The sequence below is a fragment of the Sceloporus occidentalis genome, unplaced genomic scaffold (assembly GCF_023333645.1).
Source record: "Sceloporus occidentalis isolate IW3139 unplaced genomic scaffold, rSceOcc1.0.p SCAF_3, whole genome shotgun sequence".
Taxonomy (NCBI): domain Eukaryota; kingdom Metazoa; phylum Chordata; class Lepidosauria; order Squamata; family Phrynosomatidae; genus Sceloporus; species Sceloporus occidentalis.
In genome coordinates, this window is record NW_028316983.1 from 61,045,908 (window position 1) to 61,334,265 (window position 288,358).

General features: G+C 40.3%; 6 protein-coding genes across 17 annotated transcripts; all 6 read left to right on the top strand.

The window, feature by feature from the left end:
* Positions 1 to 2,977: 2,977 nt before the first annotated feature.
* On the top strand, positions 2,978 to 33,676 carry FRS3 (fibroblast growth factor receptor substrate 3). Of its 4 annotated transcripts, XM_089514639.1 has the most exons (9): positions 2,978 to 3,174; positions 3,675 to 4,132; positions 11,889 to 11,982; positions 13,313 to 13,466; positions 13,863 to 13,951; positions 14,880 to 15,066; positions 19,361 to 19,522; positions 20,510 to 20,667; positions 23,607 to 33,676. In XM_089514639.1, exons 5-9 carry the CDS (start codon positions 13,886 to 13,888, stop codon positions 24,540 to 24,542), a joined length of 1,509 nt encoding a protein of 502 aa, XP_089370765.1. In that variant the 5' UTR covers positions 2,978 to 3,174; positions 3,675 to 4,132; positions 11,889 to 11,982; positions 13,313 to 13,466; positions 13,863 to 13,885; the 3' UTR covers positions 24,543 to 33,676. The 4 variants fall into 4 exon arrangements, with proteins under 4 accessions (XP_089370765.1, XP_089370766.1, XP_089370767.1 ...); XM_089514640.1 differs by lacking the exon at positions 3,675 to 4,132; XM_089514641.1 differs by lacking the exons at positions 2,978 to 3,174; positions 3,675 to 4,132 and having other exon boundaries at positions 11,807 to 11,982.
* Positions 33,677 to 45,847: 12,171 nt separating this feature from the next.
* On the top strand, positions 45,848 to 55,226 carry LOC149316029 (gastricsin-like). Of its 2 annotated transcripts, none has more exons than XM_089518589.1 (9): positions 45,848 to 45,906; positions 48,675 to 48,825; positions 49,403 to 49,520; positions 49,723 to 49,841; positions 50,246 to 50,445; positions 51,446 to 51,565; positions 52,408 to 52,555; positions 53,099 to 53,197; positions 55,071 to 55,226. In XM_089518589.1, the coding sequence occupies exons 1-9, from the start codon at positions 45,848 to 45,850 to the stop codon at positions 55,224 to 55,226; spliced, it is 1,170 nt and encodes a 389-aa protein (XP_089374715.1). The 2 variants fall into 2 exon arrangements, with proteins under 2 accessions (XP_089374715.1, XP_089374716.1); XM_089518590.1 differs by having other exon boundaries at positions 45,848 to 45,901; positions 48,673 to 48,825.
* Positions 55,227 to 60,362: 5,136 nt separating this feature from the next.
* LOC149316030 (pepsin B-like) lies at positions 60,363 to 70,381 on the top strand. 3 transcript variants are annotated; one of them, XM_089518591.1, is made up of 10 exons: positions 60,372 to 60,427; positions 60,729 to 60,882; positions 61,728 to 61,845; positions 63,984 to 64,102; positions 65,071 to 65,270; positions 66,805 to 66,927; positions 68,334 to 68,478; positions 69,232 to 69,330; positions 69,814 to 69,816; positions 70,229 to 70,381. In XM_089518591.1, exons 1-10 carry the CDS (start codon positions 60,372 to 60,374, stop codon positions 70,379 to 70,381), a joined length of 1,170 nt encoding a protein of 389 aa, XP_089374717.1. The 3 variants fall into 3 exon arrangements, with proteins under 3 accessions (XP_089374719.1, XP_089374717.1, XP_089374718.1); XM_089518593.1 differs by lacking the exon at positions 69,814 to 69,816 and having other exon boundaries at positions 60,363 to 60,427; XM_089518592.1 differs by lacking the exon at positions 69,814 to 69,816 and having other exon boundaries at positions 69,232 to 69,328; positions 70,233 to 70,381.
* Positions 70,382 to 78,405: 8,024 nt separating this feature from the next.
* LOC149316031 (pepsin B-like) lies at positions 78,406 to 87,926 on the top strand. Its single transcript, XM_089518595.1, has 9 exons — positions 78,406 to 78,473; positions 78,605 to 78,758; positions 81,439 to 81,556; positions 83,311 to 83,429; positions 84,394 to 84,599; positions 85,231 to 85,353; positions 85,549 to 85,693; positions 86,863 to 86,961; positions 87,774 to 87,926. The coding sequence occupies exons 1-9, from the start codon at positions 78,418 to 78,420 to the stop codon at positions 87,924 to 87,926; spliced, it is 1,173 nt and encodes a 390-aa protein (XP_089374721.1). The 5' UTR covers positions 78,406 to 78,417.
* A 13,980-nt stretch (positions 87,927 to 101,906) lies between these two features.
* On the top strand, positions 101,907 to 112,538 carry LOC149316032 (gastricsin-like). Of its 3 annotated transcripts, none has more exons than XM_089518596.1 (9): positions 101,907 to 101,962; positions 104,342 to 104,492; positions 105,913 to 106,034; positions 106,985 to 107,099; positions 108,050 to 108,249; positions 110,240 to 110,362; positions 111,359 to 111,506; positions 111,952 to 112,071; positions 112,386 to 112,538. In XM_089518596.1, exons 1-9 carry the CDS (start codon positions 101,907 to 101,909, stop codon positions 112,536 to 112,538), a joined length of 1,188 nt encoding a protein of 395 aa, XP_089374722.1. The 3 variants fall into 3 exon arrangements, with proteins under 3 accessions (XP_089374722.1, XP_089374723.1, XP_089374724.1); XM_089518597.1 differs by having other exon boundaries at positions 111,952 to 112,050; XM_089518598.1 differs by having other exon boundaries at positions 105,913 to 106,030; positions 106,981 to 107,099; positions 111,952 to 112,050.
* A 10,094-nt stretch (positions 112,539 to 122,632) lies between these two features.
* TFEB (transcription factor EB) lies at positions 122,633 to 196,738 on the top strand. 4 transcript variants are annotated; one of them, XM_089514642.1, is made up of 10 exons: positions 122,633 to 122,852; positions 171,351 to 171,444; positions 187,518 to 187,763; positions 189,298 to 189,552; positions 190,556 to 190,636; positions 192,377 to 192,497; positions 192,665 to 192,721; positions 195,002 to 195,077; positions 195,447 to 195,594; positions 195,951 to 196,738. In XM_089514642.1, the coding sequence occupies exons 3-10, from the start codon at positions 187,569 to 187,571 to the stop codon at positions 196,422 to 196,424; spliced, it is 1,407 nt and encodes a 468-aa protein (XP_089370768.1). In that variant the 5' UTR covers positions 122,633 to 122,852; positions 171,351 to 171,444; positions 187,518 to 187,568; the 3' UTR covers positions 196,425 to 196,738. The 4 variants fall into 4 exon arrangements, with proteins under 4 accessions (XP_089370768.1, XP_089370770.1, XP_089370769.1 ...); XM_089514644.1 differs by having other exon boundaries at positions 122,633 to 122,798; XM_089514645.1 differs by lacking the exon at positions 122,633 to 122,852 and adding an exon at positions 155,380 to 155,397.
* Positions 196,739 to 288,358: the final 91,620 nt, after the last annotated feature.

A 288,358-nucleotide genomic window follows, 5' to 3' on the forward strand; every position in this document is an offset into this window, starting at 1 on the left:
GCATAAGGGAAGGTCCCACTGTACTCAAAAAAGAGGGCTTCTGAAATTTAAGCAGAGGATTGCAGACATGGAGGTGTGATGGCTGTAGGCTTCCAGCACAAAGACAATGAAATTCAATGGTCTTTATTTCCCATCTCTGCTCATAATGCCCTCATTAAAAAAACCCACATCATCCCTTGTGCACTGGAAATATTTTTGGTACTAATCACACATGTGTGAGCTGTTTAGGGTTTATCCAGTGGGGAGTTGGCATCAGGACATGACTCCAGAACTAGTTTGGGACTCAAAAGGCCATCCACGGCCAGGAGAGCTAAGGTTTAATCCATGCGATATGGAATCTTTCAAACACACTAACTGAAAGCTGATACAGGAGAATGTTTTTTGGGGGAGAGATGTCCTGTACCTTAATGAACATGCCTGGAGGTCATGCTACACATGCTAAATGACACTTCATTATTATTCCACAAATTGATCTATCTTTAGTACTGATTTCTGACATTCAAATACAGGTTCCAAGGCTGAACTCTGGGTAAAATCAAGCCCAGTACCCTGAGGACTGGGAAAAACCTCTAGTTTTGCATTTGACCACTTCCATTGCCTTCATGAGGGCGTCCTCTTTCTTGGACAGTCACGCAGAGCCCTCTGGTGGTGCTAGAACATAGAACAGTGACCATAGGGGTGCTTTCATTTTTAGACTCCACACAAGATGGAAACACAACACCTTCACTTGCCTGTGCGCGTGTGTGTGTGTGTGGGGGGAGAATAAAGGCATGTACAATGGTCCCTCCATATTCACTGGGATTAGGACTGAAGGGCCCCCATGAATATGGAAAAACCACAAATTTAAAAAATCCCCACTATGCATTTTATCTAAAACATCTCTCTAGGAATCTCCAGGTCCTCCAGTGTAACTCTACAGCCAGAAGTTGACATCTCCCAGAAGGTAACATCTGCCAGAAGTTGATCATAGAATCATGCTGGAGGACATACAAATGCCTAGAGAAGTGTTTTCTCTAGGAACTTCTGTTCTCTAACACAACTCTATGGTCAACTTCCAGCAGAATTGTACTGAATGACTTTAAAAGGTAAAGGTAGTCCCTTGACATGAATGTCTAGCTGTAAGAAACTGTAGGGTGCAATGCTCATCTCCATTACTAAGCTGAAGAGCCAGCGTTGTCTGAGGACTGCTCTGATGGTCACGTGGCACCAGCATGACTGCACTGAATGCTGTTACCTTCCCACTGAAGTGGTACCTATTAACTACCTGCATTTACATGCTTTCAAACTGCTAGGTTGGCAGAAGGTGGGACTAGTGACAGGAGCTCACCCCATCATGCAGCACTCAGGCCTCGAACTGCTATCCTTCCTGATAGTCAGAATTGGCGCCTTTAACCACTAAACCACTGCATCTCTTGCTGAAGGACTTAAAGACCTAATGTTCTCCATCCTTTTTGTAGGTGTATAATAACAGCATTGGATTATAGTGATACTTTTAAAGCTACTCTCAGATGCCCTCCCCTGGTAATATGGGATTGATAGCAATGAGCTTTATAAGAGGGTTGTTGCCAAAAATGTTAGCATTCGCTCAACCACCAGTGTGCAATGTCAATCAGTCTCCATTACTGGGCTGTTGCAAGTACTGTATTAACTCTGGTGCATTTGTAGAGATAATTGACACAATTTTAACTGCCATGACTCTGTTCTACAGAATCCTGGGATTTGAAGTTTTGTGAGGCACCAGCACTCTTGGGTGGAGGATAAAAAGTTTGTAAAACTACAAATCCCTGGATTCCATAGGATGGAGCTACAGTGATGACAAACAGCATTATGTCTACAGTGTAGATGCACCCTTAGGGTGTTTTCATATTTCAGAATTAAATCAGTTTGACAGCACTTTAACTGCCATGACTCTATCCTACAGAATCTTGGGATTTGTAGTTTGGGCAGGTATTCAGCCTGGTCTGTCAGAGAGCTCTGGTGCCTCACCAAAATCCTAGGACTCCATAGGATGGGGTTACAGTGGTGTCAAGCAGCATTATTTCTGCAGAGCAGATGCACCCTTAGCCACAAAGGACTAACTCGCCATACTAGGAGGAATAATTCTTCTACAGGCACATGGCAGGAGCTCTAGCATAGTGGTTTGACTGTTGGATTATGACCAGGGTTTGAATCCCTGCAGAGCCAGGAATCCCACTGGATGACCTTGGGTGAGTCACACTCTCTCAGCACCAGAAGATGGCAATGGCAACTCCCCTCTGGGGAAAAAATCCTACCAGAAAACCTTGTAATGTGGCAGCCTTACGGTTGCCATAAATCAGGAATGACTTGAAGGCACGCCACGATAAAAAGATCCAAAACACATTGCAGAAATAATCCAGTTTGAGACTGTTTTAACTGCCTTGACTCAGTTCTAGGGAGTCCTGTTCATTGTGACACCAGAGCGCTCTGAGAGATAAGGCTAAATGTCTCACAAAACTACAGCTCCCAGAATTCCTTAGCACTGAGCAAGGGCAGTTAAAGCGGTCTCAAACTGGATTATTTCTGCAGTGTATTTTGGAGCAAAGCTACATTGCTTGCCAATTCCTTAAAGGACACACACACACATATATGTAAAGCCTGCCCTTTAAGGCATTGGCATGCAATCTAAAGATATATAATCTAAAAATATATACAGCTACATTGCGTGCCAATTCCTTAAAGGGCAGACTGTATCATATCTCTTTAGATTGTACAGGCATATATCTATATCTATCTACTGTATCTGGTGACCCCCATTCTCCCAGAGCCTCCTCCTCACAGCCATCCCCAGCAGCCCCTGCCTTCCTTCCTAGAGGTCCCTTGTTGTGGGCTTCTCCCTCCCCATCCCCATCCCAGCCACACAGAACAAGCCCCCTCTGCCTGTGTTCCCCTGAAGCAACAGCAACAGCGCCTCCTTCCTTCTCCTTTGCCTCACTCTCACTGAGGAGGAGGAGGCGCAGAGAGGGGGAAAATGGCGTCGAAAGCAACCAGGAAGTCGACGCTCTAGGCTGCGGCCGCGCACTCGCTGCTCCCGGCGGCGTCGTCGTCGTCGTCCCCGGCCTGAAGGGGAGGCAGGCAGAAGGCAGGACGGGGTCGCCGTCGCCGTCGCCGTCGGGGGAAGAGGGGTGCCCCCTCAGCGCCTGGACAGCGCCCCAGGTAATGGCTCCCCTCTTCTCCCTCGGGGTCTCCTCCTGCATTCCCTTCCCTCGCCCCAGGGGCCCCGGTCAACCCTGCCAGCCAGCCACCCCCTGCAACCAGCACCCCTCTCCTACACCAAGGCTGCATCCACACTGGAGAGAGAACCCGGTTTGGCACCGATTTAACTGTGTCTGGCTCAAGGCTATGGAATTCTGGGAGTTGGAGTTTGTTGTGGGGCCCAGAGCGCAGCGGTGCTACAAGATCTCTCTACATTTAATATTATTATTATTATTATTATTACTATTATTAATATTATATCCAAATGCATCTGAGGAAGTAGACTTTACGAAAGCTCACGCGGCCAAATTGTCTTTCAGTTAAGTCTCAAAGGTGTTACAAGATCTCTCTACATTTATTGTTGTTATTGTTGTTGTTATTATTATTATTAATATTATAGCCAAATGCATCTGAGGAAGTAGACTTCAAAGAAACTTACACTGCCAGTGTCTTTCTTTCAGTTAAATCTCAAAGGTGTTACAAGATCTCTCTACATTTATCAGAGAGATCGCTCTACATTCATCATCATCATCATCATCATCATCATCATCTCCAAATGCATCTGAGGAAGCAGACTGAAGTCTAGGAAAGCTCCTGCTGCCAACTTCTTTCTTTCAGTTAAGCCTCAAAGGTGCTTCAAGAAATCTCTCTACATCTGTTAATTTTATTAAGCATCGGCTTCCCTGGATATCTCACTCTGCTTCTGCGGAGGCAACACAAAAAGACATTAAAGACTCAGATTATCAAGTCTGTTTAATGTTGTTGTAATGGTTGGAGGGAATGTCCTAGGACCCAGAAGGATGCAAATGGTGACCTTCTCTCCTCCAACAGAGCCATCTCTCTCTCTCTCTCTCTCTCAGGGTGACCAGATGTCATAACCGCAGAGGAGGACAAGGCATGGAGGGCATTCCAGAGAAATGTAGGCTGTTGCAAAAGAAAAGCTAGAAATGGTCACCTGTCAACGTGGTCAAAGGCTTTCGCAGCTGGCATCCATAGTTTTTTGAGGGTTTTTCAGGCCATGTGGCTGTGTTCTGGAAGAGTCAGGAATAACCTCTTCCAGAACACAGCCACATATCCTGAATAATCTTCAAAAACTATGGTAATCTGTCTATCAGTTCATGCTTCTTAGTCATGCTCTAAATGGAGGATATTTTGAAATTTCTCCTGGTCAGAAGGCTGAAACGGAGGATTCATCCTGGAAAAGGAGGACATCTGGTTGCCCTGAGCTCAGAAGCACCCGTATAAATGTAAATTCATGATTCTTAGTCGTGCTCAAAATGGAGGACATTTTGAAATTCCTCCTGGACAGGAGGTTGAAATGGAGGACACATCCTGAAAAAGGAGGACATCTGGCCACCCTGAGCTCAAAACCACTCGTAGAAATGTAAATTCATGATTCTTAGTCATTCTTAAAATGTAGGACATTTTGAAATTCCTCCTGGACATGTCCTGGGAAAGGAGGACATGTCTGGTCATCCTGCTTTCTCTCCATCCTTAAGACAACAGCAGCTGCCTCCATTCACCCTTGCAGTATTCATTCCCCCCTTTTCTTCTAATTATTATGCTATTGATCAATATGGTTTGGGATACTTCTCCACGCACACACCATTGCTTCAGGGACATATATTCTCATAATTCTCAGCTGCACCTTCAGAAGCATTGCCTTTAAGACATTTTCATCACTGTGATTTCCCTCCCCCCTTTCTTTTTAACACCGTAGCATTTCTTGCTTTGCCTACCACTTGGTGTACTAAGTATGTACACAGTTGGCCAGTGCCTAATTTTGTACAAGTACTGATGAATCACCACCGTCGTTTGTGCTGCTAGCCTGTTACTCTCCATGGGCCTCGTTCCATCATCCTAGCAGTAGTAAACACATTTCCAGGATGGGTCCTCCTTTCCAGATTAAACACATGGAAGTCTGTAAGCAAACAGAAAGACATGTTCAGACTGCTGAGGACAGAAGCATGTTGAGGATGTTCTGCGTTTTTATTCATTCCACTTTCTTAGCAGATTAATATAGATTGCTTGCCTTATTGTTCCAGATATGAGATTGTGAAGTTTGTTGTAGATTGAACTGAGTAACATGCTCAGACTTTGAGTTCAGAAGAAGCTGATCCATCAGTTTCTAAATTGTTAAGGGGTTAATGGATCAGAGCTAAAGAAAATATTGAAATCATAGAATCGTTGTTGCTGCTGCTGCTGCTGCTGCTGTGTCCCTTCAAGTTGTTCCAATTTAAGGCAGTCTTAAAGTAACCCTGTTGCAGGATCATCTTGGCAAAATTTGTTCAGAAGGGGGTTGCCTTTGTCTTCTTCTGAGGCAGAGACAGCGTGACTTGCTCAGGGTCACCCAGTGGGTTTCTATGCTGTGTGGGGATTCAAACCCTTTTCAGATAGTCCAATACGGAAACCATTACTCCATGCTGACATTTGAATACAGGCTTGTTATTTACATTGGAACTAGTTAATTGCACCACACCTTTCCAGAACAACCAATCCAGTGTAGTCTTTGAATGTTTAGCCACTAGAAAGTCATCTTCATGAATCAGAAAACTGACTCAGAGCTGTGTGATGTTCAATCTGAAGGCTAAATAACCTGTGACAAGTCATGAAGTTGTTAAGAGACAGAAAAGTTTTTTTAAAAAATGGTTCCATCAAATGTGACAAACAATGCAACCCTGTGCTTATCAATTTTGAAGTTACCTATATTAAATCCAGTGGGACTTACTCACAGGAAAGTGTATAACATTTCAGCTTTACTGTATACTTCTGTTTATGTTTATTGAAAGGTTGGTCCTGCTGAGTTGAGTATAATTTGCTCCTATGAATAAGAAAATAGACTTATATATGTTTTGTGCCTGTAGATTAATAGGCACAGACTGAGACTTTTGCATTTTTATTTGAAGAATCTACTCTGGGACATTTTCTGAAAATTCACTGTTTTATAATTCTGAGAGATGCATTGCAAAGGCCATGGTCTGAAGACAGTAAATATGATTAACTAGTTGGTGGCAGCTGCCATTTCAGTGTCTTTCCCTCAGCATAATGCATTTATATTTTATCTAACTTATGCAAACAAAAATCCAGATTCTTCCCTCCAAAATATCAAATCGTATACTCAAAATGATTTATGCAGAATTAGTGTGTGTTATTGTTAATTGTTGTCAAGTTCACTTTGAATTATGGTAACGCTATGAATGAGACACTTCCAAGTCACCTTATTGCCAACAGCCCTGGTCAGGTCTTGCAGGCTCAGGGCCATGGCTTCTTTGATTGAGTCCATGTCTCATCCACAGGGTCACCATGAGTTGAGATTGACTTAAGGGCTATTAACAGCAACAAAAATCTAGAATGTGTTCTTCCTCTTTTCCTACTGTTTCCTACCTTAGCAAGCATTATTATCTTTTCTAGTGAATCATATCTTCTCATGATATGGCCAAAGTGCAACAGTCTCAGTTTAGTTAACTTTGGGACGGTACAGACAGGCCAAAATAAAGCTGCTTTGGGGGTATGCTTTTTAAATGACACACACACACATCTTAAGAGGCCAGAAGCTGTGCCAAAGCTGCGCTCCAGTCATTAGGACTGGAGTGTGGCTTTGGTGTGGCTTCCAGCCTCTTAGGACGTATGCATCATTTAAACAGCATACCTCCAATGTGACTTGAAGCAGCTTTATTTTGGTCTGTCTGTACGGGCTCTTTACTAAGTTCTAGTGCTTATATTTATACAGTTGACCCTCTTTATCCATGGATTCTACCAACCACAGTTTGAGAATTATTAGGGTGGGGGGTCCTGGAACCAAACCCCAGCGGATGCCAAGGGCTCACTGTACATTATTTTTGTTTCAAGGCTCAGGTTGTCAAAGCATTTGTATACGTTCTGAACAAATGGAATGTCATAAGGCAAGAAACGGGGAGGGTCAAAATGGGCATAGCTACAGAGCAGTGCTGTCACTAGGATTGGCGTCTGGTACGGTAACTCATGGAATTGCCCCATCCATTGGCCTCCTCCCATACCACACCATACAGAATCCTTAGTAATGTTTTTTGTAGTAATGTTACTCAAATTGTAACTCCCATATATCATTGAATGTAATGGCAACATTCACCTTGAGTTTCTATACCAGAAGAAAGGTGGGATATAAATAAATAAAAAAAATCTAATAAAAATAATAAAAATAGTTGTAACATAAACAATTAGAAAAATTTTAATTATGCCTTTAAATTACAATGTCATGTGCATGGCTCAAATGTATTTAGATGTGCAGAGTTTCATGTGATTAAAGTAAAAACTTGGTTAGATGTGATTTTTTAAAAGAAATTTTTGATTTTTTTTTAATTAATTTTTCAATTTCCCCCCAAAAAACTTTAAGGCCTCTCCTTTCTCTTCCCACTGAGCCTCACTCCATCCACACCATCTCTTGCATTGATCTCCCACAATTTAAAGGGGCACAGGCGAATGCTAAAGTCTGTTTCTGCCCAAAGGCAGATGTTTGGGGAAAAGTGTCTTCCCCTCTTAAGTTGCTACCTGGTGCATCCCTCCATGATGCCCCTGCTACAAGGATTAAATAACAGTGGACATAAAGCTGAGGTAGAGGTAATTAAAACCAGAGATAATGTATAATTTTACAGGGAACTGAAGATCTGATAACCTGATCAATAGAAGTCTGATATATTATGTTTTTTATGAGCAAAAGCAGCAGATCTGCATAGTACACTTAATCTCTGTTAGCTATATATATGTTACTGTAATGTGCTGAAGAGTTGGAACCTTTTACCTTTCTCTTCAACATGAGATTTTAACCACACATTGCTGCATTATTAGGAATTCAAAGCAGATTTGTCACAAACTCAACAGGTTCCATCAAGATATACAGCCACTTTGAGGTTTTAGTAAGTTTACCATATTTCCATACTTTGTAACGATGAGTGTTTTTGAATAAAAGCCACTACTCAGTTCTACTTTTTGCTACAGACAACAGAGTCTGCACTTTGGTACTCTGTAAATCCAGAGAATAAAGAATAGTCTTGTTTATAGCCTTCTGCTTGCTGGCCATGTAATTGTTTGGGATCTCATCAGGCCAGCATTACAGAACTCTCTACTTTCAGTTTTTGCAGTTAGAATTAAGCTACATCTGCACTGCAGAATTAATGCAGTTTGATACCATTTTGATTGTCATGGCTCAGTGCTATGGAATTATGAGATCTGTAGTTTTGAGAGATATTTACCCGCTGTGAGGGAACTCTGGTGCTACAACAAACTACAAATCCCAGGATTCTATAGGATGGAGCCATGACAGTTAAAACCATGGCAAACTGCATTAATGCAGTGTGGAAGCAACCTTAGTGAAGTGCATTCTGAAGGGAGCAAAGTAAGGTTACTTACACAGTTAGCAGGTGTCAGAGACATGTTAGATGTCTTCAGTAAAGGACAGCAGTATTTGTTCAACTTGTATATCTTGGTAGTGCTATTAGATAGAGGAAGCAGCTGGTACAGGGCACAGAACAGGAGAAAACGTTGAAAGATTTTTGCAGCCATAAGAAGTTGAGATAAACATCATGAATGAGAATAGTTTTCATCTCACTGTTTTAGATCAACTGCTTATCAGTTATGTTGTGTACTGTTGTGTAAAGAGGACTGGTTTGTATATTTGAAACAGACTGCCAGATTGTTCAGAGAATCTCTCAAAACAAAAGTGGCCAAGCGTCATTCTGCAGATGGGATATATTTCTTCTTAATCTGTAGCAGTGAGAGCATAGCTTTATTCTTGAAACGTACTTTAAAACCTTTCTGCAAAGTAGATTGCATTAATGATAAAGTTGTTAAATGTTTCAACAATATTTTGGCCCCATTTGGATCTTTTGTTCTTGGCCGCAGAAATGTTGTTTGCCACTGAACTAAAGGAATTTATTGTGCATTTCAAAACTATACCATTGTAGGCAGATGTGCAAAAAGCTGCCATTAAGTATTATGGCTTGAGTTTTAAATACTTTCCAATTTATTTTAGCATCTGCTCCATGTGGTTATAATATCTGTGTAATAGTAAGGCCTTTCTGCCTGTGCTTTTTTTTGGGTAGGAAAATTTCAAAGACCCTTATGGCATCTTCTCCGTTTGTAGTCTCCTGTCCTTTCACTGGTTTCCAACTCTACTGAATAAAACATATTTCATATTATATAGATTTAAATGACCTTTTTTTGTTTAAAGGCAGCAACTCCAAGAAAAAAAAAACATTGTGATTTCAGATGTAAAAAAAAAACACAAAAAACCCCAAAATTTTTAAAAAATAGAGGGTTCTTAAACTGAATGGTATGGATTTTTAGAGGTGGAGTTTATCCTGTATAAGTAAAGAAAGGGGAAGTTTTAAGGTCAATGTCTGCAATGTTTCTTGCCCTGAGACCTGACACAAATATAATGCTGTCTGGCTGCAAATGATGGCTTGCAGATTGGTAGCCTGACTTGTAAATAGCTGCATCCTTCGTTTATTCTGTGTGTGTGGATTTTTGTCTTTTCCCAAAATGAACAATGATTTTGCATAGATGTGGCTTCTTTGTAAATCATTTAACATTGACACAGTTTGAAGCTGATTTGCAAACCATTTTTAAGAGAACATAGGTTTGGTTAGTGTGCTGTAACAGAGAACCTTGGCTGATGCTGTGAAAGGAAGGAGGATATTACTGTGGAGGGAGTGCACATTCCTGGTTTGCAGTTGGCATTTTTCAGGTAGCAAGTATTAATTTTGCACCAGACAAAAGTGCTTGAAGTCAATGATCAAATGTATCTTAACCGTACAGGGAGCTATTAATGTTAAGTTACACAGTTGGTACCAACCACAAAACATAATCACTTATCTGTAAGCTTGGTAATACTGTCTTCTGCTTGAGGATGCTACCTTGACTGAAGGTTTGCTTGGCTGTATGTTACTGCTAAGCCTACCAGAGCAAAGTGGACAGCTTTCCAACTCTTAATATATGGTTCTGAAATATCTTGGAATTTTAAACAAAAATATATTTTTCGTACCTTTGGTTATCTTTCAATTATTATTGAACAGATGTGAAGGGAAGGGGCTAGAAAGGAATGGAATGGACTAGAATCATAGAATCGTAGAATTAGAAGAGACCACAAGAGACATCCAGTCCAACCCCCTGCCATGCAGGAAATCCAAATCAAAGCATCCCCAACAGATGGCCATCCAGCCTCCGTTTGAAGACCTCCAAGGAGGGAGACTCCACTACACTCCGAGGAAGTGTGTTCCACTGTCGAACAGCCCTTACTGTCAGGAGGTTCTTCCTAATGTTGAGGTGGAATTTCTTTTCCAGTAGCTTACATCCATTGTTCTGAGTCCTGTTCTCTGGAGCAGCAGAAAACAAGCTTGTTCCCTCCTGAATGACATCCCTTCAAATATTTAAACAGGGCTATCATATCACCTCTTACTCTTCTTTTCTCCAGGCTAAATATACCCAGCTCCCTAAGTCGTTCCTCATAGGACATGGTTTCCAGACCCTTCACCATTTTAGTCACCCTCCTTTGGACACGCTCCAGTTTCTCAACATCCTTTTTGAGTTGTGGTGCCCAGAACTGGACACAATATTCCAGGTGGGGCCTGACCAGAGCAGAATAGCGTGGCACTATTACTTCTCTTGATCTAGACACTATACTTTTATTGATGCAGCCTAAAATTGCATTGGCCTTGTTAGCTGCCACATCACACTGTTGATTCATGTTCAACTTGTGGTCTACTTGGACTCACAGATCTCTTTCACATGTAGCGAGGTGTCCCCCATCCTGTATCTGTGCATTTCATTTTTTCGCCCTAAGTGCAGTACCTTACATTTCTTCATGTTAAATTTCATTTTGTTGGCTTTGACCCAGCTTTCTAGTCTATTCAGGTCATTTTGAATTTTGATCCTGTCCTCTGGAGTATTAGCTATTTCTCCTAATTTAGTGTCATCTGCAAATTTGCTAAGTATGCCCCCAATTCTGTCATCCAAGTCATTGATAAAGATGTTGAATAACACTGGGCCCAGGACAGAGCCCTGTGGGACCCCACTGGTCACTTCTCTCCAGGATGAAAAGGAGCCCTTGTTGAGCACCCTTTGGCTTCGGCCAGTCAACCAATTACAAATCCATGTAACAGTTATAATAATAATAATAATTTATTTATATCCCGCCTCTTCCGATTGAGGATCGAGGCGGGTATCAACAAAGTAAATACAATATACAACAATAAAAACATCAATTCCCACAAAACCCCAACCCAACCCTCCCTCCCAACTATAAAATTAAATAGTAAAAAAATGTTTAAAAAGTACATAACAATACATCAAAGTTAAAAACAAATCACAAATAATAAAAATAATAAAAGGGGGATTCAATTGGTTCTGGACATTATCAATCCTTATCTTGTCTAGCCCACATTTTTCTAGCTTGTTTGCAAGTGTCATGGGAAACCTTGTCAAATCTATTCAAAGGAGTTGTTGATATTTTGTTTCAAATTTCCTTAATATGTTGCAATTCCATTTCTTCCTCTTCCATATTAGCTTAACATTATTCCGTATTCGGCATGTTTTTGTACACATTGCCATTGTGAAAGTATTCTGAGTCTCATTAGGAATATCATTTTAAGGGCTTTTCTGTCAAATATTAGTGATATTTATTGTAAATTAATTGATTACAGAATGTTTGGCACTTCAGCCCTGCACAAAGAAGCTATAATTTACATCCAAGCTGGAGACAGCAGGGAAAACAGCCAGCAAAAACATGGAAGACAGGTGAGCTTCAAGAATGTGCGGATACCGTTCCTGTTGAATGTTCAGGAAGCTATAGGCTTGCTAGTTGTTCACCTTCTTTTTTAAAGGTGTTAAAACCAGTCACTTCACCAAGAGAATTGAGTATTAAAAATTGACATGGGATTATCTACAGTATTGGAAGATTTCAAAGCTATGATCAATAAACAGCTAACTGATCTGAAGATTCTCTTTAGACCTCAAATATATTGTTGTCTCTTCGAGATGGTTGTGCTGCCCTGTCTTTATTGTCTCACTTTACTAATTAATTTGGTTTAGAATCTTTTCTAGTTAGATTCATAGAATAATAGAATCATGGTTGTTGCTCATTATTCTCATTGCCCCCCAAATCCCACAGCAATCTGATGTGTGTGTATTTTTTAATCTCTCAGATATAATTGGCATATTTAAATGTGTTTTGAAATTTTTAAATGTTCTGCTTTGTCACAAATTATCCTCAAATCAACACAAGAAAATTGTGTTTTAACTTGCTTATGTACTGTTTCCTCTCCATTAACTAGCCAGATATGGTCAGGTAATTGTTGTTCATTAGTTGTTATATTTATTAATTGTTTTGATTGTTGGTAGTAAGGAAGACAGCAAGTTAGTTAATTAAGTGTTAATTTTATAGTTTTGTAATAACTGAAATTTAAACCATTTTGATTGACTCTTAAAAACAGTGTCCAAATGAAAATAAAGGTGAACAGTATCCAAGGAGCCTAACAGTCCTTGGCTTTTATTCCCAAATTCCAGTGACAGCCCAAGTAGGTACAAAACCCAATAATTCTTACTTAGTATTGAAAGGGAACTTGCAGTATCTTTGAGACTATGACAAAGAAGTTGTAGCATAAGCTTTCATAGACTTGGTCTACTTCCTCAGATGTTCCCAAACAATATGAGTTAACACTTACCCAAGGAGAAGAGATCAGGGAGCCTTCATGCCCAACTTTCTCAGTTACCATTTTAAAAAGCCTTCTCATTCTTTCCTTCATGGATTTTTTTTTAAAAAATCTCACTCAGCATAGAGGTATATCTTTCCCTATGTTTTGGGAAAGAGAATCATAAAATCATAGAATTGTAGAGAAATACCAGTAGTCCAGAAACCTATAAATTATTAAAGTAACATTTCTTTTAATCAAAGCCTTTTTTCTGCCCTCTCCCTTAACATAAACCTGTGTATATTAGGTTGCAGAATTTTGATCTGAAATCCTGAAGAAGAAAATTATGATAACAAAAATTGCTGGCCTTTAGGATTGCAGCCTTTTGAATACCAAATGTTGCAACTTCATTCTGTTTCTCTTGACTTTTTCATCAGGTGAAAGATGACATGGTTCCTATGAAGGTGTAGGTGTCTTCTTGACGTTCTAGTTACTATGACACCCAGCAGAGGGCTGTGGGGAAAGAAGTGGGAATTTCTTCCTTCCCCATAAAAACTACTAACGGCCATGGCTGGGTAAGGTGTAAGCAAGGTATGAAAATCCAGAAATTTTATTGTCCCTTCTTATGTTTTGCCTCTGAAATCTTGTTATAGGGCCTGATGAAAAAAAATCCTCCTCAAGAAGTCCTAAACAGTCTAGGCAGTTAAATTGTCCAAGAATAGTTGAGCTGTTCCTTTAGTCACCATCTGTTGCCCTTTCATTTTTTTTCTCAACCCTGATGGAATATGAGCAGTCCTCAGTTTAAAAATAATTGTAATCGATAAACAAATCCCTTCTGTGCCACTCTGCTGCTGCTCACCTTGTCTGCTTTTCCCTGTTTCTCTGCACAGTTGAATTTTGACATTTCTGCAAGCTTTTGGTGAGTGGAGATGGGCTGTATTTTAGTCTACAAGCTTCAAAATACTGTTTTCGCTTCTTGCATTCTAGGACTTGTCCAGTGTGCTGACACTATGGGGACTTGTTGTAGTTGCCCATGCAAAGACAGGGTTCCAGACAACCACCCCACCAAATTTAAGGTAACTTGCATGAATTAAACCTTACACGAAGTCTTTTTTTTTGTTTTGTTGCTAGCTTTAGTTAAAATGAATGAAGGCATTCTGCCATTTAATGCCATTGAGACATTAAAGGAGTTTAAACCTACTGTTCTTGAGTTTCTTGCTGCCCCGTAAATTTGCAAACAGTCCTGCTTTCTGTATGTCTTTGGTATGGTAGTAATATTTTGACCATGTGATTCACCCATTCTGTGAAAGAGGAAACTGGATTTTCTTTTATGAAATGACAAGCGCCCCCCCCCCCCCACCACACACACACTTAATATATACCTTTAGAAGAGTTCTGACGGACCTGAAAGCTTGCTCACTGTTTTGTGATATTGTAGCTGATTTATTAAAGGTACTGTCTGACTGGCTTTCAAAAGGAAGATTGCCCAGTTTTGATCACAGTTGTAGCAAAAACAAACATGGATTGTTCAAAAGATGCCTCAAGACACTTTGTTATTCTTGCTGCAACATACTATCACAGCTACTTTTCTTGTACACTAGGTGGTTTTACCTCCTAGGCAACTAACGTAATGTTCGGCATTGAGTTTTAGGTAGATTTACCGTATGCTTATTTCCAAAATACAACTAAGATATTAAAACCAAATGCATGTACCATAAGTCTTTGCTGCCAATATAAGTGATCTGGGAACTTTTCATGTGTTGGACTCACAGTCTCAAGTTGTATCACACTGATACATTCTCCCAGTAGTTAAAGTCATCCTTTAAAGGATTTCATCATTTTACAAGACCAAAAGGGATTGTATCAAGGAAGGATTGCTGAACCTGTGTACTTTCCTAAACAAACACAGTTTGCCAGCAAATGATTTTATGCAGTATCTGCTCTGTCTCCTAATATGCTCTTTGGCATAATGCCTGGAACTCCAGAGTGGCTTTTGCTTTTCAGGTGACAAATGTTGATGATGAGGGCAATGAGCTGGGCTCAGGGATTATGGAGTTGACACAGAGGGAGCTTGTTTTGCACACGCACAAACGTGATGCTGTTCGGTGGCCATACCTCTGCTTACGCCGATATGGCTATGACTCGAACCTCTTCTCCTTTGAGAGTGGACGCCGCTGCCTGACTGGACAGGGTATGTTGATTTCTGACCAGTGACAATGGCAATCAGTATTCTGATTGCAAATAACCATTTTTCCCCACACTGGGGCATGCAGCAAATGTGGTTCTTGTGTAGAAACAGTTCTGTCTTATTGGGGCACAGAGGATAAACTTATATTACTGGTTTTAAGTAAATGTTGGTATTAGAATAGAAGCGGAGCTGTACTGGAGCAGGCCAAAGAAGCATTTAATCCAGCATTTTGTTACCACAATGGCAAGCCAAATACCTGTGGGAATCCCACAAGCAGGTTATGTGTAAAATAGCATTCTCACAGTTATGTTCCCCAGCAACTGGCATTCAGAAAGAATGCTGATTCTGAACATCATGTATAATCATTATGATATAGTAGCCTTTCCCTCCAAATCTGGTTATTTGTGGCTGTGTTAAGTCTCACAACAGTGAGATCTCTAATGTGATAAACTATGAAATCACTCATTTTTCAGGTGCACTGGTAATCTAATAGCAGGTATGAGATTGCTTTTTTAATATGTCCTATTTCACTGTTGAATTATATCAGATTTTAAAATTCAGCAGATCTTGGATGAGACAGCCCAGTTTTGGCGGTGACACCATAGCACAAGAAGATAAATGCTTTCTTGCTAGGTCAGATTAAAAAAAATCTAATACAAAGGTGTAGAATATGTAGTCTAGATGTTGTTGGACTGCAGCTCCCCTCAGCTTTAGTCATTATTGTTATTTGTAGGAGATATAGTCCTATAATGAAAGTCTAGTGTTTGCCAGCATTCTTGTAGATTGTGTCCATTAATGGTCAGCCAAATGTTCCTGGGAGGCTAATGAAATGTATCTCAATTAACCATGCCTTGTTGTATTCAGGGTTTAGTTTTCAGAGGTATAGTGCCTTCTGAACATGGGGTTCCATTTTTAGCAATCATGGCTAATAGAGAAATCCTCCATGAATTTGCTTAATCTTTTGTTAAAGTCCATCTCCTTTGTACAGAGTGAAATCTTTCATTTTCACTTGAGAGCAACCCAGTTCTGCCATACTTACTCCTTTTGAAAATGGTGGTTTTAATTAAAGTTAGTTAGAAAACCAGACACAGAATAGTGAACAATTGAAATTAATTGGCAGAATATTCCCTGTCACCGAATATAACCCTTCCCTTTATATTCCTTGAGATTACTGTCTGTAGAGCCTAAGAACCATGAGCAAGGGTCAGCTGAGGTATGTTTTACATGCAGCAGTTCTGTATGGATAAATGCAGATCAGATAACCATGATCTGCAAGTCCTCTTTAAGCTTGTAGTTTCAGTTTCTATCCTACAAAGAGCTAGTAGTTTATGGTAGATATGCTTTACATTAGTATCCTTTTAATGTAATGCCATGTGTTATATGGGGAAAGAGAGTGAAAGAGGGAGTATGGGGGTGTTTCTTGTTGTCTCCCCATCTGAAAGTTGTAAGAGAGCAGTGCACCGATCTCTCCCAGCAATTTCTGTCTGCACGATTCTAATGCGTAAATTAATCCCCAGACAAAAACAATAACATCTAGCCCTCCCCTAGTTTAAAACAGTGTGAGCTAGAAAGGAAGGTTTTGTATTATGTTGGCCATGTGCTCTGCTGTTTTGTTGGTCTGTAAAGGGGTTCCATGAATGTTTTTTTTCACTCAACTATATTTCCCCCCTTTATTTCCATTGTGCCCTTGTTGTACAAACTTATTTTATTTGAATGGCCATTCCTTTTATACTAGGGAAGATAATGTAGAAATGGAGTGATATGTGTGTGTGATCTGGCTTTCAAAAGAAAAAGGAAAACATCACTAAGAACAGTTTTCTTTAGAATAGCAACTGTCGTTGCCATGTTCTTGTCCTTGTTGCTATGGGGTTTTTGTGCGTACTTGGTGCGTGCCTGTGTCCGATTGGCTTGTTCAACATAGTCAGGCAATTGATAGGAATACTTTACTGGGCGGAGGGATAGTGTTGCAGTTTAATATACTATCAAACTGATATATTCTCTCTCCCTCTTGTACCAGTTTCACTTCATGTAAATCAATAAAGAGATTGATTCACAGGAAGGGATCAGGCCCTCAAATTTTGCTGACAAATGAGATGGGAAATGGCCTGTTCTGTTCCTTTTGCCATACCCCTACTGTTGTGGGTTTACTCTGTCCTTATTTCTTACTACGTTTTGCTCTTACATCTGGTGGTGTTATTAAAGTATTGTGTATTTCAAAAGCTGCACCAAGATTTACGTAGTAACACTAGCAATAACAACCTTATTAAGTCCTCTGTCTTCCCCCTTCTCACTTTCTCCCTTCCCTCTTTTTTTCTACTATGAATGTTATCACATGGGAGGAATGTCTCTCAGTTTTGAAAGAAAAGAAAGTAGGGCCAATTCAGAAATGAACACAAGTATGTGCATGGTTATCACACCATAAAAGAACACAGCACCCATCCCAAAGCCAAAATAATGCAAATGCAAAATAAATTATCATATGAGTACATACACTTCGTAGTCTAGAATTCGAATTAGCATCCCTGCACATGCGCAGTGAGGGCAGAATCAGATCGTGACCTTTTTACACTTCTGGAGGGGCTTGCCTCCGGTTCCTGTGATTTTGCTTTGTTTCACGTTATTTGTTCATTCAATACCCTTTATTTCACATTATTCAAAATCAGTCCAAAGCAACCTTGTACTTGACTATGACTCTAGAAGGCAGGGATTGAATCCCATTGGGTGACCTGGTGCAAGTCACACTTTCTCAGCCTCCTCAGAAAATGGCAATGACAAATCCTATCTGAATAAACCTTCCAAGAAGACTTTGTGACAGGGTCACGAGAGAGAAAGAGAGAGCCAATCCCTTCCCTCCAGTTGGAGAGGATGAGTTTTGCAAAGGGAAAGAAATAGGGCTGAGAGGAGGAGGAAGGGAGGCAGTGTGTGTGTGTGTGTCTCTGTGGGGAGGGTTGCTACATCCCCAAAACAACTCCAGAAGTACTCCGAGAGGCTGAGAGAAAAGCCCCCCACACCCAGAGGGAGGGAGGGAGGGAGGAAAAAATTGCAGCCAGCAAAGGAGCTTGGGAATTGTAGTCTTTTGAAGGCAATCCAAGGGCAATCGAAACATGTGTTCCATACCTGGCAAATTTGAATTGAATGCAACTTTGGAGTGGAACAGGATTTGTAAATTCTGTATTTCCCCAAATTTACACATCTCTCGGTTGACCCTGGATTGGGTTCAAATTGATGTAGCATTGACCTCAATTCCGTGTGATAACCTCTCACGCAATAATGTGAATCCGCATGATTGCATCTGGGATCACACTGCATTGACCTTCCAATTCCCCCCAGTTTCCGCTGTGTGATAAAGACCTATGTTTCCCGCTTTTCGACTGTGCTATGTCAGGGGTGAATGGATAAAGCCAGGGGTGGAAATGGAATCTGAATTATTTGTTCAGAAGTTGTTTAGGATGAAAAAGCCCCAATAGCATGGTTGTAATGAAAAAGCATTCAGTTTCATTAGTCTGAAATTGTTGATTGTCCTCTGCTTGGGACAAGACAATTTGCAGTCTGTATGTGTATGTCAATGAGGAGTGCTTAAACATGTACAAATACCTTATGGAATGTATTCTTTCCTGAACATAGTGGTACATGAAACAAGTCAGTCCTCCCTTTCCTGTTTGATTTGTTCTGAAGAAAATGTACAGAAAAAACCTAGACAAAATCTAGAGACATGGCCATGTTAGTCTGGAATATCAGTATGCAAAGGGATCTTGTAGCATCTTTGAGATTAACTGTGCAAAAGAAGTTGTAGCATAAGCTTTTGTAGACTTGGTCTACTTTCATGAATCTGAGGATATACAAAAGCTTATGTTACAACTGCTTTTTCACAGTTAGTCTCAAAGGTATTGCAAAATCCCTTTGCATACTATACACAACAAAGAAATGTATTTTTCCTTTTCATGTCTTAAATGGTCTGGGACCAAGAATACCCCAGGGAGCACTGTTTCCCTAAAGAGGTTCTCTTCTATATTGTCTTTATGCTGAACTTTCCTTGTGGGCCTGATGATATCTGCCAAGCAGAGCAGAAAAGCAATCAATCAATCAATCAAACAAACAAACAAACAAACAAACAAATATCCAACAGTGGACCTCATAAGGCAAGATATGTTCTTAACATCAGGCTTCTAGATCTTGATTTGCACGTAATCCATATATTGTAAATGAAATGCTGTCCTTTCAAGTTCATATCTATCAAGCTGGTATTAAAACTGATCTTTCTATTCTTTTTCTCAATACCATTTTGGCGTTTGCCTAGGAATTTTTGCATTCAAGTGCTCAAGAGCAGAGGAGATTTTTAACTTGCTGCAGGACCTGATGCAATGTAACAGCATTAATGTGGTGGAGGAGCCTGTTGTCATCACAAGGAACAGTCATGCTGCTGAACTGGAACTGCCTCGGACACCCCAGACACCCAATAGTAAGATTCTCCTGCTATTTGGCAAGAGAGGGGAGACATAGGCTGCATCTGCACTGCCAAAGTAATCTGGTTTGACTCCACTTTAAATGCCATGGCTCAGAGATATGGAATGCTGGGAACTGTGATTTGTTGAGGCACCAGAGCTCTGCTCTGATACCTCAGCAAATTACAATTTCCAGAATTCCATAGCATTGAGTCATGTGAGCTAAAGTGGGTCAAACCAGATTATTCAGCAGTGTGGATGCAGCCATAGTTACATTTTAGCTAATGCATTTATTTTTTTTATCTGAACTGTGATTTACTCCACTAGGAACTGGACTATTTGGCAGATGCATCACATTTTCTTGCACAATGCTCATACCTGAAACCAGAAGGCCAGTCTGCTTTTCCAGTATACCAATCTAATAATATAGTACCATGCAGGCGATTCACTATTTTGCATCAGTATATTATTATTATTATTATTATTATTATTATTATTATTATTCACTCTTAATAAAGTGAGACCACTCATGGGCCCAGTTTCAGTTGATATCTTTGCCTATATGATTCATCACCATGTAGATTATGTTAGCAGTTAATCCAGTCCCATGTGGGATGCTTATCATAAAACCTTAAACTGTATGCTTGTGTGAAACTGTAAACAGTTTCCAAGGGTACTGTTTAAATAGCAGATTTCAGATATGTTCTAAGCAGACTTCTGTGTAATTTCAGTTGGAACTCTCAAAGTTATTGTAGAATGTATCAGTGAGAAAATTAACAGGTTCTTAATGTGTGTCTTGGTTACAGCTTCTGTGTTCTAGGCAATTCAGCATTTCACCATGGGAAATAATCTGGCTTGATCTTTAAGATGCACAGTATCCCAGTGTTCCTTACCTTTACTGGACAGAGAATCCTTGCTTTCTTTGTAGATATATAGTCTAATTTAAAGTTCTGGAATTCTGGTAATCATGATAATCCTTTAATGTTAATATCATATTTCTGCAGCTCTAGGATACACAGTTCCAGGGTTTCCTAATGGGTTCCATAGCTTCCCTGCAGAGGCCACAACCTGCCCTGCAGTCCGACATACCTCCATGGGCAGTTTAAGGCATTCTTCAGTTGGTGAAGACTCCACACATGCCCTTATTGTCCCTGATGATCAAGTAAGTTCTCCTTATGGCACACAGAATATGTCCCACAATACCAGGAAAGAGGCACTGTTGAAGGAAATACACATCTGTTCTTTGTCAGTTACATTGTTCTGCGTCCATGTAAATCTATTACAGTGGAGCCTTGTTATACGCTGGGGTTTGGTTCCAAGATCCCCCGTGTATAACAAAATCCGTGTATGCTCAAGTCCCATTAACTATAATGACATAGCAAAATGATGTCCCTAATAAAAAATGGAAAATCAAGGTAAATTTATACTTTTTGGAACATTTTCAAACCGTGTATGCTGGAATCCGTGTATAAAAAATCAGTGTATAAGAAGGTCCGACTGTATTTTTCTTTAAAATTTGGTAGGCAAGGTGAGGTATCATTTACTCCTAATTATGGGAAAACTGAATTAAAGGGGAAGTTGTATCTCAGAGAAACCTAATTTCTTTTTCTGCATAATTAATGACGTTTTAATATTTGCTGATGGTAGTTTGTTTCTTTCAATTTTTTCTGCAGGCATACATCACCTTGTCTATGGAATCCTATTACTTAAATGCTTTTAATACAGCTATTTTGCAATGAACACTGCAGGATGGGTGGGTGGGCAGGGGAAGAGAAATAAGTAGAAATTAAATTGATTATTTAAAAGAAATCCTGTTTTTGTATGAGACATGTCACAAGACTGAACCTGAAAATGTGTTATTTCTGTCTTTGTTCTTAGGAACTAAATTTAACATATATAGGCATCTATTATATAAAATATTTATAGTGTTGCCTTTAGAGAAAAATCCTCTCAAGGCAGCTTCTAATTTATAATATATAATATAACAATAAATCCTGCAAACATTAATACTAAATTACTAAAAGGACTAAAGGTAATTTAAAAAAAACAACAGCAAAAACATCTGGCCAGGTAGAAATTCTAGAAGGCTATAAATAATTATAACTAAAACCACATAATATAACCAACAACCTAATAAAATCTTATTAGGAGAAACAGTGGAAAACAAATTATTCTTGTTTTCAACTGTTAGCTCTGATATACCATACCTCATTTGACATAGCTTTTCACAGACACAAAGCCCCTGCTGCACCACCCTCTACCTTGTGTTCCCTAATTTAGTTACTCTTACAGATAGGTAAGTAAGTAGGACTTCAGATGTATATCTCAAGTTGTAGGAAGGCTGATACAGATAAAGGGGTTCCTTCAGGTAACTAGGTTCCACCTTGTTTTAAGCTTTAAAAGTAAATTGCAATAGTTTTTTGTGGGGTTTTCGGGCTATGTTAAAAAAAAAAGGAGCCCTGGTGGTGCAGTGGTTAAATGCCTGTACTGCAGCCATTCACTCAAGACCACAAGGTTGCGAGTTCAAGACCAGCAAAAGGGCCCAAGCTCGACTCAGGCTTGCATCCTTCCGAGGTCGCTAAAATGAGTACCCAGACTGTTGGGGGCAAATTAGCTTACTTGCTAATTAGCTTACTTGCTGTTCACCGCTATGATCTTTGGAATAGCGGTATATAAATAAAACAAATTATTAATTATTATTATGTGGCCATGTTCTAGAAAATTTTCTTCCTGACGTTTCGCCAGCATCTGTGGCTGGCTCCCAAGTAAAATGAGACAGGCAAGAAAGATCAGTGCAACTGAAGATGCAGTCAGGTTTTCCCTATGGACAACTGCCAGAACAACTTAATGTGAAGGAAAGAGATGCATGTATATGTATGTGATGGGGGTAGGATATACACAGGATATCCCCTGAACTCTGTTTCTTGGTGTCTCAAGCATCTCATCAGCCCTCTAACTCATCCCTCAAAATAAGAATGTGGAATGTTACTTTTAAAAAGGAACACATTGTTTCACTGCCAAAGAGCCATTTCCAGGTGCACAAGAGTAACATTAATGTTTCCTAATGCCATTGCTGGAACGTTACCTCTGCAGGAAGCATCATCATTTCTCCCAGCACTACAGTCTAAGAGTGCTCTAATATTAGAGTTCAACTGCATTCTTAGAATCCAGCTCTAGGGGAAATAAATTCATTAATAGTTTTTTGTGGGTTTTTTGGGCTATGTGGCCATGATCTAGAAGAGTTTCTTCCTGACGTTCTCTGAAGATGCCAGCCACAGATGCTGGCAAAATGTCAGGAAGAAAATTTTCTAGAACATGGTCACATAGCCCGAAAAACCAACAAAAAAACATGGATGCCAGCCATGAAAGCCTCCGACTTTAAATTGCAATACTTTAAATGGGGACCAGAAGCATCTGCAACCACTGCAGTGGACATAATATAAATTCCAAATGTACTAGTTTTGTTACCCTGTTCTCCATATGCAAGCAGCTGCAGTTTGCACTAACTGATATTTTTGATATGTCTTCAAAAGAAATCCTGTATAGAATGCTTTATAGCAGCTCAGTAGTCAGAATGGACAACTGAAGGAAAGTCCATTCCCTCCAGATAGGGTTGCTGTTGATATATTGGTCTCAACAGGAAAAAAGTACTCCCAGCTGTCACTGCCACTTGAACTTCCACAGTTAATACTGATTCAAAGAGAACTCACAGATTTCTAAAACTGATTTACAGAACACAATCCAGTGCACGCTTCCTTAGAAGTAAGTCCCATGGTTTTCAATGAGTGCTTAATCTCAAATGTATTTGGGATTTCAGTTTTAAGCTTAGATTAAATCTCCCTTTACCCCAGAAAACAGAATAATTTAAAGCTCAGCATAAGGTAGGTTGTACCAGAGATGTAACATTCTACCATGTGTTTACCTCATCTCTTGATCCCATAGCTGTAAGTCCCTCTTCTTCTGAATGCAGACTCGTTCCTCACTGTATCAATATCTAAGTTGATATCTTGATTTTTCATCCTATCCTCATGAATTTGTTTCCTGGCACCTGTTCTTTGTTCCCCTCCTCACCATCCTCCAACTTTTCTTCTCTCCTTGCAGTCCCACACATATGTGAACACAACTGGTGGTGAGGAAGAGATGAGGGGTCACCACTGCATGCACACCTTACCTGAAGTCCATCCTCCTCTTTCCCATCCAAACCGTAGCTGCTCCCTAGAGGACCGGAATCCTCAGATATACCTACAGCCAGGAGAGGTGAAGTTTGTCTTGGGGCCTGCCCCTGGTTACAGGCACATGATGAAATGTGATGGCTTCTGCCGACCGCATTGGGAGTGCACAGGGCATATCTGTGTCCCTAACAACAACAATGACTGCAAAGATGAGTGTCTCACCCCAAAGTATGTATATGAGAATATCAATGGTCTTTTGCCCTCTCGAGGTACCTTGCTTCGCCGGGGCAATGCACGCTTGAAAATGGCCCGAGAAGATCTTAACCCACCCAGCTGCTCTCACCGTCGGACCACCCTACTGCACTATGAGAACCTTCCCTCATTGCCACCAGTGTGGGAATGCCAGCCACTGAGACAAAACCAGGATGAGGAGGATTCTGGAGACGCAATGACACCTTCACCCAATGGTTATCCTGAGCCTGAGGAGGAGGACCCTTTGAGGAACTACATGAATTCAGAAAGTGCTGTACTGCATGGAGGCCGGCATAGGGGGGGTTGCTTACAACGCCGCCGCAGTTGTACGCCTAATGTCTTCAATTTTGACTTCCGCCGGCCCTGTTTGGAGCAGCCAAGGCAGCTCAACTATATCCAGGTAGAACTGGAGGATGACCCTCACAAAGGGTGCCAAAGCACACCGGTCCCCCGTGCCCCACATTCTGCCTCCCATCCAGCCCGCAGGACGGATTCGTATGCAGTCATTGACCTTAAAAAGACAGCAGCTATGTCCAGTTTGCAGAGGGCGCTGCCTAGGGATGATGGGACTTCTAGGAAAACACGGCATAACAGCACTGACCTCCCTCTGTAAGAGGGATGCCAAACCCAAGCACCACATTGTGGCTTTTGTTCCTGATCTTCAGCTAATCATGTTGCATAACTGACATCTTTCCATTGTGCCCTGTGTTTCTCAGTGTGACTCACTTGGGTAGCTCCATAAAGTTAATCTGAGAAATGTAGCCTCTCTGTGCCTCTTCCCATTTCCACCCTGCCTCCATTTCTCCTGCCATGTAGGTTTTAAAGCCAACTGTATGAAAACTTGATTTTGCTTGTTAACAGGAAGGGTACTATTATTGATACTAGCTGTTCTTTTCTCTCTCCCCATTTGTATAGAAATCATATTTGGAAATCCTTCCTTTCTATTTTTGTGGGATTATTTTTAAATCCCTAGTGGTAGGATGTGTTGTATCTGAAAAAAAATATCAAGACATTACAAAGGAATGTGCAAAAGCTATCCAAAACCTCAGTGGTACAGGTAGAACTTTATGGCTGGAGAGTGATTTATTTGTCCTTTTTTATTTCTGAAGGTATACAAAGAGATATTTATTTTAAATTTATTTATTTATTTATTTTGTGTGTGCATGCACACGTGTGTGTTTATTGATGGTACACTTCTGATTTATTTATTTATTTATTTATTTATTTATTTATTTATTTATTTATTTTTATGCCTCATAGTTCAGGTGCCAAGCACAAGTAAAATATAAGTGCTTTGCTGTTTTTCTTTCTGTGAGAGGGAAGGTAGTGTGCATACAATTCTGGGTTAGAACTCCACTTGCTTTAATGGTGCCTGTCTAAGAGCTATCAGTAAGGAGGAGGAAGAGCCAATCTAGCATGAATCCATTGCAGTTGGGAAGTGAATGTAAGAATGCTCTTGACTCCATGAATTCACAGAGATGATTCTACATGTAAACAAGGCCAATTTCCTAGTTCATATTTCCATTTCTTAAGTTTTACCTTTCTATCATTTCAGCAAAACGAACCATGGGACTATAAATATTGCCAGCCTCTAAAAAAAAGTCTCTGATATCCCATCCAATTACTATTGCTCCTTTCCTACTCATCTGGGAGAATCTTTCTGAGAATCCACCCTTTTAATAGTGCAGTGCTAGGAAGAGATGTAAATACAAGTGTGGTTTTCTTCTTTGCTGGTGTCATTTTTGTCCAGCCCTCAGTTCATTTGAATATATTAGTGGATCCTGACCCACCATTTGTGAATAATGGGATTGAAGACTAAACAGAATATTTTACATAACCTTGTTGACAAGTGAAGCTTTGATGGTCCATGCTTCAGAATGAAAATAACCATTCAGTAAGATTGTGCACATGGCAGTTTTTCTTGTTTCTTTTCTCAGTCTTCTCCCTCTCCTCCTTCCCCTTCCTCAAGGCAGCCCCCCCCCCCCCGAATAATTACGTACCTGCCTTTCTTGTTATGTCCTGTCAGGTCAACTACCAGTCAATTGTATGGCAACCATATGAATGAGAGACCTCCAAGAGAGTCTCTTTGAGGTCTCTTACTACTTGACTTACAGATCAGTTAAGCTTGTCTTAGTGAAGCCACTATTAAAAGTCATCATGTATTAGGCCTTTATAGGACTGAGGATTAGAAGGCCTTCTAGTAGTGCATTGTAATGTCTTTGGTCTCCTCCTCAGGACCATTAGTGGTGGTAGTCTTTCCTTGCTGATAGCGCACAGGCTGTAAATACACTGCTTTTTTGTGAAGGTCAGAGGTTTTGTCACCTCCAGGTTATGTCTCCAGTTCTTCTTGCCATTTTCATTGCTTTTATTATTTTCCTTGCTGGTGTTATTTTTATCTGAAAACACAAGATTTAACTTTTGGTTTATTTCTAGCTCAGCCCATCCTAAGGTCTTAAAGGGTTGACCCCAAAGTCATCCAGTTTGACCCCCTGCCATAAATTATCCCTGGCTAACAAACCTCTGTTTAAAAAGCTTGAAGTGGGGAGAATCCAGCAGCTTCCAGAATAGTCTGTAATCACTGGCTAATATGTCTTACTACCAGGACATTTCTTCCTCATGATTAATTGGAATCTCCTTTATTGTAATTTGAGTCCATTGGTTGAGTCCACCCTCTGGAGCAGCAGAAAACAAGCTTGTTCACAGGAGCACTCCACATGACAGTTCTTCAGATGTTTGAATGTGGCTATCATATCACCTTTCACTCTTTTCATAGGGCTTGCTTTCCATACTCTACTGTCTTAATCCTCCTCCTTTAGACATATTACCGTGTTTGATATCTTCCTTAAACAGTGGTGCCCAGAACTAGGGAGAGCATTGTAGAAGTATTTGAAATAACTAGTGCAGAGTAACCAACTATATAAAATACCCATGATGATGTCCTTTACACTTTCTTGCATGTCATCTTAATCCTAACATTAAAGCCTATCCAAGCAAGAAACTATTGTAGAGCTTTTGGAAACTGTTCAAAAATTAGGACTGTTATGATTCTAGAACAGTTTTTTTAAAATAAAATACTGTATTGCAGGCCCATATTCTGGTATGTTTGCTTCTTTGCATTGCCATATATTGATATTCAGGAGAAAAAGTTAATGGTTTGCTGGTACATCACATATTTTACATTTATGATTACTAGCTTTATTCCCCAGCATCTTGAGGCAAGAGGTAGAAAGCTTGCTGTCTAAAACAGCGGAGAGTCATTGCCAGTCATTTTAGACAATATTGAGCCAGTTGAAATCATTGTCTTACTCTATATAGGACAACTTCCTAAGTTTCTATATCCTACACCCTCTAGGAAGCTGTGTGAATCTGTTAAACAAGCTCTGTGCCTTCACTCCACTGTAGCTGTACTGAATACCTAGTCCAAAGCAGAAAATGTGTGGAATGAGGGCCAAGGAGAATTGTTAGGCAAGGGATTGGTATTTTTAGGGTTACATGTATTCCAGGTCATGGTGGTGATTTAAGCCTATATGGTACAATTCAAGATACATTCTTGCATCATCTGTCACATGTGCGATGATGTGAAAAACTTCTATGTAGTGGCTGCTTCCCTTGGCTTCAGCATTAGAAAGAGCTACTTTACAAATGTGAGATGGCTAGCATTCTTCTGTGTTACTTCCATTGTAGTCATACAGATCACAGTCACAGCTCTTAGGGGAAAAGGAGTGCCACAGCTATGGTGTGGCCACCCAATGCACCTCAGTGTGCGTGCTGCATGCTTGATGTGTGTATGTGGTTAATTTAAGGGTTCAGAGATTTTTGCTGCCGGAGGAAATGACATGGAGATTTATTGCCCCATCCCAAACTCCAATTTTTTCAAAGCAGAGTTTTTTGTTTTTTTTTCAGGATAAGGAGTAGCTTTCAATAGACATTCTTAATGAGCAAACCACCAGAATGAGATTTTCTGTTCCTGATGGTAGCCTAAGTGATCCATACACTTCCAGTTTTAATCAGACTCATTGAATAATGACTTTGATTTTAGTTAATCATCAATTCATTTCTAAGTGCTGTGCCACAAATACAATTGAAGGTGATTAACAGATGTTAATGAAAAGTGGCCTTTCATCATTTGATCTTCTCTGTGACATTCTCTCTTTTCATACATTGCTAAAACTAGTGGAAGAATGCCCTCTGTCTTTTATTTTCTTTGCATGGAATGAGTGCAAACAGGTTAATTGCTTGTCTCCAACCATTGTAAACTAGTCTCAACACCTGTGATTCTTCCAGTGATTAAAAATGGCTTCAGAGTTTGTTTTATGAATTCACATGCTGTTGCTCACTGCAGAATAATAACTATTGGCTTGCTGGTAATGAGATATTGGACAAGTTGGCACAAATCCAGAGTAGTGAATCAATTTCTCAGATAGTATTTAAGCACAACTCAGTGTAGATAGCAAGCCAGGCTGTCTGTAGCAGAGCTGATTTATCTATTCAGTTAACACACAGAATGAGCGGTTGCATTCTCAGATGTAATGGAACATAAGGGGTTGCTGATGATAAAATAACTTTAGTTAGGAAGGAGTGACCATGGAATAATTTGTTGTCAACTGTCATCAAATCAACTTTGACTTATGGCAACTCCATGAATGAGAGACTTCCAAGTCACCCTATCAGCAGTCCTGCTCAGGTTTTGCAGACTCAGGCCTATGGCTCCCTCGATTGAGTCTATTCATCTGCAATACCCTTTTCCTCTTTTCCTATTTCATTCCACCTTACCGAGCATTATTGACTTTTCTGGTGAGTCACACCATCTCATGATATAGCCATTTATGTGGGTTTTTTAAGTAGTCCACAGTATCCATAGAACCTTTCTGCAGCACCACATTTCAAATGAATTAATTTTCTTTTTGTTAGATTTCTGCACTGTCCACCTTTCATAATCATACATAGAAATGGGAAATATGATGGCTGGACAATCCTAATGTTAGTATTCAATTATCCACTTCAGGATCTTGTCTAGTTCCTTCATAGCTACCCTTCCAAGTCCTAGTCTTCTGATTTCTAGTTGTAGTCTCCAATCTGATTAATGACTGAGCCAAGATAAGGAAAATCTAGAACTATTTCATTGTCTTCATCATCTACTCTGAAGTAATATAAATCATCTGTGGTCTTTAGTTTTGTTTTCTTGATGTTCAGTTGTAAACCTGTCTTTGCATTTTCTTCTTTGACTTTCTTCAGTAATCATTCCAAGTGCACGCTATTTTCTACTAGTAGTATGGTGTCATCTGCATATCTTAAATTGTTGAAGTTCCTTTCTCCAATTTTCATGCCTCCTCCTGAATCTAATCCTATTTTACATATGATATATTCAGCACACAAGTTAAACAGATAGATAGATAAACCGCAGGTTTACCTGACTCCTTTTCCAGTTGAAAAGCATTCTGTTTCACCATATACTGCCCTGACAGTAACCTCTTGTCCTGAGTACAGGTTACATATCTGGACAATCAAATGTTTTGGCACACCCATCATTCAAAGAGTGAGTCTACACAATCAAAAGGCTCTATAAAGCATAGACTTTCTTTTGAATTCATAGGCTGAGCTTTCTTTGGTGTGTTTCATTATCCAACATATGTTTGCAATGTGATCCCTAGTGCCACATCCTTTCCTGAGCCTAGCATAGACATCTGGCATTTCTCACTCTATGTATTGTGAAAATATTTACTGTAGAAGTTTGAGCATCACTTTGCTTGCATGGGAAAATAATGCAGTGGTCCAGTGATTACTGCAATCCCTGATGTCTTCTTTCTTGGGGTTTGGAATATATATTGAGCATTTCAAGTCTGTGGGCCATTATTATTATTATTATTATTATTATTATTCATTAAGACTTTGCATTATATTCTTTGACTGCTTTTGCTACATTTCTCTTCACTATTCCATTCTATTCCTTCTGAGATTTACATTTCCTGAGTAAAACCATGATGTAATTTTCTGACTCAGAATGTCCCATTCCTGTCCACTTTAGCTCTCTAACTCCAAGTATTGCAATACTTATGCATTCTATTTCTTGTTTTGCTATTTCTAGCTTCTCCAGATTCATGCTTCTCGCATTCTATGTTCCTATAATATATGTTGTGCAGTTTAGGACTTTTGTTGCATCCCTAAGCATGACAACTAAAGGTCCTTTCAGTTTGATTCTAGTTGTGTCATTAGCCATAGTGTTGTAGGTGCCCCCTGCTCTAACCTAGTAGCTTGTTGAGTGTCTTCTGACTTGGGAGTGTGCTCTTCTGGCATTATCTCTTGTTTCATTGGATTGTCTATTCATAGGGTTTTTGTGGTAAAAGACATTCAAAAGAGGTTTACTGTGCCTCTCTCTGTGCACTACCAACAAGCATTAGCTATGATGTCACTACCGTTGTCTCTGAGAGATCTACTACTGCTGCCCAGTAGTTTGGCACATATATTTTGGCTCCTCAGCAATAGCCTGTCAAACATGGGGGACCATGCCAGCAGCAATGCTCCTATCAGCATAGCCTATTGCTGCACAGGAGCACACAGTTCCACCATCATGGATAGGTAGAGCCATTGGTGGGCATGGATTTCTGCTGCTCCAGAGAATAGGACCTGGAGCAATGGATTCAAAGTATAGGAAAAGAGATTCCACCTCAACATTAGGAAGAAGTCCCTGACAGTAAGAGCTGTTCAACAGTGGAACATGCTGTCTTGGAATTTGGTGGAGTCTCCTAAACAGAGGTTGGATGGCCAACTGTTAGGGGTGCTTTGATTCTGTGTTCCTGAATGGCAGGGGATTGGACTGGATAGCCCTTGTGGTCTCTTTCAACTCTATGATTCTATAGTTCTGTGATTCTAATACCAAGCAGAATAGCACATGGACACCTCTGTGCTATTTGTTCTTCTCTTTAATATTTATCTGATGGCTATTATTTGTGACCATGGAATAATACCTGGTCACAAATAATCACCATTGGATAAGTGTATAAGAAAAGGAAGAACAAATTGCACAGCTGTTTCCTTTCTGTTTTGGGTTTTCTACTCTGAGGAGTTTGCAAAAGAATAATTGACAGAGGTGAGGATTCTACAGACATCCCCCTTGGGTTTCCTGATAAGACAGCCTGAGCTATTGGCATTGTTCTCCCATCAGAAGAAGTAGAATGTTGCTTTGCAAATTTGATGTCCTCTAGGCAGAAGCTTGAAGACATGAAATGTATGCAGCCCAGATGTTAGAGGATAGAACACTAGATTGTGTCTAGCATGGCTAAAGCTTGTTTCGTGGAGACACTGAATCAGCTGTAATGAAACAGGTAGAGTTTACTGCCCTCTAGTGTTGTTGTTCAGAAATGTATGCCCCTTGTTAACTTTTCCTAACGATCTGTCTTGTATTTTATTTTATTACTATTCCTTTTGGTAAACCTTGCAGTTTTCACAGCCACCTGTGCTAGGCCAATAAAGAATTTGCCAAGACAAGTTATTATTGGTATTAGTGCCAAGACAAGGATTGTAAAGTTGCCATCACCTCTCTTTGACAGAGGTTCTCTGAATAGGTACATGACAAGCAGAACGTCAAGAGGTGGCACTTTCCTCCATTATAATAATGTAATGATGATGAAAGCTATGCATATGGAGTGTCTGTCTCATAGATGTTTTAGAGGTACCATATCATTTTCCTCAGAAGAATTGTAAAAGGCAACATTTCTAAAGAGACAGTGGGGGGAAACGCCCATCTTTAGCTTAAAATCTTTCTATATTTCCACCTCAGCCCAGATTTGTTTATGAAACCTGTAATAATGTATTTAATATAAATTAGGACAACAAAGTTAATGTTTCTATTCCTCCCTCATTCAACATCTAACTTCCAAGACCATTATTTTAGTAGTCCTCGTCATTAAGAAAAGGATTTCTCTGTTTCCTGAACTCTCTGTGTTGGTTTTTATGCTTGCACATTTGAAACCGTTTACAGAATTTGTGGTTCAGAGATGCAAGAAGAAATGGTTATTTTCCTATTTGCTTACATGTGCCACGTTAGCCTTAATAATAACACAGCAAAAGAGAGAGTTCTGTGGCCTTTTAGGCAATCGCTATAAACCTCATGGGCATAATGGGTTGAGCTTAGCATGATGCTGCCTCATCTCTTGACACAAGGTGCTCAGCATCCAAAGTGGATATTTACCCACTTTTAAGGTGCTATTAGAAGGACAGTTGAGCTGAACATAGTTACCAAGGCAATGTCCTTTGCTGGACTAACTTGGATTGCCATCATTTCCCCTGAAGAGATTACCTTGCCTTTACCAACACTGAGGCATGCAAAAATTAGTTCAGAATAGGTTTTCTCAGCATGGCCATGCAGTAATGTGGAAGGTTTACATCAATTTGTTTGCAGTTGCCTGGCTGCTAGATACATACAGGCTTTTTGTTATTGGGGGAAAGGTAAAATGGCAACTTAGGCTAGACTCATGTGTTCGTTGTTCATATATGGTTGCCAACATGTTTGTCTGCATCCCCTTTGCCCTTTAGCATAGTAAAGATAATTTGCACCCAAGGTTGTGTCTACACTGTATAGCTTTCAAACTTTTATTTATTTTTCAGTGTCTAAACCATCAGTATTTGGATTCCTCTTGCACAATTTGTCAGAGAATTTTTAGTAAGTATGTCTGTATGTAGATTCATTGTACATAGCACTTTACCTTAGGCTAGAACTGCAGACATGAATAATGACTGAACCTAACTCATTTTACTAGGACATTATGAAGATTAACTGGTGTTTACAAAAGGTTTGTGTAACATAAGTGCCAAGAATTATTATTATTGACCTTGCTTTTCACATCAAATATAATCCTTAATTGGTTGTTATTTTGTTTTATATCTGGTATGATTTTTGACATATGCTCAGTCACCTCACAGTGGATGTTTCTGTACCTCTTGGCTGGCAGCTGTCTTCCCCCTCATCAAAGAAGGGGCCTTATTCATTTGTATGTAAATTTTGTCAACACCCCTCCCCCAATTTTATATGTGTTTCATGAAGTTGTCCTTTCTTGTGTTCTTGGATGACAGAAAGACAAGGCAATGCTGCTTTCTATAACAGCTGTGACAATGATGGGCGGTGCCATTTCCTTTCCAGTGGCAAGGGAATCTGCATATGGCAGTATTTTTCCATATATGCAGGTGGCCAACTCATGACTTCAGGAACTTCCAGCTCTAGTCTCCTGGCTTTCTAAATTCCTGCAATTATATTATTTGGTTGAATGGCCCTGTTTAGAGGAAAAATTGGAAGTTACAGGTTGGAGATGTTACTTGACTAGGAAATGTGAGCCAGTGATTAATTTGCTAAGTATACTGGAATAAATATCATTGCAGAAAGGAATTCCTATTTCCCTAGTAAGTGTTTCATTTTGAAAAGTCCAGCCTGCAAGGCAGATCTAAAGCTTTTATCATGTCCAGTTTTCTTCCTAGTTACTTGTACTGATGTCTTTAATGCTGACTCTCTCTGATGTGGCAGGAAAGGCACTTGGGGATGCCCAGCTGCTCTGGCTGTACAAGTTGCTCTGCAATTTTTCTTCAAGTGGCTCCTGCTGTGTATCTGTTCATTCCCTCTTTGTATCTCATCCGAGTGTAGCCTTCCAAGCGAAGAGCATTAGCAGTGCCATGTGATTGAGGAGCGCTCGTGTCTTATTTGAATGTGCACTAAGAATGTATCAACAATAAATTAAATCTGATGATTATCTTTTGGAAGGTGTGGCTTGTTTTGATTTGTGAGCAAGGGCTGCATAATTAGTTGTGACAACTGTGACTCTGACAGTCTCTTCCTTTTGTCCTGCAGTCTAAGACTTCTATATCATTTTTGTCCTTAGACTCACATAGCCTTTTTTCAGATTTTATATTGGCAGTCCTTGTGAAATTTATACTTGGGTAGTGTTTGGCCCTATTTATAGATATGTAATGGGAGTAGGGGATTAGCAAGATCCAAAATATTCTTACCTTCAAGGACTCCAGGGAAACACCTAATGCAAGTGGTTAATGGATGCAGCAAATGTTGAATAGCAGGGAGAACTAAAATTTGTGTGCCTTAGGGTCACCCCATGTCATAAGCTTTACTCTTTCCAAACACCAGTGAAGTAATATATCTAGGCTGGTGTCAATACTCCCTTCTAAAGCAAATCCAAAGGGTTGGATCTCAAGTGACAAACTTGGTTTATAGTAGATGTTTACACAAAGGGTACCCTACTGTACAGATTCAAGACTCCGTTTCTTTCAGGAGCTTTTTGGTAATAATACCTGCAAACAGCCAGTGGAAGGATTCACGGCAGCAACAACTAACTGCAGTAAATAGGTGGATCTTGTTGATATTTGGGTGATGAATCTTGCCAGTGATTCCAGTCCAGTGGCAAATGGATGAAGATGTCGGCTATCTCTCCAACACAGGAACAGAGCGAAGCTCCAAACACAAGCTTTCGACTTGCTTGGAAGAATGCCTGGAGAAACAGCTGCTAGATCAAAGAATCACTCTCCAGCAGTTCACTCCTAAGAGGGCTTTATTGCTTTGTTTCAAATAACACGAGCTAATCACCACTATACCAAAAAACTTACCGACTGACACACCACACTATCTCAAACTCCCACAATCCCACAGCACAGTGTTTTTGCTTATACAGTCATCCCTCCATATTTGCGGCTTTGATATTTGCAGATTTGATTATTCACGGATTTCATTAATATGCTCTCTCTAGGACTGCCTAGGTCCTCCAGTGCAACTCTGTGGTCAACTTTAACTAAAAGTTCACCTGAAAGACCAATTGTAGCTACTCCAGTGCCATTCTATGATCAGTGTATGTTGGACATTGACCACAGAGTTGCACTGGAGGACCTAGAGATTCCTAGAGAGGTGTCCTCCCAGGTAAAAACAGTGTTTTTGTTATTTGCGGTTTTTCCATATTCACGGGGGTCTTGTTCCCCTAACCCTAGCGAATATGGAGGGACAATTGTATACAGAATTACCATGAGGTGACCACTAAGCCCAATCTCTTCCTATACAAGTTGCTATGCACCATAGACACCAATCCCTCTTCAGACTGAAGACATAGTATATTGACATTTAGTCCTGCTTAGCTGACCTTGAGCATCCGGCTGCTGCTCTGGACTCCAGCTGTAGCCAATTTAGGCTTCTGCAACCATTGCCACATCTGAACATTTTCACCTTCAGTACATCAACAGATCTTAGTCTAGCACAGAAATATCCAGATAGAATGTATCTGCACTGCAGAAAGAATCCAGTTTGGTACCATTTTAATTGCCATGACTTGAGAACTCTGGAACCACAACAGACTACAGTTCCCAGACTTCCATAGCATTAAGCCATGGCAGTTAAAGTGGTGCCAAACTCAGGGTGACTAGATGTCATAATCACAGAGGACAAGGCACTATAGATGTAGGGCATTTAAGGACTCTCAGGCATTACAAAATTAAAGCTACAACCATTAATGTAAATTCATGCTTCTTAGTCATGCTTAAAATGGAGGACATTTTGCAATTCCTCCTGGACAGAAGGTTGAAAAATAGGACATGTCCTGAAAAGGGGGGACATGTGATCACCCTGTGTCAAACTCAAATGGTGAAGGGTCTAGAAATCATGCCTTATGAGGAGAGACTTAGGGAGCTGGGTATGTTTAGCCTGGAGAAGAGAAGATTAAGAGGTGATACAATAGCCTTGTTTAAATATTTGAAAGGATGTCATATTGAGGAGGGAGCAAGCTTGTTTTCTGCTGCTCCAGAGAACAGGACCCGGAACAATGGATGCAAGCTACAGGAAAAGAGATTCCACCTCAGCATTAGGAGGAACGAGCTGTTAGACCATAGAACACATTCCCTCGGAGTGTGGTGGAGTCTCCTTCTTTGAAGGTCTTTAAACAGAAGTTAGATGGCCATCTGTCAGGGATGCTTTGATTGTGAGTTCCTGCATGGCAGAGGGTTGGACTGGATGGCCCCTGAGGTCTCTTCCAACTCTATGACTCTATGAAACTGGATTATTACTGCAGTGCAGATGCAGCCATAGTCAATGCCATAGTCAATAGTTGTGTTGTTTCACTTCCAAAGGTACTTCCCCTAATGGACAAGAAGAAGCTGCTGCTTCCTCAGGCTAGGGCTGCCATAATTGTCCACTTTTACCAGGGACAAAATGTAGGACAAATTCAAGACCAAACTGTAGGGCAACTGCAGGACAAAACTCAGCTCAAAATGTAGGACATTTAAGGTCCACCATTTTTCTTCAATGTCCTACATTTTGGGCTGAGTTTTGTCCTGCAGTTGTCCTACAGTTTGGTCTTGAATTTGTTCCACATTTTGTCCCTGGTAAAAGTGGACAATTATGGCAACCCTACCTCAGGCGCATAAATAGATTCCACTTTCAACAATACCAGACTAAGGCCAATCTACAGGAGAGCTCTTCCGCCCCCCACAACCTCTTCATAGCCAGCATTGGAAGCAAAACGTTGGGCTAGATGATCTGATTAAACATCACTCTTTATGTTACCAACACTGCATGTTAATCCAGTGTTTCTGAATTCTGTGTATATTCTTTTAATGATTTCAGGCTGTGAATTAAAGGTAAATATCTGCTATATTTTGTGGTTTTCCTCATGTCTTGATTTCTCATATTGGTACTGAATACACAAACAAATCCGCAAAGCTTGTGCCTTAATTCCATTTTTATGGGATCCTGTTGGTATTACAGTATTCAGAAGATTTCAAAACCAGTTTTTAGCAGACAGTTGCTTTATACAACACAGTTGCCTAAAATGCATTAAAATATCACTTTCAAAAATCATGGCCACAAACTTGGATGATTTTAAAAGGATATTAAGGAATCCATGTAGATCAATGGCTACTAATCATGATGGCTGTATACTACCTTCAGTATGCCACTGGACAGAAGGGAACATGATTGGGAAGTTGCTACTACATCCATACCCTAGCTGTGAACCTCCCCGAAGCATCTGTATGGCTATGGTAGGAATTATTCTAAATAGAACTTTGGTCTGCCCTAGCAAATCTCTTATGTTTTTATTCATTTTAACAACATTTGAAATATTATGAAGGTACCAGATCCTGTCTGATCTTGGAAGCTAGACCTAGTTAGTATTTGGATGGGTGGTTGTCAAGGAATACCAGGTGCTATAGGTTATATTTCAGAGGAAGTCAATGACAAACTACCCCTGAATATTTCTTGTTCTAAAAGATCCTAAGAAATGCATAGGGTCACCACAAATCAACTGGCAACTTGAAGGTATGTTTGCACACACACAGATACAACAACCCATGTTAATGAACATAACCACAATAAACAGCAGCAGAATAATAGAAGATTACAATATGGAATGTCTTCCCTTCGAAAACTCATCCAGCATTTCTCAGTGCCTGCTGAAACCCTAGAGACATTGTGACATGTGGTGCAGATTGGTTTTAAGTACGCATATATCTGTTTAACTGCCCTTTTGATGGCTGCTTCTTCAATTTTGTGCTTTTTAAAAAAGTCACAGCTTGGAAAAAGTCATTTTTTACAAGTGTAACTCCTAGAATTATCCATGGGATTTTTAGAGTTGTAGTCCAAAAACGTAATTTTCCCTGGTACAGTTTTTAGTTGGGACGCATTCTGTTCTAAATATCCGATAAGGAAAAATGGCATTAAAATGTTTATTTAGCCAGTCACTCCATTTACAAGTTGCCTTCACTTGCTTAAGGTGGCATATTATTTAACATACAATGAAATAATATGCACAACACTTTAGGGTTTGACATTTTGTCCTGCCAAGTTACCAAACTCTCTTAATCTATAAAACACATCCAGAGGTAGCCATGTTGGCCATACGGCAAAGTACCATAACATCCAAAATCCACAAAACAGCAAAACCAGTACATCTTGCAATACTTTTATTAGGTATAAAGGTGTTACTGTTTTGTTGATTCTATGTAGATTTTGGATGTTCTTCTACTTTGCTCCCTTTAGAGGAGTCCTGTTTCAGTTCAGGGACCTCCCATATCTTTCTAAATTAGCCCAAGTCATTTCAGAATTTGATCACAAACACACCACCCCTTCTGTCAATGTAGAGCCTTTTAAATAATGTGTATTTAATCAACATTATACCTTTAGATGAGACTAAAGAGCTATAACTCTGAATGGGTAAGTCTTTGTGTGTTGTGCTAATGTGAAGGGGCATCAAAGTGGATGCCTATATAAAGAATGAGGGCCTTAGCTGTGTATCCAGCTTCTATGTAATGTTGGCCCTCCATATACATGGATTTTTAAACCATGGATTCAAACATCCACAGATTGAAAATACTATATTGTTAAAAGATAGAAATTCCAAAAAACAAACCTTGATTTTGCCATTTTATTTAAGCGACACTATTTTATCATGCTATTGTATTTAATGGGGCTTGAGCATCTACGGATTTTGGTATCCACAGGGGGTCCTCGAACCAAAGTCCAGCAGATACCAAAGGCTACTGTATGCATGATTGACACCTAGTTAATGGCTTGTTGGGACAGCAAAGAAGAATCTTGTCTTGTAAGCACTCTGCCTCCTGTGTATTGCTTCCTTGTATAATCTTGTACATCAGAGCAGTGGCATCTCCAGGGTTGGTGTCACCCGGTGTGATAACTCATGGTGTCACCTCCTCCCCATTGACCTCCTCCTGTTTCACACTATACAGAATCCTTAACAATGCTTTTTTGCGCTAATGTTACTCCTACATCATAATTCCCATATAGCACTGAGTGTAATGCTAATAGTTGTGACATAAACAACTAGCAAAATTAAAATTATGCCTTCAAATTACAATATCAATACCTTTTTTGACTCGCGGAGCCCTTATTTCTATGGCGGAGCCCCTAAGATGTGTACCCTATGTTTTGCAAATTAAAGATGTTTAGAAGTATATATAAGAATATATTCTTGTTGAGAACTGCTGCTGTACATAAAGGTCCAGCATAGAGTAGTTATACTTTTCTTTACTCTGACACAGGCTATGTAGCACAAGAGAGTCCACCCTGTGTCATGTGGAAGTGCAATGGTGGGAAGAGCAGCAATGATTAGACTTCCTTCTCCATGCCATGTCACTGTTAGTGGCAAACAAACCTGTCAGGGCAAGGTGTATAAGGATATCCATATCTTCTCCTTCTATAATCTATCACTCTTCCATTAACCCCAAACTGGGTCATAGCAGGCCAACCTAAGGTGCATTGCAATGGGGCTACAAGCACCATTTTAATCTCTTTCGCCATTTCTCTCTTTTCAAGAGATAGTCAATTAGAGAATAAGTCCGAAAGATGGAGAAGCGGAGAAAGAGAGAGAAGAGAAGAAAAGATGAAGATGAAGATGAGGAGGAAGAGGAGTGCTGCATTTGCACTGCACAAATAATGCAGTTTGATATTGGTTTAACTGCCATGGGTTAATGCTATGGAATTCTGGGGTTTGTAGTTTTGTGAGCTATTTAACCTTCTCTGTCAAAGAACTCTGGTGCCACAACAAATTACAAATCCCAGGATTCTATAGCATTGAGTCATTGCAGTGAGAGTGTTATCAAACGGTGTTATTTCTGCAGTGCAGATGAGGAGGAGCAGGAAGAGACGTGGAAGAGAGGCTCAGATTTCAACCCCGGGGGTGGACTGGGGAAACAGAGGGTCACATAAAAGAAGTTCAGTTAAAGGTGGGTCCTGGTTTGAAAGTACTGAAGACTATTAGTCTTAACAGATTTCTCTTCTACTTTCGTAGCTATAAGACAGCTACAAAGGCATCACTAAATCTTATAAAAACAAAATTAACCAATACCTTATTGGAGATGAAACTGTTAGATCAGTGAATATGGAACAAGTGTAGGACATAGAATGAATAAGACTTATAAACACTCTTGGTTTAGGGTACCAGAATACAAACTCAATATTCTCTTACTTGAGGAATAAATGCCATTGTAGAGATTCAGACTGTTATAAACTGGTACATCCCACAGACTCATGAACTGCAAGAATGAGGGAAGTGGTGGTGGTAGCCTATACTGGCTTGATGCTGCATGCAACTGCCTTATTCCCTATATTTGCAAGAAAGGGTAATTCCTCTCAGTTGTACTGGAAATTTGGCAGAAATCAATCAGATCAGAGCTTATATAATGGAATGTGGCTGTATATGCATATACTTTGCCTTCTGGAGCTCTACCTTGTAAACTATAATTCTGAACCACAATGGGACATGTTTCCACAGTATATCATATGTGATAAGGCTTCCCTTAAGTAAATGGCTGTATATCTTTTTTCCATTTTTAAAATTAAAACTGCAGAAGGCAGTAAATGTGCCATGTGGCATGCAAACTGAAATTAAATGCCAAATCCTGTTGAGATCAATGGTATCAGGTGAACACTGGTAGCTTCTTATCTGACAGCCACACTGCTTCTGAGTGAGTTTGCACAGTCGAAGTCAGATTTGCTCTGTATCATGGATAGGATTTAATGTGCCTGAAAGTTGACAAAGGTGAAAAGTGTTCTGGGGACAGGACAGAAGTCCTTTACCAAGTATTAAAATGAAAAACTAGGGTTAATATCGACACTGGTGTTTCCATTGGTGGTGGCTGCTTCTGCTGGTGGCACAGGGATAGGAGAGGTCACTGTCCTTCTGACATTCCCCATGCATCCTAAAAACCTGACCTGGAGAATTTCCTAGCCCTCACAAGTATCCTTTCAGTATCACAGAAGGATGGAAGGGGAAATGAAGAGAGTTATCACATATTACCACAACTACAGAATTGGATTTTGCCTTAAGCAGATTTTAAAACAGTCAGCTCCAGAAATAAGATAGAGTATTGTTTGGTCACAAACACCCCATTGAGACAGCCTTGGCCAGAGAAAAAAAGGAAGAAGGAGGAGAATTCACAATTTTTAAATAGGAAAATTAGAAAATAATAAATGATATTGAAATAGTGGGGCATTGACATGAAAGTGGCATGAAAGTGAAGCCACTGTCTTCTATTTTTCTTTTCTATTGTTACATACAGTCAGCCCTTCTTATACACAGATTTTTTATACATGGATTCAAGTATCCACGGTTTGAAAATGTTCAAAAGTATAAATTTCAAATATGAAACCTTGATTTTCCATTTTTTATAAGGGACACCATTTTGCTGTGTCATTATATTTAATGGGACTTGAGCATCCACGAATTTTGTTATCCACGGGGGATCTTGGAATAAAACTCCAGCGGATAACAAGGGTCCACTGTACTAGTTTTCTTGTTACATGCTTTAGCATCCACAGATTTTGGTATCCACACGAGACCGTGGAACCAAACTCCAGCCTACCAAGGGCTCACTGTACATTAGGAATGTTTTTGAGGTGCCACAACACTCCTTCCATCCAACCAACCCCTTTACTCTTTGTCACTACAAATTCACATAACTATGTGTCTATATGGTAACTGGGTAGTCTTGCTCCCTGTTCTAAGATACCTTCAAGGGCCTACATAGTTCAGAACATAGTGACTTTCCCACATCATTTCCCATGTCCCTTGCTTCTATTGTGGTACCTTGGTTGTGGAACACCCTCCGTGTGGAAATATGACTGGCAGTGACTACCTCAATATATGTGTTTTGTTTTTTGTGACATATGTAGAGCCTGATTTAGTCTGTTTTATTGATTTTTTGCTGCTGTTCTTTCATTTAATGATACACTTAAGAAGACATTCAGGTATAGTTTTTATTGTGTTTTCTTGTTTTAATGTGTTTGCTACCTGCTACCTGTAAGAATAAGCATGATTTTAAAGTGCTTTAATAAACAGCAAATAATCTAAATCATAATATAAAAGTATAAAAATCATTTATATAAAAAGTAAAAATCAAATATGTTGATTGATTATAGATTGACTGAATGATTTAAAGCAAGGTTGGATGGGGTATAGCTATGGAGATGGGCAAAATGAAGAATTGCTCTTTAAACAGGAATTCTGCTCCCTATGAAATTTTCTTTCAGCCTCTAAATTTCTAATATTTCAGAGAAATATTGTGTTTGAAAAGCGAGAGAATGTTTTGAAAATCATCCATACTTAGACTTCTTATAATTGCTGGGTTCACATTCCCTTAGCAACTTTGTCTGCCTCTTTTCTTTGAATGACTAAACTGTATTTCTAAATGCTCAACTGAATTTTTAGGTTACTACCATTGTAGTAATTTGGGGATGAAGACAATTTTATTTGAGCAGCAGGCCTCTTATTTGAGGTGGGGGGGGGGGAGACAATGCCCTAATTTTTGTCCCCTCCCATCTCTATACCTCTGAGGATGGACAAGCAGGCAGTTCTTCCAACTCCAAATGTGAATTTTCACATTATTTTTTCAGAATTGGATGTGGCCACACAGTTATTCCTATTGTGAACAAGGGAGAGGACCTTCTTTCTGGCTTCTCCCAGACTTTGGAACTCCCCCTCAAGAGAGGCCAGGATGGCCCCATCCCTGTTCTCCTTTTTGGCAGCAAGTAAAAACATTTTTTGTGCCATCAGGCTTTTTTAGACTGATGAGGATTTTGATTTTAAATGCTGGTTGATTCAGATATTAAGATCTGTATATAGTTTTAAAATACATTTTAATATTTTTAATATTTAATGTTTTAAAGTATATAAACTGTTTAATTAATAATAATAATAATAATAATAATAATAATAATATATTTATTTATATCCCACCTCTTCCACTTTGAGGATTGAGGCGGGTAACAACAGAGTTTATACAATATAAAACAATAACAACAATAAGCCCCACAAGACCCCTGCCCAACCCTCCTTCCCAAGTATAAAAATAAACAACAAAACATGGTTAAAATACATAACAATATGGTAAAATTAATAAACAAACCATGAATAAGAAAAATAATAAAAGGAGGGGGATTCAGTTGGTTCCGGACATTATCAATTGGGGAAGGCCTTCCGGAAGAGAAAGGTTTTTGTCGCCTTTTTAAAATCCTCAAGTGAGGATAATTGGTGAATCTCTTCTGGCAGGTCATTCCAAGTTTTTGGAGCGGTGACAGAGAAGGACCTCTGGGAGGTCACCGCCAGTCTGGTCTTTCTAGATTGTAAGAGGTTTTTCCCAGAGGATTGGAGTGTACGGGAAGGATTATATGGGAGGAGGCGTTCCTTCAAGTAGACTGGACCCAGGCCATGTAGGACTTTATAGGTGATAACCAACACCTTGTACTGTGCCCGGAAGCTAATGGGCAGCCAATGTAGTGATTTTAAAATAGGTGTAATATGGTCGAACTTGGATTTTCTGGCGACCAGTCTGGCTGCCATGTTTTGTATCAATTGGAGCTTCCGGACGTGGCACAAACGTTGCCCCATGTACAGCGCATTGCAGAAACCAAGATGAGAGGTTACTAGAACATGTACGACCGTTTCTAAGTCTTGTTGTTCCAGGTAGGGGCGCAACTGGCATATCAGCCGAAGCTGGTTGTCCTGGCTGTCACATCAATCTGAGAAGACAGTTGAAGTGACGAATCCAGGAGTACCTCCAAGCTGCAGACGCAGTCTTTCAGGGGAAGTGTGACCCCATGTAGAACTGGGGAACGTATCTCCATACTCGGATTTGGGTTACTTATTACAAGTACCTCCATTTTATTTGGATTCAGTTTAAGTCTATTTTCCCTCATCCAATCCATTACTGACTTCAGGCAGTCATTCAGGGGGGAGATGCCCTCCTTGGTCACTGAAACAGTCCAAGACATAGAGAAATACATTTGGGTGTCATCAGTGTACTGATAGCACCCCACTCCATGTCTCCAGATGATCTCACCCAGCGACTTCATGTAAATATTAAACAGCATGGGGGACACACACACACACACACACACACACACACACACACACACACACTGTTTAAAAATTTGTTTTTAAATATTATACACACACACACACTTTTTAATGCTTTAACATTGTTTTAATATTATTATTTTAAATTTGTTGTAAGCTACCTCAAGTCCCTATATTGGGAGAAAGTTGGGATGACGATGAAGGCGACGGCGACAATGATTGGATGGCTGTGCTTTGCTTCACTATTTCATGGAGAGGGGAACCAATGCTTCCAGGCCTGAGTGCATGTACACACACATTTAAATACTTATTTGAGTGGGAAATTATGGCTTCCGGAAGCTTCCATGAAAATTATATAGGTTTTTATTTCAACTCATGGAGGGGTTTGAGCTCCACAGAAACTGCCTCAGATTCCACATGGGTGGCTATACTTTACCCACCTTGACAGAAAGCAATAGGGGTTGGGGACAGCCTCCATAGTGAAGAGAGTCCTAAATCTTGGAGGATGAACACCATGAAGAATAAATGGATAGCTGTGCTGTCCCTAGCTAGTATTAATGGAACAGATGAACAGGGTATCCCTCTGTCTATATATAGTCACTCTGGCATGTTTGTGGGAGGGTTTGCTTGCATTACTATTAGTTTTGTGGCTGCCTCTTTTTTCTTTCTGGAATCTTGCTTTGCTAATGCCAAGTAAGTGGGTGTATGATGGCTCTGCTAAGAACACAATGCTCAGTTTAGCTCATTCATGCAAATATTCCAAGAGTCACTTAAGTATTAGTGTGCTGAACTGCAGTTCATCCCCACAGTGCAGCACTAGTCCATATGCTTTCTTATGAAAACAGTTGAGTCCAGGCAGCCTAGTGCACCTAGTACACTGCAGACATTAGTGGGCTGCAGCTCCCATGGACCCTGTTTAGTATAGTCCATGATAAGGGATGCTGAGATCTGCAGTCCAACCACCTTTGAAAAGTCCCCCTCTGCCTACCCTTAAATTAAAGGAATCAGGAGCTGCAGGTGATGGGGAAGACTTGTACCCAAGACTCGGGGCAGCCATTGCTAGTCAGAGTAGACAAACTTCTGCCAAATAATCTTACAATACTAAATGAATATAAGTAAATCTTTTGTGTCTGCACGTGGCTCTACATAGGGCCACTGCATCCCACTGCATATTCTGCCTTGCCATGCTGCTCATTATGGCCTAAATCCAATTGCTAGAAGAGCAACCTATTGAAATAATGAAATTTATATAAGCATTGATTTACAATTCAGCAATTGATTTAGTGGGTTTATTCTAGCTAGGATTAGCCAACATTTAGCCCACTTTGGAAGTGCATACTTTAAATCCAGGAATGGCAAACTGTGGCCCTCTAGATGTCATTGGACTGTAACTCCGGTAAGTCCTAGGTGATGATGTTTGCAGTTCTACAGGATCTAAGCCGGAGTCTTTTTTGTCCTCAGAGAACTGAAGTTTCCATTTGGGTGATGTGATGTTGACATACTATTGATAAGATTTTGAATGGAAACATTAATAATGACGTGACCAATTATGGCTAAATCAGAATTTTTCCATTCTGCTCTAGGTCCATCTACAGACCATTTCCTCCGCTCCCCCTTGAGAAAATACACACCAGTATAACTATTATACCTCAGTCAAATAGTACATAAAGCAATCTAGATATGTAGTTTGCAAAGTTGTTGGGTTTTGTTTTTTTAAAAAAGAGAACTGCATGCATGGTGATAAGACCCAATATGGATCTCTGCCTCTAAAATATGGGGTTAGTGTTAATCTGAATTTGTTTTTTATTGTTTGTTTTTTAATTAAACACTTATTCTAGAGATAAAAGGGCTCTTAATGGCTTTGAGAAGAGCCTCAGTGTAAGGTGTTTTTGACCCAGTGATAACGTTTGGATCTGTGAATGTGGCATTGCTACACGTGGGTGGAGGAAACAGCATCATTTAGGGTATAAAAGAAGAGGTCCTGGCACATTAATGCCCATACGGTATTTTAATACCAAACTGCAGAAGCTAAGGAATTCACTTCAGAAACTGCATCTAAGAAAAGAGCACCATGAAGTGGCTAATCCTTGCCCTGGTGTGCCTTCACCTTTGTGAGGGTGCCGTTATCAAGTGAGTATGAAATAATAAGATAGACATGGTCTCAGTTACTTTGCAGTTCAGATGTCCCTGGAAACTAGAAGAAAAGGTTTATATAGTAACAATAGTGAAGTATAAATTATTACTTATGTTTCTGGATTAGTGTTATCACCTTTATGTATTTTAAGCCAACTCACTTCAACTTTGCAGCTAAACCTCATGTCAGTCAACAGGTCATTTTAAATTTGATTAAAAAAGCATATATATATATAATATTTAAAACTACACACTCAAAACCAACTGAATTTTAAGGCATGATTTTTAAAGCATGGTTGCAAAGAGCAGAAGCAGAAAAGAAAGTGAAAGAAAAAGAAAAAAAGAAGGAAGGGGGGGAGGGATGTGAATATGGTTTAAGCATGTACAGTCAGCCCTCCTTATCCACAGATTTTTTATCCATGGATTCAGGCATCCACCGCTTGAAAATATTGCAAAAAAAGAGTATAAATTCCAAATAACAAACTTTGATTTTCCATTTTATATAAGGAACAACATTTTGCTATTCATGGAGGGTCCTGGAACTAAATCCCCACAAATAACAAGGACCCACTGTTCATTAAAATAATAATACTCTGTTTTCAAAAATACATTTTTAAAAAAGTTATCATTCATAACAATAATGTAATTTTTGCTATAGGAAGGAGCCAGTCTTTTGCCTAACTTTTCAAAGATGTCTGTGACTTCAGAAACCCTTTTTTTAAAAAAGCAATTTTACAATAATATTTTAAATCAGGTGTAAGGATAGGAATCACCTGGACTTCCAGATATTCCCACAATGCCTTACTCTTGATTATTCAAGGAGAGACTCCTGAAAACTGAAGTTCTAATACATATGGAGAGCCAAAGATTCCCATTCCTGTTTTTTCACCTAAGAGTTCCACCTATATGCCTGGCTAAGGGGAGACAGGACATGCAACTTAGTCGTAGCTGTGCTTATTCCAATTAGTCAATTAGCTCACTAGGGTTGGCACCTGACAATTGAACAAAGGTTTGAAAAATTACTTATTTGGACCACAACATAACAGGATCACCCAACCAGCATTTAAAAATTATTCAAAATCAATGGAACTTGTTAGGTTCAAATTAAACTACTGTATAGCTGAACTGCCACTCTAGGTCATAAAATGTAGATAATAGTACTGACTTTTTCTTGAATTGACAGGTGGAAAATATATCCACAAGGTGCAACTTTACTGAAATGTTAAAAAGAAGTTTTTTTTAAAAAAACCCAACACTCTCAGTAAACAAATGAAACTGCAGGGGCTTTAGGGGGGATTTCAAACAGAAAACCTGTTCATTTGGAATTTTTGAAGACATATGAATAAAACATGACAGGGGATTCAAAATTTATCTTATTTTCCAGTAATGTTTCTTATTACAAAACATACATATATGTTGCAGTCCTTTATCCACTTACTCAGGAGTAAGCCCTATTGAATGAAATGGCTCTAGGTGCTGAGCTGATATGTAAAAGTTTAGGCCATTCTTTCAACTGCATTTCTGGTGAGCTGCTCAAATTACATATGTGGTTGATTTTAGGAGCAGCACCTATATTTCCCATGTGAGTCTTTTTTTCACTTTCTCATTCTAAAAATTGCTTTGCTTCATTAAACAAATGATAATCTACTTAGTTTAGCACTCTTTCTCAAAACTAGCAAGCCAACTATCTTTGGGAAACTCACATATCCCTTGGTCAAGGGAAATATGGGGATTATAGCTATACTTTATTTTTCTTTAATTTATCAGAGTTATCCCATGTGTGAATATGGAGGCGAAACAACACAACACAATCTTGGGGCCCCTGAAAGACTATTTATTTCTTTTGTTGCAGACGAAGGCAGCATATCCTCTGAGAAATTTGAATATGGAGGCTCTGTTTTAGCTATGATAGTTAACAGTTGAACCATCCTATTATTCATAAAATGATCGCAGAAACTTATTTTCTTTGGATATCATAACCTAGAGAGTGAAAAGAAAGGAGAGAAATGAAAAAAATCATATTATTATTATTATTATTATTATTATTATTATTAATATTATTATTATTAATCAAACTATAAAGTCACGATCCCAAATGATTTGACATAACACCTTTTAATAGTGGAATTGTGTCAGTAGAATAATAAGTAAACTTTAAAGATGGGGAAAAATCTAAAGATAGATTTCTTCATGAAGACATGAAAGAAGAGAAAACTTCTGAGACATTATTATCAACACAACAACAACAATATTTTCCCCACCTTTTCCAATGAATTCAAGTTAGTGTATGTGGTTCTTCACTCTACCTATAACAAACCTATGAAGTAGGACAAGTTGAGAGCAAGTGACCGGCCCACGATAATCTAGTTAGTTTCACAGCTCAGTGTGGACATGAACCTGAATTTACCAAAGTCCAACCCATCACTTTTACCACTATGCCACAATATTTATTTATTTAAAACAAACTCTGAACATTACTGCCAGAATCCTATGCCACCTTTTACTTAATGTAACTTTATGCATATTTAGCTAAGTAGCAGAGGTTATAAAAAACCTTGTTAGTTAATTATGAAGATGAGTATCAAGACACTAGCAATGCACATCGGTCACTTGCCAGCTCCACTGGATATGGACTGTACAAAACTGACCTGCATACATAAGTCCACTTATGAAGATGTAACACCTATACAGGATTCTGTCTTGCAATCGTAACTTTCATAGGGGTGAAGTCAGTGAATAACTCTTTGATTCTATATCCCATACAGAGTTCCTCTGAAAAAATGCAAGTCTATGCGAGAGGTGATGAAAGAAAAAGGTGTCCTTGAACATTTCCTACAGAAGAATCATTTTGATCCAGCAAGCAAGTACTTCAACAACTTTGCCTCTGCCTATGAGCCCCTGGCTAACTACATGGATGTAAGTGTCTGGCTGCTTGAGCAAAACTACTAGAATTAAGGAGAGAAGGAAAAGGGAAAGAGAAATAGTTGGTGTTTCAACAAATTAGAAGCCCAGTCCTCACTGAATGTCAGTGCTTAAATCTTAACTATAGAAATTTTTACCTTAAGTTTTGAGAGTGGAATTTTAGCCTTCACTGTGTATGACTCTGAATTAAAAGAGAAGGAAGAACTATGACCTCAAATGGGGAAAATCTATTATAATTTGGAAATTATGCAGACACTTAACATGTATGTCACATGTATGTTATGTGAACCAGACCTGAAAACATGGTTGTAATATATATAGTAATGGTAGTGTTCTCAAATGGGCTATACTTTAGAAAGATTCCTGAATCAGTTGGAGTGTTTTCTAAAACTACTAATGCTGAAGTATGTATCATTTCTTTTAAATGTTGTTGCTTAAGATCATTCACAAAATACTTGGGGAAGAGGATTTTGTTTTCAATTATTTCAAACAGTTGTGTTGATCCTGCAAAAATTCTGTGGATAACAGTGTGGGGGAAGCCAATGATGAGAGCATGTCTTTCCTCCTCTAGATGTCCTACTATGGAGAGATCAGCATTGGAACCCCACCACAGAACTTCTTGGTTCTCTTTGATACTGGATCATCCAACCTCTGGGTGCCTTCAGTCTACTGTCAGAGTCAAGCCTGCAGTGAGTATTTCTCACCTTGTCAGTAATGGGATTGAGCAACATTGCATGAGTGAAGATACCAATACATAGCAGATAAAAAGTTAATGCAGCTGCAGGCTCATTTTCAGTAATGAGTGGGGAGACGGTTGGTTGCTTGTGAAATTATAACTTTGAGCTCAAAAGTGATACCTTTCTATCTTCTCCATGCAATTTCCACCACTAGCAAACCATCCATTGTTCAACCCCAGCCAATCTTCTACTTACTCCAGCAATGACCAAACCTTCTCTCTGCAATATGGAACTGGTAGTCTCACTGGGATCTTTGGCTATGACACTGTAACTGTAAGTATCAGAGCTCCAAGAGGAAAGTATTTATTTGTTTCAACTGACAGATAATTTTTTTCTGCATTGGCAACTAACTGATGCCAATATGTTAGTGCATAACTTTTCTAAGCTCTGTTTTGGACTCTCTTTATGCCATATTAACAAAAAAACAGTAGATGAACTCCTAAGACTGCAGTCTCTTCATCTTTTTGATAATGACTGTACATATTTGCACATATATTTTGAATTGCTCAGGCCCCCTTAGATCATTTGTTGCATATGATATTTTCTTTTTAATCATGAAAATTTGTAAAATAATTTGGTCTGTCAGATAATGACACTCTTCTGACAGGTTGCATTCTTTGTAGTGATAACCCTTTCCTGCTTTTTTGTGTTGACTTTCTCCTACCATTCCCCTCTAGATCCAAGGCATTTCCATTACCAATCAGGAATTTGGCTTGAGTGAGACTGAACCTGGTACTAACTTTGTCTATGCCCAATTTGATGGCATATTGGGCATGGCCTACCCTGCCATCTCTTCTGGTGGTGCCACCACTGTACTGCAAGGACTGCTGCAGGAAAACCTTCTTGATGCTCCTGTTTTTGGCTTCTATCTGAGTGGGTAAGCATGGACATGCCCCATTCTCTCCCATGAGAGTCTTTTGACTTTCAGGAAGAAAACAGATACATTTAGCAGACAATTATTTGTAGGGCAATTCAAATTTCCTAAGGCTTCAGCCTTTGTTAAGGCAACAAAAATATTTAAATATCGAAAATATCAAAACCAAGCCTGTTAGGGTCTAGCTTTAAATCAGCAGAGTAGAGTGGTCTAACTACAGCTTCTCTAAGAACTGAGACTGTAGCTTAAACAAAAGTTTACTAATGGCTTGAATCTACATATGCATAGAGGCTATATCCTAAACTAGCTAATGAATAGTTCAGGTAAAGAAGAAATCTTTATTTCAACATCTTTCCAAAGAAAGTTGAGAGAGGAGGAAGATCGGGAACCCAACAGGGCAGGAGTAAATCTTTGTGTGAGAGAGCTTACCGAAAGAGGGAGTGACCTGAATCACATTTGCAAAGGCATTTATTGCCCTGTGATTCAGTAGGAGCAAATGGGATCTTTGGATGAGAGGAGACAGCAGGAGGGGAAGAGAGAATGCAAAAATCTTCCAACATAATTTACAATAGAATTTTCAAAGATTTCAAATATACATCACTATTCAGTACAATTGCTGGTCCTAAGCACACATCTATGAATGGGTAAGACTGAGAGAGAAAGACTAGCTGAAAATCACCTGGAAAACTTCATGGCTAAGTGGGCATTTAACCCTGATTTTCCAGGATGATGAGTAATACTCTAAAGCCCACACTATACAGCCTGCAGTGATAGAATTTAGTTACAATATAGCTGAAATTGTTATCATAGCTACAGTTCTTTGCCAATTCTTTTCTCTGTATCTTCCAGTTTAGACACAATCAGTGGGGACATCTTGTCCCTTTCAGGGTTATGTTCTGTACGTTCTCCTTTAAGTCTGGTGACTGATATATGTCTCAGTTATGGTGCAGTCTCTTAGTAGAACTAATGAAATGCTTAATCTCTTGCACATTTCTCTTAATAGGAATGAGGGTTCTCAGGGTGGTGAACTTGCCTTGGGAGGAGTTGATACCAGCCTGTACTCTGGTCAAATTGTTTGGACTCCAGTCACCGAACAAGCTTACTGGCAAATCGGGATTGAAAGGTAAAGCAATTTTCACTTATACTGGCTAGTATGAGTGTATGTGCGTCTGTGTGTGTAAAAGAGAAGGAGCTAGATCCAAAAATAGCAATATACTTGCACAACTCCTGGTTATATGAGCAGTTGAACTTTTCAGATGTCTCCTTGGACAAGTGATTCTCTCTTCAACATGCTTTCTCTCCACCTTTCTGGATGGCACACTGGGGTACTTGCATGCCAGTCAGGCACCCAGGCACAACCTCTGAGCAATTTGCCCATGAGCAAATACAATTATTGATTGGCCCAAAGGGGGTAGCAAAAACTCCCAGCCAGCTCTGTAGATGCCAGAACTGCCTACTGCCAGGAATGGACACTTGACTTCTCTTTCTAAAGCTGACAGTCCTATGTAAATCTATTGCAGGTTTTCCATTCCATGAGCTCAGCCAATAGATCTCTTGGTTCACTTGAACATTTCCAACAACAAAATATATTGTATAGTGTGAAACAAGGTCAAGCATATGTTCTTTGTTTATAGCCCCTCTAAAAACCATGGTTTAAAAAAAGGAGACATGCCTTATTCAGTTTATTTTGGACTGTGGTGCAACACCCTCTTCTTGTCTTAAGATCTGGAAACAAGAAATAGGACTATTATAGATGAATTACAAAAACTAGAACAGGACATGAATCCTGCTTTCATTTTGAAGCATTTATTTTAAACTAAGAGAAGATCATAGTGGTGGTTCTGGTGAAATCATGAAAACACTGAAAGCAAACATGGAGATTTGAAATCTTTGATATTAAACCTCCCTGTACCATTATCTAATACAAGTATAAATAAAAACAGCTCTTAAATGTTCTTTCTCTAGCTTCTACATTGGCAACCAGATCAGTGACTGGTGCAGCCAGGGATGCCAGGCAATTGTGGACACTGGCACATCCCTCCTCACTGCTCCACAGCAGGTCTTTGGTGAACTGATGCAATATGTTGGAGCTGAGCAGGACAACAATGGTCAGGTAAGGGTACATAACTATGTATAATGCGCAGGAGAATTTACTAACCAGACAATACTAAGTATCACCTTCAAAAAGTTTAGGGTTGAACCCTATTCTTATTTCCAGCTAAAAATAACTGGAATTTACCAACATTTTGACTCAACATTAAATAAACGAATCAATGGATTACTGCAACTGGGATTAAGTGATTTGATTCAGGCCTTAGTGTTGACTTGTTTTTCCACCCCATAAGCTGGGTATACGTTCCAGTGTGACTAAACAATCATTTATTTGGGCAACAAGGGAAGGTGAGATTTGGGAGTACTAGCCAGATGTTTGAAAATTCCTCAATTATCTGCTTAGTTCTGGCACTGTTTGGCAGTTCGTCTGTGGCTTTCAACTTGTCATGAGTGTGGCACTGGACAAAGCATAGTAGATCTGGATTTTAGTTTTAATGATGAGGGAGAGAAGCTTCAGAATCCCTATGGTTTTTAGACTTCCTGAAATAAAACCATGGTTGAAATATCTTGTAACATTGCTCTTCTCTCATTATTTCTTCCACAGTATGTGGTCAGCTGCAGCAACATTCAGAGCATGCCCACCATCACATTTGTCATTGGTGGAAGCAGCTTCCCTCTGAGTCCCTCTGCCTATGTCTTGGAGGTATGTAATTCTTCTGAGCACCTGATTTGTTTCATGATGGTTTCAAATGCTGGAATTTTCTTTATAACTATGCTGGATGTATTGGTACTTAGGACCAGATATGTAACCTACATACTTGTGTATGGCAAAATAGGTTTTCATGTTTTACTTCCTAAGCAATGGCACACATGTTTTTTCTCTCTACATGAAGATCACTTACAGATAATAGGAAATGTGACCCTATGAAGATGTCCTTGTCATTGGGAAATGCCTTTCACTCCTATGGATACTTAGGAAATAACTGCAAGGTGCTTATAATGATATTGCCCAAAAACTGGAACTAGTCAACCATTATGGAAAACAACAGCAACATTGATTGAAGGGCTACTATTTATGAGCTTCCTTTTAGAGAACTACAAAGCAACACCTGGTGTGTGTGTACATGCTTTCAAAACATCTGTTAACTTGTGGTGACCACACATTTTTTAATGATCTTTATTAAATTTTCACATAAAAAAGAAAGCTTACAATATGGTAAACACATATAAAAACCACATTACGATATGTAACATAAAAAAAAAGCCTTTCCCATATCTTGATATAATTCGTCTTCTTGTCTTGAGGACCCATATGAAGGTTTTCTCCCTTCCCGACTCAGGTTGTTGAAGAGCTCAATTCTTGTCACCATTAGATCCCCCCATCTATAGTAGTAGTCTTGCTGTATTAGCTTTTACAATGACACTATCAGTAGTAAAATTAAGACTTAAATCCAAGTGTTGAAAGTGTCCCTTGCATTCAAAGTTTACATTACTATGATATCAAATAATACTAAGCTTATTCAGGTATACCCAACATAGAAGTTCACAGTAAAGATTTATGTATATAGCAATAATTTTAAGCAGTAAAGTCCTTGCTTTTACTTATATTATAATAAGAATTTCCTAAACCCTATTCAGCAGCTGACCTAAATTATCAATTTGAATATAGAAATAAAAGGAAAATGTATTAGTACAATTCTAACTCTGTCATGCCATTATGTATAACAAATACAAATAAGCCAATAACTGATATGTTTCCTATAGCTCAATAAGAGCAACATTTAGATTCCATTCCTTTTCCCAAAAAGTTAACACTTTTTCCCAATCCTCTTTCCTTCTTTTCTTACTGTAATTTTTGACATTGCAGGACAATTTATCAAGTATGACCACACATTTAATAGTGTTTTCTTAGACAAAAAATAATAATACTCAGAGGTGGTTTGCCATTGCCTTCCTCTGAAATACAGCATTCAGCAGCTGCTGTTTCTTGGTGGCCCCCATTCAGGAGGCAATGAATAAACAGTTTCATGCAAATCTGCTAGTTCAGATATACTGATGCAATAATAATAATAATAATAATAATAATAATTTATATGCTGCCCAATCACTGGGAATCCAGGCGGCTTACAACAGAGGGGATTATACAAAGCAATAACAATAAATATGAAATAAAAAACAGATGTAACACAGCAATATATTAAGCAATAATAATAAAATAAGATAACAATTAACAATAGCAGTAAATAACAAAAACAAAAATACATAGCAAATCAGCAGCAGTAAAAATCAACAACGCAAAATACATAACAATTAACAAAGCAAAGCAAATAAAAAGAAAAACTAACAATAAACATTCCTTGCAAATTGAGATAAATTAAATAATTAAACCAAACTTTAAGCGGGGGGGGGGTGAGGTCCTTTAAAAAAATAGCAACACACAAACATTAACATTACAAAAGATTTCAAAAATATTTTTGTTGTTGTTGTTCATTATTCTGGGGTTCCATATTGCCATATCTTTGACAAGACTTCCAAGCTAAAGATTTTAACTCAGCCCTGTGCCTTTCCCTTCACAGAACAACAATGGCTATTGCACCGTTGGCATCATGCCCACATACCTGCCATCCCAGAATGGTCAACCCTTGTGGATCCTTGGAGATGTGTTCCTCAGGTCCTATTACTCTGTATATGATCTTGGCAACAACCAGGTTGGCTTTGCACCAGTAGCATAAACTCATTCTTCAGTCTTCTGATTCTCAGTCTGCTGCACACTAAGTCCACCGCTCACTTGCCTCCCTTTCTAAGGACTTGGATGTTTTTCCTTTCTCCTATGAAGATCTATAACTTGATTGTTGGCTTTCCTCCCAAAGTTACTGCAAACAAATAAACTATTTACACAATTTGGATCCATGTGGTTTTTGCCTGACTAATTTGTGAGGAAAATGTTTATGATGAATGTCTGGGAGAAACATAATGTACCAAAGTTTTTGCTAAACCATGGAATGTAATTATTCATCTCTTCCCTAGTAAGTAGTAAAAATTTATTCGGTCATTGACCAGCAAAGCATCTCTTCCCTTATTCCTAGTGCTTAGGAAGTTTTACAAAATACAGTCGGCCCTTTTTATACACAGATTTTTATACACGGATTCAATCATCCACGGTTTGAAAATGTTCAAAAAAAGTATAAATTTCAAATTTCAAACCTTGATTTTCCATTTTTAATATGGGACAACATTGTGCTATGTCATTATATTTAATGGGACTTGAGCATTCACAAATTTTGTTATCCACGGGGGATCTTGGAACCAAATTCAGCAAAATGTTCTCAGATAAGAACTTTTGGATAACTACTACATGTGATTTTCCAGTTTGGTACCAGTTCATCCTGACATTATCATGGCTATGGTGATAGCATATCTAGAAATCTTACATTGTAAAATATAAATAACGCCATTGCTGAAGCGTTAGGTAAACACAAAATTATCATCTTCTTGTATTCATTAACTTAAGACATTTATTATTTATTACATATATCCCAAAATTGTAATAAATACCAAAAATACAAATATAAAAACATTAGAATACAGCCCTCCTTATCCACAGATTTTTTATCCACTGATTCAAGCCTCCACGGCTTGAAAATACTTTAAAAAAACTACAAATTCCCATAGGCAATACTTGATTTTGCCCCTTTATATAAGGGGCACCATTTTGCTAGGCCATTATATTTAATGGGACTTGAACATCCACAGATTTTGGCATCCATGGGGGTCCTGGAATCAAACCGCAGCGAATACCAAGGGCCCACTGTAATTTGAAAACAGCCAAATGAAGTATGAAATCAAGCTTCATTTAAAAGTATGTAAAATAGCTTAAAAACCTGGAAAAATAGGGGGGGGGGGAATCTTGTTTGGTGCCTTAAAGATAAAGCTAGGCTCCAAGATAGGCTAGGCAGTATAATTGTAAAAGTCTCCTCCTGGTCACCATTCATCCTACCTCTGATGGTGGGAGTATATAAAAAGGGTTTAGTAGAAATCCTTAGAGAGCCAGTGTGGTGTGGTAGTTTTAGCACTAGACTACAAATTTAGAGACTAGGTTTCAAATCCTTGCTTATTCATAAAATCCCACTAGATGACCTTGGGCAAGTCACACTCTTTCAGCTTCAGAAGAAGGCAAAGGCAAACTCCCTGTGAATAAATCTTGCCAAGAAAGCCCTGTCATAGGTTTGCCTTAAAGATAAAAGTAAAGGTCTTCCCTTGACAAGATTGTCTAGTTGTGTCCAACTGTAGGGGATGGTGCTCATCTCTGTTACTAAGCCGAAGAGCCAGCTTTCTCTGAAGATGACTCCATGGTCATGTGGCCAGCCTGACTGCATGGAACGCTATTACCTTCCCACCAAAGTGGTACCTATTTATCTATTTGCATTTGCATGCTTTTGAACTGCTAGTTTGGCAGAGGCTGGGACTAGTGATGGGAGCTCACCCCATCATGCAGCATTTGGGCCAGAAACTGCCAAGCTTCCAATCTTACGATTGTCAGAATTGGTGTTTTAATCACTAAGTCACCATATCCCTTAGGGTCACTCTAAGCCATAGGGCCACCATAATCCAGAAACAACTTGAAGGCAGCAACAAACAAAGAAATTTGTCTCCGGGTCACCATAAGCTATAAACAACTTGAAGTCAGCAACAAAGAAATTTGCCTCCGGGTCACCATAAGCTATAAACAACTTGAAGGCAGCAACAAACAAAGAAATCCTTAACATCCAGGCAGAATTATGCAGACATAGGCATCTTTTAAGGTTCTACTTGGGTCTCAAGCCATGTAGAATTGGGCTTGAAACAAACTGGTGCCTAAATTTTGTATTGTCGTACTGTTGTATTCTTTTGTTTTGTACACCGCTTTGATCAATGCGGAAAAGCGGTATAGAAATAATAATAATAATAATAATAATAATAATAATTATTATTATTATTATTATTGAAGGACATTTCAGAGACTGGCGAGAGTCTTTCCCAATGACTTCTCCTTGTTAGACTCATAGCAAGATTCTGAACCAGTTGAAATTTCTGAACCACCTTGAAAGGCACCTTTATGTACAATACATTACAGTTCTCAAAACCAGGTAATTGGTGACAAGTCAGCCTTTTATCAAGTACATTTGTTTCAAAATAACACATGAAAATGATTCAAGAAATAGTGTAACTGTGAAAAATACATTGAGCTGTAACTGGTGAAGGAAGTCAGGGACAACTATAGTATATGCCCCCAAATGAAAAATCTTTGAATTTAATGGTATAACATGCACTGCTGTAATAATGCAGTTTGACACTACTTTGGGCTCATTTCCACTTATATTTAAACCGGTTTCCAATTCACCTTCACTCCATGTTGGTAAATTGATTCCAAAAGGACCATCATTCCCACTATGAAAGCAGAAATTTTCATTATCTCTTGCTTCTTTTTTGGCACAATTGTCATCTCCACTTCCTTCCTGAATCTTCGTTTGCGAAGTAAAGCCAGAGAGAGAGAGAGGAGAGAGAGAGAGAGAGAGAGAGAGAGAGAGAGAGATATCTCCACTAGTTTGCACACTTCAAAATGCATGCCAGTCATCTGTGCGTTATCAGTGACATAAGTAGCAGCCTGGGCAGCCCAGCTTGGGAACTATATATTTCAAATCAATTGATAAAAGATTCGATTCAGTGGTATTGCAATTACTCATCTCACTATGAGCTGCCGTTGGATTGCCCGGGTAACTGCCAGTAACTGCAAAACCAATGAATCAAATCTTCTATCAATTAAAAAAAATTTGATAGCAGATTTGATTCATTGGTTTTGCAACTACTTACCTCACTGATTGCAAGTAGTTGCAAAATCATTAAATCAAATTTTCTATCAATTTTTTAAAAATATCATGCACCCATAGGTCACACCACAAGCACAAAGGCAATGGTGAGAGGGAGGGGAATGGTGGATCTTCCAAAAACTGAGAAGGGATGGTAAACACCGTTCTGCCATTAGTCCCTCCCCTCCAGAATGATGTGATTCAGAACTGCCATTCCCACGTGTTGAACTGTCTTCAGAATTGATTCTTTTCAAAGAACCACTAGAAACTAGTGTCTGGAAAAACTTTTTTGTGTGTGTTTGCCTTGCTTTATCACAACAGAAATCGCTCAAAGTAGGATCGGAACTGGTTTCAAATGGAAACAATGGTCATATAACCTGAGCAGTGATTATAATACTAATAATAACTATTTATTTATATCCCGCCACTTCTGCTTTGAGGATCGAGGTGGGTAACAGGATCGAGGCTGGTAACAGCAGAGTTAAGACAGTATACAACAATAAAAAAAAACAAGCCTCACAAGACCCCGACCCAACCCTCCCTCCCAACTATAAAATTAAACAGTAAAACATGGTTAAAAAGTACATAACAATACATCAAAATTACAAAAACAAACCGCAAATAATAAAAATAATAAAAGGAAAATAATAAATCATAGTGGAAATGTGACCTTTAGCAGCCATGGCACCATCCTGTGGGGTTCTGAGATTTATGGTTTGTTGTAGCACCAGAGATCTCTAACAAAGAAGGCTAAATGTCTCACAAACTACAAACCCTAGAATTCCATAGCATTTAGCGATGACTGTTAAAGTGATGTCAAAGTGCATTATTTTTGCAGTCCAAATTAGACCATTTTCTAAAATTAGGGGCACTTTTGTGAAAGAAAAGTGTTATATGGAAAAATGTCTGGGTTAGTGATTCAAGAAAATATAGCAACAGTGAAGAAAAGAAGAGAACAGAGAAGAAAAATCTACATTAAATTTAATTGTCTTTATGTTCCAGTTTGTTCATCAGTGGCAGTATTTAAAATAATAGCTAATTAAAAACATATTCAAGCTTTGGATTTTGAGATATCTGCATCCGAAACATCAAATATTATATGTTACCAAAATGTAGGGGTTTAGAGGAACAGAAATACTTGGAATATGATATTTAAATAACTTTCAAATCTAGTCTTTCATCTCTTGTGATTTATGTCTTTTTAAATATTCTGTAATATAAAACATTTCTCTAACCTTCTTTTCATTTTGTTTGAATGATGTAGGAGAACACTAGAGTTGTTAATAGGGAAAAAAGAATAACTTCTCATGTTACGTCACACATATTTAAGTGTGAATATATAGTACAAAATATATCCAGAATCTAATTCATTGCTGATAGGCAAGCTGAGATGCATTGTTATCTTTGAAAAATTAGTCACTTTGAAAAATCTACTTCAGTGCACATGTTGCTGTGAATTTATCAGTTCAGAATGAAGCATAAAATTAAAATACAATAGCAGCTAGGAAAGCTTCCCAAGGTCATGGAATCACAGGGCCCAATATTTTAGTTGGGAGGAACCTGACATTATTGTTTTATATTTTCTGGAGGCAAACAAAATATGAACCTGCCCAAGTTCACGTCATACTAGCTGCAACTATCAACTTGCCCTTTATTATTTCAGAAAAGAATACTAAAACTTTTCAAGGAAACTGATAATGCTTTGGCTTATTGATATCTTATCACTTTTTGGGCTAGTCACAAAGCTTTCAGAAACTTTCATAAGCTTTCAATCACACAGTTTTGTCCAAATCAAGGGCACAAATTACATTGAAACCAATTGTAACAAAGGGCATTTACACTCTCTATCATTTGCAAGAAAACAGAAGTGTAGATACTGGGTGTTTGTAATGATATAGGAAATTAAGAATGAACAGATAAGGCAGTAAATGACAATCATCTTGAGTATAAAACCAGGGGAACAACAGCGGTAACTGTGGACAAGTTCTGTGCATTCTCCAGAAGATCACATCAGCAAAGATACTAATCACCATGAAGTGGCTGATCCTTGTGTTGGTTTATCTGCACTTATCAGAAGGACTGGAGAGGTAACTAATACAAAACACTATGATCTTGAGAATGATGAACTTATCACTAGTAACAAATGGAGAGCATACATCTTCAGCCAACATTTCAGGACAGAACCATGCCATCATTCCATGGCAAAAGCTAAATCACAGCTTTCCAGGTTTGTAATGCATGTCTCCCGTCTTGCATGCTTCTTTGCTTTGAGTAGCAACTAGCAATTCCCAACAGCAAGGAAGAGGACAGCTAGTAAACAAAAAGGGCATAGAAGGAAGGTCTAGTAACATTGCCACTGTTTCTGTAAGATCTTTGTGTTCTGTTCAGAGTCATTCTGAAGAAAGGAAAATCCATTCGGGAGAATATGAAGGAAAAAGGTGTGCTAGAAGAATATCTGAAGAAGAACCACATTGATCCTGCACTGAGATACCACTTCAATGAATATAATGTTGCTTATGAACCAATAACCAATTATTTGAATGTGAGTACTAAAACAATAATAAAATACTGAAGATTCTTGAAACATATCTTAACTATTTCGCTTCCCTGCCTCCTTAAGTGTAAATGGGAAGCATTGCCTTTTCTGGATCAATGAATATTCTGCAATTTTATACCCATTTATTTTGAAGAAATCCCAATGAATTCAGAGGACATACTTGTTTATGATTGCATTGTGAATCTGCTATCATATTTTCCTGGATGCAGAATCTTTGTCTGATCAGATATTTCCCAATTCTCCCAATTCCTTATCAGATGTTTTGACCTATGACTCTCGCAATCCCTTATCACTGGTCATGGCCAAAGTGTCCCTGCTCTTGCCATATTTACATGAGTGGAAGGGGTCTTCTCAGTAGGGACCTATATGATAACACATAAAGAGTTATTACCTGTGTGAAGCCAGAATCCCTCAGGAGCTTCTAGTCAAATATTTCTTCCATGTGCAGCAGTTCCCATTACCCAAAAGACAAGCATTGATTTCTTTTGTTTTTTAATGACTTGTTTCTCCATCTCTGGAAATTCTTGGGGTGACACCATAAATCAGAGCTATTGCTGTGAATACATACTCTTACTTTGAATCCAAAAGACTTCTAATTCTAGAACAGGGTTAAATTAAGACATTTTCATTCTGTTATTCCATAGCTCTTTATATGATGTTGGAGAGATCTCCTTTGGGGAAGCAACCCTTTTGTCTACCAAATTCCTCAAAAGGACCTTATTCCTTTCAGATCCTTAGTTGGAAAATAGTAGTAATGCAGGGAAACATGTTAACTACCTCTTGAGGGTATGGACAGTCTTCCATCTTACCAAAACCTTCTCATTTGGCAGTCTTACTACTTTGGAGAGATTAGTATTGGGACACCACCACAGAACTTCCTAGTTGTAATGGACTCTGGTTCTTCCAATCTCTGGGTTCCATCTGTATACTGTAATACTGAAGCCTGTGGTGAGTATTAATGGCTGATGCATAAAGATTTGATTTTAGTAAGCTCATTAATGGATGTTGCTTCTTTGAAAAAAGTTATATTTCTTTGCTTAGATAAATAATCTATCTATTTATTTATTTATAATTGTATTATCTTTCTCCAATGTTCTTGGGGCAGTGTACATGGGATTATCCCATTTTATAATCACAATAATTCTGTGAGAGAGGTTAAGATGAAAACTATTGACTTAACCAATTCTTACTAGTGAGCTTCAAGGCTGAGTAGTAGAGCTAACAGATCTATTTTGTGGAGTATAACTACCAGAATCTCCAGCTGGCATGGTCACTGGGCATGGTGAAGTAATCTGTTCAACTCATCTAGCTTTCTTTCAGCTACATCACATTGGCTTTTGTACGGCATAGATACATAATAAAAGCAGTATTAGAAAAGTTTCACTCATATGGAGATTGCTCAAAAATGGAAAAGTCTACATAATTTGTCTTTGGACTGTTGTCATGCAAAGTTGTAGTCTCTCAGTCATGGAAAAACTGACACAACATATTCATAACTCAAGAAATGAATTCCATAATGACTCCTTTATTATGGATTGGGTTTCTATTTATTTCTTTTATTAATAGAAATAGAGATAATCTTTTTCTTTTTAGATTTTTTATTTTCCAACACTTAAAATCAACATTAATATGGTACAGTACAATAACATACAATACAGTACACACAGTACAGTAACATACAGTACAATAACATAAACATAACATAACATGGACATAACTAACCGAACCTAGACATGGACATGAAATAGAGATAATCTTGATCCATTTGGTTCTCATGTCGGTTTTTGGAATCTTAATATGAAAGCTAGAAAAAAAGTGTGTGTGTGTATTATTTTTATTAACATATAATAACAAAGAAGCCAGAACCATCACCTCAACAAATATCTGTTAATATGCTAACACAACATAAAAGGCTGACAAACCTAAACTAAACAAACCAATCTAATCAACTACAATGGCAACATATTGCTCATCTATCACCAAGGATAGGAGAATTGTGGCTTCCAACTTGCCTGGCAATGGTTATGTTACTTAACTATATCTACCCCCCTGCTATTCAGAAATTAATCACATATCTTAAAAGTTAATAAAATCTTATCTAGAATTCTACAAATAAAGCAATTCTTTACTTTTCGAAAACTTAAAATTATTGTGAAGCCCCATGCATTTTTCTTATAATCTATGAATAATTTCCATTCTTAAAAAAATCATTCACTGTTTTATCATGCATTAAAATAAGCTTGTCCATTTCTGCAAATTTATACAGTTTCAACAACCAGTCTTCTTGAAGTGGAATTGTTCTCTCTTTCCATCTCTGAGCATAAATCATTCTTGCAGCAATAACCATATATCGCATAACTCCTCCATGTTTTTTCCCTAGTTGGTTGTCCTAATAAAATTAATTCTGGTCTCAATAAAAATTTAATTCTCAAAATATCTTCCATCATTATGTGAATTTGAGTAAAGAAGTTTTTAGTTTTGTCACTGGTCCACCACATAAGATAAAATCTTCTCACATTTCCAACACAAATCAGAAGAACCATTATACATCTTAGAAATTCTTTCTGGGATTAGGTATCACTGATACACCATTTTATAAACTTTCCCCCCTAAGATTATAACTTTTTTGTATATATATGTGTGTATTACATATTGTGCTAAGACACGCTTTTGTTGTGAACCTTCAAATTATTTCCAACTTATGGCAACCCTGAGGTGAACCTATCATGGGGCTTTCTTTGCAAGATTTGATCACAGCAGGTTTGCCATTGCCTTCCACTGAGAATGGGAGAGTGGGATATAAGATAGAAATGCTATCAGCTTCACATTTTATTTTGAATTTTGTTCTTATATTGTGTCCAATAAAAGTTTTTTAAAACCTCATTCAATATTTTTTTGAGAGATGCCCTCATCCTTGATTCCTTTTGCTGACTGGAGCATTCCTTGCCATGAAGATAATACACTTGGTTTGTAAAAAAAATTAGACCTCTGCTAAACTATTAGATGCAATTGTAAATGGCATTCAAATATGCATCGATTTGCTGCATATAGAGAGACATTTGTTTTTATTTATTGTATCACTCTAGATAATCACAACAGATTCAACCCTGGTGCATCGTCCACATATTCCAATTCTGGACAGACCTATACCCTGTACTATGGGGCTGGTGATTTGACTGTCCTGCTAGGCTATGATACTGTGCAGGTTAGTATCTTCAAGTGTATTTTATTCTGTATATCTTCAAATATTGGTCAGTTTATGAGGAAATGAATTCAGAGAGTTTTGAAAAGTTAATTTATGGCTCCCAAATACCCTTAGCTGACATGGCCAATGTCTGTGCTAGCTGGTGGATTTGTAGAATTGGAGTAACCAAAAGCAAGTTTTCCAAGCTTTATCCAGAACACAGAACTACACTCTTAAAGGGTATTTTAAAGACGGGGACTTATAAAAGCTTAGAATGGAAACTTGTGATTTGTGATCTGTACTGTAATGGAACCTGATTTTGCATCTCAACATTGGTATTTTTAAAAAAAATTTTTTTTTAAATTAAGAGGATCAATTGCATCATTTGTGACCCCCAATCAGGCCTCTCTCTCCCCTAAGAGGTAAATTGCAATGCTCACAGTAGCTGGGTAGGTGGGGAGGAGAAAACAATCTGCCCCTCACTCTTAGAACATCGGGTAAGAACCTATTGGAAACACCAACCTCCAAATATGCTATTACTTCCCAAAGAGCATTCTCAACAACGGCTCCGAGACTTTGGAACAGCCTTCCTGAGGAGATCCATTTGATGGCCTCGTTAAAAACATTTAGAAAAGCAGTTAAAACTGAGCTTTTTGGTCAAGCATACCCCCCTGATATGATATGAATACCCCACCCCCCGGATATGAATTATATGCTCTTGTCTATGTGTGATCCCTGCCTTGCTAGTGATGCTATTGTTATTGTCTGATGTTGATTTTTTATCGTTTTTATCGTTTTTAATTGAATTTTTTAGATACATACCTTGTGATTTTATTTAGTCTGTAACCCCGCTTCGATCCACTGGGAGAGGCGGGGAAACATAAATAAAATGTATTATTATTATTATTATTATTATTATTATCATCATCATCATCAATACAGTACAGTATAAAGCAAAATATCAATTTTTTTCTTCCTTTTTCCTCCAGGTCCAGAATATTGTTGTCACCAATCAGGAGTTTGGCCTGAGTGAGGATGAACCTGCTACTCCCTTCTACTATGCCAGTTTTGATGGAATTATGGGGATGGCTTATCCATCTCTGGCTGTAGGAGGGACAGCCACTGTCATGCAGCAGATGCTGAATCAAGGACAGCTTTCTGAACCCATCTTTAGCTTCTACTTTTCACGGTAAGATCCAAAAAAATCTATTGTTTCAAGAATCAAACACAAGATGCTAGAAAAACACTCTACAAGGGAGTGATACCTTCATTGGCCAGCCAAAATGAACAAAACACATAATGCAAGCTTAAAGCTTCATCAGGCAAAAGATGTTAAAAATCATACAGAAGGAAGACAAGACCAACACTTTCACATTTCTTCTTCATGTTTTATTTTTTTAAACATCTTTTGCCTGATGAAGAAGCCAGTGATGGCTTAAAAGCTTACATTATGTGTTTTGTGCACTTTGGCTGGCCAATGAAGGTATCACTCCTTGGTAGATTTTAGATTTTATTTTGTTGTATGGCCAGCACCACCACCCCTAATATGTTTCCTAGTATAACTGAGGTCCATGTGCCCTGTAGCAATAATGCAGTTTGACTACTTTAATTGCTGTGGCCATCCTGCAGAATCCCGAGATTTGTAGTTTCGTGTGGCACCAGCACTCTTTAGCAGAGAAGGCTAAAGACCTTTTAAAACTATAGCTCCCAGGATTCCATAGGATGCAGCTACAGCATTTTTAGTGGTGTCAAACTGCATTATTTCTTCAGTGCAGATGCACCCAGAGTTACTGTTCTTTGATAGTACTCTTACGATCCCTTACAGCCCCAAATATGATTGGGATTGACTTTGGCTCCATGACTTAGTTTTGACTTAGTATTCAGCAAATGATCCTACTCTAGTTGTTGAAACTAACAAGAATATGAGTAAATGCTCAGGCTCATGTAATGTAGATCCAGTTCCCTTTTGACCTGTACAATTTGAATTCAAAACAGGTAAAAATATGTTTTGCACAACTTTCAGAACCAATCAGCTGTATCCTGTTAGTGACTTAAGTTGGCTTAAATCCAATGTATACATCCCGACTCATATTTTTCACCACAGTGTAAGTTGGAATTCTCTTCTGACCACATAGCAACCAACCCCACATACCCACCTTGTAAACCATGCACCTTGGTAAACCTTTCTCAAAACAGCCATTTCCAGTTTGTTGAAGAGTAGGGGGATTAGTTGAAATATACCCAGCCATTTTGTTTTAGCTGGACATGCTGTAAGGTTATCCTTTGCAGGAATATCAGCAAGATCTCTACAGGTCCCTCTAAGTGCCTGTCACAATGCATACAAGGTGGATTTTGGGGTCGGAGCATTGGGAGATGTAGCAACAGAGACATAGCTATGTGAGACATGTATGTCCCCTTATCCAAGATTTCGACTGCTCAGCTCTTACTCGATGGCATGAGAATCTGAATTTGATGGAAATAACTGTTGTGATTATTCAGGATTAATCTAAATTAATCTATGCCCATGTTCCTCCACTTTTTCTTCTTTCATACCTTGCCCTTATTTTCTGCCCACATAGGTATCTATGTATTTACATATATCTAATTTGACAGGCACTTAGAGGGACTTTAGCACATTGGTAAGTGGTATAGAAATATATTTTCTATTGCTATTGCTAGTTGTACCTACATTTGGCTTTTTTCTCCCCATTTTTGCCCACCAGACAGCCAACTGTTCAATATGGAGGGGAACTGATCTTGGGAGGGGTTGATACTCAGCTATTCTCTGGAGAAATTTCCTGGGCACCTGTTACCCGTGAAGTTTACTGGCAAATTGGCATTGAAGAGTAAGTTATATTCCCCATTCTCTTTCCATTTATAGCCAACCTTTTGCTTTTCTGGTCTGATCACCTTTTGCTTTGCAAAGATAGCAACACAAGGTTCTCACCTCCCACCTGGAACCATACTTTATCTGCTGAGTAGACTGGTTATGTTCCTGCTTACTTCTTTGAAGTGTGTATAGTGGGAAAGGGATATGTAACTGGAGTGAAGGTGAGGTAAAATCCAAATAAGATTTTTTTATTTCTTGGAGGCACTCCCAAATAAGAATTGTGCTCTTCCTTGAAATTTTCCTTCAGTTCTCAGATTTCTAGCATTTCAGGGAGTGAGACAACTGTGAATCATTAGCACATAGAACTTATATTTGCTGTGTTCTCATACTCTTGTCTACTCCTTTTCTTTGAATGCTTAAATTGTATTTCTAAATGCTCAACAGAAGTTTTAAGTTACTTCAGTGCTGGAAATATGGGGACTGGACACAGATGTCATTGAAAAGCAGAATAATTATCAGAGGCAATGCTCTCTTTCCCCTGTACTATAGCTACCTTCCTGTGTCTAGTACTGAAAACTGAAACTTTTAAATAGCAGAAATTCTCACCTTGCCAAAGGTGTGCATTAGAAGCACTATTAGTTCCAAGAGGGAAGGTTAACCATAATGAAATAATAAAGCAATAAAATACTATTAAAAATGAAACAGTCCATGGGAGCTATTGTTGTATTTGTGTGTTACAAAAGAGATGCGTTCAATCTAATCCGAAAAAATAGCATGAACAGACAAGAAACACATCAATTACCATTAGTAATTCAAGATCTCTTAAGTCTAGAGAAACCTTATTTCAAGGAACGTTCATTCTCAGTGACAATGGATGAACTGGATGAATGAATAAGCAATACCTTTCATAGCAAGAAGGTACTAGAGCTTGAATGCTGCAAAAATATAGGTATCTAACAGCTGAATTGCTACTTGGAAAAAACCCTATGTATTTGCTACTCATGGCAGATGTACATATCTGCACATATTTGCTGCTCATATACACATGTACATATTTATGCATATGCACACGTATACACAAACTTTAAAGCATCTTAACGGTTCTAGAGCACCCAGGACAGTATTCCTCTGTTGTCCACAGTAACATGTAAGGAACAATATATTTTGATTAGAATGAGTAAAATGAGTATAGTAATGAGTTGGTCAAAATCACCTTCCAATTTTTTCAGATTTTACAAAATCAGTCTCTAGGTATCAATGCCACTGGTTGTACTAGTTTAGTGATTCCAGGAGCTGTAGTCCAAAAGAGTACCTTTTCTATATTCTGGTTCTAAGAATTATTGAGAGTCACCAGCTTTGATCTGGTTTTTAACTTGCCTGCAAACTTTGCCCATACAACATCCTTTTCTCTTGTCTTTATAGATTTGCCATTGGCGATGAGGCTACTGGCTGGTGCAGTGAAGGCTGCCAGGCAATTGTAGACACTGGCACCTGTCAACTTACCATTCCACAGCAGTACTTTGATACCTTCCTGCAAGCTGTGGGAGCTGAAGAGTATGATGGTGAGGTAGGTGAGGAAGGAACCTTGGGGATATGACTCAGAGTATTGCTGTATTTCACAGAGGAAATGTTAAAATTTAGTCTCCAAACATTTGTAACAACACCCAAGGTAAGCAGAGTTGATGTAAGAAAAACATGCCAAATTCTTAGAGGTATGAAATTAGGTGGTATAGGGAGAACAATGTTGAACTGGATAGATATTAATATCTCCAACAAGACAGGAATTCTTGGGCATGTGAGTAAAGTTGGCAAAGCTGCAATGTGTAGAATGGATGACTATTTGCATTATTATTTTTTTTGTTTATTTGTTTATTACCCCACTTTGCTTTATTTTAGAAAACCTCACAGCAGTTTACATCAAGATAATAGAAGAGTACTAATAATTTTTTTAAAAATGTTGGAATCCTGTTGGACAGAGTAGAGCCACTGAATTAACTGTTGAATGGCAATTTACCAGATAGGTAAACCCAACTGATTCAATGGGTAGCCTCTAGTTGGAATTAACAAATGATTTAAGCCATTTATCATGTTTTTCCCCCAAGAAGAGATGCTGCCTCAGATGGTGAATGATAGTACATGATTTTTATCACCTATGTAGCATGCATTTGGCATGCTTTATTTTGTGTTGGAAAATAAACACCTGCTTAGTGTTGAGTCTGGTTGCAGTGGCACACATCTCCAAGGGGACAGCATCATTGTACAAACTCTGTTCTAACTTTCTTTCTCATAGAAGTAATGTTAGATTTGTATTCTTTTCCAGTTATTAGTGAACTGCAATGATGTCCAGAACATGCCCACCATCACATTTGTCATTAATGGATCCCAGTTCCCACTGCCACCCTCTGCCTATGTGACCAGTGTATGTATACTGTATTGCTCAAGAGTGTATATTTTAAATCATGCTATATCTGAATTTTGTAATATTTAGAGATTGTGGTAACAGCATTCAAATTCTTGTAGTCACCATTTGGAAAAATGTTTCGGATGTATATGAGTCTTATACACTTCCTTGCTCAAGAAAAGTTTTACCTAGCCATATCTTTTGATAACCTTTTTTGAGGACCCTACAAAGATCTGTCCTCAAAATTATGAAATTGTTTTCTTAGATCTGCATGCAGAAATAGCTTCTCAGTTCTGCTTCAGATTTACATATTTTAAATGAGAGTATTGTGGAGCCTGCAAAAGAGTAAAGATGATACTCACAATAGTGACATAATTATTGACCTTATATGCACTATAGTCAGATCTGAACCTACACATACAAATCATGAAGTGCACACTGGAGAACATGTAATGTGGGTTTGACACACATCATATATCCTCACAAACAGACTCTAGGAAGTATGTCCTCACAATCATGTGCTTATAGTGAACAGAACCAGAAACAAGCAGTTGCAATATTGTTAAACAGTCTATTCCAACAGCTGTATAGGTTGATGAGTGTATAAGGCCCATCTTATACAATGCTCATCTTACACAGCTAATCACTGTCCTAGTGTATCTGTGTGTGTGTTTTAATATATGTTTTAATCTGGTTATATTTTTTCCAATTAATTTATAACTTTTTTATTTTTTGGAATTTTAACGATGTTTTTTAATTGTTGTAAGCTGCTTTAAGTCCCATGCTGGGAATAAGGTGGGATGATGATGATGACCACCACCATCACCACCACCACCTGATCTTTATACTGTAAATGTTCATGACATTTTTTTTCAACAGAGGCAGGTCTTAAACACCTTTTTGTTTTCTTTTACAGAAAGATGGATATTGTACAGTTGTTGTGGAGCCTACTTATTTGCCTTCCCAAAGTGGGGAGCCACTGTGGATCCTGGGTGATGTCTTCCTTAAGGAGTATTATTCTGTCTTTGACATGGCCAACAACAGGGTGGGATTTGCGCTATCAGCTTAAACAGGACAAAGCCCAGTTTCCTTCCAACCTAAAGCTGTTGTTCTCTTGGACTATGAAAGAATGACTTTCAGTCAAACTATTAAATAAACTTTAATGTGTCACCCTTCTGCTTGGACTTCTTAGCAAAATACTTATCAATATCATTAAAATGATTAAATGTTATAATGACATGGAACAGTATTAATGGTGTCAATGGCTCTCATAGTGACAAAAAGTATGAAGCATTACAATCCACAGATGACATTAGGGATAAACAGGAGATGCTTATGCCTTCACCATGCATATTTATGACTTGCTCATGGGTCTCAAAATGAATAACAGAAATGAGGACTAACTGAGTATTGGGTCTAATCCAAGAAGACAACTCTTATCTTCTCTTTCATAAAAGAAGACATCTGTCAAACAAATTGTAGAATCGCAAAACAAAAAAGTCTAGGGAAAAGTGGCAATAGAAAAATACATTTTTTAAAATTATCTAAAGTATTCAAAAGGTAATATATTAGTAATCATTCTCTGACATTCAGGCAAACTGTATGTATTCAAGGCTATGCTCTTTTTCAGATGAAAACAATCAATAGTATACAATGTCTGTTTGCATACAGAATAAAAAGTACAGATTTTGCCAATATATATAAAAGGCTGGAAACTATCTATCCCATATGACATACAAAATATAAAAATGTCCAACAATCAAAGTGCACGTATTGCCATAAACGTATGCATTTCCAGAGGACATATGATAAAGGTTAAAATACAAAACCAATAAAACCAAATAAAACCAAACGCGTTTGACTACACATCTTCCTCGGTGGAAAAAACGAGCTGTTGTAAAAGCACAATGATTTCTCTATTAGCATGGAACCATCCTGTGTAAGTAAGGAGTAAGTTAGGCAATCAAAACTAAATACTGGATTGTAGTGTTAATACATGCACTTTGATTGTTGGACATTTTTATAATAATGAATGAATGTCTATATGTCTGTCTCCACCTTAGTTCCCAAACTGTGAAAGCTAAGCACCTGAGATTTGGCAGTGATATTGTGGGAATCATGAAGCTGTACATTTCAGGGTTACTTTGTTTCAAAAGAAAATAAATTAATTTCATTTAATTAAAAACTCAAGGTACCCAGCAGTACTATGCTGAGTTACTGGGCAACAGGCACCAGGATCCTCAGGAATAAGATGACTTTAGGGCAGATGTTTCCTCATGAGCAAGAAGACTTGGCCTTTGATCCAAATGCTTACAGCTGGTTTTGAGTTCTAATCAGGTTCTACTTTAGTGTATTCCAGTAGCCTGATGAACTTTGGCCTGTTACAGACTGCCAAAATAAAGCTGCTTCGGGTCTCTTTGGAGGTATGCTATTTAAATGATGCATGGGTCCTAAGAATCCGGAAGCTGCACCAAAGCTGCACTCCAGTGCTTAGGAATGGAATGTGGCTTTGGCACGACCTCCAGACTCTTAGGACCCATGCATCATTTAAATAGCATACCTCCAAAGAGACCCGAAGCAGCTTTATTTTGGCAGTCTGTAACAGGCCTTTGTCTCCTTCTGATTCCATATATGTATATATACTCAGAGAGAGAGAGAGAGAGAGAGGGGGGGGGGAGGGAGGGGGGGAGGGAGGGTGGTTGCTATCAGATAGGTTGTGGAGGGGGTACAGGAAGGCCAGAGAGAGGAAATGCAAGACTAAATGACCACTAGGGAACCAGGAGGCTCACAGAAAAACTTAATTTTGCACGAGCTCCCTTTCCTAACCACCTTCCTGCCCATCCCATCCTGCCAAAGCTGCCTGGCACACCCCCAGTCACCACTTTTCACCTCGACCACTGGTGAGGGTGGTGTGCTGCTGCCGCTGCCGCTGCTGCCTAATAACTCTCTCACCCTCTCCATCCTCAGCTGCAACAATCTTGCTGCCACCACTTGTCTGTATTTCTCCATGGCCTTGGATTCTCTTTGCCAAGGTCGAGAGAGCCCAAGCCAGGAGAGAAATATGGACAGGATGTGGTGGTGGTGGTGGTGGGTGAGCTTCTGCTGCTGCTGCCCAGCAATCAGCTGGGTGGGAAAGAGAGGGAATGGTATCAGGTAGGGGAGGAGTCCATAGTGCCACTGCTGCAGACACCTCACTTTCCTAAGTGAGCTCCTCCAGATCTGGAAGGTGGTGACAGCACCTCACTAGCAGCCCCCCACTAATGGCCACAGCAGGCAGAGGGCTTGAATAGATGTCATCCCCCATGAGGTGTCACCCAGTGGCAGTCCACACACACCCACACCCCTTAGTGATGCCCCAGTTCCTTCCTTCAATTTTCACGCAACCTTCCTCTGAGTCTAATCCTGTTCTACAAATAGTGCGCCCGCACCACGCACAGACACATTTTATGTGGCTTCCAGCTTATACGGAAGCCGCTTGGAGAGGAAAACAATGGCGTGTGTGCCCGTGCTCCATTATGTACGCACCCCATTTTCTATGGGGCTCGAGCATCAGCAGATTTCCCCTTAGATAGGGGTATTCAGATCAGATCCCCCACTTAAGGAGAGGGCCCACTGTATGTTCAGTCTACAAGTTAAACAGATAGGCTGATAAAATGCAGCCTTGCTTTCCCCCCTTGCCAGTTGGAAACCATTGCATTTCTCCATGTTCTGTACAGACAGTAGCCTCAAACATTGTGGCATACTCATAGCATTTAGCATTTACATTTCTATCCTGCTTATCTGTAAACTCAGCACTGTCTAAGAGATTTACAGTCTGTAAGCCAATTGCCCCCAACAAGCTGAGTACTCATTTTACTGACCTATGAAAGGATGCAAGACTGAATCAACCTTGGAGTCCTGGGATGGAATTCATAACCTTGTGGCTGCAGTACTGGCATTTAACCACCGCACCATTAGGGCTCCTTATTTCTTTATACACATTTCTTTAAGAGTGATCCAAAGTTTTTCATGACCTACAGTGTCAAAGGCTTTGCTATAATCTATCAAGGACAGGCTGATTTTCTTCTGAAATTCTGTGCTGTTCTCCATTTTCCAAGGTGCGTTTGTAATATGATTCCTAACACTGCTTCCTTTCTTGGAAGCTTGGACATCTAGCATTTCTCATTCCATACATGGTAAAATTCTTTTTGTACAGTTTTGAGCGTCACTTTGGTTGCATGGGATATTAATGCAATGGTCCTGTGGTTACTGCAATCCTAAATGTCCCCTTTCTTGGGTGTTGGAGTGTATATTGAGCATTTCCAATCTGTGGGCCATTCTTTTGTTTTCCATATTTGTTAACAGATTTTATTTAGAACCAGAGTAGATTCTGTCTCTATAGCTTGGAGCATCTCTGTTGGTATGCTATCTGTTTCTGGTGATTTATTTCTTCAAAATGCGCCAAGTGAAGTTTTCACTTCATTTTTTAAAACTTGAGGTTCATCTTCAAATGATTCTTCCTTGAATGAATCTGTCATCCTTTCATTTATTTTATATAGTTCTTCAGTGTACTGTTTCCATTGTCTTTTTATGTCTCATTGTTCATGTAATGTCTTGTCCTGCTGATCATAGAGCATTCCCACTCTTGCTTTAAATTTCCCTGTGATTTCTCAGATCTTATGGAAGAGGTCTTGTATTATTCTATTTTTTGTTATTGTCATCAGTAGTTTTCCTTCCCCCTGTGCAAAAGTCACTGAACAGTTGCATTCAGTGTTATGACCTATTTCTGTCATTTTTTTACTTTTGCTTCTTGTCTGTCCTTAACTGCTTGCAGAGTTTCATCTGTCATCCACTGAGGCCTCTTTTTCTTTTTGGCTGCAGATAGTGTCTTTTTGCACATTTCCCTGACAGTATCCCTGGCTTCAGCCTAGAGATCTTTGGGCTCCCAGTCAATTAGTCTTAATCATGAAAATCTATTTTTCACATTATCTTTAAATTTAAGCCTTTAAGGAAAACCTAATCCAAGTTTATGCTCTAACTAAAAAGGAAGAAGAAGAAGAAGAAAGAAGAAGAAGAAGAAGAAGAAGAAATAATTGATAAATTCTGTGCTGGGATCCAGGAGGAAACTGATTACAGACCAAAACAGCACTTGTTATTCATAGGCAACTGGAATGCAAAAGTAGGAAACAGAGCAGAACCAAAGACTGTAGGAAAAATTGGCCTAGAAACAAGGAATGAAGCAAAAGAGCAACTGATTGAATTTTGTGAGGTCAACAGTTTTTTTCATCACAAACACATTCTTTAAGCAACCAAAGAGGTGGACTGTATACATGGATATCACCTGATGGCAAATATAGTAATCAAATAGACAACATAATTGGAAACAGACGATGGAGAAGCTTGGCACAGACCATGTGGCACAGACCATGAACTGCTGATACCAAAAATTAGAATGAAGCTAAAGAAGGACACTATATCAACCCAAATACAACCTGAAGACAATCCCTACTTATAGATAAGATTCGGTCACTTTGCATTACATCCTTTGACTGCTTTTGCTACATCCCTTTCATTATTAATGCCATCCCATTTCTCCTGAAATTTTCATTTCCTGAGTAAAACACTGTGTAATTACCTCACTCAAAACATCCTGTTCCTGTCCACTTTAGCTCACTCAGTTCTTGTTTTACTATGTCTAGTTTCCCCTGCTTCATGCTTTTTACAGTCCATGTTTCTATAATATGTGCTGTTCAGCTTCAGATTTTCCTTTTGTCTCTAAGCACCTCAGTAGCTGAACATCCTTTCACCCTGAGTCTATTTGCACCATTAGACATAGCAGTACTCATAGTTATTACCTGCTATAGCCCAGTAACGTTGAGTGTCATCTGACCTGGGAGTTTCTTCTTCTGACACTATCTCTTGTTTAATCTGGGATTGTCTCATCATAGGATTTTCTTGGTAAAAGATCTTCAAAAGGAAGTTTATTATGGCTCTCCCATGCAGTACAAACAAGTGTTAGCTCTGGTGCCACTGCTATTGTCTCTGAGAGATCATCTGCCAGTGTGACCCTTCAATACTGTCACTGCCCAGTAGCTGGTTAGCACATTTAACTGGGCTCTTCATCAAAAGCCTGTCTGATATGGGAGACCCTACCAGCATCACTATTACCATCAACATAGCCTCTTGCCTCACAGCAGCACACAATCCCACCACCACAGTAAGGTAGTGCTATGATGGGTGTATGACTTTGTGCTATTTGTAGTGACAATGCATAATATTAACACTACTGATAACATACAGTATTTTAAAGTCATTTTGAACACCCAAAGTGCAGTACTTATCTTTCCTCAGTAATTTTATAACATCCCAATTGTAAATCAGGTTGGTATTCTTTTTTGTATTTTGCAGGTGGAAATATGAAGGTGAGCACAGGCAAGCTTAGGCGATTTTAGACTCTGTGATTGTTTTTTAAGAGGGTACTTATTATTACGTACCCTACTTCACTCACTTCAAAAAGTTTTTGAAACTTTTTCTTGGGTGATTTGCTTGTACATCCTGTTTGTGATATATGGCACAGGCTGACAAATTTCCACACCTGAACTGGACATTTCCAACTCTCTTTGTGTGCGTGTATGCATGAGACATCTACAGGGTTGTAAACCTTGTGGAATCCCTGTTCCTGAGAAAGCTATATCAGTTAAATACCTTTATCCCCTAGAACTGTTAAAGATAAAGTAGCCCTGTGCAGGGGAAAGGTGACAGAACACCTTGGGCTCCAGTTTGCGCATCCCAGTATTACATGCAAAGAATCAGAGGGGCTGTGCAGACCGCCTCTAAGGGGTGGCCTCCATCTTCGCCAGATTGGGGCCACAGCAACCACACACTGCAGCACTGATCTGGCTTTTATAGTGTGCAAAAAGGAGCCGCAAAAATGACTCCTTTTTGTGCCCTGGAAAGTGCACCATAGCTGCTGTGCCACAGCTTTATGGTATGCCTTTGGTACTGCATAATCTAAATGCAGTGCCAGAGGAGCACCATAATGCCGCATGCCGTGTCATACTGCCATGGGGCAGAATCAGGATGTGTATTGTGTGCATGTCACACCCCAACTCTGCCCCCAGGCTGGCCTTAATGGCCCCAAGAGAGTCCAGCCTATCTATAAAGTTACTTTAGAGAAAGGAGTTTCTGGATGGGTAAATTAGTAGTATGCCTGTGTTCTGGTCAAACCTTTCAGAATCCACCATATGATTTCAATAATAAGTAATGCTTTTCAGGATATGTGGCTGCCTGGATCTGGGGGAATAGAATATTGTAACTCTAGGAGGGAGAGAAAATTCTAGTTTCCAAGGGTATGGAGCAGAGTAAGAAAAGGCTGAACAAACACCACAATGGAGACAGAGGGAGGCAGGGCAGCATGAGAGGAGAGTTTGGGAGAAGAGAAGAAAAATAGTACTGGGTTAAGGGACTGAAATGTTTCTAATCTGGATGAAGATGGTATAGGCTGAATAAATATTGAGGTGAAGGGAAAATAAGACAAGCAAGAAAGAAAAACTGTTGGCAGTGGAGGGACATAAGAGAAAGAGAACTCTGTGTGTATGTGGAAGAGATGGTTTCTATCCCAAGTAAAATGGAGAACACTGATACATTCCTAATTGAGGGGGGAAATATATACACACATCTGGACAAAGGCTATATTACAATTTATTTCAGAAACATGTACAGTATAAAGAGAAAATGTTCCCATAAAATATAAAACTGCACCACACATTAATAATAATAATAATAATAATAATATTTTTTTTATTTGTATACCGTTTTTCCCTAGATCAAAACGGTTTACAGACTATAAAACTATTATAAACAAAATAGTTTTATCTAAAAATAGATAAAAACAAGTAATACAATTATACAAACACAATCATTCATAGGGTAAGGCAGAGAATCGATGGCATCAAGAGCGCTCAACTTCATTCCTCAGGGGGAAAGGCTTGGCAAAAAAGAAAGGTTTTAAGCCTCTTTTTAAATGTTTCTAGGGGGGTCATGAGATGGAGCTCCTTGGGGAGACTGTTCCAAATCCATGGGGCCGCCACTGAAAAGGCCATCTGGGATGTGGAGACATAGTTGGAAGATGGAATCTCCAACAGATTCTTCCTGGATGTTCTGAGTGTGCGGGGAGGATTGTGTGGGGAGATGCGGTCCCTCAAATAACTCGGGCCCAAGCCATGTAGGGCTTTATAGGTAATAACCAACACCTTGTATTGTGCTCGGAAGTGAATGGGCAGCCAGTGAAGATTTTTCAGAATAGGTGTTATGTGGTCAAACCTGGATGCACCAGTGACCCGTCTGGCTGCCATGTATTGTACTAACTGAAGCTTCCGGGCTTGGTACAAGGGTAGCCCCATGTAGAGCGCATTACAGGAATCTAAGCGAGAGGTTACCAGAGCAGGTACCACAGTTTCAAGGTCCCTTTGGCCCAGGTAGGGTCGCAGCTGGCGTATCAACCGAAGCTGATAGCAAGCTATAATGGACTGGTTAAGCAAAACACATTGCTGATTTAAACTAAAAACCCCATTAAAGGTAGGGTTTTTAAAGCAAGTACAGTGATCTAAGATCATAGTCCATTATGGTCCAATAACACTGGGAAGAGAAACCTAGAGTTACTTTGGATATTGGTTGGACCTCTCTGAACCAAAATTTGAACCTATACAGGTCATGTCAGTATTTATCAGAACTACTGTGATTATTAACTTGCCCTTTATTATTTCAAAAAAGATTAGTGCCCATTTTCCAAAGAAACTGATAATTGATATCTTATCACTATTTTCTTCCTAAAAGCAAAGGTTTACACTAGAACCAATTTTTATATCTCAATCTTTTCTCAAAATCAAGGACACAAATTGTTTTTGAAACCTTTGTTATCAAACGAGCTGAATTCCCTATTATCTGTATGGAAACAGAAAGTGTAGATATTGGGCGTGCATAAAGATATGGGAAATCAAAAGTAAACATACAAGTCCGTAGAGGACAGTTGTCTTTAGTATAAAAGTAGGGGCACAACAACTAGAACCATGGACAGGGTTTGGGTGGGTTCTCTAGCAGATCGCATTGGTGAAAACACTGAGCACCATGAAGTGGTTGATTCTGTTCTTGGTTTCCCTCCACCTCTCAGAAGGGCTGGAAAGGTAAGTATCCCCACTAGCAGCATGATTCATGAGTGAGATGAATAGGAAAATGGGTGAACAAAAAAGCATAAGATACACGAAGGGGTTGAAATCCTTCAATTGACCCCCTGAGATTACTGTGTCCTGTGCAGAGTTATTCTGAAGAAAGGAAAATCCATTCGTGAGAACATGAAGGAGAAAGGTGTGCTGGAGGAATTTCTGAAGAAGAACCATGTTGATCCTGCATTGAAATACCACTATAATGAATACAATGTTGCTTATGAACCAATATCCAATAATTTGAATGTGAGTATCACAACAATGTACATTTTGTACTTTTGTTCTTCTCCCTTGGAACTAAAGAAAGTTGGAAAATTGCTAATTGAGAGCTGACTGCTGAGCTCAGTCACTGAGAATGCAGTCAAACAACCCATCCACTACCCTAATAGCTTCAAGAATTAATGGATCATTCTGAGTGTGCTCAGTGTTCATGTCTTTTGTGACTCTCTTGGTTTTTAAAATAAATAAATATTTAGTGAAATACATTGGAGGCTCAAGTGAAAATAATGAGTGCTAAAGAGACTTTTAACCAATTCTCCTTATGTTCTCACCCCATGTTCTTACTGCTAAGGACGCAAGGCACAATTCAATTCAGCAGTGGGGATTGTTGTGGTGTACACAGCAAGCTAAGCTGCAGTTGTGTGTATCATTTCTTTGGACACCAGTTTTGGTCTTGTTGTTACAAGAGGCCAACATTAATACATTTTGATTCTTGTATGGCCTTCCTTGGTGGCAGCTGGTGGCACCAAAGTCAGTGGGGAAGGTGTTATGGGTTTTCATTAAAGGAATTATTAAAGGTGATGAACCCTTTCCTCCAAGGTTCAGAAACTTGGATAAGCACATGCCTATCATTTTCAAACTGAAATCCAAAGTGGATTCACCCCATCAGCCACAAATGATCTTGCTACTGGCACACCGTATGTTAAGTGCACAGTTGGATGAGAATATAAGAGGCCAGTTGAATCAAATAGTCTACCCACCACTATCTTGCTTTTCCACACTAGTCAATCAGATGCTTATGGGAAGCCCACAAGCAGGGGGGAAAAAAGCAGAGAGCTTCTCCTACTGTCCCCAAATAATTGGTATTCATAGGCATCTTGCCTTTGATTCTGGATATGGCCATTATGACAAATAGCCATGAATGTGTCTAATCCCATTTTAAAGCCTTCAGCACTGGTGGCCACCACATTTTGAGGTAGCAAATTTCATGTTGTAATGATGTGCTAGGTGAAGAAGTATTTCCTTTTGTCTGCCCAAATTTCCTATCATTTAGTTTAAGGGGATGGCTCCCAATCCTAATATTATGAGAGAGAAAGGGAGAAAGACTTTTCCCTGTTCCCAGAATTTTGTACACCTTCACCATACTCTCATTATTTGCCATATTTTTCTAAACCAAATACTCCCTTAACATTGTAACATTTCCACACAGAAGAGTTGTCAAATATAGCTTTTTTTCTTTAAGGAATACTAAAGCATGTCTTTTTGATTCAAAACATTCATTGTGATTGTGTGTGTGCATACTTCTTTGGATCCTAGGAAGTGTGTTGTAGTTAGCGGTCCAAAACACACTGCAGAAATAATCCAGTCTGAGACTGCTTTAACTGTGCTCACTCATTGCTATGGAATCTTGGGAACTGCAGTGGCACCAAAACACTCTGACAGAGAAGGCTAAATGTCTCACAAAACTACAGCTCCCGGAATTCCCTAGCACTGAGCTAGGGCTGTTAAATTGGCTCAAACTGGATTATTTTTGCAGTGTGTTTTGGACCAGAGACGAATGTTACATGCAAACATTTACTTCTCTTCCCTCTTAGCAATGCCACTGTTTGCTAGATGATCATGAAGAATATTAGAGTTGGATACACTGTTAAACTGAAATACATTGTTAAACTGCATTCTTCATGATGTTGATACAGGCATACCTCAGTTAACAAACCTTTTGACAAAGGAGCTCCTTTTTACCAAGTCTTTTTACACTTAGCCAGCACCGCTTTTCTTCTTTCTCTGTATAGCTGAAAGTTCTTTCAGTTGCTTTGGGAAGATGCTGAAGAGGGTTGGAGAAATACACATTTTCAGTGTTTCTTTGCTGTGCAACATCTGCAGTAAACTAAGCAATAAAGTTTGAGCTGGGAAAGAATAGGATTCTACTCTAGCTATGACACTAGTATAGATGTGTGTGTCTGCCTTCAACAGGCAAAGTAAACAGCAGCTGTCTCTAGAATCCCTTACTGAGCATGCATGAACAACAAAAAGAAAAAGGGAAGAACAGATAAGCCTGCCTTTCCTGGTATCCCCAACATGTTAAATAGAGGGAGAGGAATAGATGTTTACTGTATATACTCGTGTATAAGTCAATTTTTCCCCAGCCAGGGTGGGGAGGAGGGGGAAGGGCAAGCACTCTCCCCCCAAGCCTTTTCCTCAGGCTGCAGGGGAGGAGGAAAGGCATTGAGACCTTAAGTTTTACCCTCAACTTATCCACGAGTCATATCAAAATCCCTAATTTTGGCCCCACAACCTGCCCTTGACTTCTAAATGAGATCAGCTTATAGTCAAATATATATGGTAAGTTTGACCACCAAAATGGAAATCATAACAAAAATGGAGATTTAGGCAAGGCTAATTTGGCCCGCTTGTTCCATTACACACATCCATATTGTTTGCTTTGGATAAAAAGTTTGCTGAAACACATTGAACTTCTTTTCTCTTTTGTAGTGCAGGAACTAATCCCTCTTCTTTCCATATTGTTTCTGCCTCTAGTACCAAATTTTCTGTTTAAGAAGTAATGCCCAGGAGCACATTTACTTTGTGAAATGAAATAACTCTCTAGTCACTCTGAGATCTTTGTTTGGAAAAGATAGTGAAAGCATTAAAATTATTTAACGGTGATGTAGAATATTTCATCTGTCCAAAACTTTTCATCTGACAGTCTTTCTACTTTGGAGAGATTAGTATCGGGACACCACCACAGAATTTCCTGGTTCTCATGGACACTGGCTCTGCCAATCTCTGGGTACCATCTGTATATTGCAATACTGCTGCATGTGGTAAGTAATAAATCCATTTGCAAAAGGTTAACTTTAGTTTAGTATTCTAGCCAGCACTTTATCTTTATTAGAAACTATTCTAACTTATTTGCCTAAACTGACAGTTTCTAAACTAAAATGAGGAATGTAATAATGATATATCAGCTAGAACCTCTGAGACCCGCTGTCCTGTTAGACAATCTGGGTCTGAATCTGGACTTATCCAAGTTCAAAAGTTGTACAGTATAAAGTTTACAACTTTACACACATCATGGGATATAATATTAGAGCTCATTGATTGGATGTGTATAAACAACCAGTGTTGTGGCTGTTATTATTCTTTAAACTTCCATGACAGACGATATGGTGGAATACTAATTATTATTATTATTATTAACCTTTATTTATGAAGTGCTGTAAATTTACACAGCGCTGTACATGCAATCTTTTTAGTTAGACGGTTCCCTGGCCTCCGGCTTACAATCTAAAAAGACATGACCCAGAAGGAGAAGGGAGTGGTGGAGGGAAAGGGTAAGAGGTCCAGCAGTTCCTCTCTACCTCCAAGGCCTGGACCAAGGCAAATGGACTGGAGGGAGGGCTTGGGTTCTTAATGGATGGTTAATCATTTTTCAGGGAAAATACATACTCTCAAGTAGGATAATGAGAGTATGTACTAAGGAACAAGGCTCACCTAAGAACGGTCATAGGACAATAATGTTTATGGAAGAACATATTGTTGTGTGTCTTTAAGTCATTCCTGATTTATGGCAACCCTAAAGTGAACCTATTGCAGGGTTTTCTTGGCAAGATTTTTTCAGTGTGCGTTTGCCTTTGCCTTCCTCTGAAACTGAGATAGTGTGACTTGCCTAAGGTCACTCAGTGAGTTTGCATAACAAAGCAGAGATTCAAATCCTGGTCTCCAGACTTGTAGTCCAGTGCTCAAACCACACTGTAGTACGGAAGAACTTATTACAACAAAAGTAGGATTTTCTTTGATAAAGCAAATTTGGAGATTGGAGGACATTTTCAGGGATGCCGAAAGACCCACATTTATAAACAATCCACTTGTAAATAAGGTATTGGTAAGCTATGTAAACAAGTTACTTGTAATGAATCCTTTTCTGTAACACGTAAGTAAGAACAAAGCTACATTGTGACTGTAACATAACAAAGGATATGTTTTGTCATAAACAGTGTCTTGGGCCCTGTCTGCATGGGCCAAATAAAATGTCCTTCCCCCATCTGGGGAGTCTGGACAATACATGACTCAAACCCCAGTTCTTCTGTGAACAGTCCAGATGGCTTCAGCCTGTTTAGCACCAAACCCACAGTATACCTCTTTGTAATGAATTTTAAAAAGTCACCTTTTGCTCCAGATCTTCCTGGAAGATCAGGAACCCTACGTTGCAAAGCTGGGTGGCTGTTTACAATACATCCTACTTTGTTGCTTGATATGGCCACTGCCGCCAAGCTTGATCAACAATGGGTGCCTCATTCTGATTTCAGAAGAAGTAATGCATGGCCGCAGCTATGCCAGGCAGCACAGTGGGATACATGTGCGAACAGCCACGTGGCATCAGAATGGCAGTGCCAGGTAATGGGGGGATGTTGGGACAGCTCCAGAGCCAGAATATTTTGGGCTACCAACAGAATATTTTGGCCAGTGCAGACAGAGGTTGGGAAAGGAATTCATACTTAACACTAATGGACAGTTTTCATTGTCATATAGAGGCAGACTTATTGCGGTCCCCTCTTCCCATTCTTTTTTATTCTAGGTAACCACCACAGATTCAACCCGAGTGCATCCTCTACATACTACAATAATGGACAGACTTTTTCCCTGTACTATGGGAGTGGGAGCCTAACTGTCATGCTAGGTTATGATACTGTGCAGGTAAGCAGACTTTGTACGATGAAGATATGCATCATCTTTATGTATGCTGTTTTATGAGAAATCTCAAATGGTGGGCTTGGGAAGAATATGAGGAACCTCTGACAGAAAAAGAAACTCCTGTTCAAAACACAGGGGTCATTTCACACTCTATAATGATAGTGCTATGATTCCAGTTTAACTGAATGGCAGTATCCTATGGAATCTTGGGATCTGTAGTTTGGAGAGGGATATTTAGACTTTTTAGCCAGAGAGCTCTAGTACCTTACCAAACTACAGCCACCAGGATTCTATAGGATGTTGCCATGGCAGTTAAACTGGAATCATAACACTGTAACTGTGTAGTGTGAAAGGACCCCAGGACTGTAGTCTGAACTGACATAAGAAATACAGTACAAAAGAATGGAGTATGCAACGGATGGTACACTAACATTCTGATGGTTCATGTTGTTGTTGTTATTGTTGTGTGCCATCAAGTCATTTCTGACTTATGAAGACCCTAAGGCAAACCTATCATGGGGTTTTCTTGGAGAGTCTTTCAGAGAGGGTTTGCCATTGCCGTCCTTCAAGGTCACCCACTGGGTTTCAGGGTATTCAATATATTTTTGTCAGTGTACAACTCCCCAAATCCCCCCAGGCATTGGGTATACTGGCTGGGGGAGTCTAGGAGGTGCAGCCCAAAAGTAACATTTTCAAGATCTGTAATCCACAGATAGGAATAATCAGGCCTGCCGCCTGTGACTACTGTTACCTCCAGCTTCAACAAGCCTAGTTCTGCACAGTTCTCCTAGTGGAGTAGGCAAGTTTCTTTGGTGCAAATGACTATCAAAATACCCAACAAGGTCTCACTGGTTTTTTGTTCATCATTATTCCTAAACTTACAGATAGTACATATCCTTGCCAATGACACTTTCAGATATTTGATCATGACTTCAGGGGTGAAATGCATTCATTCCTTTCCCCACAGATCCAGAACATTGTGGTGCGCAACCAGGAATTTGGCCTAAGTGAGAATGAACCTTCCAGTCCTTTCTATTATGCCAGTTTTGATGGGATTTTGGGGATGTCCTATCCTTCTGCAGTTGTGGGCCATGTAGGTGGTTACACTATTATGCAACAGATGCTGAGGCAAGGCCAGCTTTCGGAACCCATCTTCAGCTTCTATTTCTCTCGGTAAGGTTTGAAATCTGATATTTTTGTATGGTTGAATATATACGTAGTTCTGAGGCATTCTGTGCCTGGTGTGCTGCATTGTTTTCCTCAGTCTTCTGTTTTCCGGGGCCCTTTCACTCTATACAGTTACAGCACTATGATTCCATGTTAACTGCCATGGCAACATCCTATGGAATCCTGGGATTTTTATTTTAATGAGGGAAATTTAGAATTTTCTGCCAGAAAGCTCTAATGCTTTACCAAACTGTAAACCCAAGTATTTTATAGGATGTTGTCATAGCAGTTAAAGTGGAATCATAGTACTATGATTGTTGTAACTGCTTTTAGGAATTTTAAAAGAGTATTTTAATGTGTTTTAAAAATGTTTTTACCTCTGCATTTTAAATTATTTATTCATTGCCTCAGGAGTTCTGATGGACTGGGAGGTATTACAAAATACTTTAAACAAACAAACAAACAAACAAACAACATTGTGTTGTGTGAAACAGTTCTTGCTCCCTTTCTATACTTTCCTAACACTCTCTGTTCACTTGCTTTTGAATGTATAGACTATCACCAGACTTATGTTGACTATACTCAATCTATACTATAATCTACATTCTGACTACGTGCAAGCATTTTATTTTCCCAGACAACCAACTGCTCAGTATGGAGGAGAACTGATCTTGGGAGGTATTGACAACCAGCTGTTATCTGGGGAAATTACCTGGGCACCTGTCACCCGTGAGGCTTACTGGCAGATTGGAATTGAGGAGTAAGTTATATACGTTAACTTCAATTACATCAATGTCAGATTGGCATTTCCCCCCCACTTTAATCAAATGGTCACTGTACTATTCTATTTCCCATAGAGAGAGCATGCATTCTGCTCCAATGTATATGTACAGAGGCAAACTCCTATCAAGTCATTCAGTACCTTTACCAAAAAAAATTCTTTCTTTCTCTACAGGTTTGCAATTGGCAGCCAGGCTACTGGCTTGTGTAGTCAAGGCTGCCAGGCAGTTGTGGACACTGGAACATATTTGTTGGCTGTGCCTAAACAGTACATTGGCACTTTCCTACAGGCTGTGGGAGCTCAAGAATACAATGGTGAGGTAAGTGGATGTGGTAAATTCTGAGGGCACCCAAGGGTGTCTCAGAGTATTTGTACATCAACTCAGGGAAAGAGGTGTGTTGCTATATATTACTAGAGCACAGTGATGTTAAAATCACAGAAAAGACAAGCCTAATCAAGTGAACAGAGGACATGGAGCATGCCCTGCATTCATGGAACATTGTTGTTCTACCAGGAGGACTCTGACTAGATAATGTTGGGAAAAAATGCTGAACTAGCTAGATTTTGGTCTGCTTCAGAAATAAAATTCATATTACCTCTTATGAATGAGGAAGCAGTCACTAATGCAGCTATAGATAGGGTGTTAGTCTAATAACCAAAGTATTTCTTGTCTCTGGAATGAACTTCAAAATACTTTGTATGTTACTCTGTTTTCTAAATGAGATTTGATTCGACCAGTGTTGAATTTATTCCACTCAATGAATTAATCTTCTGAGATAAACTGGTATACCTGTACTTCATGACCTGAGAGGCAGGACATGCTGTAACATAACCACTATCTTTTCTTCAGCAGCCCCAAAACCATAACTTATGTTGTTTTATGAGACAGATATGTAGAATTCAGATTTAATCACTTATGGAAAAGAATTGACCTTTTCCCAGAGCTTCCATACCAGCTTAGTTACCATGGCAAGCCCATGGGTGAAGTCAGACCCCAGAGAAGTGAATTAGTCAACACCATTATCAGTTCAATATATTGATTAAAGATCTACAGAGAGAGATGCTTGGAAATAGTACATTGATTTTAAAATCAGTGAGTACTCGCATTGATAGCTGACTAAACTTACCATGATCCTAGAACTAAAATGCCAAAGAGATGTTCAGAGCCTCTCTGGATAACTTTAGATCTTAGCTATCAATGTGAGAATGAAGGGAATTTCTTTTAATCCAGCAGTGTGGACTGGGCAGTTCCCCCAAAATGAAATTCTACAGCCTTAGATGATCTGTTCCTGTACCCATGAGGTGTCTTCTGGTAGGCTGAATCAACCTAGAAAAGCTATGTAGACACAGATTTTGGTGTCTACAGTAACCTGACATATCTTGGGGAGGAGGGCCTCTTTGTCTAAACATTTGCAATACATGAATTGGGATGGGGTGGATGGAGAGGTTGTATTTGTTATACTCCAATTAATATTTGTTCTTTCACAGTTTGTGGTGAACTGTAACTACGTCCAGAACATGCCCACCATCACTTTTGTCATTAATGGATCCCAGTTCCCATTACCACCTTCTGCTTACATTGCCAATGTACGTATGTGATAGTTCTTAACTTAATGTCCTTATACAGTGCATAACTTCACCCTGGCTGCTTAAATTTTCAAGCCTAGCTTATATTTGGGGTTCACTAAATTCCAGTTTCACTAAATATCTTGGCAACTGGGCTTTTTTGAACTTTGTTCTGGAAGGCTGTTTTAAAGGCCCCTGACAATTTTTCTCTTTTCTTGTGGTCATCTTTTAGAGGCAGCTGACTTTGAGTGGAATGGTCAATGGCATATTAATACTTTTCTACTTTAGGAGTTGCAAGGATTTCTTTAAAAACAGATCTTCTCTGGTTGTTATTGCTAGAAGCAAAATATGAATTATAGTAACCTCTATGAAAGCTGAAATAATGAGTGAAGAAGAGTTCTAGAGTCACTTCTACCAGAGCATAGGTATCATCTCCCACAGTGCTAGCTAGGCGGTTGTGCATCTACCTGGACAGTGTGCACAATCCGTGCTCTGGCAGATCCAGTTTTGTTTACTCTGGGTTGCATTCGACTGGGCAGACAAGTGGAAATTCCTGCTCCTTCTTCTTTGTGGCTGCCTCATTGAAAGGGTGGTGAGGAAAGAGACTATCCCCCCAAATTGCAGGTACCTTCGATGAGGAAATCCTGGATCCAGCTACCTTTCTGCAGTGCCATGTAAATTCCCACAATGAATACTTCAAATGTGGATAATCTGAAATGTGGATGTAGTTCTGATTGTATGTTCTTGCAAACCAGCTCTTATTGCAGACTTCCCTAAAATGCTCTGTTCTATTTTCCTGTCAAAAGTATAACTGATTTTGCTTTTTCCCACAGAACAATGGCTACTGTACAGTTCAAATTGAAGCCACATACTTGCCATCTCCGACTGGGCAGCCCTTGTGGATCTTTGGTGACATTTTCCTTAAGGAGTATTATTCAGTCTATGATATGGCCAACAATAGGGTGGGCTTTGCACCAGCAGCTTAAAAAGAAAAAGAAGAAAGCTGAATACTTTCCTAGATTCATAATACTTCTACTCTTTTGGACACTGACAAGATTGATTCTAAATTATTTGGAAAAGAAATTGCAGCACTCTTAACTCTCTGTAATCCATTTGCCACAGCTTATATGTAATCAGTTGTTTTGAGCTCCATTGTAACAGAGAAATAAACTCTATTATGCCAAACTATTTCTTATTTGCTTGACATTGATTGTATTCATGAAGACCTGAGGCTGATTTTAGGAAGTGACTTGATATTTCATGATTTCTTTCAGTCTTGCTTCTTTAATGATTGCTCATATCTTAAGCATGAAAAGGGAATATGTAGTGGAATCTGGAGAGTTCTGTTATCCCAACTGCAACTAATCTAATAGGAGAAATTTCCTTCCTGGAGTAAAATGCATATCTTCCAATAAAAAAAACAAAACAAAACACTTCCAGACGTTGAATGATGACATTTCCTGAGAGAAGCTAAAAAATCTGAAGGCAGAACATACTACTGTATAATGTGCAAAAACATACCGATAGTGTAAATACTAATTTCTTTGGCAGTTATGTTGCTTCATCTTTGTAGGGCTTTGAGCTCTGATAACAGCCATCATCTTATAAATGTAATCTAGCAAAAAGAAGTACAAGAGGAACCACATTATAAAACAATGAACAGCGTAACAACAACTATTATCTCAAAATACCAGAAACGGAGATAATCCAATGAAATTGATTGGCAGTAGTTTGAAGACATTTTAAAAAAAGCACTCTTCACACAGCACACAATAATTTGAAATTCACTCACCTAAGATGTGGTGATAGCTGCTAGCACAGATGGATTTTTTCAGAGGGATAGATATATTAACAAAGAGTTGTTTAGCAATGTTTATTAATTGTGATAGGGAAAATGAAGGTTCAGTTTTCAAAGACCATTTCCCCCTAGATTGCCACATGTTAGGGACAAACAGGACATACATGTCTTCATTATGCCCAATATTTGAGCTTCTCAGAAACATCTGACAGATAATGTGCTAAACAAGGTGGAGATTTGGACTGATCCATGAAGACATGATCTTATCAGTCAATTAATGAACAACAAACCTCTTAATGAAATTATAGTTTGCTGTGTTCATTTTAGCATAGGCAATTCCATTTCATAATGGCCCATTTTTTCCTAACATAAAGCAGGAAAGAACAAAAATAAGATTAGAAACTCAAAGAGCAGGATGGAATAAATAGGAATTCAGTCAGTCTATGGATAAGATCTGGGCTGGATTGCTTCTTGATCTTTTGGCTAAAGATCAACGGAGGCATAAAAAGTGGGACGAGGGGAGAGAAACTGGCTTGTGAAGTCAAAGGCTTTCATGGCTGGCATCCATAGGTTTTTTTAGGTTTTTCAGGCTCTGTGGCCATGTTCTAGAAGAGTTTATTCCTCAAATTTTGCCAGAGAAGATGTCAGCCACAGATGCTGGTGAAACGTCAGGAATAAACTCTTCTAAAACATGGGCACATAGTCCGAAAAAGGCACAAATATCTATAGAAACTGGCCCATTTTAAAAGTAGTTGAAAAGAGAGATGTGATGTTTCTTCTAAGTTGGCTTGACAATACTGGCACTCAATGATGGAATATATATATACAGGAGAACCTGAAAAAATTGCTTTTTTAATATTACATCTCCCAGAATCCCCCTCCAGAGCAGCCAGTTGGCACCTGGGAGGTATGATTCCAAAATTAACTTTCTGCAGTTTCATCATATTATCAGCTTGGTGGTAACTGACCATAAAATGCTTTTTTCCTTTGCTTTTAGGCAAACATATGGACAAGTTGAATCAGTTGTTTTTCAAATTAATAAGACATTATAATATCAGAAATGAAAAGCAGTGTTTCTATGCGCTCCAACATCTCATATGCAAAAACTGGGACACATGTGGCCAAGCAACATCAGAGTGTGGACAAGAAGGGAAATGTTATTAATAAGGGGAAACACACAAGCTAGGAGAGGCTGCAGCAGTCTGCTGTTGCCTAAGCCTACCAGGAGGACAAGATTCTGTTGAGCTAACTGAATGTAAACTACTTTTCCTTTCAAACTCAGTTTTCAGTAACCAAAGTAAGCTGAAGACAGTGAGGGAAAGTGGGAGGAGGGGAGAGAAACTGGCTCATTTTAAAACTAGCTGAAAAGAGAGATGTGATGTTTTTAAAGGAAATTTTAAAAGAGGAAAAATTTAAAATTTAAAATGTATTTCCCCCCAAACATGAGACCTCTCCTTTCTTTCTCCCTGAGCCTCCCCCGACTCACACCATCTCTTGCACTGAGCTCCAGCATTTTAAATGGATGCAGGCAAACACCACAGCCTGTGACAAATGGCAGATATTTGGGGATTAGTGGTCTCCCCACTCTTAGGGACTCACTTCATGCAGCCTATGCTCCCCCACCCCTTATTGAAGCCCCTGCATATGGGCAAGCCTAATCAACTGAATGATGGAGATGTGTGCATTTGTACCTTTCCTGAATGCTGGACTTAAGTCACCTTGGCTGATCTAGTTCAAAAACACCACTTATGTTCTTATGTATGTAGGGAAGGCAGTTAGTGAAGCTGCTGCATATGGGACTGCTAAGTATAACAATAATAAGGCTTTTGTTTTCTGTGCTACGCTGAATGTTCTTGGCTTGTCAGCCTCTTTTCTGGTAGAGACATAATGTTATTAATCTCCCATGTGGCATACTCATGGGGTTTATTTTTCCTTTATGTTTGTACTTTTAACAGTATGTTGAGAATTGCTATAACATCCAACATATGCCACCGCCACCACAATTATGATGTTCCCCTGCCCCCCTCTGCTCATATTGTCAGTGTATTGCTTACATTCTTAGCTGAATCCCCAAGTTAGTATATACTTTGAAAGAAGCTCATCTGAGTTTTCACACTAGACTGTATAGAGCTGGGGTTAATACCATTTAATTCCTTTTCTTCTTGATAACAACAGGCTTCTGCTATGAGGTAGATAGAAAACATGGATTTTATATACTTGGGGTGATCCATCATTGCCAATGACATTATTTCCTGCACTTGCAAATGTGAAAATGTTCTCAGAGATGCATTTGAGTTGGTTTTTATTGTTAGAAGAACTAAAGATAAAAATGTGAGCTGAAGAAGGATCCCAGCTTATTACCTTTATCAGTGTAAAAAAGAGTATCACATACCCTCCAACATTTCACAGATGAAAACCAGGATATGTGTAGCCAAGCAATATCATGGTGTGTGTGTGTCAAGATTGCAAAAAGTGTTGATGAAGAAGAACACACAAGTTAAGAGAAGCTGCAATAGCTTTTTTTTTCTGCCTAAGCCTACTGGGAAGAACAAGAATCAGCTCCTTCCTCTCCTCTCACCTCTACTGAGTTAACTGAATGTAAAATATTTTTGCATTTTAGACTCAATTTGAAGCAACTGAATGAAGCTGAGGACAGAGAAGGAAGTGAGAGGAGGAGAGAGAATTTAGAACATTTTTAAGCATCTGAAAAGTTGGGACGGCAAAGAATTAGACTGGACTGCTACTGCCAAAATGTGGACAGTTGGAGGGCAGGATAGCACTGTTGTTTCCACTTTATGTAATGCACTCATCTCTATATCCAAACAGGCTGAGATGACTGCCACATCAGATCACAGGTAGTTTAAAGAAAAAAAGCTTTTAACCCCCCACCCCACCCCCAACTAAAGCTCTAAAAATCTGGTAGCTAGCCTGATCAGTGGCAATGTGATTTGTGGAGGTTTGTTTGGTTTTTTTTTAGTTAAAAGACCAAAAAAGTAACTTTTCCAAGCTGTGTCAGATACATATTTGAGCGTGTGAATTTTAATAATAATAAAATAATAAAAGCTTTATTTCTAGCCCGCCTTTCCAGAGATCAAGGTGGGTTACAGTGGTGGATTTTGTAATCCAACAGCATACAAATTACAATAAAAGCATTATCAAAAATCTGCAATTACCTTATATAAAACAACAACAACAATAACAATTCCAAGCTAGCAGCAATTATAACAACGGTGAGGGGGAGAGGGATCACAACAGGGCTATTGGGGGTATGCCTATTTGAAAAGATACGTTTTCAGCCCTTTTTTGAATTGGGCTAGGGAGGGGGTCAAGCGGAGCTCGTCGGGGATCGAGTTCCAGAGCTTAGGGGCCGAGGTGGAAAAGGCCCTTTGAGTAGTGATGGCTCGTCTAGCATCTGGAACTCTTAGGAGATGTTTATCACCCGATCTGAGTGCGGGGCGGATTATATGGAGAGAGGTGGTCCTCTAAGTACCCTGGGCCCATGCCATTTAGCGCTTTATAGGTGATAACCAACACCTTGTATTGTGCCCGGAAGTGAATAGGCAGCCAGTGTAGATCTTTAAGTACCAGTGTTATATGGCTGGCCCTGGAAGATCCAGTGACTAGCCTTGCTGCCATATTCTGGACCAGTTGAAGCTTCCGGGTTTGGTACAAGGGTTGCCCCATGTAGAGCGCATTGCAGAAATCCAAACGAGAGGTTACCAGAGCATGTACCACTGTTTCAAGGTCCCCCCGGCCCAGGTAGGGTCGCAGCTGGCGTATCAACCGAAGCTGATAACAGGTACTCCTGACCGTCGCATCCACCTGAGATGTAAGGTGAAGCGACGAGTCCAGGAGCACCCCCAGACTGTGAACAGAGTCCTTCAGGGGAAGCGTGACCCCGTCTAGGACAGGTGGACAAATCTCCAAACCTGGACCTGGGGAACCTATCACAAGTACTTCCGTTTTCTCTGGATTCAGTCTGAGTCTGTTTTCCCTCATCCAGCCCATTACCGAGTCCAGACAAGCATCAAGAGGAGAGATGTCATCCCTGGTCACTGCATCAGTCGGAGACACAGAGAAATATATTTGAGTGTCATCAGCGTACTGATAACACCGCGCCCCGTGTCTCCGGATGATCTCTCCCAGCAGTTTCATGTAAATGTTAAATAGCATGGGAGACAGAATGGCTCCTTGAGGGACACCAGATGTAAGTGCCCTCTTATCGGAGCACACGTCCCCCAGCTGCACCGTCTGGTAGGAACGGAACCACTGGAGTGCAGTGCCCCCAATTCCTAACTCTCTCAGGCGTTCCAGAAGGATACCATGGTTGATGGTATCGAAAGCCGCTGAGATGTCCAAGAGCACTAACAGGGACACGCTACCCCTGTCCATGCCCAGACAGAGATCATCGACCAAGGCGACCATGGCAGTCTCAACTCCATAGCCCGCCCAAAACCCAGTTTGAAAAGGATCTAGATAATCAGTATCATCCAAGATCGATTGAAGCTGGAGTGCAACCGCTCTCTCGATCACCTTTCCCAAAAATGGCAATAGCGAAACGGGCCGATAATTACTGTGCATCAGGGGGTCAAGGGAGGGCTTTTTGATCAGCGGTTTCACTACGGCCAATTTCAAGCTGGTTGGAAATTGCCCATCCCTGAGTGATGTATTAATAATTCGGTGTAACAAGGTGGTTACACCCACACACCCCTGAGCCGCCAGCCATAAGCGACAGGGATCGAGAGAGCAGGTCATCTTCCTAACACTTCTAAGGATCTTGTCCACATCCTCGGTACTTACAGACTCAAAATGATCCAGTACAATAGAGTCCACGGAAGCTCTGGAGGCATCTGCTCCGGATTCTGACCCAATAATGGCGTCGAGATTATCCGAGAGGTTTTATCCGCGAAGAAGTTGTTAAATTGGTCACAGCAGGCCTTGGATGGTTCCAAAATAGGGTTCAGAGAGGAGGGAAGCTGTGTAAGCTCTCTCACTACTCTGAACAGCTCTGCTGGATGCGACTCCGCGGACGCGATACGTGCAGCATAGAACGAATTCTTTGCTGCGTCTATCGCCACTCCATAGTCGTCTAAAAGAGAGGCTAGGAATGCCTTGTCGGCTAAGTCCTGATGTCTCCGCCATTTGCGCTCTAGTCATCGCAGGACCCGCTTCCTTGCCCGGAGATCTTCAGTATACCAGGGCTGTTTTTCGGAAGCAGGCCTGAGAGGACGCTTGGGAGCGATACTGTGTATAGCCCTGGAGAGATCAGTGTCCCAGATGGTAGTCAGGGCATCAACAGAATCGCCGTCACATCCAACCATATACCCCTCTAGGGCTTCTTGGAACCTTTTGGGTTCCATCAGCCTTTGAGGGTGGACCATTCTAGTAGGTCCACCACCCCTGGGAGGGATCTGGGTAGATGCCTTGATTTTTGCCTCCACCAGGAAATGGTCCGTCCATGACAGGGCAGAAATATTGGTTACTTCCGCCCACGGACTTTCCATATCCGTACAAAAGACCATATCGAGTGTATTACCTGCAGGATGCGTCGGCCCCATGACCAGTTGAGACAGGCCCATGGCAGTCATGGAATCCATGAACTCTTGAGCCGCACCAGATGGATTATGGCTGGCCACGAAGGGGATGTTGAGGTCCCCCAGGACAAGAAGCCTGGGGGACTCCAACACCAGCTCCGAGACCAGCTGTGTCAGCTCGGCCAGGGAATCTGTTAGCGCAAGGGGTGGCCGGTAGACCAACAGAATCCCCAGACTGTCTCTGGACTTTAGGGTCAGGTAAATACACTTGATAAAAGAAGTTTGTCGGACATGGTTCCTGGTTAGAGGAAGGGTGTTCTTATAAATCAAGGCAACTCCCCCCCGCTGCTCACCTAACCTGGACTGATCCTTAACTGAGAACCCGGCTGGTCCTTAACTGAGAACTCTCACAATATTTCCCTGGAAGCAAATCCTAAACAATAATAATCTCAACTACAAGGTATGTAGAGAGATCCTGTAGCACCTTTGAAACTAACTGAAAGAAGTTAGCAGCCTGAGTTTTCGTAGACTAAAGTCAGCTTCCTCAAAGATGCTACAAGATCTCACTACACACTGATTCTACAGACTAACATGACTATATATCTTTCAACTACGGTATAAGCTGACAGAGAGGTAAAGTAGTGTTGAAGACAACTTAATTCTCATCATATGATCAAATGAGGACCTGAAGCCAGATTTCATTAAAATATGCTTTGCCTTTTCACCAATGGACATACAATATAAGCTATTTTTTTCTTTTTCTTTCACAGAAGTGATCATTCTGTTGCAATTGTAGTCATATGTATGACTTCCCAAAATGCCCAGTCTCTGTGGAAACTGCAGAATTAATGCAGCTTGACAATGCTTTAACTCTCATGGATCCTTTTTATGGAATCATAGGATTTGTAGTTTGTTATTGTACCAGAGCTCTCTGAGAGAGAAGGGTAAATAGCTCACAAAACTAAAAACCACAGAATGCCATAGCACTGAACCATGGTATCTAAACCAGTGTCTGTCTATTATTCTGTCTCTGATAATGCCAACAACAGAGTGGGCTATGCCTCAGCTATATGGCTGCCACACCACCTGGTTGGCTGGCTTTCTGTTGCTTTCTAGGCATGCCACCTAGTGGTTGCTTGGATTGTTATCTGGTCCACATTCCAAGTTTTCCTTTCCTTCTTTTTAAAGCAAGTCTCTAGGCCTTCTATGGGCAGATTTATGAGGGAAAGCACACAGACTGTCTTCTCCCTATTGTTTTATGAGAAACAAGTTGTCCTCTTGCCTTTGTGAGTTTCTAACCCAAAACTGAAATTAACCATAGTTGCAACATTAGACAAGACACATTATCTCTAGCACCGATTTTCAGTTCTCTGAGACTATATTACTACTCTAAAAGAAAATCTAACAAAAGTATGTTCTGCAGAACTTTTGGAAGAAAGTCTAACTGATGTCTGTTTTGCAGAGATCTAGATTACAGGCACTGGTTTATGACTGAAACAACTTCCGTGGCTTGTGGTGGAAAGGAGTAGTAGAGTTCGGTATCATGCACATATTGTAGGCACTGAACCTCAAAACTCTGGACTTCTCCCAGTGTTTTTATGTATATGTTGAATAGCGGGGGGGGGGGGGGTGTAGGCAGACCTAATCCCTGAGGAACCCCACAGGTCAATGGCAAAGAGGTTGAACAGGAGTCTCCCAGCACCACCTTTTGAGTTTGCCTCTCCAGAAAGGAATGAAGCCACTGTAAGACAGTGCCCTCAAGTCTCATTTTAGGAAGGCAGCACCAAAGGTTGCCATGGCTGATGGTATCAAAACCTCTGCAAAATCCAGCAGAACCAACAGGAACACACTCTCCCTATCTAGTTCTTAACATAGGGCATTCACCAAGACAACCAAAGCTGTCAATCAGGTCCAAAACCATATTGAAATGGCTTTAGATAGTTCATTTTATCCAGAAACCCCTGAAGGTGGAAGGCCACCATATACAGAGGGACCTTGTTATCTGTTGGGGTTTGGTTCCAGGATCCCCTGTAGATACCAAAATCCTTGGGTGCTCAAGTCCCATTAAATATAATGGCAGAGCAAAATAGTGTCTCTTATATAAAATGGCAAAATCAAGGGTTGCTATTTGGAATTTATACTTTTCTGTAATATTTTCAAGCTGTGGATGCTTGAAACCATGGTTAAAAAAATCCATGGATAAGGAGGGCCAACTGTGCACTAGAAGCTTGCCCCAGAATGGAGCCTTAGAGTCTGGCTGATAATTATCCAGAATAGTGGGGTCCAGAGAAAGGTTTTTTTAATAATGATTTTATAACTGAACTCTTCAAGCAAGTGGGAACTCTACCTTGTTTTAGCAAGTCACTGACTACTCCCTCTACCCACTGAGCTAGTTCTCATCTGGCTTTTAAAAAATGTTTTAATTTTGAACAAAATGTTGGATTGCTCTTCTTTTTGTAACTTAAGAATCTGTTCCTGTTCTTTCCATATTATTGTTGCTTTTTGTTTCAAATTTTCTGTTAAAGAAATAATGCCCAGGAACACATCTACTTCCTGAGGTATATCTGTACTCCATCTGCTACCTGACATGAGTCCTCCCAAAAGAGCCACCATCCTCAGATGTTATACCTTTGCTGAGTCCAAATTCGTTTTTCACTCATGGCCTCCCTTTGGCTCCTTCAAAACATGCAGCTTTATTCACCCTTAAAGCAGGCGAGACAGCCAATAACTATTTATTTATTTACTTATTACTGATACATAAAATAAGCTTGCTCCATCTTCAATATGATACCCTTTCAAATATTTAAACATGGCTATCATGTCACCTCTTAATCTTTGCTTCTCCAGGCAAAATATATCCAGCTCCAGAAGCCATCCCTCATAGGGCATGGTTTCCAGACCTTTTTCCATTGTGGTTGCCCTCCTCTGAACATTCCAGCTTGTCGATATCCTTCTTGAATTGTGTCAAGGAAATTGTTCAACCTTAGATTCTTGGCAGAATTTGACTTCCAACAAATATTAGAAAGGTGATGTCTCCCCTTACTATTACATCTCTCCTTTTTGAATATGTGGCCATCTGTTTCAGGAAGGCATAATCTAAATCTTCAGTATGGCTTGGCGGGGGAGGACTGTAGTGGGCTCCCTTAATTTTTACCCAGATGCTCTCAACCTGACTTCCAGGATTTAAGTCATGGATCTCTTCGCAGGTGTAAACATCCTTGACATGTAATGCTACTCTCCCTCCTTTCCTGTTAGGTCTATTTCTTTGAAATAGGCTATACCCATCTATAGTCCAATCACAAGACTCATCCCATCAGGCTTCAGTGTACCTATTATATCATATTTGCTTTGGTATGTTAAGAGTTCAAGTTTATCTTGTTTATTTCCCATGTTGTGTGCATTACTGTAGAGACTAAGGTCATGGGTCATACCTAGCTGCTTATTTAAGATTTCCCTCCCACTGTTGGGTTCTCGTATTATTTGTCCAGTTCTCCCCATAACATTTGGGCTATTATCTCCAGTCACTCAGTGAACTCCAGCCCTCAAGAATACTGTCTCCCTTCCCAACGTAATTCTATTTAAAGTCCTCCTGATCAGGTTTGTGAGACTCTTATCAAAAATGTTCCTGACAGCTACTGTGAGGTGCAAGCAACCCATCACAGAGATGATTGTTTGACATGAAACAAAATTGGTGTGTTATCTTTGAATTCTTTACAGATGGCAGGGAAAAACATTGAGTCGTGGATCATGAAAAGAAAGGGTGCCAACATGTAGGCTTGCAACATGGGGATTCTTCCAGGTTCTTAAATCTATCAAATGTTGCTGTAAGAAGCTCAAAAGCTACTGTAGATGAAGCAATAGTTTCAAATACTGGATTATTTACTAACCATGCAGAATAACACAAAGCATTTACTATGCTTTTGCTATCTGAAAGAATGTGATTCTATGTGATGCCCTGTCTCTACTTATTCAAAGAATGGACTTCGTGGATGGATGCAGAAAGGTTTTTATTGAAGATAAGGCCCAGCACAGTAGTATGCTCTTTGCTGGATTTGAGGCTACAGCATAGATTTCACTCTTAATAATTCCCCACAAGCACTTCACCTCCGAAAGGCCTGCATTCTTCCCCATACAATACCAGATTGCTAAATGACCTTATATCCCATGAATATCTCCCTGCAGCTGCTTACCCCTTCCAGCACACCCGGCTTATTACGAAATGGCTTCACAGCAGCTAAACAATCTTTTGCATGGCTAAGAGGCCTTAGTCTGTTGCCTCTCTGACGTTATATTAAAATGTGATTACAGTCAGCCAAATCTTTTAACATTTGGATACAAACGGGCTTATGAAATTTCTAGATCAGGAAAAAAATGAATAGAATACTTTTGGTGGTAGGAAAGAGAGCAGTGTTTCTTTTGTGAAAAAAGAAAAGAAAAGAAAACCCTGTTGTTGATCTAATGGAATGCCATGTGGTCAGTTGGGCTGTACATATATCTTCCCTGATGTTACTCCTAGACTAAAGAAAGAGAAACTAGTCTGCATCTCAGGATATTTGCATCTGAGGAACTACCTGGGAATATGCTGGCATTCTGTACTTTTGCTACTTCCAGAATTTATTAAAAACACATTACAAATAATCTAGTTAATTGTAACTAGGTGTTTTGTTTTTTTTGGCAATGAGGGTGTTACAAAATTCTGTTTCAAAAACATTTAAAATCTAGTAATTTAAGCCAGTGGTTTTCAAACTGTGGGGTGGGACCCCCAGGAGTACACACAAGAGAAGGTATGTGTAAAATTTACATATGTGTAAAATTTACACATGATAAGAATTGAATTTAATTAAGTAAAACTGTTCTAGATTGAATGATGTTATCAAATGTTAAAATAAAAATATGCACATTAGACAAACAAAATATCTTTATTCATTTACTATGCTGATTGGGGGGGGGGGCATCCACATGTAGATGTAAAGGGTAAAGGGTAACTTTTTGCAAGGCTAAAAAATTTGAGAACCGCTGATTTAAGCAACATTTCTAGTCACTTTCAAAAGTTTATTTTAAGGACATTTTACAGCATTTTAAAGACATTTTGACATGACATTGCATTTTCTTGTCAATTCAAAGTAAAAAAGAAAAAATAATAATTTATGAGTTCCTTTATTAACACTTTAATAAAGAATGAGAATTGATTGGTGTTTAAACACTGTAGTAGGAACATTTTTTAAAATAATAACATTGCTTGAAGCAACCCACAACTAATTAACTAAATGCTTTAAACACAGAAATTAAGGGCTCATTATGATTAAAGAAAATCAGTTGATTAATTAGCTGTCATTTAATTTATTAACAAATGAAATCATTGACTGAGTATGCATACTATCATAGAAAATGAGATAAAATACACAAAAGCGAATTTTGTAATAGCTTTGTATTGTTTGTGAATAAACTGTTCTACATCCATTAAACATGTGAATGAACTCTACTGTAGAGGCCTATGGCCTAAATCCAAATGTTTGTTGCAGACCTGTTGAGTCAATAGAAACTTGATACAGTGATGCCTCTGTAAATTCCATTGACTGAATGGATTTTCTTTGGTTGGAACTAATAGTTGTATTTTGACAAATGGCATAATAATAATAATAATAATAATAATAATAATAATAATAGGGATTATATATAAATAGAGAGTACTATATTTAGTTTCAAGACCCAGCATAGTGTACTGGTTTGAGCACTGGACTATGACTCTGGAAACCAGAGTTCAAATCCCCACTTAGCCATGGAATCCCACTGGGTGACTCTGAGCAAGTCCAACTGTCTCAGTTTCAGAGGAAGGCAAAAGCAAATCCCTTCTGAACAAATCTTGCCAATAAAACCCTATTGTACGGTCACCTTAGGGTTGCCATACGTTGAAAACAACAACAACAACAACAACAACAACACATTTAGTTTAATAATTTAGTTTATCAATGAGATCATTATATCAACTTTCTGCTCTTTTCACTGTATGAAATGCTTTACAGATCTTATTTCATTCACTCTATGGATGACTTCTCAACAGTCCAGAATTTGTCATGCACAACAGTTTGAATCCTTGCTGCCCATGCTCAAAGCTCAACTCACTGGAACACCAGAGATGGAAAACAAGAAAGATCTGGAATGAATAAAGAATGACCTTGAGGGAAATTAAATATGACATGCAAATAGAACCTTACTTCTTTTCCTGTACCCAAAAACATGAAAGGCATACTTAATATGTTTGACACGTTACCTGGTAACAATCCAGTTCCCTAAAGGAGTTCCCTCCCCATTTGTCCTTAAAAGCCTTTGTCTTATTTCTTTGAAATGCTACAACAAACTCTTTGAATTGTTTATTCACCTAGTGACCGATAGCTTTCATTGCTCACTTTGATGGATTTTTTAAAAAATCTGTACCTTTATTCTTTGTGGTATTGGTACTGATAAGAATAATTTTCCAATCTGATACCACATAACAACATAAAATCAATCTAATTTCTCTTAGGGCCTTAATAGTGTTGTTTCCTGCGCCATATGACCCCTTAATGGGGAGAAAAGGACAGTAGTGGGGAATACAGAGACAGATTTCCTGCTATTTTACCAAGGTTTAACATTCATTTTGAAAAAGAAACATGTATAGATACTAATGGGCAGAGCATTTTTCAGTCTTTCTGAACATCTGCTCAGTTTTTGAGTCTTCCTCTTTTCCAACAATAGTAAATGGAATGCAGCTTTGACTAGGTGTGCAAGTTGTCTCTCCATAATTTGTTGTCTAGGACGTGTTAATTGAGTTGGTTCAGTTCACTGTTAAAAAGAGATGGACAAAATAATATTTTCTAAAATAATATTAGTAAGGAGCCCTGGTGGTGCAGTGCTTAAATGTTGGTACTGCAGCCTCTTTCAACCACTTGGTTGTGAGTTTGATCCTGCAGGGCTCTAGGATCGACTCAGCCTTGCTTCCTTCTGTAGGTTGCTAAAATAAGTACTCAGCTTGTTGGGGGCAATTAGCTTACACATTGTAAACAGCTTAGGGAGTGCTTAGGTGCATTGATAAACGGTATAGAAATGTACTTGCTATTGCTATTGCTATTCTCCCATTATTAATGAGAGGGCCTAAATCTTTGCCTGTAGAATCAATCTATCCTTCCAGGTTGAACACATCACGCTGAGATGTTCATTATTTTGCTACTAGTAGAGAGAGTGCTATCGTGAAAACTTTGATTTAACACAGCCCCTCCCATTGGATCCCTCTGTTTTTGGAAAACACACACTGTGTTGGTTACAGGTGATAAATAGTGACCATATCTTTCTAATTCTTGATAACCCCAATTTTCTTCTTCTCCTATCAGCACATGTATTCTTCCTTATCGGATCTTAATCTCTTTATAAACATGATTATTGCCTTTAATTAAAGGTCAATGAAATAAGAATGTTTTAACACACTTAAGGTGTTTATACAGTGGATGAAGGCACTCTAGGCAATGTGAACCAATTCATTTTAGGGGTGCAAATATCGAAGGTATAAAAGGAAGGGCTAAAGAACTAAAACATTAGGGCAGTTTCTGCTGGGGTCTAGAAAACTCTTTAGGTGTTGTATGTGGAAGAAATCAAGCGTCATGAAGTGGTTGATGCTGATATTGGCTTGCTTCCAGCTGTCAGAGGGAATAGTGAAGTAAGTGTTCTTATTGAGTATTAATTATTAGTAATACAATCGGTGCTATAATATAAAGTCTGCTTCTGTATGTCTATAGATCTATGTGTTTGATCACAAAGTCACCAACTAGGTATGTTATCCAATGGGATGAAAACAAAGACTGTAGTAAGGTTTTGGACCCAGTTTTGTGGGTTTGCTCTTAACATTCACATTTATGCACTGATTTTGACAAAACTTGCCATTTATGCTTAGGCTAACATTCCTAACATTTTATGCCAGTTTGAAACTTCTCAGCAAACTCCAGCTTTTGGGGAGGCAGGCAGGGGGCACATCTAGACTGAGTGAGAAGTCCCAGATTTTGTTCCTGTTCTTTCCAATTTTATACAGAATTAAAATAATCCAACCTGGGGAGCTGGTATAAAAAGTCTCTGATTGCACCCAGAGCTGACAGAAAATATTTTGGGATAAATGAAACGTATGGATCTCCAAAATAAAATCTGAAAGATCAGGAATGAAATCTAGGACTTGCCGGTCTTTTTAATTTTCCTGGATGTGCCCTTTGCATGGAACTTGATGGGAAATAAATGTTTGCATATTATTGGTGTTACCAATCAAAATCTATTTTATATAATAATAATAATAATAATAATAATAATAATAATTTATATGCTGCCTCTCCACCAGGACTGAGGCGGCTCACAAAGCAAAAACAAAAATAAAATGCATACAATACAAATTAATCCCCCCCAAAATTTCCCTCCCTCCCTTAAACCTTTAAAATACCCACATAAAAAATAGACAACAATTAAAACATTACAATAAACAATTTAAAATCACCCTTAAAATAATCATAGGCAGGAAGAGATAGGAAGACATCCAGTATATTCGTCTGTTTCAGGGGGCGACCAAGCAACTATTCAGGAAAGGCCTGCTGAAAGAGGTCCGTCTTGACAGCTTTTTTAAACGTGTCAAGGCTGGTAATGTGACGGATCTCTTCCAACAGACTGTTCCATAGTCTGGGAGCAGTTGAGGAAAAGGCCTGCTGGGTGACCCCAGTCAACCTGGTCTTTTTCGGCTGCAGTAGGTTTTTCTCAGAGGACCTTAATGTGCAGGGTGGCTTATATGAAAGAAGACGATCCCGCAAATAGGTTGGGCCCTGGTCATGAAGGGCTTTAAAGGTTATAACCAACACCTTGTACTGTGCTCGGAAACTAATGGTAGTCAGTAAAGGGATTTCAAAACCAGTGTTATATGGTCACTTTTAGTTTTACTGGTGACCAATCTGGCTGCTCTATTTTGTACTAATTGCAGTTTCTGGACAAGGCACAAGGGTAGCCCTATGTAGAGTGCATTGCAGAAGTTGAGTTGTGAGGTTACCAGTTCATGTACTACAGTTTGTAGGTTGCTAGGTTCCAGGAAAGGATGCAGCTGGCATATCAGCCGAAGCTGATTTAAGTATAAGCAAACTTATCAACATAAATCTGGTCAGTGCTGGCTCCATGCAGCATTTAGTTACTAAAGATCACATAGTATTATAATGTGATTTTTGAAAATTCATGATGTAGGCCCACAGTAAATTACAGTCGTGCATAACAATAGATTCACACAACCATTTCCAGTGACATATTTTTGGTCTGTTGACACATGGTACTAAAATCTACAATACATAAATGTTGAGCAATATACAGCACATATTCAGTAAACCTGAAAAGTCTCAGGACAAGAAATCCAACATGGAAGCAGAATGTTGTCAAGGAAGACAACAGTAGTGATGGTGTTACCAAACACTCTTCCACATAAGGCAACACACATCTGCACATCCAGGGATTGCTCAGGAATGCTGTGTGAAGCTGAAATAGAGACGTACATTTTTAATAATAATAAAAATAGGATGGCAACATAGAAAAAAAATGAATGTAAGAAATTGGGGGTGTAGCATTTTTGACACCACTTTTACTGCCTGATTTTCTCCTACATAATCCTGGGTCTTGAAGTTTGGTGAGGCACCAGAGCTCTCTGACAGACCAGGCTGAATACATTACCAAACTACAATTCAGGATTTTGTAGGATAGAGTCATGGCAATTAAAATGGTATCAAACCGCTCTAATTCTGCACTTTGGCTATATCCTGGGGATGTCATTGGTTTGTGATAAGTAAGTGAGGGAGCAGATGAGGTCAATTTGGAGGGTGGGGGAAGACTAAATTGGAAACGACAATAGTTCCCCCTTGACAAAATATGAAGAAGAATTCCAGTCTCAATGTAGCAATAAGAACAAACATAATCAAGATTGTTTTGTGCCCATTTGGGTGGTAGTAATGAATAGTATCTGAGGAATGTTTAAATAGAAAGTGTATCCTATTTTTTAACCTACAATCTGCTTTTTAATTCCCTGTAGAGTCCCTCTGACAAAGGGCAAGTCTATTCGGGAGGTGATGAAAGAGAAAGGTGTGCTGGAAGATTATCTGAAACATCATAATCTTGATCCAGCCAGGAGATACCACTTCAATGAGTACAATGTTGCTTATGAACCAATGGCATACATGGATGTGAGTCTCCCCTTCCTTTCCTAGTTTTCTCTGTGACATTCTGTCTAACAAAAATCTGTTTTTTTCACCACAGTATACAACAATTAGGTCAAGCAAGCACTACAGTTATTGTGAGCCGAGACAGATGGGTGGAGAAACACTGCCCCTGCTTGCTGTGCAGCATTACCGCAGCAACCAAACGGCACAATTCTGCTGCGGAGCAAAAAAGGAGTCACCTAGAGTGGCTTCTTTTTTGCGCTGTCTTCTTTTTTGCACGTTGCAGCCCTATGACAGCGCTTCCTGTAGACGATGTGTGGGCACTCAGATGCCCACACATCATACACACGACCCCACGTGTGGGCAGCACAATTATGGCACCGCCTGCACGTAGTAGGGTTCAGGAGTGTGTGGGTGGTGCGTGCTCCTGGGCCCTATTATCGCCACCAGGATGTTGCTTCCTGGAGGTGTGTACCGGGCCATAGTTTCTTTTAGCAACTCAAGTGTGAAGTTCCACCTGAAAAGTACAGCATTTTTACAAGTCATCATTTCAGACCCTTACAGAAGTTCAAAACTGTTGATGCTCACATTGCCAACATCTCCTATTTCAACCTAAATAACTTCCTCAGGACCAAAACAAGGCAGTGGCAACTGCACTGACAGCAATGAGGATTCTGGGACCCACTCACACTACAGAATTATAGTGCTGTTATTCCACTTTAACTGTCATTTTGGGACTGGCAGTTTGGGAACAAGTATTTAAAGTTCTCAGTCAGAGTGGTCCAGTGCCTCACAAAAGTATAAAACCCAAGAATTCATAGTATGGAACCATGGCAGTTACAGTGGAATAATAGTGCTATAATTCTGTACTGTAAATGGGTTGCTGGTGGATCAATCACATAGCAATCATTCCCATCCTCATTGGGATAGGAATGGGGAATTACCAGTTCCATTAATTCCACTGAGGAAATTGCATGGTTTCTCTAAGACCATTGGTCCTATCCAAGACTTCATGTCCCTCGAGGGACATGGAACCTGTTGGACCCTGGAATGCCTCTTGCCATGACAACATATCTGCTTCTTGTGCCCCAGGGTAAATAATTTGACCCTTGAATAGGTTAAAGGCAAGATGACAATAGGCACTTTGCAGGATGGATGGAAAACATAGGGCCTTGTCTGTGTCACTTGCAAGAGGCAGACAATAGTCTGCTCACCTTGGTCCTCTCCGCAGGCTATACAGGGGAATCTGTCTTTTGTTTTTGTTTTTTTAAACATTCCATTCCAGTGCTTGCAATGTTTTTAAGATCTTTGCCTTTCATGATTTTTTTTTCAATGACCCCGGAAACAAACCAAGGCTAAAACTCTTTCATGTAGAGCCACAGTGCTAAATTCATGCAAGCATCATTCTGGAAGTCACACTGGGTGTATTTTTCCTCCTCCCTAGGCATCATACTATGGACAAATCAGCATTGGAACCCCACCTCAGAACTTCCTGGTATTGTTTGACACTGGGTCTTCCAATCTTTGGGTTCCTTCTGTCTATTGCAACACCCAGGCTTGCAGTAAGTAACCACATCTCAGCCTTTTATAAAGCTTGATCTAACTGCATCTGTAGTGGAGACTGATGTGGTGAGATGAAGTAGAAATGTAATTCCAAAAAAGTCTTGCTGCAATAACACTGTATTTATCCAAGTGGCTTTTATTTGCTATGTGTATGGAATCAAATTTTGGCCTAGCCGTAGACTGAGGCATATAATCAAATTCACCAAGATAAAATGCCACACATCAAGCCAATCATTAAAAAGTCAATGAGAGGAGTTTTCCCCCCTCTCAGAGTGCATGTATGTATGAGGCATAATGATCATAGAAATCAGTGCTGGTAAGACAGGGCAGGTAGTTATATTTGCATCCAATGTAAAAGCTCTGTTCAGGCACGGGAAATTCATACCTGACTCCATCTAAAAACAGTTATTCTTGGATGGTTCCATAGGGACCTTGGAGACCCTTGAGATAAAGATGGGTCACTCCTGATTAGAAGAGCAGTTTTAGCTGGGAGAACATTGCTGACAATAGCACACAAAATCTATATTCTGAAGTACAGTATTTCTTTTTTTGACACTACATATAATTAATCTGAAAGTTTGAGATAAACAGTGCAAGAATCTTAGGACACACCTCTGTGCTCTTAATATGAAGTATGACTTTTGTCATAGGCTAACAGCCAAGAGGAAAGCATGTTTAGGGTATACCAAATTTTTACTCATTTTTTGTCCAATGAGAAAAAATTATCCTAGTCACAGTTCATTATTTATGTTATGGAAGCATTGTATGCATTTGGTGTGCCTTTCAAAAAGTTCCAGGTAATATTGGCAAAGGACTGGGAATGTGTGGCAAATTTTCATTCCATTTTATGAGATGCTTGTGGCTTATGCTTTTAAATTGTTGTTTGTTTTGAGCCTTTGGGAAAAGCATGATAAAAAGTTAAATATAATTTTATTATATTTTCCACTAGCTAGCCATGCCAGATTCAATCCCAGCCAGTCTTCAACCTACTCTACCAATGGGCAGACCTTCTTCCTGCAATATGGCAGTGGCAACCTTGCAGGATTTTTTGGCTATGACACTTTGAGAGTAAGTGTTCCTATGGTTCATTTTCCTAATGCTGAAAAGTAATCATCACATTATCTTTCTATTACTGGACATATCCTTTGGCTGTAGAGTGCAAAGGCTCTTATTGCCTAAAGCTGGACACAGCATTAAATGTCCAGCATGCAGTTAAAGACCATTTTTTACATTCTAAAATAAGCACACATGACCACAGTCTGGATTGAACCTGTACACATGGCTGGGGTAGATTTGAATTCTTCCTAAATCAGGGCTGCACATGCTTATAACAAGTGATCTTTAGCTGCATGTTATCTGTTTTAAGATAGCATGAAATTTAATCCTGAGTTCCAGTGTTGTAAACTGCAACCCTAAAAATGTGGGGACAAAGCTGTACAGAGAAAGCCTGTCTATCTAGTATAGACCTAGCGCAAATGTTCACAAATATATGAAAGCTATTGGTTTTTCTCAAATTTATATTCATTTTTGAATATGAAGTTCCAAACTCACTATTTGCATGGAAATTGTGGGACCAATTAGCTGTCATTTATTGATAGTTTTGCCATGCACTAAATATGAATTCTCATTATTCATCAGCTGTCAAACATTATTAAATTACAATCATTATATGTCATCTAGCAAGTGCTCTCAGATATTATTTTTGCATGCTAGCCATCATATCCTGTCAGATACAAAATATTAGGAGAAGAATTTGGGAAAACTAATTTGTTTCAGCTCTTCATGCTGTTCCTGTCTCCAACAATAGCCAACTAGATATTTCTGGAAACGCACAAGTAAAGCATAATCATGATGGATACTATCGTTGAAAAGAGAGCCTGAAAAAGTTATTTTATTGGATTATAATTTGCAGAACACTCCCACCAGGATGGGTACTGGTTGAAAGTTTGCCCTCTGGGTCTGGAAACATTTTTATCTTTTCAGCCTTCCTTCCTGACATTTTTTCTCCATTTCCTTAGCTGCAGAACATTGTCGTCACTAACCAAGAGTTTGGTCTGAGTAAAAATGAGCCTGGTGCCAACTTCATTTATGCTGAGTTTGATGGCATTCTGGGTATGGCCTACCCATCTCTAGCAGTTGGGGGTGCTACTACTGCTTTAGAGAAGATGTTACAGGAAAACTTGCTATCACAGCCAGTTTTCAGCTTCTATCTGAGTCGGTAAGGAAGATAAGTTGCCATTCATAAGGTGTTATGCCCTGTTCTGTATAGTAACTATATGAAACTGCTGGGTGAACTCATTAGGAGTTCTGGGGTTCAGTGGCATCACTAAACTGATGATAGGCAGTTCTACATTTCCTTGTCATTGCAGTTGTCTGGGGTTCTGTAAGTAATGGACCAGTGCCTGGATGGGCTGGATGAGGGCCAATAAAGTGAAGATGAATTTTGATGAGATGAATGATCTATTGATTGGTGGTTCCTGGTCCAGAAATAGGGTAAATGATCTGTTCTGAATGAGGCTGCACTCCTCATGAGGGGCCAGATGCACAGTTTGGGAGTTCTTCTGGATTCATCTCTGTCACTAGGGACTATGTGGCTTGGACCACTGGGGTCAACTTTGTAGTTTATCATATGGAAGGCGAATTGGTAAAATCCCATGCAGAAACAGGATTTTAAAATCTGGGAGTTGTTTGTCAGATGCATTGGTGTGAAAGAGAAATAATGCAAAAATAATTCGAATGGAAAGCTCCTTTATACTTTTGGAATGTAACAAAAGTAAAAAGGAGCGGATTTTGATGGCTTTGCATTTCAGTTATTTTTGCATTATTTCTCTTTTACGCAAACATCATTTGAAAAACATCCTGCAAATGCAGTTTTTGTTAACTTTCTGTTTCAGTTAACCCCGAACATCGTCTGAAAAACAACTTGTAAATGCGGTTTGTTTTCAATTTAAATTTAGTTTCTGCATGGGATATGTCCGGTGTCATAAACTAAGGGTCACCAAAAGTCAGAAACCACTTGAAGGCTCACAACAACAGTTATGTAAAGAGTTGCACTGACTGCCAATATTTGTCTGAGTTGAATTCAGAGTGCAGATAACAATATGTAGGACTCTAAAAGGCTTGGAACCTCAGCATTTCAAGGAGTGCTCCTCCCTACAAACTCCTGCTTTGTGCCCCACCAATGAGAGCAATACATTGTGAAGGGCAATGGAGGAGCGCGTTCATTGCTGTGGCACTTTGGTTTTTTAATGCCTTTCACTTTGATGGCTCATTGGGTATTATCAAATTCACATGTGCACATGGTTTTAAACTGTTTTAGCCTGCTTTAAATTGTCATATAGGGCTGAAACAGATGGCCCAAATGTGCTGTGCTGGCGCCGATTTTAGGGTTAGGGACTGTGCGGCAACCACACAGTCCCTAACCCTAGCACAGCGCGGCGGTGCTATAATGGCCGCATCCCATCCATACAGGTGCCGCCACTGTAGCATAAGTGACGCACAGCGTATGCAAAATGCCATGCACTGCTTACATAATGAGTGCACCATTGGCGCACTTGTTATGTCTGCCTTGCGGTACTAAAAGATCCCGTTTCTTCCTGGTTCTTTTTCCTCCGGAGGTTAGCTGTGTGGTTTGGTGGCTGTGGCTTCCCTCTGGAGGAAATTAGGCCGGTGGCAGACTGCCCTTTTTGGGCAGTCTGTCCTGCACCATAGTTTAATATGTTTTCAGACTGTTTACACTATTTTTTCTTTTAAAAACAAATTGATTGAAATTATTAACAGTGTTAATTCACTGGTATTTAGTGCCTTGAGGAAGAAGCACTGAAGCAACCATCACAAGTTTTTTTGTTACAAGTTAGTATTTGTATCAAACAGAGCAAAGCAAAGCAAACAGAGCCTTAACACCAGAACATTAATTGTTAAATGTCACATTGAAGTTTGACAAAGATAGAAACAAATGTTGTATTTTCTCCTCACCTTTGTGAATGTATGAGATTCAGCAACCAGGTAATAAACTTCAAATAATTTCAAGAATTAGCTAAACTCTAGAAGTGACTACCTATTTTTTTCACAGATATCCTTAAGTTTCTTGAAATGAACACGATGGCATTTATTCTTCCCCAAAACTCCTTCAGATCATGTGTTTTGTTTCTGGGATTCCAGAACCATTGGTAAACTATGAATGTCTAATCTATACTTTGTATTTGCAGCCAACCAAACTCTCAATATGGTGGTGAGGTCGTATTTGGAGGTGTGGACACTCGTCTTTACTCTGGACAGATCTATTGGGCTCCAGTCACCCAGGAACTTTATTGGCAGATTGGAATTCAGGAGTGAGTTGAATTTATATAAATATGTTCAAGAACAGTGGGGAGAATTTTCTTGGATGTCTGTAGAGAGCTTGACTTCTGAGTTCATAAGAAGACCTTCTTCAGTTTCAGTCTGAATCTTCAAGGCATGCTTAGAAAGGAAGACATTATGTACAGACAAATTGATTCTTATCAAAATATCTGTGTTCTTAGTTTCTCTGAGAGTATATCAAAGTAAGCAATGATAATATAGCCCTAGAATCTGAAGGCCAGGATTATGTTGGTCTCTTCTGTTGATGTTAATGTGTCTTTGTTCTCAAAAAATGTGCACATGGTAGTGGCTAACCAGTGGTACAAGGCATGCCTCTGCATCTGTATCTAGCAAAAAGTCTTCTCTGTGATAACAGTTTTTCTGCATTTCATCTCAACCTTTTATTATTACAGAAAGTAAAATGTTCAGCTAGAAAGACAGCTGCTCCCCTAGGAAAATGTACACAGGAGTGTACACCGATCAAAGAATGACTATTAGTCAACAAGCAAGTAAAACATGATATAGAGCTGACAAACTAGCAAGAATACCAGTGAAATTAGTCATAGCCTGCATCCACACTGCAAGAAATAATCCAGTTTGACACCACAGCAATTCCATGGCTCAATGCTATGAAATTCTGGAATTGTAGTTTGGTGGGGCAGCAAAGCACGTCTCACTATACTATAATTCCAAGAATTCCATACCATTGAGGCATGGCAGTTAAAGTGGTGTCAAACTGCATTAATTCTGTAGTGCAGACTAAACCCTTTGTTTCAGGAGGAGCAAAAACCAATGTGGATGCAGCCTTAGTCTGTGTGAAGTTTGAATCAGTTATTTCTAATGACTTAGTCCATACATTGTGGGGCATACCAAGCCCTGTGACATCTCCCAGTCCTTCTGCATCCAAATTATTTATTTTTCTTCCAGGGTTCAATCAAGACTAAACATGGGAGGGTGTGCTATATTTTCAATATGTTCCTTTTTCATAGGTTTTCTATTGGAGGACAAGCTACTGGATGGTGCAGTCAAGGCTGCCAGGCTATTGTGGACACTGGGACTTCCCTCCTCACTGTTCCCCAGCAGTACATGAACAATTTCTTGAATGCTGTGGGTGCTCAACAGAATCAGTATGGACAGGTAGGTGGGATTTATTATTATTGTTGTTGTTGTTGTTGTTATTATTATTATTATTAAACTTTATTTCTAGAGCGCTGTAATTATATACAGAGTCGGTAAAATTAAGGAGTAAATATAAAAGCCTGCCCAAGGCGTACACTCTAAGATAATAAGATAATAACAATTAAATAGAGGAATAGATAAAATTACCATGTAGAAAAGAAAAGACAAATTAAAAACATCAAATATAAAAGCAGTTCACATCACATCATTGATATTTTTTAAAAAGTTAGAAGGGTAAAACAATGAATGGACTAGGTTTGGACAGAAATAAATTATGCAGTGTGTGTGGTTGACTTGAAAGACAACAAGAATATGGATACCTGCTTCATTAGTATATCATTGTGAGTTCTGTATAGTCTCTTCCTATGAGAGACTGAACAGTCACTGCATTCTTCTTTCACAGTATGCAGTTAATTGCAACAATGTTCAGAATCTTCCTACCATCTCCTTCACCATCAATGGAGTTTCATTCCCTCTGCCTCCCTCTGCTTACATCCTCAACGTATGTATTATCGATTCGTATGTCAGTAACTCATTTTCTTCTTTTAGTGTTCAATATTAAAGCGCCATTAAAATCCAAACAAACAGCAGTAAAAGACAGAATCAAACACTTGCTTGTTACTCAAAGGCTTGTATAAATCTTTATGTTTTTGACACATGCCTGAAAGATACAAGTTTAGGGGGTTAGAGCCCTAAGTGAAGGGATTTACATAACTGGGGTGCCATTGCTAACAGCAGCATACATGTTTCTTTCTCTGAAATCTCCCTTTGTCATCACTGGGCTTGCTTCTTTCTTCCTCCCATTTACTGATTTCCTTGTTATTCATTATTTCACAGAACAATGGCTACTGCACAGTTGGGATTGAGCCCACGTATCTGCCCTCCCAAAATGGACAGCCTCTTTGGATCCTTGGAGACGTCTTCCTCAGAGAGTACTATTCTGTCTATGACATGGGCAACAACAGGGTTGGCTTTGCTACTGCTGCCTAGGCCTGGCTGTTTGTTTTTCTGAACTGGAAAGGATTCTTTAAAATATGTTTGATCTCTTCTGTTACAACATCTTCCCTTTAAAGTCCTTACAGAGAAGGAAAGGGTTGTTTAAATTCCACCCACACCTCTATTAATAGGTTCTTTCTTATCTTTTAAACTTGTATTGGACAATTCCTTTTGACTTCTCTGTACTCTGGGAGCCATGATTTTCTTCTTTACTTGAATCACTGGCTGGTACTCTGATCATATTTGTGGCAGACTGGAAAATAAATGGTTAAAACTGATACGTAAATGTTCAAGTCTTCTCATTGGTTGTTTTGCTATCCAAAAAGAGCATTAAAGAGGAATGATCTGAACTGGAATTTCTACGGTCAGATTTAATTTTTAAGCTAAACAATAGCAGTTGCGCGCCCTTCAACTCAGTTCAACGTTATAGTATTATATGTGTGAGGGAGGCAATGGCAAATATTGCTCAGTTTGACCACCCCCCTTTTTATGGTATAAGCCATCCCCTATGGTATAAGGAATCCCTCGTCTGCATATATCAGGAGTGGGTAACTGTGTCCTTCTAAATCTTTTTTTTGCCTGTAACCCCCATCAGCCCTAACCAGTGAGAGATTGTGGGAGCTGCAGTTCAAACCATCTAGACTAGAGGATAGCAAGTTGCATGAATCATTTCCTCTGTCTTCTTGTGTTGCCATTGACATTGTAGCAATGTGTGCATGATGTAGGTTAATGCATGTGCCTAATAGATCCATACATTTGGAATTAACTAGAAGGTCATCTGGTCCTCTCTACCAAAGGAAGAGTCATCTATCCATGCCTCCCCCACAGTATATCCTTGGTGCAAGTGAGTTGCAAAAGGTCCTTCCACAGCTATATGAGTGCAGACAACTTGGACAACTTTAAATATCAGAAGGAAAGTCATGAAGAAAATGAAGCCAGCTTGGCTTTTGCTCCTCCCAAGACTAGGGTCTAATTTGCAGTGAAGAATTAATGCAGTTTAACACCACTTTAACTGTCATGGCTCAATGCTATGTAATTCTGTGATTTGTAGTTTTTGTGAGATATTTAGCCTTCTCTGTCAGTGAGTTCTGGTGCCACAGCACAGTACAGATCACAGAATTCCATAAGATGGAGCCATGACAGTTAAAGTGGTGTTAAACTGCATTATTTCTGAAGTGCAGATTAGAGCTAGGACATGAACCAAGACATTCAAACTGCAAGAAAATAGGTTAAACATTATGAAGAATTCTAATAATGGAATGGACTGCTGCTTGGGTGGGGGTTTTCAAAGAGGTGGATTTTCCTTTGGAGGTTTTTGAACAGCTGTTGGATACCCATCTCTTGGGAATGTTATAGCTCTGAATTCTAGTACAGCAGGAGGTTGGACTAGCTGGCCCTTGAGATCCCTTTCAACTGTATGATTTATGTTATCTGCGTGATCAGTGTCTTAAAAATATATGGGAGAGGGGAAAGCCTACAGACATAAAAATCAAGCTCTAATGGTCAATGTGATAGGTCCAAATTGCACCACAATTGCCTATTGGACTGCGGGTAGCACTGGCTGTACCAGAATTTTTTTTTGAAGAGCTCCTTGTTTGGAGAGTTTCTTGTCCTGCCATCCTATTTGAAACTACCTTCAGCTGGGAGCATGAAAGAACAAACTGTTTGATGCCCCATTTTTGAAATGCAAAATATGTTTGTTACTCAGAACTCTCTCTCTCTGTGCCTTCAAGTCATCTGTTGACTTATAGCGACTCCATGAATTTCATAGGGTTTCCCTAAGCAAGAACATTCAGAGGTGTTTTTGTCAGTTCTTTCCTTTGAAATATGACCCACAGCAGCTTGGTATTCATTGGTAATCTCCCATTCAAGTACTAACCAGGTTGACCCTGCTTAGCTTCCAAAATCAGACAAGATCTGGTGCCATTAGGGTATTAGTCTCTGTTCTTGGATTAAGCACACATATTCCTTGATCACTGGAAAGCAGAGACACTAGGCAGTCTTTATATTTACAAAGCTGCAGGTGTTTTTTAAATGCTGTTATTCACTAAACCATTCATGCACAGAAGCCAGCATATGTTTCTGCATTTTCTTTGGTGTATGTGGTAACAATCTGCAGCCCTCAGTCCAAAGAGGAAGTTGCAGTTGGATAAATATTGCAGTATTGCCACCTAGTGGGGAATGGTCTCTTTGCCTGGCTAGAACTTTGCAAGTATGTTGAATGTAGAGCAAATTCTGTGTAATAATAGAAAGAGTAAACTAGGCCTGATCTACCCACAAGCCATGCCTGATTATTGGAAATCATGGCCCAGACCCACATATGTATCTATAGAACCCACAAATCAGCCAGTTCAGATCCTGTTGTGATAGTAGCTGTGTATATTGGTGTGTGGTAAAGAAAAGGTGTTCTTAATACATTGAGAAACACACCATTCTGTCCTGTATTACTTCACAAATTCCAGCATTGAACCCCGGACTCCCCCCCCCCCCAAAAAAAAAAAAAAAAGGGCTCTAGGATTGAGCCTTGATTCAAGTTAAGCTCCAAAAGGATTTCTAATATTTAAAAGAGGTTTGGAAAACCAAGAACATTCCAGATGATGTTAGATTACAAGCCCTATTATCCCTGTCCACTCAGCATTTTGGCATGTTGGTTGGAATCCAACTATATCTGAAGAGCTCCAAAATGCCATAGCCTGATTTAATCTATTGGTTTCTGTATTTCCCTCTCTTAGGAGATAACATGTTTTTTTTTTACAAGTCCACCAGTCTGTTGTGATAAAATAAAAAGGAGCTAGAATTCAAAGGCATAGCTGTGTTAGTCTGGAAAATCAGTGTGTAAAGGGATCTAGTAGTACCTTTGGGACAAGCTGAAAGAATATTAGCCATCAGGTGACATCCATGTATAAAATTGCCCCTTTAGTTACTTGAAAAATGTGTTTGCGCTGAACAGACTGTTGGCCTTACAAAATCCACTCAGTTGCTCTTCTGCTTCGTTTCCTCCTAGGCAAAATTTTCCTAGAATCTTTGCTTTTGCTCTGTTTCCTACTTTTGCATTTCAATCACCTATGTTTAACAAGAACTCTCATTTGGATGTGTGCTCTATTTACATCAGGACCCCAGCCTATAATATTTCAGTTTCTATTTCTTCTGCCTCTGTAGTTGAGGCATAAACTTGAATTATGGCTATAATGATTGGTTTTCTCTGAAATCTTCTTGATATGATTTAGTCACTTTGCATTATATCCTTTGCATTTGCTCCATCTCTCCTCACTATTAATGCCACCCCATTTCTTCTTAGACTTTTGTTTCCCTGAGTAAAACACTGTGTAATTATCTGACTTTAGCTTGCTCAAAACAAGTATTACAATGTTCATTTTATGCATTCCATTTTTTGTTTTACTATGTGGCTGAGCAGATGGGCAAGGATAGCATGGGCTCAGCCCAAGCTATTCTGGCCCATGTGCTTACCTGGTTGGTTCCCAGTGAGTGCAGGGATGGGCAGGAGTTTCCATGCCTGCCCCTCTGCTGCCCTGGGACCCAGTACTGGTGCACACTCCTTACCTTGCTGGGAAATTGCTCCTATGAGAAGCCCCCTGTTGCCTCATCTGATGCAGAAATACGACACCTCGCTGCACCTAAGTGGTCAGGACCCCCATTTTTGCATTGGATGTGATGACAGGGGGCTTCTCAGGGTAAGTTAAGGAGTGTTTGCCATGGAGTGTCCAGGAAACTCTGTGGCAAACCAGGGGTCAAATTGATCCAGAGTAAAGACTGTTTACCCCAGGATTGGGCCTGATCCCCTAGATCTGGGTCCTGTCTGCCAGGATCTGACCTGACCTTGGCCCCAGCATTTTGACCTGTCTAAAGAGGATGAAGTGAGACCAGGGGGAAACATGGACATTTTGGCCTGTGCAGATAACCCTTATGCTTAGCTTCTCCTGATTTATGCTTCTCACATTCCATTTTCCTAGAATATGTGTTGTGCAGCTTTGGACTTTCCTTTTACTTCTGAGCATGTCAACAGCTGAACATCTTTTTGGCTTGAGTCCAGTTGCATCATTAGCCACAATGCTACTGTAGTTGTCCTCTGCTGTACCCCAGTAGCTTGCTGGATGCTTTCCAACCTAGGAGAGTAATCTTCGGGCAATATCTCTTGTTTCATTTTGGATTATCTCATCGTAGGATTTTCATGGTAAAATACACTCAAAAGGGGTTTACTGTGCTCCCTTCTGTGCAGTACTCATAAGTGTTATCTACAGTGCCACTGCCACTGTCTCAGAGCTCCTCCATCAGTGTCATTCTCCACTTCTATCGTTCCCTGGCAGCTTTCTGGTACATTCTCACTCATTATTTCAATGTGTCATCATTTAAACCAGTGATTCCCAAAGTGGGTGGGAATCACTGGTTTAAATGATGGGGGGTGGGTGGGCGGTGAAGGAAAAAGGGGGCAGCAGGGGGACAGAGATAAAAAAGGGGTGGCAGGTGGGGCTTCAGTTAAAGTACTGGTGCACAAGAAAGACAAGCAGAACCAGCAGCCTTTAGGACCATGGTGGGGATGAGGGTTCCATAAAACTTCTTTTCAGGGTCCCTTAAAACCACCTCTTGCTCTTCATCTGCCCACGTCAGCTCCTCTGTTAACTGCATCTTTCACTTGTAGTGGTGAGAAACTCTCGTAACAGTTGGGTGCAAGGTATCATTTCTGTTGCTTGGAGTGGTACCATTTTGGGACAAGACTGACTGACTGAAGCAAGGAGATAGAGCATGTGGCAGTGGGGAAGAGGCAGCAGCAAAAAGAGCTTTCAAGTTTGAGACTCTCTTTAAGCTTTGTGTGCTCCCACCTGCTCTTGCTTTCTTTCATCAGACAGGTTGAGAGGTTTCCAATCCAGAGTGTGTAGCCTCTGTAAACACACCATACAAACACCGGCTGTGCCTCTCTTCACCCCAATAAAGGACGATTGAGAGTCCTTCCTCACTGAGGAGAAACTTCTCCCTTTGCACTTGGTCACCTTGGGAGCATTGAAAAAGCAGCTGGTAGAGCAGTAACCAAGAAGCTTCTTGCTCACACTGGCCTTTGCAAGAAAGCCAAAATGGATGAGAGGCTTCTCTGCCACTGGACAGCAAGCTCTATGGTTACTGCTCTGACAGGGACCAACTGCAAAGGGAATAGCAACCAAGCGGCCAGACGAGCAGCGACTGAGAAGCCTCTCGCCTACGCTGGCCTTTACCACAAGACTGGCACACGCAAGAGGCTTTTTGGTCACTGCTCAGCCACCTTCTCTGTTGCTGCTCCCAAGGTGACTGGGTGCGGAGGGAGCAGCGACCAACATTTGCTGTTTTAAATTTGGAGTAGATCAGTAGACTTAATAAAGATTATCACACCAAGTCACTAAGTCTTACCGTCAATGAATCATCCCTGGATCGTTGGAGAAGTGCGCGTGTATGAATGCCTGGTGCGCTTCCTCAGCATCATGAAATCATCAGCCCCCCCTAGCATGATGGAATAATTCAGGGAGAGTTAATTTCCTCTTAATGAGAAGTTTCCGTTAAGAGGAAATTCACTCTCCCTGAATGATTCCATGACACTAGAGAGAGGTGATGACACCATGACGCTGAGGAAGCGCGCCAGGCGTTCATACATCTGCACTTCCCCAATGTCCAGGGATGATTCTCTGACAGTAAGACTTAGTGTGATAATCTTCAATATCAGGAAATGGGGGGGGGGGCACTATGGTTGTTGTTCAAAAGGAAAGGGGACCGTGGCCCATTTTATTTAAGCAATGTCCTTGGAAAGCATGTTAACTATGGCAAAAATTTTCCTTTTATCTCAGTAGTTGGTACTGAATGTTTTACTCTAGAAACTTTATTAGAGTTCCAAAAATTACCACATCTGTTCAATAGCATTTTTTAAACTGATGGATGCATCAGTAATACAGATAGGAGTACAATCATTAATAAGAGTACAACAATTAAAAAAATGATACAGTGTGTTAAACTGATCACCCATAAAGAAGAAAAATGCTCTATAATTTATTTGGAATTTGCCAAAGTGTTGAGCTGTGTATTTTTAAAATATTCAGTTAAATGTAAATGTTAATAGAGTTCAGTAAGGCCCAAAGGCATCCTTGCTCACAGGCACATCATCTGTTTGATTATCCTGTTATTTGACTGACACATTGTGAGTGAACTACAGTGTATACAAGCCATTATTATGGCTGACACCAGATTAAAGACATCTTAATTGGTCAATTAGTGCATGCTGAGTTGATGATATCTCCATAGGTTTGCATATGAGTCAAAACAAGTTTGGAATGGGATGAAAAATCCCCTCATGATTGCATTGTTTTTATACATACATTATTGCAGGCACTATTTCAGAAGAAGAGGTTTGTCTTTGCTTGTACATTAGAATGCCTCTCTGATGTCTTCTGCCTACACTTTTTAAAAACAGGTTATTCTGTTTAAAACATTTTTTAAAAAATTGCTGCCCTATGAATACATGGCACAATTCTAAACCAGTTCAAAGATTTTAAACCAATTAATCTATGTGACTGTATTGTGCAATCCTAATAATTATGTCTTCCATCTCATTTTGATACCCTATGTATCATTCAGCTGGATCCTAACTTAGTCATACTTACAACAGAACCATTAAAATACAAAGGACTTTACGTCTGTCAATTTTGTTATGTTGTTTCTAAGCATGACTAAGTAAGGATCCATCCCAATTTGATTAGAGGCACCAATTCTGTGCAATCAAGGATTCACTAGCCTGGCATGTTACCAGTGTGATTCCTTATTAATAACTTCCATACTCTGGAATCTTGTTGGTGCATTAAGCTACCAGTTGTATTTTTTCTTGGGGTTATTGAGTACAAAGGCTGGCAAAATCTGCCAGCTTTGATTAGCCTGTTTCTTTAGTGCCTGTCTTCCTTTACAGTTGTTGTATATCCATTAGTCATACCTTGGCATTAGTTGTGCCTTCATAGTACACTAACATGATTGTGTGACCATGGTCTTAAGAGATAATCTTCTTGCCTTTGTGGGTGGGTGGTGCATAGTCTCTCACAAACAGCCAAATCATGATGGCCATTCCATCTTACTTGCTTTCTATATGTTCTTTATGGATGTGTTTAATTCTTTTTGCAATGCCACTTTGGCTGCCGTCCTATGAAATAAGTCTAGCTGGACCTATTTCAGAACAGACCCGTGTTAGATTGCTCTGAAAATTAGTGGACATTATATACCTATGGATTCTAGGTATGTATTTGTAAGTTATGAGGGGGTTGCAGACAGCATTCCATGTCTTTAAAGTCAGCCCAGCCATATATATAAAACTATACACACATATATACACAGTGGGCATTGGTATCCGAGGGGGATCTGTTCTGGATCCCCACATGGATACTAAAATCCGTGGATGCTCAAGCCACTTTATCCTCAATGGTGGTGCAGCCATGTGGCTGTGCCACCATTGGGTATAATGGGAATTTGCCATGCCACCTCCCTGAAGCCTACCTAGCTGATATCACTGTGGTGGGTGGCAAAGGACTGCCTCCTCTTCCTCTCCCCCTGCCGCCTCAGCCTTCTTCCTCATCGCCCCACCGCTGCCTCCACCTCCTTCCTCCTCCTCTTCACCTCGCTATCTCTTGCCGCCTTGTCTTCCCCATCTCCTCCTGTGCCCCCCATGTGCGCTTGCCATCCGCCAATGCTCAAATCAATGGATGGCAAGTCCATGGATACAGAGGCTGAGAGTATAAATTATGTCCTCAAGGTACAGAGACTATATAGGAACACAGTGGCTTAGTGGCTAAGATGGCAACTGTGATGACTGCAAAGTTTGAGACCCAAGCGCTGCATGATGGAGTGAGCTCCCATCACTAGTCCCAGCCTCTGCCAACCTAGCAGTTGGAAAGCATGTAAAAGTCCAAGTAGATAAATAGGTACCAGTTTGGAGGGAAGGTAACAGAGTTCCATGTGCCTTGGTGTTTCGTCATGCTGACCACATGTCTTTGACAACACGGGCTCCCTCAGCTTAGTAACAAAGATGAGTACCCCTCCCTACAGTTGGACACAACTAAACAATCACGTCAAAGTGGAAACCTTTACTTTCTCTCTGTATATATAGCCTGTGCATACGATATTTAATTTAAAGGTATAATTTTTAGTGTTGTTACTTATGTCATGATTGCCATTACATTTGGTGGTATATGGGAAGTATGATTTATGAGTAACATTTCTACAAAAAAAAAAACAAACATTATAAGGATTCTATATGGTATAGGATGGGAGGAGGCCAATGGGGGTGTGTGACAGCGTGAGTTTCCGCACCGGGTGATGCCAACCCTAGTGACCCTACTGTTTGGTAAAGTGGAGGGTAGTAGGAAAAAGGAAGACCACATTCCAGGTGGATTGACTCAGTCAAAGAAATTATGGCCAAGAGTCTACAGGAGCTGAGCAGGGCGGCTGAGGACAGGATGACTTGAAAGTCTCTCATGCATTGAGTTGCCATGGGTCGAAGTCCACTGAAGCCAGTTAACAACAAAACAAAAACAGTGTTTGTTTAAGAGTCTCCTTTATAGTATGAGAAATGACCAGTGTCTGTACCTTGAGGACATAATTTATACTCTCAGCCTGTCATAGTGGTTTGAATGTTGGACTATGATTCTGGAGACCAGGGGGTGAACCCTGGCTCTGCCATGTAAAAACCCACTGGGTGATTTTGGGTGGCCTCAGGGGAAGGCAATGGCAAACTTCTTCTGAACAAATCTTGCCAAGATTACCCCACGCTAGCTTCACCTTAGGGTCACTATAAGTCGGAAATGACCTGAAGGCAGAAAACAACAGCAACACACCACTGAGAAGTACATGTTGTGTCCCTTTGTTTTCAACTTATAGCGACCTATCATGGGGTTTTCTTGGCAAGTGTGTGTGTGTGTGTGCATTTGTGTGTATACAGACACACATATATGAGAGAGCCAATGTGGAGTAGTGGTTTGAGTGTTGGACTATGTCTCTGGAGACCAGGGTTCAATTCCCAGCTCAGCCATGAAACCTACTGGGGGACTTTGGGCAAGTCACATGCTCTCAGCCTCAGAGGAAGGCAATGGCAAACTCATTCTGAACAAATCATGCCAAGAAATCCCCATGATAGGTTCGCTTTTGGGTCACCATCAGTCGGAAATGACTTTAACAGCAACAACTAGGGAATGAAAGTGAAAGGACCAAGTTTCAAGAGTCCCAAGTTCCACTTCTGTATTTTGCTCCTCGCAGGGTGACCACCCCAAGGGAGGACAAAGTGCCCTAAAATGTAGGGCATTCAAGAAAAATGTCAGACATGGGGGGGGGGGGAGAAAAACAAAAAAAGAGAGAGTTCAAAACACCCCTATAAATGTAAATGCATGATTCTTAGGCCTGCTTGGATCATAGGATCTTTTGGAATTTCTTCTGGACATAAGGCTGAAATGGAGAATCGGTCCTGGAAAAGGAAGACCTCTGTTCGCCCTGAGCTAAAACACTCCTATACCTGTAAATTCATCCTTCTTAGTCCTGCTCAAAGGGTAGGACGTTTCGGAATTTCTCTTGTCCAGAAGGCTGAAATGGAGGACATGCCTGGTCACCCTCCTGGACAGAAGGCAGAAATGGAGGATGTGTCCTGGAAAAGGAGGATGCCTGGTTACCCTCCTGAAGAGAAGGCTGAAATGGAGGACGTGTCCTGAAGAAGGAAGATGCCTGGCCCCCCTCTTGTACAGAAGGCAGAAATGGAGGATGTGTCCTGGAAAAGGAGGACCTTTGGTCACCCTCCTGGACAGAGAGGGCTGCAGTGGAGGCCTGTCCTGGACAAGGAGGACGTGCCTGGTTGCGTTTCCCGACAAAACAACCGCGACAGACCCTTCGGGGCAGAGCTTTGTTTTGGGAAGCCAGCCAGCCAGCTTGAGTCCAGAAGAGGACTACATTTCCCATGAGGCCTCGCGAGGGCTGGGGGCGGGGCTTGCGTTGGAGGAGTGCTGCCCTCTCTGGTCGGGTGGCCCTAGGAAGCTGGCCAGAGGGAAGGTGACAGTAAATGGAGGGGGAGGGCTGGGGGTCCTGGGGCTGAGAAGCAGAGAGAGATTGCTGGAGGAGGGAAGGTGCAGGAACAGCTGGACTACCTGGAGCCCAGAAAGAAGAGGAGAAGAGAAGAGAAGGAGAGGCCAGCGGAGGAGGAGGAGAGCCAAAGTTGCCCCAACTCCTAGGAGGAACTCTTTGCCTGCCTTTGAGGTGGTTCCAGCTGACCTTCAGGGAGGAAGAGGAGGAGGAGGAGGAGGAGGAAGGGTGAGTGGGAGAGGCAGCCCTCTCTGGAAGAGGAGGAGGCCTCCAGGAGGAGAGGGACCCCAGGAAGGAGGAGGAGGAGGAGGAGGGCAAAAAGGGGGGAGACCCCGCCATGGCCCCCCAAAAGTGGAAGCCCAAAGAGAACTCCTCTCTGTCAGAGCTCAAGGTTTTTGAGGGTCACCATTTTGGGAGCTGGACTTGGAGGGCAGGTGAGGGCAGAGGAGGAGGAGGAGGTCATTCCCTCACCTGCCGCCATGTCCAGCCAGGCCTTCTCCTTCCCCTCCAGGAAAGTTTTGAGTGACCCTCACCTTTTTCTGCTTCTCTTTCGCCCAAGGCGGGCTTTCGAGAGCCTCGGGAGAGGGTCCCCAGCCCCTCCAGCCCCCCTTTGAGGCAGGCTGACCAGAGCCCTCCTCTCCCCCTCCATTTCTGTCCAGGAGGGAGTTCAAAAGGCCCTCCATTTTGAGTAGCATTTATTGATATTTATGTTATGATTAGTTCGGGTGAACAGACCTCTTCTTTTTCCAGGACACGTCCTACATTTCAGCCTTGGGTCCAGGAGGAATTCCCAAAGGCCTCCATTTTGAGCAGGGCTAAGAAGCATGGCTTTACATTTACGTTTCGTGGTGTTTTTTCAAGCTCAGGGTGACCAGACGTCTTCTGTGGTGTCCGGGAGAGTGGCCCGCGGCTTCCTTTTCCAGGACGTCTCCTCCATTTCAGTGTTCTGTCCAGGAGGATTTCCAAAAGGTCCTCCGTTTTGAGCATGGCTGAAAAGCATGGATTTTTCTTTATAGGAGTGCTTTTAGCCCAGAGGTGACCAGTTGTCCTCCTTTTCCAGGACGTGTCCTCCATTTCAGTCTCTGTCCAGGAGGAATGTAAAAAGGTCTCCGTTTTGAGCAGGGCTAAGAAGCCTGGATTTACTATCTATTTACAGGAGTGTTTTTGGGCCATTCTTTTGGGCGCGTCCTCCTTTTGCTTGCCTGTCCTCCATTTTGCGGTGCCTTGCCCTCCTTGGCGGTGAGGACATCTGGCCGCCCTGCCTTTGGGGGCTCCCAGAAAGAGGGAAGGAAGGGGAAAAACCATGCCTTGACAGGCCTGCTCCTGCCAAATGGAGGACCTTTTGAAATTCCTCCTGGACAGAAGACTGAAATGGAGAATAGGTCCTGGGTAGGGCTGCCATAATTGTCCACTTTTACCAGGGACAAAATGTAGGACAAATTCAAGACCAAACTGTAGGGCAACTGCAGGACAAAACTCAGCTCAAAATGTAGGACATTTAAGGTCCACCATTTTTCTTCAATGTCCTACATTTTGGGCTGAGTTTTGTCCTGCAGTTGTCCTACAGTTTGGTCTTGAATTTGTTCCACATTTTGTCCCTGGTAAAAGTGGACAATTATGGCAACCCTAGTCCTGGGCAAAGAGGGAAGCAGCAGGGTCTCCTCCTCCTCCTCAGCCCCAGAAACGAGGGGAGATGGGAGGGGGCTTTTACCTTGGTTACCTTGAGCTAAAAAAAATACCAGTCCTATAAACGTAAATCTATGCTGCTTAGCCCTTCTCAAAATGGAGGGCCTTTTGGAATTCCTCCTGGACAGAAGGTTGGATGGAGGACACGTGCTGGAAAAGGACCACCTCTGGTCACCCTGACCTAAAAACATTTAATGCAAAATGTAAAGGGATGCTTCTTCGCCCTGCTCCAAATGGAGGGCTTTTGGGAATTCCTCCTGGAGAGGAGACTGGGAATGGAGGACGCGTCCTGGGAAAAGAGGACGCCTGGCCCCCCTGGGCTAAAGAGGGCAGGCGGCAGGGTCTCCTTCTCGGCCTTCTCAGCCCACAGAGGACGGCGGCTGGGGATTAGGGGAGTGAGGGGGGGGCTCTTATGTAACTCTGTCTGCGAAGGAGTTTGGCCAAAGTCCTGGCTGGTGCCTGGGTTTGGTCTTGGCAGCCCAGCAAAACCTTTGGGTCTTGCTTTCTGGTTTTGAGAAGGGAAGACTGGTTCCAACTTAAGAGAGGAGTTTGGGCTCCAGGAGGGAAGGGGACAAGTGCTGGCAACTTGGTGCCTCATTAGCTTTAATGGAGCACCCCTTTGTTTGGAGGCATTGGTTCTTGTGGGGAAGGTGCAGGACAGTCTGGAGTGGAGGAGGCAGAATGCCAGACCCCAATCCCCCCCCCCCAAGACACCCATCCTGCCCGCCTTTCTCTCCCCAGGCAGTGTATTGACCTGTCTTGCTTCCCAGACCCCCTTTGACACACCCTCTCAGTGTGTATTTGGGTGTAGTAGTTTGAGTGTTGGACTTTGGAGACCAGGGTTCCAATCCCCCGCTTGGCCATGGACACCATGGACACTGGGTGACCTTGGGCAAGTCACACTCTCTCAGCCTCAGAGGAGGGCACTGGCGAATCCCCTCTTAAGAAAAGCCTGGCCAAGAAAAACCCCATGGAGTTTATCACACAAAGGGGATCAGGAGCGTATCCCGTGAATATCCCAGAAAAATCGCATAATTACACATAACGATTTCTCAAGGCGTCACACAAAACCTGCCATTAAAGTGGTCACAAAGAAGCATTAACACATATCTTTTTACTTTTGGGATTTCAGTGACAATGCACATCCAATATCACTTTATTTGCACAATTTGTGATAATCATTTGCACAATTACTCGCCATTTCCGCTTCATTTGCGGGATGCTTTAAATGCACTTTAATGAGAGGATGGCAATGGTGAACCCCCACAGAAGAAAACCCTGGCCAAGAAAAACCCCATGATAGGTTCATCTTAGGGTTGCCATACGTCGACAGGCAACTTGAAGGCACACTGTTGTCATTGCTTAATGTCTTCAAGTCATTTCTGACTTATGGCAAACCTATCATAGGGTTTTCTTGGCAAATTTCTTCAAAGGGGAGTTGCCACTAAGGTTGAGAGAGTGTGACTTGCTGAAGGCCACATGGGCTTCCATGAGCCCCTCAATTTCATAGAGTTTTCCTGGGCAAGGAATATTCAGAGGTGGTTTTGTCATTTTCATCCTCTTAAATACGAGCCTGCAGCACCTTTTATTTGTTGGCAGTCTCCCATGCAAGCATTAACCATTTGTTGACCCTGCTTAGCTTCCAACATCAGACAGGATCTGGTGCCTTTAGGGTGTTATGGAGTGCGGCGTCTTTTGTGTCTGTGTAGTAAATCTGTCAACTTCTCTTGGTGACCTGACTCCAGTGCTAGTTAAGGGTGGCCCAGCAAGTAGAAATGTAGATGGTGGCCTTTTCCCCCTCCTGACTTTTAAAGATAAAGTGGTAAGGAAGGGATTGGCATCACAAGTTGAACGTCAGCTTTTCAGGCTACGGTTAGAGGTAAAAGAGAAGGACAAGTTTCAGAAGAGTTATTATGAACTCTCAACTGTGACAAGTCCAAAGATGGCAAAAATGTGTGTACCTGGAAGAGCTATTACAATTTGAATGGTTACTATGTATGTTTTATACATACATTACATACATACATAAACATAATACATATGTCTTACGTACATACATATGGTTACATAGCATATTTATACTATGTATAGTATAAACATAGTATATATATGTATGGTTATTATGTATGTTTTGTATGTTACTACGTATGTTTTGTATGTTTATACTATGTATAGTATGAACATACAAAACATACATAGTAACCATACATATATAGTATGTCTATACTATGTATGTATGGTTGCTTTGTATGTTTTTATGCCAGTTTTATACTGTTTTAATTAGATGATTTTAACTGTTTTTAATTTCTTACTATCATTTCTAAAAAAATGTTTTTATCATGTGAGCCGTTCTGGGAGAAAAGCAGCATAAAAATGAAATGAAATGAAATAAATAATATATCAATATTGCTTTATGACTTAAGGCAGGAGTAGACAACTGTATGCAGCCCCCAAGGCTGACCTTGTGGCCCGTGGAGCCTTCTAAACTCCCTGCATTGCCCTTTTCCTGGCCATGAAAAAGGGCAAATTGGTCTTCCTGGAAGCATTCAGGAGTGAATTCATCTTTTACATAGGTTGTGACCTCCTCCCTGAAACAACATTAAAAGTAAAAACAAAACACTTTTATTTATTTTTATTTTGGAAAACCAGAGGTGGAATCATACCCTTCCAGCAATGTTGCCTTTCCTTTATTCTGGCACTTTGTGCAGCCCTTAGAAGAATCCCTGGGACAGAAAAGTGCCCCTCAGTCAGACCTACTGCAGTTTCCCACCCATGACTGAGGGGAATGTCATTTGTTGAGTAATCCACAGAATTTAGCAAACTACTACCTCTTTCCTGAACTTGTTTGCAGTGACTTTCAGAGTGTTTCTTTCTGATGCCTTTTGCTTTGTGTCCCCATGACTTTCATGTTAAATGTTCACGGCAGAAAGAAAACCCGAGCAGATGGCAGGTGTGTCCCTTTCTCTCCCCCGCCATGCTGTTAATTCCCTCTGCCATATTTGTTTGACTTCATGCATGGCTGCTTTCTGTCTCAGTTCTGGGGGTTGAGTGAGGCTGCCATAGACAGGTTGCTGCCTGCTTTTTCTTGGGCCTCTTGCTTTTCTTTCTGTTTACAGATACTCGATATGCAGCTGACTTTGCATCAGAGCTGAAGCTCTAATAAATAAGCGAAGCAGTTTGTCTTTTTTTGGGGTGGGGGAGCCTTCGTTTCCAAGATGTAAACTTTAAGCAGAGTTTGATTGCATGAATTAGAATGTACGCCGTATCTATTCAACAGTGAGTTCAAGAGTATCTATTCAATTGTAAGTACTTTTGTGTAACTGAATCCAGAGGCGCTGTGTTACGCTGCATCCACACTGCACAAATAACAGTTTGACACCACTTTAACAGCCTTGGCTCAATGCTATGGAATTCTGGGAACTGTAGCTTGTTGTGGGACCAGATAGCATTGAGCCATGGCAGTTAAAGTGATGTCAGACCAGATTATTTTTGCAGTGTGGATTCAACCCAAATTAGAAAAGGTTGTAAGATCCTGATCGCAAAGGTAGGGTTGCCAGGTTCGATGAGTAACGAGGCTCCTGTCACTTTAATCCCTAACAGATCTTGATACTGCAAATCTCCCTCAGTCAGGTGGGATGAAGGTACCTCCTTCATCTTCCAAATCACAGCTTTAAGTTGCAGCTCACCCCCCCCCCCCCCGGCCATCTTCACACCCTGGAGATGGGAGGAGGCATGGAGCAGTATCCAGCTCACTTTTTGTCACAGACTGTTCCAGGATCCCCCCCCCCTCCTCCTCCTGCAATTAAAAGGAGCCTTGGTGGTGCAGTGGTTAAATGCCAGTACTGCAGCCATTCACAGCCATAAGGTTGTGAGTTCGATCCCAGGCAGGGCTCAAGGGTTCACTCACCCCTGGCATCCTTCTGTAGGTTGCTAAAATGAGTACCCAGCCTGTTGGGGACAATTAGCTTACACATTGTAAACCGTTTAGGGAGTGCTTAAGTGCACTGATAAGTGGTCTAGAAATGTATTTGCTATTGCTAATTATCCGCCTCTCCCCATGGATAGAGGTGGGGAACAACAACAGACCAACAAATATGCATCAGTTAAAACACAACTTGAGTTAAAAGATACATCAGTTTAAAAGAACAAACAAGACGTAGACATATTAAAACAGTCTACATTTAAAATTAATTGTTTAAAATTTACACTTTTTCAAAATCATCTGGATAGGACTGCTGGAACAGATGAATTTTCAATGCTATTTTAAATTAAGTGATGGGAGGGGATGCTGTGGCTGGAAGTTGGGATTTGGAAAGTGGGGTAGGACCTTTGTCCTACTTGTCCCACTTGCTAGCTTGCCTTGCTATGTGATCTTTTAAGATGTAAAATGACTGGAGCCCTGTCCTGGATCCAAGCTGGAAACACTAGCCAAGAGGGCTCCTTTACTGTTAAGTACAACATGAAATGAGGATCTCCATCCCCAGAACTACTCACTCCCCATCCAGATCTCTTTTTTGGATGTAATTCCCTCTTGATAGAATTTCAGATGTAATGTTTTGCCAGGAGTTGGCATTATATCCTTGGGCTCATGTAGTTTCTTGTGTCCTTGTGCATGGCAATTCTGCCATTCCCTCCTTGCCTGCTTTCCATCAAACCATAGTTGGTTGTTGTGTCTGAAGTGGCAAACTGTTTTACGCATGACCTGCAATGCAGGATTATAAACTAGGATTTGATTCTGGTTTATTGTAGGTATGTAAATGTTTGACTACTTGTCTCACAGTGAGGATGAATACTTTATGGGCATTTCGCCCCACTAAAGAGAAGACTACTATCTCCTTGCTACAAAAAGACTATTTTTGCACAAAAATGAGCTTTTTATGCAATAAACACATTTTTTCACAAAATATACTTTCCAGACACCCACACAAGTTTGGGGCGTTTTGTGTATATGTATGTGTACTGTTGCTGGTTTTTGTGTTTGCAGTCTGAAAAACAGTGGATTTTTTTTTATGTTGCACCCCTTACTCCAATTTTCTAGCCAAGGAACCCAGATGTATTTCTCTGCAGAATATAAACACATTGGGATGTGCAAATTGTGCGGAAAAACTGTGCAAAATTCTTGCCACTGTGTTATACTGTATTTTCTGGTCAGCTTTCTTGAGTTTGGGGAAACTCATTATCCAGCCAGAAAAAAAAAAATAACAGTAAATATTTTTTCCACCCCTAGTTTGCAGTCCTGGCTGGCAGAGCAAGCACAGAGGAGGAGGGGGTGGAAATGGGAAAGTAGCATGCAATCCTGAAGATTCAGTTAGGTTTACTGAAATAAAACCAAGCCATTGCATGACATGATGACTGAATCATGCCTGAACGGTAGAGACTATCACTGATATGTTCAGTGTTTATAAATCAATAAATGCAGGAAATGAGTGTAGTCATATTATCTAAAGCGGTCCCTTCCTTTTGCAGTTATATCATTCCAGGTGTGTCATGCTGGGCAGATTATCACGGCTACATCACACTTAGCAATGTATGTTTCTCAAGACCAGGATTACACTTTTCCTGGAATGTTTTCCACAATGGACAAACCACTGCCCAAACTACATGGTTGAAAAGTTTCATTGTAGCACATCTACTCACAATTGTGAATATATATTTTTCAGTCTGTAATCATAGGAATGTAGTAATATTGAAATAGTAATCCACTCTATTTTTAAAGTTCAGTGGTCAGTGTGGAAGCTTATGCTGTCAAAATTTTCAGTGTCACCCAGAGAGCCATAAGATTTGGGGATCTCCAATAAAATAAAATTAAAAAAGTAAAAAGCCAGTGTACTGTAGTGGTTTGAATGTTGGACTACAATTCTGGAGCCCAGGGTTTGATTCCCCACTTGGCCTTGGTAACCCCCTGGGTGACCATGGGCAAGTCATATGCTCTCAGCCCCAGAAAACCCTGGGATAGGGCTGCCTTATGGTCACCAAAAGCTGGCAATGACTTGAAGGCACACAACAAGAAATATTTGTTGCTGTTGTTAGCTGCCCTCAAGTCGACTCTGACTCATAGTGACCCTGTGAATGAGACATCTCCAAGAATCCTTATCCTCTGCTGCCTTGCCCAGATCCTGTAAGCCCTTGCCCATAATTCCCCCTGATCACATCTATCCATCTGTTTGTGGTCTTCCTCTCTTTCTTCTACCCTCTACCTTTCCTAGCATTATTATTTTTTCTAGAGATCTGTGCCTTCTCATTATGTGGCCAAAGTATAATAGTCTCAACTTGATCATCTTAAGCTTCCAAGGAGAGCTCTGGTCTGATCTGTTGAAGAACCCATTTATTTGTCTTCTTGGTCATCCACAGTATCCTAAGTACTCTTCTTCAGCACCATATTTCGTACGAGATGATTTTCTTTCTGTCTGCCTCCTTCGCTGTCCAGCTCTCGCATCTGTACATGGTAATTGGGAATACAATTGCCTGGACAATTCTGACTTTAGAAATATTTACAGGGGAATAAAAATGTTTTGCACAAAACTCTAAAGCAGAGGAAATTACAAAACAACCCAGTGTGTACTGACCATACACAGAGGACAAAGAATGCTGACTTTTGAGAGGAACAGAAAATTGGGCAGAAAGGGTAATAGAACAGATTAGCTTAGAAGAGGTCATGGTTTTCTGTCTGCAATACTGAACAGGGACATCCCATAAGGCAACATTATGTTTCAAATCCCCCTTGTACCATCCATTCCAGAGTAGCAATGTTCCCTAAAGCACAATAACATTTCTCTTATTTCAGAATACAGATGCCAGAGTTTCACTGTATATCTATCTATTATTTTTTAAACATACTGTATGTAGTCATTGCACATGCAGAGATTAAGCTTCCATGCTCTATGGAGCTTTCCAAGTGACACCGGGTGGCCCAAGTCCAGGAATTCTCTTATCAGCAGGAAGCTGCAGTACAATGCAAATATACTTTCCCCCCTTCCATGTGCCTTTGTTCTCAGTCTGTAGCAATATTCTGCATGGGTGTTGTAGTATATGAAACGTGGAGCTGATTTTTCTTTCACCAGTTTGGTTTTATGAAACAAAACAGTGTTGTTGTCTAGAAAAGAGATCTTCCATGGTGCTTGCCAGAGGCTAAAGTAATTAGTCACCTATTTTTATGTGTGTGTGAACTGGACGCCTGGTTACACTACTTTTTTTTTTTAAAGAACATCTTCCAATTTGACAATACTCAGGTAGTAGAAAAATTGATGATAGAAAATGCTATTGAAACAGGGAGGACAAATTTGAATGCAACAGAGAAGATTTTGCAAAAAGGTTTTGTCAGGATTTAGTGTTCAAACTACTTTTGCAGTATGTGGATGTGGCTGATCTGAAGTTCTGAACTGAAATTTCAGAAAGAAGGGATCTTATGCTGTTTAGGATTCACACTTGAAATAAGGATGGTTCCTTATGGTTCAAGATATTTGGCAGCTTTCCTCGGACATCTAGCCTAATGTGGTCAGGTTTACAATCTGCTTTGGAATTGTGTCATTTATTATGGATACTTCTTAGTAGAAAGACTCTGGGTAAATTGCAACAAATACTTGCAATTATGCATTTGTTGTGAACACCCCAAAGGCTCTTAGACTATTCTGGCAATGTAAATGCTTTAAAATTGTGTAAAACAAAACAGAGTCACACACAGCATTTCATTCCACATGTGGAACAGTTTCTGGCTAATTGGAAGCTGTTAACATTATTCCAGTGATTCAAACATGAAACCATTGCAAAATGCCCAGTAAATGAGTAATATGGCAAATACTGAGATCCCTGTCAGTCTCACAGATTGTGTGAATCTTAAATCTCTAGTACTGTGGAGGCTTTGGAGAAGGCTACCCTGGGCTTTTGTTCATTGCTTTAATGGCATTAGCTGAGTTTTCCAGAGTTGCCTAGCAGCTACAGCTGTATAGTGCATGTTTGGCAAGAAGCCTATTGACTGAACTGCTGACTGAGACCTGAACATCATATTTTGGAGTAAGTGACTCTGAACACTGGTGCTGCAGCAGTGCCACCAGAAGCTCAGAATCCGTAGCAGGAGAAACGTCTTCTCAGGTGAGGCCTTTTAATTGTTTATGTAAGTGGTAAATGAGGTCCCTGAGTACCAGGCTGCCAGCTCTTGTTGGTGTGTGGGATCTGTGAATCAATTTGCCTACGAGTTCCACTAGCTCTTACTTAAGACAAATTGTCAGCAAGCTTATTTATGCAGTCATGATTCAGATGCAGTTATTTTTTGGGGGGGGGGGGTTATATCCAAAAGGATGAAAAATACTTTGTGTCAGAACAACGAATTTCTTAGCTGGCAAGGAAGTGTGTTTTCCTTGGATTTTGCAGGGACCACTAACCACCTCTTTACATGTTAAAAGAACTTGTGAAAAATCCATTCAGCTCTTCCTGCCCATTACTTTTATGCTTGCTTTCTAATTTTGACAAAATTAAGAAACATGAGCCAGGTTTGTAAACAGGTATCTATGCTCTATAGTGGGTTGCCAAAGATTTCTGTCCTAGGCCCAGTGGTATTCAACATCTTTATCAATGATTTGGATGAAAGAATAGAGGACATGCTTTTCAAATTTGCAAATGACACCAAATTAGGAGGAATAGCTAATACCCCAGAGAACAGGATCAAAATTCAAAATGACTTTAATAGATTAGAAAGCTGGGCCAAAACTGACAAGATTAATTTCAATAGGGAGAAATGTAAGGTACTACACTTGGGGCAAAATAATAATAATAATGAAATGCACAGATATAGGATGGGCTTAACAAAACTACATGTGAAAAGGATCTAGGAGTCTTAGTAGACAAGTTGAACATGAGTCAACAGTGTGATGCAGCAGTTAAAAAGGTCAAGGCAATTCTAGGCTGCATCAATAGAAGTATAATGTTTAGAACAAGGAAAGTAATAGTACCACTCTATTCCATTTTGGTCGGGCCTCACCTGGGATTTTGTGTCTATTTCTGATCACCACAGTTCAGTAAGGATCTTGATAAGCTGAAGCATGTCGAGAGGAAGGCAACCAAAATGGTGAAGGACCTGGAAATCATGCATTATGAGGAGTGACTTAGGGAGCTGGGCAGAAAAGAAGGTTAAGAGGTGATATGATAGCCCTATTTAAATATTTGAAGGAGCATCACGTTGAGGAATGGAGCAAGCTTATTTTTTGCTGCTCAAAAGAATAGGACATGGAACAATGGATGCAAACTGCAGGAAAAGAGATTCCACCTGACTATTAGGAGGAACTTCCTAACAGTAAGAGCTGTTTGACAGTGGAACACACTCCCTCGGAGAATGGTGGAGTCTCCTTCTTTGAAGGTCTTTAAACAGAGGATGGATGGCCATCTGTCAGGGGTGCTTTGATTCTGTGTTCCTGTATGGGAGGGGGTTGGACTGGATTGCCCTTTTGGTCTCCCCTAGCTCTATGATTCTGTGATTTGGTGATCCATAGAGAAATCAACACTGGACAAGGAGTACTTGAAATTGTGTGTGTGTGTGTGTGTGGAGATGGGAATAATTTTAGCAGTGCTTTTTGAAATTTTCTGTAAGAAGTGTGGCCATTCTTTCCTAAAATAAATAAATAAAGGCAACAGCGGCAGTTCCCTTATTGGTGGCAGTTTTAAAGGAGGCTGGCACTCTCCTTTCTCCCAAATACCCTGAGAATCACACTATCACACTATAGTGTGATACAGCATTGTTAGAATCACAGAATCATAGAGTTGGAAGAGACCGCAAGGGCCATCTAGTCCAACTCCCTGCCATGCGGGAAATCGAAATCAAAGCATTCCCGACAGATGACCATCTAACCTCTGCTTAAAGACCTCCAAAGAAGGAGACTCCACTACACTTCGAGAGAATTTGTTCCACTGTTGAACAGCCCTCACTGCCAGGAAGTTCCTCCTAATGTTGAGGTGGAATCTCTTTTCCTGGAGCTTGTATCCATTGCTCTGGATCCTAGTCTCTGGAGCAGCAGAAAACAAGGTTGCTCCATCCTCAATATGGCATCCCTTCAAGTATTTAAACAGGGCCATCATATCACCTCTTAACCTTCTTTTCTCCAGGCTAAACATCCCCAGCTCCCTAAATTGTTTCTCATAGGACATGGTTTCCAGACCCTTCATTTTAGTTGCCCTCCTTTGGACACATGGCTCCAGTTTCTCAGCATCCTTTTTAAATTGTGGTGCCCAAAACTGGACACAATATTCCAGGTGGGGCCTAACCAGAGCAGAATACAGTGGCACTATTACTTCTCTTGATCTAGACACTATACTTCAAATATTCCACCAACAACCAAACAAAAAAGAGTGCCTCCATTTAAAAGAAAGGATCCCAGACACAGACACTCTTCCTCCGCCTGGCCTCCTCTAGCCTCCCGCGCTCCCTCCAGGAGCAGCAGGGAACAGGCGCTTTCGTCAATGAACCCGGAAATGCCACAAAAAACGGCGCTAAGGGCCCTCTACACATTGAGTATTTCTCAACCTTTGGGCCTCCGGATGTTTTTGGACTCCAGTTCCCAGAAGTCCCTGTCAGTACGCTCATTGTTCAGGAATTCTGGGAGTTGGAGTCTCAAAGAGGAAAAATCTAGAGGAGCAAAAAATTAGAGAGACACCCCCCTGCCGCCGGAAGGCAACCAAGACACAGACGTGTTCTAAGATGCAGGTGGGAATCATGCAGCCCTCTAGACTGCAACTCCCAACATAGCTCCCTAGGTGAGGAGTGATGATATTTGCAGTTCAACAATATCTGTACAACCACAGGATTTCCACTAAGGTCTGGTCTCAGTTCTGTTGCCACTTCATACTCCCCTGCACCAGCCTCTGGGACAAAAGAAAAACCCTGTTCTATTGCACTGAATAAACAGCCTTGAACTCAGAGGTGAATCTCACCATCCGTCTGTCAGTCACCAAAATGCACCCCTCCTAATATATTTGATAGCAAGTGGTTGTGCATGTGGAATGGGGGGCATTTTTATTCAATGATATTTTTAATTGGAGATGTGAAGCATTTGAGCTGGAAGCAGGACATTTCTACATACAAAGCATGTGCTTATGACTAGGCTACAGCCCCTTTGGTTTCTAAAAAGGGTATTTAGAAATTAGGTGTAGAGAGATATGTCTGTTTTTCCTCTCAGTTCTGAGAAAAAACATTTTCATAGTCTGGGCATTTAAAAAAATGATTACCATAAAATTGTGTATCGTGTACTCTTTTTATATTATGTACTCTTCCTTCCTTTACAATTTAGTACCTATCAAATACAGAGTTGTTGCACAGGAGTGTTATATTTCCAGCCCAACAGCTCAAGAATGGGCTGCTGATTCAGAGACATGGCATTGTCTCAGTGACAAAGCCACAGTGACTCAGAAAATTATTCTTTCTTCAGATGGCAGAACCACTGAAGACTATATGGAATGTAGTTGTGAGGGTGTCACAACCAACAGTTTGATAATGACTATGATACCATGAATGAGGCTGAATTATATAACTTTTGCACATGTGCTCATGCCATTTTGTTGAGTGCTTTTAAATATTTTAATTGTGCTAATTTACAGTTGGGTACTCACTTTCTGTATCATACACACTTAAGCATCTCTGTAAAGACTGCAAATTTAGCACATATGAGTAAGTCTGCCCAGGTACTCCAGGATGGTATAGTGGTTTGTGTGCTGGACTAGACTTTGGGAGGCACAATATGAATCCCTGCTTTGCCATGGAAAACCACTGGGTGATCATGGACAAATCAGGCTCTCTCAGCCTCAAGGAAGGCAATGTCGAACCTACTTCAAACAAATCTTGCCAAGAAAATCCCATGATAGATTTGCCTTAGGGTCACTATGAGTTGTGAAATAATAATAATAATAATAATAATAATAATAATAATAATTTATAGCCCGCCCAATCACAAGGAATCCGGGTGGGTTACAGCAATAAGAATAAATAGAGAATAAAATAAAATAAAACAGAGCAACGTAAGTCACAGTAATTCACAGCTAGGCCTGATGGCGTTGGGCCTGTCTTTTTCACTCCCTCCCAGGCCGGATGACAGTTGCCATGGAGGGAGGGCTCTTTTTCTTGAGGCTAGCTCTGATGGAGTTTGGCCTGCCTTTTCACTCCCTCCCAGGCTGGATGATGACAGCTGGCATGGAGGGAGGGCTCTTCTTCTTGAGGCAAGAATTTAATTTTAATTAATTTTAATTTAACCCTTCTTATTAAATGTAAGAGAAGAATTGGTGGACAGAGCAACGTAAGTCACAGTAAACGGGGAGAGGAACTAGGTAGGGAAGGCCTGCTGGAAGAGATCCATCTTAAGAGCTTTCTTAAAGGCTCTAAGAGTAGAAATGTGGCGGATCTCCTTCGGCAGGTCATTTCAAAAGTTCGGAGCAGCAGTGGAGAAGGCCCTCTGGGTAACTGAGGTCAGTATAGATTTTTTCGGCTGAAGTAGATTCTTCTCTGAGGACCTTAGTGTGCGGGACAGACAGTATGGAAGATGGCATTCCCTTAAGTATTCTGGACCCAAGCCATGTCGGGCTTTAAAGGTAATCGCCAACACCTTGTACCTTCATGGACTTCATGAACAACCTTCCAGAAAAATTACTGCTTCTTCAAACATTATTTCTTTGAAGGATATGTGACTGTTTCACCAGATTGTTTATCTCCCATAAGTCTTTAAATTGTTATCTTGCTTGCATGAGAATTGATCTTTACCTGTTTGAAAGTATAACACCAAAGAGCTTTCTGATGTGTTGAGGATCCATGTATAATTATTATTGATTTGAATTACATCCTGCCTTTCTCAAAAAAGAAAAAAAAGGGGTATGCAAGGCAGCTTCCAGGTTTTTTTTTAAAAAAAATACAATTAAAAAATAAAACAAGATCAGATATTTAAGCTAAGTTAAAAGCACAATTTATAATAAAAGCACACAATTAAGTAAAATGAGCATACAACTGGTAATGTACCCCTTTCTTGGGAAATGGTTCTCAAAAACTTTCCTGAATTTTCCTTCTGGTGGAAGTACAATAAAAAGAGGGTCGCCTTAGCTTGCTTTGATAAGGAGTTCCAGAGCCTGGGAGAGGCCAGCCAGCCATCATTATTCTTATGCATCTGAGTATGTTGCAACTGTGAAGAGGCCTTCTGTTGAGGATCTCAATGCTCAGGCAGGGTCATAGAGGAGAATATAGCCTTTCAGAAGAAATAAAGTCTTTACTTCAGAGATCCTTTGCATTCAGAAACCATAATATTAGCTGCTCTGTATAGCGAGTGGGCTAACACCAAAAATTCTGAACTAGTGGTAAGTGTAAAAGAAGGGTTTATCTGAAGTTCTGTAGGAGCTGTCAGAGGCAAGCTACATGCTGTGTTAAAGACTTAGTTGGCAGCTTACGACTGCCTACTTTTTCTATTTTCTTCCTTTCTACAGAGTAGGTATATGTTGTTACTCTGGATTGTGCATAGGGATGGAGGCTGTTTCATTCTTACCAGTTTTTCATCTGAAAATTTGCTTTCAGCCCCCCACTCAAGGGTTAAAAGAAAGAATGGTACTTCACTTCTTATGTACCTCAGTTTCTTTTTGGATATACATGCTGGCTGGCCTTTCATGTGAACAGAGACAATGAATATGGTATTTCTGATCTTATAAGGCCCCCAGATCTAGAAAGTGCAACAAAAGAGTTTTTTTGGTGCTTTCCTGACAATGAGTCATATGGAGTGCTGAGGGCTGCATACAGCAAAGTCCCAGATGTGCTTTGTTTTGGATTGGAAAATTTGTGGGGAACTTCGCAGCTATAAAAATTACCATATTCACAATGAGACCACACTATACTCATGGTTCAAAGGTAAGACAAGGAAATGTAGCTGGAGGAGCTTTCACATTTCTCAGGTTGATGGAAGTAAACAGGCAATACAGGTTGTGTCTCCCTTATCCAAAATGCTTGGGACCAGAAGTGTTTTGTATTTTAGATTTAATTTTTTTTAATACCTGTATTTGCATATTTTTACATAATGAGATATATTGGAAATGGGATCCAAATCTAAACACAAAATTAATTTACGTTTCATAAACACATAGGTTGATATATACATATCATGAAAGTAACTTATACACATAGCCTGAAAGTAATGTTATAAAATATTTTTACTAACTTTGTCCATGAAGCAATGTTTGTGTACATTGAACCATCAGAACTCAATGGTGTAACTATCTCAACACCCATGAAAAAAGCTTTGATTTTTGGAGTATTTTGGAATTCAGAATTCTGCATAAGGGAGACTCAATATGTATAGTTATTCATACAGGAAAAGCCCTCCTTTGGGGCAATCTCATTATTTTCTCTTTTCTAAAATGGCAATTTTATGCATGAATTACTTCTGCACTATGTATTAGTTCATCAGATTATATGACTACAATGTTGCTACCATTTATGGAGAGCTTTGGTAAATAATCCAGGTAGATCCAGCAAGTGATCCATTCTACAGAGAGATGAAATACACACAAGATCATGGATTTCCCTAGTCTAGGAGGATGAAATTACTTGACCACACAGATTCTGAAATAAAACTCTTTCTATTCTGTTTTGCAAAAATGCGGGGGGGGGGGGGGGAGTCCTGGCTAGTTTCAACCCACATAGTTCACCACTCCTTCAATCCTAAATATCTCAGGGAAGAAAGGGATGGAATTTGCAATACATGTAGATGGCACAAGGAATATCAGTTCCATAAGGATTCAGGGAGCTCTGTAGGATGGAGAAATCTTGCACTATCCTGCCCCCAACACATATGCTCCTGCTTGTGAGAGATATTTTTAAAAAACCATTCAGGAAATTATGTTGTACCCTCTGTGGAATGGTAACTACTGCAACAGACTTCCTGCCAGTTCTTCTTGTTTGATTCACAGGCCAAAGATTTGGTTCCACCTACTTACTGAGCCTTCCAAATGCTTGACATGCCAATGCGCACTATGTAATTGCAGAAATATAGGGTTCCTTGCATTTTGTTTACATAGATAGTGTTGCGAATTAGGAGACATTAGAAGCCCAAGCATCAGTTATCAGGCATTAGCCAGGTCCTTTGAGAAGGTGGCAAGGTTAATTTAGGTCCTAAACTCCCTGCAGAAATAACTTTTAACTACCCTGGCTCAGTGCTCACTGCTAGGGAATCCTGGGAACTGCAGTATATTGTGGCCCCAGAGCTTCCTGACAGAGAAGGCTAAATGTCTCACAGAACTACAGTTCCCAGAATTCCTTAGCATTGAGTCAGGGCAGTTAAAGTAGTCTCAAACTAGATTATTTCTGCAGTGTGTTTTGAACCTTAGCCTTATTGCCTCAGGAGTTTTTCCATACCTAATCCTTCATGTACAGATACTGTTTGAGACAGTTTTCTTCAAACAGCTAAAAATACTGTATTGCCACTGGCGTTATCGGAGTGATGAGAAAGAAAAATGGTTTAAAACCAGAGAGGGTCAAATTTCCTCCTCCAACTTTTAGGCAGTAATAGTTTCCATTGGTGTAATTTGAATTTCTGTATTTTCTGCCTACTTTAAAAGATTGTCTAAAATTATTGTGTTGTGCTCTTAGCCTTGGAATACATTAGAAAGGTTTACCTCTTTCTTTCTTTCTTTCTTTCTTTCTTTCTTTCTAACTGACTGGATTTTGCAAATCGCTTGCATTGAGTTTTGTTAGTTGTTTGGAATCAAGTTTGCTCAGATAATCTTCTTTCCTTGACTATGATTTTCCTAGGACTTGTTTTTTCATGTCCAAATAATGTTTACTCTTTTCCCGCCAAGGGATTGTTCTGCAAACATGACAAGAGAGAAATGTTAAGGTATATTCAAAAGCCTAGTAACCTATTTCTAACTATGGCATTGCCTGCTGACCTGACATGGAAGGGATTTCCCCTTGTGGGGCGTGCATTTACCCTTGAGTCATATGAATTGAATGTGAATGCATAAAGTAAGGAGAGGATATTTGTACAGTGTATCTTTGCACCATAAAGGAATCCTAAACCTGTATCGAGGCAAGGGACATAATATTTATAATTAAAGATTATAATACAAGTAGGCTTTGTTATTATTATTAACAACATGTATTTATAGAGTGCTGTAAAGTTTGCACAGCACTTTACACAGTAAGGGCCAAATAAAATAAGGCAGGGGGGGTAAGAATAAAAACCTGCTAAGTAGCGTACAATCTAAAACAACATTACTTCCATTCTCCAGTTACATATACACAGCAACATAGAAGTAAAAGTAATAGATCTACCCTTAAGTGCATTAATTTCTTTCATCAGCAGAAAATTTGTAATTATCAGCACTCTTTTGTAAAAACAACAACAGTGTGTACCTTTATTTTAAATTAACATTCCAGATTTGTATAATATGTGCATGCAATAAACTGGTGTTTGAAAAAATTCTTACTATATTGCTCAGGATTGGTAGTGGCTCCATATTATCTATACTTTATAGCAACCCCAAGTTTGTTTGATATGTATGAAACGGTCCCAAGGACCCACATGTAGATAGAACTTGGTGCTATTTGATATTCATAACCAGATGGCAACTAATCTGAGTTGAAATTTCTCAGCTGAACTGTCTTCTCTTTTACCCATCCTACCACCCCAAGTACAGTAAGAGAAGGCCACTTTGCAAAAATTTCTTTGAATATACTTTCTTTGAATATATTGGTCCAAAACATACTGCAGAAATAATCCACTTTGAGACCGCTTTAACTGCCCTGGGTCAATGATAAGGATTTCTGGGAACTCTAGTTTTGTGAGACATTTAGCCTTCTCTGTCAGAGAGCTCAGGCTCCATAATAAACTACAATTCCCAGGATTCCCTAACACTGAGCCAGGGCAGTAAAAGTGGTCTCAAAGTGGATTATTTCTGCGGTATGTTTTGGACCATAGTTTCTTTGAATGTAGGACTGTTTTTTGCAACAGTCATCATTCTTCTAGCTTCAGGGCATTGTTAGGGGAATCAGACTGTTATCATCATGGTCTGAAAGGTTACTGCATACAGGACATGGCACTTGCTTTTTGGCAATCCAAGTGACAACCCTTTCCCCTGATTTCTTTTGCCTTATCTCCTAATATCAATTAATATTTTTTTAAAATTGGAGTAAGACCAACAATTTAAGATAACACATTGATATGCTATTTATTGGTATGTTTTCTCCAGCTGTGAAGCATTGCTTTCATCAGGTGGCTGGTGTCAAATGCATATTGAGACGAGGTGACTGTGTGAGTTTCCCTTCTTCATTGAAACCTCCTCCTTTTCTCCTCAAATGATTTTCCGTGGATTAATAGGAGTGATCTGCTCTGAACTGCATGTTGGTGGAATGATGTGAAGTGGCCTACATGTGATTCACAACTCACTGTATCTGTGACTCCCATCAGTATAGATGTAGCACACTTAAAGCAGAAAATGTAATAGAAAAGGGTCTAAAAAACTGTGAATCAAATGTTGAAAGGTGGGTGTTTCAGTATGATGGAAGTACAAAATAATACTATCACTATCCCAAATATTAGCTCACCCAACATTCTCCCAGCATGGGATATTTTGATCAGATGATCAGTTAAACCCTGGATGAAACCATATTGATCTAGTAAAGTAGCACAGTTGAGAGTAACCGTGATAGTACTGCTTTCTACATCATGGCACTTGGCCTTTTTTAAATACTCATGTCTATTCCTCCCTTCGTTTGACATCTCCCAAGAAGTAGAAGTGGAGGGAGGTGTTTCATTTGAGCAAGGGGGCAGAAGCAAGGATGAGGGGAAGGCACACCGATTTTTGTTGCAAGAGGAGTCAAGAAGTGGTATGGTGTCTCCTCCCCCAATAACAGGAACTCTTTTGAATTGTAGTTGTAGGAAGTAGCCGAACTGTATTTCCTACAGACTGTGAGTATTGCAGTGGAAAAAAACTTTGTCTAGTTTCCACCATGAAGGAAGCAAAATGGTTGCCAGGGAGCCAGTACATTTGTTGCTGCTGCTGCTACTTACTCCAAGGCAGACACTGACAACTCAAAAAGAAAGAAGTGCTGGTGCCGGCTGGAGAATTCTGGGAGTTGTAGTGCAAAAAGTAACTTTTCCAAGCATGTGATGCCACAGGTTCAAAAGGTGTGTGAGTACGCACACGTGTATGTATGTATGTATGTATAAACTGCTAGTGCACTCTTACCACTAGCCTGCAATCCTTGTGATCCCAGAACCAGAAACATCCTTTTCAGTCTGAGAAAGAAAGGGACAGTTTTGAAGATGTAGCATGTAGAATTAATAATTTATTATTGTTGTTGAGTGCCTTCAAGATGTTTCCGACCTATGGTGACCCTAAGATAAATTTATCACAGAGTTTTCTTGGAAATATTTGGTGAGAAGGGGTTTACCATAGCCTTTGTCTGAACCTGAGAGAATGTGAATTGCCCAAGGTTCATAAAATCAAAGAGTTGGAAGAGACCAGAAGGGCCATCCAGTCCAACCCCCTTTCAAGCAAAGCACCCCTGACAGATGGCCATCCAGCCTCTGCTTAAAAACTTCCAAAGAAGGAGACTCCACTACACTCCGAGGGAGTGCATTCCACTGCCGAACAGCTCTTACTGTCAGAAAGTTTCTCCTAATGTTGAAGTGGAATCTCTTTTCCTCTAGCTTGTATTCATTGTTCCGGGTCCTGTTCTCTGGAACAGCAGGAAAAAAGCTTCCTCCCTCCTCAATATGACATCTCTTCAAATATTTAAACAAGGCTAGCATATCGCCTCTTAGCCTTCTCTTCTCCAGGCTAAACATATCCAGCACCCTAAGTCTCTCTTCGTAGGGCATGGTTTCCAGACCCTTCACCATTTTGGTCACCCTGCTCTGGACATGCTCCAATTTGTTAACATCCTTTTTGAATTGTGGTGCCCAGAACTGGACACAGTATTCTAGGTCTGACTAAGGCAGAATAGAGTGGCACTATTACTTCTCTTCATCTAGACACTATGTTGCTATTGATGCAGCCTAGAATCACATTGGCCTTTTTAACTGCCGCATTACACTGTTGACTCATGTTCAACTTGTGGTCTACTAGGACTTCTAGATCCCTTTCACATGTAGTCTTATTCAGTCAGGTGTCCACCATCCTATATCTATGCATTTCATTTTTTTGCTCAAAGTGCAGCACCTTACATTTCTCTGTGTTGAAATTCAATTTGTTAGCTTTGGCCAAGCTTTCTAATCTATTAAGGTCATTTTGAATTTTGATCCTGTCCGCTGGGATATTAGCTATTCCTCCTAATTTGGTGTCATCTGCAAATTTGATAAGCATGTCCCCTATTCTTTCATCTTAATTGAAAAAATGTTGCATAGCACTGGGCCCAGGACAGAGCCCTGTGGGACCCCACTGGTCACTTCTCTCCAGGATGAAAAGGAGCCATTGCTGAGCACTCTTTGGGTTCGGCCAGTCAACCAATTACAAATCCATGTAACAGTTACCTTGTCTAGCCCACATTTTACTAGTTATTTGCAAGAATGTCATGGAGAACTTTGCCAAAGGCCTTACTGAACTCAAGATATACTATATCCACAGCATTCCCTTCATCTACCAAGCTGGTAATTTTATTTTAAAAAAGAGATCAGATTTGTGTGGCATGACTTGTTTCTCTGAAACCCGTGTTGACTTTTTATGATTATGGCATTCCCTTCTAAATGTTCACAGACTCTCTGTTTAATGATCTGCTCTAGAATCTTTCCTGGTATTGATGTCAGACTAACTGGACAATAATTGTTGGGATCCTCTTTTTTTCCCTTTTTGAAGATGGGGACAACCTTTGCCCTCCTCCAGTCTGCTGAGACTTCTCCTGTTCCCCAAGAGTTCTCAAAAGATTATTGCCAGTGGCTCTGAGATTACATTTGCCAGCTCTTTTAATACCTTTGGATGTAGTTCATCTGGTTACCCAGTGGGTTTCATGGCTGAGTTTCAAACTGGTCTCCAGGGTCGTAGTCCAACACTCAGACCATTACACCACGAGGACTCTTTACTTTGCTGTATGTGCAGCATATACTAATGAGCTGATGCAAGAAAGAAGAGTTTCCTTGCCATGAAAGACATTAATACATAGGTTGCTCAGCATTTCCTACACAGAAAGAAAATCGTTACAGTGTCTGAAATGAAATGTGAAGTAATGTCAGCCAGCTTCAAATTCATCCCAAGCCCCTGAAAGCTCTGAGAAACATCCTCAAAATTCCTCAACATCAAAAATAAAGCAATATATTGTAATTAAATTAGTTACACAGCATTTTACCATTTTGTGGCCTGTTACAGACTGCCAAAATAAAGCTGCTTCGGGTCTCTTTGGAGGTATGCTGTTTAAATGATGCATGCATCCTAAGAATCCGGAAGCTGCACCAAAGCTGCCCTCCAGTGCTTAGGAATGGAGTGTGGCTTTGGCGCGACCTCCGGACTCTTAGGACCCATGCATCATTTAAACAGCATACCTCCAATGAGACCCGAAGCAGCTTTATTTTGGCAGTCTGTAACAGGCCTGTGACACTGCAGAAGCATTTCGTTTTGCAGTTTAACCTGTTTGCATAGAGAAATAAAAAAGTACTTGACTTCACCAAAGAATATACACAGTCTGAACAGTGTGTATATTCATAAATATCAGCAAGTATTTTTACACAAATATGTAAGACTCCAGTTAGAATAAGTCTGTTTCCCTTAAATGATAAGCCTTTTTTCCACCTCCCTTGGTTATTGAGATGGTGCACCACACAGTCCTAGGCAGAAGAAGAATATTTATAAATGTGCAGTCCCCAGCTGGGAGGGCTACCAACATGTAATTATATCCTTGCTTGTATTACCCTCTCTTGTGTACAGGGACTGCAGCTGTCCTTCGCTCCCAATAATAAACAAGCAAAAAGAACAGCCTGTGACTTGACTTCCCAAGAAGATCTCTGCAGTTTCTGTAATCAAATTCAGACTTGTCTTTACTTTGCCCTTAATGCCCTCTTCTCACGGCTATACACTTACAAATGACAATTGGTGATGAGTTGATAAAAGCAGCATAGAAAGAATTCTGCAGAATGCTTTACTGCATTTATCCCTTCCTGGATAGCCCCCAAGGTCTTAGGCAGAGGAAAATTACTAGTAACCTGGGAAAAGGTGTGGTTCTGGACTACAGTTGCTAGAACATCCTCATCAGAGGGCTTGCACCTCTCTGAATCTGCCAGTTAGCAAGGCCACTAGGATTCTGGGAATTGTAGTTCAAAAAGGTAACTGTTCAAAGCTTTGGGTTTAGGGATATGTCATGATTGAGAGCATCTGGAGTTATGCAATCTTTCAGATTTCAGTCCAAATTTCTGCACTAAAATCCATATTTGGTGATAGGAGCAGGAGTCAATGTGGTGTAGTGGTTGGAGTGTTGGACTGCAACCCTGGAGACCAGGTTTGATTCCCCACTTGGCCATAAAATCCACTGGGTGTCCTTGGGCAAGTCACATGCTCTCAGCCTCAGGGGAAGGCAATGACAAACTTCATCTGAACAAACTTTGCCAAGAAAACCCTATGATAGGTTCACCTTAGGGTTGCCATAATCCAGAAACAGCTTGAAAGCACACAGCAAATCTGCACCAAAATCCTTCTTTCATGGCAGAAACAGGTATTTTCAAGCTCACTATTTTCAGCCTCAGCAATTAGAATATTTATTATTTATTTAATTAACTTATATCCAGCTTATCTCCCAATATGGTACCCAAAGCACCTTACAGTAGTAAAGCAATATACTGTATAGTACAAAAGTTTAAAACAAATTAAACAACCATTTCAGTTAAAACAGTAATTTAAAAGAATAAAAAAGTGCACTCAAAATTTAATCAAAGATACAGCACGGCCATTAAACATCTTTCTGCTTTAATCAGTTAAAGGCGGAAGGCCTGCTGAAATAATTTGTTTTATTTATATACCGCTATTCCAAAGATCATAGTGGTGAACAGCAAGTAAGCTAATTAGCAAGTAAGTTAATTTGCCCCCAACAGTCTGGGTACTCATTTTAGCGACCTCGGAAGGATGCAAGCCTGAGTCGAGCTAGGGCCCTTTTGCTGGTCTTGAACTCGCCTGCCAGGGAAAAAGAAAGCATAGCGGGGACAACTAAGCCTCCCTGGAGAGGGAGTTCGATAGCCTAGGAACAGCCACCAATAAATATAGCAGTAAAAGCAAAAGGAAAACAGACATCTAAAAAGGAACTTGTGACATTGTTGTCCCCTCCGTGTGTACTCTAGCATTTACAAAATGCAAAGCCCGCCCCTCCACCCCCCCCCCCCCGCTGCCATAACTCCACTATTCATTGGTGACAATATGTAATCACCCACGCTCCTATTTGCACTGGAAAAACTGCATCAGCTGTGGGGAATAACAGGGATGGGCTTCCTTTTGGCACCCACCATGCCAAAAAAACATTTCACCCATCCTGTGTCAAATGTCTTCCTGAACCAAACAGTTAAGCAATCCAGCCTTTGTCATGGGAGGAAAGACCAAAGCTTATGAGATTTTTGTTGATTTAGGAAGCTGGACAATTTTCTCACCCAATAAAATGAACTTGATCACTAAATCTAGTTTTTTCCAGTGGTTAGGCTCAGGCTGTATTGGCCCCAGAAATCCAAACAACCATAGTAGATTGTGGCTGACCTTTGACAAGTTGATAATAGCAGACAAGCTTTTGATCTCCACAAAACTCCACTCCCCCCACACCCCATATAGGATTTTTAAAAGGATGAAGAAAGCTCAATTATTTTTAGCCTCCATTTAAGGCAAGTAATTAAAATTGCTGAGGGAAAGGTTAAAATCTTCCATACCTGGATATAGTATATAGTGGTCTTGATCCACATGGGGGAGACACACATGCATACTTATAAGAAAAAGACAAGGATGAGCTTCATAAAACTTTTTCAACTGAGCATGTAACTTAGTCCTTAAAAACAACATCTCTTTGCCTCTTGTCCTGTTATTCATGGTGGTGCTATTAGTGACATGGATAGAGTTTAGCTTTATGTCTTCTTCAGATTCCATCTTTGGAAACTTAGATTCAGACAGAAGTGATTATATTCAGCCTGGATACTTATGTTCGGTCTGACTGCCCATAGCAGTTTTGTAGTTTTGTGTGGCACCAGCACACTTTCTCAGAGAAGGCTAAATACTGAAAACTTCAGATCTCAGGATTCCATAGGATGGAGCTACATCACTTAAAGTGGTGTCAAACTGCATTATTTCTAGATGCACCCTAAGACATAAGGTGCCAGAGCATGCAGACAAGAAAAGAGTGCATAGAGACTGCTGTGCCTACATGGAATCGGAGGCAAATATTGCTGCTACCCTTATATTGCATCAGACCATAGATCTATTTAGATCCATACTGCCTATACTGATTAGCAGTGGCTTTCCAGATCTTTCTACTCTACCTTAAGAGGGCAGAAATTGAACCTGGGACTTTTGTGTGAAAGGCAAACTTCTGACCTGTGATCTTTGCTATAAGTGGATATTGTTAACCAGTTTTTAACCCCCTCTTTTTTATGAAATTACATGGAGAATCTAATACCAAGCCTATGATTGGGAATCTATGTGTCAACGATCTTGTTTTTAGTATTGTGGAGGTTTCACAATGCATGATGCATGCTGTTGCATTTGGATTTCTTTTGCATCAGTAAATTAGCCAATCTGAATAGTAATATTAACTCACCAAGGAGATACATTTTTCTTTCTGTTTCAACATGCAATGAGAATATTTACCAATAATATTAAATACTCTCCTTCAATAAAATAATTCAATAAATATGTTATTAAATCAGAATTTTTTGCTGCTTGTATTTGCTTGCTGACCCAATGCACAAATATTGGTTCCGTGAGTCTTACTACAGTGAGAAACTGAAATTGCAAGATATTTTTGAGCCTCAATTTCATTTTTAGGATAAGGAAATAAAACTAGTTTTGATAACAGTCATGTTTTACCCCTTTCCTGTTTGAGCTATTATTAAACATACAAAGATGGAAGTTCCGCTTGTGAAATTCTACTCTTTGTTAACCAAAACAACTCCCACAGCCTTTATTCTGTGGGAGATAAGGAAGGAATTTTGAGGCAGCATTTGGTGAAAGCACTTACAAATATTTAAGATTTCTATGGCCCACTCCTCTGGCATTCAGATCAGCATACTCAAAATTCCACAAATAGAGGGAATAAGCCTGTTTTGTTGCATTGTAGTATATGCCAAATATTATGGTTTCTGGAAATCTATGTCTCTTGGCAGGATTTGTGCTTACAAAGCACACAGTGCCAAGGGAAATGTGTGGATTTTTAAGAAGGTATGCCAGTGTGGCATAGTGGTTGGGGCATTATACTATGACTCTCTCTCAGCCTCAGAGGGAGGCAAATGCCAATTTTGCCAAGAAACTGTGATAGCGTCACCATAAGAAATTACTTGAAGGCACACAACAGCAACACAGCAAAATAAACACCTGATGTTTATTCTGTTTTGGTCAGACCTTACCTAGAATGTTCTGGGCACCACAATTCAAGAAGGATGTGGATAAACTACGTTTTAATTGTATTGTTCTTTTAATGTTGTGAAGCTGCTCTGAATCCCAGTTCTGGGAAAAGAGTGGGATACACATAAATATAACAAAAACAAGAAGCTGGAGCGTGTCCAGAGGAGGGTGACCAAAATGGTGAAGGGTCTGGAAACCATGCCCTATGAGGAGCAGCTTAGGGAGCTGTGCATGTTTATCCTGGAGAAGAGAAGATTAAGGGGTGACATGATAGCTATGTTTAAATTTTTGAAAGGATGTCACATTGAGGATGGAGCAAGCTTGTTTTCTGTTGCTACAGAGAATTGGACCCAGACCGATGGATTCAAGCTAGAGGAAAAGAGATTAAACCTCAACATTAGGTAAATGCTGTTTGACAGTGGAACACACTGCCTTAGAAAGTGGTGGAATTTCCTTCTTTGGAGGGTTTAAACAGTGGCTGGATGGCCATCTGTCAGGAGTGCTTTGATTGTGTATTCCTGCATGGCAGGGGGTTCAACTGGATGACCCTTGTGGTCTCTTCCAACTCTTTGTTTCTGTGATGTATGTATATTACTTCCTTTGCAGTGGTACTTTCTGTTTTATATTAAAACTGAAGCAGAATAAACAGTACTTGCCATGTTTTGCCTGCATGAAAAAGGAATGTAGGACTAGTTATGTGATAACATAAACTAACAATTTCCCCACACTGCTGCATGATGCAACTCACCTCCACTAGGTGATAACAAATGGCTTTGAAGCCTTGTTGATCATTCACTTTTCCTTGCTACCCCCAGTTTACATGTTAGGTTTTGCAAGCAGGAGTTCAGGGAGACAGGGATAGAAAGCATTGCATCCTGTTTTTAGGCAGGTTTTTTTAAAATATAAAGACAGGAGGACCATTGTTGGATTGATGTAGAAGACCAAGACCAGAATACATGTCCATCGTGATTTGAAGGTCTGGAATCTTGGTCTCAAAGTGTGTGATTGATTTCAGTAGAACTTTCTTGGAATTTATTTGGCTGCATCAGTTTTTTTTAAAGCCTTTACTTATTCATGACACAGTCTTTTCACCATCTGCTCAGGGGTAAGTCCAATTGTGTTTGCTGAGGCTTACTCCCAGATAACTGTTCACAGGGCTATAGTCTAAATAGTGTGAATGGAAGCTCTTCCCACCTGTGCCAATCTCTGCCAGAGGGGGACCTAGTAGTATAGCTTTCAAGGATTAATTTGTGCTTTGTTAGGTACCAGTTAATCCTTTTGTTGAGGATGCTGCTGGACAATTTGCTGAGATTGCTATTAACACAGCTACTTCTGTACCCAAACTACTATAGAGTGTGTTGATTTGTACCAATTGGATAATTTGATTCAATTGCCTCTATGGAAAGCTGATTCAATTTTGCTTAATTTCCTAAGTACTTCTCAGATAATTTGTGTGTTTCTGTTCCCAGTATTTCGTTTGGTGTTATCTGGACTAGAGCTTTATTTGAATTAGGGTTTGTGTTAGTTTCCTGGAAGTATTATAGGGACTGTAAAAGGCACATGATAGTTATAGTAATATTTTAAAGTATTTAGTGCAAACTAAAGAGATGTTTTGTTATGCCTGATCATTTTATTTTTATGGTGTCTTGAAATGGACTTTCCTCAGGCCCATGGAAATCATTGGGTGGCCTTGGGCAAGTCACACTCTCTCAGTCACAGGTGAAAGCAAAGACAAAACCCCTCTGAAAATCTTGCCAAGAAAACCCCATGATAGGAATGCCATAAATCAGAAACAACTTTGAAGGCATACAGTAACCAACTAGCATAATATATTTTTTAATGTTTTGTTACTGTTGTTGTTGTTATTATTAGGATTGTTAACCAGGATTGAAATAGACATTTTATTTGATTGTGTGTGGTTTGGTGGTTGTTTAAAACTGTACAAGAATTAATTGTACAAAAACTCACAAGTAGGCTGAACAGGGATTCATGCTCATTTGTTACCATTCTGTTGGGTCTAAAACACAACATAAACAGTTGTTAACGAAATTTAAACAGGAAACAGAGAGGCTCATTTGCAATGAATCTAGCCACTGGGGAACCTTAAAGGTAAACAATTCTACAGTGAAGGCATTAGTCTTCAAGGTGTGGCAGCGCATTTGTTAATTATACTGAGGCTATTTTTAGATTTGGTACAATCATATTCTGTAGATTGAAAATCAGCACACCTTTTGAAGTTGAAGGGAAACTTTTAATTTCTCAGGGAGAAATTGATTGATGGCAGACAAGCTTCTTCAAAAGACAGCCAAACATGCTCACTCATTCTTTAGTCTTCCTTTGCAATGTGCAACTTGAGGAATGTTTGGGGTGTATTTTAGGTCATGCTCTCAGTTCATGCTGGGCAAGAGCCAATATCCCATATAAATTGAGTCAAGGAAGTCACAGCCCTGAGTTGCAAAACTAAAGCAGCTCTCTTGGACATCTATCACTTGTAAATTCACCACAATTCAGAGCTGACAGGACAACATGTAACAGAAACAAACATTAGATTGTAAAGCATTTTGCTTTTAAAAAATCTGTCCAACTTCTGAAGGAATCCTGTTTGAAATGGCCCAAGTCTTTTAAAAAAAGAACTACAGTATAAGACCCTGGTATGATTGGGGCCCTACAGCTGCCCATCAATACCTGGATAGCAGACTTCAGCAGATACCTGCTCCAGTTTTACCTTTGCTGTGAGATATTTTTACTTAAATTGAATGATTTCTAAATTCATATTTATACATATGAATTGTCATTAGCAGACTTTATGCTTATATTTTTAATTTACTTTGGTAAGGCATACAGCCTGCATCTGAGCTGTAGGCATCCCATATCCACCCGGAATTCCCGTTCTTGAAAAAGCAGCAAGAGAAATCCAGGTTGTAGATGGGCTTTCTGGGTGGATATGGGCTGCTTACAGATCGAACACGGGTAAATGCGATAAGACCTGTTTTTTCTTTTAGATCCCACATCTCTCCTGCCAATTTTTCTGTGTGCAATAATCTCCATAAAGATAATCTAAGGCCCCATTCCCACTGGGCAAAAAAAGTGGCTTATTTTGCTGCGATTCTGACTCGGATTCTGACTCGAATCTGACCCATCGTTCCCATTAAAAACGGGTGCAAACAGACCCAGGGTTTTTTACCCCTGTTTTCATTCCCATTGGTATTTTCCCTGTGGTAATTTGAAGCTGGTTATTTTGCTCCCCTTTCCCATTGCCCTTCCAGGACCTCTTTTTTTAAAAAAATCAGCTGTCAAACAAGTGCTTAAGCGCTTGACGTCACAGCCAATCAGTCGCTTGGGCGCTTTTCCCCTCTGGGAAAGGAAGAATAGTCTATCTGGGAAAGAGAAAAGGAGCCTCTATTCACCCTAAACCCATTTGCGTCCAGGCTCTTCTGTGTCTCCCCAGACTCCCTCTGGGAAAGAGAGAAAAGGAGCCTCTATTTGCCCCAAATCCCCTTGTGTCTGAAGCTCTTTTGTGTCTCCCCATAGTTCCTCTGGGAAAGAGAGAAAAGGAGCCTCTATTTGCCCCAAATCCCTATGCATCCGAGGCTCTTCTGTGTCTCTCCATAGTTCCTCTGGGAAAGAGAGAAAAGGAGCCTCTATTTGCCCCAAATCCCTTTGCATCCAAGGCTCTTCTGTATCTCCCCATAGTTCCTCTGGGAAAGAGAGAAGAGGAGCCTCTATGTGCCCCAAATCCCTTTGCATCCAAGGCTCTTCTGTATCTCCCTATAGTTCCTCTGGGAAAGAGAGAAGGAGCCTCCATTCCCCCAAATCCCTTTGCCTCCCCTATTGTTCCCTGGGCTGTCTGAGGGGCGATCATGCAGGCTTGTACTGCAAAGCCCATCTGCTGCTCAGGCTCTCAAGTAGAGGCAAAAAATGAAAAAATGAAAAAGCAATAGTTTATAATGGTGTTCAGTGGCTCTCCTCACACATCGGTCTATGAATGTGGAGCAGGGGGGAGGTTGCAGGGGGAGTAATGTGTTTACTGCATTTGGAGCTCAGTGTAGCGTGATCGCCTTACCCTGCTTCCCAATCCACCAGGAGAAAGGCTATGCGAACGGAAGAAAATGGTGCCGGCAATTCAGGAAAGAGAACAAGCGGGTGACACCCCCAGGCCAGCCCCTTGAGCACTGCTTCTCCCATCCCCAAGTTTCCGAATCAGACACCCTTGTCGTTCCCATTCGTATGCCGCAAATCAGATTCAAGAGGCACAGGAAAACTCACTAAAAAGCCGCTGTTTTTTTAAAACCGGTTTATCAACCAATAATTCGGGTTTTTCAGGATAAATCAATTCAGATTCGAATTCCAACGGGAACGATATCGGAGCAACGTGGATCGAATGCATGCTCAAATGGAAACGATGCACCCATGATTTGCGTCCTGATCCGTGTTATAAGCCAGTGGGAACACGGCCTTAGGAACTTAATACCCAGGCAGCTTTGTTAGCTACTTCCATTAGCTCTGGTGCTCATACATATTGTGTTACCTTTGCTTGGTGGGTTTCAATTTAAATATGTATGTCCTAACCTTAATTTCTAGGCATTCACATTTTTCTATATGAGCCTGTCCAGGTTTTAAAACATCTTGGAGATGTTCTCTTTTGGGTCACACAAATGCAACCAGAGACTCATTTTGTGGCAACATAAGACAAGGCTCATCTAAGAGGCTGCTTCCATGTTCTGCAACTGCTTTCCTAGAAAGGCTAGGTTAAATTCTTCTCTGTTGTTCTTCAATCAGTGGGCAAATACATATTTATTCAGGCAGGACGTTTGCATATGAGTTGGTCTGTTATTGAATCAGTTAGGGTCCAGCTGTGTCTTCTGTTGCTGAGTGTTTTTTTTAAATGTATCTGTTCTTATCTTACAATTTAATTAAAGTTTTGGTTTTAATCTTTTATTTATCTTTATTTTATTATAGTTTATTTCTGTTTGTGCCTTATTTGGTGAAACAGTGGGGTATTCAATAAATAACTAGTCAACAACAGGCTCTTTTGATAGGCATAGTTGTAAGAAAAGCAGGAAAAGGCCCTTAGTTGACACAGCCCATGCCACCCTCAACCTGAAGCCAAAAATCTTTTGTCTTGACTTAAACTAGATATGATTGAAACTTGAAAAGTTGCTTATGGGGACTATGGCTCCAGGAACTTTCTAGTCAGCATAGCCAGTGGTCATGCTGGATGGAGGATTCTTGGAACTGTAGTCCACAAAGTAACTTTTTTCGACCTCTAGGTGTGATGATAACTATGTGATTTAGAAGCAACTTGGATATTAATAGATGTGGGGAGAGGGACTTTATCTGGATACCAGAGTACAGGAAGAGGAACTTTAACTCTGCTCTCTCCATTTGCAATCCTTTGCTTTTTTGGAATTTATATTTTTAAAAAATATTTTCAAGCTGTGGATGGTTGAATCAGTGCATAAAGAATCCATGAATAGGGAGGGCTGACTGTATATGCACAAGTCTGACAGTTTTGTCCAGGGGTTCAAAACAAAATGATCTGGGCCAAATGTTTTTGGTTCGTTGGCTATCATAACTCAGTAATATATCCTATATGCACAATTGCTATGATAACATGGTAGATGAGCTAGAATTCCTCAGCAGGTGAAGTTATATGTATGTTTATAAATGGGGAGATTCAAATACCACTGGGCTATTTTTAAACTTGTAAGTGTACTTGGTACCACTTACCAAAACCTCCTGAAATCTTGTGTATGTGTGTGCTTGTGGGTTTCATTGAGGACAAAACATATGATTCAGGAGATTTATGGCTCGTTTAAGTAGTAGCAGGAATTTTGAAGCACTTCATAGTGATTTTATGATATCAAATGGTAGACAAATTCCACAAATAGATGATAAAGTAGTTATGGCAGAAGCAGTGGTTCTGTTTAGTAGAGAATAATGCTGCCCCCTTCAAAAAGGTCCTTCTGCCGTTTTTGGGAAGTGGGAAGGCTTTATCTTTCTGAATCTGCCTCCTACCCAGAGTGGTAATGTTTTCACTGTACTGTATCTGAGCTGCTTCTGACTGTGGTATTTCAAGCATGGAAGGGAAAACATTTGGCCTCTGACCCAAGTGCTTGTTAACAACACAACTGCCTATCTTGCTGAAAAGCTTGGGCTAAAACAGTCTAGTGATTCAGTTGCTCACTAGCTTTATCATGCAACTCCTGTCCTTATTTGTGACATTTCTTCAATCTGCAAAGTCTCAAAACCTATTGCAGTGGTGATTAATGGTTCACTTCCCCATTTTGAGGCTGTTTTCTCTTTGTTCATGCGATGAGAGCTGTCTGGGACACCATCTCTGTAAGTCATCTTCTTTAACTATCATATTATAGCCATAACTGAGGTCAAAATGGTGAGGACAGAGTTTCCCAATGTGAACCTGGACTTTTAACGCTAAGGGCCAAATATGTTTGAAAATGGGATGCTGTCTGCCTCAGTTATTCCTGCTCCATATGTTACCCAGTCATTTTTAAGATCTGCAACTGCAGATAGACCACTTTTACATCACAAAAAAGAGGACAAGGTATGTGGACGTGCATGAAATTTGCAAATGTTAATTTTATGAACAGATGCAACATCGTTAACTATATGTATAATAATAATAATTATAATTTAAATAGAATTCAGAGACATAGCCATGTTAGGCTGCAATATTAGTATGCAAAGGGATCTTGTAATACTTTTGAGAGTAAGTGAAAGAAAGAGGTTGTAGCATAAGCTTTTGTAGACTTGGTGTATTTCCTTAGATGCATGGAATGAACTGGTGTTTACTCCATGCATCTGTAGAACAGATCTAAGAAAGCTTATATTACAATTTTTTGGCACCGTTGTCTCAAAGATGCTACAAGGTCCCTTTGCATACATAAAAATTGAGTAGAAATATAATATTCCTGACTGTGGAATATTCATTCTACTTTCCAACTACTATCATTTGATGGACAACTTCATAGCCCTTACTCTCTTCTTCCCATGATTCCTTATCTTTAAACCTGACTTGGATGGAAAAGCCCTTCAGGTGTAGGATGCCTTCAAAAAAGAAATGCCATTTCTAAAGCAGGACAGATGGCCACTCTAATGGCAGAGGAAGAGCCATGAAAGGCATTCCGATACTATCTCTCTTCTTTGGCAGGGTCATGTGAGGCAACAATGAGGCCCAACTGGCCAAGCCACCATCTCATATGAGTTGAGGGCCAGCCCTAGAGCCTTGCCTTGGCAAGAGTCTCTAAAGCAAAGAAATTTTATAGATCACTGTGTTAACCTGGTTTCCAAAGTTTAGTATTTGTCACATCACAATTTTTTCCATCTTGCTGCTCTCCAAGAAGCAGGGAGAGCCATTTCAAGCCTTGTGTTGTTTTTAAATTACACTGCACCATTCTGCTGAGGCCATAACATTTCAAAATCAAATCTTATCTTCCTCATTGCTACCATTGCTGTCCATTTGAGTGCCCACTGTCTTTGAGACCAATCTGCCCAGCCACCCCAGATGGAGATGAAATGGCAAACAGAGGCTGTATCTTTCTTCTCTTGCCTCCCATTGCCCAGTTCTTCTTTGTTTACTGGCTTTGAAAGGACAATCAGTGGGACAGTAAATCTGGTTTGACTTTTGGTCTGAACTCTTAAGGAACTAGCCAAGGTGCTGAACCAAGTTTGGGAATAGGGTCTAGCACAATGGATAGAAATTCAGACTAAACTTTAGTCTGGCTTCATTTCCTCACTGCCATTATAGCCACCAGCCACCACTGGGGACAGTAGAAAAGCCAAGGCGTACACAGCAAGAAGTAGTACCAGAGCCAGGGTCTCCAGAGGGTGGCATTGGGTGCCCTGCTAAGGGAAAGGGCCTTGGGAGGTGCCCAGTTATGCCAGTCCCTGATACTCATCTTGATAAATGGTACCAGAGGGGGGCAAGGATCCTCATGGACAGGTAGACCCTATGCTCCCCCATTCCCAATAAATAAATAAATAAATAAATAAATAAATAAATAAATAAATAAAATTTATTATTTATAATTTCCAAGGGGTCACTGCTGGATCCCTTGGAAATCATAGAAAAATAATAAATTAGAATAAATTTACCATAGCTGAAAATTAGGATAAGTCTTGCTATGGTCATTGAGCCTTATTTCATGTTTAGATTTGTAGCTTTAGTCGTATATGTTAAGTCACTTTTTTTTAAAAAAAAGTATTGACTTGATGGTAATGCTGTGAGGTATAAGCTTAATGTAATGTGGATACAAAGGTTTTAATTGTATTTATTACAGTTTGATGTATTGTAATTTGTGATTTATTTTAAGGAAGAGGGGGTTGTGGGATTGTTTTATTGTGTATATGGTTTTATTGATGTAAGTCACCTTGATCCTATTGGAGAGGCAGGATAGAAGTAATTATTATTATTATTATTATTACAAGATAAGCATTATTACTGTATTGCAACCTCATCCTCCACACTGTTAATTGTTTTGTACCATATAGACCAAAGGTGAAGAGTACCTGGGCAAAGGTCCTTTACAAATCTTTATGCCAGCTGAGTTGACTAGGACTGATGTAAGTTGCAGTAGAATATATGGTGGACCAGATATTCCTCTGCCCCTACTCTAGACCCAATAAATTAGTTATTCCTTGTCTGAAGGCAAAGATGAATCATGGTCCCATCTGCAAACAGAAAGAGGGCTTGGCTGCCACCCATGAAAGGTAACAGAACTGAGAATTTGTAGGCTTCAGCTGCCACTTTCTTTTTGTTGTTCAGCTGTATGATATCAGAAGGCTTAAACAGTTGAATTTTTGGTTGTCCATAACATGAAATAGATGGGCTTACAGTGTTGTGGAATAAATGAGACACCCTGCCTCATTCATGACATTTTACAAAGGGACTAGATAATTTTGTTGTTGTCTCTTGGCCCACCCATTTTTCTCTTACTGCTGTTAGAAATAATAGGCTGGTATAAGAGTATGCTGCAGTCCTGCTAAAAATTCACAATGAAATGATCCTGAAAAGGCATAACATCCTTGTTTGGTCTTGGAAAGTGTTTGTTTGTTAACCAAAGTAGTGAGTAGCAGATGTGTGGGCATCTATGCAAGATAGATAACAGCTTTGGCTCCAGGAGCGAGTGAAGTTCCTGAATATTCCCTCCTCCTTGAGGGCAGATGTACAAATTCCTCATCATATGTTAAAAGAAAAAGGATAAATATGTTCACACTTGAACATTTATTTCTTATCATTTCTCGTAACAGATATGTCCTGGCTTTGACAGATTGTTTAGTTTTCGAGAGCTTGGCAATCTCGCCAATCCATGCTTTTGTGAGTCTGACAGCTGGAAGTTCAGCCTTATTTCTTAGGTAGGCAACTTGTATAAGGACTGGTTTTCCATAGGCATTTTTCACAGGGTGAAAGAGTTTTGGTTTATTACAGCTATTTTATATGGAAAATATTCCTTACAAAAGGTAACCTATTGTGTGGGAAGTGATCTTGTGTGGACTTTACTAACAGAAAGGCAACATTGTGGGATGAGGGTGGAGCCCCCATTACACAAACTGCCAATGCACAATGCTAAAAAGCTTTTGGCCTAATACACACACACTCACATACCACCTGCACACAAATGTCATCTACGTAGTTTTTTGTGGCTTTTTTGGGTTATGTGACCATGTTCTAGAAGAGTTTGTTCCTGACATTTTGCTAGCAAACTCTTCTAGAACATGGCCACATAACCCAAAAAACCCCCCCACACACACACTAAAAAAGAAACAAACAAACCTATGGGTGCCAGCCATGAAAGCCATCATCTTCATGCTTTGCTCTATTCTGTTCCTGGGGTTCTCTGCAATACCTTTCTTGGCCATATTGAGATTTTACTTAATATAGCTTGCTGTGTCCTAAATGTGCACCTGTTTCAGTCTCACCAGGGAGCAGAGGCACTAGGTTCCCCTGAGCTGGTCCCTATAATTTCCCTAACTTCTGCCTGTTTAGCCTAGTATTTAGCCTCTCTTCTAGTTCTTGCAGGAGAATCCCTGGCCTGCTGTGACTAAACTCTGAGTGCAAGAATTCTTTTCTTGTGATGCAGGCTTCAGCAAGATCTGTCAGAGTCTGAGAATAGCCTGAGTATCAGTAGCAATCCACTTGGCGCCTTGTCTCTTAGCAAGGGTTCATGGGATATTGTTTTGTGTTTGCTCCCTTAAGGAAAACCAGGGTACATAAACTTGATATTTCAGGTTACCAGGTCATAGGCAAACTTGAGGGTGTTTTTTTCATCCTCTCATTAGTACTAGTACAGTATTCACCCGAGGCTTCATATTTTTGGGGAAGAATTTGGGTTGCAGCAGTTTGATTATTTTTATGAGTTTGATTTTGCAGCAGAAAATGGCAAAGACTGCTCATTTTACTAAGCAGAGATTATATGGAAGAAAACTCAGTAGACATGACCTGATAGAATCATAGGCAACATTTTTGCATTTCCAGTAAAAACTATTCTTTCTTTAGAATGTGGAGGTAAATACTTGGTATGCTGCAGGTTTTTTGTGTTCATTCTGGCAGCCCATTGGAGTAAATGGCAACTTGCTTCAGTCTGCTCAAAATCAGCAGTTTTAAGGGATGGCTTCTTGCATAGATCTGTGTTCTGTGTTTAGTAACTGAAGCCTTCTCTGTTTTTCATGGTTATTTAAATCCTGTGATAAGGGAAGAGCTAAAGATAGGCCCTTCAGCTGGCCCTAGGAACCTGTCACAGTGAGAGGCCTGCCATGGGATATTCCCTAAATCCCAAATACAAAGGCGGAAACATGGCTGTTAGCCTACAAGAGAGCAAGTGTACTACGTTGCTCCCTGGCATTGATGCCAGCTGGACAAGGCTTCTTACACAAGAGCCTTGTTGGTTTTTTATCTTGGCTTGCTTTTGCAGCAGGGTTTCCTAGCATTTTTGGTTGTAAGCATGAGAATTTTTTGGCACTGGATGTTGTCAGTGCCAGGAGTCTCTTGTCTCTTGCCTCCCCAGAATGGTCCTCTCTCACACATATCCCATGCCTAAATGTGAGACTTCTGGTATTAGCGATACAGTCTATTTATCATCAGTGATTTTATAAATATGTTTAAGTGAAGGTGCCTATCTGAAACTTCTACTTTGTTTTGTCTTGTATATTTGATGTGTTACTGATAATTGGGATCACAATGGTTTTGATGCAAACAAACATTTTATAATTAACGTACCTTAAAACACATGTTTGTGTAGCTTTTTATGTGCCACTTAAAAAAAATCTTTATAATCCAGGATATTCTAGAAAATTGGCTTCTTTCAGCAAGGAAGTGCAATCATTGAAGGGTTCATTGCAGTGATATAGGCTCAGCTCATAACAGCAAGCAAACAGCTGTGTGATGGTGGCTAGCTAGATCACCATCAGTTTGTGCATAATTTTTGTACTGGGGTGCTGAAATATGAATGACCAGCAAAACATCTATATTGCAAATGTCCAAAAAGAGTTAACTGCATTGCTAAATTTCTGCGTAGTAATCACCCATTACACATGAATGATTCATCAAGTTGGTAAACCATCTTGCAATTTGGATTCTCTGTTTGGTTGTATGAATGGGGTTTTAATATCTTTTGCCTTTTGTACCAAATATATACTTTTAAAATAAAATGACACATACTCCCTCCACAAACTTGCATAGATTCCTTTGAGGCCTCTGGTGCTGCTGACGTAGAAGCTAAGTTGTGGTCCTCCATTTGATAAGAGGTTACAGGCTCAGTACTGATCTCCCTTCCGATGAATTGGGCAACTCACCTTAGTTACAGTATTTTGGGAAACAGCAATTACTTGTTGTAGAAGAACAGAGCTATTTTATTGCCTTTATTTTGATTTGCATTGTGAGCCACCTTGCATTCAGTATTTTGAAGGGCAATGTGTAAATGCCACAAATAAGCAAGCAAGCAAGCAAGCAAGCAAGCAAACAAACAAACAAATAATGAACAGTAGTTATACTGTTCTAGGGAAGTTCAGGCATTCACAAACCCCATGCTCGTGTTAAAACTCAGGAACCTACCTGGTTCGCTTAAAATGAGGAACCAGCAAGAACAATTCTCACTTGTCATATTCCTAGTGGATCGAAGTGATGTCTTTAGCCAAGATCCCAATTAGTTATTAGCAACCAAAGATCAAGAAAGCTAGAGTCCACCCATATAGAAATCCCAACAAAGGCTAGATATATTGTAGCCTTTTCGGTAGCTGCTCCCACCCTCTGGAATGCCCTTCCATGGGAGGTTAAGCTGGATCTCTCCCTGCTTGCCTTTCACTGGCAGGCAAAACCCTTTCTGTTTCAGCAGGGTTTTAATATGTAACTGCACCAAGGAGGCTACTTTTTATTGTGTGTGTGTGTGTGTTTTATTTAGTTTTTAAAAAGCCTTTTGTATGTTTCTAAATGATTTTATATTTTTAAATTGTGATGATTTTAATTGTTTTTAAGATTGCACTGTGGATTTTGTTTGGTTTCTTGCTGTGAGCTGTGTTGGGTCCCACTCTGTGAGAAAGGTGGCATATAAAATAAATAAATATATTGTATATACTTGACTATAAATCGACCTCATAGAATCATAGAATTGTAGAGTTGGAAGAGACCACAAGGGCCATCCAGTCCAAGCCCTTGCCATGCAGGAAATCTCAATCAAAGCATCCCCAACAGATGGCCATCCAGCCTATGCTTAAAGACTTCCAAGGATGGAGACTCCACTACACTCCGAGGGAGTGTGTTCCACTGTCGAACAGCCCTTACTGTCAGGAAGTTCCTTCTAATGTTGAGCTGGAATCTTTTTTCCTGGAGCTTGCATCCATTGCTCCGGGTCCTGTTCTCTGGAGCAGCAGAAAACAAGCTTGCTCCCTCCTCAATATGACATCCCTTCAAATATTTAAACAGGGCTATCATATCACCTCTTAACCTTCTCTTCTCCAGGCTAAACATCCCCAGCTCCCTAAGTCGTTCCTCATAGGGCATGGTTTCCAGACCCTTCACCATTTTAGTTGCCCTCCTTTGGACTCGCTCCAGTTTTTCAACATCCTTTTTAAATTGTGGTGCCCAGAACCGAACATAATATTCCAGGTGGGGCCTGCCCAAAGCAGAATACAGTGGCACTATTACTTCTCTTGATCTAAACATTATACTTTTATTGATGCAGTCTAAAATTGCATTGGCCTTTTTAGCTGCTGCATCACACTGTTGACTCATGTTCAACTTGTGGTCTACTAGGACTTCTAGATCCCTTTCACACGTAGTCTCGTTCAGCCAAGTGTCTCCCATCCTATATCTGTGCATTTCAATTTTCCGCCCTAAGTTCAGTACCTTACATTTCTCTGTGTTGAATTTCATTTTGTTAGCTTTGGTCCAGCTTTCTAGTCTATTCAGGTCATTTTGAATTTTGATCCTGTCCTCTGGAGTCCTTGTGTATAAGGCAGGTTTTGAGGCCAAAATTATGGATTTTTATATGACCCATGGATAAGTCGAGGGTAAAATTTAAGGATATGTAATGAAGGACATAAAGGACAAAGCAAAGGAAAACAATGCCAAAGAACTTGCAAAATTCCAGGAGACATAACGATTTGCCCTCATAAAGTTGGATGGATGAGACAGTAGAAGGGGGTCAGTGCTTCCAGGGCAGATTAAACTTTTGTCTTTCACCAGGGGACGGTTATATATATGATTTAAAGTGCAGTACTTACACTGACCCTTGGATAAGTTGACTCAGGTTTTTTGGGTCAATTTTTTAACCTAAATTTCTAGACTTATACATGAGTATATACAGTACCTCCCCAGCCTGGAGTTTTATTTATTTGGGCTCACTGGAGCTTATCTCTATACATATGAAGGAGAGCACTGTTAAGTGTATTGATCAAGGTGTTGCTTTTTTTTTTAACCAGGATGGTCAAAGGGAAGTGATGGAAACTGTCAACACTTGTTAAGCACATGCTGCATGTAGTTCTTAGAACAATCAGATTGAAAGGAAATCAAAGCCTCCTATACCTGGAACACCCCTAACATGTTTGTTGTTGTTGTGTGCCTTCAAGTTATTTTTGACTTATGGTGACGTTAAGGTGACTCTATCATGGGGGTTTTTGGGCAGGTTTCCTCAGAAGGGGTTTGCTAGTGCCTTCCTCTGAGGCTGAGGCTTTATGCCCTAACCAGCATGCCTTTTTTTTTTAAATTGCAATGAAATTCTGGAGTTATGGGTATGTGATTTAGTAAAAAGAAGAAAAAGGAAGAAGGTGAGAGAAAGTGAGGAAAAAGAAAGAAAACAGTCTGCTTGGGAATAGTGAGGGGGAAGGAGGAGACTGACACCATGTGACTGCCCAATATTGGGAGTGCTATAAGAGACCATCACACCTGTGGAGTAATGGGGCTGCTATTGATGGGTTTTCCTGTCAATGAAAAAAATGTTCTCTAACAACATTTCAGAGGCACAACAACAGTGTATCAGAGGCAGTGTTGTGTGATAGGTACTGCCAAAGGTGCTATTCTCTTGTTAAAATATCAGTTTAAAATCTGCATGTGATAAAGTCCTTAAGTCCTGGATCATTCTAGAGAGTGCTGACTAGGAGAAAGAATCTCAATAAAACAGTGAGAAGCTTATCTTACCTTCTGAAATGGAAAGTTTCCCACATTCTTAGAGGGAAACCTGAAAATGCAATTTAAGTACAGTATATGCCTTTAGTATTTCTCAGTTACAGTTATGACGTGTGGGTGGAGGCTTAGATTTGGGTTTATGAGACAATGCAATGATTTTTTCTGTTGCAGAGCTGCAGGTGCTCTGAGCTGTTGGAGCAAAGACAAGGAGACCACCTTAGAAAATAAGATGATTGAGGAGGAGGGGAGGAATAGTAATGATACTTTTTAAAAGACCTTTCTGTCTTTCCTGGCAAAATGTCCAGCCCACCTGTTGTAGTAGGCACAAGCGAGGAGAAAACAGAGGTGTACTGGCAGCTCCCAGTTGGTAGTGGGTTGTTGCTTTAACTTTCTTGGTAACATCTTGAGTCCAAGAAACACTGCAGAAATAATCCAGTTTGAGATAGCTTTAACTGCCCTGGCTCAATGCTAGGGAATTCTGGGAACTGTAGTTTTGTGAGACATCTAGCCTTCTCTGTCAGAGGGCTCTGGTGCCACAATAAACTACAATTCCCAGGATTCTCTAGCAATGAATCAGGGCAGTTAAAGTGGTCTTACACTGGATTATTTCTGTAGTGTGTTTTGGACCTTGGTCACATTAAGAGAATGAGTTTAGCAGCCCTGCAGTTATTTTGCAACTTCCTCTCCCCAAGGCTGATGAGCATTGAATTTTTAAAAAAGGGCCTGAAAAATGAGGAAACGCAGAGTGCTCTATGAAAACCTGAGAGCAAGAATTTGTTTGGCAAAGAAATAATGCTGTCAAGTCACATATATACCTTGGGGGCCGTGAAATATACATTCTGGCTTTCTGAGCATTAAGGTAACAATATCAATGATGAGTACATAATGTGTGCATAGGGGTCAGCCCGCGGAATGACAGCTTTCTCTAATGGTTGTTGATGAATTTGTTGGTGCATCAGATAGCTGTGTGATTGCTCCTGGTGTACTTTTATGCAGTTTTAAGCTTTTAGGCAGGAGAGATGTAGTGTGTATAGTTTTCAGAGCTGTGTGGGAGATCTTTGATTTTGTTTTCCATTTTGGAAAGCCATAGACTTGAGTGAGAAACTTTGCACAGATGAGATGCATCCTAAAATAGATTTTTCTTATCAACCAGAGGGAAGGTGTACTGTAGAATAGTAGAAAGGGGGTTCTTAATATATGATGTATATGTTGTGGACCACTAGGGGTTCCATAGATGGGGTTCAGGGGTGTGTGAACTGGACAAAAAAGTTGTTTTCTTTGGTTTACTTTGCAATTATTTTTTTCTTGGAAGGGGTCCATAGTTTTCAACACATTCTTAAATTGATGTTTGATTTTCAAAAAAGGTAAGAATTGCTATAACTGAGCATGACTTAACTGAAGGGACCACAGTCTTTTTAGCCTGCCAGAGTTGGTGAGAAAAAATAAATCAGTCATGTACATTCACCGATATGTGCTTTACCAAAACCACATTTCAAATCTCTGTGTCAATTTCATTCAGTAAGTGTTTAAATTCAACTTTACAGTCTTCCCTTGAGGCAGCAACCCCAAGCTAATCAAAGCTGACTTTTTGTTTCCGCAAATTATTGCATGTGTGACTCACTCAGCCAACCAGACAAGCATCTATACATGGATTACCCAAACTTGAATTTGCACATCTATGAGTGAATGTGCAAATAATGTATGGAGTGCCTCAAGTACAAAATCTACAGCTATTAAAAAGAGCTTTCAATTATGATTATTCTGCCACTGGGAAATCCATTGATTTGGTACTGTATCCTACCAGCTGCTTATGACAGCTGTTTTTAAAATAATGTGTGCATACACATTTATGTTAAATGTTGTATATGTTAAAACTGTACTAGTTTTAATAATGTTCAAACCACCTAAATCCCAGTATTAGGGAAAGGGTGGCATATAAGTGGTAGTGGTGGTGATGATGAGGATGATCTTCTTGCTCTGGAGTGTTTTCCTGATTTTCCTCTTAGGGAGTGTATGGTGTTTTTCTGTCACCTTACATTGATGAAATACAGTATTGCTAAGGCTCAGCATTTCTTACTGTATCTAAAAATAAAATAAAAACCATAACTAACATAACATTGAAGTATATTCCTGCAGATACATGCCTTGGAATGATTGGGAATTTGACAAGCATAAACTGCTAGATGGGTGTCCATGACTGGTCTTTTTAAAAAATGAGAAATGCTGGTCTGGTCAAAAAATCCTGCCCATTTCGTTCACACTATTGCCAACAGTTTGGAGCTTTCCTCACTTTTGTGATTCTTTCCAATTAATTATTTGTACTTTTATTCTTTACATTTAATCGGTTATGTAAAGTATTAAGCAAAGAATGGGCAAGATGCAGCCCTTCAGAAGCTGTTGGACTACAGCTCCTAGAATTCCTCACCATTAAATATGCTGGTTAGGGCTAATGGGAGTTGCAGTCCAGTAGTCTTTGGTGGGCTGCACTTAGTTCATCCCTGGTAAAAAGACTGCTGGGAGATTCATGAAATTATTGAACTTCACATCCAAAAACTCATCTGAAGGTCTTGTGAATTCTTCCAGTGCTTCTTTTGTTATCTATTTTGGCAGGCCTAGCCAGATGATTTTTAAATTATGAATTTTAGATTATGAATTGATTGTTTTGGTCTTATATGTTATTTTCAAGTAATGTTATGTCTTTTAAATAATGTTATATGTTTTTAACTGATGTTATGTGTTGTAACTTAATCTGTTGCTATTCTCTACTTCAGGGGTAGGCAACTTGCGGCCCGCGGGCCGGATGCGGCCTGGCGAGGCCTTGGGACTGGCCCCAGCCCAGTCCTGCCGCCGATTGCCGCCGGGGCCTTTGGCATGTCGCGCAAGGGGCATGGTGGGGCAATTGTCTATAGAAGCCTCAGAAACATGCATTTATCTTAACATTTTTTAAAAAATCAGCAAATTTTTTCGCGTGTCCTCCATTTCTTATTTAAAAAGTGCCCTCCATTTGAAAATTTTGTCCTACATTTGTCCTGGTTTATTTATTTATTTAATTTTTTAAAAATTATTTAATTATTTATTTTTTGGCTTCGGCCCCCCAGTTGTCTGAGGGACAGCAACCCGGCCCCTGGCTCAAAAGGGCTGCCTACCCCTGCTCTACTTTAATCCATGGGTGAAATGGGTAAGAAATATTATTATTATTATTATTATTATTATTATTACGCTTTATTTATTTAGCGCTCTAGATTTACATGTAAATCATTTCCTCTCAACCAAGGTCACACAGTATATATACCCCACTCACTTCCATGCCAGCATTCTCTGAAGGTGCCAGCCACAGATGCTGGTGAAACGTCAGAACATGGCCACATAGCCCAAAAAACCCCCACAAAATTTATGGATACCAGACGTGAAAGCTTTTGCCATCAATGTAAAGTCAAAGGCTTTCATGGCCGGCATCCATAGTTTTTTGTGGGTTTTTTGGGCTATGTGGCCATGTTCCAGAAGAGTTTTTTCCTGATGTTTCGACAACATCTGTGGCTGGCATCTTCAGAGAATGCTGACATGGAAGTGAGTGGGGTATATATACTGTGTGACCCTTGGTTGAGAGGAAATGATTTACATGTAAATCTTCTCTGAAGATGCCAGCCACAGATGCTGGCAAAATGTCAGGAAGAAACTCTTCTGGAACATGGCCACATAGCCTGAAAAACCTTTGCCTTCACATTATTATTATTATTATTATTATTATTATTATTATTATTATTTCTTCTTCTTCTTCCTGGTGGATGATTTACTAAGTGATCCAGTGGACTGTAGTGGTTTGAACTTTGGACTGTGACTCTGGAGACCAGGGTTTGAATCCCTGCTCAGCCATAGAAACCCACTGGGTGACCTTGGGCAAGTTTCTCTCTCTCAACCGCATAGGAAGGCAAAGAGAAACCTCCTGTAAACAAATCTTGCCAAGAAAACCCTGTGATAAGTTTGCCTTATGGTCACTATAAGTTGGAGATGACTTGAAGGCAAATAACAACAACATAACATTTACTAACACGGAAATCCTATGCACATTTACCTGGAACTAAATTCCATTGAATTCAGAGTAATTTATTTTTGTAAAAACATGCTTAGAATCATGGTGTAAAACAGAAGGTTGACTGATGGCATATTGTGGCACTTAAGCAGTATTATGTTTCTCTGACAGCCTTACCAAATTCAGTCAAGAACATGTTTAAAATTATTTACCAATAGTATCCCATGTAATGAAAAGTAAAGGATTCCAAATGTATGATTTTTTCATATTTTCTTTTGCTCTGCGTATGCACGTGTAAACCCACGTACAGTGTTCATATGTACTGTTCAGATTCAGGGTGCTTCCAGATGAAGCATTATCAAACAAAAGACTTTTGGCTCCTTTGTCTTTTCATCCTTAATGGATTAATTGGTAGAAGCAATGGGGAAAAAACTACAAGTGAAAAACATCACTTGGAAACATCCCATCCCCATCAAATTCTGTGAATGTAGCAAGGCGACTGCACAATGAAAGGTCTGTTTGGTATATATGTCCATTATTTAGAAACTTTTATGGCAAGAATGCACCAATTTTATAATGGAACTGGGCCACTCATGAGGGGGGTAACCCTTGGGAGCAAGTTGTAATACATAAATTTGGGGCCACAGGCTGTTGCCTTGGTAGCCTCTGAGAAGTTGTCTGTCCCTCAAACAGAGGTTTCAAAAATTGTATTTTTGGACAATGACTCCAAGAATCTCTCAGTCATCATAGCCACGGTCTGGGAGATTCTGAGAGCTGTAGTCCAAAATATAAATTTTCCAAGCTGTGCCTTTGAAGGCACATCCAGACCTGGATAGCATGGGCATTCCATCTATTTCTTCACATTCTTCCCAGCCTGAGAATGCTTTTCTCTCATAAAAGCAAGAGTATTTATTGTTCAGTGTTGCATCTGTACAGCAGGATTGGCTTGGACTCATACTAGCTGGCCACCTCTGAAAGTACCAAAGCTGTATGTGTTGGTCTTGGCTTGAGTTTGGGAACTTTGCCCTCCAGGATACTTTCTCCCTGCTTGTTTCTTAGTGGCACATAGAAAAGGAAATACAGAACAAAGAAGAGAAAACAACCAAGTGTGGTGCTCCCCCATACCTAAGTTTGTCTGTCTTGGATTTTCTTTTCTGAGGACTCACATGTGTCAGAGAAGTATCATAAAACAGAGCAAAGGTCAGATCTCCCCTCTAGCTCCCTTCCTTAGGCACTTTGTAATTATTGGGTCCCTACTGGGACCTTTGTGCAGACAAAGAATTTTGTAATAGACTCCATGGTGAAATTGATTTTTCCATTCATTCACTGTCAACTGTAAAACAAATGCCCAACAGAAACTGAGGGGAACATGGGCGGGGGTATGTGATGCAGTTTTTCAGAGGTTCTTTCATCTTGGACATAGATGTAGTATGACCAGTGTAAAGCAAGTGAAAGCTTCTTTGTAGCCTAGAATGATGTTTTGTCCTAGAAAAGTTAGAGATGAAAAAGGGCAGTGAAGGGAGTCCAATACATATTCTTTTTATTCAGATTGCATAGCCTATCCTAATCTTATTCTCCTTGCCTGGCAGATCCATTAAACTAATGAATGATGAGGCAGGCAGGTCAGTACCTTATCCTGAGGTAATAGTTCAGTTTCCTAATCCAGCAGTTTTTGTATTTGATTATTAGTTACCTGTGACTTTTTCTACAATGAGTTCAAAATGGTGTAAGTGGATCTCTTTCATCTCACTGTATGTTGTCAGGTAGCTCAGGCTGAGAGAATGTATCCTGGGCCATGCATTGAGGGTCATGGTTCATTTGGGACTTCAATTTGGAACTCTCAAATTCCATTCTGACACACTCACTCTTCCAATTCTGTGAAACCCATGTGTGAGAGGATCTAGACAGAGAAGCTTCATATCTGGAGAACTCTTAGAACATTTTTATGATCTCCCAACATGATTCGAAAGCCTTGTTATGTGCTTGGCTGAGGGCTGGTTCTAGGTTCTAGCTCTGAGTCATGTGGTGTTGATCTTGAGTTGGACATGAGCTTTGACCAAGCTGGGATGCGCTGCAGGTCCTTGTCTTTGATTAAAAGTTTCCTCCCTTGGTAGGCTTGAGCTAATTTTGCATGTGGGATCCTCTGCAGCTAATAGGAAGAACAGGCACCTGCCATGGCTTGTGGGAGTCAGAAATTACTCTGGTTCTGTCCACACTATAAGAAGTTCATCAACCTTGCAGGTCCCTAATTTTACAATACCTTATGTGTCTATACTCTGTCTGTCTTTGTATGGGTACATATATTTATTCATCATATGTGATAACGAAGGGGGGGATGCCTTTGAGTTCCTTTAAGTATTAAAATCCACATGCTTCCTTATTTTAGGTAGCTGTTATGATTATTTTTAAGCATGACCTAGCACACAAACCAGTGTTTGGAAATTCTCTTACTTCTCTCTTCTCCCAATGAAGAATGATTTTATAAGATTACCAATGCAACCTTCTTGAGTAGGTTGAAGGAATCTGTAACTTAACCCATCCCTGAATGTTTTGCATGTGATATATATAGCTCCTGCCCTCTTAGAAGTTTATTTTTAACCTTCTTGATAAATATATTTTTACAGGCATTTGCTATCCCTTCCAACTACCCAAAACCAAATAGTAGTAGAAAATTCAGAAATGATATAATTTGAAACCAGTGCGTTAGCAGTACTATGCTATGTAAGAAACATTTATCATTCTATTTAAATTTTATATATTTGTGTTGAGAAGTACATTTACACATAAACAAATCACCTGAACAATCCTGATAGTGCTCACTGATGAAACAGCCTTTATAAGTTGCTAAACAGTAACCTAAGCATACAGGTGACCTAAAGTGATTGGATGTATGTTGTTAGATTGATGAACTGTAGTTAGATAGGATTCCTGGAATCTAAGACGTTTGCACTGGTGCCTTCAGTCTGTGCTACTTTGCAACTGGTAGTATCATTTGTCCTTGTGTGGCATGCTGCCTGGTCACAATTCTCCTGTTAACACCTGCAGTAATGTTCATCCACCCCTGGTTTGTATTTTGTTTAAACAAGTGTGAAAAATTTTTCAATGGGCAAAGCTCTTTGAAACTGACAAAATGATGCCTTAATCTCCTTGTTGGAGGCATTGTGGACAATACTCCTGCTTCTAACTTGGAGGTGGATTTTCCCCTCAGAGCTTTTCACCCAGGTTTAAAATACAATTTGCCCTTCGTCTAGAATTTTAGGTACACACACATTACTTACTCACCTGAATAAAGATCAGGTTTCCAAAAAATGTCAACTCCTTCATTTGACTATGTGAAATTACTCCTGTTTATGATGGTACAGGAAATGAGATTTCATGTCAGATGTCACAGAGTCATGTGTTCTTGAATCACAATATACAGTTATTCTAGCATTTGTGGGTTTTTGATACATGGCATAACTCTTGTTGGAGTTCCCCAACCAAAAATTATCTCCCTCTGGTTTACTCTACTGATACTTGCTACCGATTTACTAAGTTAGTTCTCACTGATTATTGAAAAGTTCAGCACTACTTGGGGATTCCACCCCCAGAACTATATTGTAACATAAAAGGCATGATTTTACCTTTTAAGATACCTACAACTTCATATCAAGTATTACTGTGCTTTTCAGTATCCAATAAGAATGAATGTCCTGGTATGAGTATAAAATGCTATAGTATCTCTTCTGGTGTGTGCATGCGTGTGTGCGTGCAGAATGTGTGAGTGTGTGTATTTAAAGATAGACTATTATTCCTTGCCAAAATTATTGATCATGGTTTCCCCTTATTTCCCCCCTTTTTTGAATGCTAGGAAGCCATACGGAAGGGATATTGAAAGAACGGCTCTTCCCATATGTATCTCCCCAGTCCCTGAGGTTGTGGGTGCCCTTTCCATTTGAGGTTTGGTGAGTAACTTAGTCTCTCTGGGGTGTTTTTTGAATGCTTGGAAAGTTACTTTAACAAGTCATTCATTCCTGCTACTCATCACAGTGTTCAAGAGTCATTTGCTATCTTTACTAATTACAGCAGGAGGAAGGGATCATACCGTTCAGATGTTGTTGGACTGGAGCTCCTAGCATTTCTCACCGTTGGCTGTCTTGGCTAGGGCTGGTGGGAGTTGCAGTCCCACAACATAGAAGATTTTCACACTTGCCTGCATCGCTGGTAAAACGTCCTCCAAAAGTAGCTGAAAGGTAAAAGCAGCCCCTGTTTGTGAACGCTAGGACCGCTCCCTAATCCACATGGAAACGAGGCTCCCTCTAGTGTTCTTCAATTGTTGCAAAGGAAACAGGGAAGCAGGGAGATTTCTCTTAACGCAAACTTTGCGTTAAGAGGACTCCCTTTGTATTCAGAGGAAATCTCCCTGCTTCCCTACCCAAGGAAACTGGATTGTAGAATAGTTTTTGGATCATTTTTAATGGTTTTAATAGAGTATTTTAAAGGGGTTTTAAAATGCCTTTATCTCTATTGTTTTATTTTATTTTATGTTTTTTAGAAATATATCATTCACAATATATACAAAATGCTTTGCTTTTACAGGTGTCATTATTCGTTGTGTTTCACATTAATTCATCTGTCTGTGTAATATATCTCACATGTTCCCAATAAAGGCCTAACAGTCAACGAAGTTTTACGTTTCCTTGATTAATCAGATCTTATAAGATTTTATAATTTATATTTCTATAAAATATAATGCATTCATTAAATCATTAGATCTTTTTTGATACTAAATGTATTTCCCCAAAATTGTAGTACCGGAAACCATTCCTCGTTTAGTTTATCTTTACCCTTATTGTTGCTCAGGAATGTAAGTCTGTCCATTTCTCTTAATTCTTGTAATTTTAGTGTCCATTCCTCTAGAGTTTTTACAATTTTTAGTTAGGACCAATCTTGCTGCTGTCACTATGTACAATTAACACCCTCCAGTACTTATTTTCTATGTCTTTTTTGAAAACAGATGTTATATTTAACAAGTAAAATTCTGGTAACATTTCAAATTGTATCTTAAATATTTTTGAATGGTTAAATGTATTTCCTCTCAGAACCTTTTGATCTTACTACAATACCACATGTCTGGTATTTTATATATTTTCTTATGCTCTGTATTATTTTAATTAGCTTTTATTTGTTCAGCGCCTTGGGGGCCCTTGTGAACTGGGAGGTGACACAGAAATAATTTAAACAAATGCATCCTTACTCCCTTCTTCCTGTCACAGAACTGGGATAGGGGCAAAGAAATAGTGGAGACAGGCTATGTTTTCCTTTTCCAGCGACATAGAATTGTGAATGCATCTTCCATGGTTGTTTATAGTGTAATTCTGGACATATGTACTCATCAGTATGTCCCACTACTAAAAGGGCATAGAACTGCAGCCTTGGGGTTGGAACACATACCAATAGAATATGATGGTTGTTGTTGTTGTTAACTGCCCTTGAGTTGGTCCCGACTCATGGCAATCCTGTGGCCATGACATCGCCAAGCCCCCTTATCCTCCACTGCTCTGCTCAAGTCCTATAGATTCATGTCCCTGACCTCCCTAATTGAGTCTAGCCATCTGGCATATGGTTATCCTTTCTTTCTACTGCTCTCCACCTTCCCAAGCATTAGTATCTTTTTAAATGAGCCATTCCTTCTCATGGTGTGGCCAAAGTACGACAGCGTCAGTTTTGTTATCTTGGCTTTCAGGGGGGTTATGGTTTGATCTGTTCAAGGACCCATTTGCTTGTCTTTTTGTCTCAACACTTTTCTTGAGCACCACATCTCAATTGACTTGATTCTTTTCCTATCTGTTTTCTTTAATATCTTTTCAAATCCGTCCAGCTCTCACATCTGTACATGGTGATGGGGCATACCATGGCTTGAACAACTCTGACTTTGGTGCTCAGTTGTATATCTTTACTGTTTCGGACCTTATCTAGTTCTTTCATAGCTGACTTTACCATTCATGGGTGGGTTACAGACCGCCTGTTTGGGGAGGCCTGCACCCGCCCCTTTCCCCGCTGTATTGGGGCCTCAGCTGCCAGACCGGCAGCCTCCGAGGCCCTGATCCTCCGCTTTCCAGGCCGCGGGGAAGCAGCAAAAGGCCGCTTCCTTGCAGCCTGGAAAGGGGTATCCTTGGGGCTTCAAGCCCCAAGGACACCCAGCGACGGCGGGGAGGAGGAGAAAGGGGCCGCTTGGCCCCTTTCTCCTCTGCGTCTCTGGGCGCAGCCATGTAAAGGCTGCGCCCAGTGACGCAAACCCCAGAAGGAGCTCCGTTTTGGAGCTCCTTCTTATGCCGCAGAAAGGGCGCTCTAGGCGCCCTCATGCGGCGCAGAGGCAGAGCGGCTGTGACGTCGTAATGGTGGCGGCCATGTGGAATGGCCGCCGCCATTTTGTGCGTGTTCCGTGTGTGCTAGGATTGGGAGCGTCCGGAAAGGACGCTCCTTTCTAACCCTAGTACGTGTGGAGCGCGTACTTTTAGGCCTGTCTGTAACGGGCCCTAGTCTTCTTTTTATTTCTTGTCTCCCACCAGTCACCAGTCTGGCCAATGTTTCATCCTACGTACAGGAACTCTTTATTTCAATTTCTTCATTGTCTAGGTTGAATTTATGTATTTCTTCTGTGGTCATTATTTTTTATTATTTACATCCTAATTCTAATCACAATAGAAACAGTCAATTAAATGTGTAAATCTACAGCGCTATATAAATAAATTATACTACTACTAATACTACTACTAATAAATGCCACAGGCCTGTTACAGACTGCCAAAATAAAGCTGCTTCAGGTCTCTTTGGAGGTATGCTGTTTAAATGATGCATGCGTCCGAAGAATCCGGAAGCTGCACCAAAAGCTGCACTCCAGTGCTTAGGAATGGAGTGTGGCTTTGGCGCTACCTCCGAACTTTTAGGACCCATGCATCATTTAAATAGCATACCTCCAAAGAGACCCGAAGCAGCTTTATTTTGGCAGTCTGTAACAGGCCACAGAAACTTAATGATATACGTATGCTTATAGAGTACAAGAAATTCAAGGAAGTCAGCAAGTGATATAAGGATTATTATGCTGCTTCATCAGAGTGTTTTGTATGTAGTGTTGTACAGTGGACCCTTGTTATACGCTGGGGTTTGGTTCTAGGATCACAAATAACAAAATCCGTGGAGGCTCAAGTCCCATTAAATATGACAAAATCCATGGAGGCTCAAGTCCCATTAAATATAATAACATAGCAAAATGGTGTCCCTTATAAAAAAAGGAAAATCAAGGTTTGATATTTGAAATTTATACTTTTTTTGAATATTTTCAAACCGTGGATGCTTGAATTCGTGTACAAGAAATCCGTGTATAAGAATGGCCGACTGTATTGATTTTTGGATGGTGATGAATAAGGAGATGCTAAATAGGACAGTTGTCTGACATCCCATTATGCTATTTGAAATTATATCCTTCACTGTTATGGAAGACTAGTTTTCTTCCATAAAAGAGAAAGCCAGTTCTGGAGATTTCTGGGGTTGGCTGGTGATTGAGTGAAATATTTTTCAAGGCAGGTTGACTTATAATAAAGATGAAGCAGTCAACAGATGGCTGTAGTTTTTATATTACAAGGGGAAAAAGCAAAGTAAAAGTCTCTGCTGCCTCGCAAGTCATCATACAACTGAAAAATAGTACAATTGTGTTCATACCCACAAAGATTGAACATAATGAAACTTTGGCCCAGCACAAGTCTTATCGGTAAAAAGGGCAGCTCCCTCCTTTTTAGGCAAGTGCAGTATATGTAGTTGTAGTAATAGTAGTAGTAGTAATATTTATTTATTTATTACTTGATTCTCTCTATGGATCGAGGTGGGGAACAACATCAAATAAACAATACACAACATCAGTTAAAACACATTAATTAAATAATGCAACAGTTTAAAAGGACAAATAAGACATACACATTCTAAAACAATCCACATTTAAAATGCATAATTTAAAAATTATCTGGATAAGCTTGCTGGAAGAGACTGGTTTTCAATGCTGTTTTAAATTTGTACAGTGTATTTAGCTGTGTAATCTCCTCCAGCAGGTCATTCTACAGTCTAGGGGTGGCTAAGGAAAAAGTCCTCTGGCTGACAGTTGCCGACCTAGTTCTGGTTGACGGGAATAAATGTCCACTAGAGGACCTGAGTGTATGGGGCAGATTATACAGGAAGAGGCAATCCCATAGGTAACCTAGACCCAACCAAACCTTGTAGGGCTTTAAAGGCAAAACCTAATACTGTGGACCTTGCCTGGAAACTAATTGTAGTATTATACTGGAATTATAATTATACTTACTGGGGGGTAAGTACCACTGAACACAGTCGGAATTACTTCTGACTACAGGTACGCCTCAGTTAACAAAGTGGATGTGTTCCTAAGTATTACTTCTTTAAAATAAATTTTCATACCAGAGGCAGAAATAATACAGAAATAATAGGGATAGGTTCCTACACCACAAAAAAGAAGAGCGGTTCAGTATGTTTCAGCAGTGTTTTTATTCAAAACTTAAAACATTCACATGGAAAATGAAATACCTATGTGCATGCTCAGTAAAGGACTCTGGAGGCAGCTGCTGTTACCTTGCCTGCAGTAGACATAGGTACAACTATAGTAGGATCAGCTAGAGTAGAAACCCATTCTTTGCCAGCCCAACCTTTATTATATTAATGCAGACTTGGAATTGAAACAGCAAGCAGCTATTTGACACACAAAGGCGGGATACAGACGGGCAAAAAGGGATGTGTTCATGACGTCATGAAGGTATAGCCTTCAGACGGCCCTTACCTGAATGCCGCCATGAACACGCCGCCCGCACGCCCCAAGCGGGAAGAAGTGGCATTAAAAAGGTGCTGCTTTTCCCCCGCTTCTTTTCTATATACTGCGCAACTGCGCAGCTGCGCATCTCCGTCTATAAGCTGCTGCACCAGTACGCCAGAATTGTTACGCCGCTAATTTAAGTTGCCCATTTAAAAGCTCCGTGTCTGCTGCGTCGCATAATGAGTCGGGGTCCTGGAACATGCGCAGTTTGCACCGAGGCTCTAATTAGAGCGTCAGATGCCATGCAGATGTGGAAGCTGCAGCACAGCTGCACTCTATTTTAATGCTCGTAACCCTAACCCTAACCCTAACCCTAGAGCAACATGTACGCATGCGCTGCTAGAATTGGGGAAAGTTTGGAATTTAAAGTGAACCCCTACACACATTCCTGTGCCATTTTCACCTAACAATAAAAAACCCCTAAAACTTTAAATATTTACATATGTACAAGGGAGGTGATGGGGGATGGCAGGGGGACAGCGGTGGCAGCGGCGACAGCTGTGGCTGTGCATTGCAGATTCAGCAAGAGCGTGGGGACCAAAGGAGAGGAGGCATCCATGATGCTGGTGACACTACCAACGTGCAAGCGGACAAGGATGCCAACACCAGCTGATCACCAGCTGGCAGGAGACCACCATTGTTCTTGGGCAGGGCGAGGGAAAAAGTTTAAAGGGGCCTGGGCGCTTTAAATGTGCACAAAGGCTTTCTGCTGCTGGTGCTGAGCGCCGCAGCTGCGCAGCTGCGCATCCGCCAGCCGGCAAAAGAAAAAAAAAGCCCCGTTTTTGGCCGCCCGTGCAGAAGCTGCCTCTCTCTTTGCAGCGTCCTCCGAGGCGGCGGTATGGAAACTGCGGGTCAGAAACGGCCCCAGGTGAGGCGTCTTCACTGCCCCCCATGTGGAAGCCCCATACACCTGAGCCACGCCCCCGGGGCGGGCGGTCTGGAGGCTCCGTATTCAGCAGAATACACCTCCAAGACGTCTTCCCCTGCCCGTCTGTACCCCGCCAAAGTCTGTATTTCTCTAGCCCTCCTTCACTATCCTCTATGTGTTGTTGCTGCTAAAAAACTTCCAGCTTGGCAGAAAACAAGGAAAAGGGGACTGGACAAGCATAAAGACTTTGCAGAAACGAGCATCTTTCTCAGAGGTTTTGTAAACTGAGGTATGCTTGTATTTAATATGTGTAGGATTGCTGTGTTAGTGTTCCATATGTCTACTGGTTGTCATTTTCCTTCCTTTAGTCCTCCTGTCCTGTTTACCCACCCATCCTGTTGAGTGAGTCAGAGTGAAAGCAGAAGCTAATGAACGTTACATAGGGTGAAGCCAAGCAGAGCCAACAGAGCTATTTTAAACAGTCTTGGTTTACAGTTCTCCATGGCTTTTATAGCTTGCACGATTGCTCTAGATTAAGTTCTCATTCTGAAGTGAAGTGCAGGAATTTCCTAAAGGGGAAAATCTGCCTCAGAATGTTATGCTTATGACATAGCAAATCTACTTTTATAATAGTATGGAGAAGTGATTCCTAATATCAGAACAAAAGAAATGGCTTCAGTTAAGGATTCCAACTAGGAGAAGGTACCCTGCAAAGAGGACTTCAGCTGATCTCTGAATTTACGGAGTAGATAATGTTCATGGTGTTTCTAACTGTATATGTTCCTAACTTCTTGCCCTGTATATGGCTCTTGATGATATATAATCTGTGGTATGCTTTCAGATGGTCTAGTGTGAGACCAAAAATTAATTCCAGATGAGTAGCCGTATTAGTTTGCTTCAGCAGCAGTAACAACAAAAGCTTTGTGGAGCTTTAAATTCCGGCAGATTTGTTGCAATATAAACCATCATTATCCAATGTATTTCACACACATATATTGATATAGATATAGATGCACATACATACAGAGAGATGTGCATTATGGAATAAAAAAGTGGGGCCACTTCTATGCAAAATTAGATATACATTTGGTTATGTTGATACCTTTTGAGCTTTGTGTGGAAATCTCACAGACTATACGTTTTGCATTTCATGCCATTTAACAACTCTGTTTATCCTTTTGTGTCACCTCTGAGCCTCTGTGTGTAATCAATTAATAATCAATATTAAATCTGCCAATTTGTGTGTCTAATGAAATTTGTGTGTCTAATGAAAAGATCTGTAGTCTATGCAAGTTTTAGGATACATTGGAAATAAAGTCAAATTAAGGCTTACCACAAGAAAAAAAATGGCAAAGTTAGAAGTCTACTAAGAACTAATTTTACACTCAAGTGTAGAAGGTGGTTCCTATAAATGAGTGGTAAAATACATGCTTTGCATACAGATGAGGCTGAATTCTTGTTTTATTCAGAAACAGGAAGGCATCACTCTTTGGGCCCTATTTCACACTAGATTGTTACAGCACTGTGATTCTACTTTAACTGCTGTGTCTGCATCTTATGAAATTCTGGGACAACTTCCCAATGGAATCACCAGCTAACTAGCAGTTTGAGATGCTCCCAAGGAAAATTATAGAAATCCTTGAGTGACCACAAAGCAAGGAAGAAGAACAAAAAGGATACTTTGGGACTGGGGGGCTCTGTTCCACCTTGGGAGAGACAGCAAGTCATACTCTTTCAGCTTCAGAGGAAGACAGTGGCAAAGCCTGTCTGAACAAATATTCTAGGAAAACCCTGTGCTAGGGTCGCCATAAGTCAGAAACGACTTGAAGGCACACAACAAGAAGAAGTGAAATTTTGGGTGACAGATACTTAGAGCCTTCTCACATTTTTTTAAAAAATGAAAGCCTGTGAGATAGCAGCACCTTCAGGCTTACAGTCCTGCATGACATTGTAGTACTTCTCTTCTCTATCCAGAGGGAGCTGGTGGTATAAATGTGTAGCTTTTCCAAATGGATTTTTTGAGCAGGACAAAAGCCATGCATTTACAATGGTCTCCCTCGGCAGTAGAATGGAAGTGCTTTGTAGGCACCTGGGAAGGTAACCCAGATGCCTCTTCTATTTTGCTGGCTTTTGTTTTTCTTTTCAAATACAATAAGGCTCTAAGATTGTAATAAGGATCCATAGATGTAGCTACGACCACTTGGTATTTTGTAACACATTCCCTTGCCATGTTTTTATTCCATTGGTTCGAACACATAGCACAGCTATATCAGAATATAAAATAAGGAATTATACTTAAAACCTTTCAATCTGTATCCCTCAAGGCTGTTATTATATACCCTGGGTCCTCCTTTAAAAACAAACAAACAAAAACAAACAAACAAACAAAAACAAGTTTCAAGCTCTCAACAGTGCCAGGTATTACTTTGTGACTAATTAAAGGGTTACATCAGACCACTGATATTTCTTCCAGGTTTGAGGAGTCCCAAAACAAAACACCCCAGCTTTCACTGGTGAGCCCTAACACTAATTGTAGCATATTACATTATATAATATGGAAATGACCCACACTTGGTCCAGAAAAGGTTTGGATTTACTGTTACTTGCTCTTGTCCTGCCTCTTAATTTTGCTGTGTTGCTGATAAATCTTAGCCAGAGAGCAGTTCCACTGGCAAATTGTTCTCTTAGCCCATCTCTAAGAACAGGTGGCAGAAAGATTTCAGCTGGGAGGAGATGTTTTTGTTCAATCATAACCTCAAACTGCCAGCACATCGTTGAGATGGGACTGTGATGCCACCTGCTGAGAGAGCTTACTTGCTAGAGTTCAGTGTTTTAGCCAATGAATCAAGTTATAGTAGTAATTGACATGCCTTGTTTTTAAAGAAAGAATTTTATTTAAAAGCCATTGTTTTGCTCCCCCATAAAAATCTGAAATCCAAGAGTTTAATGGAGCTGTTATTGTGCAGTAATTTTTCTACATCCCCATGGTATTAATAAAGATGGTTACTAATGATTTTTATAACTCAAGTCTTATTTAATATTTTTCTCTAAAATAATTAAAAAAAAAACCCAACTATTCATCCAGTCAATGTAGATACAACTCACAATTTCTGTAAACATATTGTGTATTGGCAGGGCTGTGGCTGAGAGGTTGTGGGCTATGGCAGCCTTGAAAAGTAGCCTAGTGTTATAGTCACTACTACAACTACTAGAACCATTTTTGCTGGTAGTGGTGGTAGGGAATGAATGCTCTATAACAACCCTAGATTGTAGTCATTGTGGTTTTTTGGTATGTTGGCCTTTTATAGGGGAAATCCAAGAGTGAGGCTGTAAAGCTGATTCTAGCAAGAGTATAATCTATCAAGACACAGAGGGCCTTTACACAGGAAGAATGGAGCCAGGGAAATAACAGAGTATCAGCTCCAGGTGGAAATATAAATTCCATACATAAAGTCTGTTTACTGTGGAGGGGAGGGAATAAATAAGTACATCTAGTATAGATTTCTCAGAGACCAATTCTACCTTTTTATAGTAGACTTGGTACCCAGCTCTACCAGAAGCAATAGACCTTTTCTCTGAAACCATTAGTGGCTTTTTCCTATACAAAATGTGCTGTGCCAGAAGGATATTTGTGCAGTTCAAAGTTCAAGTAATGCAACAGTGTTTTTATGTTAGCTGATGGACAAACATAGCTAATACAATTAGCTAATAATAAGGCTCACCTGGCGAGGATATTGCTGGTGGGAGAAGGGAGAGCCTTCTTGATGGCTGCTCCTAAACTTTTTAACTCTGTGGAGAGGGAGATTCAATCTGCCTCCTCTCTGCTGTCTTTTTGCTGGCAGGACAAAGACCTTGTTTAAACAGGCTGACCAGGATGGAGTGATATGCAGTTAGATGTGCTGATTTTAATATGAAGTATGTATTTTAATTGTTTATCTCTTAAAGGGATGTTTTAATTGGATGTATGGTTTAATGAGCTGGCCTAAATACCCTAAAGGCACCAGATTCTTTCTGATCCTGGAAGCTAAACAGTGTCAGTTCTGGTTAGTATTTGGATGGGAGACCGCTAACAATTACCAGATACAGTAGGCTATAAGTCAGAGGAAAGAACTGGCAAACCCACCCCTGAGGATTCCTTTCCTAAGAAAACCCTATGAAATTCATGAGGTTGCATTAGGTCAACAGGCAGCTTGAAGGCATGTGTGCGTGCATGTACACGTGGGCGCGCGCACACACACACACACACAGAGTGCCAGAGGGGGCCTGATGAGACACATAATGGGGTACCTTTTTTGAGTTTTTGCCTCGAAACAGCCTGGCAACAAAATAGAGCCTCAGGCAGGCTGGCTTGGTGGCCCAGATGACACACAGGAACTGGTATTTCGACTTCTGTGCTCTTGAAAATCCTATGAAATTCATGAGGTCACTATAAATTGAGAGGTGACTTGAAGACATATATGCACATGTGAGGATCCAGCAACAGATACTGGGATGTAGCAGAGGGCACTTTGTTTGGGGCTCCCTCAAACCTGGAAAAGATCCGGTTATGCCATGTACAGTGAACCCTTGGTATCCTCTGGGGTTTGGTTCCAGGACTCACTGTGGATACCAAAATCTGAGAATGCTCAAATTGCATTAAATACCATGGCATAATAAAATTATGTCTCTTGTATGAAATGGTAAAATCAAGGTCTGCTTTTCATAATTTATATATATTTTTGAATATTTTCAATCTGTGGGTGGTTGAATTGATAGATAAAGTATCTGTGGATATGGGCAGCCAACTGTATCGACTCTCAAGAAAGGGAGTGAGATGTTCTGCAGTTCACAACAGGTGCCCACAGCACAACAAATGTGTAAAGTTGCTTGCCTGAAAGTATAGCAACTTGTGAGCTTTGTTCTAGTCAGGTTACAAGCAGGTGAATGGCCAGTACACAAAACACCCTGTGGATTAGAGGTCATGGTCTGTTAAATGTCCACATCACAAATATGGAAGACCCCCTGGACAAGAATATTATTAGTATAATACACCAGGTTTTGAAGCATAATAATTTGGTTCCCAGTTGGTGCACATTTATGGCTGAATATGCAGTGCTTGTGTTGCTATTCTTAACTGTATTTTCTAGCTAGACTTTCAAAATGTCTAAATGATAATAGGAAGCAGTTCTCCCATGGGTGACTCCTCCAGCATTTTAAATCAATTCTCTGCTATAGATAATTAATTCCATTCTTCACACCATCCAATAGTTTTTGATTCATGTAATTTATTTATATCCAAGCTGGCTTAGGATAGTACAGGAATGGAGACTGAGACGTATTTTAAAAATACAACCATGTGGCAAAAAGCCTGTCACGTTTGCCTGCTTAGATTTATTTCATACAGTACTTTTCTTGTTTGGGACCAGAGCGTGGCTTTGGCACGATTTCCAGACTCTTAGGACACATGCATCATTTAAACAGCATACCTCAAAGTGACCCGGAACATCTTTATTTTGGCCTGTCTGTATGGGGCCATTGTTACCTTTAAAGAGTGATATCCATGCTTTTTTAATTTTCCACTGTTCATCTTCATTACATGATCTTGGGCTCTATTATTGTGAGAAAAGGCATGGGGATGTGTATCCCACTCCTTTGTCTCCATCCTGTCTATAATTTTACACAACTTTGTCATATCTCTCTTTACCCATTAGTGACTCTTGTCAGCTGAAAAACAGCAAATGTTGTAACCATTTCCTCAAAAGGAAATACTTCATCCTCTTGATCATTTTGGTTGTCTCTTTGAACATAATTCCAGCTCTACAACATCCTTTCTGAGGTGGAGTGACCAGAATAGTCTATGTATGATCACACAGTATATTAATATAAAGGCATTGTGACACTTGGATCTTACACCTGTTGAACTGATATATCAAATGTATGGCTTATGTTTGCACACGATGCCATAGTACTTCCATTCTCCCTCCTGTTTGCTAAATGGATTTTCCAACCATGCATTTACAGTGGTTTCCCTCAGCAGTAGAATGGAAGTGTTTTGTAGGTGTGTGGGGAGGTAACCTGTAGCTGCTTCTGTCTTGCTGGCTTTCATTTTCTTTTTTCTTTTCCCAAGTGTGATAAGGCTCTAAGATTATAATAAGATTCCCTAGATGTAGCTACCATCACTTGGTATTTTGTAACACTTTCCCTCTCTCCATGTTTTTATTCCATTGGCTGGCATAGCTATAAAATAAGGACTTGCAATACTTAAAGTCTTTCAATCTGTATCCCACAGGGCTGTTATTATGCACCCTGGGTCCTGCTTTAAAACCAAACCAAAACAAACCAAAACAAACCAAACCAAAACAAAACAAAACAAAAAAACCTCATTATGCAATTATTTTGATATCTGTCAAATTAGGACAGTCCCAATTTGTCAGGGACAGTCCCAATAAATCTTTTGTCACCCCACCTTTTCTGCAGCATTTAAAATGTCCCAGTTTTTTTTATCCTCCTCCCATTTTCCTTTCTGTTTTCAGCTTATTTCAAGTGCTGCAAATTGAGTAATTTGCCCTCAACCATTAGGTTCAGACAAAAACAAAATGCTGCTGACTTGTCTGTCCTTCCTTATTAATAACTTTTGCTATTTTGACCACACTGATGTTGCTTGGCCACTCATGTCCCAGTGTTCATCTGTGAAATGTAGGACAATATGTATTGTCAAGAAAAAAGTGAAAAAGCAAGAAAAGCACTACAAACAGTAGATTTTCCTTATGTGTTGGAGAATAACCGCCTGTCCATTTGGGTAAAAGGAACATCATTATTTGTAAGAGGTTAAGCTGGTTTCTGAATCAGCTTGTGTAGCATATGAATAAGCCATCTATTCTTTTGTGTGTCAGTTGTTATGTACTGCCTGTGTTATGACAGCAAGAAGGAATAAGATAACTTAATCTGTGCCCAGATAGGGCCTATAAGCTCTTCACACTCCGTGATGGAAGAAGGCGGCTAGTAAAACAGCTGAGGCACCCTGAGGACAAAAAGCTTAACCAGCAGGGTGTCAAATGCTGTGTGCATATTTCAGCATTTGAATAAGCAGCTGAATTCATTTTCAGGAGGGCTGAGCTGGCCCTGCAAAATCACTATGAAAACATACTCATTTTAAGAGCTTTCATATTACAGGTTGTTGTTATCTTATTGGTCTATGGCATAGGAAGATTCCAGCCTGAATGAAGAATCAAGAAAGCTCTGTCCATAGTGCTTGAACTGCTTAGGTGTGTGTTGAACAGTAGAGTAATGTCTGGTTGAACAATAATTCTTAGTGTATAACTTTGTGCACTTGGCTCCATTTTTTAATCTTAGGATTTTAGTAAAACCAAACAAACAGGATAGATGAACTGAGCCTGACACCTAACCTCCCTGAACTAAATAACAGTTTGTTTATGAGTTTATTGTTACGGATCTTACACATAAAGACATTGTATGAGTTTTAGATGAATGACTTCATTCTGGGTAAAGTTGCATGCAAGAAAAAAGTTGATTCTAAATCTCCATGGCAAATTGGGCAATGGCTGAAGTGCTCCCCTGGTCAGGCAGCTGGAAAGACCCCTGCAGGTTACAGGTTGAATGTCCCTTATTTGAAATACTTGGGACCAGAGGTGTTTCAGATTTTGGATTTTTTGGGGGGCGGGGGATTGGAATACCTATATTTACATATACATACATAATGACATGGAGATGGGACCCAAGTCTAAGCATAAAATTCATTTATGTTGCATATACACCTTATACACATAGCCCGAAGGTAATTTTGTACAATATTTTAAATAATTATGTACATGAAAGAAAAGTTTGTGTACACTGAACCATCAGGGAGCAAAAATGTCACTATCTCAACCACCCATGAAAAAAGTTTGGGGTTTTGGAATATTTCAGAGTTTGGAATTCTGTCTAAGGGAAACTCAACCTGTATTAATGACCAAGAACATGAATCCCAAAGGTTACAAGATGTGAGTTGAGATTGTGATCTCATAAACACTGAACAGGATGCCAGCCTTTCTTGTTGAGGAGGCAGGTGTCATCTTAGAAACAGTCTCCCTTTCTTCTCTTGATCTCTTTTTTAAGGGTTTAGTTGAACTTTTAAAAATATATTACTAAGAAAAGAAAAACAGAAAAGAAAAAAGATAAGATACAGCAAAAGGTACAGAAAAAAGGGAAAATACATAGGAGCAAGTGTAGCGTAGTGGTTTGAGCATTGGACTATGACTCAAAAGAGCAGGATTCAAATCCTCACTCAGCCATGGAAATCTATTGAGAGACTTTGGACAAGTCATACTCTCTCAACCTGAAAGGATAGCAATGGCAAATCCCTTCTAAAGAAACATTCCAATAAAAACCCATGTCAGGTTTGCCTTAGGATCACCATAGGTCAGAAATGACTTGAAGGTGCTCAGCAACAATAATGCACATGAGATAGGCATATACATTAATGTAAGATGACTTTATGTTCAAAAATATATATTTTCTTGAAGCTAATGTCTGTCAAATAGATATTCATGTATAGCCAACTCTCATCTCTCTTTTGAGATCGTGTATCTATTAAAAGGATTTGTTTTAAATAATAATTGTTTAAAAATTTGCTCTTAGATTAGACAAGAATACCTTTTTTGTTTACAAGAGATGTGTTCAATTAATCCCTTCCTTCTCTGGCGAAAGATTTCCACAAAGTTGGGCCCCATCGCTACATTTCTGTTGGCAGAATTTATTAGCCCTGTGACATCTGAACATCTTTCCACAATTCAGGCCCAGGCTGCAGCTAGCATAGGAAGCACTAACAGGGCAGGGAGATGCAATAAATGCTCTGTTACCCCACCTTTTGGACCATCTTTCATCCTCCATCTAATGCAAACAAAGCTCTTATCTTTTCCTTTTTCCTTTTTTGGTCTTGAATTCCACCTGTGTCACATGATGAGTGTGTGTGTGTGTGTGGGGGGGGGTACTTGGGATCACCTCTGACTTAGTTCTGTAAGGTTTAATATGTGTCTCCTGTCATCTGACTGAAGGTGATAAGGAAGCAGAAGGAGGGCAGTGGGTTTTCATTCCCTGGGTTAATCCAGGGCAAAATTTAATGTCAGGGGTAAGGGGATTATTAACTCACTTTAACTTTAAACTCTTTTTTTTTCCTTTTTCAATTTAAAGTGAATGTGAATAGGGTGCCACACCAGTTGTTATGTGTTAAGAGAAGTGCAAGAGTGAATGTGAAATGTATATCATTAAAATGTAAAATAATTTTTCCCATTCAGAAAAGCAAGAATATTGAGTATTAGCATTCATTCAAATGTGTTTATAAAATGCAATAAAGGAATAGTAAGTCAGTTTGCTGTACTGTAAGATTATAAAACAGGGAATAAAATAAAGTATATTATGATACAGAAGGCCGGTTTGGTGTACTTCAGATCTCCATGCAGATGTGGGAACCTACTGGATGACCTTGGACAAGTCACACACTCTCACCCTGAGCAAAAAGCAATGGAAAGTCTTGTCAAGAAAATCCTACCATAGCTTGCCTACAAATCAGATTTGACTTGAAGGCACATAACAACAACAAGGTTACAGTCCTGGATGGCAATTCTGTTTCTTATTTGAATCATACAGCTATAGTAAAGCTGAAGTAGAAGGCTTTCACAGCCGGCGTCCATAGTTTTCTGTGGGTTTACTGGGTTATGTGGCCATGTTCTGGGAGAGTTTTTTCCTGATGTTTCACCTGCATTTGTGATTGGCATCTTATAGCAAAACTGATAGTGAACAAGATGTGTTCTGATCTCTTACAGAAACAGAGTTTCTGGATTTGCATAACAGTTCATTTCCTTCAAAGTTTATCTTGACTGCCACTAAAAGTGATGTTTGTAAAACTTCAGTAGATTCTGATTAGTTTCAGAAAACAAAAGGTTAGATGGTTGCAGTGTGGTTGAACAGAACCTACTCCAGGAGTGAATAGTTTATGACACTCTATATGCTGGACTTCAGTTTCCATCAGCTTCAAACAGTATGGCCAGTGGCCAGGGATGATGAGTGATGTAGCTCAACAACATATGGAGAGCCACAAGTTCCCTACAAGTGATCTATACTAAATTTACTCTATATTTAGTATTATTATATAGTTGAGTAATTGTTGCTTTTGTATCACTTGTGCAAACTAACTTATTTTCTCTAAAGTGCAGTGCAGAGTTTTGTAGCATGTGGCAATATTTCTACCATATAGATAAAAGGCCACAAGCTAATCTTGAATTGTTGGGCCTGATTCCTTCTAATTTATTCCCTAGGATTTTAGGTGTCTTTCAAGAAGATTTGACAAGCATAAAAAAAAATAAACCATGGCGTCACGCATTGGTTTACGAATGCAGCTCATGAGAGAGCAAGTACAGCAAGAGGAGCAACGGGAGCGCATGCAGCAGCAGGCAATGATGCATTACATGCAGCAACAGCAGATGCCAGTGACTCCAACCCCTGCCATCAACACACCAGTTCATTTCCAGACACCACCCCCTGTGCCAGGAGAAGTCTTAAAGGTACAATTGGTGCTGCCTAACAAAAATGTTCAACAGGATTAGCCATTGACATATGAAAATGGCAAAAACCAACAAATCAGCAAATAACTTAATTCAGATAAACAAACAGAGAATGCCTAAGTGAGTTTATACTCCTTTAGAAAATACATAGTTTACCCTTCCTTAAGAAGTGGAGTTGCCCTTTTTCTTGAAAGTAGTAATTATTTTTTTAAACACAATACTAACATTTGCATGCAGGGAAAGAAAAGATTTAAAAAAACAAAAACAATTGACTTGATTAAGATTTCTTCAAATTGTCAAGTGACCAGTTACTTGTTAGCTTTATATTTTCCCAAGGTACATATTTAATTTCTTTCAGAATGCTTCAGAATTTTAGTTCTTACCTTTAAGTAGTGTGCGCAAGAATTTGTTTTTTTAAAAAATTACTATTACTTGAATCAGTCATGTCATTAAGTGTGATCTTTGATAAAAAATAATTAATTTGGTGCTAGGCTAAAAAGTGATCCCCCACTTTTTAAAAAAGTGGGACAGGATAAGATTTCCTCTGCCCCAATTGATTTAATTGGACTGCTTGGGAGGGAAGTGAAATCTTACAAATTCATATCTTTAAGTGTAACTATAACTCCACACACTTATCTTTTTTTCTTTTACAAACACACACACATGCATACACACAAGCCTTGTTGCAGCTTCGAATGGTACTTTGTTGATATGAACTCAGCTAGATTCCTGGATCAAATATCCACAGATTCAAGCATCCATAGCTTGACAATATTTTAAAAATATATAAATTCCAAAAACCAAACGTTGATTTTGCCATTGTAGATTAGGGACACCATTTTACTATGCCATTGTAACTAAAGGGGCTTGAACATCCATGGATTTTGATATCCACGGGGGGTCCTGGAACCAAACTCCAGTGAATACCAAGGGCCTACTGTACAATGCTACATCATTATGTGTTACTGGTTTGCTGGTACCAAGGCAAACCAGTATTTGAAGCAGTAGCAAGACTCTGGGGGTTACTGGGAAGATATAAATCCGTTAGCCAGTTTGAATTTAAAAGTAAGATCACTGTCACTCCAAAACTGTCAACAATAATCTCCCTCAGTCTCTAAATTCTTCTCACTTTTGCATGTGATTACTTAAAATTCAAAAATGGTGGAGGGCATGAGTTATTCAGCTCAGTTGGAAAATTATTATTGACTAGGGAACTACAGAAGTATCTTCTGCCTCTTTATGCTGAAATTTGTGATGGGGCTACCATTGTGCAATGCATTATACAGGGCTAGCAATGTAAGTTCCATGTCCCTAAGGAGTTTGCAGTCTAAGGTAGACAACCAAGGCAGGGAAGAATGATAGACAAATGCCATGGTTTTAAGTGTGAGTGCACTTGGTGAAGCAGTAAGTCAGATCTGCAAAGTTAATATGTTGTGAAAAATTAAACCTTCCCCCTCCCCTCTGAAAATTATTGTCACTTTTTATATGGATAGCTGTCCTTCTCCTCTGCTGACTTTTTAATGTTTACTTTTAGGTTCAGTCTTTCCTGGAGAACCCTACTACATACCACTTGCAGCGGTCACGAGACAAGAAGGTCCAAGAATTCCTGTCTGAAACTTATGGGAACAAATTTGCTCCACTGCTCAGTGCCCCTTCTCCTAAGCCTCCCCCTTCTGCCTCACCAGGTGTGAGACCAACGCCAAGCCATGTCTTGTCCTCTTCTGCAGGCAACAGCACCCCCAACAGTCCAATGGCAATGCTCAACATTGGCTCTAACCCAGAAAGGGAGGTGGGTATATTACAGTCTTGGGAACATGAGGATTTCTTGAAGAAGGTAGTGGTGGATTTTTAAACAGGCATATGGGCCCAACCTTGCTTTTTCTGGTACTTTACCAGAGAAAGCAAGAACACTGATTGTGGGGAAGCCTGCTTCTCTGCCAGGAAGCACATCTCCTCTCAGACAATTGCTTACATGACAGTTACTTGAATAGTACAATCATATGCTTTATGTTTTTCTGAATTCTGCCACTCCATATATAAACACACAGGGAATAGTGGAGGAAACTGGGCTAAATCTGTTCTGAACAAGTTTTCAGGAGTATTGAATGAGTTTACAGGAGGGAAAATTCAAATATGCAACCCCTACTTTTGCAATGTAAAGTGGTATAATTCAGCCAGAGCTGCAGCACATGAACCCCTGCTTGTATAACTTAATGTTTAGGGGTGGGGGTGCGTTTTTCAGACGAGAATGTACAACCACCCCTCCATATTCACAGATTCTGTCTGTATCCATGGATTCAACTATCCATGGCTTTAAAATATTCCAAGGAAAAAACATTCTTAAAAGCAAACTTTGATTTTGCCATTTTATATATAAGGGACACCATTTTACTGTGCCATTGCATATAAAGTATCCATGGATTTTGGCATCCACTGAAGATTCTGAAGCCAAACCTGAGTTGATAGCAAGGACCCACTATAGGAAATGATACATAAAAACTAGCTGTGAGGGAGCTTTCATCCCCCTTTTTTCTAGCAAGAGATGTTGTAGTACCATGTGAAATGAAAACTATTCGTTAGTCACAAATTTCTCATTGTATTTTCCATACCTATTCACATGCATGCATATATATTGCTGATTAGGCTGGGGAAATCATCCCTATATCTCACAGACTGTTATCCATGAAAGTTTATGTTATATTGAATTCGTTAGACTTTAAGGTACTACAAGACTTCTGCTATTTTTGCTACAACATAGTAACTCAGGTACTTCTCTGACTTATTTCTTTCAGATAGATGATGTCATTGAAGACATAATGCAGCTGACAACTACAGTGGGATGTATTAATCCAGAAATTCATATGCCCAATACTGTGAGTGTTTTTGTTTGCCTCTTGCTGTCAGACAGGGAGGGCTTAATGGAGCAAGAAATGCTGCCATGTCAGGATAAAATAAAGATATAAAATGAAATATAATTGTCTCCCAGCTGGAAGGTGGTGAAGCTTTAGGGAAAATCTTATTCAGACTAATAGAGGGGCTAAACATTACAATGTGCATACACTGAAAATATAATGCTACTTGTTTCTTCACTCCCACCCCTAATTTCAATGTGTAAATGAGATTGGAAGTTCAGTGGAGTGGAGTTTTAGAGATGCTTTTTCAAAGATGATGCCCTATTATTTCAGTTTAAATACAAGTCCAGAGCAGGACTATTAATACAAGGGTCTCTTTGAGGTCTTTGATTCATAGAGTTGCTGTAACTCAAAGTCAACTTGTCAGCACAGAACAACAACAAATGCTAAGAATCAAATAGGAGGAAGAGAAGATACACATCTCTCTGTCTAAAGACAGAATGTAAGGAACTGTATTTTAGTCCATCCAAAATAGGTCTAGGCAATAGGCTTCATACAGGCTATTTTGCAGCCCCCTGCTGTCGCCAGTATTTCATGTTGGATGAAATATGTAGCCCTCCTGCTATTTTGCCCCACTCAGTAAAAATTATTTTCATGGCTTACTTGTTGCTGCTAATTTAGCTCTTCCTTCCTCATTTTTGCACTATAAATATGCAAAGGCCCTTCCTCTACCACAGAGAGCTGCTGTAGTTTATGCTAAAACTTGGTAGTAATTGTAGCAGGGGAAACTTTAGTGGCAGTGGAGTCTTCCCTGCATGGTGGCACTAGGGGGTGTGGTGGCAGGATTCAGTGCAACATATTTCTTTTCTAAACCAGTGTTATGTCATCTGGTCATGCACAGCTGGGGACGAAGAGATGGCTTGACTAAAATGTTGTGGCATGCTTAGACTGATAGTCTTGGGTGAAAAAAGAAATTCCAGATAGGCCAGCAACCTTACTAGTTTGGGGCTTGTGGAGAAATTTAAAACATTAAGTCAGATGAGTTATAAATTACAACATCTATATGGAGGGTAGATGGACGCTGTGATTTTTTCCACAGGAAGTGATTTGGAGCCATCAACTGGCAAGAATCAAAGAGAAATCTGGTCCCATTCTAGAGTTTTGAAAGCTACATTTGTGAGGCAGAATCTTACATTGGGGTGTGTGTGTATGTGTACAAGTGTCACTTGGATGGAATGTAAAGATATAGCCATGTTAGTCTGTAGAATCAGTATGTAGAGTGATCTTGTAGCACCTTTGGGACTAATTGAAAGGAAGAAGTTGGCAGCGTGACCTTTCGTAGACTTAAGTCTACTTCCTGCAGATGCACCTGAGGAAATAGATGTAAGTCTACGAAAGCTCATGCTACCAACTTCTTTCTTTCAGTTAATCTCAAAGGTGCTACATGATTTCTCTACATGGGTGGAATGTAGTGTATCATGGGAGGAGAAAGGACTAGAAGAAAGGATGACAGTTAGCTATGAGTAGTTTGCCACTGGGCCCTTCCTATTGTATTTTGCTACTCATACATTATTACATTGGTACAGAATCTCTCCATGGGGAAGCAGCTCACCTTCAGCTGTGATAGTATGATCAAATAGGACATAGTTGCTTGAATAGCTGAAACAGTCCTTGTATCCATGATGCTTTCAGCAGGTTGTAACTGGCATCCTGCATTTCCTGTGCTAAAATAAAATTTGTTTTCACATCTTTGTTTTTTAGCTGCCACTATCCAGCAGCCATATGAATGTGTATAGCAGTGACCTTCCAATGACTCCCTCTGCGATGGGCATCACCAGCAGCTCCTGCCCTGCTGATCTCACCCAGAAAAGAGAGCTCACAGGTAACTTAAAAGGGTGTATGACTTGTTGAGGAACTACTTAGCTCCAGCTTTGCCTCAGAGTACAAGAGGAAATCTATTTATGCCTATATGTGGATAAGTGCACATGTATGTTAAATATCATACTTTTTCTTGACTTATAGCTTTGTTAATTTGATCTTTGTCTCTAGATGCTGAGAGTCGTGCTTTGGCTAAGGAACGCCAGAAGAAGGACAATCACAATCTAAGTAAGTGATGCCTGGAACAAATTCCCAAATTCTCTTCAGGGCTTCCTGTTCTATTCTTTCTTATTCTTTCTATATGGGATATGAACAGTGACTCTCACGAACCAGTATCAAAATGTCACAACTTTCTTAATGCTACTGTGTAGTGATCTCAATTCAGAGAACTCCAGAAAGTGAACAGAGCTATAAGTGACATCCCACAGTAGCTGCATGTACAAAGAACTGGTGTGTTCTCAAGTGGAACTTTTGTGTGTTTCTCTTTTGGCCATTCCTCTTAGCACATAAGCATGATCATGGTATGAAACTAGTCTTTTACTCATTTGATTCATTCCTAGAAAATGCCTCCCTGATCACCACTATTTCCAGCACTCTTAAAGCATGGTTTCCCGTAACTGTGAATCTTGATCTAGAAGCAGTCTACACACATACTTTTATCTTTTATGTTTAATTTAAATACAGACTTTTTTGTAATATAATTACAAATGAGTATAGAAGATACTCATCCTTTTCCCCACTGCTGATGTAGCTCTTGACCTAGGCAAAGAACACCATCTTATCAATCTGGGACATTGTCCTTTTTAGTGTAACTTATAACATAACCCACTACTATTATTGTTTATGTTGCACGCCACTTACTTCCTCAAGCAGTAAGAAGTAATTATGGAAGCAACACTTGGCTTTGGGCTTCCTTCTATGGAGAGAGGTGACTGGCAATTTAGGGTGGGTTTGTAATATTTTATTTACAAATATAAAAGTAGGGAATAGGAAGAAGCAAGCAATACACATGTTGCCACCTGGTCATAGGTTCTCTTACAGATCTCTAGAAGGTTACATCCATGAAGTTTTCATTATTTCTGCTATCAATTTTATCTAACTCTATGTTCTGCTCTCCTTCTCTGTATTACACGAAAACTCCTAGTTTCTGATACTACACACACACACACACACACACACACACACACACACACACACACACATTCATGTGCATGTCTACAGATGCTCGTTTTCCTTCATGTACCTATAATAATGCACTGACCTCTGTGTTCAAGTACATGTGCCCATTTACACACATACAACAGGATTTACATTAATAATGACTATGTAAATATTTGCATGTGAATAAGAGTATATGGGACTACAGAATTTAGAGGTTCTGTTTTGCTCTATTTAGATAGATATGGTATGTGAGTAGCCATCACCATGTTGATTGCTTTTTAGGGGTGTAGTATTTAATTAATTTAATCAGGAGAGACCGCCCCAAAAGGGTGGATTGGGGCCACCTTGGCACTACTTGCCCAGGAGCCATGGCAACCACATGCATGTGGCCCTAATCCAGCCCTTTGCTGGTGTTTTAAGCTGGCTTCTGAAAAGGAGCAGTTTTCTCCTCGCTTTTTCAAGCTGGCTCTTTCTGGTTGGGGTGGCATCAGGGCAGCTTTGGGCTGCATTTGGGGTGTATGTCATCTGTTTTAGCCCTTCGATTAATAAGTATTTTTTTTAAAAAAAAAAAAGTTCCTGGTCTATCAGGAGCTGATTCCATTTGGGGAAAAAATATTGCTTGATGCTGTGGATGACAAGAGCCACCTTAGAAATGGGATTGATGTCCTTTGCAGAGAGAGAGAACATGGACTGCATACTCTGAAACACTGTCTCCTAGACCATCATACATGCATGCATAACTGAAGAATAAAGGAGGCATGTTCTCTTTCTTGAAAGCATCTGTTTTTCCTCTTGTGTAGATTTTTAGATATGATGATGGCAACTTCTCCTAATGCAGTTTCCCTCAGTGTGTTGGACGACAGCTTCTGTCACCCCCAGCCACCAGGACGTTGGTCTGTTGGTTGAGGGCAATAGGGATTGTACTGCAATATATTTGGGAGGGTCATTAATTTGGGGGAGTTTAAACTAAAAAATTAGACAGCAGCCATTTCCTTTCTTCTAGTGCAGTCCGTCCTTGCCTTACGTGGGGGATCCGTTCCGGATCCCTCCGCATAAGGCGAATTCCGCCTATGCTCGAGCCCCATTGTTTCCAATGGGGCTCGTGCGCGGCGGCGTGGCGGCGCGGCGGCACACAGGGCGCAACGGGTGCGCGCGCCCATTCAATTGAATGGGACGTGCTGCCCCTTCTGCCCCGCACGCGCCCGCGGCTTTGAGCGCGTATGCTCAAAGCCGTGCAAAAAAAGACAGCGTATGCAGAGGCGCCACTGTAACTCTATATTTATCTTTTTTCAAAGGCGAATGTTTTAGGAAATTTCAAATTTCCACTATTTTTCTTTCTCCTTGTAGTTGAAAGAAGACGAAGGTTCAACATCAATGATCGCATTAAGGAACTAGGAATGCTGATCCCAAAAGCTGGAGATTTGTAAGTTCTGGTAAAAACTGCATGTTTTCTTGATACTGGAAAACCATGTTGAGAAAGACACAACGGAATGAAGGTTTACTGGCATATTATGTTTAGTATTCAAACAGAATTAGTTGAGATTCTGCAGCAGACATTTAGGCCCAGTGATATAATAGCTATGCTCTGACCCAATCTGATTCTCAAAACCCACCATGAAATTCAGCCAGCCACAATGAGGGATGGGCATCAGCGGTGCTGGTGGGCAAGATAATCAAGGATGATATGTCCAGTCCTTCCAGCAAGCCACAGTGCAGCTCTAAATCTGCTGTCAAGAACTTTCCTGAATCTGGACTTAAGTCTTTCAGTCCCTAATGTTTTGCTTGTTCCCAGGGATGTGCGCTGGAACAAAGGGACAATTCTGAAAGCCTCTGTTGATTACATCAGGAGGATGCAGAAAGACCTACAGAGGTCACGAGATCTTGAGAATCATTCTCGACGCCTGGAAATGGCAAACAAGCAACTCTGGCTCCGCATACAGGTAGGTCCCCACCTCTCACCCCTCATTTTGCCATTTGCTTTTAACTCCCTAAGTCACCTTGACTTTAATAATAACCAAAATATAAAATGAAAAGAATAGTGTTGTCGATGATGATGATAGTAAAAATATCATTGCATAAATCACTTAGTTCTATAAAAGCTCATGTGTGCAAGAGCCAGGTTTCAAGTGTCTTCAAAGGCAGTTCCATGTTGAGTGTGTTTTAAGACAGGTCCAAGTACCATGCATATATTATACAGAGTGGATCCCTTTTGCTTTTTGCAAACACTTCCTGTCTGGAGTGTGTTCTCTTTTGCTGTCATTGTTAGAACTCTTCCTTTTTATGCCTTGTCCTAAAGGAGCTGGAGATGCAGGCTCGGGTCCATGGACTGCCAACCACTTCACCCTCTGGCATGAACATGGCTGAACTAGCTCAGCAAGTAGTCAAGCAAGAAGCCTCTGGGGATGAGAGGACAACAGAGATTCAGCAGCAGCAGCAACAGCCGCCACCACCACCACCACAACTCCATCCTGAGCTGGAAGCTCAGCAGCACCAGCCTCACTTTGCTCCGCCACAGTCTCCTTACCATCAGCTGGACTTTACTCATAGCCTGAGCTTTGATGACAACTCCAGGGGCTTCCATGATTCTCTGGACCCCAGCCAAAATGTCTCCTTCCCTTCTTTGTCCAAGAAGGATCTAGACTTGATGTTGATGGAGGATACCATGCTGCCTGTGGCTTCTGATCCCTTGTTCTCTGCCGTCTCACCAGAAGCCTCTAAGGCCAGCAGTCGCCGAAGCAGTTTCAGCATGGAGGACACAGATATGCTGTGATTTGAAGCCTCTAAGGCAGAAAGGACTAATAGTCAAATATCTGTTTATGAAGATTTGTCCCTCTGCCTCATCCGTGCAGACTTTTTCAGGGGCTTGTGAGACTAAACAGAAATGCATCCTAAACTGTGGACAATTTGGGATGGACAAGGTTCCCATTTATTTTCTGCCCTGATTTGCCAAAAATGTAGAAATCCTGCTTCATCAGTCATGATCACAGGATAATCAGGGTTCACAACTCCTTTCCAGACTTTCTAACTCCTGTGCCTTCATACTGCATGTCCTGCAAAGCCACTTTGCCTTTTTTAATTGTTTTTTTCTTTGCTACAATGTGGTTTTGGTGTAGAAGGCCAAGCAGCAGTTCATCCTGTCTGAAATGCAGGCTTAAACAAGGATTGGAACTAATCTGTGCTCCCAGACCCACATGTCTCATCTGTGTCCCCCACTGTTACCCTCCCAAAGCTTTTTTAGCTACAATCACCAGGTCATAGCCTGATTCAAGTATGCTCCCATACTGAGGCGCCTTTCTGTACATGGTGCAGGAATGCCCAGTAGACTCTACAAAAGGGAGAGTGTGGTGCTACTGCCAAAATGTGTGTCCTCTTGGGTGGTGATTTTGTACCAGTTCTTTGGAGAGATTGTGTAATAAATCTCAGAGAATCCCTTTAAAGGTAGCAACCCAAGTGGAACACACTAGCCTTAATGATTTTTTGCAGTTTTCAAAATAACACTCCATTAGCCCTTGATAAAAAAACACCTCTCGTTTGATTCTTCCCAAAGCTCAGGTCACCAAAGTCTATTTTTGGCTTTGGCTCCTCCTCTCTTTCTCTTAATTTTTTGAGGGTGTGTGGCTATAACCCTATGTAGCCACATAGGCATTTGTGCGGCAAGAAGGGTTTGTGTGCACACCTGCAGTCATTTCAGGGTTGTTTTTAACAGCAGTCTTTCATCCTGGAGAATGAGCAGGTTGTTTTTGTCATTTTGAACCATGCTTGGTTTCATTCAAAACCTGCAAGTTTGTTTCTTTCCTACCACTGCATACAGGTTCTCAGTCTTTGTCCAGATGAGGCCTCTGTATAATGTACTGATAACAGCCCATCAATCTAACTGGGAGCCATTTTTCTGTCAGCTGATTCTGTTGCTTTTTAAGTTGGGTGTTTTATCTGTAGCTTTGCTACAAAGAAAAGCCTATTTTTTATATTCTTACAAATTCTAGACTTTCAGCGAAGCTTTCCTTGTTCTTCATTTGCACTAGTTCAGTTAAATATATTCAGCTATGCTAGTGGTGAAGTCCTAAGGACAACTACATACATGCACTTATTTATGCTAACTATCTGGATTGTGAGGTCTGTGTGATGCTTTCATTCTACATATACCTGAGGTCCTTATTTTCAATACCATTTAAATAGCAATATACCACTGAAATGCAGCTACTTTTCTGTGACATGGTACATGTAATTGGTTATCAAAAATTTGGAGTTTTGCACATGCATCTGGAGTTTTGCACATGTATCTGTGGAGGGGAATACCTAGCATACTTACCCTTGCATATCCTATTCTGGGCTCTTTCATATATAGTCCAAATGAAGATGGAGACCCTGCTAACAATGCTTGAAGGAGAGTTCTGGTGGTTCCTACTCTGATTTATTTTATACCCTCATGTGAATGTTTTGGTATGTGCTGTCTCCTAGAACTCATAAAATCCCTACATGGTTCTTTTTGCAGTCTAAGCTCTCTTCCTCCCTACTGTGTAGTCCTGGAAGTATGAAAATGAACGGATTTCGTTCCTAACACCAGTAGTTCAGTTTCTCAAGGCATTAAGAATACTTCCACTTAGGAATGGTGGTACTTTGCAGTCCCATACGTAGAAACTTTGGTTGAATTGTCTTCTCCACAGTTCCTAACTCTTTTTGGTAGCTCAGCATCCTCCTTCCTGCTAGCCTAGGTGTGTTTGCATCAGGACTTGGCCTGATGTTTTTGACAAGAGCAGCATGTCCAGTGCCTGAATGTAACTAATCAAAATATAGTTCTTACAGGGGATCTGTATTTTTTATTATTATTATTATTGACCTCAGGATAGACAGTGGTCCTTCTTCAGTTTGAGCACTTGGTATCATCAAGCTTGTGAAATGTTAGGAAGACAAAGTCTCCTATTGAAGGGTTTGGGATGGTTATTTCACATTGGTCCTGCATGGTTCAAATGTTAAGTTATAAAATATTACTGATTTTCAAAGGACAAAGAACAAGATCCAGTCACATGGAGATGGGAAGAGTAGTGTTTGTTTATTTGGGGAAGGGCTAAATGATGCTCCTTGGATTACTATATTAAGCTTATTAGTCTATTTTAGTCCTTTTAAATTTACAGCATGTATGCCTTAAGGCTTTGTTAATGCTACTAGAATCTATGAATTTCAATCTGTGGAGAAAGAACTTCCTCTTCTTTCCACTTAAAATCTGAATCTTGTTTAACTTGATTGTTAAGAAGAGAAGCTGCAGCTCAAGGTGGCACATGTGGAAGGCTAGAGGGTTGCGTTAGCCCCCCCAGGCGACCTTGGAAGACTGCGCCTTTCCACTGCATAACCCAGTGTTGAAACATATGGCAAAAAAAAAAAATGTCCTCATACAGCCTAGTGGGCATTTGGGAGCATTTTGGAGCAGACAATTGTTTAAAAACATTTTTAACCCTGCGAGCCACAAAAATGGGCCTGGGGCCATGTGTGACCCATAGGCAGCATTTTGCAGTCAGAAAGCCCTAGGTTTGATTCCTGGCAACTCCATTTAAAAGAAGTATCAGGTAAAGATCTCTTGAGAGGCTAGAGAACTGCTGATGTCTGTGCATGTGTGTACATGCCTTCAAGTCATCTTTCACCTTATGGGGACCCCATGAATTTCATAGGGTTTCCTAATGCAAGGAATACCCAGATATGCTTTTCCACTTCCTTCCTCTGAAGTGTTTCCTACAGAACTTGGTATTTATGGGCAGTCTCCCATCCAAATACTAACCAGAGCTGACCCCGCTTAGCTTCCAGGATTAGATGGGCCAATGGTCTATCCAGCCATAAAGCAGTTTAAAAATTGAAGAAAACTCTGAGGAAGAGAAAAGACCTCTGGTGACACAAAGGAAAGATTTGTGGTGTGAAATAAATCTCATTTGTAGAGTTTTTGATTCCAGACAAAACAGTGCCTTTAGTGATCCATCATGATTCTAGGATATATAGCTTCTTAAACCCTTTCTATACAATCACTTAAGTTCATTATGTGGTGTTCTTGCAATTCTGCTCTTTCCACAATTGGAAGGAGGCAATGCTCTTTCTGCATTGATTAGAAATAAGGCTGGAAAATGCCTTGCTGTAGGAGAGAAATGTATGCAGGAGAGGGAAAGGTCTTTGGGAGAAGAGGAAGACATGGTTTCCATTTTAAAAAAAAAAAAGACACAGGGCCCAAACAAACAGGTCAAAATAAAGCTGCTTCGGGTCACTTTGGAGGTATGCTGTTTAAATGACACATGCATCTTAAGAGGCCAGAAGCTGTACCAAAGCTGTGCTCCAGCTGTTCGGGCCCTAAGTTAAACAAAACATTCACCAAATAGTAGAGTGCAACCTTTCTACTTGGACAGGAGACCAACAAATACCAGGTGTTGTAGGCTACATTTCAGAGGAAGGAACTGGCAAAACCACCTCTTGAGTCTTCCTTGCTTAAGAACACCATATGCAACTCATGGGGTCACCATAAGTCCACATGTGACTTAAAGGCACACACGCATGCACACATCTCTTTCAGGGACTTGCTCTAAAATACTAGCATCAAAAGGCTAGATGAGCATTCTTCTGCTGAAGTGTCAGAGCTGGGGAGAGTATAGTCTGAAAAAATTGAAACGGTGATGCTAAATGTCTTGGGTTCACAAAATGTTGCAGTGATTGAAAGATAAAGTTATTAGATTAGACAGCAGTTAATCACATCACAAACAAAATCCACCTGAAGCCTTTGATGTGTTTATTAGCAGCAGTCCTCAAACCAATGTTTAGTGCTCTTTCACAGGAAGAAGGCACTTCCCCCCCTTCTTTATGAATTTCATAAACAGTAGCATTTGGGTGGGAGCACATGGTTGTGTCAAACGTGAACATTGCAAAATTGCTGATTTTGATAAAGCTATGTCCAGTGTTTGGATGAAATCTGCAACTTCATCCAAGGGATTTTTATTTTATTTTTAGTGTTTTCACAACTTGAAATTTGTTATTATTAAGATAATTGTATTCTGAAAATATTTTAATCCTTTTGTGACAAAGCACCTCCTGTGAACTCATGTGCCACAAAGACCCATTTGAACGTTGGAATTGTTTCTATTTTCCAACTCATTCTATTTCATTCTGAGTTGTAAAAAGATTATTTTTTAAACTGTGAAACCAATAATACTGTGTGATACTATATGTGAATTATGTATATATATGAACATCTAAAGTTCTGAATAACTGAAAAAGCTGTGAATGAATGAGTTGCCCCTTGAACTTGGTCAACAGATCTCATACACAGTGCACTTTCCCCTCATCCACAGGAAATACAACTGTTGCAGTTATTCTCATTGTACAGATGTTGTACGCTGCATACTTGCATTAGTATCATGGGCACTTTCATCTGGCATCATTGCAACCAATGATACAAATTTCTATTCTTCTCCCAATGCCATTTTTAGATATTTAATGCCATGCCGTTTTGTTTCTCTTGAGTCTTGTTTTCATTTAAAGGGAGTGAGCAATTTTGACTTTCTATAGTGATTTGGCTTATGAACCCAGTCAGCTCCAGCCTGTTTAACCAATGGTGAGAGTTTATGAAATGTGCAGTTGAGAAACAACTGGAGGGCTACAGTTGCCCACTCCATCTTTAGATGTTGTGAACACACACTCTTGAGCAATGAAACACACATCCACCCCCACTATTTGTAAACATGTATGTCCCCACAGCAAGGCTACCTCTGCCTCTCCACTGTGTGGGGATGGAGTACTATAATACTGGTGCTGGATAGGGACTTGCAGTCCTTCAGCATCTACAACAACAAGCAGCATTTTTGTTATTTGGAAAGGCACATGTAGAGATGCAGTCATGTGAGACAACCTAATCTGATTCTGGATTTTGCATCATAATGGCTGTTACAAAACTGGAATATTCTCATAAAGATGGGTGGATGGAAAAACACACACACATAGGCCTAAATCCTTTTGTTAGTCCTGATTAAAGTAGATGCACTAAATAATTTTGATTGGATCAATGGGTCCACTCTAGTTGGGATAAACAGGATGATTTACTGGAAGTATAGAAAGTAATGCTTTTGTATGCCTTCGAGTTGTTTCCAATTTACAGTGGCCCTTATGCAAACCTATCACAGGGTTTTCTTGGCAAGATTTGTTCAGAGGAGGTTTGCATTTGTGTTTGCCTTCCTCTGAGGCTGGGAGTGTGTGACTTACCCAAGGTCACCCAATGGAGTCTGTGGCAGAGCAGGGATTTGGACCTTGGTTTCCAGAGTCAGTCCAATGCTGAAACCACTAAACCATGCTGACTCCTGTCCTGCCTAGATGGTATAGTCTAGATGAAAACAGCACTGAATCAGCCTTCCTAAACATCTTGGCCTCCAGATGTGTTTGGTCACATTCCAGATGGCCCTTCTGATGATTATGGGAGTTGTTAGCCCTGTTTAACTCAGCTGGAAGGCATTAAATTGAGAAAAGCCGCTAATAGAGTTTCAGTGCCGAAAGCTTCAAGATCCATTATTCTGTACTAGTAAATTTATGTGCCTCAAACGATGATCCAAAAATACTCTACAGCTATAAATATATGTGAAGTGTCTGTGGAACAGTAGTGGGCACCCTCTAGATCAATGTGGGGACTCTGTGTTTATATAATCTTGAGCTAGAGAATATTCTGAAGTCTTGCCAAGTGTACATGGGTGCACAGATGATGATCTCTGCAGCAAAATGTACAGCAACTTGTCCTTGCTGGTGTTGCATATCCTGAGGGCCTCACCATGTAGCCCTTGCAAATAAGTATGGTATGTGATTTTAAAAACCCTAGTGGGCAAATGGAGGTATTTAAGAAATTTAGGATTGGCAGATGTTTCACAATGACCTAGTGAAATAGAATGTAAGAAGTGAATCTGTACTAAGAGTGTCTGTTGATACAAGGAGTATACTGGAAGATAGATCTGTTGAACTTGAGAATCAAGAAGGGAGGAGTGAGGAAAGTAACTTACTTGCAAGTATTACAAGTTGGAATTTTATGAAGAGAGTTTGCATGTAAAGGTTCTATAAGTATGCAGTGTGCTTGGCTAAGTTACAAGACACAGTATATGAATGAGATATGAATGCAACCTTTTGCCCCGTAAGCCATTTCCCATCTTCAGTGTCTTTTCTTCTCAGGATTTAATGAAAAGCTTTTATGACCAGGACACCTCTCTGTGTTTTTTCTTTATATGTCCAGAAAAAAAAAGAGGTAATCTGCAAAAGAAAAACTACTTATTTTTAATATGCCCATAGGTTTTGTGACAAAATCCTGGCCCTGTTTGTTCAGAAGTAAGTCCACCTAACGATATAGTGCTTATGTTAAAATAAATGTGCCTGTGTATGCTTACTTAGACCTAAATCCCACTTGTTCATTTCTAGGTAAGTGTGCATCTTGTAGCCTTAATATCTGATCAGTTTGTAAACGTTATCCCAATATTATTCAGATCCAGAAAACCTAAAAGCAGGTGAATTTGGAGAGATGTAGAACCCAAAGTGTTTTCTCCAAAATGCATCTACAAGCTTTTAGGGACCTCATCTTCCAGTACTCCAGTCTGAAGTAACTGAAAAGGACCTAATTCTCATAAAGCACTCAGGCCTCTACTGATATGTCTTGTTATATGGGCTACTTGAAATCAGTGGCCATACTTTTTGAACCTTTGGGGGCAAAGATTTGTATACACCCTCTTTTCCCTTCTTCCCATACAAGTATATGCCATAGCACAATATGCTTTTCTGACTATATGGCAGTGTTGCCTAGCTTGTATACACAAGGAATAAGTATAAATTGATGAGGTGTGTATTCTGTCTGGCTCCCAACTGGAATTGGTAAAAGGCACACTTTACCAAAATCTATGTTAGAATGGAGGGGCTGATCTTTTCTTTTCCTTTTCTTTTTTTGTGATAATTAGTCACACATTTTAAAAAGAATGTTTCTTGTTTTTTTTAAAAAGGAAGAACTGCACCATGCTCTGATTATGAATTGTTACTACTGTTTTATAAATAAATGTAAAAAAAAATAATGGACTGGAACAGAGAAAAATCATTAAAATTTATTTATTTATGATTTATTTATTTATGATATATCTGTTTGTTTTGGGATGGAGGGAGTACAATAATGCATTTCAACAGCAATGTCAATTCTACAGTACTTAAGTTATTTCCCCACGATTTAGATGGTGGGAAGTTACCTACCCAATATAGCTTAGGGAAAATGGTCTCCTAAAAATGATGCATAGTTTCCACTAATTGCAAAAAGAATGTGGAGAGAAAAGTGGGTATTACAAATGAATTGTGAAAACTTTTTCGAGAGAAAAGGATAATACCTCTTTCCAACTATTACCATACATATAACATTCAGGAAGGAAAATGTGAACATTTTCTCAATTGATATGGATGAGGAGAGTTGTAATATGTAGCCATTTGGAAGGTGCTTCTCTTGTTGCCAGTACAGATGAACTTCCCCCACAACAAATCTTGAAACTAGAAAGGATTTATGCACTTAAACAAATTGTGTTGGAAGATTAAGAGCACAAGGTGGTGCTGTTGGCATGGCAGTCCAGGAATTTACAACTCCCACATCTCTGGGTTGCGGCTGTAGTTTACCATTCATCCACAAATGAATATAACTTTCCTGAATCACATTTTCTTTATTGCATTTCAGATTGACTTGATGCTCTTTGCCATTCTATGGCCTTTCAAAATAGCAAGAGTTAAAATATTTAAACTGCTTTACATTTGTGCATAAATTGGTAATTTATTACAAGATTTGGTATTTTACCCTCCTTTAATTTTTACCTTTGAATCCAAATCCCACTGATTTTTCATATTTTAAGAATAGTGAAGGGGAAAAAAATTTGTCAACATTTAACAATGGCAGTATCAGTTTGGCTTAATGAATCTTTTTCTATAAATTATTAGTATTAATAAGGCATCTACATTTGCTAAGCTCTGTAAAAATTAAAAAATAAAGACATGCTCTTTGCATGTTTACATTGTAAAGAGTGATGGAGGTGGGGGATAAGGTAGATGTAGCATAGTAAAAAAACCATTGCAAATCCTTCTTGAGGGTTTTACTCTTCCCAAAACTATTCTTCCCAAAACTACACGAATTGTTCAAAACCAGACAACACAGACAACTTGGGAGTGAGTGACATGGAGCTAAGCAAGCAGAATGCAGGAGATCTTAAAAAAAACCAAACATTTTGCTGGTATATATTTCTTGCCCAGATGGTGCAAGCAGCAACCACAGTGGTTGAGAGCCAAGTTTTTTGATGCCAGGTATTTTGTAAAGACATTAGACACCCGTTGCCTCTGAGAAGATACTGAACTATTTGTGGTACAATCATTAATTTCAAAATAGATTCAGGGGCTGATGTTATTTCAGATGATACCTTTATAGAATTCCAGTCCCCAAAATTCAAATTAGGCAGAAATACTTTTTTCACAGTTCATGGAATATCCTGCCCTGTATTAGATGTATTAGACATTTTCAATTTTGATGCCAAACTGGACAGCTGGGATGAGCAACTGCAGAAGCTGCGGGAAAGAGAATGACCATTTTCTGCCCTTGGGATCCTCTGAGGACATGCAGCCTGCCAAAAATGAAAGGGAGAAATAACAACCAAAACAGAATAAAATGGAAGTTGTTGGAAACCCACCCCTGATTTTCAAATAATTGTATGTTTCTATGTTTAACAGTGTGGATTCACAACTGTTTAAAAAGGTTAATTGCTACTACTGGATGCTTTTTATGGCAGGATTCTTTGAATGACCAGGGCCAAAAGTTGGTCTGGGGAGTCTGGAAGTACTGAGGGGCACACAGTCTTGAGGGCACATTTTCACACAGGGCTGGACTTTTGTCCACACTACCATATAGCACACAGATGCTCCACAAAGGTCCAATTTCCTTATACCACAAAGTGGAAATGAAGAAAAGAAGCATGGAGGAACATGGAACATTCCCTGTAGAATGGGGAAATGGTCCCATTCATAGAGTCAATTAGTCATAGAACTGTGTATGTTAACGCTATGGGGTTGGGGGAATAGATGCCTTTAGCAATTGAAGTGTTTTACAGAAAAATACCATTCAACACCAAGAGTATTTGCAAAAATAGTTGTGTCTTTAGCTACATGAGGCTATCTAGACATCTTACAAAAGTGGTGACATCTCAAAAAATGATGTTATTGTGAGTAATGGGGAACCAAAACATTTCACACTATCTGGAGCATATGATTATGTCACGATGTACGCAGATGAAGCAAGCAGTGGCTGGCATCCTGTTAGTAGCCTATGAAGGCATAAGTTAACCTTTGGAATTCCCTTCCTCCCTCTGCAAGGGCACATTTCACAGAAGGGAACAGCAAATGCGTTAGGGAATAGGCCTGAGACATGGCTTGAGGCTTGTCCCTGCTGCACATCAGAAGATCTTCTTTGCCTAAGAGCATCAGGCAAGGCTTGCCCCCAGATCATAGGGCACATTTCTCAAAGGAGAACAGCAAATGGGTTAAGCAATGGGCTTGAGACAAAATGATCTTTCTAAAGCTTTTCTTAGGAATAACAGGCCAGATGCACCCCCAGCATGCAGGGTTCATGCCTAATGCATTTGCTTCTCCCCTTAGAGAAACACATTTCCTGCTTCTGGGGGTGAGTCTTGCCTGCTGCTCTTGAAGTGAATGATGCCATGAACTTTGCTCCTGGTGTGTGTGTGTGTGGGGGGGGGGGGCTGGCCATCAAGATACAAACAGCTTTCTGCACTGACATTTTGCTCCCCCCAGCAGCCACAGCTGTCAGGAAATAAAACCATGCAGCCAAGTGCTTCCACAACCAACATCAACTCATCTCATACAGTACAGGTATAATAGTCATCTGATCTTTCAACCATTTTAAATTATAACCTGAATCTTTTACTTCCATGTGTGGTCGAAAGAGCTGTCCCCATGTTGAATCTATGGGTTCTGGGTATAATTTAATTTTTTTAACCTAACATTGTGCATATCTTCTTGATTTCCCAGCTATTGAAAAACCTCCCCCAAATACCCCATCACTTCATTTTTTCTGTTAAAGTTGACTTTTAGAATCGAGACTCAACTTGAAATCTGACTTGAATGTATTTTGCAAGGTTTTAAGACTCAACATGATGTTTGAAGGTAGAGACTTGAGAATTGACTTGAGACAATTAGAGTAAAAGACTTAAATACATTACTGCCTCCAGGGCCTCATTTTGCCCACTCCTGGTGTAAATTCTAGTCTATTCTCATATACTGATCCTTCAAGTGGAAACAAGACAGTGTGCTTTGATTTTTCATATTCGTCTCACTTTTATTCTCTACTCTGGCTTGCTTTACTTTTTAAAAAATATATATTTAACTTTAAACATGAGAACATGTGAATTTTTTTTTTTACTTTTATCCACTGTCTTACATCAGCATAATCTGGATGTAAAGCAACCCTGTGTTATTCTTGGCCAGGTGAAGAGACTGAAACTGAGGTGAGCTGTTGCCATAAACTCACAAGAAATTATCCTATTCCTGACTTGTCTCAAACAAAATGACAACAGATCCAAAATGAAGAAGGCAGGAGTGAACTAATTATGCACAAGGGGAACACACTGTCCCTAGAGGTGAACTGAGGGCTGCTATCTAGAAGCTGTGGTCCCACTACCATGGGATTCCAAAGACTGATAGTTCTAACATCACACTCTTTAGCTCTAACTCTTGTAAAGCTCCTCATAAGCCTACTTCTGCTCACGTGGCATTCCCTACTGTCCTCAACATGGCCTAATCACCAAGCTTGTCAGAACAGGAGCTAATCACATCATTCCACGTGCCTCAAAACTGGCATCTCAAGTGGCTGTTGAGTAAAGAGTTGAGTGAGAACCCTTCTCGATGGCAGGGCTGAGCTGCCCGTAGATTCCTTCATTATCCTCTTTGTAACTGATTTGGCTGAGAGGTAGGGCTTTGAACGCTCCTTGGGGTGGCTACTCACACATTGCCCCAAGGAAGAAATGCATCACCAAAAAAGTAGATTGTAAGTTTGCAAAGATTTACACATGCTCATTTGTATGTAGAGATGCAAACTTAGGCTGCATCCACACTGCAGAAACAATGCACTTTGTCACCACTTTAACTACCAGGGTTCAATGCTATGGGATTTTGGGAATTGTAGTTTTGTAAAATATTTAGCCTTCTCTGTCAAAGAGCTCTGGTGCTACAGCAACCTACAGTTCCCAGAATCTTACAGCATGGGCCATGGCAATTAAAGTGAGGTCAAACTGGATTATTTCTACAGTGTGCATGCAGCCTTAGAAGAACAGTTAGTCCTCCATATTTATGGCCTTTGACTTTTGGGGATTTGATTAACCATGAGTAATATGTTTTCTCCAGGAATCTCTAGGTCCTCCAGTGACCCTACCAGACGTTGGCCACAGAGTCACACTGGAGAACCTAGAGCTTTCTAAAGAAAACACTTCTCTAATCATTTGTAGGTCCTGCAGTGCAATTCTAGGGTCAACTTCTGCTGGATGTTTGCCACAGAGTTGTGCTGCAAGACGTAGAGTTTCCTAGAGGTATTCTCCACTTTCATTGGGGTCCTGTGCCCCAAACCCCAGTGACTGTGGAGAGTCCACTGTAATAACTATATTTTAACTGGAAATAAAATATAATCTCATAATAGTGGAGAAGACAACCTGTGCAGTTAGTTACTCACACTTATCTTCATGCTAATAGTCAATGACAAACTTCAGTACTCTTGCTATCCAATCTTTTGGTTCTTCACTTTTAAACTTAGCCATCAGAGGACAATATTCTATCGGAACGCATTCTCTCATTGAAAGACTGCTGAATTCTTCGAATAGAGGATATGTGTATTTTAAAATAGGACACGGCCACCCTACACCTAGTTTGGATTCTTGAATTGTGGTTGTGTTGCCCAAGTCTGTTTACCACCATTAGATTTTGCTGAAATTAAATAAGTCCCAAAGGTCCTTATTCCCATTTACCGCTCAACCGGAAGTGCATGTTGGATAAGAAACTCATACCTCCATTGTACTTTGACTTGTACACAACTGTGTAGGCCACTGGCACCTCATCTGTTATGCAACTGAACAAAGACACATGTGTAGCTTGTAGTAGGAATACTACATTAAATGAGAGTATTTGGTTTCTTAAGAAGCATCAGACAGCAGCACCCTCCAGTAAAACAGTGCTATGGAATCCTTGGATTTGTCATTTGTGGTGGCACCAGAACTCTAAATCTCTCACAAAACTGCAAACCGCAGAACTCCATAGCGTTGAGCCACAGCAGTTAAAGTGGTGTCAAACTGTGCTATTTCTGCAGTGCAGATGCAGCCCGTGAGTGGTTAGAATACACACGCCATGGTGGGAAGGGTGGCCGCAATGCCACTAGAATAACATGGCCATTTGCTCTATTAACCGGCACCTCATTGGGGCTTTAAAAGAGAGGACTTTAACAACAACAGCAACAGCAGCAACAGCAACAACACTAATAAATTTTATTTCTTTCCTGCCTCTCCTCGAGGCTTCAGGCAGGGTATAGCATGTTCAACAATAACTGAGCATGGTCATTTCTTTGAGTGGCTTGGCACCAAACCATAATCCATACAAATAATAAGGTGCCACTGATCTGGCTAAAACAGTAACTTTTGTTTTAATCCCAAACTTCTCCTTTTCCTCAGTTTCCCATTCCCATTCTGGCCCTTCCAACATGATGCTAGGAGTTAGAGGGGCTGGGATGCCTAGGCCCTGTAACCATGGCAACATCTTTTCAGCTGCAGACCACTGATTAGCTGTCCAGCTCAATAATTAAACCCTCGGGGAAAGTGGTGGGTCCATGTCTGATGCAAACAATTCAGATAGGAAACTACCTGAGGAGCCATCTTAGGTGTCTTCTATCCTTCATAGTGTTTGTCTGGAGGAGAGAGGGCGAAAGAGGAAGACCTTCTGGTTCGATTATGTGATGGTTTTACTTTGATCAGAATAGTTGTCATTCTGGAAAGGCATGAATTGGTGTGATTCCACCCACTTTTCCCACAAGTATTTCCTTCTTGCGGTAGAGGCTTTGCAATAGAGATGGCAGGATCAATTCCTAACCATTCCATCTCTTCTAGGCTAAACATCTTGGATGTGTATGACCTAAACTCCAAATTTAAAATTGTTTTCTCACAGCCACTTAGGGTGCATCTACATGTTATGAATAATGCACTTTGACACCACTTTAAGCACTGTAGCTCCATCCTATAGAATCCTGGGGATTTGTAGTTTTACAAAGTTTTTTGCTTTCTCTGCCAAAGAGTGCTGGTGCCTCACAAAACTGCACATCCCAATATTCCCCAGGATAGAGTCATGGCAGTTAAAGTGGTGCAAAACTGCATTCTTTCTACAGTGTAGACACTCCCTTAGTCTGACAGTTGTGAAGCCTACGTTACAATCTTTACAAGGCCAAACTGTTCAGGCAAAAATGCATTACATTAATATTGATATATGTTAAGATGGAGGTAAATTGACTTCGATCTGTCTTTAGAATAAAGGGGCCCAAGCGATGATCCACCACTGCCCCATCAATAATGCAAGATTTGGTTTACTCACATTGTGCAAAATGTACTTATCAGCTTACAGTCTTCAATATAATACCTTTTTATTCTATTTTTTAAAATGGGAGTGCTATTTCAAGAGTGATTTTCCCATGGCCAAGTGTTGCACAATTGTGACTAGTAACATAGAAGTGGCATTAACCTATGCAGATGACAACCTCTCCCACTTTGATCATGGCCAGGAGAATAGTGTGCATGTGGAAAGAAACAAGGAAGCAAAAGCAAATCACCTCTAAATAAACCTTGAAAAAACCCCATGATAGGTTCATCTTAGGTTGCCATAAGCTGGAAATGACTTGAAGGAAACAATTTCCTATGTTTTTCAGTGGTTTCACTCCATTGGAAAGCTGAAGCTGCATATCTTTGGGATTCAGAGTTGAAATATTTAGATTGCTAACAAAGATTGCTCACAGGCATCTTAGGTACAGGAATCTTTAAAATTATTCAGAAAATTATTTTGGCCCAAAATGATACCATCATGGGCAGAAGAATAGTGTCTGCATGGGAAGAAACAAGGATCTGTCCTCTCCCTGTGAAAAATCAGACAGGCTTGATAATCAGCTATTTAATTTTCTTTCCATACTATTTTTCAGTGGGCATTCATAAAGTTATCCAGCTATGAAGGACTGAACATTAAAAGAGGAAGAAGGAAATATCAAACTTATGTGGAAAAGTCCACATATATTGCTGTCCAGCTACTCCTACATTTTGCTGCAATGTTTGTAAGGTAGCAGCAGTGTGACCAAAGAAAAAGCAACACTTCTCTCCATTTTCCTCCATTCTTTCTTCAAAGGGAATAAAGTCTGGACTATCTTTTTAAGACATTCTGATTACTCCTTTTTCTTTCATTCATCTCCCCAGAAATTACTATGAAGCTGACAAACACAATCACATTCTATCCAGTGGTGTATACTCAAAGGTAAGTGAGTATAGAGGACATAAAACCAGGGGAGAGGACAGTAGTAGGGCATTGGCTTGCTTGAGGCTGTTTTAGGGGATTATCAATCTTGATAAGGCAACTAGATTGCTGGAATCCTTTTGAGAGGGAAAGGGTGCTTATTGGTTATCACTCCTAATGTGGGATTCAGAAACAACTGGGTTGAATTTTCTAACGATTCCTCTTGAAAACCCAGTATTGAATTGAGAAAATGTGACTTGACCATTGGGTTTCCATTGCTGAGCAGGAATTTGAACTCTAGCTGCTCAGAGTCCTAGTCCCGTGGTGGTGAACCTATGGCACACGTGTCAGAGAAGGCACACAAAGCCATTTGTCAAGGCACATAGAGGGCAAGGAAGAGGAAGAACAGGCAGAGAGGCAGATGGAGACGCAGCTAAAGCCCAGGAGGCATGGGGAAGAAGTCCCGCCCCAGAAGTCCCACCCTAGAAGGTGTATGTTCTGGCCCTGGAGGGTGGAAGTCCCATCCCGGACGTCCCGTCTCCTGGAAGTCCTGCCCCTGGCACTGGGTAACACCCAGTACTAGAACATTTTTTAGTTTGGGCACTCGATCTCTAAAATGTTCACCGTCACTGTCCTAGCCCAACACTTAAAACACTACAATATGTTGGCTTTCTGGAATTTGTCAGTTTGGCTAAAATCTCTTTTTAAAATTTCCTTGTCCTTCTTGTGTTTTGGAAAAGCCATTTTCGACTCTTAAAAATTATCACATGCCACTGTAGTATGTGCTCATGTGCATGCTTCCCAAGACTCATCACATTTGGTTCTAAAGTTTAAATGGATGGCACCAACTTCCAGAAAGTCCCCTTTAGAAAAAGCTGTGCCATCCCAGGCTAATTCACGCATGTGCAGCACAGAAACAAGGGCAGTGAACTGTATCAGCTTCTCACAAAAAGATACAGTTATATCTCAGATTGGTCAGTTGCAACAAAGCCTCTAAAATAGACTCACTAGGATGATGTGGGTAAACATATATATATATATATATATATATATATATATATATATATATATATCTCACAAGACTAATATTAGAAACGTTATTAAAAGAGAAGGAGGGTGGGGAAAAAAGAAAAAGAGTTCAGACACTTAAAAAAACCTCATCCTGATTTGATTTATCTGGGGAGTGTGAACACTAAATAGAGAACAACGCCTGAAGTGTGAATTATTTCCTATATTAACACAGAAGAAAAACTGATAGCCTTTTCATGTCAGGAGAATAGCAAGAAGGGGAGGAGGGGAAGAATGACATTGTTCAGTCTCAGGGTTTGCTCACTCTTTATCAGGCGGAGATCAAAATTTATTCCCAGGATGAGGCCTGCGGCCTGGCTGAGGCCCTAGAGATTTTTAAGGGCCTAATTAAGAAAACAGGATGAAAATGGTGAAATAAGAGGCCAATTTACTTCTTGCAGAATAGGGAGATCAAATCAACTTATGAGCAATTAATGTGCACAAGGAGAGAATAAAAGAATGCTGGGAGATGGTAGAGGGCCTCATTTTAATGACATGCTCTGGTGTTGGTATAGAGGATTACTCTGAAGGTCAGATGTAGATTGAAACGACCTTGCAAATTCTTAACCCTCCTTCCAATTAATAGAACCAACTCAGAAATGCAAAAGACCAGTCTAACAGTGCAGGCTTCCCTTTGCGATCAGAAGGGAGAAGGAGAGGACGAAAGGGGGTTTCCTTCAGTGAAACAGCTGTCACAAAAGACAGGGCTTGGCAAGGGCTGTTGATTACAGAATACAAGCCACCTGAAAGGCGGGGGAAATTTGTATCAAGGCCCTAAGTGGGATAGAAAAAGTCAGCGAAGGGTTGCTAGGGGTTGAGAGACTTATTAACTTCCCTGCAGAGTTTGGCACACCTACATGGCACATGTGCCCTGCACCCCGATTGCAGAGCCCTCTTCCCCAGAGGTAAGAAAAAGAGCGTGGTGAAGTTAGTAACTAGATGTTTCCATTTCCCCCTCTCTCTCATCCTATTTTCCCTCTTTCTCCTTTTCAGTAGAATTTGTGAAACTCCAGTCCCTGTTCCTGCCCATCTTATACGGTTACTGCCCAAACAAAGAATGGTATTGGCTTCTCCCCAGTACAGAAAGGGGTTTTCCTAAAAGCTAGGTTTATTTAAATCAGTTTATTTAATTGGCTTATACTTCGACATGGGACCCAAGACAGCTTACAACAAGGCTAAAACAAAATAAAGCTCTAAACCTGATGATAAACGGTTAAAACACAGTTAAACAAGATGCCATGTTAAAATGCCATACATTTTAACAGGTGTGAAATCATTTAGAAAACAAAACATTAAAGATAAGAATATGTATACCAAAGAAAGACTGCCCCAAACTATTTAACTATGAAATGCCTGTTTCAATAAAAATGTCTTTGCAGGCTGCCAAAAGGAGAGCAGCTTTGCCTCCCATGGATGGGAATCCCACAGCCCCATGCATTTCCCCACAAGTTGAATCTTCTAGTCCATCATCACTTTGTGCAAAGATTTGTTTGGAATGGTAAATCTCATTATTTGTACATGGCAAGTTCTCATCTATGAGTACTGATAGCATTTATTTATAAACCATTATTATACATAGCCTTTGGGAAGGCTATTTTGAGTTAGAGAAGAAATAGATTATTTTCTAAATATTACCCTTGGGTTTCCCCTTCCAAAACATTATCCTGATTTCCTTATTCTTTTTTGTTTAAATAATTGCAAGGAAAACAAGAAGTGTTTTCTTATCTGTCATCTGACAATGGCTGCATCCTGATAGTGAGTTGTAGTGGCATAAGTCCAATTTACACTATCATAACTCACTTTTTTTGTTCACTGTGGAAGTCAGAATTCCACACTGACTTTGCAAGACCCTCCCCCCAGCATCTTTTCTCTGCTGCCTGCAACTTACTGCAACTCAGACATTTCTCTCTATCAGAGAGCGGGTTTTTTTAGCTAAGGAACACTCAGTTCTTTTGACATTGATAGTACTGAGTTAGAGAGAAATCACTGACCAGATTCAGTATAAAGTCAATGGTATAAATGCTGAAAAAATAAAACCTAGGATAGTTAGGTGATCAGCATCAAACTACTGGAATGAAATTGTTTGATCATCAAATACAGAAAAATGTAGGTCTATGAGAAATTATTTTTGTTGACTTTAAACCTGCACTACACTGAAACATTTTGTTAATTGTTGTTTTTTTTATTTAGGTATTTATATCCCGCCCTTCAGCCCTAATGGCTATCAGGGCGGCTTACATTTATTATTATTTTTAACCAGACAGTTCCCTGCCCGCAGGCTTACAATCTAAAAGACACGACACAAAAGGAGAAGGGAATGGTGAGGGGGAAGGGGATCAGGTCCAGCATTCTTCTCTCCCTCTGAGGCCTGGACCAAGGCAGATGGACCGGAGCGAGGGCTCTGCTTCTTCCAGGCAGGCTGGTGGAACTAGCCTGCCTCTCTCCCCTTCAAGATGGTGGCTGAAGGGAGGGCTTGTCTTCTTTCAGGCAAGGCAGTTGGTGCTCGCCTGCCCCTCTCTCTCCCTTCAAGATGGTGGCTGAAGGGAGGGCTTGTCTTCTTTCAGGCAAGTCAGTTGGAGCTCGCCTGCCCCTCTCTCTCCCTTCAAATTTTAATATAGTATATATACATAGCCACCTTTCGGTGGAACTTCTAAGGTGGTTTATATAACAAAGTTAAATTAATATAACATCATATGAAAATACATTTATACTACATTTTAAAACCTGGGAGAGTAAATATGTTCTCCCATGACTTGAAAGGATAACAATATTAAAGGCTGGTCTTTTGGGAGTTGAAATTCCATATTCAGGGTGCACCACTGAGTGGTTCTCTGTTCATCACCTGATGATCTTATTACATGCAGATGATCTTACTGCATGCATCGTATGTACAGGAGGCAATGTTCTTTCAGCTGCTGTTCACCTGGGAACTAATCCATATAGGTCTTTAACAGCAAGCACAACAATTTAAATCAATCTGATTTAAAAATAGAATGGAATCTATCCCTGTCAACTGGTTCTTATCCTGCCAGCTGTATATTGACCAAACTGAACTTTTTTGAACAATCTTTAATGACACACCTACACACAATGGGTTATAACAGGCAGCCTTATAAATTACCAGAGCATAGTCAAATGTTATCATTTAATCTCTCTTCAGGACAGACTGTAGATTATGAAACTGAGTGAAATACACCCTCCCTTTCTTATGCTCTAGCTGCATTTTTTTTATCATTTATTGGAAATGCAACCCTGTCTTGCTGAAGAAACAAGACACTAACTCACAGGAACTCCCACCTTGTTGGGACTGAATTTCAATGTATTGACTTTCATCTTGTCCATTACGGTACCTATTTTAGACTGTGGTAGTAAAAATCCCAGTTTCTATGCAAGAATACCTATACAAAAAAGGAGTCAGATGTAGACAATAACTACATATGACTTTTAATGGCTTTGGTGATACTTATCGCATGCAACCCCCTCTGACCTGTAATTGCTATGTCCCCAACCATGATCAGGGCATCCCTTTTCAGTAACAGTGGAAACCTGTCAATGAACTGTCAAATGTTGCTGCTGGGGTAGTCGTGTTATTGCCAGTCACGTGATAGCAGTGCCCCCCTCCTGTACCTCTTTTCCCTCGCTATTCCTAAGGAGCCTGATTGCCTTTCCCTTCATTTCTTTTCATTCAAAAAACTCAAATGAGGTGTGAGGCCAGGAGGTGGGGTTAAAGGAGACTTACAAAGAGAGCACAATGGCAGCAACAGCAGCCCAGTTGCATGATTCCAAAGATGTGTGATATTGGGGCTCTGAACATGGTATATTTCCATTCCTCCTCAATGCATGAACAGGGTTCACGCAGAAAAGCCAGTAGTGTGTTTTCCTTGCTTAATTTCAATGAAAGTAATTGATTAAGGCACCTGAATGAAAAGGATTCCTGCACTGCGGTGTAGATGCTAAAATGTAAAAAAACTAATGCACATTTTTCTAAGATGTTTTCTGTACATAATTACAACTTCATTTTAAAACCAATTGTTAGCACCCATTTAAATGAGGAGATGAGGAGAGAAAGGTAACAACTGAAAGTCAGGTAATTGTGTCAACTGCTGGTAGACTTGAAAATTCATAGAATCATAGAATCATAGAATCTTAGAGTTGGAAGAGACCACTAGGGCCATCCAGTCCAACCCCCTGCCATGCAGGAAATCCAAATCATAGAATCATAGAATCTTAGAGTTGGAAGAGACCACTAGGGGTCAAAGCCGCTCACAGATCATGTATTTGAAAGAGATGGAACTAGTTGGAAGAACGCTACACTGGAGAGATGGAGGCTAACTGTTGTTACAGTATTGTAGCTGATACAGTACATGGTTCAGTATTTATTTCTCTATTTATTTATCTGTTTATGTAGATGTACAACTACTCACTTCTAAAGTGCAATAATGGATGTTTGGACAGCATTATTCTTACTCTTTATTTTTGTCTTAGAATATGGCTGCTCTAAGCAGATACGCCAAAAATCTATAGCATACAGAACTGGATCAAATACATTGACTTTACACAGAAAGCTTAAGTTTGGGACTAAGGCTGTATCCACACCTGCAAAATAACTCATCCACATCTGCAAAATAATTCATCGTTCCTAGGGTTTCAAAGTGAAAGCACTTCTTTTAGATACCGTGTGTGTGTGTGTGTGTTAAATGTGATAAAATAACCCCATTTACGCCATAGTTTCTAGAAAAATATCTGTTTTTGGCAACTTATGTCCTGTGGGGTGGTGGAGTGGTTGGAGGGCAGGGCAAGTTGGTGAGTGGTTACTTTGGTATCCTTGTCTGGCAAGCATGGTGTCACTACACTCCTGCCTTAACTCATTTGAAGATGAATCCACAATTTTAAAACATGAAGTGGAAACTGCACTCAGAGCACTTGGGAGAAATAAATGACCAGGAACCAATGCTTCAAGCTACAGAGACAGAATCTACTCACATTCAAACTAAAATTTGTCAACAAATGTGGAAAACAAAACAGTGGCCCACAGATTGGAAATTCTCAACATAGGAATTAATCAGATGGGAGGTTAAGTGCCTAAATCCCATGCAAAAATGGGATTTAAATCCAGGAAAAAATCCTGCAAAAGCAGGATTGTTTTCACACTCTTGAGGGGCACTGAGCATTAATATGAAAATAAACCACACAGAAAGTGGACAAAATCGGCCATTTTTTACTTTCAGGATGCACAAGACAAATTGGTGCCTACCTCATTCCATATTCAGAAACTGACTGGACTGATTTCAGCATTGGTGACAGTAGTACACCTTTCACCATATTTGAGAATGGGAAGGAAACACATTGTGCCACACACAACTCTATGCATTCCTTGACCCGCAGCATCATCTGAGATGATCTTCTCATTCAGCTTAATGGACCAGCTCTGAATTCAAGCTTCTGTTTTTATTATTATTATTCAAATGTTAATGGTGTATTTTATGCATTTTGTACTGGTGCATCTTACATATTTTATGTAATGTACGTCTGTTAATCAGAAGAAGACCAAGACTTGGAAGAGCAGCTATCAAAGAACTTGATAAGATCCTGAAGTGCAAAGGCACATCATTGATACCACAATCAGGATCATCCCTGTCATGGTAATTCTGATTACTATATATATGTGTGAAACCTGGACAGTGAAGAAAGCTGACAGAAAGAAAATCAAGTCATATGAAATGTGGTGCTTGAGGAGAGTTCTGTAGATGATATAGGTTACTGAAAAGCAAACAAACATTTCCAAGAACAAGCCTGAATTATCCCAAGAACCTGAAATGACTAAACTGAGACTATTGCACTTTGGACATATCATGATTTCCCAACTCATTGGGAAAGATGATAATGCTCAGTAGAGCTGAAAGCAGTAGGAAAAGTGAAAGACTGCCATGGTGGACAGACTCAATCAAAGAAGCCATCTCTCTTAGTTTCTAAGACACAAGCAAGGCTATTAATAACAGGGTCTCCCGTAGGTCTCTACATAGATCACAATAAGCCAACTTGATGTCACATAAGAAGGCCTCTACTACAGACAAAGCTAGGTCTTTACAGCACTGAATTGCCAATATAACTCCTCCAGTGATTTGTTCCTTTTAAATATAGAATCTTAATCTTGCCTGCTTTCCTACTTAGCAACACATTGGAAAGGATCCTTCCTTTGATGTAGTCATCACAGAAATAACAGATTCCATGTTCTGTTATCTTCATCTGTTCTAGACCCTTGGGGTATTTCTCAGTGGGAATATTTGTGATTGATGTGCATTCCAGTGCCTGAAAGAGTAAAAACAGGAGCCAAGTTAACTACATGTAAATGTGTGCAACAGCAGCATGAAGGCCCTTTTAAAACTGGAAGGACTGCCTTGGGAGGGGTGATAAGGATCACAGAAGTGTTGGAAGAGGGGGCATTTTCTCTGTAACCATTTTTCAAATCTAAATCCCCCCTCAAGCTATTTTCCTCCCTGTTGAGTGATCACAATCAGATTACATTAGAATGTAAATGCATATATATGACTTTTTCACAAGAATCTTGCCCTCAAAGAGGCTCACAATACATAATATACAGAAACAACAGTTGAGTAAAAAATAAAAAATAAAATCAACATATACATTTAAAATGCTGTGGGGTGAGGAGCTGCTGTAGCTAATACATGTGTCTTCAAGTCACCTGACAACTTATGGTGACCTTATGAATTTCATAGAGTTTTCGTAGGCAAGGAATTACTCAGAGGTGGTTTTGTCACTTCCTTTCCTCTGAAGTACAGCCTACAGCACCTGTTGGTGGTCTTCCATCTGAGTACTAACCAGTGCTGACCTTGCTTAGATTCCAAGATCAGATGGAATCTAGTGTCTTTAGGGTATTTAGGCACTCTTCTGTAGCTGATACATAATTGGAAAGAGCAGGTGAGAGAAGGGTTAAGGCACCCCTTCCCTTCCAGTACTCCACTTCCAAATGCCATCTTCTACTGCTTAAAATCTTTTCTGGCTACTTTTACACATGTTTATTATGCATAGTTTGGTCATTATTTCACAGTAACCCTTTCATTTGGAGAAACGCTGTGATTCAAGTTGAAAAGTGTTTCAACCATAATGATGGTATGGAATAGCTAAATAATTTCTCTCAAGTAAGTTTCATGGGTGAGAACTTTCACTGGGAGTGTTTCCTAAAGAAACTGCAAGAGGTGGCAGCGTTCAGAGAAATATCCCTGTCAGTCTGTTTTAATATACTATAAAAACAAAGAAGTAGTCATGTGGCACCATGCTAACCAGCATATTTCAGTAGAAGTTGTCATGGACTCCAATTGACTTCTTCAAATACATCTGAAGCATTAGGATCAACATGCACATGGAAGAAGCTTCATGCATCTGAACAAGAGTCCACAAAGCTCACAAAGGGAAGAAAGAAAACTAAGCCCAGCTGCTTCACTGTTGTCCATAGTATCCAACAGGATTGTTCTCTGTTTCACAGGAAACACATCCACAATTAGTGATGGCAGGAGGCTGGAAAACTGATAGGGAGAGATGTCAATCTTGTTTCCTCATCTTGTAAGGAAGATACATATAGAAGACGAAACGTGTGTGGAACATCTATGGCCACAAGAGAGAGCCAGATAGTAACTGGAAAAATTAACTGAGGGCACACAGCGTCTTGATTGATTCTTAACTGTGCCACTGCTATTAGAGCCAAACTGAATGGTTGTTGAGACATTTGTATCTGACAGATTTAGTAGATTTGCATTAGTGACAATCTGGACACGAAGGTCTTAATTATATGAATTTCAGCTGCAAAATGTGAATGACTAATAATTTTTAAAAGCCGGTCAGAACAAAACAATCAGGAATTTTGCATTTGCTTATTTAAAGACATAATCTACTTGAAGTTCTCCTACATTAGCCCTATTGAAATGAATTCTTGCACAGGAGAATGTTGATCCTGGTGACAAAAGGCAACTTCAATTCCAATTGTCTGATTGATTGCACTGTTGTGGGGTTTTCTGCTCACCATATAATACCAATTTTCTTTTAGGAATGCTTCCCATGTGTTTAATTTGATGCTCTAGTGTTGTTTTGCCATTCCAACCCCTTGATTAAGCCTCTGTTTCAAGCTAACATGATTTGGTGGCATAGTTGATTAAATCTTAATTTATACTATTACAGGGAAATAGGTCTGTTGCTAGTCAGAATAGACAATACAATAGCAGTTGGAGCCACCTCCAGGTTTGCATGATCAATTGGCATGTTCTTCTCCATCAAGGATGACAGACAGCTTTAGTTTCAATCTTCCCTCCTCCCTTCTAACACCAGTAAACATATGAGGCAGAAGAGAAAGGAAGAAGATAAGGTGTCCATGAAATGGAAATGATATCACAACCGGAGAGGAAGAAGGTGTGAGGAGACAGTTTTCAGTAGGTGCCCAGCCACCACCATGACCCTCACCACCACTTTATTTATTTAGAAAATAAAGTATATGCTTTCAAGTCGCCTGTTGACTTATGATTATTCCATGAATTTCATAGGGTTTTCATAAGCAAGGAAGAAGAGGTGTTTTTTCTTGGCCTTCCACTGAACACACACTATAGTAGTGCTTCTCAGACTATCTGATATGGGGGACCAACAATTATTTTTTCCCAATATTCCAGAGACAAGCACTGTATTTGTGCCCATTGGCTACAATGGTTTCTTTATCTCCAGGAAACTCACCAGAGACTGGCCCCCAATTGCTCAAGAACTAACACTGCTCTTGGACCACCACTTTGAGCAGCACTGGCCTGCAGCACCTGGTATCCCCTGGCAGTTTGCCTTTCGGGATTCAAGGCTGCTTATAAAATATTAAAACCAATAGAGATTCAAATATGTACCACAACATCAGTAAACTGTATATAAAAGTGTGTATATGTATGTGTTTATGTGTGTATAATGCAATTAAGCAGTCTCTACTAAATTAAAACTGTCCCAAAGATCAATTAAAAAACCAAGATAAGAACCAACAAGATTCTGTAGTTCTCCAGGGGTCCACCTGGCCCCCTTCTCTCTTCTCCCCCTCTCAGATAACGTTAGGAACCATCCCTACTTCTTAATATTTTGACTCTAGGGATGGAATGATCCTGACCTGACAATGCTAAATCTCTCTGGTGCCACCTAGTCTGGGGCCAGTGGGCTGTATCCAGTAGTGTTGATTGACCAATGGAATAACATTTGTCAGTGGAACAGATTCGTTTCCCCCTCTGCATTCTTCTCCCATGCCCCCTCAAATCTGTTATGGAGGATTGGGGGTTCTCTGAAACAAATATGTAGGGGTCCTAAGGGTTGAAGGAGGGGAAGAAGGACATGGAGCATGCCATTGTAGTAGCAGAATTCCACTCAAATGACACTGCATCTCATCCAGAGATCTGATTCAGTGTATCAGCATCACTTTTTCATATGAAAAACACCGTTGGAGGTAGATTTTATTCTCTCAGTGTGCAGGTTTTAAGCTTCAGAAACCAAATGTCTGTGCACTCTCAACAGCAGGAATTTCCTGCACAAACTAATTTGGACTGAATAAGCTGTGGTGAGTATCAATTATATGTAGGTGAAAAAAGAAGCAATTTCCTTACCCCAGGATTTGTCCAAGATATTTTGCATGCCTGAGGCAAAACAGCAAATGGTGTACTCTTCACCCTTAGTCATAATGCAGAGTACCCAAAGTCTCCCAAATTATATTGTCTTAAGAGAGAAAATCTATACCAGGCATTAAAAATGCAATAATAATTTGTTGTTATTGTGTGCCTCCAAGTAATATTTTATTTACTTATGGTGACCCTATATAGGGTCTCTTGGCAAGTTTCTTCAGAGAGGGGTTTGCCATTGCCATTCTCTGAGACTGAATGAGTGTGACTTGCCCAAGGTCACCTAGTGGGTTTTTGTGTTTGAGCAAGGAATCAGATCCTGATCTCCAGAACTGATTAGCCACTACACCACACTGACTCTTCAGTATTATTATTTTATCATTTTTTTCCTTATCTCCTGCCTTTCTCCCAACAAAGGGACTCAAGTCGGAGAACAGTAGATTTAAAACAGGACAATTTAAAAACAACGCAACATTAAAATGTATAAATACAAAATAAAAAAACAAACAAATATTTTTTTTAAAAAAAATTGAAACAGTTATGAGTTAAAATTAGGACAACATTCCCAGCCCTTATCAATTAGCAAAGGCCTCCTGGCACAAGAATGTCTTTCTCTGCCACTGGAAGGACAACAGTGATGGGGCCATCCTGCCTCTCTAGGAGGGAGTTTCAAAGTTTGGGAGCAGCCACTGAGAAGTCCCTCTCTCTTGTTCCCATCAGATGTGCCTGAGAGGGTGGTAGGACAGAGAGAAGGGTTTCTCCGGGTGTTCTCAGTACTCTGGTGGGCTCGTACAGGGAGATATGGTCCTTCAAGTAGCCTGGACCCAAGCCGTATAGGCTAATACAGTAATAAGAACCACTCATTAATAATAATAGTTTTCTATCTTTTCATTATAGAAACAAGATTGACATGGCTATCTAAGGGTGCATTTACACTGTAGAAATAATGCTGTTTGACACACTTTAACTGCCACGGCTCCACCCTACAGAACCCTGGGATTTGTTGTTTTGTGAGGCACCAGCACTCTTGGCAGAGAAGGTTAAAGACCATGTAAAACTACAAATCCTAGGATTCCATAGGATGGCACTACAGCATGTAAAGTAGCGTCAAATTGTATTATTTCTGTAGTGTAGATGCAACATCGCTCTGCCTTTTGATAAAACTGGCTCAGAATTCTTTTTTAATTCAAGGAATATCATGCCAGCAGAGTGTTCCAGATACGCATTCCTTCATGGAGACAAAGATTTTTTCCCCTGTAGCACACATTTTAAGTCAACAACTGCCACAACACATTTCCCTGGCAAAAGCTGCACTGTTTAGAAAAGTCTACTTGCCTTTCGATGACTCTGGCTGAATGGACAGGTACATAAACTGTGTGAAGAATTTTTCTTAGAGTCTTCAGTGTTATATTGATGAAATTATTAATCTTATAATATCAGAGCATGGAAAGTTGCTTTTTAAAAGGAAATAATTGTGTTACTTATTACTACAGTGGGACCTCAGTATCTGCAAATATGCCATTTGAGCATCCGCGGATGGCAAGCCCATGTTGTCCCCAGTGGTGGCATGTGCACATGGCCCTGTTGCCATTAGAGACAACAGACTTCATCCGAAGTCCTGTTGTCTCTTATGGCGGTGCAGTCATGTGCATGTGCCACCATTGGGGATAACGTGGGCTTGAGCATGCATGGATTTTGGTTTTGGGGGGTGTCAAGAATGGATCCCCCATGGATACCAAGATCCACTGTATATAATCAGCCAACAGCTCACTAACTGCCCCTGTACTCTCTGGATTAACTTTCTGAATTACTCATTGCTAACACTTTAGGGTTACTATTACAGGAAAATGCTCTCTGGTTCCTCCCACCTCTGATCATCATATTCCGGGTGGACTACCTTCTTGGATTAATCCCACCCTAATTCCTCAAGCAAAGCATAGTAGATCATGTGGCTGCCATTTCCACCGCTTTAAATGGTTGTTCAGATGCAGTCACTCAGTCCTTCACTCACTCTCCATCTCCCTGTATCCCAAACAACAGTTCAAAATCCCATGCCTGAACTAGTGTCAAGTGTGCAGAGAAATGTTCTTTCTCTAAAGTTTGTTACATCTCACACCAGCCCAGACGGTCCAAGTGTACATCCTGTACTGTCGTTTGTAACAGCTAGCCTGGCAAGGCCACTCTCTTCCCCAACTCCCTAAGTCTTCATACTGATTTTCTCTTTCTGGTGGTGGTGGCAGCAGTAACATTAGCAGTAGCAGCCATCTTTTTCATTAGTGAAGAATGGAAGTTGACAGAAAAGACAGGTTAACTTTCAGACAAAAAAATCCAACAAACTTGGCGTTTTAGAGCAGCTCATGTTTTTAGTATTAATTATTCTCCCAGAGGAGAGGAACTGTCTCCTCTTTTCCTCCCCAGCTGCACAGTACCCTATAAAGAAGGAATGTTTTCTGCAACTCACACAACCCTTTCCACCCCCCCTTCCCATTTCTCAAACTGAATCAGGCCACACCCGGTAATGAGCAACAGACAGAAACCCTATTCCATGATATTGAAAAGTAGTGGTTACAGCCCTGGATGTTACAAGCAAAAAAGTAACACTATTCCAGCTTCTTATTGTAAAAAAATAAAAATAAACCCTTATTACCAGCATTACTAATGATGAAATGACATATTATGTCCAAGCTTTGTGTACCAATGCACTTAAATAAAATGTATCCACGTGTAGTCAATTGCCTTGTAAAATGCTAAATAACTCTCTAGCAGTTTTTTAAATGTACCATCATTCTTCTCATTTATTCACAAATGAACTAGAAAAATGTTTATAGCATGGCGGTAAACTCAATACTAATAACTATCTAAAACCAATAATGGATGTTTTTTTTTTTGTAGCAATGAATGTGCTGTACCACTGAGTCATGGCATCTTCTCTGTCAGAAAAGGCCAGACATGAGCAGTTCAGGTAGAATAGATTCCACAGCCTCCTTTGTGTTATATTTTGTTGTGTTATAGCCTGGAAATGAAATGGATTTAATAGACATTGCTGCCACTTGAAGTACACAAGATATTCAATACTGTGAAGGTGCAAGATATTTTTATTGTGCCCAAAAGTCAAATAAATAAAAACAAATTGGCACTTGTTTGTTGCATTTGTATTCACCCCTCTTTGCTCTAACATGACATGCCTAAATAAGTTCTGGTGCAGAAAATGTCAAAGGGGTGTGTGTGTGTGTGTGTGTGTGTGTGTGTGTATGAATATTTTTGCAAGGCATTGCAATTGTTGCAGTCTAAAAGATAATGCGGAAAAATGTGGTGCGAAGTGGAAAAGTCAAGGGAGCAGAGTATCTCTGCAAGGCACTGTAATAGTAGTCCAAAAGGTACTTTTTCCAAGCTCTGTAATTCAGTATGTTGAGTGTATGCTTTGCAAGCTGGAGGTGCCAACTTTCTCCAATATCTGTGCCTTAAAAGAAAAAAAAATGCTAGAGGGAGAGATCCCATCCATCCCGTTATTCAACAATAAATGGAAGTAATCCATATACAACAATATATTTAATGGATCTACTGTAGTTGAGACGAACCAAGATGATGGGTCCAGCCAATAATTGGAGAACAACTGTCAATCTAGATGGGCTGATGGACCAATAACTTCATTTCATACAGGTAGTTTAATATGATTCATGCCCTCCACTGCCTCTGCCATTTTGTGACCATGATTTTTTATATAAAGACAGTACAACTATGAGACTAAAGGGGCTTGCATCAGTTCTGTTTGTACTAGGAGCCAGTAATCCCTACTGACCTATATATAAAGATGTGGTAAATTGTGGCAGCTAGTCAGATGTGAAAAAGCTGATTAGCTGACTTGTAAGTTCTTGTAAGTTTAACTGTTCTTGTAAGTTTAAAAGGTTCACAGTAGAACAGTTTTATGAGTGACATAGGGATTGGTCATCTGGAGTCTATCTGATAATGTGGCAGAATGAAGCAAAGCAAAGTCACTCCATTTTAATGCTACATCCTAGCATTCAGCAGGCTGTGCAATGACCTTCATGTGCTCAGGTGCATGTGACCACAGATTGAAAAATCTGAAAAAAGTTACTTTTTTGGAATACAGTTTCTAGAATATTCCCAGTGGCCATGTTGTCTCAGAAATCTGGGATACATAGTCCAAAAATAACACCTCTGGTCTTTGCTTCTGACTCTTACTCGCCAGAAGAAGTCTTGTGTGAAATATGCTGGGCTGCTTTTCACCGTAAGTGAGATTTTAAGAGCATTTGTCACATAGCAGAAAGGAGCAGACTTCTACTGGAGGGAACGAAAGAGAAAGAAAGAAAGAAAACCTTGTGTAGTTGAGTTACAATCCTTTGTATATAGTTGCAGGGCTCTCTGGATCAGAATGGAGGACAGTTACTTTCCAGAGCAGTTGGTTCTTTTGTAATCAGTTTGACTCTTCTCACAGGTGCCTAGTGTACAATGTATTATTGGAAGAAAAAAGATAAAACCACCAAAGACCTAAGTTCATTCACTCAAATATTTTATCCTGCCTCTCCATCTGTTCAGTGTGTCCCATGGTCCCATTAAAATAAATTAAACAAGCACTGAAATAATAAAAGCAAGCACTGAAAACAATTTTAAAGCAGTACATTACAATAATTATATATATATATAGAGAGAGAGAGGGAGGGAGAGGGAGAGATTGAGAGAGAGCATTGTAAACCAAGGATAGGCTTATAGAAGATGACTATGATTTCTGCTCTCCAAAGACAGATGAATTACAACCCATGTTTCAGAGCTCCTCTTGGTAATCTTTGCACATTCTTGAGAAATGACTGAAGTTCTAGAAAACTTGAAACAGCTAAATGTTATATCTGTCTTCACAAAAGTGGAAGGGCAAACTGGTGAGGTATCTGGAAACCAAGTGCTATATGAAACAGTTGTTTAGTTGTTCAACATAGGTTTAGTAGAAAAAATTAAGGGGAAACATAAGTGGTGCCTGGTGTCCTCCATGCCAGCGGTGTGGTGCATCCACTCTGGGTTTTAGACTTAGCTTTAAGGGAGCTATCCAAGGTGCATGTCCTACCCCCAAAGAGGTTGGGTACTTTGCATAGTTCCTTTAAAGTTCAGACTAAAACCTAGAGGAGATTCACCTCCCCACTAACATAATGCAAAAGACTTGATCTTTGTTCTAGTGGCTGGAACTAGGAGGAACGAAAGGACATTTTGGGGAAGTGGATCATGGATAAACCTCATCACCAACTTCCTAATAGCACATGTTTGAGCTCCCCTTCACTAGAGGTATCTAAAGAGAAGTTGGATGGCCACCTGTCAGAGACACCGTAGTTATACTCTCTGTTGCACATACTGTACTCTTCTGAGCAGGGAGTAGGGCTAGATGACCTTCAAGGTACTAGAACAACGATGATTATGCTACTTACATAAAATGTCATATTTTAGTGCCCTACCGAAATTTAATTTTAAACCCCAAATACTTGTCCAAATTGGAAATTAATACCCTTCTCAAAGAGGTTCATTGTTTTACTTCAAAGGAAAGCTTATTCTGTAAGCCTGGGGCTACTGGCAAAAAGATCCTGCTCAACTCTTCTCATTGGATTTTCTTCTTCTTCAGTGAATGTCTTTATCTAATCAGCATAATGAGAGGAAAAAGAGAGAGAGAGAGACTAAGGGAGGTACCTTCTCTCATGTGTGAAATTTCCAAGTTATGAAGTTTTAAAGGTCAAAACCAGAACCTTGAACTACAGTGTTATTGACACAGTATTGACCATATATGATCCCACTTCCCCATACCTTCCAGGAATTACATCCTGCCTACTTCATCATTAGCACTGCTAAGAACTGTAGAATTGTTTGTTGCTAGTAACATTGCAAGAGTTTTTTTACAGATTCCACAACCACTTAGAAATGTGTTTGTAGTACCTGATGAGTTGATGCTCACTTGGATATTGCCCAGGTGCCAATTTTTTTTTAATCTTTTGTAGTCTATATTTAATATCTCACCCAAGGATCACCCAAGCAGTATTATTTCTTAAAACATTATGCCATGTTGCAGCTCCTCTCTACTAGTTTGATCCTCAGGATCTGCTCTGATGTGTACAGCACCAGTTTACAATTCAACAGTTTACCAGTTGAATCAATTTACAAATTTAGTTTTATTAATGGGCAAAAAGTACTTGAACTATTTTGTTATTATTGGAGTCACACTTAACATTAGAGCTACAATTTATAAGACATTATATGTCCCATTTTCCAAAAATAATCAAAATAAGTACTTCTAGATGCCTTTTTAAAAACCCACCTGAATCTTACCAGCCGTTGGCCTGTCTGCTCCCATTTACCTTGTTATTGTTTAAACACTAACAGCAGAGCATGAGCCAGAGAACTGGGTGATATCCTTCCTCCACCATTTGGTGAGCCCACACCTTCATAACTATAAAAATAACTTAAAAGATACAGTGCAAAGAAATGAAGTTTTTCCTCAGCAAGTTACAATATTTAATACGATGTAGTTAGACCTTCATTATAAGAAAAAGAAATGCGTAACAGGTAAATAATTATTTATAAGAAGTTATTTCCAAGCTGTGGCAGAAATATTCTGTTCATTTCTTCAGTCATATTAAAATATTTAAAAATATTTTAATGGACTTAAGGGGGGTCATGGGATAGAGGTACATGGCACCCATTAAGTCTATTAAAATATTTTTCAAAGCGCCTCTGCATGTATATTTACAGTACAGTGCAAATAAATGTTGATTGTAGGCCAGGAAAGTTGTATCTTGGTTTTTATGCAGTATACAGACTCATTTCTGAATTTTGGAGAGATGCACAGTAGCAAAGGGAGACTTAGTACATTTGTGCAATGTGAAAAGATAAGCAAGGTGTGAAGTAGGGCCAGTGTTTCCTGTAACCTATGAAAGTGTGGCTGTGGATGACCTGCTGTTGTCTTAAAGTTGTAAGAGCTAAGTTATCTTTTTCTGACTGTGCCAGAATTGGAACAAGTTAGCTCATTCTTTCGTTCAGGACCAGAGTTTGCCTTTCCTGGGGTTTATTCCTTTCTTTTTTCCTCTTTCATATACATACAGATACATATATTCTCAGTTTAAACTAAAATCCTTCAGCTTCCTTTCCCCCATTTGAAAAGCCTTTTCAGACCTCTTACAGTTTTCATTTCATGCCTGCTTTCTCCCCTCCTCTCTGTCTCTCTCTCCTTTTTAAGGGGGCACTGAAATTTATACAATATTTAAGTAGCATAGCAGAGTCCTGGAAGATATTATTAATGTAAAAGGGACAGGCTGGAAATGCACTTGAACCTGGTTACAATTAGAGGGTGATTTTTCTAAAGGTCAATGAATTCAGATAATATCCACAGGGGGGAAAAGAAATTTAATACCTTTTTAGTGAATTAATTAATTATAATATTATATCGGCTTGGGGTTCTTTTCCAGAGTGATTAAGGGAGCGATCTGTCTTCGGAGAGGCTGGGGGAGTCAGCAAGTGAGCGAGAGACTGACAGAATGAGGGAGAAAGGGGGAGAGAGGTACTTTAATGCAAGAATAATGGAGCCTTTTCTTTCTTTTAAAAACTTACTGTATTTCAAGGCCACACGCTCCCTGCCTTCCTGGGCCTGCTTCTCTCTGCTCTTTGGCTAGGCATTTCCATTCTGCGTGCACTAAAGCCCATAGAAAGCAGAGGCCATTATTCCTTTAGGATGTGGGTCAAAAGCAGAAATGTGGAAAAGACAGCAGTGTATGCATACATGTGAAACAGACCAAAGCACACAGTAAGGGGAAGTCTCTTATTGACTGTCTAGCTTTGCTGGCCAGTTGAGCTCTTGGATATTTAAAGAGATTTTTATTGATTGATCATCTCCTTCTAAACTCAGCAATTGTTCAGATTTAGATAAATTTGCATATTTTCAAAACCTCAGTATAGGCAATGTTTAGTTACTGAAAGAAGTGTGAGGTAACTTGCAATTTACTAAACAAACGAGCAAACAAAAAAAGACCATTGATTGTTAGAATAAAAAATAATGACGATTTTCTTCTTCATTTTTTACAGTAAAATACAGTAAAACCTATTTATATAGGTTTGAAAATAAATAAGGATGTATTTATTCCTTAACTTCATGCAAATTAGCATTTGCTTCCAGCAATTAATGGCTAAGGCTGAAAATATACAAAGCAGGGTGACCAAATGCCCTCCTTTTCCAGGACATGCCCTACATTTCAGCCTTCTGCCCATGAGGAATTCCCAAATGTCTTCCATTTTGAGCATAACGAAGAAGCATGAATTTATGGCCGGTTATAAACCGGCAGTTTAGTGCATGACGAGCACGCACTAGGGTTACAAAAGGGTGGTGCTTCTGCACCGCCCTAACCCTAGTGCGTGCCCGTCACGCACTAAACAGCGGCGGCCCTTCCATATGGCCGCCGCCATGAGGATGTCACGGCCGCGCCGCCTCTACACGGGGCGGCGCAGACGTGACGTCCTCAATCCGCGGCAGGGCGCCTAGGGCGCCCTTTCCGCGGACCAGGAAGGAGCTCCATTTTGGAGCTCCTTCCTGGTCCGCGGCGCTGCTTTGCTTCACTGGGCGCAGCCTTCAGACGGCTGCGCCCAGCGAAGCAAGGGAGAAAGGGGCCAAGCGGCCCCTTTCTCCCCCTCCCCGCCGCCGCGGGGTGTCCTTGGGGCTTGAAGCCCCAAGGACACTCCTTTTCTGGCTGCGGGGAAGCGGCGTTTTGCTGCTTCCCTGCAGCCCGAAAAGCAGCGGATCGGGGCCTCAGCGGCTGCCGGTGTAGCCACTGAAGCCCCGATACTCCAGGGATAGGGGTGGGTCCAGACCGCCCCAAATGGGCAGTCTATAACCCGCTTATGTTTATATTAGTTCTTTTAGCTTTTATTTTGTAACATCCCACATTTTTCTTGAATGTCCTACATTTTATAGTGCCTTTGCAGTTATGACATCTGGTCACCCTGATACAAAGTAGCCCTTGCTTCTAAGGCTGCATCCATAATTTGCTGCGGCAACAAACTACCATTCCCAGAATTCCATAGCATTGAGCCATGGCAGCTAAAGTGAAGTCAACCCCAATTATTTTTGCATTGTGGATGCAGCCATTAGGTTTACATTTTGATTTAAGTGTTGTGTTTTGTTGTTGCTGATTGGAATTGTTTGTTCGATTTCTCTTTTTATTAATTTTATTATATGCTTTTATATACTATTGTTCACTGCTGCAGGTACTTTTTACAAGATGGTGGGATATAAATCAGTTATTATTGTCAATCAGTTCTGCCAGTAAATTGCTGTTGTATCAGATAGTCTCAAGTGACCCTTTGACATTTGCTTCTTCTTTAACCTTATTAGTGCATGCAATGCAACATCTCATGACCATTACAAATCTATTTTGTCAGCATATGCATCACTATGCTGATCCACATATCCAACTATATGAATCCAGCAGGAGAGTCTGTGTACACAGGCCCTTAAGAATTATAGCTCAATCATCTTTGCATGTTGGCCTTTCTTACCCATAGATTATGCATCCATGGATTCAACCATCCACAGCTTGAAAATATTTTTACAAATCCAAAAACAAAACAAAACAAAACACCCAACCCCACAAACCTTGATTTTGCCATTTTATGCAAGGGACACTATTTTATTACACCATTGTATACAATAGGACTTGACATCCATGGATTTTGGTATCCACGGGTGGAGAGCTCCTGGAACCAACCCCAGGGATGCCAAGAGCCCACTCTAGAAGCCACAGGAAAAACCTGTACATTGTGGTCAAATCCAGTTGTGATAAGAGCACCCACATATTCTAAAAACAGGAAATAAAATCCTTCCAAAAAAGCACAAAAGGAAGATACAAATTTCCATAATATTTGCATATTCTAATATAAAAAGAGGGAGAGAGAGAAAGTCAGAAACAATCAGTTAAAAACAAAAACAAAAATAAAGTCCCTATACTCGCTCAATCTGTTCTGCAGGCACTAAGTGTTCATGGGCCAATAAAAGGCCCCTGCTTGCCTTATTCAATTATTTAATTTATCCTATCCTACTGTTCTTCACCCAAAAAATTGCTCTAGATAGCTGATAATGCTAAAATACAGAATTAAAAGAAAAATCTTGATTCAAACTTAACAAAGAAGCATAAAATTAAAAACACAGTTAGAAGCACACACTAAAATACATAGGGGCTGTGCAGACAGCTCCGAAGGGGCATCGTCCAGCTGCTCCTTTTACAGACAATCCGGGACCATGGCAACTGTACACCACGGGCCCAATCTGGCCTTTGCAGGATGCAAAAGGGATCTGCAAAAAGGGAGTCCTTTTTGCACCCTGCAAAGGGCATGATAGCTGCGGCACCATGGCTTTACGGCGCTACTTCGGCGCTGCATTGTGTGGATGCAGTGCCAAAGGAGTGCTGTGATGCCATGCACCATGTGGAGTGGCATGCAGCATCACACCGCCTTGGGAGCAGAGTCAGGGCATGTGTCATGTGGATACAACACCTCGACTCCGCCCCCAAGCCAGCCTTTAAAGCTGGCCTGCACATGACCATGGTTAGCATCCAGACAGTTAGAACGTGTCCTGTAGACCAAGATACAAGGCAAAAACCTGTCTGAACAAGAAGATCTTTGCCTGCTGGTCAAAAAACAAACAAGGTATTGTCTAAATGACTAATACTCCTAATTTGTATCAAATAGGCTATGATTCGACCACATGTGTGATTCTGAGGAATTCATGCTTTTTGTGGGTTGAGACGTGGGCAAAAAAGTCAATAAACTCAGTTAAAAAGGATTCACAGTTTTTACTGGAGTATCCACAAGTATCCACAAGGATGTGCATTATTGCACTGGTGACTATCTGTCCATTTCACATGGATCTGCATGATTGTGCATTTTTGGCAGAGAGAGGGTGAATAGATGCAAATTTGCACAGGAAAGTGAAGACAATTAAGCATCTATGTGAATGTGTGAAAATCTGCAGCAATTTGCACCATATATTTATAAGTAGACTGGCCCCAAGAAGGAACCAACCAGGTTTCCCTTAGTAGGGAGTTCTCAGTCCTAGAATCAATCACACCAGTGTCCATGAGCTTTCGATCTTAGCAGGATTGAGCCTCCCCTAAAGACCTTAAAACCAGGGTGGGTTGGTAGGGGGAAAGTAATACAGTCAGTCCTCCTTATACACTGATTTTTTTATCCACGGATTCAAGCATCCACGGCTTGAAAATATTCCAAAAAAGTATAAATTCCAATTGATTTTCCATTTTATATAAGGAACACCATTTTGCTCTGCCATTATATTTAATAGGACTTGAGTGTCCATGGATTTTGTTTTCCATGGGGGATCCTGGAACCAAACCCCAGCGGATAACAAGGTCCCACTGTATTTACAAATGGTCTGGTTCCAAGTCTAAGCAAAGGGTTGTCTTCTGCCCACTAGAGTACATGACCATCTTCAACATGAATCAACATGACCAGAATCCAGCTTTTAGTATGCAACTTTCATTCTTTGGAGTCTCTGCTGAAAGGTAAGTCAGGTGATGGCAGTTCATGACTAGTTTACTTGGCTTGCAATGCTGCCATGTACCGGCATCTCAAATGTTTTTTCCAGGTCCATTAAGTACCTAAGCCTGCTTTGACAAGTGAATTCTGTATGTAATTAGAGGTGGCTATCTGTCTTTCAATGTCTGGTGTTTTTTTAGTTTTAGAGCAAATAATACTTTTAAATGTGTTTAGCATCCTTTCTAGAGCACTCAAGTCATGGGAGGGAATTATGAAGCACCCCACATGTTAGATTGTGAGTCTCAGCAGTCCCAGCCAACATAGCTCATAATGTATTAAGAAATGTTGAGAGCTGTACTTCAAAACCATTTGGAAAGCCACATTATTCCCATTCTTGACTAAAATGTATTGTTTCTGACTCTTATCTAATTTTATACCCCACGATGTGAGACAGGCTGACTGTCAACCAAGTCCAAATTCACTATTTCTTCCACTGCCATTTTTTAAAAAAATCCCAAGAAGGGGGGAACATCCCATTTTGCAGATGAGCAATTGGGGTAAAAAGTCCAATGACTGTTAGTTGTAATTCCTGGATAGCCTTCTTGTGGTTTAAATAGTTTGAGGATTAGATCCAGATCTCTATGACCAGATTTGCACAGGTCTATGGCAGAGCTAGTTACATCTTTTAGTTTACTAAGAAACATTAGTTGGGGGGGAAGGGGGTTCAGACTGCACCAGGTGACACCCCAGGGGGGGGTGCACACCCAGTGAGGTGATACACTCGGAGAGACTGGCACAACTACTGGGCGAGCAAGAAAGGAAATAGTCCATTTCTTGCTCACACAGCAGCTGTGCCAGACTCCGAATGGGCCCTTCAGAGGCCACAGTGCTATTGTCCTCAGCAATGGCTACTACTAGAGGTGTGGTGCCTTTCATTGAATCTGCTATGGCTGCTTGCACAACAGCCACGCCAGACTCAAAAGGCCTCTGCTTAGGGGGCAGTGCCTTCCGAGTCTGACATGGCTGCTCACACAAAGCTGTCCCAAACTCTGAAGGCCTCTGCTGGGGTGGCCTGGTGCCTTCAGGGTCCAGCATGCAGCCACTCTGAAAGCTGCTGCTGTGGGTAGAGTTGGTGTCTTCAGAGTCTGGGTGAGCAGCTGCAACAGACCCTGAATGGGCACCCCAGAAGCCACAGCATTGTCCCCTTCAGCAGGTGGCTGGGGGGGGGGGGAAGGAGGGAGGGTACCGGGTAACACCAATCATAGCCACACCACTGGGTTCACTGCTCCCTCATCACAGCACAAGCAGTTGGTTGTAAGGAAAGGAGTCAGATCATTGGGCAAAGCTTAAGGCCATTGAGATTGGCCACTTTTGACTATGCACACAGAGCTTGGGAATATTCCTTTGGGGGCTACAGTCCCCCAGAATCCCACAGCTGGCATGGCTACTGTCTATGTTGGCTAGGGAATTTCTGGGAACTGTAGCCCCAAAAGGAACATTTCCAAATCTCTTCTGTTCCTACAATTTATTTGCTGGGAGTTTGGGGCCTACCAAAAGTCTGATGTTTATGAGGCTTAAGCTTTCTGCATGTCTCATCCCCATGACCACCCAACACCGGTCTGTGATCTGACCAAACTGTAACAAGGACTGGAATGGCTATCAAGACTGAACTCTGCCAGAGACCTTTAGCACGTGAGCATATTTCTGTCTCTGAAGATCCACTCCTTTAAACCAAGGGGCAGAGGTACTTTTACAGAAGGATATAAGATTTACAGATAATATGTTAAGCATTTTTATTATTATTTTATTATCTCTCCTACCATGCAACAGCTCTAAGCACCCCTGTGAGTCTAGCAAAATGCTTAAGACCTGAGTGCCTTGTTTTGTGGTGCTCCCTGGCATTGGTTTATCCTCTGCTCAAGCCAAGGCTGAAATTTACACTCTCAGCTAATCCACCCAGCCAGTGAAATTAATTATAGCCTCGTACATTAAAAATTAACATAACCTTTCTGGATATATATGCTTATAAGCAGAGGAGCATGCCGGATTCCCTCAGCTACTGTAATTGGAGCTGCATTTTTTTTCTAAAGCTTTCCCCCTTGTTTTTTTTTTTTTTTTTTTTAAAGTTGTGGATATTTGAACTCATTAATCATAGATCCTTGGAAAGTGGTAAAGTTTAAGAGCCTGTAATTGCATTCTGTCCTGAAACTGACTGTCTATGGGGGTGTAGTGGAGGTGTGTCCTATTTCTCATTAATATTCAAACAAGCACATAGACCAGGGGCAGAGGAGAGGGTCTGAGATTTAATCAGTTGCCTTGCTAGGAGACCACCCAGAGGCTTTGTGGGGGGTGCTTACCCAATATGGTGGGTCACTGAAAGTCTGAACAGCTGTGGCCCTCACCTTTCAATAAGGCGTGTGCTAACTATCTTGGAGTATCATCATTATATACTTAGCATATATTTGGTTAACTACCTCCTGCGGTCTCATACTTCACAGTCTCTTCAGTAGTCATAATGGCCCCATTCCTACTGGGCAAAAAAAAAAAAGCGGCTTATTTCGCTGCAGTTCTGACTCGGATTCTGACTTGAATCTGACCCATCGTTCCCATTAAAAACGGGTGCAAACAGACCTGGGTTTTTTTACCCCTGTTTTTGTCCCCATTGGTATTTTCCCTGTGGTAATTTGAAGCGGGTTATTTTGCTCCCCATTCCCATTGCCCTTCCGGGACCTCTTTTTTTAAAAATCAGCTGACGTCACAGCCAATCAGTCACTTGGGCGCTTTTCCCCTCCGGGAAAGTAAGAATAGTCTGTCTAGGAAAGAGAGAAGGAGCTTCTATTCACCCTAAACCCATTTGCGTCCAGGCTCTTCTGTGTCTCCCAAGACTCCCTCTGGGAAAGAGAGAAGAGGAGCCTCTATTTGCCCCAAATCCCTTTGTGTCCGAGGCTCTTCTGTGTCTCCCCATAGTTCCTCTGGGAAAGAGAGAAGGAGCATCTATTCCCCCCAAATCCCTTTGCCTCCCCCATTGTTCCCTGGGCTGTCTGGGGGGCGGGCGATCATGTACTGCAAAGCCCATCTGCTGCTCAGGCATTCAGGCGGAGGCAAAAAAAGAAAGATAGAAAAAATAATAGTTTAAAATGGTGTTCAATGGCTCTCCTCACACATCGGTCTATGAATGTGGAGCAGGGGAGATTGCAGGGGGCATAATGTGTTTACTGCGTTTGGAGCTCAATGTAGCACGATTGCCTTACCCTGCTTCCCAACCCACCGGGGGAAAGGCTATATGAATGGGAGAAAATGGCGCCGGTAATGTAGGAAAGAGAACAAGCAGGTGACACCCCCAGGCCAGCCCCTTGAGCACTGATCCTCCCATCCCCAAATTCCCGAATCAGACACCCTTTTGTTCCCATTCATTTGCCCCGAATCAGACTCAGGAGGCACAGGAAAACTCGCTAAAAATGCACTGCTAAATTAAACCTCTTTATCAACCACTGATTTGGGTTTTTTCAGGATAATTTGATCACATGGGAGTCAGATTCAAATTCCAATGGGAACGATATCGGAGCAATGTGGATCGAATGCGTACTCAAATGGGAACAATGCACCCATGATTCACATCCTGATCTGCGTTATAAGCCAGTGGGAATGGGGCCAATGACTCATAATAGTGATTCTGGGAAGAAGAAGGCTGAGAACCTGTATTGGGAGGCACACACGCATCATGTAGCTACATCTTGTGATCCTACCACCCTCCAAAAACTGCCTTGCAAGCAGCACAACCCCCTATCCAGCCAACAATACAGGCATTTCAGTGCTGTCAGAGAGCAGAAGGATCAGTAGGGATGCATCCACCTCTTTTCCTGTAGCTGGATGTGATGGAAGGACATCCTCTGTGAGGACCTCCCAAGGACTCCCAGAAGCCTCTACAGATGCCTGTTGTAGTGCATCTAGCTACAGAGAAATAGATGTGTGCATTCCCACTGATCTCCTTACTCTCTGACAACACAGAAATAGCTGTGTTGGGGGGGGGGGGGCTGCACTGCTTAAAGATGTATTTTGGAGGGTGGTAACACCAGGAGATGTAGCTACATGATGTGTGTATGCATCCCGATACAGGATCTCAGTCTTCTTTTTCTCATGAAAACTTTTTCTATGGATGATCACAAAGCAAAGAAGTATGTGTTACATTGTGAAGTTGGAGGCTTTAATGGCTGGAATCTATGGTTTTTTGTGTTTTTTTCGGGCTATGTGGCCTAGAACATGGCCACATAGCCCTAAAAACTCACAAAAAACTATGTGTTACATTCTTCCCAGAATCCACAAAAGTGGGAGTGACTGGGCACTGAATTTATAAAATGTACTTTGGTTGGAATCCTTCTGGTGGCTTCATGTTGGCTTACATGTTGTGACACAGATGCATTTAAACAGTTGTGAAAGGGCAGCATCCTGTCCAGGGTTGTGCAAGCTCTGTGAGAGCTATGTAAGCCTAGGTACACTGTCTAGGCATTAGTGATGGTGATGATGATGATGATGATGATGATGATGATGATGATGATGATCAGTAGTGTTAGTATCATCTGTATTTATAACCCATCTTTTCCTGAGAACCAAGAACCAAGTCAATTTACAAATTAAAACAAATACAATTTAGTTAAAATATACTAAAGGTCAACAATACAGGTGCATCACTAGGGGAGTGTGTGTGTTCAGACCACACCTTGGGGGGATGACACCTGGCTGGACCCTCTGCCCACTGTGGGGTGTGTATGGTGCTGTTGCTGATGCCCAGCTCTTCTCCACTGCCATAGCTCTCTCGGCCAAGGGAAACAAAGCAGTGGAGAAAGAAGGCAGTACACACACATGTCCCTGCCAGCTTCTCCCCTGCCATGTCTCCTTTGGGTGAGGGATCTAAGACAGCACAGAAGGAAGGACTGTACACACTCCTTCTGTCCTTTCCCACTTCCTTGCTTGCTCAGCAACCTGCCTGCCCACCAGCAGTTCCTAAATGGCACAGATTAACAAAGTTTTTTTTTTTTTAAAAAAGCCCACATATCACAGGAGAATCTTTTTTAAAAGATTTCATTTTCAGACATGGAGGGGAATGTGTGAAATATTGTCTGGAGATGGAAACGTGAATATCTGGCAGCCATTTGAACCTTTGGCAGCAAAGGCAGAAACTACTGTGAAAACTTTCTTTCTCAGGGTTTGTAAAAACATACAACACCACCTTTTCTTTGCTTTTGCACTTTCCCTAGCCCTGCTCCTTACTATAAACACTCCATCTTGTTTCATACCATTCTGCTTCATAATTTCTTCCATGGTTTCATCTTCTTTTCTTTTATAATAATGGATACATTAGCTGGTAGCTAGTTATTTTCATATTAATTCCCTTATGCCCTCTTTTTGCCTCTTTCAATGGGGTGGAGAATGAACCTTAGAACTACCTTGCAGATTTAGAGTTTAAGATACTATACTTGCCTTCTTAGAAGTAAGCTCCATTGAGTCCAGTATGACTTTATGTCTAAATTAAAAAATAATAGCTAGCAATCTGATCATAGGAGCAAAAACACAAGACTGTGGTCTATGATGACCTCTGGTATGCAAACAGATGTAAAACTGTTAAAAGTGTTCTTAATGAACATTTACACAACTTGGTTCCCAGGGTTTGAGAAATTCAGTTGGGGGGGCTGTATGGGTATCATGTTATGCCAAGTGCACAAGTTTTTCCATGATTCTGCTCTCATACTCATTAAAATGGATAAGAATCCCCACTAAAAGGGCATAAAGACTCCACTCTTTTTACTGCATGTTAACTATCCAGTTAAGTACAACGGTGAGGTTAAAAGGTGTTACAGGACAGCTGATTTGAATGATCCTGACTATGCATCCTTAATCTGCTGAGCTCAGCAGTGTATTCTATAAACTCATGACATTTCCCAAAGATTTGGCCCATGGCCCCTAAGCATATCAGAGGCAGAGCTCAGGACTCAGAAAGACCCAGACTATTTTGCTACCTAAACATGGAGCAGCAAGTCAAACTATGTAGTCCCCAAAGCCATCCAAGCTATGGTCAAAATAGACAGGCATCAGATATGGCATCAGAAGCTGTGTGAATGTGTTTTCTCTTTGGCAACAAAACTTCTTAGAAATAAAAATCTGGGCAATCAGACCTGTGACAAAAACTGATATTTCTTTGCAATGACTAATCATGTTTTGGCTGGTAAAGTCCTCCAAACTATCCCATCTGGCACATAAAGCTGAACACAAGTACCTCTCCACCTATCTGGCAGTAAAATATAGTAAGAATTAATTAGTAACAACTAACTGCTCTTTTCTCAACACCCCAAACCTACTGTCTAAGGCAGCTTCCTCTCTTTGCATCATGCTAGGGCCATCTCTGGCCAGAGATTCTATAACAAGCCACAGGGTTCTTATGACATCAGATATGAGGAGCACAAGTTCACAAAACAGTTTAGGCATTGGGCATGATTCACATTTCCTTATTCTCTAGAGAATAATGCCCACATTGTTCACCAATGTCTTCCTGTTTATCTTTTTCCTTTAAGTGAAGTTAGACATCAGAGTTTGATCTGGTAATCTGGTGTGCTCTAGTGAATGGAATCAAAATGGTTAAAAGATGTGTGCAGTAGTTTGTAGCTTTGCTGAGTTTGGCCAGGCAGAGAACAGTAGTTTTGACAGATCAATTAATTAGTAAATATATTTTTTTATCCAGTTGAATGTAGCGTAGGTGATGGGTGTGAATCAAGCACCCCATACTGTGAGTGAGGTTCCAAGCATTCTTTCACCATAGACTATGCTGGCAAGGGCAAATGGGAATTGCAGTCCAGCAACACCTTAAGGGCCATGTGAGTCCACATTTGGTGTAGATCAACAAGTGTGTGCCTGTTGTTGTTGTTTTAGGGAGACATTTAATATGGAGTAGGGATCACAAAACAAAGTTGGTGGGTTTTTTTTCCAAAGGAAAAAATACAGTGAAAAGAATAAAATCAAAAATTGATTTCGGATGGGAGAGAAGGGGAGGCACCTCTCTTGAGGTGAAAGAAAGAGGCAGAAATCACTTGAAGACAGTTTCATCAGATCCCTTTGGGTGACTTCTGTCAATCTTCTGACATTTAAGGACAACCTTGATCACTGGAGCTTCATCTGCAGAGCTTCATCATGCAAAAGACATACACTATATGGGCACTCCTGTTACAACAGCAGCAGGGCCCCTTTGGGCTCACTGCCTCTTGAATTAGGCAGACTTCCTCCACTTGGGTCTCTTCAGCTTCACTGCCTTCATGCCTTCCTGTTACAAAACAAAGCCCACCATCTTTCCTTAGGCAAACCCTTTCTTCCTTCCTTCAACCACCCATCCAGCCTCCCCCTCCTCCTGACTGTACGGCTGTGCCAAAGAGAGCCTGTGTGCTCGCTCCCATTGTGCTATCTTTGGGTCCTAAATTAAAATTTATGACATCTTGAAATGAGCAGTGAGGGTAATTTTGCTTCTGAGTGAAGATGCTAATGAGTCTCCTTAATGGCGTGAATAAGGAGTTGACGGGTCGTGTGTCACTTTGCGCAGCCCGTGCCGGTGGTGTAATGGCCACAGTAAGTGTCTGTAATTATACCCTGTCTCGCTGTATTTTGGCAGCCGTTGTGGGAGAAAAGGCGGCTCAGTCACATACACGGGACTCAGGAGGAGGGGGAAGAGGGTAAAGAAATCCCTTGTACTACTTTCTGCATCTCAGGCCTGTTCTTGCTTGTTCCATGGCCCGCCGCTCCAGCCCCTTAAGCAGTAGGTTTTCTGGACTAGGCCCATAGAGTGAGTCAGCCTTGAAAATCTCCCCAACTTCTTTTCCAGGTTGTCACTTAACTATACAGAGGATGGGACTCCTAGGAATGTGCACCATACAACATCTGTTGTTCTCTTTCTTCTACTCTGTGTGCCGTGACAATGGGCAGTCTCCTCCTAACAAAAGTAAGATGTTACAGATAAAGTAAAAGGTCCAGACTCCAGAGTTGAAAGGGGGGGGGGGGGCGCGAAGATCGGAAACCTTGGCTATGTGAACAGAAGCTACGTACTAGAATAATGACTAAAACTTTGCTGCTTCTGCTCTTTGTAGCCTCCACAAGTCTGTTCAGTCTACACAACAGACAGTTGGGGAAGAACAGCGTGTGGGAAGGGGATGGGTCTAAAATGTGTTTTCTTCAACTTGTAACACTTCAGTTTCCCCACTACAGTTGCACTTTCCTTTTTCATGGGGGATCCATGCTGGACTCCGTGAAAACGGAGTTTTCCTTACATTCAAGCCCCATTGGCTTTTATATAGGCACAGGGGCACGCACCCCCATCCTTTCCCCCTCCATTTGTTCCTCACACATAAGCAAGGGACGTCAGTCTGAAGACCACGAGAATGGAGAGAGGCCTCTATTTCTTCTGTCTTTTTTCTTTCCATTAAAAAAAAAACTGTTAAGGAAGACAAGGTGGATCAACAGGACAATGGCAACCAAAAGAGCCTGTGACTGGGCCAGCACAGAACTGTAAGAGAAGGCCAGCACTGGGCACATCTATACAGAGGGCTCCTAAGGACATTAGTCTTTCACTATTATCTCCAAGCAGAATTGCAACTGTCCCCAAATTTCCCCACACTTTGTATTCCCCACACTCTAGGGACTAGAGCTGTTTTAACTGTGACTGTGCACCTTGGGGGTGTACCTACTGTGTGGGGGAGAGGAATGAGAGCATGGCCCTTCCAAATAAGAATTTTGAACCCCCACATTAATTTTTCACCCAGTCCCCAAATTTCTAGTATTGCAGAGAGTGGGATGCTGAAAATTGTTCACACCTATAACTCTGCTGTGTTTGCGCTCCCTTGGTCACTTTCCCTGCCCCTTTGCTTTGGATGCCTACACTGTATTCATAAATGCTTGACTGAAAATTTGGGGGCTGAAGGAAAATTTAATTGGAGGGCAGAATTCTTATTTGCAGGACAGTGGTCTAATTTTGCCTTCCTCTCATGATTATACCCCTGTAGATCTTCCTCCATGTGAGCAGTGCTGTCCCACTCCCCTTTCCTCACCCCTCCTTGGCCATTATGCATACAGTATATACATTTCTCTGACAAGTTGATGTGGGTACACATGACAGCACCATTTAAACACCTGATTTATGTAGCATTCACACATTTATGTTCTAGCTTCCTTTCTGGAAAAGGAGGGCTGAGACTGACAAGATTTATTATTATACACCTGTTGTGCATAAGATACAATTTAAAATTTAGGGTACTTGCAAGTCCATACCAATGTGGCATGGTGTGAGTGCTGGACTACGACCCAGGAGACCAGGATTTGATTCCCAGCTCAGCATGAAATGTACTGGGTGACCTTGGGCATCTCAATCTCAGGGGAAAGAAATGGCAAATCTCCTCTGAACAAATCTTGCGAAGAAAACCCCATAATAGGTTTGCCTTAGGATTGCCATAAGTCAGAAACGGCTTGAAGGCATACAACAACAACAAGCAACAAATCTGTGGCAGAAAGGGCATCTTCTTTCGCAACGTGTTCAGTCTTCATTTGGTTCTTCCAAGGTTCCTGTTGAGGACTTTTGTGGACAAATCCTCTTCCTACAGAACATGCTTTTCTGTACCTTTCTTTGAGCTCCAGCAAGATGGTGGAGCTGTTGTTATCACACACACTGAATTATCCTTAGTGTCAATTGGCAGCAGTCTCCTGATACCTTTTCCAGGAACTTCTGTCATGGGGTTAGGCAAGATAAGCCTGTATTTTTTTTACTAGCCATGGGGAGTAGAAAGGTATCCCCAGTGTTTTGAAAATTGGGAGATGTTTTCCCTTTCCATCATAGCATGCACTGCTATGTACAAGCCACTTGTAATTCTGCATTCTCCATTTGATGACTGAGCTTAACTTTAAATAGCTACATCTGACACAGTTTTTGGAATGCTGTGCTCTCTTGCTCAGTTTGATGAAATGCTCTGAACTCGAAAGTTTGCACACTCATATGGAACTTGTTGTTCCTGGTAAAAATACTGTCTGCCTGTGGTTTCCTGGATTTTGTTTTGTTTCTGTTTAGATTCTAAAAACAGGAAGGCAACCTGAATACTTGCATTCCCTCTTTTAAAAAAATTGAGTTAATTTGTACCACATGACTTGTATCAATAAAACTCCTTTCCTCTCCATTCAATAAAACTCACAACATTTACAACAGTTCCAGGCAGAACAGAGGGTGTATGCATCCTACATAATTGTAGCAGTTTGATACCACTTTTAACTGCCATGATTCCACCCTGTTGAATCCTGAGACTTGTAGTTTGGCCAGAGACTTCAAATTCTCTGCCATAAAGCTCTCGCAGTCTGTAGGTCAGGAGAGTGCAACAGAGAAGCCTATGTACCTCACCAAGCTACAAATCCTTAACCTACGTACCACTGTGCCTGGGTAGCCACATGCCTGTCTTATCCCAATGAGGTCCATCATTCCAGCTGTCTTGGCATGATGCCAGCCCTAGCTCTAAGAAAGGCAAAATTTGGGCAACCACCCTCCCTAGTTTCTCCTGCCCCACCTCCAAGTTCAACAAATCCAGATTGTATCAGGGCAATTAACAAAATGAAACCCTCTTTCAACTAATTCCATCTGTCAGGGGGAAACAAAGATGCCAATGGAACTGTGCCGAGAAGATTGGGCACATCAGAGAGCTGGTTTCCCACAGAATCAATAAAAGTGTCTATTACCAAGATACAAGCGGCAGTGTTTTAGAGGACAATATCAATAAACTGTGGAGAGCTGTTCACACACTCAAATTGGAGGTTGGCAAGCAGATTGCTTCCCTGTGTCGGGGAGATCACGGCCATTGAAATATTGAAGTACTTGCATATAAACTGCTCTTTCAAGTATTTTTGACAAGGGTACTAATTAAATCTTAATTGACACTGCACTAATTAGCTTCTTAATTACATGGAACCACATAATTAGCAGCACACTCTGTGCTAATTGTTAATTAGGAAAACCAGGCTTCCCCCTCCCCACTCCCCCCTTGTCTCTTTTAACTAAAGGGCCTCTTGTATTAGAGAGGTTCTTAGAACAATAGGACTGGTAAATCCCTCCACATGAGAGAAAGGAGCTGTTGCTTCCTGGCTGCTGTTCTGCCCATCAGTGCTGCTCCAGCCCTGCCTCTGAGGGTTGAAAATGCACAGGGTGGGCTTAAGGGGCACTTTGCTTCTACAGAACTCATTGGCATCCAGCAGGGAAGGTGCCGAGACCACTAGTAACACTTGCCAGCTGCTAATTAATTATTACAGGATTGTAATTCAGCAGGAAAGCAGAGGTCTGTCACCTAGAGAGCAATAATAATAATAATAATAATAATAATAATATCATACCTGCCTCTCCCCATGGATTGGGGTGGAGAACAAAAACAGATTAATAAATATACAACATCAATTAAAAAGACACATCAGTTTATTTATTTATTTTTTTAATTTTATTTTTGTACGTTACATAACATATATGAAGTATAAATACAATGTTATTGCATTTTCCAACCAATTGGTATAAATTCTGCTTGCATATCACTTATTTTTATACACAATTAGAAAAGCAAACCTTCTTGATTTTATAAATTCTTCCAACCTCTTTTGACTTACTCAGTTTCTGATATCTCTCTTGTTAATCTTAAAAAAAGAAAAATAATTCTACTGTTTCCTTCACCTATTCTTATTTGTTCTTAACTTGTACTCGTGGGTACAAATATAATTATCAGGGTATATAAATCCCCCTTTATTTCTACTTCTATGCCTAGCTATCTCTTCCCCGTTTCACATTGAGTACACCTCTTTTCTGAACTTATTTTTCCATTTCCTCTACTTTCTATCTAAATCAAATTTTCCATAATTCCCCTTAATTTTCTTTGAGAAAGATGTATGGGTTAAGAGAGTAAAGAAACATTCATTCTCAGATGCCCTGGTTATCATATTTACCAAATCACTTTTCGTTGTTAACATATTTTATATTTGCAGTTTCTCAGCTTCATAAAATGCATTTCCATTTACTCTTTAAGAATTTATAGAAGTTGTCCCAGTGTAGTTGTATGTATTCTTCCGACTTGTCTTTCATCCAACAAGTTAATCTGTCCATTTCTGCCATCTCGTAGAGCTTAATTAGCCATTGTTCTGTTGGATTTTTCCAGAACTTTGCAAAAACGATTCTTGCGCAGGTCAAAGCGTAGAACAAAAAATTCCCATTTTGTTTATTAAGATCATTGCTAATCATGCCTAACAGAAAGACCTCAGGCACAAAGGGAATTTTGATTTTTAAATCCATACTTATACATTTATAAATGTTAATCCAAAACTGCTTTGCTACTTTACAGGTCCACCACAAATGAAAGAAGGAACCAATCTTTTCCTGGCACTTCCAACAAACAGGGTTTGCATTTTTATACATATATGATAGTTTTTTGGGGGATAGGTGCCAACTGTAGATCATTTTGTACACATTTTCTTTAAGTTCCTGTGAAGTCGTGTTTTTTTTATACCCTTCATCCAAACTTTGACCCATTCTTCATAGTCCAGGTTATGGCCCACATTTTGTGCCCATTTTACCATGGAATGTCTTATTATTTCATCCTCTGTATCCCACTCTTGTAACATCTTATAATATCTAAAGATCAATTTCGTTTTCCCCTTTAAAGTGGTTTCTTCCCATTGAGTTTTTTTATTTTCTATCCCATTTAACTTCTTGTCCATTTTCCATCTTTCATACAACTGTCTATGTAAGTACCAATGACATATTATACCAGCGTCTTTAAGTTCTGCCTGAGATTTCATTTTTACTTCGCCCTCTACCATATCTGTCAATAGGTCTGAATAGCATAGCCATTTAGGCTTTGCGATTCCTTCTTTAAAGAAAAATGCTTCATGGGGCGAGCACCATCTTGGAATATTCCTACATAGTCTTGTTTTGAGTTTCTCCCATACATAAAATAAGGCACATCAGTTTAAATGAACAAATAAGCCAAATATTTATTTAAAATAATCCATGTTTTAAAATTTATCATTTAAAATTCACAGTTTGAAAACCATCTGGATTAACTTGCACTGGTTCAGCACCCAGTTACAATGGTGCCCCATTAGACTGATCCTTATTCAATCCAACAGAGCACTTTCTGGATTGCTCCTCCAGACCTCAGCTGCTTCATCCTGCTCTAGACCAGTTGTTGTTTGTTTGTTTTCATAGATTAATCAAATCCTAGAATGACGGCATGAATCTCTGTTCATATTTGAACTGCTCAGTGCATTGCCAGTATATATATTTATTTAAAACCAGTTAACTCCCTGTGTACTAAAGTCCAATTAAATATAATGGCATAGAAAAAATGGCAAAATAAAGCTTTGGTTTCTGGAATTAATATTTTCAAGCCATGGATGCTTGATTCTATGGATAAAGAATCTGTGGATATGGAGGGCTAGCTGTATATACAATACATACACAGTATGCAATATACATTATAATATATTCAAGCCAGCATTGTGTAGTGATTTGAGTGTTGGACTACAACTCTCAAGAACAGGGTTCAATTCCCTACTCGACCATGGAAACCCAATGGGTGACATTGGGCAAGTCACACACTCTCAGCCCCAGAAAATACTGTGATAGGTTCGCCTTAACGTTGACTTAATTTGGAAATGACTTGAAGGCACACAACAACAGCAACAAACCAACATCTTAATAGTGTAACATTTGCTTTAGACAATATAGATGTTGCAAGCTTTCATACAGGTGTTACAAACCAAACGGGGGGTGGGGGGGGTGGTGGAATGAAGATTTTAGTCATAGGCCTGCATTTTGCTGTTTTCTGGGTTTTAAGATACTGCATTATAGCCACAACATGGGAATCTTAAAGAGTGAGTCAGTGGACTGGGACCTTCCCATTTGAGGTTTTGACCTACAACAAGGATAAAACATTTTTTTCTTATTACATTTGGACTGGATTGGCATGTTTTATCTCAACACCACCTAAAGTTTTCCTGATGCAAAAGCATAGAGGCGTCTTCAGAAATCCAGTGTCCTCTGACTAAAAAAAGGAGTCTGTACCCTCACAAAGATAGAGACATATTGGACTGCCAAAGAAGTGTATTTCTTGTGATACAAATGGATGTTAAATTTCCTGGACTTTGAAAATCTCCCAGTTGCCACATGGCCTGAAGGAGGAGGTGCCAACCTGCAAGATATGCCCCTCCATACCATTTTAACTAAGAAAACAGCAAACTGCCAGCCTGTGACTAACATCTTCATCCCCCCCCCCTCCTGTTTGGTTGGTAACACCTTTCCTGATGAAGAAGCCAGTGAAGCTTCAAAAATGTGCAACATGTACATTGTGCATTTTAGATGGCCAATAATGTTATAACTGTTTGGTGGATTTTTTGATTGGATTTGCTTGAGATGTTTGAAAAGACCCGACCTGACAGTGATGGTTTGTGCAAATATATACCTTAAGCTTCCCTGTACAGCTGTGAATAAGTGACTGATGGAGTTGTCATTCAGGTGTGAGTGGATGATGATAAATTGCACAGTGAGATTTTGGCTCATGCTTGAACTTGGCATATGTGAGTAGGGTTTTGTGTCAGCTGGGCTGCATATACATGCTTGTTGGATCATGTTAGCATGTTATGATTACCATAATTTTTGCTTTGTAGGTGTGCACAGTTCCCTCTCTATCCTCTGCTCCCGAAGAAACATAAGACACTGTCGTTCTGAACAGGAAAGCACTATCCCCAATGAAAAAATAACTCATCTAGTACCTCTCTTCCAGGAAACTCACTTTAGTCTTTGTTTTTTCAACCACTGTTCTTCTATGTTGTTCCACTACAGCTCTCATCATCCCTCAACATTACTTATGCTGTCACTGTTCTAAAGCATAATTTTGAAATTCCAAAGGGACAGCTGAATTAGTCTCTATCTTTTAAAAAATGGCAGCAGTCCTGTGGCCACTTTATTTTGACATAAGCTTTCATGGATTAGAACCCACTTTGTCAGATGCACAAAGTGATTACCCAAAGAAAGTTAATACCCATACATGAATTGGTGTGTGTGTGTGTGTGTGTAAACAGTGCAGTGAAAAGGCCATGAGTTAGTAGAACATTCATCACATTTCTGTGCTATGCTATTGATACAAGAGCATGACATAATAAATCATTCACAAGAAGTCACTGATGAGAATATTCTTTTTCTTGTTATAATAATTTAACACCTAAGCCTAAAGGGTGTGAACTTGTTAAGAGACTCACTTTTAAATCCCATTCATATAATCAGGAGTGAAACATAACCTTAATTCTTTTGTAGAAATCAATGGCAAGTACTTATCTTTGGCTAGCTTGTGCTCAGACTCAACATTAGGCTGGAGCTTTGGACTAAAAGAATGACTAGCAACTAGCAAGACAGCTATGGAACCTCCCTGCAACAGAGTTGTTAAAGAGCAGTTAGCTGTGTTTTAAGAATACAGTTTATATCATTTTCAATGCAGTGAGACAGTTATTCATACCCCCTTTAGGATTTTTAGTCTACATTTTATGTAATCCTTTATAAAACAGTTATCTCACAGCTGTTAGTTTAGAAGATCATAACGTGGGCCTACATCCAATTACATAGCATAACTGTAATGCTTTCAGGGATGTTTCCTCCATTCCATTTTAGTGGGTACACAGAATGCACAAAACAACAACAACAACTCCTAATGTTTTTTTGGGGGGGAAGAACACTTGCTATGAAAATATGTATGTATTTCCAGGGTTCTGCTACTGACAGGGCCTCTCTGATGCACTTCAAAGATAAGCGGTTAGCTCCTGTAATGTGTGAAGGTACCCACATCTAAAGTTCATTTTGTTCTGCTACCACTGTTTCATTTACATCTGTCTATGTACTCAATTTAGTCAAGTGTCAGAATATATAGCTCTTTGCACCAGTGTGTTGCTGTGCACCTCCCGCCTCCTTGTGTCTCTGATCTACTTCAGTCTCACTTTGCCTTTGAAACATTCTTTACCTCAGCAGCTGCAAAGCTGGCTACAATAGTCACTTTTATTAAGCTGCTTCATTTCCACTCTCTCCTTCTGGTCCTGCAGCACCAGTCCTTGTGCCTTTGCAAAGTCAAAACCCCAAGGCACAGGTTTTGAAAGTCCCCCTTCCTGACACTCTCTCTCCCTTTATAGTGCTATTTTCCAGGAATTATGAAAGTGGTTCAACACCTGCCATTCAGTTCAGCTTTCATGAGAACCCAAAAGAATGCAGCTCCAGAAAAGAAGTGCAAAGGAGAAAGGGGAACCCTTTTCATAATATAAGGGGATTGAGGGAAGAAAATATCTAGATTTTGTAGATTGGGAGTGGGGGAATAAGGAGCAATGGACATTATTCGCATTTGACAAATCTTTCTAATTAGGAACCAATTATATCCTCAGATTCCTAATTGGGATTCTGGCAGTTTTTCAGGCTTGTAGGGTAATTACAGACTGGTAATTCTATTAAGAGGGAAATTTGGGAGAAATACCTTATCATAACATTTAGCTTTTGCCATCTGTGCTGATGAGCCATGGCAAAGATGGAAATGTGGGATTCCTCCATTGGGGCTTGAAGATTTTTCCTTGTCTTGACAGGCACAGGAAAGCTAATTGTTGCTTCTTCTAGTGTAAAATGGTGTCCTTCTACAGCAGGAAGAACATGCTCAATACTTGGTTATTGAGCCTCTACCAGGGATTGATCTGAATAAATATAAATAGGTTCATTGGTGCACTCAGAGTAGGACTCTAGAGGCACAGGCAGCAGAGTGAACATGTGGGCCTCCAATCACAGCAAGACTGGCTTATCACACACTCCCCAACTGTCCCAGTTTTCCTGGAGAAGAAGTGCAGAATCTTGTCCTTCCCAGTAGGCTTAGGTAAAAGGAAATTGCTGCAGCCTTTCTGAGCTTGTGTGTTGTTCCTCATTATTAACTTTTGCTATCTTGCTACCTTGACCACACTATACTGTTTGGCCAAATGTGTCCTGGTTTTTGTCTCTGAAATATTGCAGAGTATACTATTGCATTTTGAAGTAAGGCAATACTATTGCCATGTAAAGGTAATAGAGAAGTGGAGAGGTCCATAGTTAAACTTAGGAAAGTATTGTACTACTGCACTTTGGCCTGTTACAGACAGGCCAAAATAAAGCTGCTTCGAGTCACTTTGGAGGTATGGTATTTCAATGATGCATGAGTCCTAAGAGTCCAAAAGGCACACCAAAGCTGCACTCCAGTCCTTAGGACTGGAGCATGGCTTTGGTGCGGGTTTTGGACTCTTAGGACGCATGCATAATTGAAATACCATACCTCCAAAGTGACTCGAAGCAGCTTTATTTTGGCCTGTCTGTAACAGGCCTGAGTTTGCTTATATTGTTTCATGAACCATACTACCCCAGCATTTATGCATTTATTCAACTTGTGTCTCTTACCAATTTAATAATTTTTGCATTGCACTGACAGCCTAAAATGTAAGGATAATGCCCTTGTTTCCATGTCTTATATATCCCTGCAATGTATTACATCAGAGGTGGGGAAAATACAGCTTCTAGGATTCCTTACTATTCAGCTATGCTTGCTAGTTCTGCTCAGACTTGCTGTCCAACAACATCTGGAGGGCCATGTGGTGTCCTTCCCTGTATTATGTACACAAATGCTGGTATTGACTGGGAACCAGTTTGTTACACATTAAAAATAGCTCTGTCATTGAAACTTTAGTACTGACAAGGCCTGCATTGTTTATGAAGCTCATGTGAATGGATATATTTGAATAATCAAACTCTAATCTTACTAACACTAAGATAGAATTTAAAATTATGTGACCTGATGAAAAGTACTTTTGCTCCATTTTAAAGGTATTTCTCCACTGCTGTATGAGTTTGGAACCCTTCCTATTAAATAAAATCTGCATTTTCACCATTAATGGATAGAGAATTTAAACCAAAATGCTAGTGAAACAATGATAGCTAGTGGCCTTGAATGGAACAATCTGGGAGCTGGAAAGCAAATAAACTGTTAGAGGCCCACTGGTAGGAGGTTTTGAATGTATACAGGTGGACTACAAGTATCATCTAGAAAGGTGGGCCTCCAGATTCCAAAATTCAGAAGCCTCTGAAGCAGTGGCATCACTAGTGTTAGTGTCATTTGGTGCAGTAACTCGTGTCACAGCCCTCCCTTATTGACTTCCTCCCATACCACGCCATGCAGAATTGTTACTTATGTTGTTTGTATTAATGTTATTCACAAATCACTGAATGTAATGACAATAGTTGTGCACAGACAACTAGCAAAATTAAAAGTATACCTTTAAATTACAATATCATATGTGCAGCCTAAATGTATTTACGTGTACATAGATTCATGTGGTTGAAGTGAAAATTTGGTAAGAAATGATGTTTTAAAGAAAATTTTAAAAGAATACCATTTTTTAAAAAAGAAATATTTTACTTTTTTTTAAAAGGTTAAAGTGTAGGGCCTCTCCTTTCTTCTCCCACTGAGCCTTGCCCCAGACATCTCTTTTGTGTTTTAAAGAGACACAGGCAAACACCTCAGCCTGTGTCTGTCAAAAGGTAGATGTTTATGGGGGCAATGGTATCACCCCCCCTTAGGGTGTCACCTGGTGAAATCAGTGGCAATACACAATTTAATTCAGTGTAAGAGGGTTGCATCTATGGGATTGACTAAAAATTTTAATCCTAAAATATGTCCTAACACTTTAATATGGTTTAACTGTTTACATTTTTTTAAAAAAAGGTTTCAGACTTTCTGCTGAGAGAAAAGTGAGAAAAACACCCCCAGAGAAGATTCTATAAATTGAACAAAATGCAATGTAGGCTGGCATCTGGTTAGTGAATTATCATGGCATGCATTGAATTTACGACATTACAATTCACTTTTAGGATTGCTGTATAAGTCAGAATTCTTTGTCAACCATGCAGTGACCAGAATCCCACTCACTCCTGCTCATCTTGTAACCAGCACAGCTTCTCCAATACAGCAATTTCTTCATTGATGGAGAGCAGGACAATGAGTGAAGATGTATTTAGATATTTTCCTGCAACAGGACACGTTGAAGAAAGCCATCTACAGAGAGCTTGTAAAGACCTCCAGAGTGCCCTGCAGATATCTGCACTGAGCATCAAGCTTCAGGAAAATAGCTGATCATATCCCCACTCATTCTCCCTGCTCTCTCTGACAACATGGAATTGGTCATGTTTGGCAGCTATACTGCTTACATGGTGAGGGTTGGGTTTTGGGGAAGGAGTAGCACTTGGAGAAGTAGCCATGAAACTTACCTACATTATACATACACATCTCCCGTAGCAGGGTCTCAGCCATAATCTATTACTAGTTTTCAGACTGACAGCTTGGAAATTGTACTTTTTTTGGACTATAGTTCTGAGAATCTCTTTGCAAAAAGATTCTGCGAAATCTCTATCTCTATTTATCTGATATTCTCTCAGCCTCAGGTGGAGGCAAAAGCAAACCCCTTCTGAGCAAATCGTGTCGAGAAACCCCCATGAAAGGTTCCCCTTAGGGTTGCCATGAGTTGGAATCAACTTGGAAGCACACCACTACAACAAAATGATTAATATGCCCTTTTGTCAGCCAACAGTTTCATGACATGAGACTAAAAAACTCAAGATGGTTATTCTTAAATTGGGTAGGTTGTTCTGGTTCCTAAAAATCCTTACTTCCATTGCAGTCCAGAGTTGGGAACAGGAAGAAGGGTAACTGAGATGAGCACAGAGGAGCTCAAACAAACAGTGTCAGTAAACCCACCTGACAACCTTCTAATTATAATTCAAGTCAATTATTTTTCTCAGCTGCACTGGGGACTAATTCCCTCCCAAAGTCTCCCAGTAAACATTTTCCCAGTGCTATCAAATTTGCTACACAAAGGCAAGACGGGGCTGCGGCTTATCTCAGCTGAGTATTATTCCTCTATCTTTCACTATGTAAACCTACTCGCTTGCCGATAAGAGGCCTTGCACAAAGGATCAAAGGAAGCAAGGCTCTTATGGAGAGGAGGGGTCTCTCCCCCTCCCCCTATGTTATTATAAATTTGCAGACATAGAAAGAGCTGCTTTCCATCGAAATAACCCAGATTAAAATAATTACCCCAGGCAGGTTTCATTAGCCCCCCCCCCCCCCCCCCAAATCCTCCATGCCAGCATTGAGGATAGGAACTCCCTACGTTAGATGCCTGGGTGCTTAAAGGACTTCCCTGCTCATGGCTTTGAGCTGGGTGTTAAACATGGCACCATGCTTCCCCCCTCCCCCCATCTTTTCTTAGGAGTATTATTAGCCTTCTGCTTCGATGGCATTGAAAGAAAAAGTCTACCATGGAATATAAATACAATAACTAAATAGCATTATTCGTTCCCTTGAGGTGTTTGGCCCACAGAGGGAAATAAGTCGACTAGTGTTACCTTTTTAACTAGTAGAGGCTTCTTCTGTGATGATCTTGCATGTGTGTTACAATCTAATGGATAATGGAGGATCACAGAGGCAGTGCAATGATTGAGGAGAGGTGCTTTTCAGAAAATGGATACTATCTTTGTTCTTAATTTGAGACTTCATTTTTCTTGTGCTCCACACTGTAATCTCTGATCATATTTGTTTTAGCACCCCCCCCCCCCCAAAATACAACTTCACTTAGTATACTCTGAGGGGGTAAATAGTCTCAGTGGTGGAACATCAACTTTTGTTTAAATCTCTCCACATTGGATTGAAAGAACCTTGTCTGAAATAATCAAATAATGCTAGTCATGGTAAGCAATACTGAACTAAGTGGACCAGCAGTTTGATTCTGCATAATACCGTTTCCTGAATTCCTACATAAGATTCTGTGATGTCTTTTTCATTTTACATCTGTTGTCCACTTAACTAAGTAACTTCTCCTGCCCTAGCCCCCCCCCCCCCCCCGCCTCATCAACCTGATGCTCTGTTTATTCACTCATGCTCTGAATGGTCCTCCTTCTCCCCTTGTAGCCAATGTCTGGTAAAGTAGTTTGAGGGAGAGTTACAATTGTGGCAATAGTGTCACAAGTGTGATTGAGCAGTGATCATGAATATGGAACAATTATGGATGAGTACAGTACATCCAGGTAACTCTTCCATGTCCACAATTGTTACTTAGTCACAATTGTGAAACTATTGCCATGATGATAACTCTCTCTCAACCTATTGTACCAAGCATCAGCGACATGGGGAGGAAGACATCCATTCTGCTCACTATTGGACCAGAAGCGCATGATGTCAGTCCAGGAAAGGTTAGTTAAGTAAATAATAGCTAATAGAGAATAATGGCCCTTGGGCCTGTGTTGAAACTACAGGTTTGGGATGAGACATAGGCTTGGCCAAAACAGCACAAAGGCATTGCTGTTATATGGGCTTAGTGCAGCAAATGGGACTGTACATATTAGCACCTAATGGAACCTGATTTTCATGGAAATGCTAGTTCAACATGGAATTCTGTGTACTAACATGTGTTGCATGCATGTCCTTCATTTTCAAAGTTTATCCAGTGTGCACTAGCTGTACATAAAACAGGGTGTCCATAAGGTGATGATTGTTATAAAAACATAACTTTTACAAAACCATTATAGGATGGTGGTATGAGCGTGCATGAATGTCAGCATGTACATCTGTAAATTTCTCCAGGGACATCAATGAGCAATTAATACTTTTATTGCAAATAGCACCATTTTCCCCCAATTGTGCAGTTTTACTCTGCCATCCTGTAGCTACGTTGATCCACATAACCAACATGAACTTACAAGAGCAGGCTGTCTGCAAGTGATGAGATTGGTGGGGAGCATGAATAAAAGAGGTGGGCAGCTTGGGAGGTGGAGGAGGCAAAATATTAAAAATATGATGGATTTCCTCTGTCTTCTTTGGAACACGTGAGCCAAAGGGACATGGAGGGGCCTTGAGCAAGTGCCAAAAGGAATTTCCAAACTGCTCTTTCAACATCCCCTCTGCCTCCTTGGCAAGGACATGACTTTCTCTTAAATATGAGCCAGGGCACCTAAGGCTGAGGGAAAGCATGGTGAGTTGGGGAAGAATGTGAGAGACAATTCTGCCCATTGTAGCATAATCTGTTTCCTATTAGTCTGGTATTATTGTTATTATTATTGTTATTGTTATTAAACATCTCTCTTCTCCCAAATCATCGCTGAGCTGCAGCGATGTCTCCAGTAATAGCTCCATAAATTTCAGCCATAAAAAGTAATGGAGGGAGACAAATGAGATAATTAGGAATAAATCTTAGCGAGGTCTCTATTCATCAACATCCCCCGGAACTGGCCAATATTCCAAATCATTAGCAAAGCCCGTAATTAACAAAGAACCCAGGCTTCCAATGTTAATAAAGCTTTCCTGACTCTATATTATCAGGTAGCGGCTGACGAATCGGCCCCGTTAATATTATGGCCTTTGTTAAAGATCTCTCTTTCGTTCATTGCTCACTCTTGCTCTCAGTCTCTCTCTCTCTTTTTAAACTAAAAAACCCATGTCAGTTTTTTCCCCCTCTTCTGCTAAATTTTAATTAGATTTTGCATGTGCATCTGTAGAGGGCGAGTGTAGGGACAAAAGGACAAGGGTTTTCCTTTCATACTCAGCAATGCTGGCAAAAAAAAGCGAAAGGAAAAAAAAGAATTCTAACCGCTAGCTTCTCCCCCTCATCTCTTTCTTCTTCTTCTATTCAGAAATATAAACCTCTCTCCTCTGGGTGCCTTTTTTGAATCAGAGACCAGGACTCATCCCAGAGCATTCTGGAAAGGGTTTCAAAAGCACTCAAGATCAGTTTTCAAGGACTTGGTTCCCATTTAGATATTACTGTGAAGTGATGTGCTTCAGAAGTGCTGATCACCCAGTTGTTCTCATTGTGACTTGGCTGCAAAGATTTTAAGAGAAGCCTAGCATTTCTATCTAGCCATACCAATTCCCTGCTTCCTGTGGCGGGATATTTCAGGACAACTTCTTTGGACTAGAGAGAGCCTAAGAGACTTACGCCAGAATCCACATTAGTGTAATACTTGTATTAGATCAACCAAAGGGCACAGAAATGTGTGCATACTTTTGAAATGTCCGAATCTGTTCCTCAGTGCAGTCCAGATAGTTTAAACAGTTCAGGGGGAAGGAGACAGGAGAAAGCTCACCTGATGTTGAAGTTATGGTGTCTGTATGATGATCTAAGTTTTGAGATGGGGGTGTCTGCAGTCCTTTAAATTAGGCCCTAGCAGACAATTCAATTGTTTTAATATTCACTTGGAGAAACCCCTAGTGATAGTGGGAGCAAGAAAGGCAAAAAAATCTACTCTTTCCAATTCTTTGAAAAAATAAAATCCAGCTATAAACTCCTGCATCACATGCCATTTAAAACACACAAGATAATTTTAAAAATCATTTTTGAACATTAATAAACCAGACCAATTGGCCATTTAAAATTAAAATACACAATAACTAAATATTGACTAATCTTATTGTTGGGAATAAAATCAATTTATTGCCAAATATTCATTTTTTTTAATGTTGTGAAACTGATTCACATCTGCAAATGAAAATATGAAAATATTCAGAAATAGTCAGACTGCATCAGATATTTGGCTGAAGCCCAGCTCAGTAGGAATATACAAATATTGTCACTTTAAGGCATATGAGTTCATTTCTCTATTTCTTCAGCTGCAAACTATCTCCTTATTTAAAAAAGAAAACACCTTCTGTTTCTTAGGTCCCAAAGCAAGCATGATTTATCTGAGATGATCACATAGATTTGTCAACATGAGTAATTGCTCCAGATGCTCTCAGAGTTCAAATGGTAAAAAACAAAAGGCATTGGGAATCTCTGGCCTGTAGGGAGTCGTCACCCTTGGACCTGGAATTCTTCATCTAAGGCCTATCTTCACAATAGAAATTTCCTACACAGAAGCAGATTTTTGTTAGGAAATCATATGAATCATAGCTGACTGCCTTTCCCATGCATGAATTTCTGGTGTACATAAACTGAACATGTTTGTTAGAAACTGAAATCTATTCACAGCTTCCCAACACATGTATATTCATTACATGTGATACTATAAATGTGTGGGATTCCTGTGTAGAAAATATATCAATCCGGGAATTCCCCAAAGTGCTCTGAACTCTCAAATAAATTGGAGTGCTTGCACAGTTACCAAACTGGATGACCCCAGCACAGGTTCTGATAGATTCTATCCATATACATAGCAATTCTAGATAACATAAAGTAGGAGATATTGATTTCCCAGGATGTATAATACCTCTGAAACCCATCCTAGGGACCATTCTCAGTATATCTTGGCTCAAATTAAGCAGTGAATTAATTACTTTCAAACTGCATTTGGACTCATTATGATATAATATTTTTTGCCTCAAAAATGTGAAGCGTTTCCATTTAATTGATCCACCAAGTTTATTTATTCAGTTAAAACATGCTTATTCTACCTGCTTAGCCAAAAAGGCTCCTGGAGCAGTTTACATGCAGTCATTTTTAAAAGTTCCTGCCCATGGGCTTTCCATTTTAAAAAGTCATGACACAAAAATAAAAAAGGATGGAGAGGATAGGGGGAAAATTGAATTATTTAACCAGGCTGGTGGAATGGCTATGCTTCCTATTTGCTATGCCTGCTGGAATGTCTGTTGATGGTAGTTAAAACTGATGGAAGAGCATTCAGAGTGGTTGGTGTTACCTTGTGTGGGTGCCAAGAGCTCACCAGGGTGCAGGGAGGTCACCAGGGCAGTGGCATTCCTAGCATTGCTGCGACCTTGTGTCAGTGTTTGGGGGGCCAGGGCAGCCTTCTCTGCCTGCCTGTCTTCCCATGGAGACTAGCCAAGGCACTGAGGAAGATAGGGGGCAGGCAGGCATGTGTGCTCTCTCCTCTCCTTCTCTGTTGCCTTGTCTCCCTTGGCTGAGAGACCCAGGGCAGCAGAGAAGGGGTGAGTGTTGGCAATAACATCACACCCCACACAATGGGAGGATCCCAACTAGGTGTCACCTCTTTTCTCAGGTGTCACCCGATGTGGTCTGCACTTCCCACACCCCCTAAGAGATGCCACTGCACCAGACATGTACCATGAGACAAAAGGGCCTGTTTGCTGTAGGAGCATAGAGAATGCCATAATAGACTGCTTAATTTCATGGAAATCAGAGTAGAGATCTGGCTTAGTAGAAGCTGTAAGGTTTCAAGTATTTCTCCTCCTCCTGAAGTTTGGTCATTAACTGCTGCTGAAAGTCTAGTATAGGCTGATAGGATTTGTGCAGCAGATGCCTCTCTTTAATGCAGCACTTCAAGCAGCAAATGTTCTGAAACGGCAGTCAGGAAAGGTGTGCACAGAAGACCTTACCAATTCATTGAGTTTTTCTGAACCATCTTCCAAATGGAACCTTTCTCTCTCTCTTTATTTTGAATGGCTCATGGGCACAAACTATGTGAGAGCTCTGTAAAGTTCATCAAAAACAGATGAGACCATTGATGAAGCACTCTATCCCACCATACTCTAATCATCCAGGCTCAACAGAATGGTAGCAAGTTAATCCATGTAGACTAGAGACCTGTGAGATCAGGATTCCTCAATTTTGCTTCTGTGTATTTATTTATACCCCACCTTTCATCCAGTTCGGGACTCATGTCAGCTGACAACAGTTAAAACAAATGGATAAATTGCAGCATACAAAAGTAAATAATAATAATAATAATAATAATAATAATAATAATAATAATATATTTATTTATTTATATCCCGCCTCTTCCACTTTGAGGATTGAGGCAGGTAACATTGTATATATTTGTATATACGTGTATATTGTATATATTTATACAATATAAAACAATAAAAACAACAAGCCCCACAAGATCCTGGCCCAACTCTCCCTCCCAAGTATAAAATTAAACAATAAAACATGGTTAAAAAATACATAACAATATGACAGAATTAATAAACAAACCATGAATAAGAAAAATAATAAAAGGAGGGGGATTCAATTGGTTCTGGACATTATCAATCGGGGAAGGCCTGCCGGAAGAGAAAGGTTTTTGTCGCCTTTTTTAAAATCCTCAGGTGAGGATAATTGGTGAATCTCTTCTGGCAGGTCATTCCAAGTTTTTGGAGCGGTGACAGAGAAGGACCTCTGAGAGGTCACCGCCAGTCTGGTCTTTCTAGATTGTAAAACGTTTTCCCCAGAGGATTGGAGTGTACAGGAAGGATTGTATGGGAGGAGGCGTTCCTTCAAGTAGACTGGACCCAGGCCATGCAGGGCTTTATAGGTGATAACCAACACCTTGTACTGTGCCCGGAAGCTAATGGGCAGCCAATGTAGTGATTTTAAAATAGGTGTAATATGGTCGAACTTGGATTTTCAGGCGACCAATCTGGCTGCCATATTTTGTATCACTTGGAGCTCCTGGACGTGGCACAAAGGTTGCCCCATGTAGAGCGCATTGCAAAAATCAAGATGAGAGGTTACTAGAGCATGTACAACTGTTTATAAAAAAATTCAAACCAGTTAAAAGCAAAAACAATTAAAAATAAAAACAACAAATTAAAGTTGAACATGTTATATAGGCCCATTTCCCTATTAAAAGAAAAAAAAAATCATCCTCAATGATTTGCCATAATCAAAAAGTCTTAACCTGCCTATGAAAAGAAAGTGGGGACAGTGTCTGTCTACACTCTCTAAGAAATTAATTGCAGAGCCTGGGATAAATTCCTAAGAAGATCCTATCTTGTGTTTCCACCAGGTATACACTTTGAAAAGCAAGCTCTGGAAACAGCACCAAAAAAAAAAGCCCACAAAATTGTTCCGATATGTGGATGACACTTTCACAGTTTGGAGCCAAGAATAGGGAAACTGATAAGGAAACACAACCTCCAAATGATCTATAGCCTGACCAAGAAAATCCAGCAAATGCTGTGCTCAGCAAAGGACAAGAGAGGCCCTCTCACAGCCACAGGAGTTTACCGCACACCATGCAACTGCGAACAAGTCTACATAGGAACCACCAAACGCAGTGTTCAAACATGAATCAAGGAACATGAGAGACACTGCAGACTGAGTCAGCCAATAAAATCAGCAGTAGCAGAACTTGTTACAAATCATCCTGGGCATAAAATACTGTTTGAAAACACCGAAATTCTGGACCATGCCAACAACTACCATGTCAGGATACAAAGGGAAGCCATTGAAATCCACAAACACCTAGACAATTTATGAAAGAAGAAACGCTTAAAGTAAACAAAGTCTGGCTACCAGTCCTGAGAAACACCAAAATCAAGACCCAGCATATGCAAATGAATACCACCCAGAGTCTGAGGAGTTTCCCAGCAGACAATGGATCATTAATCAAATGGACACTCATAGGCCTTGCCATTCAATAACAGGCCAACACAGATATTAACACATAAATCATTTCCTCTCAACCAAGGTTCAAACAGTATTATACCACACTCACTTCCATGCCAGCATTCTCTGAAGATGCCAGCCACAGATGCTGGTGAAATGTCAACAATAAAATCTTCCTATAGCCTGAAAAACCCACAAAAAACTAATGTGGTTTATTTATTTATTCATTTATTTAATTTCATGTATATGCCACCTTTCTCCCAGAGTGTGAGCCAAGGAGGTACACACACACACACACACACACACACACACACACACACACACACACACAGCTAAAACTAATAAATAACTTGTTACCTCAGTACTCTGGCCTATCAGTAGATCTAGAGCCTGCTCTTTCTCATTTCTGAAATGGAGTAAATATTTTGTGTAAAATAGGACAGTACCTCTTAGGTTATCTGATGAGTGGGACTAGCAAATATGTTTTTTTCCAATGTGCCAGGGACTGACACCATATTTGTGTCCATTGGCTATAACCGCTTGTTTTCTGAAAACATACCAGGGACTAGCAACTAATGATTCAGGAGGGCACCAGTTCAAAGGCTGCCCCTTTAGGTCACATTGAAATAGAAGTTATGGCCATCATGAACACATTGGGAACCATAACTCTGTGATCTTGTGAATGGTAGAGAGCACAGTGGCTATAGATGTTTGAGACATGAAAGGTCTTGTGTATATTTGGGGTAGGCAGAAGCAGTTTGGTTGGACATACAAACATTTCAAATATTGCTCTTAAGTTCAAGAATGTTGGGTTCTCTTGCCTCACCCAACTAGTTATTGTTTATAACTGGATAGATCCCAGATACCATCCACAAATTATTCTATGGAATTCACAAACGTTTTTACCAACAGAGAAGGGTTGACCTCAAGGTCTCCTTGACCTCTAAGCTATATGTTTTTACTTCTTTCTGGCTATATGTTTAAGGAAGGTATTATTAGCATCTGAAGGCCATATTTTAAATAGTAGGATCAATAATTTGCCCCATAAATGAAAGAGAATTGTACTTATAATCAGCTCTGAAATAGGGCAGTCTTTTAAATGTTGGGAAGGACAGCTTTGTTCCTGTAGCTGGGGAGAAATGAAAAGAGTTCCTGAGCCAAATGGTTTAGGGAAGAACAGCATGCAGTCTAAAGGAGAGAGTTGATTATTTGATAACATCTGGAAGTTATTTTATGAACAATATTCACAGTCAGATTGAGGTGCAAAATTAGTGGAGCAGTCTGGCTTTTTTTATGGGTTTTTTTATTTGTAAGCAGTACTGTTTATGCAGACATCTTCAGTTTTCTTTTATTGCTAATAGAAATACATTAGCACCCATACAGAACCTTATCCAGAAATAGAACCTTCTTAAGCAGACTGCAGAGTCTGAAAAAAAAAATCACTCTTGATTTCAGAAAGATGATAGAAACACAGGGCAATGCAATCCACATCCAAATCAAATGTTTTTGGGATTTTGCATTTTCCATTTTGTTTAATGTGGATGTTTGATCTAGATTATAATGCAGGAAGGGTTGAAAGAAAAAGCAGAAGAATTTATGCAAGCAGGGAGCCATTTCAGCCTCTAAGTGATAAGGTGGGCAAGCTGCAGCCCATGAGCTATATGTAGTTCCAACAAGGCAATTTACACAGAGTGTAAAAGTGAACTGTAGAAATCATAATCACACCAATGTTGTTAGTGATGGCCACCAACAGAGGACATATCTACAAGGGCCAAATAAACCTGATTTCTTCTTACCCTCACAGTGCCCTGTATTTATGAGGCAGAGCCAAAGCCTTGATTTGCATGCAGGCTATCTTCATGACACCAGGCCAGCTCTGCATCAAATCTGGCCCATCCCTCCTTTAAACTGGTTTAAAAAGATTTACCTTTCACTCTACATATCCCAGGAAAATCTAGAGCACCTTGATGCTAGGTGGCTGTTTACACATGTATCCTGCTGTGCTGCTTGGAACCACTGTTGCTGATGTGAGTCACTCCCTCTGAAGTCAAAAACAAGATATCCAGCATTGATCAGATGGTTGGGTACCTTGTTGTGACCTCAGAGGGAGTTACTTGTGCCAGTGGTGGCACTGGGTGGCACAGCAGGAGTGTGTGTAGACAGCTACTCAGCCTTAATCTGGAGCACAGAAGTTGCAGGGGAATTTGTGGGAACTTTAGAACTAGAATACTGTGGGAGCAGCATGAAGTATTCTGGCTGTATCTGGCCCTGGAGGTGGTGGATGGCCTTGTAGATATTGGTAGCATTATCCTTCATGTATGATCCTCCTCTAAAGCTATCTAAGCGCAAGTCTACACCAACCGGAATACTTTGTGCTGCTCCCAGAGTATTCTGGCTGGTGTAGACTTGTACTTAGATGACGTCTCAATACCAATTGCTGAGAAATGCAAGCAGAAGGGTGCTGTTTCACTGCTGTCCTTCTTATAGGTTGCTCATAGTCTTCTGGTTGGTCACTGTATGTTAATCTTTGGTCTCACCCAGCACAACTTTTGTTTCTTGTGTTCTTAAGATCAACAGTTGCTATAATATGCTGTCCCTTCTTGCTATAATGTGCTGCCACCACAAGGGATCAGTTAACATGAAATGCAGTTTTCCTGGATATGTATGCTACCTGAATATGCTTTCTAAATCTATTAAGTGGAATCATCCTTAGTGTTGGAAAATCTATCCTGCAAAAGAGAAATGAAGGGAATATTTCTCAGTCCTAAGAAAATAACCTGTCCAATGTTAAAAGATCTAGAAAATGAAATCCAAATTCATATTTGAATCAGGAACTGTATATTTAGAAAGCACTGAAAGCCTCTTGGGAAGGTGGAGATAGAACTGCACTCAATATATTGAATCATAAGAGGGTGGGAGATCTAACGCTAAATCTCTGCATGAATTGCAGTAGATCAGCAAGGGCTTCTGATTCCAAATTGTTTAATGATAGCAGCAAAATGCTTACTCATTACTTAACCAAACCTAGCTTATACTACTAACATGAAGAAAGCTTCATGTGGGAGACCACCGGTGAATGTTTATGGAGAAAGACTGGACTCAGTTTTCATGCTCAAAACAAAACAAAAAAAGGGGGGGTCTAGGATCAGAAATAATTAATTCTAGGGGTATTTCTCTTGCACCAGGCTCAGTTTAGTGGTTCTAGGGGTTCTAGCCCAGCATTAGAGAATAGTAAATAACAAAGCTGCCAAGTCCCAGTTCTGGGAAATGGGCAGCATATGAATACATAAGAATAAACAACATGGAGGTCATGTGGAACTCTGAGGGACTGGTCAGTGGGACTATCACTTGCAGTGAACCTCTTTTGCCAGTAGAATCATGGAGCATCACATTCAGGCCAGGGTCCTCTTGGTAACTCATGCTTGTGCAAGTCCAACATCTCCTTCCACAACATTTTCCCCATATTGTTCCATTGCAGTCAGTCCTTTCTGTTTTCAACACCAGTGGCCATAAAGACACTGGGAAAGCTCCTTCCATACCTTGCACTCAGCTGGCAGCCATCAACCTCCTGAACCACCTACATGTGTCATTTGTAACTGTGGGGAAAATTTGACCTTGACAAGAATATTTTTGTAATGCTTTCTCCATCGTCTCTTAAATTTAACAAATGAACAGTATCAAACCTAGTAATAATCAAAATATGTAGCATCAGATTTATGAGGCTGTTTTTTTTCATTCTGAATGAGTTGGTGTTTTTTTGCCTAAGCGCACTGATCAAACTTTACATTCTGCCTGCATCAGTGAGAATCATAGCCCTTATTTATTTATTATTGATTTAAGGGATCAATATTTTACCTTTCTCCCAAAATGGGGTTCAAGGGACCTTGGCCCAGGTTTCTGTACAAAAATACGAGCAGCAAGAACAAAGGAAAAATAATTTGAAACAGCAGCCTCAGAACTTTCAAAACAATCCTTCAGAGGGTCTGAATATGGATATTTTAGAAATGTAAACATTTATGGCAAGCTGGTTTTTTCAATACTATGTATTTTTAGCTTCGAAACATTTTCAGAAATGTGAATTTCAGAGTTACAAGGTTCAAAGGATCATACTCATCAATGTGATAGTAATGTGAATAGTGCAGAAAGAACAACAGCAACAACAACAAAAGAAAGATTTTCTATAGACATTTCTTAATCGAGATTCCTTTGCTTTTCAATCTGAAGGCATTCAGATTCCCTTTTTAAGGTACAACAAAAATTCTGTTACTGTATATTTTGTTTTACAAACATATGAACTGTGACTTCAGATATTACTTCTCTCGAGCTGCCAGAGTTTGTGGCAGGGAAAGGAACAGAAACTTTCCTTCTGAAGTTTCTTTAGGCCTTTTCTTTTCTGTCTCTCTGCCAGCATTTTCATTCCCCCCAGAAGAGGGCAGTGGTGTGACTCTGTGGTGCGCACACTTCCAAGCCAGTTCATTGTAGTGTCAAGAAAGCAGACATTCAAGTCAGATGAAAACATTATTAAAAGAACCCTGGAAATAGCTGGCTGCAGGTATAAATACCACACAGCAGGCCAGCTCTTGCCCTCAGTTATACCCGCGCAAGACCCTTTTGAGTCTCTGTGGTTGCAGTAAAGCAATTAAAGGCAGGATTTGGCCTGCTGCCTTGAAAAAGCAAGATACAGCCCAAGTTAATTACAAAACCCATCCAAACCTCAGATGCAGCTGAATACACATTTAGTCCTCAGTGTCCTTCATCTCCCTACAAATCCTGTCTACATTCAGTCTCTGTATCATTGTTTATGTTATAAAAATGAGGCAGAGAATAATCCACAAAGTTTCTAATACTGCCAATCTTTTAAATGGTTCTCGTTCAGAAAGTTCTCAGATCTAAGTCAAAATTGTCATTAAACATTCCAGGGAATTCAGGCAATTGAACTGAAGAGAGGCAAAAGAAAGAAAAAAGAGTGGCCTGCTAGAGATAACCATGAAATATTTTACTGGGCAAACATACTTCCAAAAGCACTGCTGTACCCAGTGGCGTCACTAGGGTTGGTGTCACCCAGTGTGTTAACTCGTGGTGTCAGCCCCATGGACCTGCTTTCATACCAGAACAAGCAGAATCCTTAGTAATGTTTTTTGTCCTAATGGTACTTGTGGGCAGGCTTTCTCTGGCATGTGTGACTTTCTACCTCAGGGTCATATAATCATAAAACAGGAAGGTAGCCACAATGACCATCTAATTCAACCCCCTGCCATACAGGAATACAAAACTAAAGGAGATCCCCATCTGACCTCTGTATTCAAGACATGCAAAGCAGGAGAGTTCACCCCCCCCCGCCAAGGCTGTCTATTCCACGGTTGGACAGCTTGTACACTCAAGAGGTTCTTCTCTTAGATTGTACACCATGGGCAGGTTTACTCTTACCTATTTTATTGTTTATATGTACAGCGCTGTGCAAATCTAAAGTGCTATATAAATAAAGCATAATAATAATAATAATAATGATGAAGATGATGTTTAGGTAGGATCTCTTTTCTTGCAATTTGAATCCATTAATTCTTGTTCTAGTCTCTGGAACAACAGATAAGCTTGATCCATCTACATGCCATTCTTTTATATATTTAAAGATGGCTGCATCATGCCCCCTCTCAGTCTCCAAGCTAAACACACTAAGCTCCCTCAGGCATTCCTCATGAGGGTTGGTTTCCAGATTTTTGATCATCCTGGTCACTTTCCTCTGGACACCTCCCAGCTTGTCCACATCCTTTTTGAACTGTGGTGCCCAGAACTGGATGTAAGACCGTTCTATATGAGGTTTGGCCACACTGCCCAAACTGGTAGGAGGCATGGTAAGGTGGTTCAAGGAACAGCCCTGCATTGGGAAGGGGGTAAGACTAAGTGGCTGCAGGATATCTCCTACTTCAGTACAAATCTCATCCTACCCACCACTTTCCCTCTTTAGCACTCTTTCACACATACCAACCTGTCTTGTACCAAAATAACTATACAAACATACATACAAAGAGCCAGACTTTCAGCATCTTGACTGCTGACAAGGGGAGGGGGAGGTCCCCCTCTTGCCCTATGTCCAGGCTGCCCAGGTTGCCCCCTTGCAACTTCTTGCTAGTCCTGCTTGTGTGTCCCTCTCTCTCCTATTCCTCCAGTGCCTTAGTCTCTTGCCTGTCTCCCTTTCCGCTTCCCTGCCTGCTGCTGCTACTATACCTCTCTCCCTATGTCTCACCTCCTGCCTACCAAATCCAGGAGAGGCTGTGCTGCCTGGGATGGACAGCAGCATGCCAAAGACCATGGGCACTAGAGGACTACATGTCCCCTGCCATTGTCACTGTCACCAACATCATGGGATGACCCCTGGGTGCTTGGCAGCTGGGCACAATGAGGGTCATGCCCACTAAGCCTCTGTTGGGCCTGGGTGCTTGGCAGCTGGGCACAAAGAGGGTCATGCCCACTGAGCCTCTGCTGGGCCTGCCATCCTGAGATTGTTGGTGTACTTGGTGCCTGCTCTGATGGTATCACTTGGCATGGTGAGCACCCTCTGCATCTCCAGTGAAGCTAATGGCTATACTTGTCTAAAGGGAAGAAATCTGCCCCTAGGCAATGCCCAGGTGATGGTCTAGTATCTCAAAGGGTTCCCCACCCCATTTTGTTCATTAAATAGAAGAGTGGGGAAGTGAAAGAAGTTGTACTGGTCTGTACGGGGAAAGGTCAGATCAAGGATCAGACAATACTTTTATTGACACTAGTCAAAATGCCACAAATAATGAGCTTTCATGTTATGCCTTGGATAAGTTATGAGAAAAAGAAACAGCTGATCAACTGTTTCTCTCCAGTAGCTAACTGAATCTATTAACACACTGGTGCCTTGTTAGGCAGGAAAAAAAATTTAAAAAAAGGAAACATGACAATTTTTTAACACAAAGCTGGTGGGGGAAAACTGCTTGAACAGGGTTATGTTCAGAATTAGTAATTGATTTAGGCAAGTCTTTCCTGACTGACATGTTGGACTATTTTTCCTATAGTCCCCAACCAACACATCCCCAGTTAGGGAGGACTGATTTAGGCTAACAATAGATATAACTGGGAACACAAGTCAACAATATGCAAAATTAACAAACCAAAAGTGTCTATAATAGCTTCTGTCAAACAGGCTTTTATCAATAAGTGGTTTGTGCAGAGCTTGGAATGTTACATTTCAGAAGTAATTTGTTTTGTTACCCATTACAATATTTTAAAAGTAACCCATCCTTGTTACTCATTATGATGATGGGAAAAGTTAACTTCTTATGTTTTTTGTTGCACTTCTTATTACCTTCCCACTATTTTCTGTTAATTTTTTGAAGGAAAAAAAAAAGCCTTATTTTTTTATTTAGTACTCCCACCTTTCTCCCAGTATGGGATCCAAAGGGGTTTACAATATAAGTTAGTGAAAATAGCTATAATATTGGGTACAAATGTTTAAAAATCATTGAATAATCAATCCAATTGGAACATTAATTTAAAATAATTTAAAACACACAATATATATATTGGATATTTAGAAACAGGATTGATACGAAAAAGACACAAAACTTAAAAAGATGCTGTCAATATTCCTCTTAAAATGCTCTTAAATGTAACTTTTCAAAAATAACTATAAACAATTATTTGCCACACTAATAAAGTGACATGATTGTTAATTATTCCATTGTTTGAAAGATCCAACTTCATTTGTTAGTTTGTTAACCACAAAGTAACTAGTTCAGGCAGCAACGATGTTAGTTGTAACTTTCTACTTCCAAACTGTGGATTTATGACTACACATCGTAAGAGTAATAAGTAGTCTGATGTGTTCAGCATGTTCTGGGTGTTGTGTAAAAGAGTAACAACAATACAACACATGACTTCAGCACACCATGTTCCTGGGGAATGGCCAGCTTCTGTGAAACTAATGTGGTGTAACGGATCTGAATCCTATCAAGCAACATCGGAGCCAACATGCTCAAGAACAAGCCAACTATAAAACTGATATATTAAATCTTTCTGCAGCAATAAAACTCACCTTTCACTGGGGCCAGGGCCAGCATGGAGTTTGAAGATAATCTGATGGTGTATTTGTGTTGGGATATGATCTGTGTCTGGGGTAGCATTTAAAATCCATCCGTGGGTAGGGGGTGGTTTGTAAATATAATCCATCTTCTCAGAACAATCCCATTGACAAATGTTAACTGAAGAGATAAGGAGAACAATCAATTATTTAGAGCATGAAAAGAGCCTCCAGTAGGCCATCCAAATGCAAACAAACATTTCCCCAGCTCAGCCACTTGGCAGGATTTCAGACTACATCTGAGCTTTTCTCTGCAACCCACCCCAAGAGATCTGAAAACTCCTTACTCTGTTCAGAATATCCAAAGGTATTTACACTCTTTCATGAGACTATTCTCATGAGCGTGTTCTTCCATAGTGAATTTTAGCAATCATTTGGCCCTTTTCTTTTTCTTTGTATTCCAGCATCTTTCTGTGTTATTCTAGTGATGCCTTAGTCTGAGAGGCCAGATTTCATTCGGCTTCTTCTGGTCTTAGTAAAAAGAGGAACAGTGCTAGCTCATCCTCCCAGCTTCACTTATTTCATTGTGTCAACGTTCAGGCATCATCTTCCATTTGTAACTTGCCCACATTCTTCTGTCATAATTTCTTTAATTAGAAAAAAAATGTCTGAAGAAAATATAAAATTGTTATACAATGTCAGGAAATAATAGCCCCCTAAACTAGCTCTCAGCTTCAAGGAAAGGCAATGGCAAACCTCTGAATAAATCTTACCAAGAAAACTCCATTATAGGTTCACCTTAGGGTCGTTATAAGTTGGAAATGACTTGAAGGTACACAACAGCAACAACAACAAACTAAGCATGGGGAATATGTGGCCCACCAGATGATGTTGGGTATCTACTCCCATCAGCTACCAAAGCTGATCCAACAACAGCTGTACCATTCCTGCCATCAACTTTTGAGCTTTTAAAGGTAAAACCCAGCACATTTCTGGGCATTTTGGGGGGCCCTGGGATGCAGGGCCCTGACCTCCCCCTGTATCCCATACCTAGATGCACCATTGTTTGCAACTGGGGCAACTTTCCAATCCTTCAGATATTGTCTTCTAGATAGCCTTTGAGTCCCATCTCCTTTCCCTTTTAGAGAAATTAACCACTGTGGTGTGTGTGTGTGTGTGTGTGTGTGTGTGTGTGTGTGTCAAACTTCCCTAAGTAATGCATGCAGACCATTCTTTTCATTTAAAAGGGGGCAGGGGAGTGGGAAATTGCCATATTTTCACTCCATAACTCACAGAGACATTAAGTCCATTCAGTGTATTTCAAAGTGGGTTAAAGGTATGTCCCTTAATTATCCTCCCAAAATAATCTTGGTTAATGGCTTTCAAATGTTGGCATCTGTCCTTTCCTTGCGCACTTTGGCTGCTGGCTCTGTCTCAAGCATACATGAACTCCTCCAGGGCTGAGATATTTAAACACCATATCCTCTCCTATTTCAGCAGCGTGTTGTAAAGAAAACAACTCCTGCCGGCTTCAGCAGGAAATCACTATTTGGCTTTATGAGGTCCCTCTTCCTGACAGCCCTCACTGAAGAGCCTTTTGCAAGATTTACAGGGTTAGTATCCCACAGCCAGCTCAGCCGCTTTGCTCCCGTCACAACTCCTCCTGGAAAAGGCTCGTGGTGGGCCTGGAATGTGGCAGCCTTCAGAATAAGAGACCCTCTGCTTTATCCCCTTGTTAGGTTTGGCTGTGACTGGAAAAAGAGAGAGAGAAATTGATGTGGAAAGGAGGCCCTTGCTAACTGGAGAACCAGTGACCAGAAACGAGGGGTATAAAAACAGAGAGGCCCAAAATACAGTCCAAATTCAGAACAGAGTATCTGTGTAAACACCGTGGTAGAGGCTTGAGGCAGAAAAACATGTTTTCCTCCAATATCCCAAACAAAGGAGAACACGACATTTGCTTTACTAAGCCAGTGATAATATGAACCTTTTATTTTTTTTAAAAAAAGTAACCTTCCTACACACACAAACGCAAACATAGACACACAAACAAAACACACAAAATGCTTGTTCCCTAAGGAAAGGAGAGAAGAGAATAGCTGGACAGTGAAGAAATCCAATAAGAAGAAAAAATCATTTGAGGTGTGGTGTTGTAGAAGAGTGCTGAGAATACAATGGACAGACAAATAGACAAACAAATAGGTCCTTGAACAAATCAAGTCTGAAATCTCCCTGGAAGCCAAGATGAACAAACTGAGGCTGCTGTACTTTGGTCACATCATGAGAAGATATGATTCATTAGAAAAAGTTATTGATGGTAGTGTGCTAGGAAAGGTAGACGGTAGTAGAAAGGAAGACTGCACGCCTGATGGATGGACTCAGTCAGGGAGGTCATGGGCCTATGTTTGCAGGACTGAAGCAGAACAGTGAAGGACTGTGGGGCTTGGAAATGTCTCCTACAGGGTTACCAAGGGCAGGTCACAACAACAGCTTCACACAAAGACATAGGTTGTCACTCCAACAGGAATGAACAGATAAAATGGATATTGGACACCCAGAATGAAATTCTGTGTTTGATCCAATCATGAATGGGAGATGTTGCCTCTAAAAAACTTCTGAGGATGCTATGCTATGTTTCAAATATTATAATTCAATGGGGGTAGCCTGCCTTGCCTGTGCCCCAACTACTGTATTTCCCCGAAAATAAGACACTGTCATATATTTATTTTTCCTCAAGAAGACACACTGTGGCTGATTTTCAGGGGATGTCTTATTTTTATTAAGTAGGGTACAACAATCTACATTTATTCAAATATAGTTACGTTTTCTTCTGGAACAGCGTCATAACTCTCCAAACCCGGAATTCCATCCTGAATTTCTTGTGACTCCATTTCCTTTAGAACCATTGGCCCCAATCTTTCCGCTCCCTTCTGTTCCGCACCAGGCCTATCACTATGTCTTATTTTTGGGGTATGGCTTATATTGCGCAAATGCTTAGAAATCCTGCTATGGCTTATTTTATGGGTATGTCTTATTTTGGGGGAAACAGGGTATATAACACCCAACATTTGACAGATAGGATATGTGTCTCCTTTTTAGAGAGAAAACTTTGTTATTTTCTGTTACCTTCAGCCAAAAGAGATTAGAAAAATCAACAGGCTAACAGGCCTTGACAACTGGGAAGATATGCTGCAGAAGGAAAATGGGATGGAAAAGAGGGAGGGGAAGGAGGGGGGAAAGCAAACTCAAGAACCAATTCTTACTATTGCATTTCTTGCCATGCCCAACTGAGATGGAAACGGTTCAGGTTGGCCACTGGAATGACTGCCAACTAGGTGACAGTTGAGAGAAGGCCAAACACAGCTGATTTCTCAGTAGATGTAATGGAAAAGCTTTTCTCTACAGCCTGATGGAAAAACTGCTGCTAGGTTAATTAAGAAGTTCGTTTCAGAAGAAATCAAGCCACATGTTTCTACCCACTGAAGGATGTGTGCTCAGTTTTACTTTGGATTACTGCAACAATACAAGTTAAAGGAATTTAGAAATCCAATAAAATGTACTCATATACCATCTAAATCAGCCTCTCAAATAAGTCCACAAAACCATACTAGCTCACAAAAATCTGTTGTAGCTTCCTTGTTTCTATGTACTGTATGTTATTTATGTGTGGTCTGAAGTGAAGGAGTAGTGGCAGAGGAAAGCAAACTTTTGTAAAATTTCATTGATTGCCTCAGAGTGATACCAATTCATATGTGTAAAATATTTTTGAGCATCTCTCTCCCGTGGTTGGTATGCAATTTTAATTTTAAATGCAACTTACACCAGTCTTTCTAAGGCCCAAGTTATATTTGACTTTAAATGGATCCTTGCATCACACTTGCAGGCTTTAAAAATTCAAGCAGTATTAGCTGTGAGAGGGGCTATGAAGTTTATCAAATGGGAGGAATTTCTCTTAAATTTGAATGAAAAGAAAGTGGGGCCAAAACGCATTCACTTAAAGTTGCTAGTTTTGTGCAATTACGTGAATACTCATTGCATTCGAACTGGCTCCCCATTGCCCGAAAATAGCATGCCATGGCCTGAATTTGCATGTGGCAGTCTATCATACAATAACATGAAACCACATGATTGCGTTCGGACTGACTTCCCATTGGCTGAATTTGTGTGTAGTGGGTTAGCACGCAATAATGTTAAACCCCATGATTGCGTTCAGATTGCCATAGGATTATACTTCCAATTCCCCTTGTCTGATAAACTCCCAAAACTAACAGAAACAGAGAAAATTTAAATTTTGAATGTGGTATTTTTGGGAGGAGAGGGACCCTGCAACTGCTACCATTCTTTCCATGCCTGCTCTGATCCTGTCAATTATTGCCCCCTCCCTCTCAGCCGATTTCTTCTACATTTAAAAATATACTGTGCATTTGATGTGACAACACATTTAATGTCATGTTCCATTTGGCCTGAAGTGATTCATAGCTATGCAAGATGATGGATTTAAATTTACACTTCAAATTGCTTATAGTGCTTTTGTGTGTCTGTCTGTCTATGTCTATCTTAAATGACAAAGAAAGCCATCTCTTTCACAGATCATCTTCTGTGTTTTGGTAAAACTGGCAAGGGCAACAGAAAGTCTTGTTTCACAGATTCCTTGAAAGTTTTTTTTTTAAATTAAATAACACTTGATAGATTGAGTGCATCTATACTGTAGAAATAATGCAGTTTGATACCACTTTAACTGCCATGGCTCCATCCTACAGAATCCTGGGAGCTGCAGGTTTGTGAGGCACCAACATTCTTTGGCAGAGAACGCTAAAGATCTTGTAAAACTACAGCTCTCAGGTTTCCATATGATGGAGCTACAGCTCTTAATGTGGCAACAAACTGCATTATTTCTACAGTGTGGAAGCACCCTTTGACACATCTATGCATATCTTTCTGAAGCTGACAGGGTTTTTCTTACCATTCTTAGTTTCACCATTGTCTAAAGAAGGAAGGATGAGAAGGTGGTTTAAACACCCTGATATCACCACCTCTGTCATGATAGGATATCTGAGTGAGTTAAGCTCATGGCTGGGCATCTATTCCCACCAAAAGTTTTGAAAATGCAGTTCCCAATACATTATTTCTCATCATTGGTTGTGCTGCTCAGTCCTGATAGGACCTGTAGGTCAAAAATATTTGGAGGCCACAGCTGTCCACTTTCCCCATGGTAGCTGAATGGTATGGAACAACATCTTCCAGGATAAGTAAATGAGGGAATGCCTTCCCATAACTCCAACTAGAAGGGATCTGGTTAGATGTAAAGACCTGTTTTACCAACAACAATCCTGTTGTGGAGGCTGCTGAGTTCAAACTGTTATGGAATGGATGTGGCTTTGTCACTTATACAATGGTGGAATAGCTGCCACTATGTGACAACAGAAGATGATGGGGTTGCTGTTCTGTTGTCCAGAGTCTTCCCTGGATGGTTTCTTGGTACCCTCTGCCTCTGCATAATTTCCACACTCTCTTGTCCTCCTCCTAGTTTGTAGCTTTCCTCAACCCCTTTCCTATTTCCCTCAGAGAAAATTCCTTACTTCCTGAAGCAACTCCTAAGTGCCAGAAAGAGCTGTATTCTAGGCATCCCATGAGGGCTATGCTACACAAGTCTAAAAGCATAAAATGTGAATGTAGGCAATGTGCCTGGACTGAAACAGGAAAAGAATCACATGTGCTTATTGAAAATGGCTGCACGATTAAGGGCTCCTTCTTACAGACAACTATGCCAATGGCAATTTATACAAGCCTGTGTTAAACTGGTTCAGTGGGAAGGTATGTGCAGTGCTTCTGCCAGTACAATATCCTCCTGCCCATTGCATGCCATGCACAGAACAGCCAAAGAAAGGCATTACTGCAGCCAACTGCTATATTAATTGGGCAGGCCTGGAATTCTAAGCTGGCATATCAACATCAGCACAGAGGCTGCCTGGGCAGCTATATTCATGCATCTGGGTACAGCTGGGCATGCCACTGGTGAAGTTTGACTCTATCAGGGTTGAGAAGTGTGGAATTTAATGGAGTTAAGGATGCTGGGGGGTTTGCAGCTTGCCTGGAAAGATGAGTACAGCTTTCTTTGTTTTTCACCAGTAAACTAGAACCATCCCTTAATGCATCACATAACATACACATATGGATGTGTATGTGCTTATGTACATGGCTGTGCCTTGAGACAGCACAACTATAAATGCAGGAAACATCTGTCAATCATGTCACAGTGGCAGTGCCAACTTTTTCAACCAGAAACTGATGGTGGTTTGGTGTGCCAAAGGAAAATTACTCCAGACACTAGAAATGGGCAGCAGCTCTGTGAGAACTAATCAGACATGGAGTGACCACCCAGGCTTTCTTCAGTTTTTGATTTGAGAAGGGAGAGAAGATGGATCATATGACTTCTTATCTTGTTGTTTTTTTAAAATTAAAACTGGAGCATGGTCGTTATTTAAACAAGAGTACCAGCTCACTGGACTTCCTGGATAACATTTCCATCATGGGTGCCCTTTATTTGTTTAGACTTTCCAAACCAGTTGTGGGCTACAAAAATCTGAGAAGTCACAGCAATGCATTATGGAGCATACAAGAGTTCTCTCAGAGTCCCTTCATGCTCCATGACCTTCCAATGTGGAAATTACTTTTGTATAGGAATATGTGTGATTCCTGTGTCTAGAATGTCATATGGAACAACACTATGGAAGACCAATTTGCTTTATGCAATGTAGTGGCTTTCCCCAAACCCACACATTATTAATCACTTGCATGCAAGATCGTTACACATGGCATCATGTGTGTATGCTTTTTGTGGGAATCATGCAAACTCTTCATACAGAAGTAACCACTGTGAAGAAATTTCATCCTGTGTATCAGAAGTGGGCAACTGTGGAGAATGGTGACAATTTCCCTTCTGCATGATCTTTCCTGGACTCACCAGAAAGGATGGAAATCAATTTAAGTAATTTTTGCTATTTGAGGGTGTTTGGTGAAAGGAAGCTAAACCATGTATTTGTGATAATTTGGGCACTTCTCCCAATTTGTTGGTCCCCTTTCAGTCTAAAAAGGTTTTTTGTGATATTTGGGATTCTCTAGGGGCCTCATGGGGAGAATGGAGCCTACACATCATCCCTGAGTTATATTTGTCAATTTGTAAACATTGTGCAAAACAAAATGATATAAACTTGATCTCAGTATATTTCAGAGATCATAAGCTGCAGCCCTCTAATGGCTGTTGCACTCCATTTCCTATCACTCCCAGCCAGCATGACCAATGAAAGGGATGATGGTATCTAGAGGGGCAACAATTCCCCACTTCTGAATTGTCTGTGAGCCCTTTTTGTCCTATGTTTGAGCAAACATTCCAGCATGTGGGTTTCCAGTCAGCAGTTGGTTTTTCATCATCTGAGGCCAGATTTTGAAGGTACATGAGAAATATGGAGGCATGGAAGGTAAGCTCTTGGGAAATCTTTCTTTGATGATGAGATCTGTTTCCATGCACTTCAAGACAGCACCAAATACTTCAAAAGTACATTCAGCCCTCAGTATCCATGGATTCTTCATCCATGGATTCAGCCATCCACAGACTGAAAATATTTTTAAAATAAATAATAAAAAAAAACCAACCAAACCTTGATGTTGCCATTTTATATAAGGGACACCATTTTACTACACCACTGTATTTAATGGAGCTTGAACATCCATGGGTTTTGGTATTCACAGGGGGTCCCAGAATCAAACCCCAGCAGATACCAAGGACCCACTGCACTGTAGTCTAAAACAATGGCCATTCCCAAGATAGAAGTAAGCACAAATTTGAAGCACCGAAAGAAATCTTCAGAAGGAGTTTGCTTGCCCAGTAATTAAGAGTTCATGGTTTAGAAATCATTTCTGACCTACCTATTGCAAAAGTAAATATGATTTAGAAATTTCTGAAGTTAGATTCTAAATGGACTTTGAAGGAAACCTTAAGAATATACACAGACCAAAAGGCATTGGGCTTTTTAAACTAAAACAACCATCTTTTGAACATCCTGAAATGCATCTGTGGTTTCTTCTACACCAGTGATTCCCAAACTTTGGTCCTCCAGATGTTTTGGATTTCAGCTCCTAGAATTTCTGACTGTTAACCATGCTGGTTGGGGCTTTTGAGAGTTGAAGTTCAAAGCACCTGGAGGACTAAGGTTTGGGAACAACTGTTCTACACATTTCCAATTAGAGTAGACAAACTGAATTAATTGCTGAATAGTAAATGAAGGCACCAGATCCTGATCTTGGAAGCTAAAAAGGATCAGCCCTGGTTAGTACTTGGATTGGAGCTTCCCCCCCCTCAAATACCACATGCTGTAGGCTGTATTTCTGAGAAAGGAAATGGCAAAACCACCTCTGAGTATTCCTAGCTTAAGAAAACCTTATGACATTGATGGGGTTACCATAGGTTGACAGGCAACTTGAAGGAACATATACACATACAGTAGCAAGTACTGGTGACTGGTGCCTTCCAAGTCAGTAGGGTTGGGAAAACACTCCAGATTTTAACAGTAGCATCACTAGGGGTGTGTAGGAGATGTAGCGTGCACTGGGTGACACATCAGAGGTGGGGTGGCACACAATCAGGCTGCTGCGGGGTGAGAAGGGACAAGCATACCCCTCCTGGCTTTGCTGTCGTGGTGGCAGCTCCCTCCTCAGGAGGGGGTAATTTGGTTCCAGGACATTCCATGGATACCAAAATCGATGGATGCTCAAGTCCCATTAAATGCAATGGCCCACTGTATTCTCTTTCTCATGCTTAAATAATTTGCTTCCCTCCCCCACTCTGTTAGACCAGGATTCACTCCAAGCAAATTATAACTCCAACCTGGTAGCGAGGCAGTACTTACAGAAATATGGTCTGTGTTCACATAAGGATGTGTAAGAGAAGCCAGAGTTCCCAGACAGATTGCAGTTTGGCAGACAGAAGGACTAGACCTGCCAACTAGGCTTGTTTCCAATACTGCAGGATCTAGAGTGCTTCTGTTCCCACAAGACATTACATGATAGCAACACAGATCAGACTTAGCTTCTCTGCTTCTAGGCAACTAGGCAAACAGCTTCAAGACACAGCAAACGTCTTTGGTCTGAGGAATGGAGGTAAATGCAACATCATGTCTAATATCACAAACAATGAAAAGATAATCAGCACATATTTTCATGTGTTTTACCCTGACTTTTAAAAACAATATTTATTGTTTATCTATACAACCATTGTGAGATTATACTGAAATTTTAAAGTTGTTGTGGTATGCCTTCAAGTTGTTTCCAACTTATGGCAACCTCAAGATGAACCTATAAAGTTAAGAAATGGAAATTCAGGATGATTTGTGCATGGCTACATGATAGAAGTAGCTATCAACCCAGATCCCAGTTGGTGTTAATTGCCATTGACTTATAGTAATCCTATAAATGAGAGACCTCCAAGTCATCTGGTTATCAACAGCCCTGCTCAGGTCTTGCAATTTCAGGGCCATGACTTCCTTGATTGAGTCTATCCAACTATGATGCAATCTTCTTTTTTTCTTACTCCCTTCTACCTTAGTAAGCATTATTGTCTTTTCTAGTGAGGCACTGTCCTCTGGTTAGCGGGAACACTTGGTCTAGGGTTGGTGGTGGGCCAACTAGCCAGGTGTGACTTCTCAACCACCACTGACTAATTCTGTAATTGTTAAACTGATGGTAAGGCACCTGGTGCAGCATAAACAACTAGGTGGAATAATAATAGAAAGGGGTATAAATACTTATTTTACTGGTATTGATCTGGAAAGTCTTAAACTGCTTAAGATCTGGATGATTGTTCTCAAAGGCACTGCACTTCAGTCCTCCACTCAGAATTTCCCCCACCCAGTATAGTCAGTATATGCAGACTTGTGTGTGGTTTTCTTCTGACAGGGTCTCTAGTGTAATAGATCTCTTTAGGTATGGCTTTGGTTGTGCCAGTTTGGTTTTTTTAGAATGGTTCCTGTAAAGTAAGGGTGCTGACTGTGCAGCCCTAGATGTTACTGAGCTGCAGCTCTCAGCATTCCTTGCCATTGGCTATGTTAGGGCTGCTCCCATCCAAGTACTAACCAGGCCTGACACTGCTTAGCTTCCGAGATCAGACGAGATTGGGAGTGCTTAGTGTGGTATTGCCGTAGGCAGCTATGTTAGGGTTGCTGAAGATGCCATTGAGGTTCAGAGTGTGTGACTCGCCCAAGGCCACCCAGTGAGTTTCTATGGCTGGGCTGGGATTCAAATCCCGTTCTAGAGTCATAATCCAATATGCAAACCACTACATCTCATTGGGTCCCCATATGATATAAGGGACACCATTGCATTTAATGGGACTTGAGTATGCACAGATTTTGGTATCTCTGGGGGATCCTGGAACCAAACCCCAGTGGTATCAGGAGCCCATGCTCTCTAGAGTGGGGCATTCCTGTAGCCAGGAAGGTTTTTCCTTCTATACACATGGTGCAACTTTTCTGTACCTTGCTGGGCATGTGCTTCTCTTTGCATGTTGAGTGGAGAGGGTGTGGGGAGAAGAGAAAGAAAGTTCTTCACATGCACACTCAAGCCCTTAGTTGTCTGAAGTGAGCAAGACAAGGTGAAGCTGCGGAGAAACTAGAGCCATCAAGCCATTTGTTTTCTGGAGGGAAAAGCAGCAAGTCGGCTGACGGCTCTGAAATGTTAATTTCTTCCAGCTGTTGTCAGTCTGGCAGGTTCTCAAAGGCAGTTTAATAGAGTGCAGCCTTCTCTGCTTGCCCCCATCTCTGTTTCAGAAGAGGCAGTCCAATCCAAGCCGACGATGGAAGAAAAAATCCTCTGCTGCATCCGTGCTGGAGAAATAATCTGATTTGACACCACTTTAACTGCCATGGCTCAATGCTATGGAATTCTGGGAAATGTAGATGTTACAAACTACATTTCCCAGAATTCCATAGCATCGAGCCATGGCAGTTGAAGTGGTGTCAAGACGGATTATTCCTGCAGTGCAGATGTAGCCTTTGTTTCTTCCAGTTCAACACAAACATCCATTAGTGGCTGCAGAAGAATGTCAGTTCAGGTCCAGATGTGGGCCTGAACCAAAATACTTAATGTATATTGGCTCTTCACACACTTTCTCCCTGGGGAGAGGCCCTAAAACCAGTGTATCCCTGACATTCAAAAGTAGAGAGATTATATCCATGGTACAGGTGTGATGTCAACTCATGTTTCCCAGAGGCAAGCCCACGTTTGGGCTTAAATGCCATAATAATTCAGCTTAGGTTGCAACCATATGTAAATCTCATTGAACTCAGTGGGATTTCTGAGAAGGATTGCAGTTAATATGCACAAGGTCAGCCATGGAGGATCTCTTCTGAATCTCCTCCCTACTCAGCTTCACCAGCTATTAGATCATTTCTGAGCTCTATTCAAAGTTACCTATAAAGCCCTATAGTGGTTAGCTCTAGACTATCTGAAAGACCATCTCTCCCTATACAAAGCTGCAAAAGTCCTAAGATCTACAGGGGAAGGCTTTCTTTCAGTCCTGCCACCATCACAGGCTAGTTTAGAGAGGGCAAGAGAGAAAGCTTATACTGAATATGGAAGGGGAAGGGGAGGAGAGATATGGTCAGAGCAGTGGGTGGATGTAATAATGCGTGCAGCTGAATGCTGGACAGAAATTAAAGGACAGGGGTGAGAGAGAGGAAGCCCTGCCAGAAGGAAGTTACAATAGTCTAGTTGTGAGATGACCAGGGGGTGGACCAGAGTCTTGGCAGTAGAGGCCGAAAGAAATGGACGGATTTTAGCAATAATGTAGAGAAAGAATCTACAGGCCTTGGCTTTGGCCTGGATCTGGGAGATACATGATACATTATCTCATTATGAGGTTTTAGCAGATTTTGAAATATATATGGTGCCTACAGAATTTGTTTAATGTCAAGTTGTTGTTGTTGTTGTTGTTGTTGTTGTTGTGTGTTTTCAAGATGTTTCTGACTTATGCCGACCCTAAGGCAAACCTATAACAGGTTTTTCTGGGGTTGAGAGTATATCACTCACCCATGGTCACCCAATGGGTTCTCATGGGTGAGCGTGGAATCAAATCCTCACCTCCAGAGTCATAGACTAATGCTCAAACCACTAGCCTATGTTGGCTCTATGTCAAATACTACTAATTAAATGAAAGAAACAAACTAATCTCACATGTGATTTGTTCAGATAAGCAAAGAAGGAACAGAGAGATGTAAGTGAAGGATAGTTGGGTATACCTGTACAAATATTAATTATTCTCTGAGCTCATTGGATGGAGAAGCAAATTAAAGGAGGTCCAAATCAGCAAGAGTGCTAAATAGTACTGAGATGGCTTTTGCACTACTAATAGAGGATTGTTGGGTTTTTAAAAAAAGCATAGTGGTTGCTCAGATTTCCCTCTGTATCCAATATGTTCAAGGTCAGCATCCTTCATCTTCATCCGGCTGGACATCTTCCCTGGGCTGGGACTTCAGCCAAACCTCAACAGTTAACAAAGAGAAGCACGTTTCCTAAAGCAATTTCCATGCAAAGGCAGAAGGCTGAATGAGCTCCATGCCTTAATGCCTTTTCCCAAGCTGCACAGTAAAGGCAGAGCACAGGGAATGTAGTTCCCTTGCAGTCAATTAACAATTAGACAATAAAGTTTCATTATTAATATGCTCCATAATAAATCGCCGGTAGTGAGGCTGATGAAAATTAAAGCTCTCCTAAGTGTAATCTGTCACAGGGGCCCTCTGGATGAAATTTACTTGAAAAGCCATCTCACAAAGTCCATCTCACTTGCTGCTTAATAAATCCGCCTGGAGTTCCAGAGAATGGATTTCCATCTAGGCTGGTCCATTGGACACATTTACTGAAATACAACCAACTGTCTTATATTGTATTAGATGACTAGTCTATCGAGCTCAGTATTGTCTGCTGTGACTGGTATTTCCTTAGTGTTTCAGGTAGAAGACTTTCTCAGACTTTTCTGGATATAATGAAGATTGAACCTGGGACTATGTGCATGTACAATATGTGCATTGCCACCGAGTAGTGTTGCCAGATTGGCGCTGGGACAGAACTCCTGTGTCTTTAACAGATCTTGGAACAGGAAAAAATACCATAAAGCTCTGTGCTCCATCTGTAAAGGATTAAAGTTATAGGAGCACTGTCTGAGAGCCAATCTGACAACCTTACCATTGAGGTTGTCAGGAAAAGCAGGAATTTTACACAGAGTAATTCCCCCGTGTGTGACCAATATAATTGAATATTGTCTGTCTTTGGAAAGAAGAGACAATGATTCTATGAAGAAAGAGAGAGAGTTAAGCCAGGTCTTTTCCATCTTGCACTGGTAATATAACAGGTTGGCCAGGATTGGAAATTCTAGCTGGGAGCATGTCTTATATGCAATTCTATCTGCAACCCTAAATGGGCAGAAGATCTCAGTTTATAATACGTTCTGCCTGCTCTTGCAGAAAAATACAAGGAACCATCACTTATAATTGTGCATGCAAGCTGCCAGGAAATATCCCTAGAAGAGAGCAGCCTTCACATGGTAGCCCTTGGCCACTCAGTGTCAGAAGCACTCAATGCAGGTAATAGTAATTTTGGGAATTTGACTTTAAAGAAATATAACTTTGCTGCAGAGAACAATGGCTGCTGCCACACTGCGGAATTAATGGAGTTTGACACCACTTTAACTGCCATGGCTCAATGCTATGTAATCCTGGGATTTGTAGATAGTTGTGGCATCAAACCTTGCTTACAGAGAAGTTTAAATATCTCACAAAACTATAAATCCCAGAATTTTATAGCATTGAGCCATAGCAGTTAAAGCAGTGTCAAACGCCATTAATTCTGCAGTGTAAGTGTAGCTTAGGTTCCCTGGCAACTCCATCCAGTAGAAATTAGTTTGGGGGTAAAAATATAAACTCAACCATGCCTTCTGACTGATCTTATTTGGTACAGTTTAGATGTTCTCTATATAGATGCATGGGAGCAAGTGCAAGTCAATCTGAAGCCAGAGTATCTAAACTCAGCATTTTAACTATTCCATATTAACACACTGTTCATCATATAGCCATTTTGGTGCATAAGGCACAGGAAGCATCCACTGTGCTGTTGCAGAGCCTTAATTTCCATATGTAGGGCTTCTATCAATGACCAGGAAAACCTAACACCAAAGTTTTCTAAATCCAGAGAGTATAATCCAGAGGGAGAGATGGACAGATCAACTTCATCAGGCCTTATCTGAAAAAGAAGGGCCCTCCCTCCAGTCCATCTGCCTTGGTTCAGTCATCCAAGGGAGATAAGATCTGCTGGACTTTCCCCTTCCCCACTGCCATGCCCTTCTCCTTTTGTGTCTTGTCTTTTTAGATTGTAAACCTGAGGGCAGGGAAATGTCTAATTTAAAAAAATGTAAGCTGTTCTGATAGCCTTTTGGCTGAAGAGTGGAGTATAAATACTCTAAAATAATAATTCAAGTGAAGGGTATCTTCTTTCAGTGTGGGTGACTTTGACTCTTCTTGCAGCAAGCAGTGACAAAAGCTGCTGCAATTTTCCTTTATTTAACTCTTAAAGGTAAGAGTCATCCCAGGGACCTAGGATGGCAGTTTTTCCTTCTGCAACACAAAATTTTGTTCCCAAGTAAATATTTGTGCAAACAAAGGCCTTCATTTTAAGATAAATCAGTCCATGAGTTCCTTGAACAATTCTGAGGAACTGCTTTCCATTTAGTTTTAACTGATCTTAAATTGACATATTTACCTAAACTGGATTGATTTTTTCAAACTCTCCCTGGGTACACAGTGCCAGGTGGCAGTAATTCCTGGCCAATGACCCACAACCCCTTGGGAAATTGTTTGAGAAGCATGACGCACAATGCGTCACTGCTGCCAACGTCAAGGGAAGTTTGTCCAGCCAGCTGGCGCTGCACGAATGGGAGAACAACAAATCCATTTACTTTCTGCCTCTGTCCAGTCAGGCTGCTCTGCTCTCATGTGACCCATCCGGCCTGTAGGCATGTAGCTTGCCTTGGCATCTGGACAGCTCCTCATTTTGGAAAGACCTCCAAGGGAACTGTAAAAACCAAGTGTGGCAGGAGATTAATTAATTGAAACTGAAGACATCTGTTGTTAATTAATTCCCCAAAGCATGGTTAACTCTTCCCTCACCCTCTGCCTGCAGGTTTTCCTGCCTGCTACCTTAATAACCTGGCCATCTTACTTCTATTCAGGCCATGCTTGCAGTTCAGGTTGGGTAGACGGGCAAATCTGGGGTAAATAGAGTGACCCAATGCAAGAGCATGCGAGCCTCCTGTGTTTTGTCTAACTGTACTTTGTAGAGACTGGAAATTCACTTTGAGAAAAGTAATTATTGTTATTTATTCCAGTGTTTCATAACTACCATGTTCCCATTACTCATTGCAGTGCTGAAAAAGTAACTTGATGCATTGCTTCATATGCTGCTTGTCATTTTTCTGTTACTTTCCATATAGCAATAGCAATAGCAAGTACATTTCTATACTGCTTATCAGTGCTCTTAAGCACCCCCAACAATCTGGGTATTCATTTTAGCAACCTTGGAAGGATGCAAGCCTGAGTCGAGCTTGAGCCCCTGGGCTGCTATTAAACTCACAACCTTATGGTTTGTGAATGAGTGGCTGCAGTACAGGCATTTAACTACTGTACTACCAGGGCTCTCCATTGCTTTTTGAAAGGAAAAAATTCTAAGAGAATAGTAAAACACTTCAACATTTCCTGCCAGATTCCTTCTAAAAATACCCCTCTGTGGCAGCATAGAATAGGCCTGTCCCCCTTCTCTGCAACAGCCCTTGAAGTATTTAAAGAGTGCAACCATGTCACCCCTCAGTCTTGCCTTCTCTAAATGGAACATGCCCAACTCCTTCAATCTTTCCTCATATGAACAACTTCTTCAGCTCATTGACCTTCTCTGAACTTGTTCCAGCTTGCCTACATATATCCTTCTTAAAATGAGGTGCCCAGAACTGAACACATTTCTTGAAATTAGGCCTGATGCTGTGCAGAATATAGGGGGACTATTACTTCCCCCAGCTTTGAAATTATGGTTCTATTAATGCAGGCTAATATAGCATCCACCTTTTTGCTGCAGCTTCACACTGCTGGCTCATCAACAACAATAATACCTAGGTCCTTTTCACAAGTCGTTTCCATTCTTAAAGCCTGAATACAGAATTTTGCATTAGTCTTTGTTGAATTTCATTTTATTAATTTTAGCCTAGTTTTCTAGTTTGTTAAGGTCCTTCTGAATTCTGTTCGCATCTTCCAATGTATTAGCTATCCTTTCCAGTTCTGTATCATCCACAAATCTGATAAGGATTCCCTCCAACCCAACATCTAAATCATTGATAAAAACATTGAAAAGTCCAGGCCCCAGGACAGAATTGTGTGGCACTCCACTTGAGACTGTGTTCCAATTTGAAGCAAAGCCACTGAGGACAACTCTTTGAGCACAGTTTGCCAACCAATTATGGACCCATCTGATGGTGTTTCCATCTATTCCACATTTAGTAAGTTTTCTAATCAAATTATAATGAGGGACCTTATAAAATGCTTTGCTGAAATTCAGATAAATGACATCCACAGCATTTCTACCATACACTAAACCAGTGATCCGACCAAAAAAAGAGATACGGTTAGTTTGGCAGGATTTGTTCTTGATAAGTACATGGTATCTCCTACTAATCATCAAAACAGGTTCCTGTATAATCAGTTCTGATATTGAAGTTGATGTGATTGGTCCATAGTTTCCTGGATCATCATTATCATCATTATCATCATTATCATCATCATCATCATCATCATCTTCTTCTTCTTCTTCTTCTTCTTCTTCTTCTTCTTCTTCTTCTTCTTCTTCTTCACCTTCTGTTAAAGACAGGCTTATTTCCAGTCCTCTGGCACCTCACCCATTCTCCAAGATTTCTAAAAAATGATGGCAAGTGGTTCTGTATGTCAGTTCCCTCAGTACTCTGAGTTGCAGTTCTATAATTTGAACTTGTTTAGGTTAACCAGAGCCCAAAACAGATGGGCCAAATGGCACAGTTTCCAGTTGTGTTTAAATGATACATGCCCCAAACCATGCTGATGCCACATCTTCCTAAAAGAGCCAGGTCAAAAAGGAATGGAAAAATCGGCTCCTTTTGATGGCTCAGTTCAGGACTGTGGCTGTGACCTGGATTGGGGCTAGCATGGCCTGGCACAGTTTTTTCAGCCCAACAGTTTCGGGCCTAGGTGATTCCTGACTGACTCCTTATTGGTCTTGATTTGCAACCTAGATTCCTTACCAAGGTCACTCCTGCTGCATGGAAACACATTCTTCTTGGGGTGGGGGAAACTGAAGCAAAATAGGTATTCAGCAGTTTTACTTTTTCATTGTGGTATGTTAGCATTTTGCCATTCTTGTTGAGCAATAGTCCCATCATTTTCTTCATCATTTCTTTGCTTCAAACATACTTGAAAAACAAAGAAACCACTTTTGGTTGCTTGTTGCTTGCTTAGCCAGTTTCAGCTCATTTTGAGCTTTAGTTTTCCTTACACTATTCCTGCAAGCTTGAGCTTCACATATGTATTCTTCCTTGGTGATTTGTCCCTTCTTCCATTCTGTACACATGCTCTTTTTTCTTTTCTTTTCCTCCTCTAGTCTCCCAGCAGAAGTCATGTCCCCCTGAAGTCCCTCATAATTACCAGTTCTTACTTCTTGGTGATTTCTGAGATTTATTTCAGGAAAGCATCCCACCACCACCTCATCTTGGTTTGATGGCCTGTAGTAAACTCCTGCCACAATGTTGTTTTTATTTCTTTCTCCATTTATTTTTACAGTTCTCACTCGACCATAAACCCATTGGGTGGACCTTGGGCAAGTCACATGCTCTCAGCCTCAGGGGAAGGCAATGGTAAACCTCCTCTGAACAAATCTTGCCAAGAAACCCTATGATAGGTTCACCTTAGAGTTGCCATAAGTCAGACATGACTTTAAGGCACGCAACAACAACAAAATGCTCTCCACTGGTCCAGTTTGATCACTTGCATGGATTTCTGTACAAGTGAATTATCTTACAGTGAATTTTACTCTGGTTTCCATTCTGTCCCTCAGCTTCTCCTGTAGAATTCACATCCTTACGTTTAGAACTTGCTTTTAGACAGATGTTTAAGCTATCATCTCCACATAACCCTCAGGATTTAGTTCAAAGCCCTCTTGATCAGATTCACCATGCTTTTCCTAAAAGACATTATTTCCAGTCTTCATGATATAGTCCATCTGTAGATAGTAAACCTTTATCTATGAAGTGAAGATGGTGGTCCCAGAAGCTAAACTGCTCCCATGGACAGTATCTGCATAACCAGCTGTTCACCTGCAATATCTTCCTGTCCCTGTTTGGTCGGCTATCTGGTAGAATTGGTGAGAATAACATCACTTTCTCTTCACTTTCCTGCCCAGGGCTTCATAGTTCAAAGTGATCTGCTCAAAGGTGTACTTTGCAGTGTTGTTGATGCCCACATGAATCAGAAGAAAGGGTTACTACTGTGTATTGTTGATTAGTTTCAGCAACTTGTCAGTAACATCATGGATATGTGCTCTAGGAAAGCAGCAGACTTCCCAATGCATCTCATCCAGCTGGTGCACCGTTCCCTCCGTACCCTGGCCAATGAATCTTCCACCACCAGCACCTTTAATTTCTTCTCACTGCAGTTGGTGGCTAGGTTTGCTCCTTTTCTAACATGCAGTATCTCTTGTTGCTGGTCTCCTATTTGTGCCTTTTTATCACTGTTACCTTCAGGAAAACATCAGAAACTTTTGCTTTGTTGGAAAGTTTCCTTATGCCTGAGCTGCTTCTACCTGTGACTGTCTTCCAGTGTTACAGCCCTTTTAGCTTTCATTGATGGTTTCTTCCTGTTGGTTCTGTAGGATCAGCTCCCACTCTGTACTATCCAGACAGTCCTCATGTTCTTTGATGTGTTGAAAGGTCTCAACACATAACTGCTGTGTGTTGACCTTCTCTTCCAACAGAGCCACCAGCTTGCACTTGCAGCAAGTGTAGTCAGTGAGGTTTTCTGGCAAAAATACAAACTTTGCAGGAAACAATGACAGCTCCTTTATCCCCCAGCCCTGCAGTTATTTCCCCCACTTTTTCAGACTGTAATAACTCTTCCTGATATGACTGCTGAACCTCAGAGTCTGAGCTCCAAAAACCAAGACAGCAGTTATATAGATCTAGTGACTGCTAGCTCTGCCTCTTCAGCAGAACCCCTGCCCCCTTAGATCATGTGCTCCAGGAGAGCCCATGGCCCAAAACAAACAAAAGTCTTCACACAACCCTGCAAAAACAAACCAAAATGCAAAAACCAGTCAAAGAGTCAAGAATGATCCCCGCCCCAA

Excerpts from the sequence above, each read along its gene's own strand:
- LOC149316029 (XM_089518589.1), top strand. The coding sequence starts at position 45,848 with ATGAAGTGGCTAATCCTTGCCCTGGTGTGCCTTCACCTTTGTGAGGGT. Across the intron at positions 48,826-49,402 it reads CCCTGGCTAACTACATGGAT|ATGTCCTACTATGGAGAGAT; the intron begins GTAAGTGTCTGG and ends TTCCTCCTCTAG. Across the intron at positions 51,566-52,407 it reads TGGCAAATCGGGATTGAAAG|CTTCTACATTGGCAACCAGA; the intron begins GTAAAGCAATTT and ends TTCTTTCTCTAG.
- LOC149316031 (XM_089518595.1), top strand. The coding sequence starts at position 78,418 with ATGAAGTGGTTGATTCTGTTCTTGGTTTCCCTCCACCTCTCAGAAGGG. Across the intron at positions 81,557-83,310 it reads TTGCAATACTGCTGCATGTG|GTAACCACCACAGATTCAAC; the intron begins GTAAGTAATAAA and ends TTTTTATTCTAG. Across the intron at positions 85,694-86,862 it reads CTCAAGAATACAATGGTGAG|TTTGTGGTGAACTGTAACTA; the intron begins GTAAGTGGATGT and ends GTTCTTTCACAG.
- TFEB (XM_089514642.1), top strand. The coding sequence starts at position 187,569 with ATGGCGTCACGCATTGGTTTACGAATGCAGCTCATGAGAGAGCAAGTA. Across the intron at positions 192,722-195,001 it reads GAAGGACAATCACAATCTAA|TTGAAAGAAGACGAAGGTTC; the intron begins GTAAGTGATGCC and ends TTCTCCTTGTAG. Across the intron at positions 195,078-195,446 it reads ATCCCAAAAGCTGGAGATTT|GGATGTGCGCTGGAACAAAG; the intron begins GTAAGTTCTGGT and ends GCTTGTTCCCAG.
- FRS3 (XM_089514638.1), top strand. The coding sequence starts at position 13,805 with ATGGGCTGTATTTTAGTCTACAAGCTTCAAAATACTGTTTTCGCTTCT. Across the intron at positions 15,067-19,360 it reads CCGCTGCCTGACTGGACAGG|GAATTTTTGCATTCAAGTGC; the intron begins GTATGTTGATTT and ends GCGTTTGCCTAG. Across the intron at positions 20,668-23,606 it reads TTATTGTCCCTGATGATCAA|TCCCACACATATGTGAACAC; the intron begins GTAAGTTCTCCT and ends CTCTCCTTGCAG.
- LOC149316030 (XM_089518591.1), top strand. The coding sequence starts at position 60,372 with ATGAAGTGGCTGATCCTTGTGTTGGTTTATCTGCACTTATCAGAAGGA. Across the intron at positions 60,883-61,727 it reads CAATAACCAATTATTTGAAT|TCTTACTACTTTGGAGAGAT; the intron begins GTGAGTACTAAA and ends CTCATTTGGCAG. Across the intron at positions 64,103-65,070 it reads TAGGCTATGATACTGTGCAG|GTCCAGAATATTGTTGTCAC; the intron begins GTTAGTATCTTC and ends TTTTTCCTCCAG.
- LOC149316032 (XM_089518596.1), top strand. The coding sequence starts at position 101,907 with ATGAAGTGGTTGATGCTGATATTGGCTTGCTTCCAGCTGTCAGAGGGA. Across the intron at positions 106,035-106,984 it reads AACACCCAGGCTTGCAGTAA|CCATGCCAGATTCAATCCCA; the intron begins GTAACCACATCT and ends TCCACTAGCTAG. Across the intron at positions 111,507-111,951 it reads AACAGAATCAGTATGGACAG|TATGCAGTTAATTGCAACAA; the intron begins GTAGGTGGGATT and ends CTTCTTTCACAG.